The sequence below is a fragment of the Bicyclus anynana genome, chromosome Z (genome assembly GCF_947172395.1).
Source record: "Bicyclus anynana chromosome Z, ilBicAnyn1.1, whole genome shotgun sequence".
Classification (NCBI taxonomy): domain Eukaryota; kingdom Metazoa; phylum Arthropoda; class Insecta; order Lepidoptera; family Nymphalidae; genus Bicyclus; species Bicyclus anynana.
The window spans coordinates 10967143-11209001 of NC_069110.1; the positions used below are offsets into that span (position 1 = coordinate 10967143).

General features: G+C 34.2%; 12 protein-coding genes across 18 annotated transcripts; 7 read left to right on the plus strand and 5 right to left on the minus strand.

Annotated features, from left to right (window-relative positions):
• The first annotated feature begins 2604 nt into the window (after positions 1-2604).
• Positions 2605-30321, plus strand: LOC112045872 (plexin domain-containing protein 2). The gene is made up of 12 exons (XM_024082244.2): positions 2605-2806; positions 4849-5058; positions 9955-10074; positions 10984-11054; positions 11643-11771; positions 12540-12732; positions 14286-14492; positions 15409-15560; positions 16951-17023; positions 18163-18303; positions 22601-22809; positions 23789-30321. The coding sequence occupies exons 1-12, from the start codon at positions 2722-2724 to the stop codon at positions 23855-23857; spliced, it is 1659 nt and encodes a 552-aa protein (XP_023938012.2). The 5' UTR covers positions 2605-2721; the 3' UTR covers positions 23858-30321.
• Positions 30322-33981: 3660 nt separating this feature from the next.
• On the minus strand, positions 33982-41672 carry LOC112045856 (uncharacterized). Of its 2 annotated transcripts, none has more exons than XM_024082210.2 (5): positions 41510-41672; positions 39221-39960; positions 38588-38735; positions 37558-37710; positions 33982-37082 (listed from the first exon to the last, which is right to left on the minus strand). In XM_024082210.2, exons 2-5 carry the CDS (start codon positions 39946-39948, stop codon positions 36966-36968), a joined length of 1146 nt encoding a protein of 381 aa, XP_023937978.2. In that variant the 5' UTR covers positions 39949-39960; positions 41510-41672; the 3' UTR covers positions 33982-36965. The 2 variants fall into 2 exon arrangements, with proteins under 2 accessions (XP_023937978.2, XP_023937979.2); XM_024082211.2 differs by lacking the exon at positions 41510-41672 and adding an exon at positions 40901-41392.
• Positions 41673-43011: 1339 nt separating this feature from the next.
• LOC112045869 (protein tramtrack, beta isoform) lies at positions 43012-72566 on the plus strand. Of its 2 annotated transcripts, XM_024082239.2 has the most exons (9): positions 43012-43152; positions 50679-50739; positions 52830-53003; positions 53232-53363; positions 53449-53621; positions 54208-54373; positions 54916-54982; positions 63659-63831; positions 66916-72566. In XM_024082239.2, the coding sequence occupies exons 3-9, from the start codon at positions 52836-52838 to the stop codon at positions 67264-67266; spliced, it is 1230 nt and encodes a 409-aa protein (XP_023938007.2). In that variant the 5' UTR covers positions 43012-43152; positions 50679-50739; positions 52830-52835; the 3' UTR covers positions 67267-72566. The 2 variants fall into 2 exon arrangements, with proteins under 2 accessions (XP_023938007.2, XP_023938003.2); XM_024082235.2 differs by lacking the exons at positions 63659-63831; positions 66916-72566 and adding an exon at positions 56040-62550.
• Positions 43167-49907, plus strand: LOC112044007 (uncharacterized). Its single transcript, XM_024079721.2, has 2 exons — positions 43167-46415; positions 49773-49907. Exons 1-2 carry the CDS (start codon positions 45583-45585, stop codon positions 49783-49785), a joined length of 846 nt encoding a protein of 281 aa, XP_023935489.2. The 5' UTR covers positions 43167-45582; the 3' UTR covers positions 49786-49907.
• Positions 72567-73589: 1023 nt separating the features above from the next.
• Positions 73590-96012, minus strand: LOC112045864 (tyrosine-protein phosphatase non-receptor type 61F). 4 transcript variants are annotated; one of them, XM_052890659.1, is made up of 9 exons: positions 95645-96012; positions 94634-94795; positions 91370-91632; positions 88273-88498; positions 87353-87502; positions 85918-86077; positions 83710-83854; positions 82234-82401; positions 73590-76107 (listed from the first exon to the last, which is right to left on the minus strand). In XM_052890659.1, the coding sequence occupies exons 1-9, from the start codon at positions 95729-95731 to the stop codon at positions 76062-76064; spliced, it is 1407 nt and encodes a 468-aa protein (XP_052746619.1). In that variant the 5' UTR covers positions 95732-96012; the 3' UTR covers positions 73590-76061. The 4 variants fall into 4 exon arrangements, with proteins under 4 accessions (XP_052746619.1, XP_023937997.2, XP_052746618.1 ...); XM_024082229.2 differs by having other exon boundaries at positions 82234-82344; positions 95645-96010; XM_052890658.1 differs by having other exon boundaries at positions 73590-82401.
• Positions 96013-97129: 1117 nt separating this feature from the next.
• LOC112045865 (ADP-ribosylation factor GTPase-activating protein 1) lies at positions 97130-107860 on the plus strand. Its single transcript, XM_024082230.2, has 9 exons — positions 97130-97332; positions 97402-97569; positions 97642-97755; positions 97847-98001; positions 98790-98916; positions 99206-99328; positions 99654-99784; positions 104405-104581; positions 105454-107860. The coding sequence occupies exons 1-8, from the start codon at positions 97273-97275 to the stop codon at positions 104571-104573; spliced, it is 1047 nt and encodes a 348-aa protein (XP_023937998.1). The 5' UTR covers positions 97130-97272; the 3' UTR covers positions 104574-104581; positions 105454-107860.
• A 1217-nt stretch (positions 107861-109077) lies between these two features.
• On the minus strand, positions 109078-110424 carry LOC112045867 (peroxisomal membrane protein PEX16). Its single transcript, XM_024082233.2, has one exon. It carries the CDS (start codon positions 110198-110200, stop codon positions 109214-109216), a length of 987 nt encoding a protein of 328 aa, XP_023938001.1. The 5' UTR covers positions 110201-110424; the 3' UTR covers positions 109078-109213.
• Positions 110425-113207: 2783 nt separating this feature from the next.
• LOC112045842 (mitogen-activated protein kinase kinase kinase 12) lies at positions 113208-122504 on the plus strand. Its single transcript, XM_024082194.2, has 7 exons — positions 113208-113601; positions 115461-115637; positions 115715-115916; positions 116014-116352; positions 116449-116586; positions 116705-116875; positions 117265-122504. The coding sequence occupies exons 1-7, from the start codon at positions 113418-113420 to the stop codon at positions 117665-117667; spliced, it is 1614 nt and encodes a 537-aa protein (XP_023937962.2). The 5' UTR covers positions 113208-113417; the 3' UTR covers positions 117668-122504.
• Positions 122505-122737: 233 nt separating this feature from the next.
• On the plus strand, positions 122738-170248 carry LOC112045836 (uncharacterized). Of its 2 annotated transcripts, none has more exons than XM_024082185.2 (28): positions 122738-122982; positions 134702-134816; positions 135178-135351; positions 137290-137470; positions 138014-138138; positions 138460-138638; positions 140067-140228; positions 141044-141186; positions 142050-142430; positions 143486-149032; positions 150354-152498; positions 153316-160191; positions 160275-160526; positions 161012-161488; positions 161938-162110; positions 162592-162685; positions 163540-164173; positions 164271-164437; positions 164618-164827; positions 165041-165335; positions 165467-165599; positions 166232-166400; positions 166718-166757; positions 167264-167396; positions 167922-168078; positions 168269-168391; positions 168830-169325; positions 169535-170248. In XM_024082185.2, the coding sequence occupies exons 1-27, from the start codon at positions 122753-122755 to the stop codon at positions 169249-169251; spliced, it is 19737 nt and encodes a 6578-aa protein (XP_023937953.2). In that variant the 5' UTR covers positions 122738-122752; the 3' UTR covers positions 169252-169325; positions 169535-170248. The 2 variants fall into 2 exon arrangements, with proteins under 2 accessions (XP_023937953.2, XP_023937954.2); XM_024082186.2 differs by lacking the exon at positions 122738-122982 and adding an exon at positions 125465-125600.
• A 213-nt stretch (positions 170249-170461) lies between these two features.
• LOC112045838 (titin homolog) lies at positions 170462-190561 on the minus strand. The gene is made up of 11 exons (XM_024082187.2): positions 190402-190561; positions 178272-179318; positions 178004-178182; positions 177519-177800; positions 177165-177220; positions 175153-175287; positions 174862-175076; positions 173797-174100; positions 173069-173404; positions 172157-172448; positions 170462-171516 (listed from the first exon to the last, which is right to left on the minus strand). The coding sequence occupies exons 2-11, from the start codon at positions 179203-179205 to the stop codon at positions 171412-171414; spliced, it is 2838 nt and encodes a 945-aa protein (XP_023937955.2). The 5' UTR covers positions 179206-179318; positions 190402-190561; the 3' UTR covers positions 170462-171411.
• A 2823-nt stretch (positions 190562-193384) lies between these two features.
• On the plus strand, positions 193385-195055 carry LOC112045839 (KIF-binding protein-like). The gene has a single exon (XM_024082188.2). The coding sequence runs from the start codon at positions 193385-193387 to the stop codon at positions 195053-195055; it is 1671 nt and encodes a 556-aa protein (XP_023937956.2).
• Positions 195056-195107: 52 nt separating this feature from the next.
• Positions 195108-208997, minus strand: LOC112045840 (solute carrier family 35 member C2). Its single transcript, XM_024082189.2, has 6 exons — positions 208632-208997; positions 206306-206593; positions 205138-205390; positions 203571-203737; positions 202399-202596; positions 195108-201589 (listed from the first exon to the last, which is right to left on the minus strand). Exons 1-6 carry the CDS (start codon positions 208815-208817, stop codon positions 201470-201472), a joined length of 1212 nt encoding a protein of 403 aa, XP_023937957.2. The 5' UTR covers positions 208818-208997; the 3' UTR covers positions 195108-201469.
• Between the last annotated feature and the right edge of the window lie 32862 nt (positions 208998-241859).

Here is a 241859-nt window from a genome sequence, read left to right on the forward strand (position 1 = left end):
CTACTCCTACGCTTTCCTACCCGTACCCTACCCTACTCTATAAATTCTCTATCTTACTCCTACCCTTAGCAAAATCGGTCCAGCCCTTCGAGAGTGGTGCGATGACCAAGGGAAATAGAGACTTCTATGCTAATAATATAAAGAGGTAAAGTTTGTGTGGTTATAGGAGGTAATCTTTGGATCTACTGGACCGATTTGGAAAATTGTTTTACCAATAGAAAGCTACGTTATTTGCGAGTGTCATAGGCTATGTTTGATCCCCATATTCACACGGGAACGGGAACTACGTAAATGAAAGCGCGGGGCGTCATATAGCGTAATTTCTGCGTCTTTTAGAAATTTTGTATTATCTCCAAAACTATTTAAGTAATTAACATACTGTAAAGGGTAAATCTTATCTCCATAATATCCTTGTGATTATTAAATAATTTATTTTAATAAGGATTAAAGTTTAGTTGTACAAATAACGACGTAAACCAAAGTATATAAAATTAATAATTTTTAAAACACAAAAGGTACTATATCTGCTAATATATAGAATATAGATATATGGTGTCGCAGATTTTTTTGTAGAACTTTTAAAGATACATACAGTCTCTATACATTAATTTACATTTTACACAATGGGTAAGGCAGCGCATGCGAATAAGTCTGCTTAAGAGGATTTTCGGTCCGACCTGTATGACAAAAACTGTGTTAACTCGGTGAATATATATCATACTAATATAAAATATAGCCTATAGCACTCCCCGATAATGTCGCATTCTACTGGTGAAAGAATTTTTTAAATCGGACCAGTAGTTCCGAAGATTACCCCATTTAAAAAATGTGACAAACTTACAAACTTTACCTCTTTATAATATTAGTATAGATTCATGGTCTAAGCCTGGTCTAAGCACAACCCTAAACAATTAAAAGTTGTCCAACTAAAATGTAAACGTTTACAATTATTTAGTTCTTCGATAGTCGACCAACTAAAAATAGTAAGTGAGCGAGGGTTCTAGTCTTAGACCATTAATAACAGGACTTGGCTCGCTAACCGTTACCCCTCTGGCAAATATCAAAAATCTATGATCTAATGCGTTTATAAAAACTGTTGCTACAGAATCGATGTTTTATTGTTGTAATCGTTTTCGTCGTGTAAGGAGCTCCCTAAAAATGCCGGTTTGTGTAGTTACTGTGGTAATGTGTTTGTTAGTCTGTGTAAAAATTACGCGTGTATTGTGAGTCAAATTTATAATTGTGTGTAGTGTATGGACGTGGTATGGACACAGAATATACTTAATGGTGTTAAATGTTTTCGATGTGTGAGTTTACCTCGTCCCCCTCAAAAAATGACTTTTTTGTTGGTGACTTTGGGTACGAACCACGTCCAGTTATTAATGGTCTAAGGTTCTAGTTAATACAAAGTAAGTACACAGATTTAATCAATAATAATAGCAAAGAGTATAATAAGTATATGGGAAAAGAGAGCCCTCTTGAAGATTTTCGGTGGCTTAAATTGAAGCGCCAACTGCGGTTTGGAGTAAACTTATAGGTACTACTAAAACAGCGACAATTTTATTTAAATGGAGATTTTTAATCGAGGTTTAATAAAACTCAAAAAATATTAAAAAAACGAATTGAGAAAAACAAATAAAAAAAACAAAAAAAAATATATTGTGATTGATGTAATCCATTCCCCATCCGGGCTCGAACCTATAACTATTCCTAATTCCTAATAATACGTAACTTAGTTAGATTCCGTTCGACCATGTTTACCACTGGACCAGATAACAGTTCACGGCCACGTTGAAATTAATATACGCTTACCCAATAACTTACAATCGCAACCAACAAAATATAATTCATGATCATACTGTAAAAACTGTTTAAGTAATATTCACGGGCAATCGGACAAAACTGAGGAGTCAAAATATTTTTATTTAAAAAAATAATTGCAGAATAAATATAGAAAATTATAAGAAGTCGTAACTAATTTGCAGACATTATTTGCTATCAAACGCACTATGAACTGGAAAATGGCTTGGAAGAAAAACGCCACTGCTCCATGTTTTGCCTCCCCATGAATATCACATACTATAAATATTTTGTTCCCGGACATAATATAAAGATTATTACTTCATATCATCTTAGCCATTTAGTTAATATTGTTGCGTAGTTGCCATTTGTTACTTAAAAACTAACCAAACACTCTATGTTAACTTATGCGTCACATATTTTATTAAATGAAGAAGTTTGATTTGCAAAACGATTTAAATATATATTTCATGTAGTGGTCTATGAGATTATTACAGAGTTACTATTTTTATCATTATCGTTAAAATTATTAAATATTACGAAATGGTTGCAAATATTGATACTGGGCACACTAAGATTAGCGATGGAATTGCTGCCATCTGTTGAGATATTTTTACCAACTTAGTCGAAAAGTTGTTTCACTACTAGATCTAGATGGCCTGTAAGTCAACAAATTGCTCAGAATGTATGGAACTGTCCCCCCCCTGAATAGTAGGTAGGTAGGCAGTATACTCTTTGGTCTAGCTTCCATCGCGAAGTGTTGTGAACCATAATCTGTGATGTGAACTGTGATTGTGAGTCTGTGAATTGTGAATGTCAAATAGAAATTAAAAAGGCAAATGACGTTACACATGTAAAAGTCCGTGTAAAAAGTGTAAAAAATAGTTATAAACTCATTCGTAATTATTAAGTTGTGCAATAATGAATATCATTGAAATGAAAGCGAGGCCGTATTTAGTAAGGCTGCTTTTTATTTTATCACTTGCATTTACAATAGGTGCAACAGGTAAGAGTCAAATTCATCTTATTTTACCAACATTCATCTTTGTGGTGGCGTACGTACCTACTTCGCGAGTTGCTGCGATGACGTAAATAATAAGAAACAATTATTGCTATGTAAGTATCAGGTAACAGGAAATTTAAAGAAGGATATTACTTTTATAACTGAATCTGGTTTGTGTATGGAGAATATCACTTTTGCTGAACACCAGCTTTTTATTTACCCATTATTGTATGAAAGAGTTAACATGTTAAATGATTAAAGTATTAACTAAACAGAGACTATTAGCATTCACATATTTTTTAAGTGTAGCTTCCAAGTCACTAATCCCAGCATACTTAAGAAATCTAAGAATATTATTACAAAATGGTTTAAAATCTATTATAACAACATTGAAAGGAGGACAACTCAAATTTTGTTGTAAAAAAAAAAACCAACATTTGCACCAACTGGTGATGTTTTTGAAGTAACAAAATAATTTTTATGAAGTGGTATTATTGAATGTGTAGATGTTGTAATAAATGCTAGTCCAATGCTGATTAGCAGACTGCAGACACCTGGAGAATTAAGAAAATTCTCAAGTATGCAGGTTTCTTCACAATGTTTCTCCTTCAGTGTTTGAGCCACATGATATTTAATTTCTTCTAATGCACATAACTGTAATGTTAGAGGTGCATGCCCTGGACCAGATTCAAACCCACACCTTCAGAATCGAAAGCAGAGGTTATGTCCACTGGGCTATCACAGCTTTACCTATTTTTATTATGTTTATTATATTAATAAACATTAAATATTAGCTTCTAAAGGAAAGCTGCCAGATGTGACCATTGTAAAAAACTTTCTCTTTCTTATTTTTGTCAAATTTTTTAACAAGAATTTAAGGGGTTCCTCTTCTAATTCCCCCCTGTTTTGTTTTAAAATTAGAACTATCTTAAATAATTTAATTTATGAAATACTTATCTATAAGTTAAAAATTTTTATTTCCTGATCTAGCTTAGGAGCATTAATGCATATGATATAAATGAATACACAATTTTGAAAAAGGTCACATGTCTGAAAATTTAAAATGTCCAGCAATTAAAAAAAACTAACTATTTTCCAAAGCAGTGTATAATTTCTAAAACTAAATTACTTTACTTTTTGGTGTTAATATGAAAATGAATGCCTATGAAATGCCTATGAAAATTACTAAAATTATTTATTGTAAAATTAATCTAAATATGTTATTAAATATTTTATATTTTTGATATACAGAGATTAGGTGTGGACAGAATATCAGACATGTGCCCTTTTTGAAATATGCATATTCAATTATACAATAACAATATCATTGATATATCAATTAGTTCACTGTTTTTAATAGTTCACTGGTGTTGCATTCTTACACTAAACAGTCACTTCCTGTCATATCAATTAAAACTAATCTTCATGCAGTAAAACATTAGCTATTTTTAGATCAGTTAGTTTGTAGCTTAATGATGTAAAGTAGCTCAATATAACGTTACTCCCACAAAATATTTCTGTACTTGCTATTGAAATAAATAATACACATAAAATAATTTATGTTGTAATCTTTTAATTAGTGTATTGTTATATTAATCATATATCAGTCTGCTATTTCATTGCTAGCCATGATAGTCCAGTGGATATGACCTCTGCATCCGATTCCAGAGGGTGTGGGTTTGAATATGGTCTGGGGCATGCACCTCCAACTTTTCAGTGGTGTGCATTTTAAGAAATTAAATATCATGTGTCTCAATTGGTGAAGGAAAAACATCATGAGGGAACCTGCATACCAGAGATTCTTTTTAATTATCTGCGTGTGTGAAGTCTGCCAATCCACATTGGGCCAGTGTGGTGGACTATCGGCCTGGAGAGGCCTCTCATTTTGAGAGGAGACTCGTGTTTAGCAGTGTGCTGAATATAGGTTGATAATGATTGAATGTTTAATAAGTACATGGTCCAGATAATGAAGTCTGTTTTGTATAACCAAATAATACAATGTTCTTATTATGTTGTGTCAATTAATATGTATTGTATCTTTCCAGTGGACTTGACTTATACAGGCCATATTGATGATAATACTTACAATGATATAACACCAGAGTTTGTTTCCTACACCCAAGGGCGACAAAGGCGTGACGTCAACAACTCTTCTGTTCCTGCCACTAATGCCACTACAAATGTTTCCATACCATCACCTTCCTCTATTACTCCGACCAACAATTCTGCACCAGTTATCAATACTACTATAGAAAGTGAGTCCTTTGTACAATCATTATCTTTTCAAATAGCAAGCCAGCAGGAACTTTTTTCCTTGAAATGTGGATAAAGAGTAAATGATAAAAATGTATGATGTGTCATCTTGTACCCCTTTTTAAAATAAAGTGTGATCTGGGTTATCTATCCATACAGAATACTTTGAGAAATAGCTTAAATTTAACTGAAAAACAGTTTTGGTGTCTTTATTTTTACATTTTACATCTAAATGTATAACTACCTCTTGTAACTCAGCTGTGTAAATATTAGCTGCACTTTAGTTTACTCATACATAAATTATATATTTTAATTGTAATATGAAGCTGAAGGTATTATTTCAAGTATTTATTTTTCGTCACCTACATTTGTACAGCTTTTACAACAATAATAAAAAAAAAAATTGGACAGCTATAGTCCAATACAATTTGCATTTTTGTGGGAAAAGACAATGTTTTTGTCATAAATATTCTGTTATTATCCTTTACGTTATGCAGACGCCAATCAATTGCCATCAAAAATGTTCATTGCAATCCAGATTACTGTGTAGAGTGGATGAATGCGTTCACCAAATTTTTATAGCGTGATCGTATCCTGACCTCCTCAATCAAGATGGACTGGGTACATACAGCGTCACCATCATCATCATCATCATATCAGCCGATGGACGTCCACTGCAGGACATAGGCCTTTTGTAGGGACTTCCAAACATCACGATAATGAGCCGCCTGCATCCAGCGAATCCCTGCGACTCGGTTGATGTCGTCAGTCCACCTGGTGGGGGGTCTGCCAACACTGCGCTTTGTATTGCGGGGTCGCCATTCCAGCACCTTTGGACCCCCAACGTCCATCGGCTCTTCGAACTATGTAAACTTTGTACATACAGCCTGCGTAAGAAAAATAAACAAAATTATTTTGAAATAAATAGTCAGTTTAGAACGTCATTCAGTAAGATTAGTCATCTAATTGTTGATAAATTAAGCATTCTCGTACAATTGCTCAGTACGTTAATTAGTTGCGTAGTCATTCTAATTTTGTCATTAATTAAACGGCCTTGCTTACATAACAAGATAATTTCTATTATTTTAAGGACTAAATTACACAAGGAGAGATTCTTGAATGCGAGTTGGTAAGAAATCACATTATGTGGCTTCTCTTCACACAATTCCCGCCTGCGGATATTTGTATTATGACTTGTATCGAGCGATGCTCAAATGAAAGTATTGTGAGTAATAGCAAAACTGTCGTTTGTAACAACAGTTTTGCCATTTAAACCGTTGTTTGTAACAACAGTTTTGCCATTTAATTTTGAAAAAATAAATTTTAAATGGTAAACTTATACTACAGCCTTTCTTGAAGAGTACTGTTTACCAACAAACAAATTAAAAATGAGGGTTTAAATCACCACTCATTTCATATCTAATAAAAATTATAATTAACTTATTCTTAAAATAATGAAAATAATTTTGATTAATAAGCTTAGAACAATTAAATATGGTTTATATATTTTATATAACATTTTATAAACAAACCACACATCATTTAAAATAAATGAGTTATAAAATGACATGCATTTTCTACCTTCATTTCTAATTTCTTTGTTGGTAAACAGTACTCATCAAGAAAGACTGTAGTATAGTGAGTTTATCTCGCGAGGCGGCTCTTCCTCCATTTATTTACTTAAGTGATAAGATTATTTTATACTCACAAGAAGTTATCGCTCGCCTTTAAAAGTCTCCCCTTGTGTAATTTAAATAGTCTTTCTGTTCAATAATTTAGTTACCTCTTTTCTTATGAGTGAGAGGTGACCGAAAATGCATTATATGTTTTAACCACAACGCTATGTGCTTATTTATATTATTTATTCAATCATATGCGAATATTAATAAATGTAAATTTATTTCTGGTTTTATATGTATATTACTAGCCTCGAGCGTCAGCCACCATTCGTGTGATACTGTTTTTTATAAATCCCGCGAAAACTAAAGCCAAGTTAAAATAAAGCTTATGTTCTGCCCCATGGTCCATTTTATTTCTATAACAAATTCCATCCAAATCGGTTCAGTGGTTAAGTTAAAAGCTAACAGAAAGTCAGACAGACTTACTTTTGCATTTATAATTTTATAGTATGGATGTATATTGACACACATAAATATGGACATTAAACATTTTGGAAACAGAAGCTTTTACTGTATGTAATTTGAATGGGGCCCATCCATAAATTACGTCACATGAATTTCGTGTTGTTTTGACCACGTGACGCCGGTCACAGCCGGTCACATTTGTGAAACTCCCCTCTAGGTGTGACGTCACATTTTGCAATTTTTAATTTGGAAATTAATAAATTAAAATAGCAATTCTTATTCTAGTTTTATTTTCATTTAAATGTATTTTTCTGTAATACAATAAAAGTACAAAAATAACAGAACACTATTCAGTTTATTAATGAAAAACACAAACAAACGTCCATCATTTTTCTTTGAAAAATGATTCTTTTTAAAATGCGTCAACAGTCATGCGTCACAAGTTACGAACTCCATTGTCTCACATTGGTGTGACGTGTTCGTCAATCCCCTCCGTACTCGTAATTCATGGAGAGACTCAACAAGGAACAAACATATTAGTATTTATTATAATTTGCCTGCGACTTCGTACGTGTGAAATTCTGTTTTTCACAAATATCGTTTGAACTATGTATTTTGTTTTTTTTTTCGGTTTAAAAGTAGCCTAAATGTTGCTCCATAACCTCCTATATGTTCCAGTAAAAGTCCCATTAAAGACAGACAGACAAATATTTAAAAAAAACTACATTTATATGTATTAATTAAAACATGTATTTGTTTATATCAAAATATTTGTATATAAATTTAAAGGTTTTAATTTATATATGTATTATTATTATTTACGTATTTTATACATTGAATTATTATAATTACAATTTACAATTAATTCCTTATGTGCAATGCTAATGTGGCCATACATAATATATTCTCTATGCGAATTGCTTGTAAACTTTGCGTCTTTTTCTGGTACTTTACAAGTCTTTTATTAATATTTTTCTTTCAATATTTTTTATTAATATAATATGTTTTAAAATTATTTTTAATTTAATTATTTAAAACGACGTATAATCCCCGAGAGACGACTAGTGTTTTTAAGTCGTAAAATAAACTTAGGCCCTTATTTAAGTAGACATTCCTCAATTTAGAACTTGGAATTCAAGCAATTTTTGAGATCATAATAGGGTAGTTGACTCATATTAAATTTAATATAAACAATATTAATTTCGTATAGTACACGGAATAAGGGTCCGAAATATATCAATATTAAAAAAAAATTGCGAATTTTTTTAATTTCTTCAAACGTTAATAACGTTGCCGTCCAATTTGCGACGTAAAGATGTTACTTGAAGTCACTGAAGCAATAAACGCCAAACTAATAATAATAATTTTGTTAAACACTTTGTCATTATAGACCATCAAGGCAATAGAAGGATAATGAACAATTTAAAATCTTTTAAAAAAAGTGTCAACTAGCTTATGGTGATATTTTTTATATGGCAAGGAACACCACTCCAGTTTGTGTTCTTGAGTTTTTTAACGTATGGCATTCCGATCTTGGCGACCGCGACCTGCGACCGCGACAGTCCCGCACGACCCACTGCTTAGTATGAATTTCTATGGAGCACTAAACAAAAGTGGTCGCGCGGTCGCAGGTCGCGGTCACACGTCACGGTCGCCAAGAACGGAAGGCTGCCTTAAGTTTCTATTTGCTGTGCGTTGATAAAATTTTAGTCAAAAAATATGTATACTTGTAATGTTGAAATGATACTTAAAATATTTTTTTACAAATAAATTAACCGACTTCAAAGATGCATTATTCTAAAGCGAAAAATAACATCTTCTATTGATCTGTTTAAAGGCAAAACAAACATTGAGAGCCATCTTTAAAGCCGGTTAATTCTTTTTTTAAACATTTTATGTTTGTTTTTGTTTTTAATGTGTCTTTTTAATATAGTAACTGCAAACTCCTTTTTCAAACGAAAAAAAAAGAATTTACAAAATTGGTAAATAACAAAGTTATGAGGTGACAAACAATAAAAAAATATATATGGCGAATTGAAAACCTGCTCCCTTTTTTTCTAAATTATAAAACTCATAAATATACATAATAAATTTAAAATAGTTATTTATGTGACAGTCATGTAATGACGGCCATTGTAGCGTGAGTGAGCACGTCCAATGAGGCGAATCCGAATTGCACAATAGACAGCACGAGTGCTACAATGGGTAATTACGTCCAGTGGAATACAATATTCCTTCTACGATCATGATAAAAGAAAATAAAAATTATATGTATTATGATGATGATGTTTGTCGTCTCCACAGCCATCTCAGTTATTTCAGTTGGCGTTAATTTTTGTCCATGTCACTGTAGTTACTTTTATTATTACTCATTTTAGCGTAGCGTAGCGTAGTATTTATTTAAATGCAGATAAAAATAAAATGGCGCCTAAATAGTACCTACCCGTATTCTACAGCTTTACTCAATGTGTACTTCTTACCAACAAACAAATTAGAAATGAATGTAGGAAACGCATGTTAAATCATAACTTATTTATTTTATGTCATGAATTGTTTGTTTATAAATATTATTCAAAATATATTAACTAGATATAATTGTGCTAAGCTTACTAATCGAATTTATTTTCAATAATTTAAGAACAATTTGATCATAAATATTTTTAGGTGTGAAATAACTAGTGATTTATACCCTCATTTTTAATTTGTTGGTAAACTGTACACATTGAGTATAAGCGTTTACATGACGTCATGACACAGATTCATGTTTCACACCTTAAACAATTTATAAATGATTTTTTTTACTATTCATTTCAGCATCGTCGCTACCTCCATCCGCCATCAATAAGCTGCTTGGAGTAAATGGTTCAGGGATTTTGCACGTCGATGTAAATGTCAATACACCAAAAGTGAGCGATCCCATCGCACCAGATGACAGTAAGTATAAATACTACATAAAATTGAGTGACACACACTTTATGACACTGCTAACTGCAAGTTGATCTAGGTGAGTCTATGTGCTTCCGAATCGCGAGGTCCTGGATCGGGCTATATAAGATACTGAGTTCTATTTTCTTCTAAGAAATTTTCAGTGAAATTCTAAGTTTCATTTGAATTCATCTGTTTTGTGCCTACGATAGTAAAAAGCCACGCACACAACACAGCGAAACGACACATAACTTGCTTAAATTTTTCATTTTTTATTATTTAATATTGTTAAGTATTAAATTACTGAGGTCAGGTTTAAAATAACCATTATCAGATTAGTTCTCCTTGTTAGAAGAAAATATTAAACAAAGAAAATTTTAATCCACTGTGATAAATACATTTGCTATGCTAATTGCTATGCTCATTATGATATAAAGCATGTTATTTTTAAGAACTAATCGATGGCTTAATGTATACTGTGACTCATGTATATGCCTTTTCAAATGTACTTACATTGCACACACAATGTAGCAAGATATTGTACACCACTAGGTAATATAGTGTATATAGTAAATTATATAAGTACGAGAAGACAGATAAATAATTGCTTACAATTACAACCAAAGCTACACACACACTAGCGCACCTAACTATACAACTTAGTGTACAGACAGGTGTGTTTGTGTGTGAAACTGTATGAGCATTAGCAAAACAGAAACATGTTTATTAAATTATCACCTGTCTATGAGTGGATGTTTAGCAACGACTACTTCTCGTATCACGCTAAATAATCTAATAACGCGTTTCTGCTATGCTGACAATTCTCAAGTTACTACAAAGATGATTGTGCTCTCAACTTACTACACCTAAAAATCATCTTCCTGAGATAGAATAACTATAACAGTTTATTTCTTTCAGCCACGAATGATGTTTTCAAAGAAACTCCCGAGACTATAAAGGCTGAACACAATATAAGTAATCTCAGTTATGTAAGTATTTTGAAAATTACATTCTAACTATAGAGTAGTTTATTCATCATCAAATTTAATATTTGATATTTTTCGATTAATTTAACATTTTAAATTTCGTATAGTACATGGAATAAGGGTCCGAAATATCTTAAAAACCCTTAATCTACTAGTTATGTACTTACCTATTTTAAAATTTTTCCAAATGTCATAAGTGCTATCGTCCATAGTGTAACGTCATGATGTTATTTGATGTCAGTAGTGGAATAAACGTCAAACTAAAGCATGTCTCATTTTTTTGCTTCTCTCAGTATTGTTTATTGTTTATGGGCTTACGTGACGTCATGTCAAAGATAAAATACAGACCATCATGGCTAACAGCGTTTTTGCTGGTATTGTGAAAAAATATTTCAATATTAAATTTTTCATGTCTCATATCTCAAACTAAGAATTCATCTCATTATGTCATGAAAATTTTCAATGTAGTAGAATGATCATAAATAATTTAAAAATCTTTTATAAAAGTGTCAACTAGCCTATTGTTTATATAAGATATCGATAAATCAGTTCCTATATGAATGTATTCATAATACAATTGTATTTTAACAGGATAACCACAACTTTTACAATAGTACGTTCATTGGGGATCCAGAATATTTTAAACAGTATTGGGCCAACATCACTCTACCAAAAGCAAATATACACGATGTTTTGAGCAATTCTCATAGACGAGCAACAGTAAGTTACTACCAATAAGTTTTATATTATGTTTACAAAACTCTGCTTTTATCTGCTTAGTATTAGTATCGCACCCAAATTCACGAACTAAATTGTCTGTAATTTTTTGAGGAAAACGAGCATCAGATTAGGCATCTTATAGTAAACAAGAAGTTGTTGACCACACAACTACACAAAAAGGCTTTTTGAGGAGCCCTTTAAGCAATGAACACGATTACAACTATGAAACAGTTTTTATAATCGCATTAGATCTTTGATCATATAGTTTGACAGAAAAGTGACATCTAGCGAAGTAGGTCATTATGTAATTAGTCTGAGGTCTCCGTCTGCTGTCCTATTGTCTGAATATATAAAACTATAAAACTCAAAAGTGACTGAGTGAGATAGTGATCTATAAACGCACAGCCCAAACCACTAGACGAATTGGGCTGAAGTTTGGCATACAGGTAGATGTTATGACGTAGGCATCCGCTAAGAAAGGATTATGATCAATTCTACCCCCAAGGGTATAAAATAGGGGATGAAAGTTTGTATGAAACTTTGTCAATATTGCATCGATTTGACTGAAATTTGGAATGAAAATAGATTTTACTTAGCATTAACACTTAGGCTACTTTTCATCCCAAAAATTTATGGTTCCCGCGGGATTTGTGAAAAACTGAATTCCACGCGGATGAAGTCGCGGGTGCCCGCTAGTACTTAATATAGTCATTTCCGAATAGATGGAGGGGAGTGTTCACGCTAAAACAATTCTTGTAATCTGTTCAGACTATAAAGGCGTCATTCCCGTTTCCATTCTACGGACACCCCGTTGCCAACATGACAGTCGCGACGGGTGGATTCATCTACATGGGCGACCATGTTCACAACTGGCTAGCAGCTACTCAATACATAGCTCCGCTCATGGCCAACTTCGATACTACGCTCACTAATGACAGTTGCGTCAAAATGAACGACGATGGTAAGCCATTTTTCGTCTTTTTTTATTTCTTAATCATTGATCTCCTATTAAAAAGATGAAGAACAATCAGCGACCAAAAAACGTCCCAACTTAATGAGTGCCAAAGACAACTTCTTGGCACTCAATTCAAGTAGTCGCATTTGCAATTTCAACCTTAAACTCAATACTTAAGGTTCAATTTGCTCTGAATTTGGGATTTTATGGAATGTTGGACTATACTTAAAGGCCTGTAGGTATAAGTTTCCTTACCAATAATTCTAAAACTGTCAAAGAAAAATTGGCCAGTTTTTAAGTGAAATTTTCTACATGCTTGTGCGTCCTTTTTATTATAAGAGGTCAATGTTCTTAATGCATTTAAAATATATAAGATAGGTGATAACAGGAAAGTGCAATGCTCAAAAAAGCGTTTACACAAACACAAGGAAGAAAAATATTTGTTATAAATTTCGTAAATAAATATGTATAAATTAAAATAAATAAACATAGCTAAGTTTGCTCACGCTTTCGAAAAATCAGGTTATGTTATATTAGTACGTCTAGCAACCAACATATCTCAAGAAGAGAAATCAGAAATTTTGACCAATGGTGGCAGAGTTGCCATAATTTCACCTCTTTCGTCCCAACGCAATGAAAGAGTTAGCGATATTTTCGGCTGCACTGGTATTGGTTGATAAATATATATTTCCGTTCAGAGATATTATGTTGTCGGTCGCATGTTCGGCCTACTAGTAGATCACAGAACAGACACAGCTAAAAGCTAACGCTTTTAGCAATAAAAGTATCAAGGGGGCGTGGCCCGCTTACACCCAGGTGTGCGGAACTTCGCAAGCGTTTCCACGCATGTGCTAGCAGTCCTGTTTTGTTTACTCACATTGTATTTTGTTCTGTGACGAAATAAATAATATTCAACTCTAAAGTAAGGGTAACATTTTTTTTTTCACTAAATAATAATTACGTGAAGAGTTTATCAGTGTGATAAGTATTATTACACTATGTATGTGTTCGTTTAGGCCATACCCCCGGGTACGCTGGTTTCAATACAAAGAATTGGCGCTTTATAAATCTAGTTAACTCTTATATCTGTGGGTCAGATGGTGTTAAGTAAAAACGGAAACTTTAAATTAATGATACGAGGGTGCCATACGCAATCTAAAAAGGTGTAAAAATCATTTGCACAATAAATACCTGCATATCTTAAGATTTTCTTAATTCACTACGTGTGTGAAGTCTGCCAATCCGAATTTGGCCAGCGTGATGGACTAAGGTCTAACCCCTCTTATTCTGATAGGAGACTCGTGCCCAACAGTGAGCCGAATATGGGTCGTTAATGATGATAATGAATGTAATGATTTAACAATTTAAAACTATGTTGTTGCCGGCTCTTCTCAACTGATCTTGCCTTCAGAACTGGTGATAGAGAGATTGCTTGAAATAAATTAATTTATATTTTTTTTTAATTTTAAGTTTGTGCTAATGCTACCTATTGTGAAAGCCTAAAGATTTCAGTAAATACATATATTTTATCCTTACTCTACATTATATTTTAATTCTAGGTGAGAAGTTCACTGTCTTCTGGGAGAACGCCACCCTCAGACAAGACATTGAGAAAAAGTTCACATTTGCTGTAACTCTATACAAGAATGGTGATATCATATTCGCATATAAGGACATCCCTCTACCGTTGAAGGATATCATTGACAGCGAACATCCAGTCAAAGTTGGCATCAGCGACGCGTATTTAACTGACAAGTTTCACTACCGTAAGTGTTTTAACTCCGACGACGTTCGATGGCCTCCGTGGCGCAGTGGTATGCGCGGTGGATTTACAAGACGGAAGCTCCTGGTTTCGATCCCCGGCTGGGCCGATTGAGGTTTTCTTAATTAGTCCAGGTCTGGCTGGTGGGAGGCTTCGGCTGTAGCTATTTACTACACTACCGGCAAAGACGTACCGTACGTGTAAAAAGAAACCAAAAGGAGTGTGGATTTTCATCCTCGTGAGATTGTAGTCAAGGGCTAACTTGTAAAGAAAAAAAAAACTAGAACAAATTTTGCTGTAAAAAGGTCTAGTCAAAGTTGGCATCAGCGCCAACAAAATGTCATCTTTGTATGTCAAGATTTCGTGATTAATGTACCCTTCGCATTTCTACAGGGTGCTCGGAAGTATTTCCCATAACTCTGGAGTTATATTCTTAACCGAAAATTATTTAAAAGTGTTCAAGGAATATATGTTGTAAAATGCACATAAAAATCAGAGATTAATGTTTCTTAGGGCTAATACGACAAGTGGTATATGATTAAACAATATTACGTCAACATTCGGAGACGGAGTTGTTCTAAAATAAACATTTTCGGGGTAAATAATATTTCTTTTGTTAATAAATCTTAAAATGTGTCTCTTATACGCATCCTTATAATTATGACGTAACCCTGTTTCACGTATTTTAAAATGCAAGGCTAGATAAAGGCGTGTGTTACATGGATAGTCGGAATTATTTGAATTACTTTGTATGAAAACATAAAAAAGTTTTTATTTTTTAGTTAAAAAAATATAAGTTATGCAGTTCAGCTCCAATAAGTGGACTTGGCAACACATTGAAATTCTGGAAAATACTCCCGAGCACCCTGTATATTAAGATTATGATGATGATGATAAAAAATGTAGCATTTATTTTACAGATGTCAGACGGAAGACAATCTACGAATACCACAGAGTATCGTTTAAGAACTACGAGATCACAAACAATACCATCCTAAAACTGGTAGCTCTTCCAACTTGTCTGCAGTACGACTCGTGCCAGAGTTGCGCTAATCACGAGACCGGCTTTAAGGTCAGTCGTTTTTTTTTTAAAAGAATATCATATCTTTTCTTTTTAAATATGACCAATATTTCCAATCCCGTCAAATTAGTCGGGAAAGACTGTGTTAGGAGTGGGTACATAGACTAACGGGTCGGGGATCGAACCACCAACCCCTCGGTGATGAGTCCGACCGCTCTTACCGTTAAGCTATTGAGGCTTTAGTTGATTCAAAAGTTCATCCTATATACAAAACATCATGAGGAAACCTGCTGAGAATTTTCTCAATTCGGTAGTTGGCTCACATCAGATTGAATTTAAACAATAATAATCGATATCAATTAAGATTAAGGATTTCTTATGAAACTTAATTTTAATATCACGTATTTTTTGCAAATTTTCCAGACGTCAAAAACGCTGTCGTCCATTTGGTGACGTCGTCAAATTAATTGTTAACTAATATTTTTGTCACACGCTCTATTTGTAAGGGATTTATTATGGTGACGTCATGAAACAGTTGAAATATAAACCGTCATGGCCGACAGGCGTGTTGGCTCGTATTGTCAAAAAAATATGAAAAAAACATTTTCAATCTACAAGCCTATTTTCTATGTGTGTGAAGTCTGGCAATCCACATTTGGCCAGGATGGTGGACTAAGGCCTAAGTTAGGCCTTAGACGAGTCTCCTCTCAGTATGGGAGGGGTTAGGCCGCCTAACCCCTCCCATATTGAATATGGGTTGTTAATGATAATGATGATGATCCTATATACACTTATATTATAAACGAGAAAATAAGTTTGTTTGTTACACTTCCTCGTTTTAACATCTCAACCTACCATTTTTATTTCTTTTGTAATTGTAAAGTTTCAAAATTTTCGTTCCTATATAAATACTTAGTCAAGGATCCGTAGAACATTTTTTACATCTGATTACCAACAAGTTAATTTTTTGTGAGTTAATTGTAACATGAAGCTCATCTCGATGAGACACAATTAACATTTTTATTTACTAAAATCCTTGATTCCGTAGAACATTTTTTACATCTGATTACCAACAGGTTAATTTTTCGTGAGTTAATTGTGAGATGAAGCTCATCTCGATGAGACACAATTAACATTTTTATTTACTAAAATCCTTGAAACTGAGTTACCAGGAAATGAAAATTTTGGAGCGTCGAAACTAGATAATGTACCACGCAATTTGTAGGACATAATGGCTGTTAAATTGTATAACTATTAATTAAGCTATTAACAGTAAAAATAACAGCTGGTTAGTAAGAACTTTTAATAACCTCGTTATTTATACAAGCTGGAAGGAGGGTAATATAGTAGTAGTAAGTAGTTTGATGCTTATATTTTTTCAATGTAACGTACAACGTAAGAGTTATAGAGGTATTTCTTAAACTGTATGTTATTGTTGCAGTGCCTGTGGTGCGATCAAATTCAAGTTTGCTCGAGTGGAACAGATCGTAATAAACAAGATTGGATTCTGAGACGTAAGTACAGAAACATATAATAAACTAGCGGACGCCCACGAGTTCGTACGCCCTTAGACCTCCTTAATCCGGCCGTGTTAAAAATACATACTAGATGTCTACTTACTGTAAACTACTTGTCTCCCAAATTTAATTTATGAGTAACATTTCGCTTTTATATATACACGCTCTTAGACCTCCTTAACCCGGCCCTGTCACAAAACTGATAATTACCAGTCTGTCAAATTTCATCGAAAAGATCTTTATATTGATAAAGAATATTAAGAAGCATATATTTTTTTATTGTACCATTCTTTTGTAGCTAATAAATTGGAAAATATAAAAGTTCTAAATTGATTCGGGCCGTGTAACCCAGGATCGAACAAAAAATATTCTTAAAAGCAGCTACTAAGTGCCATAGTAGCCCAGTGAAATTATCTCTGCCTCCGATTCCGGAGGGTGTGGGTTCGGATCCGGTTCGGAGCATGCACCTCCAACTTTTCAGTTGTGTGCATTTTAAGAAATTAAATATCACGTGTCTCAAACGGTGAAGGAAAACATCGTGAGGAAACCTGTATGCACAGTCCAGAGTCCTGGGTTCGATCCTCAACTAGCCTGATTCAGGTTTTCTTAATTGGTCCAGGTCTACCCTACCGGCAAAAAGACGTACCGCCAAGCGATTTAGTGTTCCGGTATGTCGTGTAGAAACCGAAATGGGTGAGGATTTTCCTCCTAGCAAGTTAGCTCGCTTTCATCTTATACTACAACCTTTCTTGATGAGTACTGCTTACCAACAAACAAATAAGAAATGAAGGAAGAAAACGCATGTCATTAACTTATTTTAAATTATGTATGTATTGTTTATAAAATGTTATATAAAATATATTAACCATATCTAATTGTTCTAAGCTTATTAATCGAATTTATTAATATTACTTTAAGGACAAGTTAATTATAATTATTATTAGGTGTGAAACGACTAGTGATTTATTCCCTAATTTTTAATTTGTTTGTTGGTAAAGTACTCATCAAGAGAGGCTGTATGTAGGATAGATTGCATCATCACTTACCATCAAGTGGGATTATAGTCAAGGGCTAACTTAAAAATAATGCTGATTGAGACTTCAAAAGTTGTGTATGTGTGTGTGTTTATTGTGTAGATTGCGACACGTCGGCTATATCCAATGAGACGGCTTGCCCGGCGAGCACGCACGTGGACGCGCCCGACGGCTCCGGCAAGATCGTGTACACTACCGACACCCGGCCGACCAGCTCGCACGACACCGCCATCGTCACTACTGGTAATTACAGTTAGTTATTTAATAGACTACTTGCCTCTTTTGTAAACAGTGTTTAAACTGAATTATGGAAGTATTATAAGCTATGTTTATGTATTAGGATGTAAATTATTTGTATGTATGTGTATTACTAATACTATGGTTATTTTTGTTTTACGCCACCTGCTGATGTCCTTAAGTTTTCCTAAACCGAAGGTTGCCTGGAAGAAATCGCTACTTAGCGATAAGGCCGCCTTTTGTATGCTGATCTCTTCCTAATTTTTTTTTATTTCACTTGTTTTTGTCTTTGTGGTGTGCAAATAAAGTATACTTATCTTTATTTATTTATCTTTATATTTTATTTTGTCCCGTCAATAATAACCAGTAAAAAATTAATTATAAATGATAAAATATCTACGTAAATTTTTTGCCGCCGAAACACAACATTATTACATTAGCAAGTGACGTCATTCATAAAGATAACAGCGTGATTGGCGTTTGCAATGATGTGATTATATCACGTCACCGCAAGCGCCAATCACAAACCGGTGCCTCGTAGCGAATGACGTTACAGTTTATGATTGGCGTTTGCGGTGACGTGATAAAAACCGTTTTGTTTTATAAAAATATTACAATTACGAGATTATTTTCACAAATAAAAATGTGATTAGAGTTTCTAGGCATTTAAACTGCCTCTATGCAAAAAATCTTTTTAGTTTTGTACAACAGGCGAATAATCTATTAATAATTATCTTTTAATTAATTTTGTATTGTAACACATATTTGCTGTTTATTATATGAACTTACCTTACCTTACCGATGGATGTCTACTGCTGGACATAGGCCTCTTGCATGGACTTCCAAACAAAACGGTCTCGAGTCGCCAGCATCCAACGTCTCCCTGCCTATTTGAACTTACTAATATTATGTACTAGTGGACGCCCGCGACTTCGTCCGCCCTTAGACCTCCCTCTTGCAAAATTCGTTCATAGCGGACATCTACTAACTGTAAACTACGTCCCTGTCGAATTTCATTTTTGTGCGTCAAGTAGTTTTTGAGATTAAGTGACGATACACACAACTGTGTAGTGTAAGGATACAGGATATATTCATTGGTATTAAATATTTTCGATGTGTGAGTTTACCTCGCCCCCCTCAAAAACGACAGACAATTTTGTTGATGAATTTGAGTGCGATTCTAGTCTAATAATATAAGCCTGTTGGGGTCCCAAGGTGCTGGAATGGCGACCCTGCATTACAAAGCTCAGTGTTGGTAGACCCCTATCGCCATGGAAGTTTTATACAACGTGTCCCAAAATTCAACGATAAGCGGGCGCCAAAAGATTGACCTGCTCATGAGCACTTAAGGAAAAATAATAAAAAAAATATACCTAAATTTTTTTTTAGTTACAAAATAAATTTTAAAATTCTTTGAAAATTTACACCTTGTATGATATTTTGAACTACCACGGCTACAATTTCTTAAATATGCTTAAGATTTTTTTTGTATCGGATACCTAAGTAGTACTACTATTCACCACAACTCTTAAAAACACCACAATGCCCGCAGTTTTTACACAAAAAAAAATCAAAATATTTTTTTTCCCTCAAATTTATAAAGATTTTTACTTTCAGTCTACTTTGACTCATGGTCTTGCAAAAAAAAGTATGAACACCGCTATGGCAAGTTATTTTCAAAGTTGACGCAACTAATCAAGATTTCAAAATAGTATAATACCCTAAGATAACTAGTCGCAAAAAAAAAATATGCGTACCATTTGTAAACAAGAACTAAATTTCTAAAATGTTTTTGCTCCTAGAAATCACTTTTACTTTATGCACAAAATGATGTGAGTCATACGTTGCAATTTCCTAGAATTTTAATGGAACGAACGATAACATTTAAAAATAAGAGAGAGAGAGAGAGAGAGAGAAAGATAGCGATAAGTATACGTTAGAGAGGGATAGACAGATGTTCTTTGTTGAATGACAATGATGCAGGTAAAGAAAATCCTGTTCCCAGCAAGTCAGTACGCTCTGCTCCTTTGTTTACTGCGCAACTTTCCGTATTCAATTGACGTGGCTCTCGTACTAACGACTTTTGGCTTTGCATTTTGGACTGGACTTAAGTGATCTGCAAACTGAACTGACCTGGCATTATTTTGGACTGTGCCTGTGTTTTGTGAATTGGACTTTTGGTGTATTTTGGACTGTTTAGCGTTATCATGCCGCAACCATACACGCCGATGGAATACGCTAACATGCATCTCATTTATGGAGAATGTCGGTGCAATGCTAACGCTGCTAGCAGATTGTATCGAGAAAGGTACCCAAACGCTCAAAGATATCCAGATTATCGGGTATTTATGAATGTGCATCAAGCGTTTTCGGAGGGTCGTTTGCCGTCAGCTAGAAGAAACGCTGGAAGACCTAGATCGGAATGCGATGAAGAAGTTCTCAATGAAATAAACATTGATTCAACTACCTCAGTGCGTGCCATAGAAGCAGCTACGGGAATCCCAAAAAGTTCAGCACATCGAATACTAAAACGTCATCGGCTACACCCATATCATTACAGACGTGTACAAACGTTACTATCACGGGACTATCCACTGCGGATCGCATTTTGCCGAGTGATGCTTCAAAAGCATCGGGAAGATCCTCAGTTCTTGGATAAAGTACTATGGTCGGATGAAACAACCTGCAAGAAAGATGGCTATTTAAATCTTCACAACCTACACAGCTGGAGCAATGAGAATCCGCACCTGATGAGAGAAGACAAATCCCAATATCAATTTAAGGTCAACTTATGGACGGGCATTTTAAATGGAAAAGTGATTGGGCCTTTTGAATTACAAGGAAACTTAGATGGGGACAGTTATTTGAACTTTTTACAAAATGATTTGCAAGAATTACTAGAAGACGTCCCCCTAAGCGACCTTCAAAATATGTGGTATCAAAATGATGGTTGCCCAGCTCACTACGCTCGTCCTGTGAGACAATACCTAGACCACGAGTATCCGGGGCGTTGGATCGGGCGACTTGGTCCTATCCTATGGCCACCCCGATCACCCGACCTAAACCCCCTGGATTTCTTTTATTGGGGTTGTCTCAAAGACAGGATCTACGCAAAACCGATTACGACATTGGACGAGCTTCGGCAAAAAATCACTCAGGCTGCGGCACATATCAATGCTAGAAGATATGCGCGAAAAATAAAACGGTCGTTTTTAAGGCGATGTCGTGCCTGTATTAATGCCGGTGGAAAACAATTCGAACATTTACTTTAATGTTGTGTAATTAAAATAACAAACACATTTTTGGAACATAGTAAAATTTATTACTAACAACAAGAACAATTAAGAAATTTGGTTCTTGTTTACAAATGGTACGCATATTTTTTTTTGTGACTAGTTATCCTAGGGTATTATACTATTTTGAAATCTTGATTAGTTGCGTCAACTTTGAAAATAACTTGCCATAGCGGTGTTCATACTTTTTTTTGCAAGACCATGAGTCAAAGTAGACTGAAAGTAAAAATCTTTAAAAATTTGAGGGAAAAAAAATATTTTGATATTTTTTTGTGTAAAAACTGCGGGCATTGTGGTGTTTTTAAGAGTTGTGGTGAATAGTAGTACTACTTAGGTTCCGATACAAAAAAAATCTTAAGCATATTTAAGAAATTGTAGCTGCGGTAGTTCAAAATATCATACAAGGTGTAAATTTTCAAAGAATTTTAAAATTTATTTTGTAACTAAAAAAAAAATTTAGGTATATTTTTTTTATTATTTTTCCTTAAGTGCTCATGAGCAGGTCAATCTTTTGGCGCCCGCTTATCGTTGAATTTTGGGACACGTTGTATATTTGTATATTGATATGAAACGATGTTGTTGATTTGGTATATTTATTCACTTTACTGATTGTAACAATTGTATATGGATATAAAATAAAAGTACTATCAAATAGATGAAGCGGTGTGGAATGATGAAGTGGTAAAGATGTAATGGATGGGCGAAACAATATATCCACGCATGCGCGGTCGAGGGAATTCTAAATATGAAATGAATCTGGAATGTGAATGTAGATGGCCTAACCTAAAGTGGGCGAACGAAAGAGTTCGTTCGCCACACCCCCACCAGGTGGACTAACGAAATCAAGCGAGTCGTTGGATGCAGGGGGCTCAGTATCGTGATGTTTGGAAGTCCCTACAAAAGGCCTATGTCCTGCAGTGGACGTCCATCGGCTGATATGATGATAATGATGATGATGATGATGACAAGTCTAATAGGTGATAATTGGTTTGAGTGATGTCGCTTTGCAGGCGCAGTGAGCTCAGAGCCTGCCGCCAAGGCGGCGGTGGCGGCGGCAGTGGCGGCGGGTGAGCCAGCACCAGAGGCGCCGCCCGCCTCGTCGTCGGCGGGTGGCGTGGTGGGTGCGTTTGTTGCCGTGGCGCTAGTGTGCAGCCTCGCCGCCTGGGTGCTATACGCGTTCAAAAACCCACACACTCGCAGTGGCCAGCTGCTTATCAAGGTATTGAATATCTATCAGCGTTCCTATTTAACTGCTTCATTGGTCCTGTGAGACGTGGATAGTCCAGTGGATATGACCTCTGCATTCTGTTCGAAGGTTCGAATCCTGTCCGGGGCATGCACCTCCATGTTTTCATTTATGTGCATTTTAAGAGATTAAATACCACGTGTCTCAAACGGTGAAGGAAAAACATCGTGAGGAAACCTGTTTGCCTGAGAGTTTTCATTTATTTACGTGTTTGAAGTCCAATTGGGCCTTTCTATACAAAGAACACTAAAATCTGCACGATGCGGATCAGTAGAAGCACTTGTATGACTTTCTATACAAAGAATACTAGAATCCGCACGATGCGGATCAGTAGACACACTTGGATGACTTTCTATACAAAGAATACTAAAATTCGCACGATGCGGATCAGTAGTCGCATTTATATGACTTACTATACAAAGAATACTAAAATCCGCACGATGCGGATCAGTAGACGCACTTGTATGACTTTCTATACAAAGAATACTAGAATCCGCACGATGCGGATCAGTAGACACACTTGTATGACTTTCTATACAAAGAATACTAAAATCCGCACGATGCGGATCAGTAGACGCACTTGTATAACTTTCTATACAAAGAATACTAAAATCGGTTAGATTCGATCCGTACGATGTGGATCAGTGGACGGATTTCAATTACTTTCTATACAAAGAATACTAAAATCGGTTTGATTCGATCCGTACGATGTGGATCAGTAGACGCACTTGTATGACTTTCTATACAAAGAATACTAAAAACCGCACGATGCGGATCAGTAGACGCACTTGTATGACTTTCTGTACAAAGAATACTAAAATCCGCACAATGCGGATCAGTAGACGCACTTGTATGACTTTCCTAAAATACGTTTGATGCGATCCCTACGACGCGTACGGTGCGGATAGGTGGGCGCATGCCGTTAGTATATATAAAAATGTAACTTTTTCAGTATCGTCCGTCCACGTGGAGTTGGCGCCGGGGCGAAGCGCGCTACACCGCCGCGACCATACACATGTAACGGAGGCTCCGTCTCCAATCAACCATATATTATAGGATAACGCACACTTTGTATGTGTTTTTCGCGCGAATTATGACTTAAACTTAACGTTATAGAACATAGAACAGTGCTTCTTAATATTTGCCATAAAATTGCATATTTTATACAAAGGATAAAAAATAATATATATTTTTTTGAATCATTAGATATATAAACTTCAACGGTGTCTAGCGAGGGTCGCCACGATCTCTGGTACCTGACGCATCGATCTCCTATTAAAAAGTGGATGCACAATCAGCGACCAAAAAACGTCCCCACTAAATGAGTGCCAAACACAATTTCTTGGCACTCAATTCAAGTAGTCGCTTTTGCAAATTCAACCTTTTTTCACAATTTTCTTTACCAATAATTCTAAAATTGTCAAAGCAAAATTGGGCAGTTTTTAAGTGAAATTTTCCACATTATTGTGCGTCCTTTTATTATAAGAGGTCAATGACCTGAGGGCATTATTTCCATATTTTCAAAGAAAGATATATAAAATAAGTACGATTTATGGTTGGGCGGTTAGTGGTCGGAAGCTTTGAAACTGCTTTATTCCTTCCAATTTTCTACTTCCCAAAGCCTCAATGATCCAAATAAATTTGTTTTCTATCTATAACACCACAAACTAAGCATTTAGTAAATGAAGCTTTGGCCACACGGCTTTCAAACCATTATGTACTATTTTGACGGCCTCCGTGACGCAGCGGTAAACGCGGTGGATTTACAAGACGGAGGTCCTGGGTTCGATCCCCGGCTGGGCCGATTGATGTTTCTCAATTGGTCCAGGTCTGGCTGGTGGGAGGCTTAGGCCGTGGCTAGTTACCACCCTACCGACAAAGACGTACCGCCAAGCGATTGAGCGTTCCGGTACGATGTCGTGTAGAAACCGAAAGGGGTGTGAACTTTCATCCTCCTCCTAAGAAGTTCCCCCGCTTCCATCTTAGATTGCATCATCACTTACCATCAGGTGAGATTGCAGTCAAGAGCTAACTTGTAAAGAATAAAAAAATATATATACCATGTTTGAACCACTGCTCTATTTTAAGTCTTAATTCCGCTCTCCTTTATATCTTGAATACTTATTAACATTTTATTTTATGCTAATGATGAATCACTTGTACACTCCAAGCCGTCGATTGGTGCCTTCTAATATAAATTATGACGACATGAAATACTTTTACATCATTATATGTTATTTACAAATATTTTATAGATATTATGTCTTAACTATAAAAAGTGTATTGAATTTTTGTATGAAATACTTTTACGGTAGTGTTTTACGAATAGTATTAGAAATGAAACAATCTTTTAATGATCTTTGTCGATTTTATTAAGGTTATGAGGGAAGGTTTAGTATTTAGTGAAATAAGAAAGAACGCTAGGAGCTGTAGCTCAATTACTCACTTGGAAGTAATATGACAATGTGCTAGAGGAACAGTTTGTTTAAAAAGTGCCTTTGACTTCCGTAGAACATATTCCGTCCTGAATTTTTAATGAAGTTTGAAAATTAACGTAACTGCACCGTGAATGCAGTATAGTAAAAAAACTCGAAATGTTTGATAATGATACTCTTTGTAATTGTCCTTACTTTAGGTACAAAAGTGTACACCATTGATCTTCTATTAAAAAATGGATGCACAATCAGCGACCAAAAAACGTCCCCACTCAATGAGTGCCAAACACAACTTCTTGGCACTCAATTCAAGTAGTCGCATTTGCAAATTCAACCTTAAACTCAATCCTTAAGGTTGAATTTGCTCTGAATTTGGGATTTTATTGAATATTGGACTTAAAGGCCTTTAGGCATATTTTTTTTACCAATAATTCTAAAACTGTCAAAGCAATATTGGCCAGTTTTTAAGTGAAAATTTCTACATGATTGAACGTCCATTTATTATAAGAGGACAATGGTGGACACACTTTAAAGTACCATATTTTAATGCCAAACTTAAAGCACGTTCCACATTCGCCCGATCCGCTTACCTATTCACCGTGTGGATGCCGGCTACATCGTGTAGTATAAAAAAAAAATAGAACCCCAGACTAGCGACCGATGTACCACCATACATTTGATCGGATAATGACGTATCACACAACCAAATATGCGTAAAAGTCTGGCCGCTCAGAGATTGCGTTTCTGACAGGTAGTGATCGAATGGGAGAAACATATTCAATTACAATTGCCTCGTTATTTTGTCTCATCACTACAAAGACAAACTGTTGGCATAACCTTGAAACAGCGCGGTTCGGCCACCTAGTGCGCCAGTTCGAAGTCACATCGCCTACTATATCATGACCAGGAACGCAATCTCTGAGCGGCCGATGAGGCGAATTGTTACGTGTCAGTGTGATTCTGACTATTATTAAAGGAGCTGACACATATTATCCGACGAGTACACACTCGTATTGAGGCCAAAAAACAAGATACAATACGTAAACATCCAGCAGACTAACGAATGATGTATCATATTCTCTTAATATTCATATTCATATTTTATTCATAAATTTTCATGAATAAATGTCATAAAATTGTATTTTCTAGGAATTTGATAAAGCTATTTTGAATATATTGAAAGCCTTTTCGACAAGCCAAGCTTTCAGTTTTTTTTAAACGTAATTCATATATTCTTTGAACTTTTTATATTTTATGGAATCCTGTCCATCCCTATTACTATTATTGTCTTCGATGCTTTTTTTAGTCTGTAATATATCACTCCTCTTCGAAAACTAAGAAACGATGAATGAAAGACGCACGACTGATGCACGTCACTTCCCCGCACGCACGTTTTCACACCCGCGCAGTCTTTTCCCCTGTCGCCCGCATATCATGGGAGTGTTATCAACGAATTCGCCAGACTATAATGACATACGGTACGGTACGGTCAACGGAACGGGTGAATGATACAAATGTGGAATCGGCTTTAGAGTTTTTATTTTAATATGAAAAATTAATTGAATGTTTTGATGTACAATTTTAATGGAATAGAATTTATTTCTGTTGTCTTCCACTGTAAACGTTTTATGTTCTATTATTATTTAAACCATAAAGAAATCTGTTTTGATTTCTGTATAATTATATAATATTATAATATTTTTATTAAAATCTCAAATGAACAAATCTGCAGCTAATGATGATCTAAAAATACATGTAAGTAAGTTCCTCAGTAAATTATTTTTAAACTTTGCTTACGGTAGCTTTGATAGATACAATAAAGCAGCTTAATAAAATTTTAAATAAATGGTAATTATAAAAGTTACCTAAACTTTTGTATTAAAAATGGATGAAGAAAAATTTACTTGGTTAAATTAAAAATAAAAAAACAATAATATTCCATGTATTGTATGACCAGAAAATAATAAACCTCGCCATGTGGTGGAAAAAAATTTAATTTAGTCTCAGGCTGCTAAAAATAGAATGCCTAGAATCTAGGTTTTTTATATTTCTGGCCAAGCTGTTAAAGTTGTGCTGATAATACCGGCAAGCCGACTATTTCGTTATACATAGTTATTTACAATCGATAAAGGACCGACTGTCGGGAGATTGTCTGACTTTTGTTTTATTAAAAAAAAAAACACTTTATGGCGTTAAGAACACGACTAGACATTGAGATGAATGTCACAGATATCACTAGCGTTGTCAAGATTTTTTCAGAAAAATATAGTATTTTTTAGATTTAGCTGTAAAAAAATATAGTACGCATAAATAAAATATAGTACTTCAGGTAACAAGCAAAATATCGACATTTATTTTCAAAAATCAATATTTATTCACTCTTATTGCATTTTTCAAGAGTTAATGAAATGACCCTTCTTACAGTCGGGTAATAAGAGTGTCTTACGCTGTTTTGCACATTTTTTTTTAAATTTTTGAAAACCAAAACCATTTTTTTTTTTCTAATTCGTTCGTTTAATGTTTGTAACTCAGTAATACACAAGTTCGGATAGGCAATTGCATCTGTCAAAAACTAATGTTCATAACGTTTTGAAATGAAAATTTTGTTTCTGTGTTCTAAATATCGCAAAAATACTTACGCAAAAATACTTTGCGTACTATATATATCTTCAACATTATATAGTACGTAGACCCCAAATATAGTACGATACTATTATATTATACGGTTGTACGGTTGGCAACGCTAGATGTCACCCCTGTTTACGCCCAATGGTCGGCTAGTCGGCCATTCTCTAAATGTGTTGATAGACTTGAGCATTCACTTGTAATGAGCATTCATGCGAATGATATATCACAGAAAAATACGAAAACATTTTTGCGAGCATTCTATCGGACGTTCTGGCGAGGATTCTAGCGAGCAGATTTGCTTGAAGTCTGACATCTTCATGAAGAATATCTTTGACGATCAACGAATAAAGTGTTCGCTAGAATTCTCAAGAAGTTCGTAGCAATATTCGGGTCTATGCTAAGCTCGGCTCGTTGTTCAGTTCGACAAATATAAAAACGGCGAATGCTCGATTTTCTGTTACAAGTGAATGATCAAGTCTGTCAGCACCGTAATGCAATGAATTGTGTAGTTATAAAAATGGTAGCCTACAAGTAGACTATGACTGTAGATTTGATTTTGAAGATTTATTGAGATTCTGATCATAACTGCCCAATAGTGTCTTGACTATTTTAAGGAACTCTGTTTTGGAGTGTACTATTATTAAATTTTACTAACTTCTTATTATTATATCGATGTATAAGATTAGTTAGACTTTATTATGAAATGGATATTCGAGTGATATTACACGTAGAATATAATCCCATCAAAACAAATGTGAAAATAAAAGTCTATTAAAGTCGCCTTTAGTAGAGTCCGCGCCACGAAACAAGTCCCGTAAACGCGGCGCTAATGTCTTAATGGCGCTTACTGTTATTTGGTAATTGCGGCCTTATTGTCATTTGTATAAGGCGCTGTCAATTTTAGTTCAGGTTTTAGCCAAGGGACTTCTTTCGTGGCGCTGAGTCTATAATGTTTTGCAAAATTATTAAAGTTTTTGGCATTATACAAGTGTTTGTTATTCAAAAATATAATAACACTTGAACAGTCGAATTATTAATTGAATTAATCTTTTTGCAATATTGTTTGTTCCAATAAAAAAAAAATCAGTATTATCTGTAGAATTTGGTATCCATTTAGTTCGCTTGTCTGCTGTCACACATTCTCATTAATTGACTTGGCTTGCATTTTCACATAAATATATATGTTTTGATGGGATTATTATCGATTTTTAAAATCTGTTGTAAGCTAAAAAGCAAATAATCATTTTAATTTAAACATCACATCACATCACAAAACTATTGATTCTCGCTCGCCTTGTGGTATGTTATTGGTCCGAGGTTGTACTATTATTATTATTAACATGCAATTTTTGTTTTATAGTGCAAGCAGTAATAATCCTAATTTATATGAAAATGCTTTTCGTGGGTTACTATTTCCCGAATTTCCCAATAATTTTTACAAAGTCTGATAATTGTGCAAACATTCTTTATTTAAATAGTTCATAGATATTAGTATTAAAAATAAAGTATTTACAAAAAATTTACACCATCAATTTTTTTAATCAACTCACTCAACACGCTGGCCTCTGTAAGGCAAATGAGCGCTAGCTTTTGGGTCACCTGACGCATGGATTGGTTTATCAGTTACCAGATTCATACATTTTTTAGGGTCGAATGACCAGAGGCAGACCAACAGACTAAAACCGGATTTATATTTGTCAGACGTGACTTGACGTGACGCATCAGAACAGAATCGGTATAATTTATTCTATATGGCAACGTTTACACTTATGTGTTGTGACATGTCGTGATGTCGCATACAAAATTTATAAAGCCGGATTTATATTTGCCACGACACGTCAGACAAATATAAATCCGGCTTAATTCACTATCTATGACGTATGCTAGTTGACACATACGAAATTGAGATTCTATGTATCAAATGTCATCCGGTGGATATCATTCAGTAGGTAGACGATTCAGTCGATTTGATGTTTATTTTAATAAGTTGATAATATTTACCAAAATAATGAATAGGCTAGCAGGACAGGGATCAAAGTCCCGATATACAAGCGCCGCAAATAAGTGGTCCATGAACCGATAATTGTTTCTTTAATTAGTTTAATTCTTAATTAGTTGAGTCAAATAGGGTTTAGATCTCGGAACCGATTGAATGGAATTTAATGAATAATCTTTATTTAGTTTATATATATATTAAAATGTTTGGGCCTACCTCCTTATGGATGATATATGATGCCTTACCCGATAATCTGCTATATTGTGGGTTAGCGGGCTTAGGATAAAGTTTGACTCTTTAACGATCTTTATCACGTGTTAATGATAAGTTGAGTGCCTACAGCTAAAATTGGATCTATTATGTTATGTGCGAGTTTTACAATAATCTGTAATCATCATAAATAAATAAATCAATTTCAACACCAAACTAGCGTTTTCTTATTTTTTTTTTGAGTTATATTAGTGCCAATTATATTTTAAACAAATATAATTATAATAAATATGCCATAATGCTTTAATGGAAATGTTCCTTTATCTTCCAGTGAAAGTCCCATTAAAATCGGTTCAGGCGTTACAGAGATTAGCCCGGACAAACAGACAAAACTGTGTGATTAGTGTGTTTAATATCGTGTAAATTATAATAAGCAAAAGAGAAATCACACAGACATACATTGTGATTGCAGATATGTATTGATTACAAAGTAATAATGTATTAATATGATTATTATTTGTTATATGGACACCCCTGTAATCTCCACTTATTGTTTAAAAAAAAAATTAGGTAGGTATTCGTTATCCTGCAATTGGTTTTCCTTAGATTGTAACTATTGTTACGTACTAAGAGTTCGAGGTTAATTGTCCAGAATCGTCGTTCCGAGAACAGAGACCGAGTTCACTGATTGTTCATTTAATCGATGCTACTTCGCTTCGCTTATGTAGATTGTCACGGAGTTAGAATGTTCTCGAAATGACGAGAAAAAGGTCGAAAGACCGCTACGATTCTTTCCAAGTTTGTAAACAAGTATGAACCTACAAGCAATCAACTTATCAGAAAGGTTGGTTGTACTTAAAAAGTATATTCAAAGAAATCAATAACTAGTAGGTACCTATTCGTTGTTAGTTTATACGTAAACTGTACACAATTTCAGACAATTGTTAACCTTAAGTACATATCACTAAGGTTTTTAATAACACTGTTCATATAACAACAGTAGTTCAAGTTGACACGTCCATCAATACATTGTAACGAGTATGCGCTATTAATGTGTTTTTCAGATAGCATGGGTATGATGACAGTTGCCTTATGACGTTCATAATACATACCATAGATATACGATTCGGTACAAGTAACTAAAATTCTATGATACATACTATTATAGTGAAACGTGGCAAACTTTCAATAGTGAAACGAACTGTCACCGTACCCATCCTATCTGAAAAACACTATAACCTGAAGCTTAGGTGTGAACTTCAAAGCCTCATAGTCATAAGTCTGTAATGTACTTACCACCAACGGCAACAAGGACAAATCTACATAAGTACACTAACAGATGCTCTATGGTGATTGGGAGGTCATGTAGCAAGGATGAGCTACGGTCTTTGGACTGCAAGACCGACATCGTGGTCAGGTACCTCGGGTTACAGAAGAGCAAGCCGTCCATTCGGTAGGTGGTCCGACGACACAGCAAAACCGCAGGCAATACGTGGGTCAAATTAGTCACAAAATGGCATAGATGGGCTGCTCTGAAGGATGCCTTCGCCCTTAACTTAAGGGGTTATTGCACCTCGTAAATCAATATTTTATAAAAGACACAATAAAAAAAACGTGGGCTCAGGTCAGTTCAGAGAACAACATGTAGGTAGTTACCTATTTCTCCTTTGCTTTGAGGAGTAATTCAAATTTAATTTACAGAATATGTGGGATGTAGTGCAGTGCATGTACCTACATATGTAATTGTTTCAACTGCCTAAAGAGTAAATCAATATATAGGGTACAACTGCCCCTCACTTCTACTAATATCACATCGTATATGATTGCTGAAAGTCGTCGGTTTTTCCTTTTTCCAAAGTCGTCGTTATCATTTTTTATTTCTAGTCATTGTTCTTTAACAATGGCCATAGAATTCAATTGAAAATGTGTTCTCATTTTAAACGTTTCAAGTTGGTTCTCTTAAATGGACCGATTTACGATACTCATTTTCGTAAGCTGCGCTAATGCAAGACTGTTCTGTGAGAAGAGGAAACTGCCACTTGAAATGGGCAAGTGGCACCACCATTTGAAACACATGGATTCGGCTGTCGTGGAGAATAATCCCGTTTCGATCAATGAAGGGCAGGTGTACGTTTACGAGAACAATTTTCCCGGTTATATAATTAATTACATTCACGTAGATAATGTCGCCATAAAATCTTGTGGCGCGAACGCTACGATAAAAAAGGGAGGTGTGGGAACATCCTCAGTGTTAATAGTGCTACACGCCGCATCCAATGAAGAAATACGCTCGGTTATCGATATATGGGGTACGAAAGTGTTCGAACGTACCACCACCAGAGTCTTGGATGAAAATATTGGAAACCTTAAATCTTTATATTTGTTTAAAGAATTAAGAACAGTGAACCACAATAAAGGATTTTAAAATAATCTTGTATTTCAAGAACTCTCTGAAAATATTGTTGTAAAAAAAATACATATATAGGACGCAATGCTGGCGTGACTTTTATTAATTTTTTTTTGATTGGCCTTTGCTTACTTTCTAATACTTTTACTTATTCAGTTTTTACAGATTTCTCGGGAACCATAGTTATTTCCGAGCTAAAAAGTAGCCTATATTTTCCAGTGGTAGTGCCATTAAAATCAGTTCACCAAAGTTATACCGGACAACAGACAAAACAGTTAAAATCAAAAAAGTCTCTATGTAAAAGTAAGTGAAGCTGCCGTTGGTACAAGCTCTATAGCTGCCTAATAACCATAGATGATACATTATATGCTAATAACTCCTGTACTTACTGTACAACTACTTGGAAAAAAAGAAAAATTTCAGACGAATTGAGAACTTCTTCCTTTTTTGAAATCTGTTAAAAATAAAAAAATCTATGAGCTTCCGGCATAACTGCATCGCAACAGGTCCTTGAAGCATATGGGATTGTTTCAAAGTTCTCTAAGAGCGCCATCTTCGGTAGTTTAAAGTAAGAAGCACTGTTTCATTATGCCTGTAGATGGCAGCACGCATCACCCCATTGTTACGCGTTCATTAACTTGATGATTTACGATTAGGCGATGCGTGCTGCCATCTACACTCCTGCACTCTTGACTTGAAGACCTCAATTCATGAGTGCGCATAGTGTACACTAGCAGACGCCCGCGACTTCGTCTGGCCTAAGACCTCTTTAAACCGGCCCTATCGCAAAATCCGTTCCTAGTGGATACCTACTAATTATAAACTACCTCCCTGCCAACTTTCGTAACGTTTTGTACATCAAGCGGTTTTCAAGATTTCCTGATAAATAATCTTTCGCATTTATATCATTATCTACCCATATGCGGCTCACTGCTGAGCTCGAGTCTCCTCTCAGAATGAGAAGGGAAGAAGGGAAGGGAATAGTCCAACGCGCTGGTCCAATGTGGATTGACAGTCCTCACACACGCAGAGAATTAAGAATATTTTCTGGTATGCAGGTTTCCTCACGATGTTTTCCTTCACCGTTAGAGCCGTGATAGCCCAGTGAACCTCTCCCTCCGATTCCGGAGGGTGTGGGTTCGAATCCGGTCCGGGGCATGCACATCCAACTTTTCAGTTGTGCGCATTTTAAGAAATTAAATTTCGCATTTATATATTAAGATTAAATGAGTGTGGGTAAAGAAGTTTAGTAACTTCAAAATTGCCCTCATGATGCCTATATGAAATTTCTTTAGTACCTATAATAGAATAGATAGATACCTACCATTATTATTTACTCTTGAAATCATTGATAGGATATAAGAGTAAAGGGGTTAGAAAAAGATCAAAACGGCAGCTGGTCATATGACACCGTTTATACAAATATCTTCGAAGCCTGTTCAGTTTGTAGAAGACAAAAAAGACACGGATTTTGTTAAATCGCTTTATTTTTTTTTTATTACAATTAAGTATAATCAATACAGATATTCGAACATTTTATTTTAAATGTTCACATCTTCATTTAATACTTGAATATAATATTGCCTTATTGACACAACGACATTTTACATGGATTAAGGTTGTAATGTTATATAACCAATAATATTTATGGTATGTTTGTATATGTGGACAAAGTATACTCTCATTTAAGAAAAATACATAAATTCTTTTGTAAAAAAATATATTCTTTCAAAATGTATAATTGGCTGTTCTTTAGCATTTGCTTATGGCTTCGAACCCTTGGTTTATGTAAATTAAATTTACAAAATTGATTACGAAAAATAAAATAACAAGAACAGCTAATTGTCTCAATAGGATCGCATTCAATTTGCAACACAAACTCATAGCTAAATGCAACTTGCATGTAGGGTTAGGTTCATTATTGCAGATAGGATAACTGAGAGTAGAATTTGTGAAAACTATTTAAAACACGTCAAACTTACAATTAAGTATAGTCAAAATTATTAATAAATTAAATCTATACATATTAAATACGTATGGCAATTAAGATATAATTATGATTTATCAATTGTTATTTTTACTGTATCTCTTAATGACGATAAATACTTTTATTGTTCATTTACAATAAAAAAAATATGGCACATTACAATGTTGCAGTGTAGTGCATTAATGTTTCAAAGCATCCCTTTACCTGAAGTTAAAGGATCAGACTAGAACGCATATTCGAAAAGCGTATAGAAAATTATTAAATTATACATTGGCGTTAATATTTATCGGTTTAAAGCTCAATCTACCTAACTCTAAATCTAAGAAATATAGAATAAATTAAATATATTTAGCGTCAAATAAAATATTTATCAATATAAAGACAAATATAATTATTATCCTCTCTAAGTATAGGACTTATTTTATTTAATATAGTTAAAACTTTAGTTTCTGGAGAAAATAAGTACAATGGAAGATAAATTATGAAAAGAGTTTTTGTAACAAAAAAATAAAAGCAAAAAATAAAGTATCATCTTTTAGATAATAACTCAAAAACCTAGTGATATTACAAATTTGCAAAGATATATTTTAGGAAGAGCAGAGTAAATACAAAAACTTGAAAAAACCCTTCTCAAAATTGTATTCCGTACCACATATTGTACCGATATAATTATGCTTCCTGTCTAAAGGATATTCTCAAGAAACTTAAGGTTCGAACTATATTACAAACTAAGTATACGTAAATATAGTCAATACTCTAGATATAGACCAAGGATCACCAAATTATTTATACAGTATGACAGACTTCACAGACTAAATTTCTATTGGAAATATTATTTCATTAGGTAAGTACATAATTTACAACCTTATATATATTTAGGGTATATTTTTTTTATTTTATTCTTTACAAGTTAGCCCTTGATTACAATCTCACCTGGTAAGTGATGACGCAATGAAGGAGGAGGATGAAAATCCACCCCTTTCGGTTTCTACACGACATCGTACCGGAACGCTAAATCGTTTGGCGATACGTTATCGGTATGGTGGTAACTAGCCACGGCCAAAGCCTCCTACTACATAGTACGTAACATGTAGATGGGGAGAAATAAGATAAGGGCTTATAATTTAAAGCAAATGGACTGCAACAGGCATGTTATTTTAAAAACTGGATCCCAAATTAAACTTGGTGATCCCTGCTCTGGACAAATATTCGTACACAGTAACAATGAGTTACGTAATATGACGGATTTTGTATGAGATGGAACAATTATATTTTTCCACTCTGTAGAAACTTGGTGATCCCTGCTCTGGACAAATACCTACTCGTACACAGTAACTATGAGTTACGTAATATGACGGATTTTGTATGAGATGGAACAATTATATTTTTCCACTCTGTAGGAACTTGGTGATCCCTGCTCTGGACAAATACTCGTACACAGTAACTATGAGTTACGTAATATGACGGATTCGGTATGAGATGGAACAATTATATTTTTCCACTCTATAGAAACTTGGTGATCTAGCTCTGGACAAATACTCCTACACAGTAACTATGAGTTACGTAATATGACAGATTTCGTATGAGATGGAACAATTAAATTTTTCCACTCTATATTATGTTATGAATTCTATAAACAACATTTATTAAATGTTAATGGCAAATGATATTAACAACAAAGATTAAAATGAAAAAATTCCATTCCATCCACACTAATAACCTACTAGTATAATTATAAATGTTACTCTTAAATCAAATACATATTCTTTGTGGTTTAGTACAAATCGTCTAATTCTTTTTTTGTAATAAAGAACGTATGTGTAAAATAACACAGCCATTGTAATTGACCGCTTACGAATCACAGTGAGAACTAGAAAATGTCTGTGTTCACTGTTAATGTGCAAACACTATTGACTTATGACTTGTTCAGCTAGTAAATCAGATCTACTCGACTATTGTTTATAATTTTATTATTATTTATTAAAAAAAAAATATTCATTAAATTCTGTAATATTCAACTAAACTATAAAAATCCTAAAAAAATGTGATGAAGTATGTTTTATCTAAATAAGTACTTCTAAAATATATATAACTCTACATGTACATTTTATAATTTTATAGTTTACAGGAATCATATAATTATAAAAAAAGTTACATTCCTTCGGATAAAAATATAGTGCAAGATTATATACTGCCAAAACTCGATTAACTGAAATGTTTCGAATAACAATTGAACGTAATATGTTAGAAAGCATACGAAAAACCATAATAAATGAAACCAACCAACATACTAGGCATTTTCTCGTTAATATGAATTATTTCTACTTGGGATCAATAGATAGTCAAGAATTTGAATAACCAAGTTCCAGAAAATCGAGTCTCAGCTACGCTTTAATATGAATATAGATATACAAGAACTTAATTATAATTTTTGGTAATAACGTGTATTTATGAGACCATTCTTATTCAATCGATATTGTGAAATTTTAATATGGCACGTCCATTTATTTCAGAATTGCAAAGCTTTCTCACCACTTCCTGAGCTTCTTCAGCGGGGAATACCGAATGAGGTGGAGGTTCGATCTAAAAATAAAGAAAAACAATATCTTACAAAAAAGTCATAATTAAAAGCAGCAAAATTAATTTGTCTTGCTGACTTTTTTCAAGCTGACTTTAATTTCGAAGCAGGCGTTCGGGTTTTCAAGATTTTTGTTTTTAGATTATGACTTATTTTTAAAGGTCTTGGTATTTTAAATAATGTCTATCATTAATACATACATATTTTATAAATGATTCTATCTGTAAAGCGTATGACAAAATATATTTCGTTAACCTTGTACGTTGTTGTTGGTACCTTGAGAACAATGGTTCCCCTTGAACTTTGTCTAAATATATAAAAGTGAAAGGTCACATCATTGAAATCTGCTCGACCTAATCTTTCTGATAATGACAGTAAATGTGGTGTTGCCACACAGCAAATATTTTAGTTTCATTTTTATTAATTTCTACTCTTTTATGTCGCACTATACAGTATATTAGCAAATTACAAGTAACTCACATCTCCATTTGATACTAGCTCCACTAATTCCTTGAGCTGTTCAATAGTTCCATTGGGAACTACCACTATGTTGACATTCAAATCTTCAGCTTTCTTTGCAAATTTTGGCAGCAACTTCTCTCCCGTGCTCTCAGTTACAAGCACCATGCCACCCTGAACAGATAACTATAATTATAATAGTGTTCATTAATATGTAAATAACTATACAAGTGATTTTACAGATTTTAAGTAGAAAATAACAACAAATTAGCACAATATAAAAAAAATAATACATTGGTTTTTTTGCAACATAAAAACGTTTTTGGTCAGACTATAATATAATTACAGACTTCATAGTGTTCTATGCAAACTTATAAATGGGAAATGATGATTTGACCATTACTTTCAAAGCATTAATTAAGGCATTTTCTAGGCAAATCTACTTCAAGACCTTTAGCATTGCATCCCGTGATAGTATGAGTACGGGCGAGATTAGTTGTCAATGTCTAGCCTAATATATGCATAGGTGGTAAATTTAATGTTCATAATATTAATAGGGATGATGACATTATTTTAAATTGTATAAAAATTAGGAGGTTGCTCATAGTAAAGCAATTTTGTAAAAGTAACAGGGTATCTGCGATCATTACTTTCGGAGCTACAGGAATTTAAAGGGTCAGATTTGCGGCACTGCCGGGATCCGCCCCTGAAAAACGCCCCATATAAAATGGTACTATTTCATGACGTCGTAGGACATAATGATCATTAGATTTGTTTATAGTTCTTTTATTGAAAAATGTCTCATTTAATGTAAGGAAGCTAAAACTGTATGTCTAATTACGATAAAATATTTTTAGTAGATTTTGAAATTTTATAATCTTATTTATTTTGCAAATATCCAGTCAATCTTTGCTTTTTATGTATAAATTAGTTAACATTGACCTTATTTAACCAAATACCAAACCTTATTTATCAAACCTAGTCATCATCCCCATTGTAATATCAATTGTAATTACGCAAGCAAAACTGTCTTAGGTTTGTAAGTACTAACTGGAGCGAGGCATTGCAGAGAGCGATGCAGCGACCGTGAGGTTGTACCAAAGTTGAGGACCACATCGACGGGACCACCGCAGGCGTCTATCGTGCGCTCTATCAGTTGTCGCTCGTAAAGGTCTTCGGACCATTGCACTACTTTGATCCTACAAAAAAAGCCAATTGAGTCATAAAGTTACAAATACAGACATACAAACATACATACAAATAAGTTCCAAGTACAGCAGTATAATCAATCAAGAGGCTAGGTGCCTTAATCTGCGGTCAAACGACTTAATATGTGCAGAGAAATAGACAACCAATATAGCTACAGTTTGGACTATTGTCGTACCCACTCCTAATACAGTCTTTAACGACTAGTTGGAGGGGAATGGGAATATTGGTCATATTTAAAAAAGATATGGCAAATATTATTTTAAAATAAAAAAAAATAGCAATACTGGAAATATCTCTCTTTTGTTGCGTTGGGATAATGGGGACTACTTTGACGCCATTGGATGTCATTTTGTTTATTTCTATTCACGAGATATGTCATTGATCACATATTAAGTGTACTAGAAGGGTGAACTGATGAAAAAATATTAAAACAACTTTATAATGTGTTTTATGTAATATTAAACTGAATACTCACTCTTCATTCTCTTTGGCAAGTACAAAGCCTTCGTCTTTTAGAGAAGCAACTGAGATGTGAATACGATCATGGTATGGAAGACGTCGAAAATAGTGTGTAGCAATGCGAAGCGCCCAAAGTGCTAGTCCACCTGTCCCGACAATCAGCATTGTGGCTTTATCCTTTTTGGTTGATCCCTCCAATATAGTATTGAGGCATTCAATTGCTGTATAGACTGTGTTGGTGGCTAGCAAAGCTCCAGTCGGCAGCATGGCTGCAACACTCAAAGGCAGAACTGCTGGGACTGGTACCAAGCATTTGAAATCTGGCACTACAATAAAATCAGCATATCCATGAGGTACACCTTCATAGGGATACAAGACTATTCTAGTCCCAATAGTTATACCATCTGTACATTCTGCTGCTCCCCCTATAGCATCTACGATACCAGCAACCTCATAACCAGGGAACAATGCACCATCTCGTAGACCAACATGCGCTGGAGTTGAGGAATGCATGGAGAAGCCTTCCATCTCTCCTGTCAGACTTCCTATCGATGAAATCGAGGAAGTGCTGCAGACTGATGCAGACCGAGTTCGAACCACTCTATAGCAGGCACCAGCATATACAACTCTGATTCTTGCACCATAAGGTGGGACATCGGGCACAGGTACTTCAAAACTGAATACACATTCATTGAGGGTAGCCCCAGGGGATTCAATAGACACTTGTCTGCAGAGCTTACTCATTTTGTTTTAAATCTGAAAATAAAATCATCAATAAAATAAGATCATCATTCAAAAAAATGTTATCTTTATTTACCAACTACCAGACTCTGTCAAGTTTCGCTTTGACTTATGTGTGCTTCTTCCCTACTCCCACCCTAACTAGCCTAAAAAAAAAATCTCTGTCAAAACTGTCATCATACTTCAAGGAATAATCTAAAAAAAGAATCAGCTAAATTGGTTCAGCCATACTTGAGATTTGCGCTTACCAACACATTTCATACATTCATTTTTATATTATAGATTCCTAAGTTTGGTTACCATGGTTGCAAATTAACACAGATTCTTAGACAAAACCTCTATGAATAAAAAGAAAATAATCAATACAACTCAATAAAATTATAATTAATAAATTCTTCTAGACCCATTATACTACAGCCTTTCTTGATGAGTACTGTTTACCAACAAACAAATTAGAAATGAAGGTAGAAAATGCATGTCATTTCATAACTTGTTTATTTTAAACTATGTATGGTTTGTTTATAAAATGTTATATAAAATATATTAACCATTAATTGTTCTAAGCTTATTAGTCACATTAACTTTAGTTTATTTAAGAAAAGTTAATTATGATTACTATTAGTTGTGAAATGACTAGTGATTTATACCCTCATTTTTAATTTGTTTGTTTAAAAACAGTACTCATCAAGAAAGGCTGTTCTATAGACAGTTGTACATTAAACATGCAAAAACTTTCATGACAATGGCATTCATCGTTTTTCATAAAATATAGCTTTGTTCCATAATTAAAACAATAAATATATAATACATTACAGCTATTGTTTTAATAATGGAAGTTATTGCATAATCAAAGAAAGAAATAAGTATTATGTACATAAATAAACATATATGCAAGCATAAAAATTCAGATAATATTTTTTTTCATAAATCTCAGCGTGACTTAGTATAGACTCACATTCTACACTATCTGAACATATTCCAAAATTACACCTGCTCACCACTTTGTGGGTTTTACAACATATTTAAATATTTAATTAAAAAAAAAAAACAGTAAATATAAACAAAATTTCAAAATAAACTTGTAAACACACTTTTTATTTACATGATTAAAATAATGTATAATGATATTAATTCATGTTGCAAAGTAGGTATGTACAATCAAAACATTATTGATCTAAATTCTATAAATAGCAAGGAAATAAATGTTTGTGGCGCGTCGGCAACCACTATTAGAACACTTTGGTATAAACAAGGACAATGAACGCATAATGACCAACGGCCAGACAGCCGTCCAGTAAAAACAAAACAAAATTATATAAACTGATATGACCTTCCCTAGCCTAAAGGTCATAAGAGTTAGCTAAATTAAAAATTAAAGTTCTTCTTAGAGTTTCCACGATTTGAAATTTACAATTATTGGTCTAAAATTTCTTCTTCTATTAATTATGTAAAACAATTGCTAATCAATAATACATAATTAGTGTAACTGAATGACAGCAATTTATTAGTTTTTAAATAAGTAAAGTAAACACATGTAATAGATTAGTAATAACAAATTACTTACTATAAATGCCGTAAAATAATAATTTATATATATTTATTTATTAAAGAAATTTAGCACAAACAAAAATAAATTTAACTGTTTTGAGTTTTGTGTTGATTGACCACCACTTTTGACCACAGATCACTAATAAATATTTTATTGTTATTGACTTTCTTTTTCACCGACGTCCATTTGAGGAATGCCACAGAATAATATATTAGTTGTACGTAGACAGCCACGCTCCGTCTACTATGTACTAGCTAAACTCAGACGAATTATTTAAACGGACCTGTCGCTCGCTAGACGTTACCAAAGAGTAAATTAATTTAAAAGGGACGTTACCCCTCAAAGATCGAGAATCAAAGATATAACGGGTTTTTTGAAACAGTTTTTATAGAATCGATGTTTCATTTTTGTAATTTTCATCGTGTGAGCTCCCTAAAATGTCGGTTTGGGAAAGGAAAAAATATCATATTACTTAAACCATAATAATGTTCCGATAATCGTTTCAGTCCATGGTCTTAAAGCTTCGACCGAGCGACGTCTACAGTAAATTCTGCGAGAGCTTTCCTATCTTAACAATAAAGGAATCATATTTTACGACATTTCAGTTTAGGGATCAAAATTTTCACCGTTTCATAAAACAAATCATTCACATAGATCTATTCTATCTATAGTAGGCTAGTGCTTGGCTAGTACTCGTAACAGACAAGAATTAAAAAAACAAAAGTACTTTAGCCCCTAGAGTGGAAATATGACAGTGTTTTTGAGCAAGAGTAGTGAAAAAAATATTTTAAGTAGGTACTTAAATAATATCTATCGAATAATTTTTAAACTTGGATTATCTTGTTTATGTTAGGTATGTTATTAATGTTCAAGAACGTAGTTAGGATATAAATTTTAATATTATTATGGTATAGTTAGGTACCTAACTACCTCCCAACCGATTTTCGTTTATAAAGTTATTAATATAAGTTTGTTATTATAGTATACGTAGATAGGAATTTAATTTTAAAAGGAATTAGGATTTATATGTTTATACTTCATATAATAAAAAAATGTCACATTGTTTATAAGGAAGCTAAAAATGAACAACATTTCATCTAATTTTATTCATTATTTATTCTACAAGCATTCCGACAATCCTTTTTTTTCTATGTATTAATTAGTTAATATTGATACAACAAAGGGATTTATATCTTATGTTACTCACAAATAAGATGGCTATCTATTGGTAAAAGAATTTTTAATATCGGTTTATTAGATCCCGATATTACCCTACAACCTCACAAACTTTAGTTTACTTCTTTCTAATATTAGTTTATATGGTATATATACATTTGGTAATCGATTTAAGAATGTATTCATTCAATCGTCATTCAAAACTGTTATTTCAATGTTTCACATCACTTTAAGTACAGTGACAGTTATCGGACGCCATTGTTGTTTTGGACATAGGAAAGTTCATTTAGAACCGACTGTACAATCATGGAGTCAACTCTCACATCTGAGGGTCTACCTCTATACTCTGTCTACGTCTACCATGATTTTTAAACTAGCAACACTGGTTGGCGTGGGTTCATTAAAATTTAGAATACGAGAAGAATCATTGTTAGCGATTTTAATAGCGTGGGTCGAGTGTTTAAAATAATAATCGTCAATCGGTGAGTTTATTATGTGTCTAAAACCTATTATACTATCAAAATGATAACATCTAATTCATTTAGTCCAGACGTTAATTCTTACAGGCCTCGGTATTGCTTGTAAATACGTACTCTACGTATTTTTTTGCTGTAGTTTTAAGTTTGTTGAATGCGTGATTAATCATTGAATTTGCAAGTCGACAGAGTGATTTTTTTCATGAAAATGTGCTAAAATCAATTTGAGGATATTTTTCACTAATTCAATGTCACAAAGTGCAAGTTATTCGGTATTTTTCATCGTCAAGTAGATTCACATGATCAGTGAGGTTGCATTATTCTTGGCTACATTCAGTAGGTTACTAGCGGCTTCAAGCATTAATACTTAAAGTAAGGCTTTAATTTGTCTTTTCCAACTGATTCCACTAATATTTTGTAGGAGTCCTTAAAACAGTATTACATATAACTGTCTATGGCAAATCCCTTTGTATTTATGTTACAATTTAACATCAGACTTTTGTATCATTTATTTTTTATATATTTTATTAATACATACTTTGTTTATAAACAATTCAATAGCTAAAAATAATAAAATATAATTCATAAATAACAGCATTATAGCATACTAATAACTTGATAAAGTTTATTTAAGTAACATATTTAGTTATACTGTTTGTTTAATTTGGATATTATATGATATCAAATTAGACACTGTGTAGCCAGACATACTTCTTATTATGAAGGTTGAAAGTTTGTCAACCCATGCTTCTACCGAAGGTCTGGTAGTTACTTATGGAGTTTGAAAATTGGTGGCTTTTAAGATAGCCAGTTTCAAGTTTGTCCAATTATAAAACATGAGTTTTTGATATTTTCTATGGGATACTACAGATGTAGAGTGTTTTATAATAAGAGACTGGGGACATGAGTTCTCATATTGTGCTGAGGAAAATATAAAAATTCATGCTTTAAAATTAGACAGTTGAAGTTCCACCCTTGAAATACCCATGAAAGTTGAAACTAAATTCATTATTGGCTATCATACTTATCTATGGAGTAGAATTTTCTAGTGACCAAGTGAGGAAAAGGTCCAGGAAAGAAGAAAAAAATGGGGTAGAATTAAGGATAGGTGGTATAAGCTGACAAACTTTCTGCCTTCTATAAATTTCTGGCTTTTGGTCGAATAGTTGTTATCATTATATTATATTTTTATTTTGCAAATGCGAATGTAATATTATTTGTTTACTAAAAGATAAATTTACATTTCATTTGTATGTATTTATAACTTAATCTAAGAAAACAACATCTAAACAGAATCCATTCTTCAGCCGTTACAGCAATCTATACTTAATATTATAAATGTGAAAGTAAGTCTGTGTGTTAGCTTTTCACGGCTAAACCACTGAACTGATTTAAATAAAATTTGGTATTGAGATAAAGTGAACCTTGGAAGACTACTTTTTTCTGGAATAATCCATGGATTTAAACAGACTTACTTATAACAGACTTTACACAAATAAAGCTCCAGGAGTCTGCTAGTACTTTAATAAAGTAATCAAATCTATACTAATATTATAAAGCTGAAGAGGTTATTTGTTTGTTTGTTTGATAGAACGAGCTAATGAAATTGTCCGATTTGAAAAATTATTTCAGTGCTAGATAGCCCATTTATCGAGGAAGGCTATAGGCTATATATTATCTCCGTATGCCTACAGGAACAAGAACAAAGCGGGTGAAACCGCGCGGTGTCAGCTAGTATTCTATGTAACGAGACTAAGCGATATGTTCCATAGCATTTGTATACATGACGCTGCACCCACCCTGGCGCCGCAATTTTTCGACATCAAATTTACTGTTCAAACACATGTTTGTCACATTATTATAAATTCCCGTCTAAGTTTAGCAAGAAAAAGATAATGTTACTAGTAGTAGTAGTTTTGCAAAACTTAAAATTATTTCTTGTCTTGAAAATGTCTTGAAATTAGCTGGAATAACCACTTATATGTCAGAAATCCTTTGCATCATAACTTGCTAATCTCATGAACTATTGGTTTAAATTAATTTTTTTTTTATGTTGGTAGTCCTTGAAGTTGTTAAAAATTGTTTTTAATTGAAAAATATTATCTTCTTGAATAAAGTAAAATTAATATTGGCTTATAAAAATTTTGTTTAGTTGTTTCTATTTTGTGATCTAATTTAGTATTCAATTATAAAGATTTATAGGAATAAAAAGTAAGTTACTGTTTAAAACGGTCCTATTCAAGTAGGTACATAGTCTAAGTTTGTTTACTAGGTCCAAACTTACTATGAGGGGCACTGTAGTATATAATGAGTGTCAATTCATTGTGTCATCAGTAATAAACTAGCTACCGAGCAAGACTGTCTTTTACTCGCACCTTACCGATATACCAACTGGCGACGAGTCGTGTACATACCCGCGTTTAAAAAAAAAAAAAAATGAGTTCTTATCTCGGAAACTTAGCCTTTTTTGACTATAAAATTAATGAGTGGGAAGTGTTTCACAGTAGATTAACACAGTTTATAAAGTTAAATAAAATCTCTGATGATAGTCAAAGTGCAGTGTTATTGACACATCTCTCGGATGACTCATATCGGTTAATTCGAAATTTGGTGCACCCAAAGAAGCTCGAAGTATGTAGTTATACTGAGCTGGTAGAAGTGCTAAACCAGCATTTTACGCCAAAAAGGTCGACCTTCGCAGACAGGGCAAAATTCTACGAAGCAAGCAGATCGGACGGTGAGAGTATCGAAGAATGGGCGGCGCGGCTAAGAGGGTTGGCCGTATATTGTGACTTCGGTGCAGAGCTGGACACGCTCCTGCGCGACCGTTTCGTTCTGGGCTTCCGAGCAGGGCCGGAGCGTGATAAACTCTTCGAATGCGATTCGAAAACCTTGACATTCGGACAAGCCTTGGAAGTGGCACAGAAGACGGCTTGTGCGCGACAGGCGCGCGTCGTCGTGAAAGAGGAGCCAGTATTTCGCGTCGGTGAGCAGCGGAAGGCTGGCCACGGCCAGGCTCAGGCCAAGCCGAGTCGATCGGAGGATAGATCGAGTGTAATGCAGCGCTGTAGTGTGTGCGGGTTGCGATCCCATAGTGCCGATAAGTGCAGGTTCCGTAACCTGAAGTGCAGATCCTGTGGGGGAGGGCATTTAGTTAAAATGTGCAAAAATAAATCTAATGTGCATAACATCGGTGCACAATCGGAAGGGTGTTCCCAAGACCCTCTTGCAGGGAGGGATTGCAGGGAGTGTGACCTTTTTAACATGAGGTACGTAGACTATAAGCCCATATTATTAACGGTAAACGTGAACAATACTCAGTTACATATGGAATTAGACTCTGGTTCGGGTGTATCTGCGTTATCAGAGAATTTTTATTTAAAATATTTTAAGAATTATAAACTACATAATGGTGATCTGCGAATGTGCGTATATACTGGTCATAAAATTACACCTTTAGGATATTTTATTAGTGAAATTACGTATAATAATAAAACAAATAAAATTAAATTTTATATTATTAAAAACGGGGGCCCCCCGTTACTAGGTCGTGATTTTATGGCTAAGTTTGGAATTTCTTTTGTATCGTCTAATAATAACAATTTAATTTGTAAAAATAGGCCTACTGAAGATGTGCAGCGGTTGTTAAGTCAATACCCAGAGATTTGGAAGGATGATCTAGGATGTTTTAATAAATTTGAAGTTGAATTGCACTTAAAAGATGATGCGAAACCGAAGTTTTTTAAGCCACGATCCGTTCCTTTCGCATTGAGAGACCAAGTTAACGCGGAACTCGATAGATTAGTTAAATTAGGAATTCTCAAGCCTGTTAACCACTCAGAGTATGCCACCCCGATAGTTCCAGTGCTAAAAGAAAACGGGAAATTAAGAATTGCTGGAGATTATTCGTGTACATTAAATAAAGACCTAAAGATAGATAAATACCCCTTACCTAGGATCGAGGAGGTTTTTTCTAGACTAGGAGGGGGAGAGTGTTATTCGAAAATTGACCTAAGTAATGCTTATAATCAATTTAAATTATCGGAGTCATCTCAAAACCTTACGACTATCAATTCTGAAAAAGGGATGTTCGCTTATACCCGACTGGTTTACGGGCTAGCTAATGCCCCAGCAATATTCCAGAGAGCGATGGAAACATTATTAGCAGGGCTGGATGGAGTTAGCGTCTGGCTAGATGATGTTTGTATAACTGGACCAACAAGGGAAATTCATATGTCTAGACTTCATTCGGTTTTAAGTAGATTGCAAGACGCAGGTTTACGTTTGCAAAAAGACAAATGCGTTTTTTTCAAAAATAGTGTGACGTACTTAGGGTACGTGATAGATAAGACAGGGTTAAAAACATGTCCTACGAAAGTCGAAGCGATACTCAAAGCGCCCGCGCCCGCAAACGTGCTCGGGGTCAAGCGTTTTTTGGGAGTCGTTAATTATTATAGGAAATTCATTCCGGGTGCGTCGGCGCTGCTAAGTCCACTGCATGAGTTATTACGCTCAGGCGCACAGTGGCATTGGAGCGAGCGGCAGCAAGCGGCATTCGAGAGCGTTAAGCGCGAGCTAGCTAGCGAGCGCGTCTTAGCGCATTTCGACCCCGCCGCCCCCCTCTTCCTCACCGTGGATGCGGGGCCGTGTGGCTTAGGAGCAGTACTCGCTCACAGAGACGCCGAAGGCCGCGAGCGTCCTATTGCATTTGCGTCCCGTTCCTTAACGCAGAGCGAAAAGAATTATAGCCAAATACAGAAAGAGGCGACGGCTATAATTTTTGGTGTGAAATATTTTCATCAATATTTATATGGACGTCAGGAACCGTTTATACTGAAGACGGATCATAGGCCGTTACTATCTATTTTTGGTAAAAACAAAGGCATTTCTGTCACTGCAGCCTTACGTTTACAAAGATACGCAGTAATATTATCCGCTTATAATTATACAGTACAGTATATAGATGGTAAGAATAACCAAATCGCAGATTTCTTTTCTCGCTCACCCATATCGGTAACATTAGATAATGAACGAGAGGACGGTTACGCTAAATATTTCTTATTCTTCGAGTCGAACGCGGAACCGGTATTGTTCAGTGATATTAGACACGCGACCGCGGAGGACAAGGTACTGAAAACAGTAATGAAATACATGAGTAAAGGTTGGCCTAGGAAAATAAGGTGTAAATCAATATTGCCGTATTTCCTATGTAAAGGAGATCTAGAAGTGGTGGATGGCTGTTTATTACGGGGTCATAGAATAGTAATTCCGGTCGCCTACAGAGAAAGTATGTTAAAAGAACTACATTCATCTCATTTCGGCATAACAAAAACTAAAAATATGGCTCGCGGAAAAATGTGGTGGCCTCAGATCGACTCGCAAATCGAACGGATGGTGAACTCGTGTCAGACGTGCGCAGGCCTGCGCAGTGCGCCGCCGCGCGCGCCGCCGGCGCCGTGGCCTCGCCCGCCGGGGCCATGGCATCGAATCCACCTAGATTATTTTTCTATCAGCCAGTCAATTTATTTAATTGTCGTGGATGCATATTCTAAATGGTTAGAATGCATTTATATGGACCGGGGCACATCTACCGGTGCGCTTATTTTTAAGTTAAAAGAAATGTTCTCTAAATTTGGCGTTCCCGCTGTGTTAATCTCGGATAATGACGTTAAGATAAGTTCGGCGGAATTTCATAACTTTTGTAGAATGAACGGAATACAATACCTTACGTCACCGATCTATCATCCAGCTAGCAATGGACAGGCAGAGAACTCTGTAAAAACATGTAAAAAAATGATAAAATGCATTCTATCTGAAGGTAAATGCCAAAAACATGTCAATGAGAAACTCCTTAGTTTTCTTTTTAACTATAGAAATAGTGTACATTGCGCAACAGGGGCCACACCGGCTATGCTGATGATAGGTCGGAATTTAAGATCTAGATTGGATTTAATTTTACCGCCTAAGCAATTTGATAAACAAGACAAGCCAACATTAAATCAAAGTCGTAATTTTATTGTAGGTGAAACTGTTTGGGCTAAATGGTATATTGCGAAAAAAGGTATCTGGTGCGTGGGCGTAGTTAAAAAAATTATTGGATCGCGAATGTTACAAATTTACTTTGAAGATTATAAGACAAATTGTAACAGGCATATTGACCAGGTCAGAAAATATACTGGAAGTGATGTAAACTTAGATGATTGTCTAGAAACGCCTCATAGTTCAGTTACGCCATTTTCACCGCATCCGTCAGTCCCCGCGCCGTCGCTTACTGAGCCACCGGCTTCTGGACCGGCATCTCCGCCCCCTCCTGACATTGCTGTGGTGGAGGAGAGGGACTTGCAGGTTCAGACAGGCAGTAGTCCTTCTGCCGCTGAAAATGAAGGACAAGACCTTACGGACCAAAGAGAAACGGTTGGCGAAAAAGGGGCGGAGCCTGGGGAAGACGGTGAAAACAAGTTGTACGTACCAGGTTCCGATTTAGTTAATGAGCCAATTAGTTCTGACAGTTCTAATCCCGATGTCTGGCGATCTACTCGTAGAAGAGTTAGAAAACGTATAGATTATAGGCAGTATTTTATGTAAGTAAACGCAATAAAATACCCGTTATGTATATATTGTTCCAGGTTTCCAAACTAGTGTTGGAGGGATGTAGTATATAATGAGTGTCAATTCATTGTGTCATCAGTAATAAACTAGCTACCGAGCAAGACTGTCTTTTACTCGCACCTTACCGATATACCAGGCACACGCCCCGCACGGTACCAATTACTTATGTCAAATTTATGATAACGTTAATTGATTATTTCAGCTCACATATTGCAACACCAATTAAACTTTACTGTAATGATGGAAAAAAAATCTGACTTAAAAGTGGTGAAATTAATATTAAAAGCTGTGTTAACGGTGTAAAATTTGTACGTCATAAAATTGCGGCAGAGGTGCGGCGTCGGAACAGTGCGGTGCAGTATGGCGCCTGTGCGATTTTTGCCTGTATAAACGAATTTGCGGTGCGACGCCAGTGCGGGTGCGGCTATTTTTCACTGAGCCTTAGACTGTAAAAAAAATTATGTTGATGAATTTGGGTGTGATACAAGTTCAAAGCTAACTCCTCTATGGTCTGCGCGTATACAATATTCTTATATTATTATGTGTCTTAAATACTGATTTAGATTCAGATATGTACTCTAACTTAGAGAACGAAGTTGCATCAAAATTGGTTCTGAACTTTTGAGATATTAAGTATGTAATGTCATTTATACTTATTTTTCAAGTAGGAATTTAATGTTACTATAATGCAACTGCGATATATGTAATCACAATATTTGCAGTTGCGAAAAACAGCTGAGCTTTACTTTTGAATATTACTATGCTATATTACAGCTTTGAATACTATTATTATGTTTATTTATAGATTTTGATAAGCTTCTTATGAAACGTTGATCAGTAATTACACCATGACTATAAACATTAGTTTTATAGATTAGTAAATGTAGTAAGTCATTGTTTACAAGTATTCTATAAACTTTCAGAAAAACACGGCCAGAGAGGAGTGCGGTTTTTAACGCCGCGTAGTGCAATTTTTGCACAAAGGTAATTATGATTTATCTCAAATGAAATTATTTTATAATATGTTCAGCTAGAAAAATGTTCAGCCTGAGAGTTCAAAGGTTTGATCCCAATGTAGTATTTTTTGACTAATTGGCAGGAAACAAGTATATTCACAGCCACAATACAAAAATCAATACAAAAATTCATGACATCATCTATAAATATAAGATGCAAATACATGGATTATTTCTCTTTGTGTTTCCAGACAGTAGCAGATGTTATCTGAAATGGTCCTTGAAAGTTGTGTTTTTTATAACCACCACAAGTACGTTTTTTATTCTGCCTACAAAAAATACATATTAATAATTAAATTAAAATAAATAACTAAATCTAAGTATTAACTACTGTTAAACTATATTTTATTAAATTTAAATTCATTTTGTAATTAAATAGTATTAATAAGAAATACTCACCATCTAATTGTTTACCCATGGGCAAGGTTCCCAATATGCTGACGCTATTACTCCTCTGGATGCAAGGCCTTTGGGCCAAAGCGCCAGCTCTTAAGTCACCTTACGCATGGATCAATTTGTCAGATATAAAATTGAAACATTTCTTGGTATCAAGTGACAATTATCATGGCAAATACATAGTCACTAGATGTGACTTTAGTCTTATTTACAGTGAAAATAAATTAGCAGCATTTCATCAAGGTAAAAAACATGCTTAATAAGATTGTGTTATTTATCATTATAGACAATGTATTTGACAGTCAGAGTGGGTAGTGACCCCTCTACAGCATCCAAAGCTTTGGGTTTGATTCCCAGTGGAAAATATATTTATGATGTGCATGGATGTTTTCCAATGTCTGGGTGGTTTACAAGTATATGAATATGAATTCATCAGCCATTTATAGAGATGTATTGTACAAATATATTTATTATTTATTAAATTATTTGCTACATCAGAAAGATGTAAGTAAATAATGCACATAGCATCTGAAGTAAGATATAAATATATATCAGTGGAAGAAGAAATCTTTAATCTGCATGCTTCTTCAGTCTTCAGTATCACTATAATATGTATGATAGTAGTCATTCATGGAGTTGCAGTTTTATAGGTTATAGATATGTACATCTTTAAGGAGTTGATTCCTACCTTCAGGTTTCTATGTTTATATTGCAGTTTCATTATTTAACTTCTGTTATGTCTACAAAAATAAATATCCATTGAAATAAATTATTCACATTTGTTGTTTGACATATATAACAGGAGTTGCTAAAGTATTGGATTTAATACTTAGGTCTCTACACATAGAGCTTGATTCTCAGCAACTTAGTTTTGCACATATTTCTTGCCTAAATTGATGTGATATTTTACTGAGCTTTCCCCTAAATAATATATACCTCTGATTTCTTTTATTCTTTACAAGTTAGCCCTTGACTACAATCTCACATGATGATAAGTGATGATGCAATCTAAGATGGAAGTAGGCAAACTTGTTAGGATTAGGATGAAAATCCCCTTCCGGTTTCTACAAGACATTGTACTGGAACGTCTTTGCCGGTAGGGTGGTATCTGGCCAGGGGCGAAGCCCCCCACCACCCAAAAATGCAGATCTTTTCTTGTACTTGTACTTTATAATGTTACGTGTCAAATTTAATAATTCTAGTTCAACAGTATGAGTATTGATTCCTTTGAGATTGTCGAAATATATGTTTCCCGCTGAGTAAACGGCCATATCTTTTTTGCACGTAAATTTAAGCCTCATTCGCACGAGAGTTAAAAAAGCGATGCGTTAAAACCCAGCGCTGGCGGGCGTAGCGTATAGTATGAAATTGAATGGAGGTCTATGCCCAACGCCCAAAATTGAAAATGCAACACTGCTCGAAAAGAAGTGTCTTGATTTAAGTGGGCATGCATTTGTTATATTTCAACACTTTTTTATCGTCTCTTAAAAACTCTCGTGCGAATGAGGCCTTAGAGTGTGATTTTTTCACAACTTCTTTAAGTCTTGACAGTTAGACGGACAACAAAGCGATCTTATACGGTTTCTGTTTTTCCTTTTGAGGTAACAAAACCCTAAAAACGTTTGTAACTTATTACATAATATTTTGGTTTTGTAATTACAGGGCATAATGGCGCAACAATACAGCCTGCGGTGGAATAACCACCAAACAAACTTTATATCCATGTTTGGCAATCTGCTTCTTGCAAAAGATTTAGTTGATGTAACTCTTGCTGCGGAAGGTCAACATTTAGTGGCTCACAAAGTAGTATTGTCCGCCTGCAGCACATTTTTCCATGTGAGTTATAACATTACTGATCAATTTATATTTTTAGTAGGTGCTCCCTTGAATTTAACTTGTTGGCTCATTACAAGACCAGCTGGCCTAATCACTATTTTAGTATTAACCTATTCTATAATCGCATTAGGCCCGCGTGGGCTCAGCAGTTTCGGTAATTAATATAACCCGAGAGTTGTGTGGAAATACTTTCGAGCAACCTGCATATAACGCTTTTATTTGTTTTAGTCGCTATTTGTGGACAATCCCTCACATCACCCAATAGTCATTTTGAAAGATGTGACATTCAATGATTTACGCACAATGGTGGACTTCATGTACTACGGGGAAGTAAATGTAACCCAAGAGCAATTGCCTAAGGTAAAACTTTTGTTATAATGTGCAAACTTAATAATAATGTTTCCACTTACACTATGATTCTAAAGTTATCTGTTTTAATTTACAGGTTTTTGAAACCGCAAAAATATTAAAAATAAAGGGATTAACAGAGATGCCTGATCCTACGTCTCTCACATGTGCTCACGGGACATCGGCCGACTATCCAAGTGTTGACAAAAGTGAAACTGTTAGGTTGTCTCACTTTTCTCCAGTTGCCTCACCTTCTATTAAACGAAGAAGGTATGATTCTTTCCACAATAATTAGATTTGTAATTAATTTTAAAATTTTGTTTTATTTTTGGATACAACTAAAAAACAATACATATATTATGTTTAGTTGAATCTGTTAAATCTTTATATCTGTTGAAAAGTTTTTAAAGATTGATATTGACAAATTTGGATGAAACAATAGTTTGTTTCTAACAAAATGTGTTGTTTAGAGTAGATTTTGTTACATAATTCTGGTGGATGTCAGATAGTCTAAGCACAAGTTTTGTATTTTTCTTAATTTAAGTCAAGCATTACTCTGACTCATTCCTACTACTACCCCTATCATATTCTACTCTCACCCTACCCCTATCCTAAAACCTATCCCACCCCTACCCTAAACCTACTTTACCCCTGCCATACCCCTCTCCTACCCCTACACCTACTCTACCACTACCATACATTGTGGTGAAACCTGCTCTAATACTTTCAATAAGCCTGATGTTTTTCTATCAAAAAACAATGCCAGAAACTTATTAGTTTATTTTCAAAAGATAAAATTTTGATTACACTATTTATTTTTTTATAAAAATAAGAAATAGTCAAAAAAATTTTGCAGGCGTCGAAAAAGTTCAACTGGTTCAGCCGTAAATCTGGCATCAGATGACAACAAGAGTGAGGGCTGTGCTCAAAATATAGAAGTAATGCAAGATGCCATCACCTTGAGTAGTGAACCTCAACAAAAGCGAAGAGAATTTGACGAGAGCCTGGATTTGTCAGAACAGGTAGGTCCCATCTATAATTTAACAAGTTAATTATTATTCATAATACTTTGGTATATACTAAAATCTTTTATATTAATAACTACCGGGCGCCCGTGACTTCGTTCGCGTGGAATTCAGTTTTTAACAAATCTCGCGGAAACCATGAATTTTTAGAATTGTTCAAAACCCTTTCTTAGCGGATGCCTATGTCATAACATCTACTTGCATGCTAAATTTCAGCTCGATCCGTCCAGTAGTTTGGGCTGTGGGTTAATAGATCACTATGTCAGTCAGTCACCTTGGAGTTTTATATATTTAGACTAGCGGACGCCCGCGGAGGATTTACAAGACGGAGGACAATTTCATTATTAACCATTAAGGATAATGGTTAATAATGAATCATTAATAACTGACTATCCTAGATAGGATTTGGCTGACTTCAGTCTGAAATGTTAAGAATACTGCCAATCTATCCTAATATAATATTATCTTAATTAAAAATTAACTTATGATTCAAACTTTATCATATTCCAGCAGTGTATTAATTGAACTATTTGTTACAGACAAACTCTTCAAATATCAATATAGACCAGATTCAGCTTGACACAAATGCAGTTGGAATGTCACAAGGTCAGTTGCAATTTTTTTTTTCTTTTATTTAAAAACAAAAAAGAATATTTGCCACATCTTTTTTTTTGTATCAAGGACAAATTATTACAATAAAGGACAAATTCTGCCTTATTAATTGTGATAATCGTTATTGTAAATTAGATTGTGACCATACCAGGAACTAGTTCCTAATGGGTTTACAATGTGTATAAGAGACATATTACAGCTGTATATGGCTGTGAATATACCTTTTTTTTTATTTTTTTCCATAATGGTATGTTTCTGATTTTTTAAAATAATTGTATTGCGTATTGTTTTGGGGGCAAAAATGCCATGGAATTTTAGTTTCAATTCAAATATTGTGAATACTTGTGCATAGGCACATGTATTGTGCATCGAGAAGAAATTGTGAGTTAATAGAAGAAAATTTTAGTCACCAAGCTTTCCAGCGTTGTCATCTAACCAGAACTCAGCTGCTTATTACCCAACCAAGAAATCTATCCCTATTACTAATCATTAAAGAAGAGTTCAACATCAATGATATACATAAAAATGCTCTAGGCCACTCTAAAAAAATAAATAATGATCCATTTAAAGAAATGTATCTTCTATAAAATTTAACCCTGTGACAATCACTCATGACATTTGAGAGCGGACGGTTCACATAAATACTTCTTTTAAGAAACTGAGAAACTGCACTACATCTTTGACGTCAAAGTATTTCAAAAAGCATTAATTTGACACCATTACAATTTCGTGTTATGAACAAGAAGCAACTTGCCATCCATACAAAAGACCATAGACTAAATACACTCCTGATTGAAGATTGTACAAAGAATCGAAAGCGAATACTTGATCTAGACTTCTGAAGCTAAGATAAATAAGTGGTGATTTATAATAAGTATCAACATTCATACAACATTTTATTCCCACAACACATTTGCATATAGTCATAGAACTGCAGTTGTTTTTTACATTACATTATTTTCCAGGGAAGGGAGATCAATGAAATCTAGTAGTGTAGTGAGACATTTTATAATTTTTATTGTATTACAAAATCATTTATCTCTCTTCCCAGGGCAATGGAGTATGTTGGAGCATTCATACCCTAGGTATTCAAATGCTTGTCTCGGAGGCGGCGGGCTTCAACATGATCAAGGAATGTATCTCAATAATGTGATCAACCCGCATGGAGACACAGAAATGAATCATTACAGTCAGGCGCTCGTCCAAGGCCCCACGGCTGGTCCAAGCTGTATCACCGAAGCTCAAACTGTACAGACTATGAATCAAACGCCACAAAAGCGACGTCGTGCCACAAACCCGCAAGCGGAAGAAAATTTCCAAAGAGCTTTAGAAGCTGTCCGTTTTGGTGGAATTGGCTTTTGCAAGGCAGCACGGATGTTCGGCGTGAATAACCGAACACTATGGCTTGAATATAAGAAGAAAGGTTATCCAAACAATCGGCCGAGCATAAAGAGCCGCATCAAGCGCGAGCACGTGACGCCGCCGCCGGAGCACAAAGACGAAGTGCCACAGCAGAACCAACAGATGGCGCTGATCTGTCCGCCGCACCCCCTGCCCGTGGAGTACATCGACCCGCGCCCCGTGGACTTCCCGGTGCAAGTGAACAACTCGCCCCTGAATATTATCAACGGTGTTAACTTTCCGATGCAATAGAACGCGGCCTGCGGGGTGCAAGGCAGCGAGGCGTACTCGTTGTGACCCGAGTGTGCGGGCGGCGGCGGCGCGTGCGGCGCGCCCGCGGCCTTCGCTTGCGGCGCGCCCGCGGCCTACGCTTGCTACGCGCCGCTCCCGTCGCCGCCCTTGCGCCCCCAAACGTGCTTCGATATCTACATGCATATGCCTTTGTAAATATTTGTTACCATTAATAACCAGTATTACATGATACCCAGTAGGTAGACTGTTATTTGTGCATTGACGTACAAAACCGGTCGTATGGAGACGTTCGTGTGCACTTCCTGAACAAAAGTATTGAAGAGAGTGGACGCGCCCCCAACTCGTAGTCTAGTCGACGAGTTGAAAATGGTACAGAATAAAGCAGATAAGAGCAGTATCTCTATTTTGTACCATATTCAACTCGTCGACTAGACTATCACGTCCTTTAGTCATAAGCCGTCTATAAAGTATGTTTAGATCTCATAGAACTGTAAGTGTAAAGATAGGTATTTGATATCAGCTTTTCATAGTCTTAAATTTATAATTTCATTATAAATTAAAACTGCTTTATTATAAGAGTATTGTATAAAAGGAATGATGTGATAGCGAATTTATTACAAAGTATATCGTAATAGTATAATTATAATAGATAGAGATACTTATGTCGAGACCAGTATAAAACCAGTTTGATGTTAGAATATCGTAATTGCTGCAGTATATTGTTGTGATAACTCCATACATGTAAGTTCTTACCAACTTTCTGTAATCTGATAGTTTATCAATAATACAGAAACATAAAATTTGGAGAATAGATATATAATATTTATTACTGTATCATTCATAATAATTTGATGAATTCTGCTACATTTCTCGTCTATATTTTTTATGTAACAGCTACCTCTACAAAAGTATTTCTTCTCATATAATTAATTATATTTGACCTCTATTGCATTTTTATATCATAGACATATCAACATCTTTCAAAATCATTGTGATACTGTGAATAAAAATTTGTGTGATAGCTCATTAGACTTTTCATGACGGTTAGACAATTGTGCAAAAATTTCATATCTGCACATAAACAAGTGCAAAAGTTATATACATCAGTTAAAGTTAATCTTTAATTGTTGTTTATAGAGGGTTAATATATAAAAGAGAGAATGAATTAATGAAAGTATTCCCAAAACTAAACAACAAAACTAGAGTTGTGATTGCCCGGTGTATATGACCTCTTCCCCAGATTCCGGGGCATGCACCTCTAACTTTCAGTTGTGTGCATTTTAATAAATATTTATCACGTGTCTCAAACGGTGAAGGAAAAACATCGTGAGGAAACCTGCATACCAGAGAATTTTCTTAATTCTCTGTGTGTGTGAAGTCTGCCAATTTGCATTGGGCCAGCGTAACCCCTCTCATTCTGAGAGGAGACTCAAGCTCAGCAGTGAGCCGAATATGGGTTGATAATGATGATCATGATTTCCAAAACTTGCTGTGTTATTTAATAACTATGGTGTTAGAGAATTTTTCACGTTAAAAATATGTCATGTCAGTCAGTTTTTGCTTTTAACAATAATACAATCAGAAATATTATAAATCATTTAAATAAACTGTTGCAATTGTTCATGATATGAAATTTTTTGTATATTTTTGTAGATTTCATGACAAGTCTTATAAGCACACATATACATCGGTATTATTTTTTGACAGGACTCTGAAGATCGGCCTATAGTACTGTACTTCACTTTTATTATACTTTTTTTTGACAAAGAATATACATGAATTTAATAATACTTTATAATATATCAGTAGACTGATTTTCTGAAGATAATATAATTTTCTATTTGCTGTGGGCGTGTTGCTGCCGTATTTTTTACGCTTCGTATGTTTATCATTTTTTCTACTTAATTATATTTGCTGTATTATACCGTGTTGCGTATATAAATCTTGGCGGGTTCCAAGAGTATAATAGGCTAGTTGACACTTTTTTTTAAATGTACTTAAATAGTTCATTATACTAGATTGAAATTTTTTTTTTCATAATTTTCGAGATGACACGAAAAAATTTAATTTTTAAATATGTTTTTGACAATACATAGTAGTCAAAACGCGTGTCGGCCATGACAGTATATTTCAACTGTTTCATGACGTCACTAAAATATTAGTTAACAATTAGTTCGACGTTTAGTACGTCAAGTGTTAGTGACGTCAGAAAATGGACGACAGCGTTTTTAACGTTTGGAAAATTTGAAAAAATACGTAATATTTTAATTACCTTTTTTATGACATCCTTAACTTTTATTAATTGATATCGATATATTTCGGACCCTTATTCCATGTACTACACGAAATTAATATTGTTTATATTAAATTTGATATGAGTCAACTACCCTATTGTAATCCAAAGGTCATTTCTGACGGACTCGTTTTCAGTGACCATATTGTTATGCTGTGTGTCACACAAACTGCAAATTCCTTCTGCAGAGATAGGTCAGCTCCTTAACTATAGTATATAAAACGTGCGTACAAACCGATGTTGGTCATTGCTTTCTCTCCCACGCCTCCACCCTCCCACCACCCCAACCCCTCCCCCTCTCCTCCCACTCTCTTCCTCCCTCCCCCCTACAAACAACATGAATGCTCGGTCTGTAACATGTTACATTAGGCCCATTAATACTGGTCTATGTTTTCATGAATATAAGTAATATTTTGTCTGGTACCAGGCATCGTGATTTGTAAGATGTTCTTTGTCATAAAACGCACAAACAACAGTGCCTCATTTTTTCTTATATTATGTACATCAAGTGTTTTTGGAGTTGGTTTCTTTTAGGATAGGTATTCTTTTTTATCAAAATATAGGTACGTATTGGTATCTCACGGTTTGAATAGTTTGGTATCTTTTTTTTTGAGTTTACAATTTACAATGCCTACTTTTTTAGTTATTTACATAACAATGGTTTAACATCGAATATTCAATGTCAAATATATTTTGTGATTTGGTTTGATCTCACGTTTAATTATGTGTTTCGTGTTCCTAATAAAAATGTTCGTCTTAAATTGATATAGGTAGATTTCATACCTTGGTTGATTGAAAAGGCATCATGGAGAGATATTAGATGATTTGTCTCATGATTGTCACATAGTTACCCAATAGTATCAGAATTATGACAATAGTGACCTATCTCACGAAGACTTAGCTCAATTTTTTGTACTGTGTGTATATTGCATTAACACTTTCTTGCAAGTTACATTAAATTTGATTTTGATACAAAAAAACTGAATTTACCTATACAATTATGTTTCTTATTTTTCAACTTAACCTATATATATCAGTAAACGATATTTATAAGGTTAATTAGCTTTTTAGTTTATCCCGCAGTTTGTGTCTTAGAAGTCTTCGTGAAGTAGATCTACTTGCAGGTTTGATACAACTTAAAATTAGCTTATAAGCAAAAGAACAATATAGGAAGTTATTTGAGTTATATAACAATATAACAAGTTGCTATATTGTTTGAAAGAATCTACAAACGTACAATAATAATGTTGTCACAACAGGGATCTCCTTTGTAAATACTTTAGGTATAACTCTTTATACAAAGAAACTTATAATAACTTTTTGCATTATAGCAAAATACTTGCATTTATAGTCGAGAAAGAATAATCTTGATGACATTATTTTATAAGCGCGATGAGCTAAAGTCTCGACCTTCCGTAGCAATCTATAAGTGCTCATGATGTTATATAAAAATGAATCAATATATTCTTTGGTCACGCCATAACTTAAGTACGACCGACCGATAAGGAATGATCTATAGTCTGGCAAGTTCGTTGATGACACTCCCATGATATGCGGGCGACGGGGGAAAGATTGCGCGGGTGTGAAATCGTGAGGTGCATCAGTCGTGGGTTTTTCATTCATCGCTACACGCCCTCCGCGCGGACCATCGAGAGTGTTACGAACGAAGTTGCCAAGCTATAATAATTTAATATCTATGATATATAATTAAGTAATTATTATTATAAGTGATTCAATTTATTATTCAAATATATATTTTTCTATAAATAAAATGAAATCCTAATGAATTTTTAATACGTAATATTTCAACTCTAATCGCTGAATCTACAAATTACACGTAGTTTATGTATCTAAAATTATAATTACTGTTACTGGCAAAAATATCAATATTAAAAATTATTATTTCTCTATATTTATAAAAATATAACCAAAAGTGTTAGTTGCAGTCGTAACTTGTATGCACTATTTATTTTTCTTTAAAACATGTTTTAAAGCATGTTAAAATATGTTCACCGACTTCATTTCATAGGGCACTCCTATATTTTTATGTAAATAAAATATGACTTTTTTGTCATAACTTTTTTTACGCAGTACTTCCTGCCATAACAAAAGGTAAAGTACTTAAACAACCTATCAATTGATATATCGCATTTTGTTATTGATAGGCAGGATCCCATATATTTTTGCCGGTCCTTTGATTTCATCAATTAAAGTACTAGTTTTGTTGATTTTGATTGGACAAACGTATACAAAAATGTGTTTTCATCAATAGAATAGTTTTAATAATTGTGACAAAATTCCATGTGGATATTGTGTTTTGTGTATAGTAAAATATTGTTTATTTTTTTTATTTAATATTATATATGAACTTATTTTTGTCTAATCTATATGATGACATAGTTGTGCCTGTACGTGGGTGTATATCAATTATTTCCTGGCAGTGGAACACATTCATATTGTCAGGAGGAATAAATTCAAATTCCATTTAATATTATTATCATCATTAGGAATTAAATTGCTTTGAAGTTTAAAGATGCTGAATGAAAACTTGAACTTAATTATGGGGATTTCATTGTAATGGCCTGTTTGTGACATGCAGAAATGGCGGCTGAGTTGTCCCAGTCACATCTCTTTCGTCAAGTTTCGTCTCTACGCAATGTTAGAGATAGCTGTATTTCCAGTTGCACTACTATTGGTTAAAATTTGACTATTTTCTCTTCACGGGATATGTCGAAGGACGCATGTTAACACTACAGGTCTATGTACTATACCACATTAAGTACTTAACATTTTTAAGATGATGGCGTCCTTCTAGCAGCTATTTGTCAAATGTCATATTTAACAAGTGCCTGAGTTATGAATTAAACTGGGGTTTGAATATCATACTATAATTATCACATAACATATTTCAGTTATAAATCATATTATGTTGGGTTAATTTTTTTTCAGTTTGGACATTCATTAGAATTTTATTAATTATATCAATGACCTAATGACAATTGAAACCTGAGGCCTTAACATGCGACCAAACGACATATCTCGTGAAGAGAATTGACTAAAGTCAGTTCTGGCACCACCGGAAGTATCGTTATCTCTGGAACGAAAATTGGGACTGGGACTACTGCGCCGCTATTGGTTGAAATTATGTCCATTTCTCTTCACGAGAGTCTTTGGTCGCATGTTAGCCTGAAATTCATACCATCCATCTTCTTTGTCTACTAGTTTTGTACAATTCAATTATGTAAAAATATGGCCAACTATCGCCGAATATGATGAAAAATTGAAAATATATATTTCTATCTAAAATTTATTATATAAACGAATTCAGTATTATGATTGTGAAAATATAAAATAATGTTATAATATTGTCCTCTCATTTTAGATTGCGTTCTCGCAAAACGAAATGTTTTTGTAAAAACTTTGTAAAACAAAAAAGTGTAATGGTTAGGTATGTAAAGTATGTGTTTTGTTTCGATTTGGAGAACGCAATTTGGAATTTATGTCTAACCTACTGTAGGTTAGTCCGCATTACACAATAATTGTTACATTGTATACTACCACTGTATTTAAAACCAAATTTGGCAATAAAAGATAGTAAATGATAGTTTTTCAAAAACCGTCTTTTAATTTTACACAACTCTATCTGTCCTGACAGACGAAATTCTGTATTTTAATATCAAATTAAAATAGCAAATTCCGTAGGAATACGGTGATAAAATATGGCCTATGAGAGTGGCGAATAGTATTCTTGACCGCTCTAGGCCCCATGCTATGTACTACGGTGTTCATTAAGTGTTATGTGTTCATTAATGACTAAGATGCAGTTATCTTTTTAATGAAAGATAGCTAGATAGAGAAGCTATTTAATTTTTCAACGTAGTAGTAGTTTTTTTTTTTCAAAATCGGGTGAGTAGCTCCGAAATTTGCCCCTACAAGCACACAAACCTTTTTATAATACGAGTATGTGAGTACCAGATAAAGACTGATTAGACAACTATTCTTTTTTATCAGATAACTATATATCAAAACTTACTTTTTTTTTTTTTGTGACTAATAGGCTTGTGATTAACTATAATCATGACTGCTGGAAAGCAATAGTGAGGATGGAACGCGCTATATATACAACCTGCATCAGAACAGCGTAGAGGATCTCTGGTAGACAGTTGGTACAGAGATAGAGTACCTACAACATTGGGTGCGTTTCGGAGAACGACACCTTGATCGGAACTGGGATGACCGGCGTAATTGCTGCGCCAGCAACAGTTTTAGCTATATTTGATTATCATTTCGTAGCTTTTATGCAGGATTAACGATCCCATTTTGCTTTGGATGGAACTTGGAAGTATCGTGAACAACTGCCAGAAGACTGCGAAATCTCAATAGCGCTTTTGCGGATGAAGATATTAAAGTTACTGATAGTTGTGTACACGAACAGTTGTATGAATGCACTTCAAGATGTGCGCGTTTCGATAGGCGAAACAATTGTTCTCATTTTCACATTCAGTAGTAGGATCCGGTTGATTTGTAAATTGCTGCTCACCAAGGCTATACACACTAATCGGTAGAATGGAAATCATGCTATCATGGAAATCATAATAGCATGTTGGAGCTCATGAGTATAGCGTCAATGAGAAAGTGTTACATTGATGATTCAGGCCTTAATTATTAGAGAATATTTTTATAGTAGGGAGTTGTCTAATTTTTTATTTTATGACTTATTACAGAGTTGAATTCCAAAGTAGCTGTATGGCTCAAGCGTTCGAAGTACTTCAAACGACAGAACCGAGTGGAACCCGAGGAGAGGGAAGTGAGGAAACAAACATCAGAGCCCACGCCAGTGACCACATCCCATGTACTACAAAAACACGAATCGTACCCGCAATATTCTGCCCCGAAGGTACTTTAACAATCAGATAACCGTTGCATTAATAGTATCACAAACTAACCTCCCACCTGCTACCTCATCAGCGCGATTCTATTTTTTTTAGGTTCGAATTAAATCCTAAATGTCTTAGAACCCCGACTATTGGACTATTTTCATTGAAACTTTTAGCCCAGGCCATAGAATTCGTATGTATTTACATTTACAGAAGATTCACTCCGCAACGTCATTAAAATAAATAGTGACTCTCGCTACTACAAAATACGGCGCAATTCAGTTCGAACAAAATTAACAGCCGTTTTATTCATCTCCAACTATTTTTTCTCTCATTTATTTATTTCTCCTTTTTTTTAAATTTTTAACAATGTTATACATAAAATATACAAAACACTATTAAAAACTTATAAAAAAAATAATGCAACCCTCCCGCTGCGGGACATTTGAGTGCCCAAGCAACCGGACCTCCAACTATTATTGTTATTACATATATATTCTAACAACGTTAGGGTTGTCTTCGAATACAAAATACTTAATACTAGATTTAACGCGCGGCTACGTTCGCGTACTTTGTTGATAAAATTAAAGTAGTACGTGTCTGTGACTGGACTAGCAATACAACAACACGAAACTTTTTAAATATTCTCGTTTCTATACATAACCTAGCGGACGTCCGTGAAAATTGATATAAACTTTCAACCCTTATTTCACCCCCTTTCATTTATATTTTCGCACGTTTTATATTTAATATATACTCAATACATCTTACAAAAATATAACCCAAATAATGGACGATTTATATGAAAAAAAAGTTCAATCCCCTTTTGGCCCTTTAGATTATTTTAAAAATTTTGAGTTACATTATTTTTAGTACATATACCAATTTTTATAGATGTAACTTGATAAATGAATTTCACTTTTTTTCAAAATTAGCGTCGACAAAGTCGCAGGCCCCTACTATTTTTCTAATAAAAGACAACCCTAATGTTGTCAGAAAAAGATAAAAATTGTTGGTTCGAACTGAATTTTGTTATTTATTTAAATGACGTTGCTGAGTGAATCTTCTGTACTTGTAGGTACTATATGTATACATATGTATTCTGTGGTTACAGACAGTCGGTGGTATGGTGTGCTGTGCTTGCATGTTTCTTTTGCTTTGTTTTAGACTTCTGGAAGCGCAAGAGCTGAGCACATTTTAGATTTGGTGTTAAATCCAAATGCTGTTTCTAATGCAAGCAACCTTATAAGTTTTGGGTTTCGAACGGCAGATAGCTCGCCTGCCCCTTCGTTAGACTCGTCGCTTGAACGTCTCGATCTTCTCGGCGACCCTGATTAGTAAAAAAACCTTCACGCACCAAATGTAATTACGATAAAACAATTAACCCTAAGGTACCTTCAATTTCTTCCATATCATCTATACCATCATCATCAACTTCTTTAACTGAACTAAAAATCATTCAACGTACAGACTACCACTTACTTGTACGCAGCGGAAGTATTCTGCAAAAATGTTGAAAAATGCTCGCAATAAATTAGGTACCTACTGATAAAAGTTGGAAGGGTAATGGGAAACGTTTAGTCATGCAGTCTGTACTAATATTATAAAGAGTTTGTTTGTTTGTTTTTGTATGTATAGAATAGGCTCAGAAACTACTGAACCGATTTGAAAAATTCTTTCTCTGTTCGAAAACTAAACAATACCTGAGTGCTGTAGGCTATATTATATTTTCAAAAAGTTAGGGATCCGTTCTAAAACTCCAATAATTTAACCAAAAAATTACCTTAAACATTGTTTACATAGCGTGCGCTGCAAAAACTATTGATGTTAGAATAAAATAATGTACTACTACTTTGCAGAACACATTATTTTTTACAAAAAGTGTCGCGGCAGCATATGCCTAACAATTATAGTTGACAATGAGTGTCCATTTATTTAAAAAAAATAATGGAAATTCCGCAGTTAGAAAAGGCTCTTTATTTATATCTTAGTATTATTTCTTATTAATATAAATTTTTTCAAATTAAAAGTCTTCTTTAACTCAAAAAATAAAATTAAGGTATTGAAGCGACGAAAGTTGCGTAGTCGCCGATCAACTCAAGAACGGCAGAACCAATGGGGATGATGACTAGGTTTGAATATATTGATTTTTATGATACATTCTGGTAAATAGGGTCAATGTTAACTAATTTATACATAATAAGCAAAGCTTAACTGGATATTTCTAAAATAAATAAGATTATAAAATTTCAAAATCTATTAAAAATCTTTTATTGTAATTAGATAAAAGTTCATACAGTTTTAGCTTCCTTACATTAAATGTGACATTTTTCAATACATGAACTATAAACATAAACGCACAAATAACAAAGATATTGGTAATTTAGTTTGAACGCCCATACAAATTAACTATCACTAAGTGCCTACGACGTCATTAGTTTGTGCCACTTTGTATGGGGCGTTTTTCAGGGATCCGCGGCAGCGCCGCAAATCTGACCCTTTAAATCCCTGTAGCTCCGGAAGTAATGATCGCAGATACCCTGTTACTTTTACAAAATTGCTTTACTATTAGCATACTCTTAATTTATATACAATTTAAAAAACAGTCATCATCCCTATTCGGCGAAAATTGTTGGGGAAGTTTGTGGGTTAAAAATCGGGTTAGAATGAGTCGAAGCGAAGCTTGACCGGGTCTGGGACTCTCATTATGAGAGGAGACTCGAGTTAAGCAGTGCGCCGACTATGGGTTGTTAACTCAGACCAATTATTGTATAGGACCTGCCTCGCTATACGTTAATTTTCTGTCAAAGTATATGATCAACGATCTAATGCGATTATACAAAGTGTCTCTATACCATCGATGTTTCATAGTTGTAATCGTGTTCGTCGATTAAAGAGCTCCGTGAAAATACCTTTTTGTGTAGTTGAATAATGTAAAAAAACGGGCAAAAACTTATAGTTTAGTAAAAGATTTATACCAAATCTAAGCTCGTTTTCCTTAGAAAATGACATAAAATTTCGTTTGTGAATATGGGTGCGATACTGGTCCTTCTATAATTGGTCTGAGGTTGTTAACGAATAAAAAATCCGTCGATGTTCAACAGTTAAGTCGGCGGCCGCGCTCGGAGCAGTCGGTGAGCTCGCTGCTGATCCGAGCCGTGGCAGTGGTGGGCCGGCAGCCGTCTGTGCCGGCCGCGTCCACGTCGTTCGACAGCGGCGCGGAGACGGCCGCGCACACGCAGCGCGCCAGCCACACGCCCGCCGTGCGCTCCGGCCCGCCGCTCAGCTGCAACTTCTGCTGGAACTCGCGCGACGAGAGCGGCCGCACGCTGCGCAGGAAGACGCAGTACCACTGTCCCGAGTGCCGCACCAACCTGTGCATAGTGCCGTGTTTCCACGAGTACCACGACGGTACCACGGAGGCGGACGCCGCTGCCGCCGCCAGCGCGAGGTGAATCCTCTTCGTTATTAAGATTTCGTCTTTCAGCTTACGTTACTTGTCTATTGTAAACTGAGATCCGTGTTATGAACGACCTTTACCCATCTGTTTAATGGATTAAAAATGTTTTTAAAAAACTTCAAAAAAAGGAAATTTAATTTTTTTATTTAATACTCTTTATTTGTACACCACAATAAATAAAAGAAAACAAGCAAAACAGAAACATAAGAAAAAGTAGAATACAAAAGGCGGCCTTATCGCTTAGTAGCGATCTCTTCCAGGCAACCTTAGGCTTAGGAACTTATTAAGACTACTGTAGGTGGTGTGTACGTAATACGTAAGGTTCTCAATTCGACGCGTATGATTATAGAATGATTTATTTATTATGCTATTATCCGCGAAAAGCCGATGAACCCATGCGATAACGACATCCAGATCCGACAAAATACTCTCTACGTAAGTTTCACCCCGAAACCGGAGCATCCTCAGGAGATGTTGACTTTACAACGCGCAATTGCAAATGCACGTTGCAGAGTCAACATTCCGCAAAGTAACGCCTGCTTCTATCTAATATTCGACGCATAATTTTTTTTTCATTTTTGTTTTAATTTATGTTACCGCATAACTTCGTCATTTAATAACCAATTTTAAAAAATATTTTTTGGTTTGAAAGAGTATACTTCCAGATTGGTCCCATTTAATTTTCATGAAAATCGGTTGAGTGATTTTGTGTTAAAATTAAAATAACGAAATTGCCCGTACTAGCACGTAACGCTTTAGCTACAGCCACAGTACGGGCCATTTAGCCGATAAAATCATATACTTTTAGGATTTAAAGACCCGCGGTTCTTTCAGAAACGGTTTTAATTAATGCGTCACTGGCTTGGCACCGCCTTCAAAGTGATCAGAAGGTAGCACATACGTTGTTATTTTATGCTTTTTAGTTTATTTTTGTGATTTTGAAGTCGGTTCAATTTTTTTGTTAAAAATATTTTATATATATTAAATATAGTACGCTAAAAAATATATTGCGAGTAGGCTGCCTCAAAATCTTCTGGCCAATCATTGATGGTAGTTAATAATGGTTTTGATTTATATAAAACACTTTTCATTCATCTAACAGATGGGTGAAGGTCATTTCTAATTCGGATCTACTAAAAAAAACAAGGCATTAAAAGTCCTGTGTACAACTGAACTAAGATGTCAAAGGTACCTACAATAGTAATCGTTAACAGCCGATAGACGTCCACTGCTGAACATGGGCCTCTTGCATGGACTTCCAAACAAAACGGTCTCGAGCCGCCACCATCCAGCGGCTCCCTGCAACCCGTTTGATGTTCTCGGTCCACGTAGTGGGGTGTCGACCAGCACAGCGCTTCCGGTGCCATTTAAGCACCTTGGGACTCCAACGTCCATCGGCTCTTCGACTAATTGCCCTGACAATTGCCACTTCAGCTTCGCGACTCGTTGAGCTATGTCGGTGACTTTGGTTCTTCTCTGATGTACTCTCACTCACGCCCCCCGGCCCGCGCGGATCATCGGTAGTGTTACGAACGAAGTTGCCAAGCTATAACTGAATTTATTGTCTTTCAACTGCATTGCGTCATACGTTCCAAAACATGTATGTGAGTTTGAAGTGTACACCATTTTTATTGCCTTGTTAGGTATTGTGATTTCTATAATTTTGCAATGCCCAAATATAAAACGGCGGCTAATTCTATTGTATGTATGAAACCGAGCATTATAATATTTTGCAACAGGCATAAAATGCTGTTACTAAAAAATAAATGTCGTTCAATGTATAATTGTTCAATGTTCAATTATAAAAGTGAATAATCTCCATTTTGAATGACGATATTGTTGATACATAATGTGTGAAACATATGAATGAATAAACAGTTCATTCTATATTATTAATACATTGACATTTATGAATTAAACTATTCGTTGATGACTTTGGGTGGATGGATGGCGTATATATGTATTCACTTTAACTCTGGAAGAACTGACAATGCGCTCGTTTTTGCATCCGGTTCCTATTTGTCGCCTGTCAGGACCCGTATTATGATCATTTTTCCCCGATTTTGTGTCGGACAGTTTCAAAGTAAAGAATACCTTCATATAAAATATTATGCCGATTTATGGTAGGCGTCCACATATCCGCATCGTACGTAGCGGACGCATCGCATCGATTCGTAGTATTATTTGTATAGGAAGTCACACAAGTGTGTCCACTGATCTGCATCGTACGGATCGCACGAATCTACTGTAAAATTAAAAATTCGTTTAATGCGATACGTCCGATGCTGATATGTGGATGCCTACTATGTGATTTACTACTACTACCTGCCCGCCCATCGCCATTTCAGCTTTGGGACTCGTAGAGCTATGTCGGTAACTTTGTTTTTTTTAATTTCTGATTCGATTACGCATCGATGCACCGAGCATAGCTCTCTAGATCGCCCGCTGAGTTACTGTGCTTTTAAATGAGGCACATTAGTTAGCATAATATACTTTTATCATAACGTTATATAATGTATATTTAAAGCAATAACTGTCGTCTACGTCATTGTAGTAAGTGATTTTATATCCGATAGTGATGTTCGTTGTGTTGTGCAATACAAATTTTATGCTATAGGTGACCGTTGTTGCAAAGATTTTGTTGTTTAAATTTTGATCCTACAGACGTTATCCTATGAGCATGTTAACTATTAATAGTAAATTTAAAAAAATATCTTTTGGTATAATTGGTATATTGAAATATATATTATTTTACATATACATTGGTAGGTGTTATAATGATTACGTGTTATAAAGTTTATGAAACTAATATAGTTTATACATTTATACACAGTTTGTGACTGCCATATTCAGGAAATGTTCTATTTTGAAATATATATGGACCATTATGTAGTATGTTTGGTTATATATAGCAGTAAATTGAAAATGTTATCAACAAAAAGTATTTATAAATACGTATTGTATATGGTATAGGTATCTAAAAATTGATAAAGTATGAAACTGATTTGAAATTATTTACCTAATATTATATTATAAATGTTATCTTATATATTACAACACTTAAACGAAATATGGAAGCAATATTTGTGATTTGTGATTAAAAAATAAAATTGTATTTTTGTAAGTGTTTTGGCGGTATTCAATATATTGCTTATGTTTGTTGTAAAAATGGCCAAAGTATTATTATTAATACAAAATATTTTTGTAAGTAAGTATGTATTATTATATCAAGCAGTTTAACGAAATAGTCTATCAAATCGGCCAGGTCGGTTTGTGTTAATTGTTAAATTATTTTTCAAGGAAAATATTTATTGCATAATAATATTGTACAAATTCATTGTGCCACACTTTACAGAATGGCCATAAAACGAGCTATAAGAATGATCTTGCCGATTTGATTTACTTGTGTACAACAGCTTAAGCACATATTATGTATTTGTAATTTAAGAAATAGGTATTTTTCAATATAAATTCTATAATACGCTAGATTATATTTCAGAATGTTAGTAAATATTTTCACTCAATATGATTGAATGATACTACGTTACATTAGATGATATTATATAACATAAAATGTTAAAGGTGTAGTTGGCACTTTCAATATATACATAATAATAAATAAATTTGTGCTAAATATATATTATAGATCGGTCTGTTGCCTTACACCAAATAACATTTAGTTTCCTATAGTTTTCTTATTTAATAATTGAGTTAAGGCAATTATACAGGGTGCTGGGGAATATTTCCCATAACTTCAAGGTGTTGACAAGTCCACTTATAGGAACCTTTTTACGTTTTTATAAAAAGTAATTCAAATAGTTCCGACTATCCATGTAACACACGCCTTTATCATATTGCATGCATACGAGTAACATCATTCAGCATTTTAAAATACGTAATCGTAGTGGTAAGACTGAGACGAGATTCATGATATTTATCAATCAATAAGTTTGGCTAGGTCATAATATAAGGATACGATATAAAGGACACAATATAAGATCTATTTACAAAAGAAATATTTTTTACTCAGAAAATATTCTTTTAGAACACATGTTCCTTAGACATTTTTAATTAATATTCCATAAAGAATATAACTTTAGCGTTATGGGAAATCCTCCCGAGCACTCTGTTTAATTATTATCTTTTGACTTTACTATCGATTTCACCAGTATATATGCTAATATTGAGATCGTTTGGCCAGTATTATATTTTCGTCTGCTACATAATTAAATAGATTAATGGTCATTGAAATAAATCATATAATACTTTTGTATTTGAATTGTTTTAATTCAATGCTTTTTAGCCAAAAATGTTTTTTTTTTTGCTAAAAATTGACCAATATCAAAATATTAAAATGAGAATAAATTAAAAATTAATTAATTTTTACTTTGACTTTAATTAAAGTATTTAATGTACGAGTACAAATTTATATAATTTTTTTCAATATTGCTTATGTAGCAGGAACGCTTACGAAATGTTAAACCTGGAATTATTAAAGCGTCTTAACATTTTCGACTTCGTCTCTCATGCAAAGGTGCTCAACAAGATATTCTGAGGTTAATGAACTCTGGCGTCGTTGATAATTACCTTTGACTTTATTTTGTGGTTAAGCATGTAAACATATAGTATTTAAAATATTACATTTATCAATACTTCTAAATATTATGGGAGTATACTAAAAGTGACATGAAGTAATAAACTATAATATGATATATTTATAATTATATTCTATGCAAATAAAATAAACGTTAGGTTGTGAAACGGATTTATGTTAAATCAATCGCATAGTGAGATGCCTAGATAGTGATATATTGCTTCGATTAAATTTCATTTAAGATTGTCTATGATTTTTTTTATTAATTTAATTCAAGTTAGTATGTATACGATTCCTTTAGTGTAGTTGATTAGACGCCAATTCTAACGGTTATAAAATCGTCTGGACATTTAATTTCTCTGAAAAAAATATAGTAGGTAGGTAATATTAATATATTTTTTAAGGATCAACTTAATTATCTCGTGAAACGTTAAATGAATATTATATTATTGTTAATTCAATATTAAAATATTAGGATTTTTTTCAATGTGTGTTTATTAAATGTTCGAAGTAATAATTTACGATTATTTTTTGCTATTCTTAATGAACTTAGCCAATCGTTTTTCAGTTTTATGTTAAATTCAATAGTGCCATTATAATTTGTCAATTATTTCTTTAAAGAATGTTTTTTGTTATTCTGTAAAACTATGTAAAAGTATGTTTTCAATAAATGACCAGAATAAACGTGTTTAGTTTTATTTACTCTTATATTATGTAGATAGCATTATTGTATGTAACGAATAAACTCAAAAACTACTTGACCGATTTGAGAAATTCTTTCACCAATAGAATGTTACATACATTAGCAGGTAGTACCTAACATACTAGTATAGGTATGTACACACACTACACTAATAGGAAAAGAGCATCAATGAAAAGTAGCAAAACCGGTTTTATTTTCATGTTAAATATTAATTAGTAAAGTGCATTATTAGTTTTTTTTTATATACCAGTAATTAAACCTAAACCTGCCCGCTATTTTTATTAAGTAAACCTAGTGATCTAACTTCACTTTCGTGATATCCACACTTGTACCGAATCGTAAATCTATGGTTTTAACTATGGAGTCATTGAAAAAAGCATTAATGACAAGTGAGCAATTTAATAGCAGTATGTCAACATTTCATAAGGAATTAAGTGGTGCAATCGTAGCCACAAGCCCGACGTCCAACTTGAATGCTCAGTTTGGTACATTCAGAAGTTTTGTTTTGACAGCCTTTGAGAATTTTCAGCTGCAGGTGGGACTTCTGGCATGGCAGAAAAACATTTGCGTATCTAGGATTATTTCCTAGGGTGAGCCTGTGTGACCCTTGACATCAATTCTATTATTAGTATCGAAGAATTCCATACCTGTAGCCCAGAATCCCAGGGTGGGCACAGGTCCTTTCTATATAGCAAGACGAACTCGAGAAGCGGTCAAGAAGGAAAATTCTCCTCGTGCATAGAATTTCAGTGGTTTATTTTTTTATTTTATTCATTTATTATTCTACAAAAAACACATTTAAATTAAGCCTAACCATGATACAACACAAACCACAGTTGGTTTTACTGCAGTTTGTAAGGTGCTGACCAGACCTCTTAAGCTTCCTGAGCTATCGCCATAATCTCTCAGCCGCTGACATATGGGGCGTCCTGGCAACAACAATCCTCGGGGTATAAAACCGGCATCGAACCGTTTCAAGTGGAGAGGGATATTCTGTGTTAATAAATAATACTACAGTAACTTTAGATTACAATTTATATTTCATAAGTAGTTAACTAAATTTAAACAACGTAGTTCTTCCATCTGTCTAACTACTAAATATTTAGTTTTCAGACATTGTTAAATGGCAAATTACTTTTAAGATACACCTTTCCAATATGGATGGGCCATTGAACAGTTTTGTCATTTAAATTGGCTATATATATTTTTTTGATTGGATATATTCATTTAAGAATCAAATCATTCTGACGACTGCCTCAGCTGGCATGACAATTTGAACTGCAATAGGATTACGTTACACTGGACCTTGTTTTATAGCCGATTTAAATTTCACAAGTTTAATGGCCTGGCCCACCCTGTAGGTAGCCTTTATATATATATAATATCATAGATATGGTTGATTCAATGCAAGGCTAGGTTACGAATTATCTTGGTTACGTTGACATTACATTAATTCGATCGATTGAATTATTAAAATAAGAGAGATAGACTAACAGATATTTGCGTTCCTTTATTGGGGGAACAATATAATATTTTAAGGTACAACATTATTGTCATTTATATACCATTTCATAGCGTATGTTTCATGCATGTACCTAAATGGCAAGACTTGCATTACTAAACAATATTTGCTAAGACGGCGTTGGAAAGTTACCATCAAAATTCATAGTATGTGCGTATCCTCTAGGAATACTTTAGAATAGTTTAGGATATATTCCACGGGTAACGTGACCTTAGTAAATATGCGATATGGCATTATCAGGGTTTACAACGCAGCGTGTAAAAAGAACCACTTAATTAAATTTTTCTTTTAAATTATATGCAATCCCCAATAAAGGTGCATACTCGTATATAAAGTATTAGTAAATTATCAGTTAAATCTAAATAAATACTCTAAAAAAGTACCTTAAATGTATATACATTTATTATGGCTACTATGCTGATGAAAAGGGAGAGAATGGCATACGTTACGTGGCCAATGCAGTATAGCGCACGGAGGGACTGTCTTATTTGAAATTTCTGGGCGACTTCAGCGTAGTGTTAGAGAAAAAAATATGCTAAATTGCTTTCGCATGTTCTAAGGTATTATAATAGAGTAGCGGACGCCCGCGATTTCGTCCGCTTGGAATTTAGTTTTTTACAAATCCCTAGGGAACCATGGGTTTTCCGGGATGAAAAGTAGACTATGTATTAATCCAGATGAAAATCTATTTCTATTTCAAATTTCAGCCAAATCGGTTTAGTAGTTGCGGCGTTAAAGACAACAAATATCCAAACAAACATCCATACAAACTTTCGCGTTTATAATATTAGTAGGGTTCACGTCAGTTGTCACCCTTTATCATATTATGGCAGGCGTTCACAGATCCGCATCTTATATATCGGACGCATTAAACCTATAGCTAAGGACGCCACCATAATAAGTTTATTGTGGACGTTTTGAAAACCTTCTGAAATACTAATATCTATCTGTTGCTGTAGAGTTTATTCCAAAAATAACCAGCTTGGCGGAAATCTTCTAGTACCCACAGAAACACACATTTAAAAGCAGTGATAAATTTAAAACGTGAACCCCGGCCCCTCTCTTCCGTGCGCTATTGTGAGCTAACCAGAACGTGGCCTTGAGTAATATATAGAAGTCTCGAAACTTAATAAATTTATACAAACTAAATAAATATTGTAAACATTACAAATTTCCTTACATCTAATGGTCTACATGTGTATCACGTAGAACTAAATATAAATTATTACATTATATTCAGCCGAATACTGAAAAATCTATCAAGTGTTAATGCAGTCTTTGTTACTCAGTGACTGTATTTGATGGTAATTAAAAAAATTAGGTCCCTTTAACTTTTACGATGATTTTCAGTATTCCAAGGTTAAACTTACATTTGAATAATATGTTACCAACAGTCTGTATAATCCTTTATAATGCCTGGGCATTGTATGCAATGCCAGAATTATACACATTTTCGGTAACAAATACATGGAAATCGTAATCAATTTAATACGTAGAATTAATAAAAGAAACATTAAAGTGGGTATTCAAGTTTAAGTTACTAAGACACGTTTTTTTTAATTAATCTATATAAAGTGGGAGCTCTGACTGATATCCGTTGACTAAATCTTAATCATTTTAAAAATACATGCCACCAAATTACGTAATTATTGATTGCGTTTAGTTGGGACGGAAACCAATTAATTTGCATGTGAGAATTATTGTTAATTAATACGAGTATAAGCGCGCTGCCTGACTTCTAGAACACCTAAATTTAATAACTACAACAAAAAATTAGTAATAATTGAATCTGTTTTTTTCATTTCTATTATTTAATTAATATTATGCCAAGTGAATAACAGCTTAATCCATCTAATCATTCTAATTCATTTATGACCTAAATGGTCATAAAAAAAAATGTCAAAATTAAAAATTATTATTTCGGTTTAAATCATTACATTAAACTTCGTTAAAAATTATTACCTACGCTCCTCAGTCTTCACATGGTTCAGTTTTAGGGGTTTCCTCCGATTTAAACCTGAAATTAATAAACCTGTTCAAATTTTACAACCCCAGCAATTATTATACTTCAATTAAAATAAACATGAACACCGTAATCAACAAAGCGCATTAAGACAACTTAGTTTACTATTTTGGTGATAGTATTTCGCGAATTTAACACGGTCTCTTATGTGACAATTTAACCATCAAAATATCAAAATATCTGAGCGTCTCAGCTTGGCGTCAGCACAATTACAAGAAAACTGTACGATTTACATAAACCGAGTTGGACGTTTTTTTAAGCCATAACAGATGCAAATTGTATTGTGTCTTAATGTGCTAGAAATCTAAATATTTATCTACGTTTATAGATCTTATATATAAAAATAATCCCGTTAAAACTTTTGTTCGATTGAGTTATTTTTTGCTATGCTTGTGCAAAGTAAAGTAATTGTTTATTGTAAGGGTCATACGAAGTAAATAAACCGTTTATTAATATTATTATTTAAAATGTATGTTGTACCCATTTAGGTACAGTTTTTAAAAGAAACTAGTAACAATTACCTTAAGATAAATTATTTTGCGTTTAATGAATCACTATCACTATCGACATGTTTAAAATATTTAATTGCCAGATATCAGATTGTAAACAAGTATTTTCAAATTACTTTACATAATAACTATAAAAACAAGATTTAATAAAATAATAACAAAGTGTTTCATGTCATAAAAACTTTCTCGTGGTTACAGTCACATAGGGGACATATTAATAATATACATATCTCATATTAATGTTGTTGGACAATGCGAACTTTTCAAGACAATAGATAATATGATATTAAAACGTAATTGTTTTTTTTTTAATTCCGAGTAACCTTCTAACATTTTCGTCGATAAAATAAAAGCAGGTTGCTGCACATCTATATAAAATAGTATAATGAAATTGGTTTGCTGTTGGAATAAAATAGTGATTGATATTTTCGCCAAGTACTTTAACCATCTTTTGACGTGACAACGTCTTATACTTCGATGGAGCCGGCTGCACACTCGAAAAAAATGACGTCATGCGTCGTACTCTCGCTCTAGGATTGCCAACTTTTTTTACAAGAAATATAGTATATTTTGGTCTATGAAGTATATTAAACAGTATTTTAGAAAAAAGAACATTTTTTTTTGTAAAATGCAACCATTCCATCAGTATTTTCTTATGACGTTGTCACGTTCAACTATCATCAGCAAACCGACTTTACAGACAACCGATTTTTGTTTTAATTATTATAGTATATTAAGCGTCTATATATATTTTCGGAGGAAATATTAATTGGCATTTCAAAGGTAAAGGATAAATAAGCGTAATAGGTGAAAGAGTGCATGATCTATAAACTATTTAAAAATCTCTCAGTGCATAGTTGTGTATTGTTTTATTTGTATAATTTAATACTGACAATTTATTATAATAAGCTAACTAGCTAGCTAAATAACTTGTTCAGTTGTGATTATTATGCTGTGCCTGTATACTTCTTCTGTTATTCTATGTAAAAAAATGAATTACTTAGTGTTAGTCACTAGAAACAGCCTTTTTTTAAAGAAAATATCCATAAGAACAGGTAATACGATACATTCATTGGGTAATGGTAGCCTTGTAATGGACTTATCGAAACTTCAGACACAGCTATTGTGATAAACAGTATAATATATTAATTATTGATAATAATACTTCGATTTGATTACGTCCAAATTTGTGATCGCTCGCTTGCACTTTTCCTTTAATTGCACAAAGGTTCATTGAGAAACAAAAAGAACTTTAAATAAGCAATTGCTAAAAGACGCTACAGCAAATAAAAGTTAATTTTAAAATAATATGATAATCTCTATCGACAACTGCTACGTATTGCTTATAGTAAATTTATTAATTAGTTTAGTTGGTTATCGGTAAAAAAATATTAGCGATTAAAAAGTTTTTAATATTATAATATATTTAATAAATAATAAAAGTATTTAGTCTTCAGCTGTCACGATTGACTGGTATCAATATATTATCTATTTTCAGACGACAGTTTTGCTATGGTTGTAGAGGCAATGTGTACAGACAGGCGCGACCTGTCAGAAACGCAATCTCTGAGCGGCCAGACTTTAGTATTTTCTAAGCAATGTTTTTGATGTCACATTGCTCTCCCCATATCAATTTCAATATTTAACACACACAGAGGCGTTAGCGTCGTCACCTTACATCTACATGCAAAACCAAACCGACTTCCGAAAATTTAACGTTTCTAATACTCATTAAATTATATCATTAGATATTGAATAAAATATCTCCGACCAACTTGCGTGCATTTATATTTTTTATGGTTAAACTTAAAGAAATCTATGTTCATTTAAAATTTAATTAAAAAATAATTATAAAGTATTCGCGATTTCAGGTTCATTTTATATAATAATAAAAAAGTACTAATAACATATAATAATACACTTACATATAAAATAGTAAGCTCGTATAATCTCGTTATAAAAAGACGTGAAGAAACTAAATTTAGCTTCCTCACGGAATCTCATACACACAAATGAATTTGTGGACTTGTAAGACTTAACTAATGTGAGGTTCTTTCTTTAATTCTTTAATTAATAAAGACTAAAATTGCTCAAAATTGATTTTAGCATTAATTTTATATTGTTAAATAGTTACAATAAAGGGCATATTTTAAAACGTAAAAATTGGAACCTAACAATTTATGTCTTTTATTTGTCACATAATTTGAACGTAGCGTGCGAGTCTTAGCGCGTTTATTAATAAAATATGTTTTGAAAATTATTGTTACGTTTAAAAAGGCCCTTGTGCCACAAAGCTGCATTTTACATTTTAACTGAGATATGTCGTAAAATTGTAGATTTTTCGCGCCAAACTACACATATACGTTTATTCACGCAGTCATGCTTTTTGTTTTTTTAAATAATAATTCACTCGTCAATTAAATTATAGTCCAGTAATTTTAAGCATTTTAAACCCCAATCTGGGCAAAAATTCCTAGTGAGCTAATATTAGTATAAACCTTATTTCAGGTGTTATTATAAAGATGTGAAAAATTTACATCGATATCGTGTCGCCTAAAAAAGTTATAAAGGTCAAAAGGTCACGAAAATCATTTTTTCGCAAATACCCATTATTTCGACCTATTGCTCAGAGGTCAATAGAGGTCATTATTAAAATTGTTCCTCATAAAATTGTCTACAAAAAATCTCTTAAGCGAAAACATAATCCTTCTTGCAGTCGGGTAAAAAACGCGTCTCGCATTCTACCTCGAAGGTAGTGAGGAAACGAGTGCATTGTCATAATATAGTCGCTTTCTCAGCGCTTTAATCCGTAAACCGTTAATTTTATAGAAAAACTGCAAAATGCATTTTTTGTAGACAATTTTATGAGGAACAATTTTTATAATGACCTCTATTGACCTTCTGATTTTTGTGATCTTTTGACCTTTGTAACTTTTTAGCCGCCACGATTTTTCACATCTTTATAATTACACTTAAAGGTGTATACAAAACTTCATCTCACTAGGATTTTTTTTCCAGATAAAACCTAAAATGACTGGACTAATAACGTTCAATATGATTAGATATCATTTCATATCAGATTTAAATGCAAATGGAAATTATTTATAATACTCGTTGAACATTTTAATACTAGGCATAAGAACAATTAATTGACTTTGGGCAAAGTACATTTCAACAGTTTTTCTCAAACACAGTTTTAGCATATTCTTAAGAGTCTCGTCGTTCGTCTATTAATTATGCATGTATTGCTTTCAAATGTTGAAAGGAGTTATAATTAACTTTTTAGGTATCAATTCACTGGATTTTCCTAAGTATATACTTGGTCTAGGCTATTGAGAGTTTGTTTTATTCCGAATTCCCCTAAAGCTAAACAATATTACGAGTAATAAGTAAGGTTATATGTATATATGTGTCAACTTAAGTAAGCGATTTTCTTTTTTGTAATGATTGATATTTAATGTACATATCAATTTAACCAATTTGGTAACAGGAAGAGTATATAATTATCAAATCATTTAAATTAGAGCCAATAGTGTTTACATACTCGTAAGGCAATGGTTGTCACAATTAGGTAACAATTGTTACCCATGATGCAATGGTTATAATAGGCTAGTTGACACTTTTTTTTAATTGGTCTTAAATAGTTCATTATAGTTCCACTAGACTGAATTTTTTTTTTCATATTCTTTTGAGATGTAATTACATGAAAATTTTAGTTTTTAAATATGTTTTTGACAATACGAGCCATAATGTCTGCCGGCCATGACAGTCCATACAAATGCAAGCGTTTGACAAAAATATTAGTTAACAATTAGTTCGACATTTAGTATATCAAGGGTGTTAGTGACGTCACAAAATGGACGACAGCGTTTTTGACGTATGGAAAATTTTAAAGAATACTGATATTTAAATTGAGTGAGTATTAATTGATATCGACATATTTCGGACCCTTATTTCATGGACACGAAATTAATATTGTTTTTATTAAGTTTGATATGAGTCAACTACCGTATTAGATAACAGTTGATACTGCGAGTTAATAGTTGTTACCACTGAGTCAAGAGTTGTTACCATGTGACAATGGTTGTTAAAATGAGATAACAGTCGTTACTATGAGGTAACAGTTAGGAATCATCACTACTTACACTTCAATCTTTCGTACATTTGCCACCATAAAATTAAGGCCTATATATATCTAATTATCATAAGATAATAGTGCGGTGATACTGGAATTGGATTGGATCATATAATACATATAAGTAATAATATTCAGCGTACAGAGATCTCTGTAAACATTTCTCACTTGAGTATCTATTAACAAAACTTTCCAAAAATTGTGTCAAATTTGACAGTACCAAAATATTTCTTTTGTATAAAAATTTTGTCGCCTGAATATACATTTGTGGTTACGAATCATATTATTATTAATTTGTTATTTATGGACTTAGTATGCGTACGCACACTTTGCGTACTTCTACGTAGGTGCGTACAGTCGCATCAAACAAACTAAAACTACTATACGATATATATATAAATATATTCCGAGTAAGCGTGAGTAATTTGTAGAGGGTGAGTCAAAGCCTGAAACTTTGTAAGGTACTGTGTCAGTTAAAACGGTACCTTGGCGGTTTCCACAAATACAGCTTGGCAAAAAAACTAACTTTTTTTTCCCTCTTACAACACTATTCAACTTGTCAGTTGTTAGTGTCTATGCTGTCAAAAGTGATTAATCTGTCGGTTTTGAAAGTTATGTTGCTATGGTTACGTTTACGTTTCTCGTATTCTTGTTGCCATATTGGCGATAGTGGCGCCTCTATTAATTTCTACTATTTTTTGCCAGGATATAACATGTGATAACCGCCAAGCAAAGATAATATAGACCCAGCTTTATTCGTCCCGGGTTTCGGGCAATTACATTAGAACCACAGTGTATACCACCGACACGAGATAAATAATGTAAACAAACTTTCAAACACCAAAGCTTTATAGCCTTAATAGCTCAACGGTAAGAGCGGTTGGACTCATCACCGAGGGGTGGTGGTTCGATCCCCGCCCGTAGGTCTATTGTCGTACCCACACCTAGTACAGTCTTTCCTGATTTGTTGGAGGAAAATTAAAAAAAAAACCTTTGTTTCAAGCAATTAGAATTTTCTATACTAGTCCATTTCAGTCATTGTGACCGCCTATTCACAATTTTGGTATTTATTATCAACCTATTAAAATAAAAGATCAAATTAATTGAGAAATATCATCTGCCTCCTGTATGATATCCATTCGCCATTCGGGAGGGGGTAACCGTGACCTGAGTGTATCAGTCCTTACGCCCCCGAGATCGTGAGTTATAAAACCCACGTCCGGGTGACGTCAGATATCGGGGACCTCGTCTTCGCCGGCAAAGACGCCGTGTTGCTTGTGATTGTTGCCCGGGAAGTATTGTCGGTCGTCATGTCATCGTCTGGATCGTAAAGGACGTATTTTATCTCGTGTCGTTGGTTTTGCGTTAGGTAGCTATAGCTATATGTGTGTGGTAAGTTAATGTTTAACGTATGTGTAGATGACAATGCCCGCCAGAATGAATCCGAATGTGATGGTGAGGGGCTTGTACAGAGACCTCTTGAGGGCGTGCCACTGCTCCGCCTCGCGCGCGCGTTTCTTCATGACGGCGATGCGGTCGGCCAGCTCCCGCGTGCGCCGCCGCCGCAGCGTGTCTGCGTTCCCGCCGCTGCTTAACAACAACAATGTCATATCATATCCAGAGCCGGATTCAGATAGCGCGGGGCTCTAGGAGATGGTCCATTTCAGGTCCACTCTTGTACCCCTTATCATTAAAATTGGTTAAAAATTTATTAAAGTGAATAAATCTAACTAATTAAAAAGAAATAAATAAAATAAAAACCCAAGTTTTTGAGTTATATCAAGATGGCGCCCATAGAGCAACTTTGACATGACAATTGACAGCAAACGTCAAATCGATTAATGCATTGAAAACGTCATCTATCCGCCATTAATACCCTTATTAATGTTGCATTTCTTGGGAGATAATGAATATTATTTCGAAAAAATTAAAGTAAATTCTTAGATTTGTGTAATCAAAAATAGTTAAAAATTTATTTCCGCTAGGGTACAATGACTGATCCTGGGCTCCATGCAATTTTGGACCATCTCCTTTAAACAGGGGGCTTTTAGGTTAAAAAATCAAATTTTAATTTGTCTTTTTCCCCCAAAAGAGACCATCATATTTAAAAATTTGAAGGTTAAAAATTTTCCTGAAATCTACAAATAGGAAGCTTCTGTATATTTAATTCAAAATTTTAGGTACTTTCTTCTTCTCCTCTTCTTATTCTTTCGGATATTCAAGTTTGAATCAAGCCTAAACAGTACGAGTATATATCCTTGAATAACTCAAAAACAATTCATTTGAAAATGATTCTCATATTAAGCTCTTTCATTTGATGAATCACACTATTGATTATTTTTTTTAATTCACAGATTCACATACAGTATACAAAATCAACAGTATTGTCCGTATTGTAATAAGAGCCGATGGACGTTGGGGTCCCAAAGTGCGACCCCGCACTAGAAAGCGCAGTGTCGGTCGGTCCCCCTAGGTGGACTGATGACACCAAGCGAGTCGCAGGGATTCGCTAGATGCAGGATCAGAGGCATAATGTTTGGAAGTCCCTACAAAAGGCCTATGTCCTGCAGTCTCAGACTAATTAGATAGAGAGACCTGCCTCGCAAGACATTATTTTTCTGTCAAAGAATATGATCAACGATCTTATGCGATTATAAACACTGTCTCTATATTATTAATGTTTCATAGCTTACAATCATGTCCGACGGTTAAAAACCTCCGTAAAAATAGTTTTTTGTGTAGTTAAATGGTGTAAAAAACGAACAAAAACTGCTAGTTTAGTATGAGATATGTATGAAATCTAAGCTCATTTTCCTTAGAAAATGGCAGAAAATTTTGTTCGTGAATTTGGATGCGATACTAGTCCTTATGCATTTAGTCTGAGCCTGCAGTGGACGTCCATCGGCTGATATGATGATGATGATGATGATGAATAATATTGTAATCACGCACCTCTCGTTGATGGAGCCGGAGTCGTCATCATCGTCTTCGTCGGCAGACGAGCTCGGGCTGGAGCATTCGCGCGCGGGTGGCGTCGGCGGCTCGCCGTCCGAACTCGAACTTTCCTCAGCCGAGCAGTTGTTATAATTCAGGTTGCCTGTAATGTTCAATCGTACGGTACTCAATGTATGATTGACGAAACCGGGAAACATAGTCTGGAAATAGGATGCCGCATTGAACAAGCAATAATAGTAGATTGTTATACAAGGGGCTAAAAAGACCCATTATATACGAGGTATTTTTAGGGCCCGGGACGTAAGGCGAGGGCCGCCTAAATAGAAACCGAGTTTATAGTGGGTTTAGCCCCACGTGTTACACTCTGCTTTTCACTACGATTGCGAGAAAATAAAATAGTTTAGTACAATATTCAATGATTTATATTAATTGAAAATTAAATGTACAAAGTCTACAATTTTGGATATTAAGGGAGATGCTTGCAACATAATTTCCGACTCCTGTGAAGATGAATAATGACTATTTGAGGTAAACGTGGGAGATAATAGTTTAAAAAGTAAGTGAATCCATTCGTTGTTGTTTTCTCCACTTTACCTGTATAGGTATTTAAGTAAATAGCGTCTCGACTTTGATAGTAATAGATTGAAAATTTCATCCATCTCCAAATTAGGATCACCATTCTCACTAGATGAAGACAACAATAACAATTGAAAAATATGTAAGTTACGGTCACAAATTTACAATTATTTTCTGAACAAAATCAAGTGTGTATTATTCACGCCAATTTATTTTTAATTCTCGCTTTTTAATTTCATTTTTTTCACATGAGAAAAAGGCAAAGGTATTACACCGTAAAGGATATCCCATGTCTTCAAATCTCGCTCTATTCGCAACTCAATAAAAATTAAATAAAAAAATGAACGCATTCCACAGACAAGAACGCTGCATTTAATTCCAATTTAAAGTTTTTTATTTGTTTTTCAAAACAATCAGGGCCTTACCTATAATGTTTCTATTTTCGAAGAAAACCTCCTCCATTTTATAGTAAGTTAGTACTTGGCTAGTACTCGTAACAGACAAGAATTAAAAAAACAAAATTACTTTAGCCCCTAGTGGCGCTTGCGCTTGGAGGCCATTGGATCAGCTTCCACCTTCACACAGGAAATAAAACTATAAGAAATTGTAATTGTTATCAATTGTAAATTATAATACTGTATGACTTTTTCAAAAGAGCAACTGTTGAGTTTCTTGCCGGTATCTTCTCAGCAGAACCTGCCTTCCGAACCGGTGGTAGAATCTTTACAAATAGTCAACTGACGTGTCAAAAGTGCTTGTAAACTGAGCCTACTTGAAATAAATGATTTTTGATTTTGATTTTGATTTTGTGGCTGAAATGCTTGTTTAGCCCCGCTGTGGAGTGGTAATATGACAGTGTTTTTGAGCAAGAGTAGTGAAAATGCTTTTGTTAAATCGATTTTCTATAGGGATTTAGTTTTTTAAATTGTTTATAAATTAGGAGTATGCTAATAGTAAAGCTATTTTGTAAAAGTAACAGGGTATCTGCGATCATTACTTTGGAAGCTACAGGGATTTAAAAAGTCAGATTTGCGGCGCTGCCGCTGATCCCTGGATAATCGATACGAAATGGTACGATGTAATGACGTCGTAGGTTATAATGATCGTTAGATTTGGATGGGCATTCAAACAATATTACTAATATGTTTGTTATTTTGTGCGTTGATGTTTATCTATACCTCTACTAATATTATAAAGCTAAAGAGTTTGTTTGTTTGAACGCGCTAATCTCAGGAACTTTCAGTGTTAGATAGCCCATTTATCGAGGAAGGCTATAAGCTATATGTAATTACCTTACGGTAACGGTAACCAGGCGGGTGAAACCGTGGGGCGTCTACTAGTAGTTCATATATTGAAACTGTCACATTTAATGTAAGGAAGCTAAAACTGTATGAATTTTCATCTAATTACGATATTAGATTTTGAAATTTTATAATCTTATTTATTTTGCAAATATCCAGATAATCTTTCCTTTTTATGTATAAATACCTGAATGTATTATAAAAATCAATATATTCAAACCTAGTCATCATCCCTATTATTATCACCATTATTTTATAATGACTTGACTTGTGGTGGCCCTTAAAATGGGTTGGAATAGCCCAATGAAATAAAGGTACAGCCACTCACCGAGCGACGCACTGGTCGGTATATTAGGGAGCGGCCGCGCAGGGGCCCGTGTGAGGCTTTCAGCGCGCGGCGGGGGCGGCGGCGGCGCCTCCTCTTCAGGCTCGTCAGCTTCCTCCGCAACCACTGAATATATACTCTCTTCCATTTTTGGATCCTCCTTCTGTTGATCAATACATCAATCATCATCATCGTCGTTATCAACCCATATTCGACTCACTGCTGAGCTCGAGTCTCCTCTCAGAATGAGAGGGGTTAGGCCAATAGTCCACCACGCTGGCCGAATGCGAATTGGCAGACTTCACATACGCAGAGAATTAAGAAAATTCTCTGGTATGCAGGTTTCCTCACGATGTTTTCCTTCTCCGTTTGAGACACGTGTTTACGACACGTTTAATTTCTTAAAATGCAACTCAACTGAAAAGTTGGAGGTGCATGCCCCGGACCGGATTCGAACCCACACCCTCCGGAATTGTGGTCATATCCACTGGGCTATCACGGCTCTCTCACACTAACTAAAATAATATAATGTAACTAAATTACAGCATGAAATAAAGAAGAACAGTAAATAAAAGATAACTTAAATATCACAAATAAAGAACATACACACTAGTATTATTAACTGAAAAAGAAGAAAAAAATGTGAGAAAGATAGAAAATGAAATAAGGTGAGCACATTTCAGTCATAAAAGTTGGTAGTAGAGATATTTTTTTTCCGAAAACTGTATTACTACTTCAGAGTAAATGTTAACTTTAGAACTGATATTATTATAGGTCTTACTTATTCTAGGTACCAAGGACAGTTCTACGTAGCGGAGGATGTGAAGGAGTGAAAGGTTTTCAATATTAATCATTCATCAATAAATATACAGGTTGCTGGGGAGTATTTCCCATAACTCTGGGGTTATTATACACTTTCACGAAAATTTAATCAAAATGTTCAAAGAACTTAATATTTTATAATGTTCTAAAATTAATATTTTCGGAGTAAATAATATTTCTTTTGTAAATAGATCTTAAATTGTGTCCTTTATACGCATCCTTATAATTACACGTAGTCAAACTTTAAAATTTTAAAATGCAAGGATAGATAAAGGCATGTGTTACATGGATAGTCAGAATTTCAAATAATTCTTTTTATTTTTAGTGGATTCGTCAACAAATTAAAGTTATGGGAAATACTCCCCAGCACCCTGTATATAAAATTCAAGTCTGAAGTCAAGAAAAACTGACTTTCGTGACCTTTTTACCTTTATAACTTTTCAGCTGACTTTCTTTAATATCGATTTTTTACATCTTCCTTAAAACGCCGTAATAACATGTGTGCAGAAATTCAGTTCACTAAGTAATTTTTCGCAGATTGGGTAAACCCCAAATGCCTACACAACCCAAGGACTATACATATAACCACATATTAGCAACATGTTGCTATACTTACAAAATTAGGATTAAATCTTTTGGCCCCCTCGATGATAGCTTGATATGAAAATCGTAATTGGTCCGGAGTCTGTATCAAACCCATGCGATCTTTACGCATTTCCAGTAAAATTTGCTGTATGTTTACATTCTCTATGCCTTCCTTTTCAATCTGAAATAGAAAATAAATTATATACACGTTACGTAGCCAGGCTGACTGGGTTTTTTTAATTATTCATGACATATGGTTTCATACAACGACATTTTACACTATAGACATGTTACATGCCTACAAAATCACCACGAAAAATGATCCGAATTTAGCTACTTTAGTTTAATTCCATTATATACTTATGTATATACCGTTTTTATACTTCCCGAACACACAACTCTACATTGTATACAATGTTTGCTCAAATAATTTTCGTTGCTTACTAGTTACTCATTGAAATTATGACAATTAGCCGCTTTTGTCGCCTCTGTTTTGACGCGCTAGTGACATATCTCTATTATAAAATCTTTGGTTCCATAGGTGTTAAGGGTGATTAGAAGAGACTTAGTAAGATATGTTTGCAAAGTTTTAAAAACATAAAATATATTGATTACTGCTTGTCTTGTTAAACCAAAAACTCCTTAACCAATTTATATATTTACCTATGTTATTTGTTATTGTACAATGCATGATTAATAACAAAAATCTAATAGTAGCAATTCTTTATGGGATATGATGAAACAAAATTTACTGGGTCAGTTATTGTATAATAAAGCCTTTATGACTCTACGGTAAAGAGGCCGGACTCACCGAAAGGTACGTGGTTCGATCCCCGTCCGCTGGACTATTGTCGTACCCCAAACTTAACACATTTTTTTCGACTTATTGCAAGAGAACAGATACATTGGTATGAATAATTGAACAAAACCCCTTAACTATCAATTACTTACAATAACAAGACACGAGTCGACCAAGCAGAAGGTTCCAGATCGTCCGATGCCTGCGCTGCAGTGCACCACAGCTGGGCCCACATCAGGGTTGAGGGCGCCAGAAGAGCGAACCTTTTTCAGGAATTCAAGGAACGCGACCGGTGATGACGGCACGCCGAAGTCTGGCCAAGTGGTGTAGTGAAATTGTACCACTTCGCGACTCTCACCACTCTCCATGTCGTGAATTCTAAAAATATATTATTTGCTCAGCTATATCAGAGGCGTCTTTATCTATGGTGCAGGGGGTGTGATGCACCCGGGCGCCGCGATCTCAGGGGCGCCCGAGCGCCACTCGCTTAGCTTAAACCGGCCGGGCGCGGTAGATAGAGACATTGCGAGTATTGTAATAATGATATTATTTTTGTTCCTTGAGAAATTAAAGCAGTAGAAGGATTTGGACTTGATGTTTGCTACGCAGACAGTTTGTGGTAGCACACTTGAAGTACTGTTTGTACATACATATTCCATTTTAACAGTGCTCAGCACGCTTATGCACTAGAAGGCGCTAGGGTGATGATTGCACCGGGTTATACAATTCTTTAACATGGGATACAGTTACAGTTGAAACATCGCTGTGTCGGAATTTGGCTCCTATATTATATTATTATCAACCCATATTCGGCTCACTTCTAAGCTCGAGTCTCCTCTCAGAATGAGAGGGGTTAGGCCAATAGTCCACCGCGCTGGCCCAATGCGGATTGGCAGACTTCACACACATAGAGAATTAAGAAAATTCTCTGGTATGCAGGTTTTCTACCGATGCTTTTCCTTCACCGTTTGAGACACGTAATATATATTTTTTTAATGCATGCCCCGGACCGGGGTCGAACCCACACCCCCCGGAATCGGAGGCAGAGGGGCTGGGTATTATATGATATACTCATATTATAATTATATAAAGAGGTGACGTTTGTGTTATTGTAGGGGTTAATCTGGATCTACTTAACCGATTTTGAAAAATCTTTTACCACTAGAAATCCACATTATTTGTGAGTGTCATAGCCTATTTAATCCCCAAATACTCAGGATAACGCGATCTACGCGGGTGAAACCACGGAGCGTCGGCTCGTTATTCATAATATTAAATCACGGAAATTATGTAAGAGTTTGCCACCGATACTTATTATATTTCTTGAAAAGCGTCAAGCGTCGTAAACAAGCGCCTGTACTGAAAGCATATTCTTATTATTATTTTCTCCCTATTTTATTTTTTTCACAGGTAAGCTTTGAAGCAGATCACGTTTTCTTCCAAGAAATAAATTTTCCTTTATACAAAATATGAATATTCCGTAAGACGCCCACGGTCTGTTCCCATTATAGAAAACGTCAATACTTCGTAGGAGGCAGGCAAGGTTTCAATTTACCTCGTTTGGTAAAACAGAATTACTCGTATATATTCTGTATTTTACTTTGCGAGATTATGAAAATAGTACGTTATTGTCACTGTCGAAAAAATGGTTATTTACTAGACTTTGAATTCAAGGATCAATTCTATAATTGCAGTTTCCTCTAGTAAAAAAGAAAAACTAAACCACTTTCCGCCTGTGTACATATAAAAATCATATTATTAACTTAAAATCATCATCATCGTCAACAGCAAATACACGTCCACAGCTGGACATGTGTCTCTTGCAAAGACTTCCAAACACTATGGTCTCAAACCACCATTCAGCGGCTCCCTGTAATTCATTTGATGTCTTCGGTCCACCTAGTGTGGGGTTGACCAATACTGCGCTTAACTCCAGCACCTTGGGACACCAACGTCTATCGGCTCTTCGAACTATATGCCCTGCTCATTGCCACTTCAGCTTCACGACTCGCTGAGCTATGTCAGTGACTTTCTTTATTCTACGGATCTCCTCATTTCTAAGTCGACCACGCAGAGTAACTCAAAGCATAGCTCGCTCTGTCGCCCGCAGAGTGACTTTGAGCTTTTTTATGAGGCCTATTTAAAAAAATTCAAAATTCATTTATTTCAAGTAGGCTCAGTTTACAAGCACTTTTGATACGTCAGTTGACTTTGTAAAGATTCTACCACCGGTTCGGACTATAGTTAGCGACCAAGTCTCGGATTCGTAAGTCACCAATGGCAACACGCACTTTTGGACCTACCTAACTGGACCGTAAATCTTAGGCATATATCTCGTCTAAAATTTCGAGCGCAGAGTCCTCAACTATACTTGAGTGGAGCCGTACATGAGCATTACACATGATCTTAGTCATGTTCATTTTTAGGCCCACATGTTGAAAATCACTGCTGAGGTCATTGATGAGCATGGTATTAAGGGCATCCACAGTCTTTGCCATGAGAATCACGTCGTCGGCAAACCGCAGTAGAGTGATGTACTCGCTATTGATGTTGATGCCAAATTCGTCCCAGTCCAGAAGCTTAAAGCCGTATTCTAATGCATCGATAAATAGCTTCGGGGAGATCACATCTCCCTGTCGCACTCCTCGCTGTAATTGTATTGGCTTCGTAGTCTGATCCTGTAATACGGACTGACGTATACTGGATCAGACTACGAAGATCCTGTTGAAGTGTTTGTACTAAAACTATTTTCATACAAACACTTCAACATTTGGATGTACCTGTAGTCGAATCGGCATCTCTGCAGAGACCTTAGCACAGCCCAGGTTTCACCATCACAGCACCCTTATCAATTAGGGGTATCAAAAATAGATGTTGGGCGATTCTCAGAGCTAGCCAATATGCACTCAAAATTTAATAAATATCAGTCCAAATAAATATCAGAACCAAAGTTCGCAGGAGATTTTTAACATTAGATATGGATAGTGCCATTGTAAATGCGCGCATGAATTGCAAGGCGAGATGAAACTAATAAATATCTTCCGGGAAACCGCACCCATATTATATAGTGCAATAGTGCATTCGCTAGCTGTAGCCAGGTACATAAAATAACACAGGTTTTTTTTTTTGGAATATTTTTCGTTTTCCATTAAATGATGTAATTTAGACTTATTTAAGCATTATATTAGTAACTATATTAGTTATACAGTTCATTGATAGTTTAAATAAAATTATAGATTTCTATCTTACCTAAAAACTCGTGTAGTATAGTAGCTGCAATCTTCTTCACTAATCTGTTCTATAGTCAGTTGTACGTCGACGAGAACAAACTTTTCCTCCTCACCAATACCATGTGGCCAATACCAATAACATTTCTTCTCATTCTTTTCAATTATCTTGTTGAGCATTAGTATAGCACGACTGTTTTGTTCCCACACCATCAACCAAAAATGAGCAACGGTGAAAGCAAGTGGACCTTGCGTAAGAATATATTTTCGATTTGCTCGATCCATCTGGTAACAACATAGGTATTGTTCAGTATACTTTATTTATGTTTGCTGGATATTTATACATTTTTTAAACTTAAGCAACATAATAGGCTTTGTTTAATTAAGACTGGACGTGAGAAAAAAATTGACAGTAAAATTGAACTCCTAAATAAAAACCTGTGATCTCTGTACTCGTAGGTATAATTTGACAAACTTTCAGCTTTTATAGAATGGGAACTTCTGGCTACTTGATTATAATAATTACGAATCCATTCTAGTTCTTCACAAGTATTCACAGAAATGATGGTGATAGACAGCATAAATTAAGTGAAATAATATACAACATATTTTTTTGAATTATGTTTGTCTGTCTGTCCACATAATCTAATGATGCAGAGCTCCTAAACAAATTTTTGTGGGGTTTCAAAGGTAGCATAAATAGAACTATGATGGTTTTGTTTCATTGAGATCTGACATATATTTTTATCTATAAGACAGTGTCTTTATTGTGGTATTTTTGGACATTTGGGAGGTCATGTCCATGTAACCTGCTGTAATATTGATAATACTTATTTTGTTGTCGCCCATAATTCCATTAGGTATTTCATTACAAAGTTGCAATTACAAAGTAACTAACTTATATAAATAAACAGCAGTAAAAAGTAATTCCACATAGGATAATTTTTAAGTAATTTAATAATAATTATTTTTATCATAATTTCTTAATTATATTTTGTGCAACATAAGTTACTATAAATTGGGTATTGATGAGAAACAATGAATTTCTGAGAGATATACTCGCATCATATTTAGTTAAGAGAAATATATCATATTTAGCCAAGATAAGATCTATTCCTAAAAATGTAGGTATACATAATTGTGTAATAAAATGTTACCAATTTTGAGTTTCATTTATAATCAGACTGATAAACTGATGTTATGTTGGAGTTACTTTTTAACTGACGAAATAGGGATACAATGAATTATTAAATTTAAGCTTATATGGCTTAAAGGACAATGAACGGTTTAGTTCCACGGCAGTATACAGTAAGGGGCATAGCTACCTACATAACAGCTATATCAATGATACGGGGCCCCCAGATTACAGGGGGCCCTTGCGTGTGAAAGCAAAAATGAGTAAAGTGTCACTTAGCCTGATGCTTCCCCCCAAAAAAAAACCTATAAAAACTGCCTATAGTTTCATTTTAGAAATGACAAAGGTCAAAAAAATAATCTCTATTTTTCCCAGGTTAAGCGTGCGCCCAAAAGTTGGAAACACCATACATAGTCATATTTACCTATTTTATGCAAGCCTGTTTGTTTCTTTTGTGAGAAATTTTTACCCTTCAAGGGCCCCCAAATTATTTTGATACAGGGCCCACCAAGGCATGCTACGCCACTGTATACAGTTGCGATATAAGTCATTCGAAAGGTCATAATAATAGCTTCAATCACAGATAATACACTTATACCTGCTCCAATTTATTATATGACACCAACACAGAGAGACGTGTAGGAAATGTACTGTGAATTATATTTTTTATTTTGGTACTAAGAGCTAAGTGGGGTAAAGTTGGATCTACTAATTCATCTATTAAATAATGTGAGTCTGTTATTCAAACTGAGATTAGTTTATTATTATTTTTCTTCTTCTCCTCATACAATCTCCTTTAAGTACCAAAGATTAATATAGGAGTGGGTATTACAATAGACTAACGGGGCGAGGATCGAACCACCACCCCTTGGTGAAAAGTCCAACCACTCTTACCGTTGAGCTATTGAGGCTTCAATTGAGAGACGTCTGAGAACTTGAGAAACGTCAGGCAAGAAACCAGATATAATCTGCTCATATTAAGATTATAATTCCTCTTTAAGCGATATAAGCTTAAATTTAAGTGATTATTATTGCCTTTCAAATGATATATATTACAATTGTATACATTTATGGGATAGCGTCCATACAAAAGAGCCCATTCCCATTTATAATAATACTATAATGATTCTTAATAATACATCATTCTTTTTTTGGTACAAAGGCCTGCACTCAACTTAAATCATGTCTAATTGAAAACAGTATTTCACTCCAGCTTTGAAGGTGTTTAAATCAGCAATAAACTTTAATATTCATTCCAGATAAGGTCATTCCACATTTTTGATATTTGAATCGGAAATGCAAATGTCTAGTAAGAGTTGCCTGGATATACACCACATAAGGAAGCCCTGTTCCCCATGTGATACTGTACTGTTGTAGAAATGGGAAGGATGATCCAGATGGTGGACAGAATGACTATATTTTCAAATTGTGCCAATGCTGCAATTTCATTAGTATCATTATTCTATCCTTTTAGCTAGTAAATTTATCAAGTCTAATACATACAGCAAGAGCTGATATGTATCGTCCATCCCAAAGATCACTCCAGTACTCCAAATGAGTTTGATCTGAGCCTGGTAAAAATGGATTTGTTTGTGTAGAGAGCTTAACCTTGCTAAGAATGCCTAGTTTTTTAAATGGTACTTTAGCATTGATTTTAAATGAGATGATGATACCCAGGAGCTCAATGCAATTACTAATTGATTTTGATTTAAAGAGTATTGGCCATGGTGACCTTTTCAAAGTACACAACTAAATATTATATACATAAATGTAGTTTTTTTTCAACAGCTATAACTACAAAAACCAAAAAGTATTAAATTCTCTTACAGCATGTACTACCTTTTTATCAATGGGCCTGCAGGGTTAAATAGAAAACCAAAATGTGTCACTTACACTTACGAGCCTTAGCATTGAACTGCACTGGTTTGAAGTGACCAACATGGAAGAGCAATTCAAGGAGCAAGCTAAGGAGATCACCCCATATCTCTATTGGAACCCAAGATAACTTATGTTCAAAGCTATTGTCCCCACACTGCTAGGCATTGGCATCTTACATGGACTTCCAAACACCACAGTTCCGAGTCACCAACATCCAGTAGCTTCCACACCAGGTAAGTGATAAAGTAAACATTGGCTTAGAATACAACTTACCTTTACAAGATTAGCATTGATGTAATCTATGTCACTTCTCTTCAAGATAACACGGCTGTGGTCATAAGGGTTGACATCTCTGTACCGGTTTAAAGGCTTGTTTTTCGGTTTTTTGGCCTCAATGCAAGTGTATGTGTACGTTTGACATTCTCTTCCAATTTTCTATAAAATTTAAATGAATTATATATGTTATGCTCAATGTTTGAAAACGCTCTGTGAGCAAAAAAAGCTCACAACCTGTTGTGGTCACAGTAAAGCATTCACATGGTGAAATACATGTTATGGCTCTAATGAAAACACGCACAACGCGTTGTGGCAATCACAGAAAAACTAAATAGCAAAGATCGTGTTGTGGCTGAAATGCTAGTTGATTTCAACTCTGTTCTGTGACCACAACACGTTGTAAGCTATTTTCCCGCACACCAAACAACAATGAAATAAAATATTTTACTCATAATATACAACATTAGACTTGCTAAATCTGTCAACTGATTGCATGAGCTTAATGGTCTAATTTCAATACATTATGTTGGCAAAAAAGTATTGAAATTGGATGATAAAACAAGAGTAGCAAAACATTTATTTTTATTATATGTCTGGCCACAAAATCTAGTCAAATAGTTCCAGAACTACTAGACTAATTTTCATGGCATTTTCATAAGTAGATAAAAAATTGTCTGGATAGGCTTTGTTTCATTGAGATACAGGTAAAAAAGTTATTCACAAAAATTAACAAAATGTGAAGGTTTTAAATGAACATAAATAAATTACTGTTTATTGGTTTAAATTCGTTTCAATAAGTATCAGTAGTAGTAGTTTAATGAATGGACAGTTTTACATCATAGATTTTGATAGTAAACATAATGTTTGTGAAGAATTACAGAAATAACCAGATGTTATGTGTGCAATTATGAAATTATTAAGACTTTATCTATTAAATTTATAATTTTGTTTTGTTTTAACAATCCTGCGTGGCACGTCCTATACCAACGCATACAGCTAGAAACTTACCTGGTAGATGATAGGCCAGGCATTTCTGGCGGCTATGTCCATGTATTCCGCTTCAATATTGTTATTACTCATCTTGTCGTCGTTCATAACTCAACTATATCATTTCAACGTTGCACGAACAAAGTGTAATATGGAACAGCAAACTACCGGATGCCGCAAAACTCGCGGGTGCAGTTTCAAACAGATTTAATTTTACTTGTATATTTGATTTTCATACGAACATCTACCTTTAGCACAATTCAACTGATTTACTTTAAAAACACACGATGCCTCAATTTTGTTAAATGGAAGCAAATAAAACAGCGTAACGACCGAATAATTAGATTCACCCGGATTCACCCACAAGTCCAAAACACAGACTGAAAATTAGTTCTCCACAGATTCTTCCGTCACCAAATTGTCAGCACCCGTCATCTCTATGGTCTATGAAGAGCTTAATACGTAGAATAAGAAACACAAATCGACAGGTGTTATTAAATCCAAACACTGAATAAAGAATGATCCACAATGAGTCTTTACAAGCAGAGTGGTGAAGCTGCTGAAACCTACAAAAAACCAAATGTCGCAAGTCTCCTAGACATCCGCCTATACAAACTTTTATCATAATTTCTATTTCAGAAAACACTAACAACAATAAAGTAAATTAATATTATAATCAATATTTACTAAAAAAAAATTCTCAATCTAAATTCTTTAGTTTTTTCGCGTGTTCCGTGCGCTATTATTCTTATTTTGTTCTTAGAATATAATCTCTGCCAATCCCCATAATGTCTCCACCATACTATTTCGTTACAAGATGCAACCTTTTTATAACTTCTACCCTAAAAAATAGCTCTTTATTTTGAGAAAATATCAAATTAGGAACTTATAATTATCCTAATCCTACTAATATTATAAACGCGAAAGTTTGTATAAATGTTTGTTTAGATGTTTGTTACTTTTTAACGCCGCTACTACTGAAGCGATTAGGCTGAAATTTGGAATGGAAATAGACTTTTCTCTGGATCAACACATAGGCAACTTTTTATCCCGAAAAGGTCCATGGTTTCCCGAGATTTGCGAAAACTGATGATTTTGATAATATGAATGTTTGTTCTCTTTCACGCCTCGACTATTGAACGTATTATATCATGGATTAACATATAGGCTACTTTTTTATCTGGAAAAATCCATGGTTCCCATCCGCTAGTAACTATAGAAATTATGCCCACGTGTAATGGTGGAAAGAATGGCTGCATTTTCGCGCTGGACAGCCAGGAATGAATGAATGAAGGTTGTGGCGAGGATAAACTAAATTACCTGCATATTTTGCTGTTATCTGTTTACACATTTTTGAAAGAAATATATTTTTAGGTGCGTTGTTTATTTTTTTCCTATAATTTAAAAGTTAATTAAAATACAAGCGACCATTAATGCGTCTATTTACTTTGCTGTCTAAGCCTGTGACCTTCATTGACAATAGTCGGTAACGTCAAATATGTCAAATTTAATACAAGTACAAGTTACAATCCTGTGATTTGTCATTTGTTGCATTGATTGAAATTGCTATCTTTTGCAGGTTTTTATGTGGCACGGAAATTGAATTTCTATTATTTTTCAAATTCACTGCTTCGAATTAATCTCTTGGAATGGCGTCACCGCGTACCCGTCGTAAATTGAACTCTATACGCACGCAAGATGAGAACCACGTAAGTAAACCGATGGCCTGATCATCCCGTATGGTAGCTATACTTGTAAAACTGTTATTTTTGTTGTAGAAATGCTTTGAATGTGGCACTCTGAATCCTCAATGGGTGTCTGTGACTTACGGGATTTGGATATGTTTGGAGTGCTCGGGTGTGCATCGCAGCCTTGGAGTTCATTTATCTTTCGTTCGGTCGGTTACCATGGACAAATGGAAAGACATCGAGTTGGAGAAAATGATGGTATGTGTGTACCGTTCTTGTTTAAACATTCTGTTTGTTTTAGCATTTAATGTGTTTTTTTTCATTGTCAAGGTTGGGGGCAACTTAAATGCTCGCGTATTTTTTGAGAGTCAACCTGATTATAAGGCGGAAATGAAAATTGTACAGAAATATAATACTAAAGCTGCTGCCATGTACCGTCAAAAGGTAAGTTTCATCATTAAAAGAAGTGTATTCCACTTTATATGGATACAAAAAATCCCCAGTGTATAACTAATGATTTACATTATTTTTATAGATAACAGCACTTGCTGAAGGTCGTGACTGGAGTCCCTCTGATTACAAGCCAGAGATAACAGAAAGGTCTTCTGACTGGAGCCAGTCTCAAACTTTTTACTCATCTGGTGATAACACATTCCATACTAGTGGATCTGACAATAACATAAGTTACCAGTTAGTACTAATTTTGATAAATGATTAAATTTAAATGTTTTCTACTTGAATTTTTTATGTATGTGAACTTGTGCTTGTGCTTCTTTGTAGGTATATTTTTCTATTCTTTTTTGTATGAGGTAGGTAACTATGAAGTAGGGTGATGAAATATAAATAAAATACCTAGGAATATATTGCTTTAATATCATCTATGGGTTAAATTTGAGAAAAGGCTTAGAAATTCGAAAAACTCCTGAAGGTCATGAAATTATTAATCACATTCTCGATCAAGTCATCAACATTCTCTTTTAATGCATTTTCATTTGATACCCCACTAGAGTATATTTGCAGACATTTGGTTATTCTTCCCCACTTTGAAACCCCACAACTTTTAAACAGCTTAACTAATTTGCATCTAACATTAAAAAAAAACACTCCTTTCATACAATAAAAAAACTAAATTGAAATCGCTTCATCCGTCTGGGAGCTATGGTGCTACAGACAGACAGACACACATGTAAAAAGTTAATAAATCAGTACTGCTTTGGTAAGTTTAGTTGAAGTTCTAGATGGGAATAAGGCCAAATGGATAATCATTTCACCTTCTCTAATATGCTTACTAAATATTAGTATTAGTAGTGATTGGGAACCACTTTTAAAAAATAGCTTAAATAAAACATTATGCTGTATTGTTTATATATTCGTAATATACTCGTACTAATATGATTATCCATACTATTTTCTGTATTTTTAATAAAATATATATTTTTTTATTGTATCATAGTGAAATGTGTAAAATTTATTAACAGCAGTGAATATGGCAGTGGTCGCTACACTGGATTTGGAAACACACAAAAACAATCTCACTCTACACCCATGTCCCCCATCCACAGTGGCAATGAGATTGTTGATAATACTCTGGCATCTCTAGCTTCGGTGAGTAAAGACCTTTAAATTGGTCCAGATCTCCTTCCTGGTTTCTGAGGTCAAAGGTTTCCAAGGAAGAGGTCAGTTGTAGATCACTGTGCTTTTTGTCATGCTTATCTCAGACTGGGTGTGGTCCAAACTTACTAAGTACATAAATTCAGTGTTGTGTTATGGTACTGTATGAAAATCATACAGAACTGAATAGCTATTAGGTCTATTTTTCCTTTTATATTTATTTTACTTTGAAATCAAATTTTTAATTTGTAAAAAATGAGTTCTTTTAATTACTTTGGGTCAGGGCTGGTCAATGTTGGCTTCATCAGTGTCAAAAGCAGCGCGCAGTGCAACTGAAAATGCTGTGCGTTATGGAGGAATAGCATCGCAAAAAGTATCTGATATGGCTTCCACTGTTACTGAGAAAGTAAGTTATGAATTGAAAGCATAGTTTTATTTGATAGTTGTTGATCAATTGAGAGATATCTCCTTTTTTAAATCTAACATTAACTGAAAAATATTTAATTTTCATTCTCTGGCATCAAACATCTTAAATTTACATATTTGTATTGAAAAAAATCCTAATTAAATCTAGACTGTCTGCAAAATAGCATACACACACATATTAATATGCTATCAGTTGAATCAAGAGATGATTATTTCAAAATCTGTTTCTAAAACAAAGTCAGTTTCAAAAACAAATTACCAAAATATTTTAAGATATATAGAACATCTTTTATATATTTTAATAGGTGAATAATCGTGGTGGATGGAGCTCACTTGGTGGTAGTGAGCTGCGTCGTACAAGCAACTCAAGTACCCATTTCCAGTCTACTGGCTATGGTGCCATGAAAAATTCTACATCTGAACCATATTCCAAGTGGTGAGTCTCCTGTATGCATTAATATTCAAACATGCTTTTCACAAAGACTTGACTGTTGATGAAAGTTAGTGGGGTAAGGAGAAACAAATATCTTAAAAGTCCATATGGATTCACCATGCTTCACATGCCGGGTCCATTGCATGGCAGATAGGGATGAAACAATACCATTGAGGTATCAATACTTTTACTCTATACTATAACAGTCGTCAAGGAGCAATACTTACCCTGTATCAATTGAAAAGTTTCGATACTTACTTGTATTGAATCGTCATTCGTATTTTTTGGAAAAATTTTAGTAGGGTTAGTAAACCGTAACATGTATTGGTATTCTTTATTGGTAAGTACATTTATGAAAAAGTCTGTCTTTGTAGTGCTTCCCAAAATATTTTTTTTTCCAAATGTTCCCCAGTTAAATTTAAGCAAAGTGGCGAGTGGTGACAAAATATGGAGGCACTGTTTTACTTGTATTTACTCATATCGTTTCATCCCTAGTGGCAGAGCAAAGTGCCCTGGACCTGTGACCAATGGGTTTAGGTTGTACAACATAAATGTACAACGTACAATATTTGTGTGGGTGTGTTATACAACTTGACATACCATCACAGCGATGCAATTTTTTATTTTGACATGAATAAGTTTACCTCATCTTATTCGTTGACTAAAGATAATTTATATCTGCCAAAAAAATGTAAGCAGCATGTTGCGTCCCTGTTGGCTTACAACTTAAATAAGTCAGTTACAAATGTTGTAACGCAGTCTATTGACACTAATTCGACTTGTAAAAATAGTTCTTCTGTTTCTATTGACCAGAGTACGAGTGATAGTACTGTCTCAAATGTTAATTTTTATATAAACGATCCAGTTACGAGTAGTGTAACTCAGTCTATTGACATCTCTACAAACTGTAGTAATAGTACAAATATTTCTATATATGACTGCAGTACCAATCCTAGTACTGTTACAATTAAAAATTCTTTAAACTAGAAAATATGACAACGGAGGTGCACTGTAACTTTAACATTGTACACCAAAATATACAGAGCATCAACGGCAAGGAATTAGAGGTTGAACTATTTGTAGAGAAATTCAATATACACATCTTATGTATTACGGAACACTGGCTCACAAAGTCACAACTATCAGTACTTGATATTAAAAATTTTTCATTGTCAAGTGTATTCTCCAGAAGGGCTGGACATGGTGGCTCTTTAATACTTTTACTTAATAACCTAAAATACAAGGATAGAAAAGACATAGTTAGTCTTTCTGTGGAATGCATTGTTGAACTATCTTGTGTGGAGTTGGAACGAATTGTTATAGTATGCGTGTACCGACCCCCTCCTGCTGACTTTGATCTATTTGAAGAGGTAATGGAGGATGTAATGAGACGTTTGTGCACATCTTCCAAACAAATACTGATTTGTGGCGATTTTAATGTTGATATTCTAACAGAAAACTCAAAGTCTGTTAGATTTCTTAACTTATTCAAATGTTTTGATTTGACTCATGCTTTTAATGAACCTACTAGGATAACGGCTACTTCAGGGACATGTCTGGATAATATATTTTACAATTGTGTGATTGAAAAAAAGATGATAATAAATAAATTAGGCTCTGATCACAGTGGTCAAATAATAACTATTTTAAACAATAAATCCAATAGCAACCAATGGTTCAAGTATAGGCCGATAACTGAAGGTAAATTAGAGCGATTTAAAAGCATAATTTCTTCAAAAATTCCAAGTCTTTCATTTGAAAATAGTCACCCAGACAGGCTATTTGGTACACTGTTCAAGACAATAGACAAAGAGTTTTGTAAAATTTTTAACTTTAAACGTATTAATGTTACTCAAAAATTAAAGTTTAGCGAATGGGCTACTGTAGGCATTTACAAAAGTAGAGACAGATTGTACGAGTTGTACGAGGAGAAACAGTATAATCAAACGCGAACATATTTAGAACATGTAAAAAACTATTCAAAAATTTTCAAACGTGTTTGTATTCTTGCAAAATCATTACACATCAAAGATAGAATAATAAAATCTGAAAACAAGGTACAAACAACCTGGAACATAATTAATAAAGAATCAGGCAAAATTAGACCACGTGATATGAGTTTTGAATTAATTGTCAATGATAAAAAGATAAACACCGATAACGAGGTTGTTAATGCCTTTGAAGACTTTTTCCAGAATGTTCCTATCTTGTTAACAGATTCACTGGACTCTTCTGCTACGGAAGCCCAGAGGATATTAAGAGGCCATGTTAAAGAGTGCAACGTTCTTTTTGAATTTCATCATATAACTGTATCAGACATTAAAAAAACTTTTAAACTGTTAAAATTAAAAAGAACTGGAGACATGTGGGGCATGTCAGTGAAAGTAATATCTAACATCATTGATGTCATTGCTCCCCACTTAGCTATTATTTTTAATGAATGCGTGGATTTGGGTATCTTTCCGAACCTAATGAAACATGGCAAACTGTTACCACTTTTTAAATCAGGTGACAAAACTGATGTTAATAATTATAGACCAATTACAATACTGCCAACACTTAGTAAGGTTTTTGAAAAAATCATTTTAAATCAACTTTTAAGTCATTTTAATTTAAATAATTTATTTCACCCTGAACAGTATGGTTTTACTAAAGGTCGCAGTACAACTGATGCAGGTGCTAAACTTTTAAAACATATATATGATGCATGGGAAAATGCTAAGAATGCTATTGGTGTATTTTGTGATTTGTCCAAAGCATTCGATTGTGTTGACCATAACATTCTTTTACTTAAGTTAAGCCACTATGGCATAAAAAGTGTTGCACTCGATCTCATCGCCTCTTATCTTAGTGATAGAACACAAAAGGTATGCATAAATGATTCAAAGTCTCGCGGTTTTTCTAACACAATGGGCGTCCCACAGGGTTCAATTCTGGGTCCTTTTCTATTCCTAGTGTACATAAACGATTTACCACACCATGTTAGCGGCATCTGTGAGATAGTACTGTTTGCTGACGACACATCCCTAATTTTTAAGAGTGACAGAAGTAAAGATAATTCCGACGATGTAAACCGTGCCATATCGCATGTGTCGCATTGGTTCACTGTTAACAACTTACTTTTAAATGCAAAGAAAACTAAATGTATTGAGTTTTCATTACCAAATGTTATAAAATTAGATAAGTCTATAATGATCAATGGTGAAACACTAGAAATAGAGAATTCCACAGTTTTCCTGGGAGTGACCTTGGATTCTAAACTTCAGTGGGGTGCTCATATAGAAAAACTGTCAGGTAAACTCAGCTCAGCTGCTTTTGCAGTGAGAAAAATAAGACAGTTTACTGATGTTGATACAGCTAGACTTGTTTATTTTGCGTACTTTCACAGCGTAATGTCTTACGGTATTTTGTTGTGGGGCAAGGCTGCTGATATACATTCTATATTTGTACTTCAAAAAAGAGCAATTCGAGCAATATATCAACTAAAATCACGCGAGTCCCTTCGTCAAAAGTTTAAAGAAATAGGCATTTTAACAGTAGCCTGTCAGTATATATATAACAGTATAGTTTATGTGAGACAAAATATTAATTTGTACAAACGAAAAGGAGATGTAAACCCACGTCTTACTAGACACGGGCATAAGTTAGTTATTTCTGCATATCGTCTCCAAAGAGTTAAAAAATCTTTTGTGGGTTTGGGTGTACTCTTCTATAACAAGATCCCCAAGACTGTGATGGACTTGCCAATGCACAACTTTAAGCAATGTGTTAAAAAACATTTACTTAGTCGAGGTTACTACACTATTCCTTAACGACAAAGGTGCTTGGAGGCCATTGGATCAGCTTCCACCTTCACACAGGAAATAAAACTATAAGAAATTGTAATTTAATTGTTATCAAATGTAAATTGTAATACTGTATGACTTTTTCAAAAGAGCAACTGTTGAGTTTCTTGCCGGTATCTTCTCAGCAGAACCTGCCTTCCGAACCGGTGGTAGAATCTTTACAAATAGTCAACTGACGTGTCAAAAGTGCTTGTAAACTGAGCCTACTTGAAATAAATGAATTTTGAATTTTGAATTTAGGTTTAAGGAATTCCTTGACAATTGATTAACATTTCCCTTCTCAGCTTGTGTTGTTCTACTTACCTAGCCAAATTTAGTAAGATCTATTAGAGTAGCTTTGGATACCCGTTCTAATATTGCTGCAGTTCTAGAGTGGCCAGGGTCTATTTTACTGGTAATTTTCTTGCACCTACTTCTACGCCGTACAGACTAACCACATAGCCATTTTTAGTTAGTAATCCTTTTACGGTGGTAATTTAGATTGTTGGTCTCCCATGGCACTGAGCATAACAATTTGGCAGTGGGTAATCTGAAAAGTATGTGTGAATAGTGTCCTGGAAAGTACAAACTTGCTAGATGCTCCAATAGGACCGCCAAGTACTGATCATGTTCTTTCCAGGTGGAGGTCTTTAAGCTGGGGATGTTAAGACTTGTCTTGATGTTATGACACATTGGCTCACCTTGGTATATATGAGGGTCAACTCTATCCGCAGTGATAGTTAAAGAACTGGCCGACTGTTGTCATGCTTCATCACCATTATGTGTTTTATGTTACCAGGAATGAACAGACGCAGCCTGGTGCAGTGCAGTCTGTCGCAGCGCGTAACAACTTAGATTCACGCGATCTGTCTCAAGTGGGGGTATCAAGTCCTCCACCTGACATTAAGAACATAATTATCAAGAAGAAAAAACAAGATGATGATTCGTGGGAATGGCTTAACAACTAAGTCAACTCGTAAGCTGAATTTTTCAATACTTTTTTGTAAATATAAGTACAGAATCTTTTTATTACTACATATCACCCACTGTAATGAGCTTCCAATCATATAATTAAAAGTTAGAACAGTAAAAAATTTTTTGATAGTAAGAAAAACTTCTCCATTTAGTTACTCAGTACTCCAAAAATGTAAGTTTTATAACATGTTCCTTAGACATTGTTGATTAATTTTCGTCAACGAATATAACCCTAGAGTTATGGGAAATGGGCATACACACTCTGTACTGCTTGTGGTTGTGGCATGAACAATCAACAAGCAAAAATGTCATATATGATATAATATATTATTTATTATTATTTTTTAAAAAGATTATTTGCCATATCTCTTAAATATGACTAATATTCCCTTTCCCCTCCAACTAGTCGGGAAAGACTGTATTAGGTGTGGGTACGACAATAGACCAACAGGGCGGGGATCAAACTACCACCCCTCGATGATGAGTCTGACCGCTTTACAGTTGAGCTATTAAAACAGGTTCTCATAGCTATTAAAACAGTTTATAAAATGTAGACACATAAATGAAATAAAATTCAATTAATCTCCTAATCAGCTAATCTCAAAGTATGATTCTCTAATTGTAATAGTTTCCTGTAAGCTGGTGGACACTTTCTGTATCCCAAAGGATTTTTGTTAATTGAGTCTGTGCTCTCCACTATCCGTCAGTGCGTGTTTGACCGCCAATCACTACTGAGCTATTATTATAGTTCCCGTTCCTGTGAGTGTACAGGGATATAATATAGCCACACGACACTCACAAATAGTTTCACTAGATTCATAGATTACGCCCTACAACACCACAAACTTATTTTAATATAGATTTTCTTTTCAGTTGCATCAAATTTAAAAAATCTGTGTCAACGGGCAACTGTATTATTCTTCAATGGTGACAGCTGTAACTTATTTTATATTTTCATTTTAGTACAAAACATATTTGGTAAATTATATAAGAAAAATAATCTACAATCACAATAATTGTAATATATTATTTAATTTTAACACGCATAAATTAGCTTCACTAACTATGCATGTAAGAAAATCTTGGAATCTTAATTTGACCCACTTCCCGGTCTTCGATTAGGATGAAATTTTGCACACGCTCTGAGGTCTGATTTTAATACATGACTAGCTAAGAAACGTTACATTACAAACCCAATATGGCGGACTGGCTGTTTGAAATACACCCCCATGATATGGATATCAAATGAAAGGGTTTTCTGTCAGGAATACGAAAATAAGAGTCACGTGACTTAAATCCAATATGGCGCACATGCCATTTGAAGTGCACCCCCATGATATGGGTATCAAATGAAAGGGTTTGCTGTCAGGAATACGAAATCTTTGTTTTCTCCATTTGTAATCTTTAGTGCGTGCTAAATGCGTGTTTTTTAGTTTTTTAAATATTATTATTTTTATTATAGTTGAATGTTAGTTAGCTCAATAGTATGTGTGTAGATTTAATATCTTATGCATTGTCAACTAATTGTGTTTAAAATAATAATTGACTTTTTGAATAGATTTGAAGTTAAATTACATTTAAAGAATTACGCTTATGAAACTATTTTTTAATGCAATTTTTATATTCCAATTTGCATGTAATTTTATCAATGGTAAATTTTATTGATGTTGACTAAAATGTATTTAGATATCTACCTAGTTTAAGAATATCTCAGTAATATTTTAAGCTTATTCAAAAGTACTTGGATAAATAATACTAGATAATTATTATATAAAATCAAAATATGTCAGCTATACAAAGGAAAAAGTTGGCCAAATATTCTAATAGAATTTTTCTGTTATATCTATATATCTGTCGAAACAGTCCCCCTGAACAATACTTGCGGAGTGTTTCGATTTTTTTAATGAGAAGTATATTATGGTGGTCATAAATTAAAACTTTAGAAAGTATGAATGAGAATAAGATCAATAAAAAATAATTTACCAAAAGTATTAACTATGCTATATATATATATACTACTATAACTAGTAATTTAGGAAATTAGGTACAACAACATTAACTTCAAATAGTTTTTTACTCCATATTGGGTGTAAGGTTATTTCTGTAATCATATTTCAAATTACTAAAATGGATATTCATATGGAGTTATTGTGGCCTCATTTCTTATTGAGTTAAATTTATCTTGATGTGTAGTTGTAAGATAGCTGTTAGATATTAATATGTTGCCTAATTTCACTGTAAGTTTCCTAAATAGTAAAATATTTGTATGATCTTATTTTAATATGTTTATATCTCAATTTACTCTTAACTAAAGTTAAGGCACAAAATACTTTACCTAATATCAATTTCTCCTGTCATTACTTTCATGTTCTGTTTTATTTCCTTTCCTATTTCTTCTGAATGTACTTTACTTCTCCGTCCATTGCAATGGTATGGTTATACATGAATCAAATAGATGTAAAACTGCCTTTGCTTATCAATATCTTGGTATAGATTTATTGAAAATTGAAAAGAAAAGCATTTTTGGCTCATAAAAAAACTGTATAGACATTCTCAAACACAATGGAGCTGTTACTGGTGTTTTAAGTGTTCTATTAGTGCTTTTCTCCGTCCATATAATCTTTTGGCTGTAACTTGTCCTTCTAATTAAATGGACTTGTAATTTTTGGTATCTTGTAAATTAATAAAATTAAATATGTATTAATCAACTTGTAATATTTGATATGCAATTTCTGTATGTCAATAAACTAGTGTATGGTTGGAAGGGTGGAACTGAGCCTATATTTTGTTATTTAGTTAAGAATAAAGTTACATATTAAAATATGTAACTAGTAATAATTTGTAAAATTAATATAGCTATTTAATTACAAATTATTATTATTAAAATGACAAAACATGTATTGAGACTTTTTTCAATTTCAGAAAATTAAATACAGTCTCCTATAATTGTTCTCCTAAAACTTTCACATACCATTATTGGCAATTATTGTCCCATGAAAAAATGTACCATGTATGAGTAGGTATTTATATTAAACTGTATATTGCATGTTTCGATTTATTAGAGACAAAGTTTACAAAAGGAATCCTAAAATTATTATTTTATATTTTTTCTAAACCCAGCTTATAAAGCATTAAAAGAAGAAAATTATTTTTATCAAATATTAGATAAGCAAAAACTGTTTCTGTCTCCAATAGTTAATTAGAATGTTGGCCATGTCATAGTATAATTTTTATGTTTAGTATTACATTAAAGGAAATAAATAAATAAATTACCTTGCAATTAATATTTTTTATTTAAAAAACCAAAACTATTATTTATGTCCAATAATCATATCATACCCACAATTTTTATTTGTACCCAAATTGTAGCTTATTTCATAATTATACACAATTATCATAAAGTTGGAGACTAGGGTTGCTGGAACCAATTGCAATAATTGGTTCCAGCAACCCTAGTCTCAATAACATGACATAGGTTCCACTTGAATTTTCACATCACAATTGGTTTAGTCCTACCTATGCACAGCCTAATAGAAATAGGGTGTCATGCTAGGCTTAGGTAGGTCGTCATGCCAGTAGCTAGCCAGTAGCTAGCATCATACGAGTACTAGTTCTTAACTAATAGATAATTTTGTTTTCATCTTTTATTTATATGTCCTTTTTTAAATTTTGAACAATAATAATACAAAACACTTCTGTATTCTCTCATTTCTGTATTTTTTTTTACTTTTCACGTCTTTTTTTTAAATTTTATCAATGTCAATATAAAAATATAATACAAAACACTATTAAAAATTTATAAAAAAAAAATAAACCCCCCCGCTGAGGGACATTTGAGTGCCCCAGCAACCGGCAGTCAAGGCTCCAGAGTGAAGAACCTCCTTACAATACGCGCCGTCTCAAGAATCACTGCCTTCTGTATCCAACTTTTGATCCTACAGTTAAGTGAAAGCTTCTTATGATGTTGGTTGAAGCTTTTTGGTATAAGACCATTGACTGAAACAACTATCGGAACAATAAAAGTTGACTCAACATTCCATATGGCGGTAATTTTGTGAGCAGTAAAGAACCAGGTATTATGATACTTTTTCCTTTTTGGTTTTAACCAGATTAATGGATCAATTTTATTATTATGACATGATTGTTTGTTATATTGGAAATCTAATAAGACCATAGATATATCTATGGATAAGACAATCCAAAGTTACCAGAATTTTTCTATTAAAATGGGTAGAATCTGACAAAGTACAATATGCGAAAATATAAATAGGGGTTGAAAATCACATCTCAAAAACAGCTGAACTGATTTTGCCAATTCTTTTTTTAGAATATTTCTTGAAGTATGACAATGGTTTTTAGGGGGAGTTTATTTGTTTTTTTTAGGGGTAGGGAGGAAGCGCACATAAGTCAAAGTGAAGCTTGACTGGTTTTTAATACAAATGTCAATCAAAGTTTCTCATCCCACATTAACTTAAAAATTAAAATAATACATCTAACTCAAAATAATTGTATAATATATAATAATTGTAGATGTCATATAAATATAAAAATAACCTTAAACCAATAATATAATAACAATCTGCAGGAAATTATTTTGCCATAGCATATTAATAATAATGAAAATTAACTGTGTTTATGATGCCCACATGTAGAAATAAATATCCTGCCAATGGCTTAGATATTGTATTATTGGGCCACAAATAAATGACATCATTGGTATTTTACTGGATGCTGATTGCAATGTTTCCTCAATCACACGTTGAGAGTAGCCATTATACATTGGACTACGTAACAAGTACAATACAAGTCCAAGTTTTCTCCTACTTATTTCTAATCTCTGTTCATGAGATAAGACTTTAAATTGCTGATTGTAAAGTCTAAAACTCATCAAATCAATGCCAAGGGCAACAAGCCACTGCTTCCAAGACTTTGTACCAAATAGTCTCATTGCTGCTAGGTGGATTACTGGCTTCAGAATATGCAATAGCTCTGCCTGCATTAAATCTTTGATATCAATGTTCATTGGTAGATCATCTTTGGCATTTATAGGCTCCCAGTCACGTAATGCAATGGGTGGTGCACCATCAACACGGCGCAGAACTCGACCTGATCTTCTTAATGTAAAAAATGAATTGGACTTATTGTCAGTGTCTATACCCTCTATAATCTTTTTTCTTTGTAATGTAGGTACTGGTGGATGTTGTATAGGCAGTTCCTTGAATCGATAAAGCAAAATGATAGCTGAAGAGCATTTGAAGATCTGCAGAAATGTCGCCACAGTCCATTTACCTTTGTTTCCCCATCGGTTCTTTACAACAAGCTCAACAAAAACTTCACAGTAATGTATAATTGTTAACAACAACTTTATTTGTTGTTGAAGGCCATAATGTTGTATATCATTGCCGTAAGCCTCTTGAATAATACGATCATTAAATAAAGATAGTAGTTTCGACAACGAATACACTAGTTCTGAAATAATTGGTGACTTGTTTATTTTGCCAGCAACAAAATATGAAGACCAAGTTACAACTGTTTCAACATCAGTCACCACTCCTGGATTACTAATAACCCATCGTCTGTACATGGAATATATATCAGTAATGTTGAGCTTTTTATCCATTTTTCCAAATAATATTACAGTAGAGTAGAAGATTAGGTAAAAAGTTTCCCTTTCGATAAAGAACTCACATAGAACCTAAGAAATAGGGTATCTTCTACAAATAAGGAATGATTATTAATAAGATATGAAATAACTGAAAAATACTGATTTCCACTATCTTCCGGGTAAAGTGCATCACCGTCACCGACTACAAAATTACAAATGTCAACAAATGTCAAATGAATGCTTGGAAAAATGAGAATAATTCGATTTCTGCGATCCCCATTGACGTTTCCTGTATTGCCATTTTTTAATGAATCTAAAATAGTGTTGTGACAAAGAGAACGAACATGACTTACTCATTATGTTCTAAACCAAATTAGTATGTAACTGATAATTATTAAGTAATTTCCTAATCTATGGCTTGATAATAAATAAATAAAATTTAATTTGACTAATAACTGAGATAAATACAATTAAATTAATGCTTTTAATTAATAAAACAGGTTTTTATAGTATGTTAGTTGTAGCGGAAGTAAGTTACCTCTTTCAGTATTATTTTATTACAAAATTATTTTCGAATGAAAGAAAAAACTCAATAGGTAGTAGGGTAAACCAGATAGGAATATTCTAGAAAAAGTCTTCAAAGGCATTAACGACCTCATTAGCAGTGTTTACCTTTCTATCATTGACAATTTAATCCAATATTCATATCACATTGTTTAATTTTGCCCGATTATTTATTATGTTTCAGGTGGTATGTAAGTACTTTGTTCTCAGACACAATTATTCTCTCTATAATGTATAATGATTTTGCAAGAATACAAACACGTTTAAAATTTTTTGAATAACTTTTAACATATTCTAAATAAGTCGCGTTTGATTATATTGTTTTTCCTCGTACAACTCGTACAATTTTTCTCTACTTTTCTAAATGTCTACAGTAGCCCATTCGCTAAAAGACACAGTCCCAAAATGGGACTTTATTATTTAAAATTTATAAGCAGGTCGATAGTATTTTTCACGGATAGAGGATACAAATTACTGATTACTGATGAGAAAATAATTTTCAGAATTATTGGAACCCGCATTAATTAGGCAAAAGTACTACTACTATATATTAAACATAGACAATACAGTAAAAGTGTTCAAACAGCCAATAAAAGCACTTGGAAATGAATTCATATCCGGTGTAAGCTGTCAATGTCATGTAATATTGTCAAATGTCAATGTGTAAGACACAAGTTAAAAAGAATCATATACAGAGAAACATGAAACATAAAAATCCTTATATTGCTTTTAGGCACCATAACCGAACGCTAGTACGCAAAGATCACTGACAATCTGTCAGGGTGCAGTGTTACCAACTCTCCAAAATATTTATCCCTAAAGTTGGTGTCAAAAACCCCTAAAATCGCCTTAATTATTGAGTTGTCCCCCTAAAAAATATAAATTCATAATAATTTAGAAATAATATGCTGTCATATGTTTCAAAAGTCTATATTTAATACAGACAAAATACTACGTCTTTATCTGAAGATTCAGATTTTTTGAAATCATACATGTTGACAATGAATAAATTTACCAATTTTTTTTATTCGATGAAAATTGCCTCCAATTACCTCGGAGTGGTTGTAGAATAACGTATTATATGTAGTTATAAGTCGCTAAGCCAAGAAAGAAATATTAAAATTATCATCAATTTAAAAATATTAAAGAGTCAAAAAATCCCTGAAAATACCCCTAAAAAGATCCCATTTCACTTATTTGCCCCCTAAATCTGGGGGGAAAACCCCTAAGTTGGGAACCCTGTCAGGGTGTAAGTTACAAACATGTTGCCATGATAAAAATTCTTAATTAATGTTGTCAGCTAATGAAAAAAATACAATTTATTTAATTATGTTAAAAAAATGCGGGTTCCGTTTTTTTTGTATTTTGGGTTTTAAGCCCTATATTTTATGTTCTTTTATGATAAAAATAATTTGTTCTGCTTAGTTGACACTCGGAATAAAGGCCCAGCCTCCATACAAAATTGGGACATGTCCTTTAATTTTTGGCTAGCATTAATGCGTCAGTGTTATAATTTTACTAAACTCCAGAACAACCAGCATTATTATTTATCTTTAACGTATGATTCTAGTTGACATATACGAAATTGAGATTCTACGTAACAAATATCATCTAGTGCCTATTGGTGGAAATCATACAGGTAGGTAGATGACATTTCTCAATTGATTTGATGTTTATTTTAATAGGTTGATTATTATCAACCCAATAAAACAAACAACAATACCCCTACCCTACGTCTACCCTATGTCTACCCTACCCTACCCCTACCCTATCTCCACCCTACTCCAACCTTACTCCTCCTACTCTATGCCTACCCTACCCCTACCCTATCTCCACCCTACTCCAACCTTACTCTTCCTACTCTATGCCTACCCTACCCCTACCCTATACATATTAAAATTCAAGTTATTACGAATCGTTTGTATGGGAGTATAATTTTTTTTCAGTCTTTTTAAATTTTTCTCGCCGTAAAAACCATCCTAGAACTTCAACGAACATTAAAAATAAATCCTCTTTGAGAGGGAATGAACTGAGGCACTATTATTTACCTACTAGCGGATGCCCGCGACTTCGTCTGCGTGAAACTCGATGTAAACTTACCCAAAGATTTGGCCAAATTGGTCCAGGCGTTGTTGAGTTATGCGCTTACCAACACATTTTGCGATTCATTTTTATATTATAGATACATAACAGGACATCACTGTGACAATAAATATGGTATCATTATTTTACAAAGTGACATTAGCTTCTGTCAGAAAATTCGCAGGATTAATGATTTTACACACGTAAACCAAGTTTACGAGTATACTAAGGCCTAGTTCGGACTACTTTAGTATTTTAGTCGAGTACAAACGATTTTTGGGCGGTATTATTAGAATTGTTCGTACTCGACTAAAATACTAAAGTAGTCTATACGGCCCATTACAGACTATAACTTTTTAAGAGCTTCATGTTCATTCACTTTCTTAAATCATTGGTTTGGTGTTCATGTTCATTCTTTATTTGACGTCTGTGTATTCATTTTCATTCATGTACGCGATTTCACTGTGAAAAGTAATGTGTCCGCTATTTACTAAATAAAGAAAGCTTTCAGTTCTATTAATCTCGGTAAATAATTTCTTACGTACAGTCGTTTACAACAGATTGTGATTTAACTTAACGCATTGAGATGGATCCACTAGCTCAAATTGAATTTAGTGGCGCTCGGCACACAATGAAGGCTGACTTGCCACCTCTCGGTTCTCCTGTAGTTGAGAGAGATAAAAAGACACTATTCTGGATGAGTGGTGTACTAGAGTGCTTTTCGACCGTTTGGGCACTTTTTAAAACTGGTGAATACGAAGAATCTCAAGGTAAAATCTTGTTGTCCTATATTACATTATATATATTACGTAAAATTCCCGGGGCTCATACCGTTCAAGGATGCAATCGCAGGGACGCATTCAAGGTCGATGCGCTACGCAGGTTTTGGGAGAGGAAGGGGGAGGCATTGATTTTCATGTAAATATACTGCACAGCTATGTATGACACGCGCTTGCATTATTGATCTTATTGACGCCTTTCTATTCTAGCTATTTATTTACGTCTTCTTATTCATGCTTTTTATTTTAGTATTATATCTAAGTAAATTGTTCATTTGTAGGTTTGGAATTGTAAACACTTAATTATAACAGTGCAACATTGAAATATAATCTGAAAAGGTCATGTCAGGAGTCACTAGGCTATGTGGTGAATTATAATAAAATGACATTTATGTAAACTGTAATATAATATTTAAAAGCTTATAAATATTGTAAAGCAGAGTTAGTTTGCTTGGTTGTTGTAATCTCAGGAACTACTGGTCTGGTTTTATATGATAGAAATGTAACTTAAATTAATGAATTTACCTAACTTCAAGACAACTTAATGACAACCTCTCTGGTGCAGATTGATTTAAAGTACAGTCAGTTTAGGTTTTCATATTTTCTAATTGGTCTCAGGTCACTACTGGTAAGTTTCTGCTGTGGCTACTTACCACCCTACCGGCAAAGACACTGTTAAGCGATTTATTGTTCTGGTAAAATGCTGCGTAGAAACCGTCAGGTGTGTCTGTGGATAGAATAAACTTATACCTCTTCCAAGTTAGCCTGCTTCCAATTAAGACTGCATTGTCACTTAACAATAGGTGAGATTGCAGTCAAGGGCTAACTTATCATTGAATATAAAATCATGATTGGAATCAATAAATCTATTTTTTGTAGCTGTCATGGATTGTTGGCAAAATGGACTGACACTCACTCTATGCGATTACTGTTATTTGATTGGCTAGCGATTTTAGCTTTGCGATTTTGGCTCTGCAAACTATGGGTATTTTATTATATTGGATTCCTAGAAAGGAATTTGATTATGCTCCTAAAGGCAATTTCTTTGATGTACACTACTAGCAGACACCCGCGACTTAGTCCGTTCTTAGACTTTCTTAATAATTACCTGTCGCAAAATTTGTTATCATCATCATCATCATTTAATATATATATTCAACATATTTCCCTGTGTTTTGTGAGAGGTTTACTGTTGATCTCCCTAAACTATTTATTGCTTTTGCTTAAATTTAACATCTCAAGTAGATTGAAGCAGGTATATTTGTGTATATAATAATATGTCATGTATGTAATAATAATATGCAATGTTTTCTATGTATACTCAGAGATACAATTATCCGCCCACTTTAATATGACGCGAGTATTATAAAGAGGGCAGATAATTGTGCCTCTGAGTATATAATAATTTATACCCTTCCTATTTTTTGTCTGTTGTTGTAATCACAATATACCTATTTCACTTTTTGATGTAAATATGCCCCTTCCAACTATGTAGAGAGCCAGCTAGGACCATTTTCATTGCATTTTTTTTGTACATAAAAATGCAATTAAAAAATTGAATTCACCCTATAACTGTTGAGCTATTATAACTTTTAAAAAATGTTATAATGTTTGTGAATAAATATTATCTGCTTTTTATTTCTAGCAGCTAAAGTGTTTTTAAATATCTTCAATATTATCTTATATAAATCAATAGCTTAACTAACTTCTGTTACATTGCTATGTAAAGGCCAGGTCTTTCATAGCGGAGGTGAATAAAATTATATAAACATTGTTTCATTTAATTTACTGTGCTATAATTTAATTAAAAAAATATTAAGGTTTATGGTTTTTGGTTGATTTGTTTACAGAAAATGATTGGGAGGTTCCCTTTGAACTAATCACCGACCTGGTATACTTGGGCTCTGGAGCTCAAGGAGTTGTATTCGGAGGATCTTTTAGAGGTGAAATGGTAGCGGTCAAGAAGTTGAGAGACAAAAACGAAGCAAACATTAAACACCTCAGGAAACTAAACCATGAAAATATAGGTATGATAAGCAGCATAAATGTATATTGTGTATTAATGACTTGATTTCCATTATTGTATATATTTTTCTCATTGCAGTTCGCTTCCGTGGAGTTTGCACTGTATCTCAGTTTCATTGCCTTGTTATGGAGTATTGCCAATATGGTCCACTGTTTGATTTTCTTCATAGTGGTGTTACGTTCAACCCCAAGCAAATAGTACGATGGGCACGAGATATTGCTCTCGGCATGAGTTACCTCCACACTCATAAGATTATACATAGGGATCTTAAAAGTCCCAAGTAAGTTACTATGATATATATTGTATCAATACATAATAATATTTACAATAATTTCTGCTGTACATAATAATAATACTGATAATGTTAACCTTTTTAGTGTTTTGATTGCTGATAACCTTGTAGTCAAAGTCAGCGACTTTGGAACAAGTCGAGAATGGAATGATGTCAGTGCAATCATGAGTTTTACTGGCACTGTGGCATGGATGGCTCCAGAAGTTATACGTCATGAGCCATGCTCTGAAAGAGTTGACGTTTGGTCTTATGGTGTGGTACTATGGGAGCTTCTTACACAAGAAGTTCCATACAAGAATCTAGAGACACATGCTATAATGTGGGGGGTGGGAACTGATACAATTGCACTTCCAGTGCCATCAACATGCCCAAGTAGCATACAACTATTACTCAATCAATGCTGGAATAGAGTGCCTCGCAGCAGGTAACAAAATTAAATACAATTTATTTTTAAAACAAATAAAGTAACAAAGTTTCTAACATTTACAACCATCAATATAATTTGCTTTTCTTTCTTCAGGCCACCTTTCAAAATAATCGCTGCACATTTAGACATGGCTGGTGAGGAGCTGTGTTCAATGGACCAAGAATCTTTTAATAAAACACAAGCAGTTTGGCGCCAAGAGGTGCACAGCAGCATGGACAGATTATATTCTAAGTTAGTTATATATATTTAGTTAGTTAGTTATATATAGTTAGTTACATTATATATATTTATTTTTAAAACTCTTATGACATTTATTTGAATTCTTTTAATAATAATTTTGTTTCCGTAGGATCAAAAAACCAGCACCTCAAGATGCGATCGCACAACGCCGTGAAGATTTGAAGCATGCTCGTGACGTACGCTACGTGTATGAGCAACAGCTCTCCCGAGCCAATGAGTTGTACATGGAAGTGTGCACTGTGCGTCTGCAACTTGAACAACGTGAACGGATCATTGCTGAGTATGTTTTTTATAGGTCTTACTAATAATTTTCTCCTTTCTTTTGACCTTCTTCTTCGTCTTCTTCATTTTCTTAATGTAGCTGCTCTGCACGTCTTCACGAGATCTGTATCACGTTGATCGCTTCCGATCTATTGTGATCGCCACTGACTAAATTTCCTCTCCAATACTAGTTGCCACCAGGCACAGCAGCAGTTGCTTGATTGGGAAATGTTTCACCTCCTCAGGGTTTATTAAGAAATGCCTTAAGTGGAGGTTGCGTTTATGTATTAGAGCTGGGCAATTGCATAGAATGTGCAGAGGTGTTTCCTCTGCCTCTAGACAAAGTCTCCACAGATCTGTGTTCTTTTGACTTTACTTAGTGTTTTAATAACTTATTTTGTTCAACAGGAAAGAAATCGCTCTAAACGGATGTCGTTGTGGTATACGCAAGAACTTCAAATACTTTAATCGTCAGATATCTTCATCATCGGACGGCGTTAAGGGAGCTATAACAACCGTCGTTGATAGTCGTCGTCGGAAGAAAAAACACGCCATGAACAATCCCGCCCAAATGGTCGTGAACTATGTTGAGGATAAACCAAATGAAGGGCATACAGTTGTCGCAGCGGTAGATGAATGCGTAAGTTGCGTCTGCAACGAAGAAAGCATACAGAACAACAATGTTCCAACTGTCCAATCCATTAAGGACACCATAATCGAGGACAATGGTAACATTATTGTAAAAGAAACTGGAAGTAACATTGAAATCCCTCTCAATGACAACTATGTTCCAGATCTCGCTCATGTTTAAAAGGGATTGCCCATGCCAGGCCCGGGCCTACCCTAACCACCAGGCAATTTACTCCTATCTAAAAAATCTTGATAATGCTACATTATTAATGGAATCATCAAAAAAGATCTAAAAAAAAACTATCAAAAAAAGTTTGCTTCAACATTATTAGACATTTTTGATTCATCTTTGATTTGTCCACAACACAAGGACAAGGCTAAGATTGTCGACCATGCAGTCTGAGCTTTACTATATATTTTGAAGACTTATGATTAGCTTGTTTGTTGAGCTAGTTGGTAGCAGAAAAAAATAATTTAGCTTCAAATGTTACTTCCCTGCTTTGGTACACCGGCGAACATTTTGCCCAAAAAGAGTGATAAAAGATGTATTTTTCTGCATGAAACATATTTTAATTAAGCCGATTATTTAAACAGATCCTTATTTATACATCATATTATCATCCCCATATACTTTTTATGGCCAACATTTTATGGGCCGGTGGGCATTCTCCTTTATTTGGCATTAATGACTTGCAAAATAATTATGTATGACATATTTTTAGTGTATTTATTACACAATATGAAAATTTCCATTATAATAATAATAACTACATTTCAATAATGATTAATTGCTTCGGTTTTGTTTTTATGTAAGTTTTTGATTATGAATCTCTTTAAAGTGGTGAACAAATACAAATAATAGTCTTTGATATATAAATACTAGATGCAATATTGAAGCTTCATACACAGCTAGAGCAAATCAAGACAATGTACATAGCTGGAGCCAAAACAATGCCAGGCATATTACTTCTTTACTAATCACTTCAGTTCTGAAAAAAATAAAATATTGCAATCATAATTTATCTTTCACCAAATTTTCACATTTAAATACTAAGTGATAGCCATTTAAGTTGTGGAAATTTCTGTAAAGATAACTTATAACTATTAATAACAGTTATAGGTGTCGCTTTTATGACACGTGTTTGAAAGTTATTCAATCTATGTATTTATATATCCGAGTTGAGAGATCTTATTATAATCTTAAATTGTTGTAATCAAATGTGAAGTCAATAAGGTCTTGTTTTATCTACAAAGATAAGCAGATGTTGTGAACTCGGATCCCAATATCACAATGAATGTAACCAATATGTTGTAATTATGAATTATAGTTACATAAGTGATCTCTAATATTCTTTGAGTAGCTTATTTAAAGGATCTCATTTTCATTCTCATTTATTATCGAAAATTTAGATTTATGAATAGTATATTACAGTTAAGAACACTGTAAGTAAGCTCCCAAAAATTTAAAGAGTTGTAAGCAATTAACCACATTTTTTTTTCTATTTATATATAAAAATGTGGTATGATTTTCTGCGAATATCTTAAAACGAAAATTTGAAATTCTGTAAAAACAGTCTGCAGTTTTTTGATATACAATACTATTATTTTAGTTTTCAATATATAAATGCTATATTGATAATGATAAATAATGTTTATATTATGACATCAATACAAAAAAATTTTATAAATTATAACTTCGGCAAAAAATATAAGGATTTGTAAATTTGTTCTTAGATAAATGTCTATTTATTGATTTTCGACTGCAATATACTCTTAGTTTAACAATTGGAAGTTTACAAACAAATATTTGCGTTAATATATAATATTAATATTATCTTGGGTTAATATATAATATAATTATATTGTTTGCTCAATCACTGAGATTATAAATTGATCGGTTATAGAAACTTTTCAATTGTATGAGATTTTCTTTATAATATTCGAAGTAAAAGATTTCGTACTGACATAAATTCAACTCAATTCGAGTGATATTGATTTCATTTAAACACAGAATGAAGCCTCTGATTAATCAGATCTTCATGATTTTACACAAGCTGAAAGTTTTAAAATCTTTTATAAAATCATGAAGGTAACAATAAAACATTTAATAAAAAAATAACTAAATTTAATTTTCGTTAGTTAAAATATTGGACATGGATATAATAAAATTGTTTATGACAATATTTGTACAATATATTTTCTACTCATAAAATGTTTCATACTGCAGTAATCAACCTATGGCAGTCGTTTGTATATTAAGAAAGTTTCGGTAAGCTATATATCTACCTGTTACCCAATGATGTGATCTATTTTGTGTGGTGATTGTAACTGCGATATATAGGTGTTTATGTGAAAAAAAAAGTATATTCTTGACTGAAGATTTACTGTAGGATATATAGAAATAAACAGAGGAAAAAAGTATGTAAAAGATCGCTTATTTAAAAAAGTCTTATAGTTTTTATAGATCAAAGTAATAAATTATACATGAAAGGTGAAATTGACAAAATTTGTAAGCATATACCCCTCAAATAGCGTAATAGATGTACTTACGTACGTACGTACTCGTATTTATAAAGATGTTTTGCTAACAACATCTTCGACACTTGGAAAAAATAGTCTTTCGTACTATGGATCTTGTCTAAAATATCGTCTAAAATATGAAGTTAAATATAACTAGACTAAAAATCACACAAAAAAGTCATGTTTTTTTTGTGGTTGTTGTAACTAGTGATCTTATTAAGTTATTAATATACATATATTGTTTTTAAGTGGTAAGATATTTGACATTTCCTACGAATCTTACTCTATGTAGACATTGTAATGTACCTGTAGAATAAAATCACGCATACCGCGTGTGTTTAGGTAAATGTTTAGTGAAGTAGTGTTTTCCATTTGCATTTATACTTGGAGCATAAGTATATTTTTATTACATTTAATTTTGCACATCACTAACTAGAAGAATAATCGACATAATACTATGACGCTCGCTAAATACAACCATCAAAGTTAATTTCATATAAACATATTCATCGATTTTTTTTTCGATTTATCGCTGAAATGGATTAGGTTTCATACAAACTGTAGAATTAGGTAGTAGGTAATTTTAAGTTAATAAAGTAGATACAAAATGCTCAAGAATTTTTGGCATGGTTATGACTTTATGATCGTGTGAAAATGTCAACAACGGGCAATATAACATGTGTACAATATTTTTACGAGTACAGGTCATATTTAATACATTTTTGCACTGTACCTACTTGTGTACATCTTGCATTCATGCAATGCACAAGCACAACGTGTGATGAAACTTGAAAGTGCCACGTAAAAAAAAAACTAATTTAGATTTCTAGATTTTCTTTTTATTATATAATTAAGATTACTCTGTTGCATAAGCGTTTTTCCATTCCTTATATTGTTTTTTTATCAAATATACACTTGTGTAATTATAATTAGGGTGAAAGAAAAATAGACTGTAGACTCGGTCTAACTTTTTGATGTGCTTTTACTATTTCTAATCGTATTATAAGTAATCCTCTACCATTTAATACAATATTCTGACCAATAAATCCTCATACTTCAGTACATATATAATTTTATATATTTGGATATCAAACAACTTTCAAAAGTACTGAATTTTGTAGAAATTTATATGTTTATTATTTCATCATTGTTATCAGCCGATGGACGTCCACTGCTGGATATAGGCCTCTTGCATGAGCTTCCAAACAACAGTCCCTCTCTGCAAAATGTCCTCAGTTTACCTAGTGGGGGGTCGACCAACACTACGCTTTCCGGTGCGGGGTCACCATTCAAGCACCTTGGGATCCCAACGTCCATCGACTCTTGGAACTATTTGGCCTGCCCATTGCCTCTTCACCTTTGCGATTCGCTGAGCTTTGGTTCGTCTGTCGATCTCCATATTTCTGATTTCTGAAAAAAAAAGTCTGATTAAGTATTTTTGTAAACTCCTTATTGGGTCACCTAGGAGTAAAGTAAATGAGAAAATGCCTACACAAAATATTATTTTTACAACAAACCAACCATGCAATAGAAGTGGCCTGTACCAAACTACAGAGACATATTTAACTGACGAGACGCTCTGTGAGTCATACATTTCTTTAATAACTATACATTCCAGATTTTATCGAACGTAAAACGCAATGAACTCAAAAGTTTCAGTGCAGACGTTTAACAGATTTACGCGTCTCCTGTGTAAAAATGTAAACTGCACGGCGAGAACATAACGTGTGCACTGTGCATGCCATTTCTATTTAATTTCTATGATCAGGGCAATACCTTGAGACTGGGTTTCACAGCTGTACGGTGTCTTCGTTATAGGAGTGGTTGGTAGCGCTTAAATACAAGGTCATTTGATTTGCATTTGAGTTCTGCATTAACCTATCGCATAAGTGGCGCTTGTCTTGAGATGAATGTAACGCAACGGCCTAGAAACGCAAACTATGATAAAACGCAACTGAAGATGTTGCGATGTGGCCTTCCTAATTTATAACTACATTATTTATTATGTAAACTTTTGATATATGTAATTAATTTCGTTTAGTCTCTTACAAAAATATACACACAACTTATAAGCTATTGTACTTAACTGTCGATCTATTCACGAGAATAGCAACGAAACTTTTCCAATATATTCCGACTTTATTTTTTTCCTTTAAAACTAGTTATATTGTTGTTATAATAATTAATTAAACAAAATTAAGAAGGTAGAGTAATGACATCTTGAAAGTATAATAACATAAGTAGGTACAAAAATAATCCAAAATACAATAAATTTATACATTGTTTTGATGTCTCGTACCTATATGTTTCTTTAAAACAACATAATATGATAGCCGTAGTAAACATATTTCTTTGGGCCCTAAAAATCTTTATAAATTAGATAAGCCTAGCTAATGGTCTAGTCGCTATCGAATCGATGTATCTACTCTAAATAGTTATACTCGAAATACATATTGTAGATTTGTTTGATGAATAAAGAACTAAGTAAATGTCAAAAAGTGTTTAATTTATTTTTATTTTAGTCCTTTTAGGTCCTTTTTGTAGGTATATTTAACGATTAGTTTCGTTTTCAGGAAACAAGTAATCGTTTTTTAAGTGTTTAAATTTTTTTATTTAATTGTGAATTGATATTTATTGCAACGACGCACTTACAATAGTTGCAAGTTCATTGCACAAATCTAATGACTTAATATGAAGGTAAGATACGAGACAGATGTGATATTAGCGAAATTTTCGCGTCGTAGGTATGAAATTTGCTCCGAGCGTGGTACATATTTTCGTATTATTTATAGAAAGTAAACCGGCGCGAGTGTGCGCGCGCACACGGTCCGGCGCGCACGGGCCGAGAGGACTGGAGTCCATGGAGCCCCCGTCGTTTCCCAGCAGCAGCCCCCACGTCGTCAGGGCGGCCCCCGGCAGCGACGCCAGCCTCGTCCTCCCGCTGCCCTCCGGGTCACCACCATTTCACTACGAATGGTACGTTCTATTTCTAGTTCCACTCCCCCCACTTAAATACACTATCTTTGTCTGTGAGTTCAAATATTTAGAGTGTGTAGAGTAAATTTTTCACCGGTTTCGTGAAAATTTGGCTTATAATTTTTCCAAGTAGATTAGGACATTAGCCGCCTGATATACTGGACCGTATTTGTATTTGAATAGAGTGCATAATGAAGGTACCGTATGCGTTTGTGACCAGCCGGTTCGCGTTGTTTGTTTTTCACATGTCGATGTATAAATATACAGACCAGGAAGCGATGTCTGAACTCTGAGACATTCGATTCCATTTGTTGCGGATTATGTTCGGATTATCAGACCGGGATTTTCGCTTTTTATTCGTGTTTGGTGACCCCATACTTATAAATCGTGAAATAAAAAGTGTAGAGTGGGAGAAAGAGGGTGCAAAATACTTTACGATCTATTATTATACTAAATATATATAAAAAAAGAATTCATTAAAATCGCTCTAGCCGTTTCGAAGGAGTGCGATCAGAAATACCATGATACTTAAACAGTAACTAACCTACAGTTAACCAGGTCTATTCGTTTAGATTGAAAGTTTTAAATTCTACCATTACTCTGTACTAACTCTTAAATCTATGATGTCTACTTACATAAAGGTATGTACATATACCGTTCGTTTATTTATTATATTCGTTGTACATGACTGATTAAATAATTTAAAAAACTTGGGTTTGACATTGTATCTACGTTCTACAGATATTTTATTCAAAATTAATCGGGATCCATAAAACTATGCTGAACGTAAATCAATGGTAAATCCATCTATCTGTTACACTATCACACGAAAAACCCATGTAGAGATTCATACCTATTAATTAATTACTAAATCACATAATTCATTCACCTACTAAATCACATAGATTATTTTATACCGAATTTGTCGACTCCACTGAGCGCAATTTTGTGTTTACTTACATTATAGATGTGTTTAAATACCTTTTGTTGTTTGATAAGCGACTAAATTAAATTAACACAATAATTATGCACATTTGTTCGCCTCTATAGATAGATAAGGACAATGGTAATCGATCGTAAATAGAACTAATTTTGAATAATCTTTTACCAATATTATTTGTGAGTGTCATGACTAAATTTTATCCCGTATTCCCACGGGAAAGGATCTACGGGTGAAACCGCGCGGCTTTTGCTAGTAGAGTAGTAGAGTAGTAGTTTGTGATTGAATTTTATTTCTAACTAGCGGACGCCCGCAACTTCGCCCGCCCTTAGACCTCTTTCAGCCCTTACAGTGCCTAGCATCGCTGTGAAAATGGAGTAACTTCTCCCGTTTTCCCAACGTTTCTCTTCACTCTGATGTTCTGCTCCTTTTGATCGTAGCGTAATGAAAAGTATACTATGACCTGCCCAGGAGTATGGAGAATAATTGTACCAAGTTTTGTTAAAATCCGTCGAGTAGTTTTTGTTTCTATAAAGAACATACAGACAGACAGACAGACAAAAATTTTACTGATTACATTTTTGGCATCAGTATCGATCACTATTCACCTACTGATAGTAATTTTGGAAATAATATGTTTAATGTACAGAATTGACCTCTCTACAGATTTATTATAAGTGTAGATTAGACTATTGAGTTTAAAGTACACAATATTTTACCGCGTCATGTCATTATGATGCAATTTTTTGATTTTGATTGACCCAATTAAGCGTCGCTTTACCAGTTACGCAAGCAACCAATCGCATGAAAGCTATCGGCGACAAACACAGGTTTTTACCGCTTATTTGTAGGATATTCTAAACATGTCTCAATATATTGCATGCACGTAAACATTACATCCTAAACTACGAAGGAGTAGCTAGTTAAGGATATCTACATAGATTAAGCCTCGCCGTCGCTTAATAAGCTCTCTAATATAATCTAATCTAGGTTCATAATAATATTATGTGTAAGACATTTTTGTTGTAACCTTCATAGTTCGCTGTAGGTAGGTACAATTATTGTAAGATGTACATAGAATGCCGTGCAGTTTATAGTTATAGGATGTCATGGATAGTTTACATTTTTCTTACCAAAAATAAATATGAGGTTATCAAGTCTGAACGCATTAGGAAAAGCGACATCTATTCTAAACTATCAGAAACCTCTTCGCTAGATCGATGATCTATTTGGCGCTCTAATGCCATCTGTACGCGCCACTGTGTACTATACTGAAGCGAGTTTTCAGGAGAAATGTTCAAGACAAGGTGTTGCTGCGCGTACTTTTAAATTATCTAATTTTTAAAAGCTAATAACCGTTATGCTTATATTTAAATTGAAAAACATGTTTTTTCTCGTTGTACCATGTACATATTTATCTGTAGATATTATTTCAAACATGTATATACCAGATGCATGTTTCTCGACTCAAGCCTTGAATTATCTTAACTGAATCGTAAACAAATAGCGGCGCTAGCAGCGCGGCGCTTTTACAAAAATATCTTTTAGATCGCGCAGTACGCGCCTGGCTATCGCGAACTCGATTCGAAACGAGATGTGCCGCCATGGGCAGCAATTGTTGCAAGGGTGATGCAGCTGGGAAACCCCTCGTGCGGTCGACTTCTTCCATCTACAGCAGGTATTTGTGGCTGGCATTCACTATCGGCCAAGAGAACCTCGGTGTACCATGGTCACTTCGTAATCGTAACCCTTAACCGTACGTAGAGAACCAGTACAATGGCCAGTGTATCTGTTGGTGTCATAATAATTATATTCTTTAGTAGTTTATAATAATTAATTAGAATTTCCCAGTTATGTAATTTGAATTTCGTTATTGATTCTTGATATACCTGGCTAAGTCGAAAACCTTCGTCAGTTACTTTTAGAGGTTTTGACTAGACTATATATACCTACTCAATTTTTTGTGTCTCCCTGCGATTTCCTGCGATTCTGTATGTTATTTAAATAAGCTCAAAAATTTTTATAATAAGTACATATCATATGTTTTTTCGAGAATAGTGTAGCGAATTGGTGATTTATGACAATTTATTAGTTCAGGTGCACTAATTACTAGGCAACAAAGAGAGATGTAGAATAGATCAATCTTTGATCAAGGACGATGAATAAAAAAATAAGGGTGAATATACAAATAATTTGATCAAGGAGGAAGAATGAAATAATTAATTAGTAGTTTGATCAAAGAAGAATAAACAAAAGAATTGATCAAAGACGATGAATAAACAAATTATTTGATCAAGGAGGATGAATATACAAATAATTTGATTAAGTAAAAATAAACAAACAATATGACCGAGGAGTACAAATAACCGAACCATTTGATCAAAGATGAAGAATGATTAAATGTTTTGATTAATAAGGATGAATAAACAATCTATTTGATCAATGAGGATGAATAAACAAATGTGACTTAATCAAGGAAGATGAATAAACAATTTGATCCCTCCTTGATTATGAATGAATGAATATACAAATAATATGATCAAGAAGGACGAATAAACAAATGATTTTATCAACGAGGATGAATAAGCAAATGATTTGTGCCAAGAAGTAAAGGTTATTCTATACGCATTTTTATAAGTACACGTAGGTAGCTGTTAATTTATTGATTCACTTACTTATTGACGTACATAGTTGCGCGGTATGTATGTCGTCTTGAAAAGTAAAGAGCTATTCGTTGGCACGAATACTATAGGCGAAACAGTAACAAGTACTTGTTGATGTTATGACAGACTGATCGCAGGGCATGCATTGTCTCTCATGTATTTTCATGAACGAAATCCATTTTGAGTTAGACACCAACTAGTCTGGCATAGATATTATTTATTACAACTAATACAACATAAGATACTATATCTGCTGTACCTTCATGTATCTTACTGACATATATTATTCCTAGGGCACAGGAACAAAATATTTATTCAAGACAATACTGCTCAATTATATACGAGTTATTCATGGCGAGACGGACAAAAGTATGAACAAGATGCTTCCAAACCATTTTCCAGATTTTGGCGTCCTCACACTGGCCTTGCCGAATATCCCTTTATTTTTTTGCATAGGTTGCCTGGTAAAGGAGATAATTTTTAATACTGTTCTGAAGAAAACATAAAAAATCCGGCCAAGTGAGTTTCGAGCCACGCGCAGTGTAGGGTTTCAAATTTCTTAATTTCGTAATCTTTAAATTTAAAAATGGTGTTTTTACACATTTTTTTTACTACAATATTTTTGAAGGCCTAACAATGACTAACCCTACATAATGAGATAGACGAGAGAAAAGAATTTCTCACTTTAAATGTACGGGAGGACTATACTTTCTTTTTACCATTTTACAGGCGTGATATAATTTAATGTAACCAAGCCAAACTTCAAACTTCCTAGTTTCAACAGACTCGGAGTTACTATCATTAACAACTTCATCAAATTATGTAATTAATAGCGGGATTTGTATGCCGCCCTCGTGCTCCAAGTATGTTTTTTTTAAGTTGGTCGATTTAAATGGCAATTACTACTTGGTTGTGAATTTTTCACCTGTCCGTAAAAACCATCAAGCTCGTAGGGGAGGATGACGACGACGCATAAACGTTGAGTTTCATAAACGGATGCCTGAATCGAGAAAAAGTGTTTAACAAACCCGTCATATTTTCAAAGACTATCGAAAATTACACTTCACTATGAGACAAACGAGAAAAAAATATTTATTCCGTATTCCCTCTTTACTTGTAAGGAAGGCACCCTAAAAATATTTACCTCCTTTATCAAGCATCCAAACTCAAGGAACTCGGGCTGAAAGCCAGTGGCGTAGCGTGCGTTGAAGGGGCCCTGTATTAAAAATAGTTGGGGGGGCTCAAATGAAGGGTAGGTTTCTCACATAAGAAATTGCTTAAAATAAAAATTAACATTAAAATAAACATGAATCTGTTTGCTTAAAATAAACATGACAGTGAATTTTACTCGTAGGATGTTTCCAACGTGTGATTGTGGATTCTTTCACACTTAAAAGGCCCCTGAAGTCCGGGAACCCCGTATCATAACCCCGCTTGAAAGCTTTTGTAAAATGCGGGATAGTGCAACAAAAAAAAAATATATATATAATAATAAAAATAGTATATTTATATATACTACATGTATAAATATAAAATATACATAATATATAATAAAATAAATAAATAAATATATATAAATATATATATATATATATATATGTTTATATATATATATATATAAACATAAATATACCTGAGTAATAATTATAAAGAAACTACGAATTACAACTATACAGGTAATATTTGAATAAACGACTTTTAAAAGTTCCCAGTGTCTTTGAATTACGTATTTCATAAGGAAGACCATTCCAGAGAGTAATTGATGTACGTGTAAATGACTTATTATAGAACTTAGTGTGGCTAGGAGGAACATGAAACCGACTGTTTGTACAAGCTCTCAAATTTTGGCGCTCAGTATTTTTATTTTTTCAGGCTTGCCCACTTACTAAAATACTGGAACAGTATGTCGTAAGTCCCGAGCTTTTGTTAATAAATTTGTGTTAACGTTTAACTTATCTATAGGTTAAGCCATGTTAATTGTGTCATAGACTTTTTTGTACCTGTTTTCTTACGGAAATGCACTCTGCGCGGGTGAAACCGCGGGGCGTGCGCTAATAATATAAGCGGAATGTGAACAAAGAACGAAACATAACTGACAATAATAAAGTTTATTTTAAAATAGTTGATGTTTATTTATATAACTCCACAGTTCAGTTAATTAAGTAGATACAAAAAGACTTCAGAAGAGAAATACTAACTATAGTACGGATGGTAGAAAACTAAATATTGCTCTTTCTAGCATCTTGACCACAGTAAAAATAAACTTACGGCTATTTGTCATAATATGCGTATAATATAGGATAGTGGATATTTATGTATCTACTCTTCACCCTGAAACGTCTCAAGCGGAGGTCGGTCAGTGTGGGCTTTTTTTATAAATCCATTCTTACTAGAGTTGATAGCACACTGCATTTTTTATCTGTTTTCAGTTAGGTATTTAGTAAATTTTCCACGAATACCTCTGGAACCATGGATCGACTTAAAATTAAAATCAGTTCAGTCATTCCAATGATTATCGCGGACAAACAGAAAGACAGAGAGACAAAAAAATGCTCGTTGTGTTTTGGTTTCGTGTAAATTCTTAAATTTTATTTATATGTATTGATATTGATAAGGTAAAATGCGTAAAAAAGCCTGCAATAACCGACTCGTAGATTAAGTAAAACTACATGAAATAATTGCCAGTAATTGCTTTTTATAATATTGACTATGTACGTAAGCTAACAATAACAATTCTTTTTGCCTATACTCGTAAAAAGATTCCGCAACCAGAACGTTAGAGTTTGTATTCTCTTTGATTCCGTCTCATTTCACAGACGAGTATTGATTATCTATTTATAAATCGTCTCCTTTCGACACCGCGACTGTTGGCGATTAATATCTTCACCCTAAGAACAATATTACCCACGTCATCGTAATTTCTGGATCTACTAAACCGATTTTGAAAATTTACAAATAGAAAGAGAACCATGTTAGTTTTAAGTATTATAGGCTTAATTTTATCCCCATATCCTCACGGGAACGGGAACGCAGGATGTATTAGATACATTTTAAGACTTATTACTAAAACAGATTTGTATGGAGTGACGATGCAGACTAGATAGGTATATCTATTAAATCTCGTCTCGTAATGTGCCTACAACCATACATGTGCTTTCTATAATGTACTATATCTATAATACTAAAGGATTGCCGAATTCAGAGCCGCATTACTCGTAGCAGCCACATTTTTACATTACGTTCATAATATTTTCAGTAGGTTTGACCGTTAGAGATATTTTAAACAAAGAAGTTTTGTTACAAGTTTGGCTAAGTCTTGGCTGTGGTCGAGTAGTAATATTAGAGTAGTAGTGGCGTGAGACAGAGTCAGTGATAGCCCAGTGGATATGACCTTTGCCTCCGATTCCGGGGGGTTTGGGTTCGAATCCGATCCGGGGCATGCACCTCCGACTTTTCAGTTGTGGGCATTTTAAGAAATTAAATATCACGTGTCTCAAACGGTGAAGGAAAACATCGTGAGGAAACCTGCATACCCGAGAATTTTCTTAATTCTCTGTGTGTGTGAAGTCTGCCAATCCGCATTGGGCCAGCGTGGTGGACTATTGGCCTAACCCCTCTTATTCTGAGAGGAGACTCGAGCTCAGCAGAGAGCCGAATATGGGTTGATAACGAAGTGGCGTGAGAACTCTAAAAGTTTCTTGATAAAAAACAAAACACGCACGCGGGAATACAGTAAGAGCAGGTGTTTAATATACATCAGGTTTATCTTATTTAAAGGTACTTTAATAATTTAATTATAACGCATAGATTAGGTTTCCTTTGTACATATTGATATTGTTGTTGGTTCAGTATAAAAATATAACAGAGGCCGTAAAAAGTTACGCTTAAGGTAAAAAGAGAGATATAAAAATTCTTTAAAATTTTTATTGTTTCTGGCGAACATCTTTTTTCTAATCTACGTTAGAAAACTGTTTAATTAAAAAAAAAATATGCTTATTTTATTTTTGTACAACTTAACAGTCACATTGGCCTACAAATTGCGTGGTAATTTATTTCGTTCCTACGCTTAGAAGTTTTTATTACCTAGTAACCCTGTCAGCTACGAGAATATAGAATTATCGTAGATATAAAAGTTGTGCATCTCATCATGATGAAGCTACTCACGGAAAATCGGAAAATTAACTTGATAGTAATCAATTGTAAAAATGCTTCTCGGATCCTGGACTAGCCTATCATGTAATACATTTCATTTCCGAGCTCTAGCTCTAAAATTGGTACCAAAATGATTGCTGTGACAATCTGTGACTGTGAAAAAGTGACTGTTTTTATTTTACTTTATAACAAGTTGAAGTGTTAGAGGTAAATTTTGATTGTAAGCCACTCACCTAATGCGGATAAGAGGGCTGCTATCTGTGTTATAATAATGACTGGAATTGTCCAGATTGAAAAGCTCTTCTAGGCATAAGATGTTCTGAGAACTTTTACTTAATTTTTGAAAAAATAAAAGCTCCAAGACTCCGTTTCTTTCGATCCGAAGCCACGGTTAACCACTGGACTAACGAAACTAGGAATTCAATAAAATGTCTTAATTGCCAGCTTTATCGCTTTAACCTATTTTTAAGCAACTTCCTTTTCAGTTAGTCCCCATTTTTCTTCGTACCACTATTATTACAGCATTACAAACAAATCATTTTGGTATCTAGGTCGCGATACCGGAACCGTTGTATTGAGTTCCTTTTGTGTTAGAAGATGCATTACGAGAAGTTGTTTTCGGCGTTGGCTAGCGGAATATATTTTTTATATAGATTTATTTAAAACTGGATTTTAGAGTTGTATATAGCGCATAAATATGTTTTTAGAGCTATGTTTCGAAATTATTTCAGTATCTATGAAAACATACCCGTATATATAAATAAAATTGAAAAGTGTGTGTGTTTTCAAAATAACTGTGTTTTATCAACAGTTTTAGTTATTTATGCGATACCAAAACAAAACACAAGTAAGCCTTTTTTATGCTTGTCTGCCTGTTTGGGCCAATCTTTGGAACGACTGGATAGATTTTAATGGGACTTTTACTGGATGATACTTCATTATTGAGTAACATCTTGGCTATTTTTTATCCTGGAAAAATCAATAGATCCCGTTGTTATTGTGAAATACTCTCGCAGGAGTTCACAAGTTTATATACAATTACGAGTATACGTACTTAACAGATGATTCAGGTACTACGTAGGTTATCGTGTTTATTGATTGAAACAAACGACAGCTGGGTGGCTACATCGGAAACGAACCGGCGCTGCTGGAAAAAAATTGCATCTGATGTCACAGGATGATAATTCATTCATATGACGTATGTACGAGTATAGTACCATACTCGATAATGCCGGTGCTTAGAATTTGACGTCAAACTGGGAGCGGGAGCGGTGCGAGTGCGGCGTCGTGGACACGCACGCTGAGGTACCCTCACTCTATATTATTGACATAATGTTGTGGCAACCATGAAATAAAGGTAGAGTTCTTTGTGAGCAAAATAATACAAATAAAAGTAATCAATGTTTAGGTCAGTCGTACAAAGTACGCGTAATTGTACTCGCGATTGGCCGGAGCATTGGCGTCTCAGGCGGAGATATTTTTAGACAAAGATCTTTGGGCGGGCGGCAGTGAATTGGTGCGAACAAGGGTCGCAATTAGCCAGGCCGGAATTTCTTTTATAGAACTTTCTCAACAGCGTAAGCCAAAAATCTATCTCAATAAATTATCTTCACAAATAAATAACTTAGCTTTTCACTAAATGCATATAAGCAATACGTAATACTTATTTAAAAAATCAAATTTAATAATGTTTGCTTGTCTGTTTATATCGACTAATCTCTGAAATGGTTAGACCGACGAGACTTTCACTGGCAGATAGCTAACGTTATAAGGAGTCATATAAGGAGTCAGATAGCAGACGTTATAAGGAGGATCAATAGGCTATATTTTTATCCCCCTTATTCCATAGGAAACGGGAACTACATGGTTACATCTGCAGGTAGTTAATATAAGACTCATCATCATCATCATCATCGTCATATCAGCCGATGGACGTCCACTGCAGGACATATGCCTTTTGTAGGGACTTCCAAACATCACGATACTGAGCCTCCTGCATCCAGCGAATCCCTGCGACTCGTTTGATGTCGTCAGTCCACCTGGTGAGGGGGGAGGGGGGATATACGACTATTATATTCTATTATTATTATTTTATAATACATATTTATATGCTAGACAGAGTTATGGATAAAAGTCACAAATAGGTAAATTTGGGTAATAAGAGTATAAAATACTTTACGATCTACTCTCATACCTATTACATAAACACGAAAAACATTCGAACCTCCCAAACCTTGACGACAAATGTCTCTCTTTAGTATCTTATTTTTTTGTTGAAAACCGTATAAAAATCGGTTCTGTAAGTTTCCACTTTATCGCGTATAAACAGAAAAACACGACAGAGGACTTTGTTATATGACATTGAAAATCTTGAAGGTCTGATGAAGATCATTGATATAAGGGACAGACTTTCGTATATCATAAATCTTTACAATCAGGGCTATAGTTTATATAAGTTCGTCTAGGATTACATAGGATCACATTATTAATGATCCACCCCACGTCACCCGCCCGCCATTTGTCGTGCCTAAAATTGAGCTATCACGTATCGCAGACTCTCGGTAATCGATATTTCTATGTATTATCTAATATCTTTAAAGATATTATTATTATAAGTCGATGTCGGAAACGGCTCCAACGATTTTAATGAGCTTTAATATGCAGGGGGTTTCTCGGGCAATAAATCAATTTAGCTAGGTTTAGTTTTTAGAAAACGCACCAAGTATAATGATATAGCCTATTCGAGTGATCGCAAGCCAGTACCTACCTAAATCTCTACACGAAACATTTAGGGCCACATTTTTCTCTTCAATTAATATAAATTTATTTACATGAAATGACACCCTCGATTCAGCAAACATGGTGGAAGCACTGTAATACCGCGGGAGACTTAGAGACTTAACTTTCATAGAAAGTTAGTCCATAGCTGGCACGTATAAAAACATTGGCAGTACACATTAAATAGAGTAATTACTTCTTTAGAGCACTTGCAAAATCTACGCGCCAGCATATTGCAACGAATGGGGATGGCCCTTCTTTCTCTCTCAATGTCATAATCATATTTTGGCTCATTTGTTAATATATGCCCAATGTACTTGAATTAATGAATGTTTAAAATTAATAACTGTTATGTATGGTTAACTAAATATGAATGACCTAAAACGTGAGCATTATTTACTCACACATTGTTGAATAAAATAACAATCTCCTACACATTTGTAAGTGATTAGCTGGCTAAGATCCAAATTCTATTCGCGTGAAATACACCGTTACGGTAGTAAAAAAATAAATGAAATAGTTACTTATATAAATATAAGTATATTTATATATAATATATATTTATGTATATATAAGTATATTTATATAAATATAAGTATATTAAATATACTTATATATATGATATGAATATATTCATATATGCATATCATATATACGATATGAATATATGATTTTTTCTATTATTTATTTCTTAGCATCATCAATACATATAAATAAAATTGAAGTGTCTGTCTGTGATTTCAAAACAACTGTGTTTTCTTAAGTTCTTATAGTTATTTACATAATACCAAAACAAAACAAGCTTTTTTAAAATTTTCGTCTGTCTGTTTGTCCAGGCTATTTTTTGGAACGGCTGGACCGATTTTTAAAGGAGTTTCACTGGAATATAGAGGAGGCTAATAAGCAACGTATAAGCTACTTTTTATTCCGAAAAATCCCTATTTCCCGCGCAATGGCATGCACTTCATTCAAGCATTAAAGCACTGCATACCCATGCAAATGTTTTCTTAATGCTTACCTAATACATATTTTCCAAGTTTGGTTGAATTGGTGTATACTCTGACTTTATGCACGCCACTTTTCCCGCGGGATTTCACGCGAACGAAATAACGGGTGTCGTTATAATTAAAAATTAATTACTTTAGTCCTGTTATTATTTGTTTTTTTTTTTTATTTTATCTATCAGGAGTCGCGCGGGAGCTAAGTTAGACGACCGTTTCAAGAAGGCGGTCGACGCAGGCGGTGTCCGCCTCACCATCTCCGCTGCAAGGACCGGAGACACCGGTGTTTACACCCTGCAAGTGAGTTGATTCATTACTTATCGCCTATGATCTCAGTAGAAAGTGACTTTCACCGACCTGGTTATTGGATGAAAAGTTTTTTATATCAAACTAGCTGACGCCGCGCGGTTTCATCCGCGTGGTTCCTATTCTAGTAAGAATACGGGGATAAAATGTAAATGCGAAAGTAAGTCCGTCTGTTTTCTGTATTTTCACGACCACATCGCCATGCAACTGGGTCGAAATATCGATATTAAAAATCTCGTCGTTTTATCGTGGTATGTATCCGTTTAAATAATATTCATAATACCATCAGTATTTTCTTATGACGTTGTCACGTTCAAATAAACCGACTTTACAGACAACCATTTTTTTTCAACAGGCAAGCAATGCTGCAGGTAAAGATACGACCCGGGTGCGGCTGGAAGTTTCCCCGGACGAAAAGCCGACTGGTGACGATCCGCCAACGTTCCTTCGGCGACTACAGGACCTGACCGTGAAGGTTGGAACACGGACAAGGTTTCTTGTTGAAATTGTTAGCTCTACAGAATGCAGGGTAAGTTGGGGAAAAAAATGTACTTATACGACAGCCTTTCTTGATGAGTACTGTTTTTTTGATTGATTTGATCAACCCATAATCGCTCACTGCTGCTCGAGTCTCCTCTCAGAATGAGAGAGGTTAGGCCAATAGTCCACCACGCTGGCCCAATGCGGATTAGCAGACTTCACACACGCAGAGAATTAAGAAAATTCTCTGGTATGCAGGTTTCCTCACGATGTTTTCCTTCACTGTTTGAGACACGTGATATTTAATTTCTTAAAATGCACACAATTGAAAAGTTGAAGGTGCATGCCTCGGACTGGATTCGAACCCACACCCTCCGGAATCGGAGGCAGAGGTCATATACACTGGACTCTCACGGCTTTATGACCCTTTGAATAAGTTAAATAAATCAAAGATCCTTATGAGCACGCTAACTAAGCTAGGCGGAGAAGGCCATGTTTTCCACGGGATTCGTAAAAAATAGAATTACATACGAACAGAGTCGCGGGCGTCCGCTATTCATAAAATAAATCGAAATTAATCTATGAAATTAACAGTAGTATAATAATCCTCCTGAAAGTTGAACGCGACCTTGAAATGTAGCAAGAATGCGTACCTACGCCGTACGTCAAACCCAGTGACATAATTTCTCTATTTTAAATCTCCGCGTTCGTTCTTGTACTTATAACTAGCGGACGCCCGCCACTTCGTATGCGAGAAATTCTGTTTTTCATAAATTGGTAGGTACATTTCACGGGAACCATGTATATTATCGGGATAAAAAGCCTATATGTTGCTCTATAACCGCCTCTATCTTCCTGTGAAAGTCCCATTAAAATCGGTTCAGCCGTCCCAGACATTGGGTCGGACAAACACATTTTAAAAAGGTTTGATAATGTTTCAGTATCGTGTAAATAGCTGTAAGCGTTTGACAAAACACAGTTATTTTGAAATCACGAACACACTTCAATTTTAATTATATGTATGTGGAAATTTTACAACCAAATTTTCATTTATTCCTTATTTTGTACAATCTACATTATAAATTCTTAGTGTTGTATAAACTCGTAATATAATAAACAAAGTGGTCATAGAGACCATTCAAAGACCACCTTAATCACTAACTAGCAGATGATGCGCGGTTTCACCCACACGGTTCCCGTTCCTGTAGGAATGTGGGGATAAAATATAGCCTATAATACTTGAAGGTAGTGTAGCTTCCCAACAGTGAAAAAAAAAATTGAATCGGTTCAGAAGTTTCAGAGCCTATTCAATGCAAACAAACAATCAAATCTTTCCTCTTTATAATATTAATACCTATAGATAGAGACTAAACTCTGATGCCTACCCGATTTATTGAATCTTCTCAATCAAAAAACTGATACAGCTGGCCTGCCAGAGTTCATTTGGGGATGCGTAATATATTGAAATAGATTTTATTGATTATAAATAGCATCTTGTAGATCTTACCATGAACAAGAATTGTGACAGGATTAAAATTAATCGCGTTTGGCGCTGTATGTTTGATCACAGAACTACGAGTGAATCTATTCCTGTTTCGTTAGCCTAGTGGCTAGGCTACGGTAACCGTGAGTCCTGGGTTTGAGACCTGGGTGGAAATATAGGATGCAGTTTTTAGCTTGTTTAGTAATTTAAAAACGACACTAAAAAATAAAACTCACATCACATGTGTTTCATTATAATGATATCTAGTCGTATTAAGTCAGAAAAAAATACATAAACATATATAGTTACTAAATAATCAAAGTTTTATTATTAGAACGTTAAATATTCTTATACTTTTTTTTTTGAGTTACTCGAAATTTTTCATTAGAAAATGACTATTAAAACAACAACACTTAATTAAATTATCTGCATGTGGAGATCTCGTGAGGAAGTTCCAAGTGTTTTGATACTTTTATATTGATGCTATTATTATTTACATTACAGGTGACTTGGTACCGCAACGAGCGTCGGCTTTTAGAAGCGGAACGGATCGCGTTGGTCCGCGATGGCAACTTCTGGTGCGCGGACATCTCGGCTGTGAGCGTCGACGACGCTGGACGGTGGACGTGCACCGCGGAGAACGTTGGCGGCCGCGCCAGCTGCTCAGCGCACCTTAATGTTTTGGGTAATATTAAAAATATTAAGATTAAACTTAGGAGGGAAGCTTGAAAGGCGAGAGAACACCCGTATAACGGGACGGGTATAGAGGAAACATCTTGAGCAGGTCGCAGGACTTGTGACCTTGGGTGTAGGTTTAAAAGTACCTTTCAGAATACATTAACACTCCCCTGTTTGACATGTTCTCCATGACTAACGCTAAAAGCAGTCACGCTCCTTGACGAAGAACTTAACACAAAATAACAAATACCTTCTTATTTATACTATTGCTGTCATATCATCTTTATAAAATTACGTCTTTTGTATATAAAATTAAAACACCTCGAGGAACACTCGGTCGTCATCGTGAGGAAACCTGCATACCTGAGAATTTTCTATTGAATTCTCTACGTGTGTGAAGTTAGCGAATTGGCCAGCGTTATGGACTAAGGCCTAACCCCTCTCATTCTGAGAGGAAACTCGTGCTCAACAGTGCGCCGAATATGGGTTGTTAATGATAATCCGTATGAGATTGCGACATGTATTTTCCTAAATATCCTTTTCTTTTCAGTTCCCAAGGCATACAAACGTCCAGAGTTTGTTGAAGAGCTTCGGGCATTATTAACTGAACAGGGCACGGTTTCGCTAGAGTGCAAAGTGGTGGGGGTTCCTACACCTGTGCTTCGTTGGTTTAAGGTATCAACTTTTGTTTAAGGTATTTAATTGTTGAAGTCGTGTTCAGAAATGATTTTTATTGATTAAAGATCCAAATTAGAAACGACCTTTACCCATCTGTTAAATGGAAGAAAAGTGTTTTATATCAAATTTAGTGTACGTTAAAAAATATATTGCGGGTAGATTGCCTAAAAACCTAGCTTGATTCAATCTATTATTAACCATCCAACATCATCATCACCATCAATAATTTTCACCCAATATACCTTCTAAACGACCTTCACCAGATGGGGTGAAGGTCGTTTCTAATACGGATCTTAGACAATATTATCTATTTAACAGGATAGTCGCGAAATCAAAGCTGGAGATGTTTTTGCATTAACCGCTAACGCTGAAGATCCAACGTCGCTGGGAACCTACACTTGTGAAGCTGTGAATTGTATGGGCCGAGCATATTCATCATCCAAAGTTCACGTCATCGGTCGTAGCAGCAGGGAGTCTTCAGTGCGACCAACTTCGGGGTGATCATTTAAATAGCATTTTTTTATATATATAAGGAACTAAGGCCCGCGACATAAAAACTTGTAATTTACAAATTTCGTGGGATCCATAGATATTTCCGGAATAATATGGAAGTCAAGGCTTTAGAGTGAGGAACCTTCTCACAATACGCGTCGTCTCAAGAATCACTGCCTTCTGTGTCCGCCCCTTGACCCAGCAGTTAAGCGAAAGCTTCATAAGGTGTTGGTCGAAGCTTTTTGCTATAAGACTGAATCGACTAACGGAACAATAATAGTTGATTCAACTATAATATAATATTAATATGGATATGGAATAAATCATGAATCATGATTTTAAACTTACTAACATTTCTCTTTTTTCTTTTTTATCTACTACAGTATATTTTTCACCAAATAATGACATATTTAATTTAAAAATGAAATTCTGTTGATAGTCCAATTTAAAAAAATATATTTTCACTACTCTTGCTCAAAAACACTGTCATATTACCACTCCACAGCGGAGCTAAACAAGCATTTCAGCCTCTAGGGGCTAAAGTAATTTTGTTTTTTTAATTCTTGTCTGTTAAGAGTACTAGCCAAGTACTAGCCTACTATAAAACGGAGGTTTTATTCGAAAATAGAATCATTATAGGTAAGGCCGGCCGTATTGTTTTGAAAAATAAATAAAGAACTTTAAATTGGAATTAAATGCAGCGTTCTTGTCTGTGGAATGCGTTCATTTTTTTATTTATTTTTTATTGAGTTGCGAATAGAACGAGATTTGAAGACATGGGACATCCTTTACGGTGTAATACCTTTGCCTTTTTCTCATGTGAAAAAAATAAAATTAAAAAGCGAGAATTTTAAAAACAGTTGGCGTGAACACTTGATTTTTTTCCGAAATTCATTGTAAATTTGTGACCGTAACTTACATATTTTTCAACAATAATTGTTACTGTTGTCTTCATCTACTGAGAATGGTGATCCTAATTTGGAGATGGATGAAATTTTCAATCTGTTACCATCAAAGTCGAGACGCATTTACTTAAATAGGTACTTACCTACGAAAAATTTAATAAGTGGAGAAAATAACAACGAATGGATTTACTTACGAAAGGAGTTTTTTAAACTATTATCTCCCACGTTTACCTCACATACACATTATTCTTCTTCACACTAGTCGGAAATTATGTTTCTGGGTAAAATCTCCCTTAATATCCAAAATTGTAGACTTTGTACATTTAATTTTCAATTAAAATAAATCATTGAATATTGTACTAAACTATTTTATTTTCTCGCAATCGTAGTGAAAAGCAGAGTGTAACACGTGGGGCTAAACCCATTATAAACTCGGTTTCTATTTAGGCGGCCCGACTCGTATATAATGGGTCTTTTTAGCCCCTTGTATAACAATCTACTATTAATAATAATTTGATGATTTTTTAGGGGCGTTGTCCTCGAGCCACCTCCAATTTTCACCAAAGAGCTAGCCGACCAGTTCGTAAGGATCTGCGAGTCCCTGACCCTCAGCTGTCACATCGTGGTGCCACCTTGGCCGCGAACAGTCGTCTGGTATAATAAAGAAGGAAAAATTGAACCAAACGACAAGTAAGTAAAGACTTTGTTTACGTCTTTATAAATAAAAATTATTTAAGATGCATGAAAGAAAATAAATAGACCAAAAAATAATAATTTACTAATGACTAGAGGGCGCCCACGATTTTGACCACGTAAAATTCAGTTTTTACAAATCTGAACGAAGTTATCGAAACGAGAAACTACCGAAAACATATTATGAAAAGTGAAAACAACTGATCACCGGAACAAAAGCTGAATACTTTCATTGTTGGAAGTTCAATAATAAATCTGTATATTTCCAAAATAACTATCAGGGGGTGATAAGTGATCGATACTGATGCCAAAAATGCAATCAGTAAAATTTTTGTGTGTCTGTCTGTCTGTCTGTTTGTTCGTTACGTATAGAAACAAAAACTATTAATATTCGTTATAGAAACAAAGACTACTCGACGGATTTTAACGAAATTTGGTACAATTATTCTTCATACTCCTGGGCAGGTTATAGTATATTTTTTTATCACGCTACGATAAATAGGAGCAGAGCAGTGAAGGGAAATATTGGGAAAACGGGAGAAGTTACTTGATTTTTTAAGCTTTCGTCACGTGGTAGGGTAGGGGTTTGGTAGGAGTAAGTTAGGGGTAGGGTAGGGGTAGGGTAGAGTCCCTACTCAATCCCTGTATGGTAGGGTAGCTGTAGAGTTTGAGTAGGGTAGGGTAGTAGAGGGGCTTCACGCTGCGTCCGCTAGTATAAAATAAAGTTGATCGATTGATTTTTGAGATTTGATTGATTGAAGTATGATTGACTCTTGAAATATTATATTCGTGTTATTTTTTACTTTTTTTAGGTATCGTGCTCAAGAAGATGGCGTAGGCGGTTACTTATTAGAAATTCCATCAGCAGAGTGGCAAGATGAGGGCGAATGGAAATGTGTAGCTACGAGTTCGGGAGGCAGAATTGGCATCACCACTTGCTATGTCTCTATGGATGGTAATACCTCATTTGTATATCATGTTAACGACTCGTGAAGGATCTGGGTAGGGAATATATGTTTTTAATGTTGCGTTTTGCTAATTCACATCGTATAATCATGATGTAAAGATGGCATGCATTAGAATCAATGCCGGGTTAAGAAGCAATGATCCCCTGTGGGCCTGTGGATCCCCCTATTTTTAAGTGAACAACAAATAGTTAATTATAAAAGAAATATATACGTATATAAATATATACGTATATACGTACCCTAGGTAGAATATTAACATTTATTTCAATTGTAACAATAGACAATTACAAACGTGCGGATTTTGAAATTGCTTACTTCTCTATTGTCTCTGATACTCCCCTAGACGAGATGTCCTAAGCAAATTCTTAAATAGCATAAAGGCTAATCCAGGACTGATTGATACATTGGATGGAAAGCTATTATAGGTTAAAGTTGGACGTACTTGCCTAGATGGTGCTTAATTCACCATCATCATCATTATCAACCAATGATCGGCTCACTGCTGAGCCAACCATGAACGATGCTGGCCCAATGCGGATTGGCATACTTCACACACACACAGAGAATTAAGAAAATTCTCTGGTATGCAGGTTTCCTCACGATTTTTTCCTTCACAGTTTGAGACACGTAATATTTATTTCTTAAAATGATCACAACTGATAAGTTGAAGGTGCATGCCCCGGACCGGATTCAAACCCACACCTTCCAGAATCGGAGGCAGAGGTCATATCCACTGGGCTATCACAGCTATGCTTGATGCTTAATTAAGATCATTAATATATAGCCTCTGAAAATAATCTATCAACAAGCTATCAGAAAAAAATCTCTATACTGTATTTTCTTTTTTTAGTACCAAAGAACTATCGCAAACCTCGATTTATGGAAAATCTTCAAGCTGTTTTAACAGAAGAAGGACTTGTGTCCTTTGAATGCAAGGTAGTTGGATTTCCCACGCCCATACTAAGCTGGTTCAAGGATGGCCAGGAATTAAAACCGGGAGATGTGTACCAGCTCACGGGGACCAATTCATTAGGATCTTATTGTTGTATAGCAAGAAATTGTATGGGACAAGCGAGCAGCTCTGCAGAACTGACAGTGGAGGATATTCAGAATCAGTTAAATGAGGAGGAAAAGTTGCAGTTATTCTCTAAAAATCAAGCACCCAAGTTTTTACAAGGCTTAAAGAGTGTTGAAGCCAAAATAGATGAACCATTCCGTTTTACTATTAAAGGTATATTTTAATCATAATTTATAATATAATAATAATCTTTATTTATCAATAACAGTATCCCTATGTCGAAGCATATTGTGTATTCATCTGTTATTTATTAGTTGTGGGAAACAGTTGATAGATAATATTTACAGTGACAAATTGCAAATAGGTTGCCTGGTTAAATTGCGGCTAGACACATTTTTCATGCAAAATCTAGGAAACCATGAAATCAAAGGCTATTTAATACAGTTAAATTAAGCATAATAATTATTTGAAATATTAGACGACTAAAAAATTTAATGAATAAATAAAATTCCTTATCTGTTTATATCTGGCAACCCAGTAGCTCCAGTGTGAAAGCAGGCAACCATTACGTTTTCAATTATGTTGGGTATATTCTTTTAACTAATGCACGATTTTAATTATTCAATGACCGAAGTCATCGATCTCCTATTATAAAATGGATTCACAATCAGCAACCAAAAAACGTCTTAACTCAATGAGTGCCAAACACAACTTCTTGGCACTCAATTCAAGTAGTTGCATTTGCAAATTCAACCTTAAACTCAATCCTTAAGGTTGAATTTGCTCTAAATTTTGAAATTTATTGAATATTGGACTATATTTAAAGGCCTTTAGGTATAATTTTCTTTACCAATAATTCTAAAACTGTCATAGCAATATTGGCCATATTTTAAGTGAAATTTTCTACATGTTTGTGCGTTTTTTTATTACATGAGGTCAATGAGCAAAGTAGAATAATTAAATTTAATGAAAAAAATAATAATTTAATTTCAACGATGTTAATACACGTTTAATACTATCCGGCCGCAATTTAAGAAACCACGAAGCAATGAAGTGATTGTGAATAATTTCTATCATTTATTACCCTAAATAAATTTTATGCCGGATATTGTTAAAATTTATCGAATAGATGAATACAGTTTTCTTATGACTGATGTGAAATGAATATTTATTTGTTTTTTATGTCTTGTTATAGTTAGTTATAAATGTTACAAAGTAACTTAAATTCTTAAAATTAAGTTTATAATATTAAATATTTATTTTTGTAGTTACCATTCCGCCTGAACCAACAGTATTATGGTATCGCGACGATCAGCCAGTGGATGAATCGTCTCGTTGTCACCATGGAAAAGAAGAACGTGGCGTTTTCTTTTTAGATATTCAAAGCTTAGAGTTTATGGACCAAGCAGAGTGGAAGTGTGTTGCTATGAATGACTTTGGACATAGTGTTACCTCTTGTTTCTTAAAACTTATTATACCGAGACATTATAAAAAACCGCGGTTTCTAGAAAACCTACAGGCAATTTTATCGGATGAGGGAGCCGTTAATTTGGAGTGTAAAGTTATTGGTGTTCCGCAGCCAGTTCTTAAATGGTACAAAGATGGCGAAGAGTTAAAACCTGGTGATATACACAGAATAATATCTGGACAAGATGGAACGTGTTGTCTTGGTACGTATACGTGCGAAGCACAAAATTGTATGGGGATAGCAGCTAGCTCTGCATCATTGCTTGGATTTGAAGATTCCATAAAATCAAAAAGTAAAAAGAATCTTGAAGAACAAACATTACAAAGGAACTTGTCACTTAGTACAATTCATGAAGAAAGAACATCACAGATGTATGATACCCCTGTTGGGGACATTACTTTGGATGACAAAGGGGAAATATCATTTTCATTCGACGGTAAAGAAGTTTCCGTTTCACTATATGAAACTCCAGATTTAACAGAAGAGGAAGCTTTACAGATTGTGGAGATGTATGCTGATCAATTATCAGAAAATGTTACTGAACACAATGTAGTTGAACTTCCTCCACTACGATTTGTTAAGGAAACTTCAACTTCGGGTAACTTATTAATGGAAGCGATAATTATTGACGTTTCTCCTGAATACTTTACCTCGCCAGAAGAAGATCTAAGGACTGAAGCAGATGTTGAAGATATTTCTATAGCTGACGAAAATGGTCTACCTCAATTATCTCTGGACCAGGAAATGGATGCTGAAGATTATTTAGAAAAAACTATAGCAATACTATCAGATGAAAAAGTTATTTTTCCAAAAAAGACAGATAGAAAAAAATCTGATTCACAAAAAAGTGCAGATGATTACTTTAGTTTATCTCGGGACCAATCACTATCTGAGGAAAAAAAAGATGATGATACACAAGTCTTATCTGAAAGTGACTTACAAAGTTTTGCCAGTGCTCGAAGCTCAGGTAAACCAAAGTCCAAGTCTTCAAAACCGTCTATTGAAGATGGTCCAGAGTCATCAGAAATTACAAAGACAGTTTTACTAAATGAAGATTTACAAAACTATCGTAAACAAATTGAAGTAGATTCAGTTATTAAAAATAAACGAGAGCGCCGAAGTAGGAGTTCAAGAAGATCCAGCTCTGGTAGCGAAAAATCATTAAGCAAGATGAGAGAAGAACATTTTGAAAATAATCTTGTAAATATTTCAATTGAACCTTCTTTAGATCGAGAAAACGCCAGCAAAGATATAAATAAGATCAGTTTGTCTTTAACTAAAGTAATAAATGAAATACAGATGATTGAACGGGATATTATACTCAAATCTGAACTCATGTCAACTGCTGCCACTGCATCACGGAGTCTAGAGATCATAAATAGTCTTATAACGCCATTGACGGAAATACATAGTATTATAGAAGCAATTAAGGAGACAGTAAGCGAATCACCTATAACGACATCATCTTTATTTAATAGACTTCCTCAATGCTTAGGTATTCTTCACAAAAATTTAACCATAATAGAAAAATGCATTGATGTCGAAAGTGAAAATAAAACGTTAGTAAAGAAGACGTGTACAAATATTATTGGGAAATGTGGCGAAGAACTTCTTAATTTAGTAAGAGAAATAAATTTTACAGTGGATAAAGGGCACTCGTTTCTGGAAGTGGAATGTATTTCTACTATACATACAAATACCAATGAATTACTTAGTACTCTAACAAGTTCAATATCTGCAGTTAAAGATATTAAAATAGCCTCAAATGAAATGGATTCAAATATTGATAAAACTACCCCAGAATTGAAACATTTACAAAAAACTCAAAAGGCAATATATGAACTAAGAAATCCTCTAAAATCTCTTTTATATATAGCTGAAGAGGTAGATATAAATAGTTTTATAGCTCCAGAACATGTTACCAACAATCAAGTTATTCTAAATGATATGTCTACACCTATTCAAGACTTACAGAATGCTTTAGAGCAAATAGAACTTCTTTCGGTATCAGAAAATCAATTAAGTTTACAAAAATACAACACTGACATCATAGAAACTGTTATGGACTCTGTCATTAAGCTACGAACTTCGTTTGAACAACTCTCTGTCGAAGTTGGAACTACAGATAACTTAGACATATTGAAAGACATTTTAATAACTATAAAACATAACATTAATGAAATTTCTGCTCATTTAGATATATTTGAAGCTAAAATAGGTCCATTTAATATATTACATAGCGAAAATAAATTGGAAGCTCTCCAAAAAATGGCTCAAATTTTGATTAATTTGGAAAATAACTTAAATGAAAAAAATATATTAGACACAACCCCAAGTTTTAAAATGAATATGACCGATTTCCATAAAAATTTAACGAAAGTTCTAGAGCACGTGATCGAAAGTAATGATGCAAAGAAATATCTAACATTTTTGGAAATTTGCGATGGGGTAAATAGACTAAATACTTTAATAAAGAATATAGATATTAAAGATGCCCTTTCATTAACAGCTATAAGTAATAATCTTAAAACAATTCAAGCAAGTATTCAAAAGAATGAATTCACACCAGAGTTAAACTTTTCAATAATAACGAACACTAATGATTTGTTAGCTAATATACATGAAAATGTAAATCATGCAGATTCATCAACCTACAGCGTAATATCAGAAAATGCAGAAGATTTATCTATCAAATCTTTTGAAGAAGAAAAGTTGAATATTGTATTACAACAGATAGAAAAAGCTATGATTACTGTTAGTAATGTAATTTCCTTAGAAACAACAAAAGATTTAGAGATTAGCCACGCTTTAAATAAAATTATTCCTACGCTGGCAGAAATAAAGTGCTGTGTTGCTTCATTAAATGTAAATATAATTGATCAAGACGATAATATAAGTGATTTAAGTACCTTAACTTTTCCTCAAGCTGTGGCTAATCCACTTTGCGAACTAAATCATGGTATTAGTGTGCTAAACCAAATAATTTGTGAAAAAGCTTCAGATCTATCCGAAAAAGATCTACTTAGAGTGGAATTACTGACACCTTTAATAGAACTACGTCACGCATTAGAAATTTTACAACAAGATGTTGTGTCACAAATTAGTGAAAATGTGATCAATCTTAATATTAGCAGTACTATAGCAAATGCAGTTCAAAGTGTTCAAAATTGTATAATTATGGTCCAAGATCACGATTTACTGGAAAATGCTGATGAACTGTCTACTTTGGAAGATATTTCTGCAATTAAAACAACTGCAGATATACTACACAATGATTATTTTATACCTAATGTAGAAGAAATAAATACTACAATTGATGCTGAAATTGTGCCGTCTATTTTGTTTAAAACCCTTGAAATATTGGGTGAACAAATGTCAACATTGCAAAAGTCTGAAACACTGAAAACACTTACTACAATTTCCGAGCATGCTGAACTTTCTTATATTAAGTCTTTTATCTCAAAATTGGATTATGTGCATAATGCTATAGAAACAATATCTGCCAATCCCAATATAAACGATGAGTCACAAAAAGTAACGAATTTTACCAATTTTGTTCAACTATTAAAGATAATTCAGCCATTACAAGAACTTTATCAATGTTTATTGAATATTGAGTTAGGTAATATAACGGTAAAAGACACGACACAAAAGGAACAAATTAAAGAATGGACAGAAAATATATCAAACTTTGAAAACTGTTTACGTAACTTTTTAGATAATATTAACTTAGCAGTTGAAACAGCCAATGTTACTTTGGAAATATCTACTGAAGTAAGTACGGCGCGAGAAAATTGTATAGAGTTAAAAAATAATATGTTAAATACATTTAAAACCGATGTTCTGATGGATGGATCCCAATTACTTGTGCTAGAAAAAAGTGTGAATAATGTTTTAGATACATTAAGTTTATCTCAAGAACTAGATATTTCACAAATAAAACTGAGTTTAGAAAATCTGCAACATAATATTATAACAGTGCAAGATGATATATTGGGATATGCAGTAGAAAATCCAATTGTCTTACATAACGAAATTCAAATTTTAAAATCTATTGATGATTTTGAAAAATCCATTTCTTCTTTAGCGAAACTTCAATTTCTTGATATTATACAAGATTCCAATTATAGTAAAGTAAGACTTGAGCAATTAAATAAAGTACAGAAAGTCATAGAAGTTATTTCAAATTATGCTCAAAACTCATCCCAAGATATGCCAAATAGGGAAGAATTTGTTAAAACATTTACTAATGAATTAACATTGTTGTCTTGTTTGTTACAACAAAAACATACACCTAAACGAATAATAAAAATGGTTCAGATATATTACGACTTATGTCAGAATTGGAGACAATTCCAATTACATGAAAAAAATTCTCGTATGTTTGATGAAGACTTTAATGAATGGCTAGTGAACTCAGAAGATTGTTTGAAAAATATTCAGACGTTGCTTATTGAACTTATAGAAAGCCAATCCCAAGCTATTTTTGATATTCCAATATCAAATATAAACAATTTAGAAATATTTTTTAATAAACATATAGAATTAAATGAAATGAAAACTGAAAATTTATTTGACTCCGTGAATTTTTTTATTAACACCATAAGATCAATTAAACCTTGGTTTGAAACAGTTAAAGATGATCTAATAAAAGAATTGAAACATGGTGACATTAATTTAAGCATGGAATATGATGTTAATAAACATTTCAACTTGATTTATAGATTTATATCTGAACAAATAGATAAATGCAACACATTGGAAGAAGAGTTTGAAACTATATTTAGAGTGATTAAAAATCATTCAGATTGTGAACGTGTAAATGGCACCACTAAAAAAGTTATTTTTATAAAATGTCTCTCTGAATGTTTAAGTGTGTTAAAACAAACAATCATAGACAGTATACCAAGTATTAAAGACGAAAAACTTATATTAAACGATAATGATTTTATTAACATTTTGATGGAAATAGCTGCATCTTTCGAAAGTGTTCATGGACAAATAATAAAAATTTGTAGCCTAAATTTACAAAATTTGGATGAAAAGCATGTATTAAAAGAGTTAAGTGAGGTAGATTCACATTTAGAAACAATTAATAAAATTAAAGTGACAACTGAAAATTATTTGAAAAGCGAAAACATGCCTATAAAAAATAATTATGCTTTAACATTAACAAATGAAATTCTAAGTAAAATACATTTGATTCAAAAGAACTTACAAAATTTAGGATGTATTTACGAATCTATGCATATGATTATTAATACTCAACCTATAAGTGATATAGAAAACATACTTACAACTATATTATCAGCTGAAGTTACTGAAGAAGAAAAAAGACACCTTAAGGGTAAGATTATTATACTAATTTTTAAATATAAATCATCATCAATCATCATCATTTTAGGGTTCCGAACGTACGTACGTGCAAAAAAGGAATCCGTATACTCACTCAGGCACATCCGAATCTACCAATTAAATGAAAATTTGGTACACATCATTTTCAGAGGTGTGCCGTGCAAAGATGTGATGGGAAGATGGAAAATACCCAACGACATTATATTGTACCTATTACGTCGTTGAAAATATATTTTGCAAATTACTACATCGTGTGATACATTAAATGAAAGATTAATAACTGGACTTTTTTCGAGTATTTTGAAATAAATATCTTTCAAGTTATTTAAAAATAGATGAAAATTGATCATTCTCCCTTTCTCCGAAACTACTGAATGTAAAATTTTTAATAGAGTACATAAATTTTTTTATTTGATGATTTTTGGAAAACCTAGAAACTTTTTCTTGAAAAATGTTTTTCAAACCGCATCATGTTACACATCAAAGGAAAGATCTTGTTAAGAGGATGTCAAAAAATATTCTTTTGTAGTTTTAAAAAAAATTATAATTTTCAAGTTATTCCACCCACCCATTTCTCCGAGACTGTCGAACTAAAGAATTTGAAAAGAATACAAAAATTAGCTTTCTACTTGAATATTTTGGAAAAATTTTGACTCCCAAACTCCCAAGTTTCTAAATATTAAGGTCACTTTTGAGGGGCAAGATTTACAACATATTTTTTTTGTCAAAATGCACCATATTGTGATACATCAAATGATCCTTATATTTTACAAACCTTTATACTATGTATGATATGTATTTTACAGACAGATTCCTAAATCGAAAAATTGTGGTACAAGACCCCTCATATTTTTTAAAGACCTACCCAGCGGGTGAGATAAATGGGTGAAAAAAAATCATCCCCACTTTACATATAGGGAAAAAATATTTTTCAAGATTTTATTTCACGTCTTTGTTCATATTTTTAAGTAATACACTCATACTAAATTGCAGCTTTCTAGTAGTAATAGTCTCTGTGCTAAACCGCGGATGGACGGACGGACACCCAGACATACGGATGGACGGACAGACTGACAGACATGGCGAAAGTATACTATAATGTCCATGTAAACTACGGAATCCTAAAATGTGGCTAGTTACAAACAAAAAGCACTATTTTAACCGGCATCGTAGACGTTCAACCAACTATGGATTACCAATGCCCGGGGCGACACGCGTTTTATTTTTTTTAAATTTGTAATGTTGTTAAATAAATTAATTTACTTTAATTTTTGACGTAATCAAAAGTTAATAATACTTTCAATATGTTTTAGAGAAAACCGAATCACTGCTACAACATATGGAGCACTACATCGAAATAATAGAAATTGTAGAAGAAGTATCTGCAGTTATTAAGTTAGATGACTTTAAAAAGTCAGCCGATATAGTACGAGAACTCCGGGAAACTATTACCTCGGAATCGTCTTCTGATGTAAATTTGTCTGATGCAGAAATTAAAAAAGAACAAATACAACTAGTACAAAACTTACAAAAAGCGTTAACAACATTGCAAATTGAAGCTTTTGATCGTGAACAAGAATTAGCAGCACCAATAATAGACGATATGCGACAGCAAATAATTGAAGTAGTTTCTGATTTGCAAAACGATTTGGTCGCATTGTCTAGCAATTATGTTGTACTAGAAAATTCCGAGTCTTTGGCAGCAGTTGAAATTAAAGATGCTCAATTGGACATTAAAAGTAATGAAGTTCGTGTGGATACAACAGAAGAACCAAAGTCTATAATGCATGCCCAGTCGCACATTGAATGTCATGAAGTTTGTGTGGATAAAACTGTAGAACCAAAGTCTGTAATTGATGCCCAACCGAACATTGAAAGTCATGAAGTTTGTGTGGATAAAACTGAAGAACCCAAGTCTACAATAGATGCTCAACCTAGCATTGAAAGTGCTGAAGTTTGTGAGGATAAAACTGAAGAACCTAAGTTTACTGTGGATGCCCAACCAATCATTGAAAGTCATGAAATTAGTGTGGATAAAACTGAAGAACCAAAGTCTACAATGGATGCTCAACCAAACATTGAAAGTGCTGAAGTTTGTGTGGATAAAACAGAAGAACCAAAATCTATAATGGATGTCCAACCAATCATTGAAAGTCATGAAGTTTGCGTGGATAAAACTGAAGAACCCAATTCTACAATAGATGTTCAACCTAGCATTGAAAGTGCTGAAGTTTGTGTGGATAAAACTGAAGAACCTAAGTCTACTGTGGATGCCCAACCAATCATTGAAAGTCATGAAATTAGTGTGGATAAAACTGAAGAACCAAAGTCTACAATGGATTCTCAACCAAACATTGAAAGTGCTGAAGTTCGTGTGTATAAAACAGAAGAACCAAAATCTATAATGGATGTCCAACCAATCATTGAAAGTCATGAAGTTTGTGTGGATAAAACTGAAGAATCCAATTCTACAATAGATGCTCAACCTAGCATTGAAAGTGCTGAAGTTTGTGTGGATAAAACTGAAGAACCTAAGTCTACTGTGGATGCCCAACCAATCATTGAAAGTCATGAAATTAATGTGGATAAAACTGAAGAACCAAAGTCTACAATGGATGCTCAACCAAATATTGAAAGTGCTGAAGTTCGTGTAGATAAAACTGAAGTACCTAAATCTATAATGGATGCCCAAACAAACATTGAAAGTGATAAAATTTGTGTGGATAAAACTGAAGAACTTATTTCTACAATGGATTCCCAACCAAACACCGAAAGAGTTGAAGTTTGTGAGGATAAAACTGAAGGACCTAAGTCTACTATAGATGCCCAACCAATTATTGAAAGTCATGAAGTTAATGTGGATAAAACTAAAGAATCCAAGTTTACAATGGATGCTCAACCAAATATTGAAAGTGCTGAAGTTTGTGTGGATAAAACTGAAGAACCTAAATCTACAATAGATACCCAAACAAACATTGAAAGTGTTGAAGTTTGTGTGTATAAAACCGAAGAACCTAAATCTGTAATGGATGTCCAACCAATCATAGAAAGTCATGAAGTTTGTTTGGATAAAACTGAAGAAACCAAGTCTACAATGGATACTCAACCAAACATTGAAAGTGCTGAAGTTTGTGTTGATAAAACTGAGGAACCTAAATCTATAATGGGTGTCAAACCAAAAATTGAAAGTCATGAAATTTGTGTGGATAAAACTGACGAACCTATTTCTACAATAGATGCTCAACCAAACGTCGAAAGTTTAGAAGTTTGTGAGGATAAAACTGAATCACCTACAATCGATGCCCAACCGAACACTGAAACTCTTGAAGTTAGTGAAGACAATAAGCAATCAATATGTACTCATGGTGTTAAAGAAGTAACAGACATGAAGACTGATATAGAATTCTCGAATTCTGATATTCACGACGAATCAGTCGCAACCCTTAAATCAATAAAAGGTAAATTGTTTGGCTATAATTTATTTATTTTATATATATTTATTAATTTTTTTCAATCACTATGAAATATTATGTACATAAAATAAAGGATATGCCTACCTACTCATACATAAGATCAGAAAATTCTTTATTATTTAATAAAATATCCTTCTTTTGTTTAATTTATAGTCCGGGGAGTCGTCATTTACGAACTAACTTCACTGCTAGATGCAGTAGAAGTTACGAATTGCACGTCTATACTAATATTATTGTAAAGAGTAATGATTTGTTTGTTTGTTTACATTGAATAGGCTTTGAAACTACTGATATTCATGACATGTTTTTAAAGCGTCTGCTAATTTTTAATGAAAATTACACGATTATCATAGTCAACCATAACTGGAAAAGCTAACAGTGCAAAAAGTCAGCATTCGCTTCAAAACCATAATATTATAATTTGATTTTATGTTTGTTTATTAGGAATTAAATTATTCATCATCATCATTACTCGATCATTTCCAAAAATTTCATCATTAGAATTCCACATTATTATTAAGTGTTTTCCTTTAAATATAATGTTGCATTCTTCAACATTCATCTTTGAATAAACTTTGTATGCTGGTTACTATCTATACAAAAATATAAATTTTGTATCAAGGCGTGTACAGTACAATCAGTAGTACACACCATCATTAAAAAATAACTCACAAAACAACCATTTTGTATATATAAAATTCAACCTAATGCGGTACGTTCAACCTAAATATTTATTTTATAGAATAGTTGTATAGAAAATAAGTAAATTAAAAAAATAATAATTACTGCTTGCACCTTTTAGGTATTATGGATGAAAAATTGAGTACCATACAAGAGTTAGAGTCTCTATTGAAAGAAGTAAACGACAATTTGTCTGAAAGATACTGTTCAGATAGTTACTGTGAAGAATTACGAGATTCTCTTGAACAAGTACAATCTATTATATTGAAGTTAAAATGTGAGTTTGCAGGCTCCACCAACGACGTTCTGAATGAAAATATTGAAGATTTAGAATGCAATGTTAGAAGCGTTCAACTTCAAATAAATGAAAGTAGTCCTCCGGCACTTTTGAAAGAGGCTTGTGCTAATTTGCAGTCTCTTGCAGCTTGTATAATTAACATTTGTAATACGCAAAGTAACTCATTCGAAATAACTTCAAATAATACACTCTGTGGTTGTACTAATAATGCAGATGAAGCTATAGAGTTACTAAATGGAATACCACATCATCACGATGACAGTAAGCTAGATACTATAATTTTAAACCTCAACACTATAAGAGATGCTATGAAATCTTTGAAGTCGAGTTTTTCGGATGATTCAACAACTGTTATAGTTGAAGGTATAGAAATTTTGCAAAATTTAGATTTAGTTGAAGATAAAGTTTTTGCTTTAGAGAAAGAGTTGGAAGCAAAAGTTTCAATTAATCTCACTTTCCGAGATAATATAATTGCAGCAATCCATTCAATATATGGAAGTATTTCAAATATGAGAGGCACAATATGTATTATTCAAAAGAAATATATGTATGATAACTATGGATTGCCAACAGATAATTTTTTGAAATCAATCAAAAATGTAAAACATATTTTACATGTTGATGAAAATAGGGATTGGGCACAATTTTCAAAATCACTTCGCAAAGTTTTAAATCATTTTGAAGATATAAAATTTTACATAAATTTAGATAAAACAGCTAGAATACCCAGTGACTCCGCTTTCACGAAAATTATTCTTGGTGAATTAAGCTCTGTACTGTCAGAAGTTGTTTTAAGAAATATAAATAACTTAGATAATGATTTAAAGGTTATAGTTGAAGACGCTGTAAACCATGTTAATGATGTTTTAAATAAAATGGAGAACAAATCCACGTTAGAAGTTAAAGATAAGATACCAGTTTTTAAAGAGCTATCTATTAAAATGATTGATTTAACAGATCGTATCAAAATTGTACTGCAAAAAACTACAAATATTATTCCTCAAAAGTTATTAGTTTCAAAAGATCAAGAGAAACAAGAGACATTTGACATAAAAAATCCAATAGATGAAAATAAAATGATAGAAGAGAACAATACAGATACGAACCAGTCCAAATTAAAACTATTGGATACTGCTAGTGTGTGTACAGAAAATATAGAATCAATTATTGACGAAAATGATAAAATAATCTATACTGAAAGTGAAAAAAATCAGTCAGACAAAGAAATCATAAATCATGAGATCACTACAAACAAAGAAGATACTTTGATTGACAATACTGGTTATGAAGAACCAGCCAAAGCAGAAACAGAAATACAGTTTGAAACTATTGAAATAAAAAATACTACAGAAAAATTAAATAATGAAGAAATTTTATCTTCATGTGCAAAAGATGATCTAACTAATGATACAACGTCTAATAAAAATAAACAAAAATCTACAGATGGGTTAATTGATGAGAATGAGATAAATGACGAAGAATTAGTTAAAAAGGTAAAGGAAATTAGTGAAAAAGAAGATGAAACAAACAAAGATAAGCTTACAGTTGAAAAAATAGATTGTCATATGCTTAACGTGGAAGTGAGTCAAGATATTGTAAAATCAAACCAAACTTTATTGAAACAGCCTGCGGAAGATCTACCGTATTTAGGAGAAAATAGTGTCATAGTTGAAGACTCGACTCAATCTGTGGACGTGAAATTAGAAGAAGCAAACAAAGAAAATGTTGCTGGTAAAGACTTTCAAAAAGAGATTAATGACACCTCTTTGCAACATCAAATTGAGGAAATCGCTTCACTGGATTTATTACAGAAAAAAGAACAAGAAGAAATTGATGTTAAGGCTACAACAGCTCAAATAGAAAATGCTAAATTCGAAGTAATACAACAAAAGGAGGAATATGAAGTTAATTCGTTATCAGAGTTAAGTTCTGAACTTGAAAGGAACAATAATAATATAATGCAAACGATTTTGGAAAATAGGATGGCAGAAACCTTAGTAAATACTCAAAATGAACCTTTTCTTGAAAATATAGCAGTAGTTAATGAATTATTTGAACAACAACAAAGTGAGATGCATATAAAAGAGGCTGCTGATAAAAATGATAGTTTTACTGGTACTATTCCATCATTAGAAGGTATTGAAGAAACATATGCTAAACAGAACGTATCAACGGTGACCCAGAGGTCTATTGAAAATAAGGAAATACAAAACGAAAAAACACGTAACGAAGATTCAAATCACAAAGAGAAGGAAATTTGTTTAGAACACAAACAAGTTGAAATAAATGACAAAATTATTCAAGAACATGTGGACGTAGTTAACATAAAACAGGAAACTATTTTATTACAATTAAAGACTGATAACGACAATGAAAGTCGAAATCAACGAGAAGCAAGTGCAGAAAATGCTGGTAAGGAAGATGAAGAGATTTTCATTAAGAAAGCTATTTCAGATAAAAATTTGGTAAATATAGATGATAGAGATAAAGCAAAAATGATAAATTTACCTGAGCACAAAATTGAAAGTAGTCTTCCTGATAAAAAGATAACAGAAAATAAAGGCCAAACTGAAAAAGCAATGCAAGACAAAAAAAGTCACTTTAAAAAAGAAGATGAGAGTATTATACGTAAACAAGTTGATAGTAAAATTGAAACAAAGGAAGTTGATTGTAATATTACTGATGAAAATATAAAGATAAAGGGAAATAATGCAAAGGCTAAAGAGACGATTACTCAAGTAGAACCGTATCTAAAGACAGAAGGTGAAATTGTTGTTCGTACACAGGATGTTGAAAAAATAGAAACGAAAGAAGTTGATAGTAATCTTACACATATTAAATTGAAAAATGCAGACATTGAAGACAATGGTGAAGAAATAATTACAGATGAAAATGATGAACGATATCTTAAAAAAGAACATGAAAGTATTATTAACACTCTTGATGACGAAAAGTTAAAGAAAAACAAAACCGAAACCAATTATGATAAGAAGATTGCAGATAAACAAGTAGAGCAGTATCAGAAAGAAGAAGGTGAAACTTATATACCTGCACGGCAAGATGAAGTAATGAAAGAAAAGGATAGTATTATTTCTAATAAAAAATCTGATGAAGTTAAAGAAAATATTACAGACGAAAACGAAAAAAAAAACCTAAAAAAAGATGACAGTAAGGAAAAGTATAAACAAGAAGAACAGAGTATAATTATTGAAGAAAAAGAAACTCTTAGTGATATTAGCGAGAAAGAAATGAAGAAAAAAGACGCTAAGGCTGAGACAAAGATTGCAGGTGAAACTATAAAACAGTATCTTAAGAAAGATGATGAAAGGGAAGCTGATAATAAAATTACTGATGGAACGTTTAAGAAACCGGAAAATGAAGGTAACGCTGAGGAAAAGTTGTCAAGTAAAGAAATGGATCATTATCTAGAGAAAAAAGTTGAAAATTCAAAGAAAATGGAAATTGATGCTATGTATGAAGAGAAGATTGTGGAGAAACAAGTAGAACATGATAATGTAACTGATAAGAAATTGAAGATAGCAGTAAATGAAGGTAATGCTGATGAAATGATTGCACATGGAAGCCAGGCTAAAGCAAAGATTGTAGATAGAGAAAAAGAACAGAATATTGAAGAAGCGGATAAAACGATTTTAAGTAAACACGATGATAAAAAAATGGAAACTGAGGAGACTGACAGTATGCTTATTGATGAAAAGTTAAAGAAAGAAGAAAATGTTAAAGAAAAGATGTCTGATAAAGAAACCGAACATTATCTTAGGAAAGAAGATATAAATGTTGATCATACACAAGATTATATTAAAATTGAAACAAACGACACTGATTTGAACACTGATGAACGAACGAGTACAAAGTTACAGAAATCAGAAAAAACACAGTGTCTTAAGAAAGAAGACGAAAGTATACAAAATAATATTAAAATTGAAAAAAAGGAACCTGAAAGTAATTTTGTTGATGAACTTTCTAAGAAAGGGAAAACTGAAAGCATATCAAAAGAAAAGTTGGCAGAAGAAGTGACGCCGATCCTAGAGAAACAGAATGAATGTGTCATACGGGTTGATGAAAAACTTGAAACAAAAGAAAATGATTATAATGTTGAAAAGTTAAAGAAAACAGAAAAAGAAACCATGGCTGAAGAAAAGACGGCAGATAAAAAAGAAGAACAGTATATCAAAAAAGAAGATAACAGTGTTAATTCTTCACGAAATGATTATAAAATTGAAACACTTATACCTGGTAGCAATATTACTGACGAAAAGTTAAAGAAAAATGATATTGAAGAGAAGACTGAGGAAAAAAATACAGATATTAAATTGGAACCGTGTCTTATAATAGAAGATAAATATGTTGATCATACACAGCAAAGTGTAAAAATAGAAACTCATGAAAAAGATACTCATTTAACTAGTGAAAAATTAAACAAAACAGAAAATAAAGACAAACCAACACAAATTATTGCAGATAGTGAAATGAAACAGTATATAAAAATGGAAGATGAAAGAACTTTTAATACAATAAATGATAGTAAAGTTGAATCAAAAGATACCGATAGTAATGACGGCAAGTTAAACAAAACTGAAAATGAAAACAAGACTAAAGAATTTAATACAGATAATAAAGTTGAACAGCACTTAAAAAAAGAAGACGAAATTATAGCATTTACAATGAATAATATTAAAATTGGGAAAAAAGAAACCGATAGTAATAAAATTGATACAAAATTAATTGATTTGGAAGCACAAGGCAAACCTAAAGAACAGATGGTAGATGAAGAAGTAATACAGTATTGTGAAATAGAGGATGAAAGTGTCACACGTAAATCGGTAGATGAAAAAATTGAAATTAAGGAAACGGACACTAATCTTACTGTTGAAAAGTTAAAGAAATCAGATAAGAATAGGAAAGCTAAAGAAAAGAAAGCAGATAAAAAAGAAAAACAGTACCTCACAAAAGAAGATGAAACTGTTAAGTCCACACGGACTGATGTTAAAACTGAAACACACAAATCTGATAGCAACATTGTTGAAGAAAATTTAAAGAAAACTGAAAATAAAGGTAAGGTTGATGTAAAAATTACAGATAAGAAATTAGAACAGAGTTTTATAAAAGAAGATGAAAATGTTGATCTTATACCAGAAAGCGAAAAAATAGAAAAAAAGGAAACTGAAACTCATTTCACTAGTGATAAATCAAATGAAAAAGAAGATAAGGCTTTAGAAAAGATTGCAGACCGTGAAATTAAACAGCATATCAAACAAGAAGATGATATAGATGATAATAGGAGGGATGATGTTAAAATTGAAACAAAGGATACCGTCAGTAATGTGACTGACAACAAGTTACAAAAAACAGAAAATGTAAGAAAGGTTGAAGAAATAGCTGTAGAGAAGAAAGAAGACGAAAGTTTTACGTGTATACGGAATAGTATGAGAAATGAAACACAGGAAACAGGAATTAGTTTTGCTGATGGAAAGCCGACTGAAAAAGAAAATAAGATCAAGTTTGAAGAAAACGTTGCAGATAGACAAGAAGATAGAGAACAGAAACTTAAGAAAGAAGATGAAAACGTTATGTTTACACGGGTTAGCAACGAAAGTACCGCGCAGGAAGGAAAGGCGAAAGGTCAAAAGAATGAAGATGAGACAAATATATTCGAACGAGATGACGAGAAAATAGAAAATAATGTTAATGTAAAAGCTGGAACTTTAAGAAAGACAAAGAAAAAAGAAAGAAAAATTAAAACCGAAGAAAAAAACTGCGATATAAAAATTTCTGAAACGGATATTTGTGCTGATGAATCACAAATTTCTATTATTGCTAAAACTGATATTATTGAGACAGCCATAAAGAAACCAAACGATGAATTGAATATAGATTTAATGAAGAAAACTGAAAATATTACCCAAGAAAACCTAATTCAGCAAAACATCCATGGTTTAGAAACAAAAGAGTACACGACTAAGTTGACAGATGAAAAAGTTGAACAAATACTACTGCCGTCTGAAACACATAATCCGTCTATCATAGAAGTTAAGCAACGCCCGTTATTTATTGACCGCAGTGATCCAGATTACGAATTAGACTTTTTTAGACCTTCTGGGTATACTTCTAAATCATATGACGTAGATAATTCACTGTTGGAATGTAAAACATCTAGTAAAGCCCCCGCAGTATATAAAGCCCAAACCCTTGTTCATGAGGCACAACATAAATCTTCTGTGCCGCCGTATATTGATCAACGATCAACTATTTCGGAAGGACGCGGTGATTTAAAACACCGTTCAAAAGCCGTGAGTGAGACCAGAAGTGCAATATCAGAAAAACGTTCTAGTTTTCCTCGGGATTCTAAAAGGAAACCAATTTTTTCAACACATTTAACAGATCGTACTGCAGTAGAAAGTTCACGAGTAAAACTTACTTGCAGTATATTATCATCAACGGATCCAGTTATTTCATGGTACAAAAATGGTAAATTATTAGATAATAAACAGAAATGTAGAACTAAATATGTAGATGGCTTAATAACTTTGGAAATTCTTAATGTGGTTCCGGGTGATTCTGGTGAATATAGTTGCACAGTTGAAAATGAAAATGGATCTATTACATCATCTGCTAATTTAAAAGTCTATCCAGGCTTCGAGACTTCTCCTATACCACCAACATTCACGCGTTCTATTCGTGGTAAGTATAGCAGTAGTTTTTTTCACAAAATATTTATTTGTTTGTTGTATACATATATTTATTTTTCGTTTTTTTTTGTACAGATTTTTATCATTTACATGAAAATGAGTTAGTGCTTGAATGCCGGATTCGAGGACAACCACTACCAAAAATAACTTGGCTAAAGGATAATAGACCAATCATATTAAATGAGCGATATCAAGCACACTATTTAGCGGATGGCGTTTGCAGGTTAACTATTATCTCGCCAAATGAAGACGATTCTGGAAAATATACATGTAAAGCTGAAAATTCCATGTGGTCTGATCAAATTACACATGAAGTCCACTTTACTAGTAAGTATAGAGTTTTATATGTATAGGGACTAGATAATGCAGGCGTACCGGCAACCGCTTGTTGGTAAATATTTAAACTTTAAGTTTGTTTTGCAGGAGGACACTTTTTAAATGTAGATTTCACGATTAGCGCCATCTGTTGGTGTTTAAATACAATTCATGTGGTTATAAGTGAATAGGATAAAATTAAATATTTTTACGCGTTTCGAAATACGACACTTAATTTCTGAGTGTCGTATTTTGCTATTATTTTTTACTTAAAGATAATTATTTTTAGTAATATTTATTTATCTGTTCACGCTCTTTTCCAAAACTGCTGAAAGATTTTTCATGCGATTTTCATACTAAGATTAAGCTCAGTCGGGGCTGGCTCTATACACATACAGACTTTATTAGATTGAGGATGAATGAAAAGACCTATTCAGAATTTTACGTGTCCGTTAGTAAAACACAAATACATACATTATTATTTTCTATCATTACAGATAAGGAACGTTGTCACATTAGAAACATTACAACGATGGAAAATATAAGCATGAGTCGGCAAGCAACTGAATCACGGCGTCCTCATTTCACAAATGTTTTATCAGACCACAAAGTAGTTAGTGGTGGTACTATAGGATTGCAAGTGGAAATAAGTGGTTCTCCTACCAGAGTAGAATGGTTGCGTGAAGGGCGATCGATAACTGAGACTTACACAAATGCACAAACGTATATTGATCATGATTTATATACTTTAGCTCTATCTAACGTAACAGAAAAAGAATCAGGCCTTTATACATGTAGGGCTTGGAGTACTCATGGGAATGTTGATATGAATGCTTCTGTAATAGTTGTTCAACCAAATGAATTTGAAGGAAAACCAGCGACAATTATTAGTAGACCAGCTAAAGATTTACTTATATCTGTTGGTGAAGATCTTAATATTTCATTTAGAGTGCAAGGGGAACCGAAACCAAAAGGTAATAATAATCTTTCTTATGGATAAAATGAAATAGCCAAAAATTATAAAATAATATTTTGGAAAGTTATAATTAACCTTAAATTTAATTTCCAATCGATCTAATCAAAATTATTTATAAGTGTGTTGTAATATTTACATTTTGTTATTGTTTTGTTTGAGAATTATAATCATGGTAAATTAATTGAAAATTTTGAATATGAAGTAATGTAGTCTCATAACCGGAACGCAGTGACTTTCGCAGCGAAGTGTTGGTGAAAAATAAATATCGCAGTAGTATTTCGGAGAAGGATCTCTGACAATGAATGAAGAGCTGTACTACTACAAAATGTTACTTTTAATCGCCTAGAAACTGCATGCTATTAACGAAGATACCGACTATAAGATGCGTGATATAACAATAATCCATGAGGCGAACTTTCAAAACCTTAGTTACAATTTATTTTTCAGTTTTCTTTATGAAAGGAATACGAGATATTACTACTAGTCAGCGAGTTTGTAAAATGACTTCTGATGATTACGTGAAATTCACATTGAAGAGATCTGTAGTCTCTGATGCTGGCACATATTGCGTTTTTGCGAGAAATGCATATGGTTGTGATAGAGCATTTGTAACAGTAGTGGTAAGATTCTTTTTTTAACACGCTTATATTAGCTTCACTTGTAACTATGTATGTAAGGAAGTCTTGGAATTTAATTTGACCCATTTACCGGTCTTCGATTAGGATGAAATTTTGCACATTTTTGTGTTCTGATGACAATGCATGACTAGCTAAGAATCGTCATTACAAATCCAATATGGCGGCCTCCCCAAGATGGCGGACTGGCTGTTTGAAATCCACCTCATGATATTGATATCAAATGAAAGAGTTTGCTGTCAGGAATACAAAAAAAAAATAGTCACGTGACTTAAATTTAATACGGCGGACATCCGAGATGGCGGACATGCCATTTGAAATGATATCAAGCGTGCTTTTTAGTTTTTTAAAATATTCATATTATTATTTCTTGCATCTTAAAAAAACACAGCCGGAACCCTGTAGGACGTACTCGTAAAATATCAAAAAATATACATAAGTTGTAATTATAAATTCTATCTTTTAGATCAGGCAACGTGCTTCTTCTGAAAATCTTATATCTGATTGGACTTACCCGATGGATGATTTAGTCGTTTCAGTCGTTGACCGAAATTACAAATGTAAGTTAAAACTACTAATTTACTACCTTACAACACATTTTCCAGTATCAACATTAAATAGTTCTAAGATATAAATGTTTAAAATTATTATGTGTTGTGCTAACAACTATATAATTTCTATTCTATTCTATTCTAACTCAGATTTTTTTTAATAAATGAGAGTCTATTATATTTATCAAACCATTCATACGTTTAACTACGATTATACTAGTAGATAATATCGAAGTTTTATTCTGACTCAGGTACTGCCACCTATGTAACTATTAGTGTTTTTTTTTCAAAGAATATACTCGTAAAAGGCATGTCTTCAACAATTTTATACGAATAATACTATTTAAATAATACTATTTAATACTATCCTACTAATAATATTTATAAACGCGAAAGTTTGTATGGATGTTTGGATGTGTGTTACTCTATAACGCCGCAACTACTAAATCGATTTAGTTGAAATTTATAGCGTAGTTAGATAATATCCTAGATTAATATAGGCTCAATTTTATCCCGAAAAAATCAATACAGTTTGCGAGATTTGCGAAAAACTAATAGTTTTGATGTAATGAATGTTTGTTACTCTTTCACGTCGCGACTACTGAACTGAATTAGCTGTAATTTGGAATTAAGATAGACAGAAGCCTGGATTAACACATAGGTTACTTTTTAATCCGGAAAAATCACATACTTATTTTTCGCGGGTAACACCGCGGGACACAGCTAGTATTTTATAGTTTGAGGCTAAACACTCATTAGAGTTTAATTTAAATGAATACCAAATAATTTATTTTTAGTTTGTTGCATAATCTCTTGGAGTCATGTCAAACACTTATATAATATTAATACATCTTGTTTTGTAGCTGTGCCCGATCGTATTCCAAGTGAGCCAAACACTGTGGATGGTGGGAACAACTGGATTTCACTTGCGTGGCTTAAACCAGAATCTCAAGGAAAAGCTCCTATTCTTGCATACAAAGTAGAAAGTTGGTTACTTGGCAAAGAAGGAGGTGCTCGATGGACTGAATTAGGAATTACGCCTAGAAACTCATTTGATGCTTTTAACTTAAAACAAGGCGAAGAATACCATTTTAGAGTAACTCCAAGAAATCGATACGGCTGGGGAGAATCTGTTCAGACTACCGTACCTATTGGTATTGGACTCGCTGGTGACCGACCAGAGTTTATAGAGATACTGCCGGGTCAACTTAAAGTACTAGTTGGTGAAACTGCAAATTTGTGTTGTAGTTTTAAAGGCAACCCAATGCCAGGAATCGTATGGATGAAGAATGGTCATGAAGTCGAAGAAGAGACGGAAAGAGTCCGTATACAATTAAGTGGTAATAATACTTCCCTGCAAATTAATAATATAAACATAGAAGATGAAGGCAGGTACAGTTGTGAAGCTACAAACATTCATGGTCGTTCATCTACATATTCAAGAATGGCAGTTATTACTGACAAGCAAATCTGGGCAGCCGATGTGAAACTTAAAAGGTCAGTTCGAATTGTTGAAATAAAATAATACTTGATTGTAATTTAAAAGGTTATTATAAATTGACTAATTATGTAAATTACTATTATTTATTTAAAGAGAAAGATCTGCCGGGGCAAACGGAGAATATCCACCACAGTTTACAATGCGGTTAAGGGATCGTCGTGTGCAATGTACCTATCCAGTTCGACTAACTTGTCAGGTTATTGGAAGCCCTTCACCTACAGTAACATGGTTTAAAAATGGCGAAGAAGTAACAGAAGACTGTAAGAATATATTTTATTTATAATAAATGTATATAGTACTTTTAAGTTTGTGGTTGTAAAATCATTTATGGTTTAAACTTTATAATTCAGTTTTCTTTTTCTCGTTTATAGTTTATCACAGTCAGTTTTTTTCAATATGATTCCAAAGGCGGAAAATAAAAGTCTAAATTGGCATTGCAGGTCGTCATTCGACATCTCAAGATGAATATTTTCACACTTTGGAAATTGCGCCCACTACTTTGGATGACGGCGGTGTTTACGAAGCTATGGCAAGAAATGGAAGCGGAGCAATCAGTTGTCGATGCAACCTTGTGGTTGATAAAGGCATTAGGGCATATATTGCACCTGAATTTTGCTGTGGCTTTGATCCACTCTACAGTGTATGTGAAGGTACGCTTAACTCAATAGCTCAATCAGAATTTATCTTTCGGTTAACTAAAATTTTTTGTTTCAAACAATTCTTAGTAACCTTTTTTGATTAGCCACTTGAGGATAATTTATGTTTTGGATATTTACAGTATATGTTGTAAATTTCTTCCTATCTACGCAATTTCTACCGTGGAAATACATATTAGACATGTTTGTAAATTATTCTATTTTCAGGTGATGAACTTAGAATTTCAGCAATCGTTGAAGCATACCCGTCTGTCGGTGTAACTTGGTACCGAGATGGTGTCAGACTTAGACCCAGTCGACGAGCAGTTATGACATTAGATCGTGATGGACAAATTGAGTTGGCACTTGCGTCTGTAGCTACACGGGATGCTGGTGTATATACATGTACAGCATCCAACGAAGTAGGAAGAGCTTCTACCTCCGGTAAGGTGGAAGTTGTTAGAGGAGAATCCACGAGTGAAACTTCGAAAGTGCCACCAATCGTTATTAGCCCCGATGTACCGTAAGTTTTTTATTGCTTTTTTTAGGTAACATAACTACATATTATTATTATTTCGCGTACCCTCTACTTTTTGTCGCTAAAATATTGTAGACTACACTAGTTTATAATACTGAAGAAAATACTTGTTAAAGGTACTCAAAAGAGCCAATGTTCATAAGAAAACCAAGGTCCAGCGAGGCGCGTGAAGGAGATACCGTTTTATTGGAATGTGAGGTCATTGGCGATCCTAAACCAGAGGTTTACTGGTTACGTGACTTTTTAAAGGTAAAGAAACTCAAATGACTCATCAAATTTATTAAACCACCTTTTTGATTATATTCTTCCTCTTGAGTATGTAACATAAAGTTTCGACTAACGAAGCTACTGCAATTAGAACTCAGAACTATGGCATATTCATCTTCATTATCTGGCTATTTTAACAACTCAATAAAGGTTACATCTTCATCATTATCATCATCATTATCAACCCATATTCTGCTCACTGCTGAGCTCAGAATGAGAGGGGTTAGGCTAATAGTCCATCACGCTGGCCCTATGCGGATTGCCAGACTTCACATACGCAGAGAATTAGGAAAATTCTCAGGTATGCAGGTTTCCTCACGATGTTTTTCTTTCCCTGTTTGAGACACGTGATATTTAATTTCTTAAAATGCACACAACTGAAAAATTGGAGGCGCATACCCCGGACCGGATTTGAACCCACACCCTCCGGAATCGAAGGCAGATGTCCACTGGACTATAACAGCTCACTATATATATAACATTTATATGTCTATAGTAATGTATCAAAGTTTTATTTACATTCTCATGATTTTTTTGTGAAAACATAAATTCTTTGTCAAATTATCTAGTGTTTGAATTATAGTTTTTGATGTACATTACATTTCAATTTGCAGCCGGATTATTATAGAGACGCTAGTCATTTCAAGCGGGTCGGCGCAGGGCCTGGATACCGGTTTGAAATTCCTCACGCTAAGTTGGACTACACCGGCGCTTACTCTATAGTAGCTAAAAATGTACACGGAGAAGCAAAGGCGATTATATCACTGCAAATACTAGCTAAAGGTAAAATTAAAGTGTGCTATTTGTTTTTTTGTGGAACTTGTTGAAGAACAGATTTCCCCCGGAGATTAAATTAGTTTCTTAATACAGACTGAGATAGATTTTCTATAGTAAATTGTCGAAGAAGGGGTATTACCGAGAGTATAAAGCCTTAATCATTATTTTTTTGTCAAATCTACATGTAGTTCAACTGCAAGCTTCTCGCATGAAGTAGTAGTGAAATTGTCCGCTCTCCAGCCGCACATTCTGAGAATGCACTTAATGGTGCAAGTAAATAAGTATAATGGTATATTAATTGATTACCTAACTTTTATCCACAGATCTTACATGCAGCGATGATTCGCATAATATTCGATACGGGTAAGTTCATATAACTGATTTCTTTTTAATTATCATCGTTTTGCTTTGTTTTATTTCTGGGACTTAGTTGACAAATTATGTAAGGGAAAACACAGACCCTTAAGCCACGGGTATATCTAGTAAAAAGATCAGTGTCATTGTAAAAACTACTGAATGTATTATCTAAATAAGTATTTCTTATCCATGTGATGTGATAGCCCAGTGCATATGATCTCTGCTTTGGATTCGGAGGGCGTAGTTTCGAATCCGGTCCGGGGCATTCACCTCTAACTTTTCAGTTGTGTGCATTTTAAGAAATTAAATGTCACTTGTCTCAAGCGGTGAAGGAAATTATCATGCCATCAAACCTGCATACTTGAGAATTTCCTTAATTCTCTACGTGTGTGACTATCACCTCCCATTTTGAAAAGAGTGAGCTGAATATGGGTTGTTGATGATGTGAAGTATTTCATTTATTACTGTTATAATATATTTGATACTCATATAGAAAACATAATTAATTTCAGACGTGTAGATGTGATTCCGCGTTTCGAGAAAGAACTCACAGACATGCTCTGCTACGACGGTGATGCTATTGAATTCGAATGTCGAATATCAGGAAACCCTGAGCCTGATATCAGATGGTTCCATTATACAGAGGTAATTTACATCAGAAATAGTAAGTTCTTCACATTACAATGGCGACTGGAAGTCTTTATGAGAGATTTATAATGTTTGTAGAACAGCAACTTTTAATATTAGTTTTTTTTATACATTGCTGGGCCCAGATTTGACGAATGAACCGTTACAATGTCCAATTTAGTATCATTTACTGGACGCCCGCGTCACTACCCCTACTCTAAGTATCCCATGCCCGTGTGTAGTCACGCGACTTTGTTCGCGTGACTACTCCTACCCTATTCCCTATTCTACCTCTACCCTATGTATTCTATGTCCGTCTCCTGGTTCTAAGCTACCACTTTACCAATTTTCAACCAAATCGGTCTAGCCGTTCTTGAGTTATAGGTAAATGGTGTAACTAAAACGATTTTCTTTTATATAATCTTATAGATTATACAATAATATCAGTTTTAGACTGGTTTAGTTTACACCTACATCATAAGATGCACGATTTCAACAAGAACACATTTTCGAAAATATTAATTTTGTGTGTCATTTTGGTAGGTCGTCCCGGAGTGTGGAGACTTCGAAACGTCCTTTGATCATGGTTCAGCACGACTCAAGATAAAGCAAGTGACAGCAGAAGACGAGGGCACATATATTTGTGAAGCTGCAAACAATATGGGAAAGGCCACTTCTAGTGCTTGCTTAGTTATATACCGTAAGTTCTACGATATCGAAATATTCATCTCATTAAGATAAAAAAAAATATGGAATTGAAATCAGTTATAACAAATTATGAATTTTCGAGTGAATAACGCATGATCCAAATGATATCAATTTTTTTTTCATAGGCAGATAATACTTACAATATCTTTAGGAGGAGTCCATAATTTTTTTGACTTTTCCAGCTCCTGGCGAACCGAACACATTAAGTCAAACGCTGCGCAGGCCGCCCGCACTCCTGTCTGCCGCCTCGACGCCGCGATCCACACCGCGTACTACGCCTGCCAGGTCCCTCTCTAGGACACCAGGTAATATACAGTACCATTCTACGTCATCATTACAATCTCCTAGACCATAACACACGGGGTCGGCATAACATGATCTCCTCTTGCGTTAATTTCTATCATACTTCTACTCATCAGTCATCACGTATTTTATCCTTTTCAACCACTGTGGCGTTCTCTTTGACCTTTCTCTGCTTTCCTCGCATTTTTTCTGCTTTTTATTTGAATTTCATCCTTCAGCGTCAAATGACTATGGGTTAGTATATCACACAGCATGTGGATTGACCTTCCCAAATTGTTGTCACTTTCAATCTTCCCCTATAGATAGTCATTTCTTATTTTATACATTCCAGGCATTCCACACATTTTCTCAATATACGATTTTAATAAAACTAGTGCTAAGTATTTGAAAGTATTTGCTTAGTAGAAGTTATAAAGTTTTCAATTTTCTTTGCTTATAAGGTCCGGATCTCAGAAGACTTGGCAGTCCATCTCGCGAAATCGCTCCAAAGTTCTATACTTATCCATACAACAAAGTAGTAGAAGAAGGTGATACGGTAGTATTCCAATGTGCAGTGAAAGGACTTCCCCCGCCCTGGGCTACGTGGGACAAGGATGGAATAATAATAACTCCGACAGCTAGAATCAGTATTAGAGAAAAGGATGATATGTTTAGAATACTAGAAATTGAGCAAGTCACTGTAGAAGATGTAGGTCTCTATAGAGTCACATTGGAGAATGACTATGGTAGGGCAGAAGCATCAGCGAGATTGGACGTAATATCTCAGACAGGAAAATTTCACGGCAGTAGATCTTATAGTGTTTCTCCTAGAAGATGTCAGAGTTACAGAAGAAGAACGCCTTCTTTGACTAGATATGACTGACAAGGAAAATAAATACATTCATATAAAAGCGGTGAGATAATAAGAGGTGACCAAGAAAGCACTGTTTAGAATAAGTAAGTTTTGCTTGAACTCTATAAAATACTAGCAATGCGAAATGTATGGGTACCCATTTTCCATTGAATAAGCCAAGCGAATATGTTTATAATTTTATTTATACATTTTTTAAAAACTGATGATATATTTATGAAACATTGATTAAAATTGTCTTTGCGTTTTGAGTTGATGTTTGTTCACGTTATTTACAGAAGTGTTCTTTTTTCAGGATGTAATTAATTAGTTAAAGAGGAGGCGGTAGCTGCAGCTGCCAATAATTTATTTGGATTTATTTATTTCAATAAATAGTTTCTTTGCATTTTACGAGTATCACTGTTAAAGTTGATATTATTTAAAATCTTAGTATTTTCAGTACATATAAAAAAAAATGTTATTTATAAATAACGAGCAATGGTAGTTAATGTACTTATTTATTGCACAGTAGTAATTCAGTATACCGTTGGGTAAAGCTTAGTAGTTTGTTGTATCGACGGAATTTTCCGAGATTACACCTAAGTAACGATATATTTTTAGAAAGTCTGATTTGCTCGCCCCTTGCCTTTTTATATAATTTATAAAGTGTTAAGGAAAGTTATTATTGCAAGCATTCTTAGATAGTTCTTCCATTATATGACTTAATTATTTAAAAATATTTAACGATTATATTGTTATCGTACCAGTAAGAACGTAATTTGTTTAGAGAGCCAATTTCTTACATTTTTTATAACAATGTAATTTATATTGGCAGATACAAGATAACTTATTTTATTGTTATCAGAATGAGTTAACTGGTACGCTGGCGATGTGTGGATCGAATCTTTGTTTTCTTCGTAGATATATAGATAAGTACCTATTTTATTGTGCTATACTAGAAACAGTTTGTTAAATCTTAGATAATTCCCAATAGTGCACCCATAATATTAATTAAATTGTATTACGATTTTGTGGTAGTTTTATTCATTTATTTATTTTTTGGAAAGCTTTCCCACCGTTTTTTGGCAGGCTTATGGAATCTTCATCGTTTAAGGCTAAAATCTATCTCGATCACGCCGGCTTTCAAACAAACAAAATCGCATAGTAATCTATTCATTTACTTAGAATCTACAATGCCACACACATACATACAGACAAGCACACCAAACTTATAACAACCCTCTTTGTCTGTCAGAGATTGAACATATTATGAAGACAACAGTACTTTATTGATTTTATTTCTTACACATTAAAATCTATTATTACTTAGTTAAGTACATATAATTACATAGTATGACGTACTTCACGTCATGAATATCATGATGTAAATTGTTATATTATATGGAATACTAATAATTAATAGTCGTCGACTTAGAGTAAAATAATAATGCTATTTGGGAACAGTTACGGTTTGGGTAGAACACCGATATAGGAAAGCTTTTGTGGGGTAGACAGCAAACGGGACGGGACGGGACGGTGACGTGACGATGGCGGCATGGCGGGGAGCGTGCTGACTCCCCTTGCCTTGCGTCTTTCAATACGGGGTAATTTAGATCTAGGACTAGGAGTTCATGATCCAAAGCTGCTAACGAATCTGTCAAAAAATGTAGCCATGTACAGTATCAAACTACTTTACTATCATATTTCTGTCCTGTTCTGTTTGACAGCTAAAATAAAAATTCATAGAACGCAAATTGAGACGTCACGCCGCCCGCCCCTTGTTTACGCTCCTGTTGTATACGAGTACATGTCGGGCGCGACGGCAACGCGAGAACTCTGTGTATCGTGTTCTATATCAAATCAAATGTCACGTCAACGTCGCGTTAGCGTCCCGTCCTGCCGTTGTCTGCCCAAATCATTATAGTTTTAGACTCGAATGCTGTGACCCAATATTACATTATTAAGTTTTTGGCATGTGAAAAAATATTGTTTATTACATAAAATTTTAATCATAAGTTATTTCCGAAACATATACATCAACAAAGTTTAATAAGAAAGAATTAATATCTTAAATTGGTAAGATGTGACTATTTTCGTAATCAGCAGATTTCAAAGCTACACAGTTGCAATAAATACACTATTGTTTATACCAATAGCCGTAATGGTGATAATAAAACTTAAGCTAAGTCTAGACTAGACTCTAGTCGGGCTAGGTGAAACTCGGTCAGCGTCCAGTGTGTTCCTCTGACTGCCCGCGTTACGTAGACGATGTGCCGCTATCATTACATTGCCTGCTCTCTGTTTAAACATAAATTATGTTAGAGGGATCAATACATCAACGTTACAGGATCAGAATTCCAATTCATGGTGAAGTTTAAAGAAAAGAAGATAGATTTGTCCCTACTAATATTATAAATGCGAAAGTAACTCTGTCTGTCTGTCTGTTACCTTTTCATGGCTAAACGGCTGAACCGATCAAGATGAGTTTAAGTACAATGGTAAATAGGATTTTGAAGCAAAACATAGGGTACTTTTTGATCCTAAAATAAAAATAAAACGGGGTGAAATAGGGGTTGAAAGTTGGTATGGAAAGTCCTTAATTTTGAGTTACAGTTTTTAAAATTTGTTCATAAATCATGAAAAAAATACGAAATATAATGTCATTCATGAATTTTTAAGTTCAACCCCTAAAGTGGTGAAGTAGGGGTTTAAAGTTTACATTGAATTTCACGCGGACGAAGTCCCGGGCCGGGCGTCCGCTAGTTCTTAATAAAATTGAATTTTCTATGCATTATTGTGTCAAGTAGTTCTCATTCGCGTTATATCAGAAACTAGCCGACGCTCAAGACTTTCACACAAAACCAAATCAAATCGTCTTTTAAAAATTGAACAATATAAATTAGATGATTGATGAAAAGTTTTAATTTTTTTAACTTACTTGCCATCTAGCTCTATTATTAGCTAGATATGATTTCAGGTTTTGCCTCGTTCGCTTCATATATGCTGATTTTGCACCTTTAGGTGGGCCTTCTATTATCCATCTATGGTTCAGGGCGTCGCCTGCCGTCATACGTCTCTCGGGTTGAAGTATGAGAAGGTGATCAACAAAGTTTTTGGCCAAGTCTGATATATCTTTAAATGCTGATTCATGGTAGTTATAGTTCGCCTTTGTAATGTTTGCTGATCGTTCAGGCCAACTGTCTCCACTAAAAGGCATTACTCCTGACAGTCTACAAAATGAAGGTAGACATTAAATTATTGAATGTAGCAATAATATTTTAACAGCTTCATTTGTATGGGAGTTAATTGAAAATTAATGAGGTCCATGAATAAAGTCCTGGGTCAGATCAATCATAATCTATATATATAAAAAGAGCCGTGATAGCCCAGTGGATAATGATGTCTGACTCTGAAGGAGTGGGTTCGAATCCGGTCCCGGGGCATGCACCTTCAACTTTTCAGTTATGTGCATTTTAAGAAATTTAATAGCATGTGTCTTAAACGGTGTAAGAAAAACATCGTGAGGAAGCCTGCATGCCAGAGAATTTTCTTAATTCTCTGTGTGTGTAAAGTCTGCCAATCCGCATTAGGCCAGCGTGGTGGACTATTGCCCTGACCCTTCTCATTCTGAGAGGAAACTCAAACTAAGCAGTGAGCCGAATATGGGTTTATAATGATGTTGATAAAAAGGGTAGGAGTAGGGTAGTGTAGGGTAGGGATAGGGAAGAAGTGCACAGAAGTCAAAGCGAAGCTTTTACACATTTGTACGCTATCAATCTACCGCCAAGAAGGCTAATCTTAGTCAACATCAAAATAACCGAACATTGTACTAGAAACATTTTTAACTCACAGCATGTAAGTAACCACCCCTAAACTCCACATGTCACAGGCTAAAGTCAGCTGCTCAAAATTTAATACTTCCGGTGCAACGTAATCCCGAGTTCCATATATAGCTCTCACATGGGTAGCGTCTAAAACTCTGGCTAGACCAAAATCTATAATTTTCACTTGTCGAGAATTCGGACTCAGGCAGATAATATTCTCTGGCTTTAAATCTAAATGAACAATTTTGTTACTGTGCAAATATTGCAAAGCCTCGCAGATTTGCCTAACGTAGGGTACTACGTCGAGTTCCTTGATGTGTTCCTCTTCAACTATTCTGTCGAATAATTCGCCGCCCCAAAGGCTGTAAAGTTCGAAAAAAAATATTAAAAGTTCACCCTTAAAAGCTTTTATCTAAGTTGTAATGAGTTTTAAAACAGTTCCCCAAACCAGTTAAGTTCACGTCTAGTAAATTCAATATGGCGAAATCCAAGAGATTGCGGGCTTGTTGTGATCTTTATAAGCAACCCCATTGATAGAAATGAAAGGGAAAGTGTCACACAAACCCTTTCTTTTCTATGCTCGGGAATAATACGAATCAAAAATTAGATAGGTAATTCAAAAAGGCTGTTTTAATTTATGAAAATTTAATAACACGGTTTTATTGTATTTAATTTTATACTCAGAATTGTGGTTAGTACTTCTAGGTACTTAATAATTATCTGTATTGTTATCTTAATAGGTAGCTATACTTACTAATCCATAACTAAGATAAAGGATTCCTTTGCTGTGAATGCACTGTGAAGTTCTACTAGTTTTGGATGTCTTAAAATTTTCAACAATTCGTACTCCCTCATAGCAGTGTCTCTCTTTTTTTGGGTTCTAGTCTTCAAAATCTTTGCAGCATAAAATTCTCCTACTTTATCACAAACAAGAACTACACTTCCAAATGCGCCACAACCAATTAAATCGCCTGTTTTCGTAAAGATTAAATTAAATTCTTCCATAGGTTTAATTTCACATTGTTTGTTCATTCTATAAGAGTCTTCAATGGCTGGCACTGTAAATTATAAAAGCATGTTTAGTAAGTTGAAGTTATATCCGTTTATCGTCTCCAAAAAGTTCAAAAATCTCCTTTTTTTTGTTGGGTGGCTGTACTCCTTTATAACAAGTGAGACATTTACAGATTTGCCAATGCATATCAGTTTGCACATTCTACCGTTGGTGAACTCAATAATGACATAGATGCTTGAAGGCAATTCACACAAGGAGTAGAATTAATTATTTTATGTAATGATATTAAATTATTTTATATCATTACATAAAATAATTAATTCTACTTCTTAAAATATTTAAAAGAGCAACTAATTAATTAATAGCCAGCATTTCTCAGAAGAACCTTCTGGACCGGTGGTACAAATAGTCAAACTTGAGACTAAGGATACTTGAATTTTTGAATTTTAACCTTCTTTATAAATAACTAGCAGACGACCGCAACTACTTGGTTAGGTGATATTCAGTTTTTCAAATCATACAAGAACCATGTAATTTTCTGGAATCAAAAAGTAGCTTATATTTTACTCAGTAGCCCTCTCTGTCTCCCAGTGAAACTCTCATTGAAATCGGTCAAGCCGTTCCAAATATTAGCAGACAGACAGACAAAAAATAAAAATATAATAATTGCGTTTCGGTATTGCGTAAATAACTAAGCTATTAGGAGTTATGCAATACTAAGATGTTGTTTAAAAAGACAACACAGATATTTTAAAAGCTACAGATACTTCTATTTTATTTATATATATTGACCATGTGATTGCTTACTTATACAAACTCTTGATTCATCAGCCTGGTGTTTCGAATCTGTTACACTTATACGAAATTTTATAATTTGTTCTAACGGAGGATCCTTTATCTCTAGCATAGCTAAACTTGAAACTCCTGCTTCTACAAAATGATCACGTACTTTTCCGTATTCAATTTTGTACCATTTTAGCTTAGGTTCGTTTACATCGGTGTTTTTTTCCATTGTGTTAAACCTAAAATAAAGATACTGTAATAAACATATCAAACGTTAATGAATAGAATAATATATATTTCCCGCTTCTTACTTACCATTCCATAATAACAACTTTTGATGTTGGATGTTTCTCATTAGTACAATTTTCGTAGATAGTTATACTATAATCAGGGTTGCTTTCTTCATTTTCATTATTAGTAATTTCAAAATAAAAATTGTCATCATCTAGCCTGAATACACAATAATTTAAAAATTAGTACATATTTAACACAATTGCAGATATAGTAAAAAGGTAGAAAGGCGTACTAAATGGCATAGGTGGGTAAAATAACACAATATATGCTTTTCTCCCAGATTACATGGCTCCACAAATCCGCACGTATAGGTAACATCAAAAGTTCTTGTATACGCACTTGTATAACTTTTTATACAAGGAATAGAATAATATATTTTTCCCGCTTCTTACTTACATTCCATATTAACAACTTTTAATGTTTTAATACTAAAATCCGTTTGATGCGAAGCGTCCGATACATACGATGCGGATATGTGGACGCCTACCATTATCCTGTTCTCACAATGACGTGTAGATGTTAATAACTAGGCAATAACATTAGCGGCTGTTCGTTTCTTTGGTTTTTGCAATGTTGAGTTTAATACAGGTGGATTTTGCTAGTGCTACGAAAATTAACGTTACATATTTTAGCGTTCATTTATATATGTTGGCATTATTCATATATTTTACTAAATAGACCGAGATTATGTAAAATTTTTAAATATACATTTTTAGTTATTTTGATATTTAAAGTTATAAAGTAGACAAAATGAAATAGGTAATTCTTTCTCGGGTAAAAAAGCATTTTGACGGCCTCCGCAGGCGCAGTGGTATGCGCAGTGGACTTACAAGACGGAGGTCCTGGGTTCGATCCCCGGCTGGGCTGATTGAGGTTTTCTTAATTTGTCCAGGTCTGGCTGGTGGGAGGCTTCGGCCGTGGCTAGTTACCACCCTACCGACAAAGACGTACCGCCAAGCGATTTAGCGTTCCGGTACGATGTCGTGTAGAAACCGAAAGGAGTGTGGATTTTCATCCTCCTCCTAACAAGTTAGCCCGCTTCCATTTTAGACTGCATCATCACTTACCATCAGGTGAGATTGTAGTCAAGGGCTAACTTGTACAGAATAATAAAAAAAAAAATAGTAGGTAGCTATATCATGTAACCCGAACTTAGATAGATAGACTTTTAGATAGATGTGATAACAAAGCTATTGTTTAAGTTACTTTCTAAACTGCACTCAATGGCTTTAAAAACAGCTCCTGTAGTCACGTGGCACGTCGATTTCTACGATCTTTATCACGTGACTTATCGATATCAAAAGTCATTCCCATACATTTTTCTAGTTTTCGAAGCGTTTGCGATCGTAGAAAGAGAATCGACGTGCCATTTTGCTACTGTTGCAGGTTTCTGACCTGTTAATCCAAACCGATTTCTAGTTACCAAACTGTGTATTATAACAGTCAGATCAAGTAGAGCCAATTTATCAACAGCAGAACTTTTATAAATAGACTTAGAACTTTAGAATGTCCGTTTCAAGTTGAAGAAAGATCTTCAACTACAATGATAGTTGCAAATAAATCAGTTGTATATAACCCGTCAATCCACATACATTCTCTACTGGTCCAGCATTAGAAATATATACCATCATCTGGTATTTATTTTATTTATTTATTTATATTTTATTGCACAAAACAAAAACAATAACAAAGAAAACATAGATAACAAGTATGTGCAAAGGCGGTCTTATTGCTTACAGGAATATCTACCAGACAACCATGAACAAGATCAAAGGCAACTTATTACAGTTAAATTATGCATAAAATAAGCTTTTATTTGAAATATTAGACAAACTAAATAATTTATGTGAGTATATAAATAACTTAACCCAATTATTAGGTTAACTACGTTCAGGTACGATTTAAAGAATATAAAGCTACTTAATGTTCAAGATTATTATAAATGTTTTGTGGACCCTATAAAAAGCAATGTATCTTTATGAAACTGATAATATTGAATATAAAGGATTATGGAAGTAGGAGTATTTAATCACCTGCAATATGTGATCACCAGTTCTTCTCTGCAAATATTCGTGTCGTTTGTAGAAAGCTGTAGGAAATAATAATATTCAATGAATACTCAATAGGTCGTAAGCTCATTTATGACAAATATTAAATACTTCGATAGATTTAGTCCAATAAAGAAAAGTAAAAACATAGTTACGCAGACATATACATAAATAAAATTTAAGCAATAGTACACATAAATACTCCTAGAACTGTACAGTCCTTCGAATGTAGAAATAAAACTATTCGCAAGAAATTCGCTATAGCTTTTTCAGAATATTTATACAAATGCAATGCCTCATTTTTTTTATAAATCATTCATTCAAGTAATTTTTACTTACTATGGGTTTTTGAATTCCATTTAAAGCGTGCTTCTTGTTTTTAAAAGGAATATTAATTTTAAAATTTCCATTGCAGTAAATGTTGTTCTTCGAAGTCATATTTAATTTTGTTATATTATTTAAAACTGCAGGCGGCACTATAGTTAATACTGTTGATGTGCAATTAATTAAAACTGATGTTCTATTGGGTAACGATTTTCGAAGTTCGCATGTGACTTCACCTGCCATTCCAGGTTTTATTTGTTTGATAAATAAGAAAAAATCTCCACCACTGCTCACTACCTGAAATTGTCATATATTATATTTTTTTGTAGCACAAGATAAACAATAACAAAGAAAATACAATAAACATGGTAAACAAGTATGTGCAAAGGCGGTCTTATTGCATAAAGCATTATCTGCCTAATAAATGAATATATAATAATAATAATATTATAAATGATTATATTGTGAGTATTATCACGTAAGTAAACGAATTTACTTACGTTAAATCGGTGGTTTGTCCGTTCTACCCTGTAATGACCAATGTACCAAACAACGTAATAAAATTTTGGATCATCCAAAAAGAAACTACAAGTTAATGATAATTTAGATCCGATACATGTTACAACTGGCAATAAAGGTGTTCTCAATTTAACTGAACTTAATTTGTCTGGTTGAGAATCTGAAAAAGAAGTTCGTTTATTTTTTCATTTCATTCATTTTGAATTACAAAATAATAAATGAAACACATAAAAATCCAATAAAACTTACGGTTTACAGTTAAAAAACAGCTTGATGTATCTGTATGACCAGTTATTTCATCTCTCATTAGTATGGAATACTCGCCACCGTCTTTCACGGAAGCACTCTTTATTCTCAAACAAGTGTATCTATTATTATAATATTCTGTGACTTTATTATCTTGTTTTTCAAGAGTTATTCCATTCTTACACCAATGTATTACGGTGTTTACATCATACGTGATTTTGCACATAAGTCGTACGTCCTCTCCTTCATTAATTTCGAGTTCCTCTTGCAATGGCTCATCTATACTTGGGACAACTTCACTACTGTTTATTGTATCGAGGTCTGTATTCAAGACAATCACATTTGCAAAACTTGATGCGATACCATATTCTGAATTACATACCACATGATAAATACCAGTATCTGTCTCTTTGGCACACAATATAGAAAGTGTCGTAGTTTTTTTATCATTTAATACAATAGTACGTTCATTTGGTAGTAATGGTCGATTACTCTTATACCAAACATATTCATCTGAGGACTCGGCGTTAAATGTTGCTTCTAACTCTATGATATTGCCTACTAATACTTTTGTGCACCTCAAATGCCTTGAAGCATTAAAACACCATGACTTTGGACTAATATAAATTACATCATTATTTTGCATGTCTTTTATCTCTCTGACATATAGATTTGCTTTAGAAAATATTTCTTTCCCATTATTATTTAATAAAATAATGTATATTCCATAATCCTGTGTAATAACCGACGTTATCTCTAACCTATGCCATTTTCCGTCGTAGCTTATTTTAATTCTACGTGTTGCTTCTATTTGTTTTCCATCTTTATACCATTTATATGAGATACACCTTCTAGAGCAGTCACTTACTTTACATTCAAAGACAATAGATGTGTATTCATCAGTCACAATATCACGTAAGGGCACTTCTATTTCCATATTTGTTTCGATTAATTTATTACTATTATTAAAGCTATTTAAAGCTGAGTTAAAATAATCATTATATTTTCAGTTTAGTAGTAGGTGTTGTACCTACTATCAGAATCAGTCTTCTGAAAAAGTAAATCAATAATTAACATTTAGTTTATGTTTAAATAAAATTTAAATGTCATAAAATAATTAATTATAGGAACGTCTAATCTATGTGTAGTTTACTAGATATACGAAAAATACGTAATTGACTAATATATCTACAGAAAAAGGAACACTTAAATATGTCGTTTAGTCACAAATCTTTTTCTAAGTGAGATAAAAATGCTTAAGTACAAAAATGTACGAGGCATTTGCCCTGAGTCATACAACTTTAAGGTCATACAAGGTGACGTATCACTGGGCAACTCCAAAAACACTCGTCGTGGCGACCTTCTGTGCACACCCTGCCACGCAATAAACATGTAGATGTAAGATAGCTAAATTTTATTTTGAATGTCATAAGAGTATTTTGTGGATGAATTGAGATATGTTTTTTGTTTTACCTTATATAATTATGAAGAGGTAAAGTTTGTGAGTTTGAGGATTTAGGGTATTTTTTCGCGTACAACGCGGCGTGTCGGCTTGTTTCATATAAATATACGTATGGATTCATAAGAGAAATTACGTGGAGTTGTTTTTTCTATATCTGTTTTTATTAAGCTCAATAAAATTCTACTTCTAGTTATAATGTTTTTGTAACAAACTCAATAATTATTGGTACATTCATCCAAGAAAAAATATGGTAAACTTCCCTCCGCACAAAGAAATGAGCTGCAAACTTCTATAAACCAAAAGTTTCTTTAAAAATATGTTTCCTCCATGCTTCAATATTATCCTAACTAGGCGGCCTGTCATGGGCCATAATCTTCGATCCCCTTTATAGTTATTTATTAGAAAACTTATTTGCTGTTGGCAAATTGATTACGACATACAACGCTATATTAGGGACAACCATTTTCCAAGAGAGTGGAAATTTTAGTTGTTACTTATAGGTATCTGTTTGTTCAAAACACATTGGTAGGGTACCCTGAATTAAAAAAATAATTGAATACATAATCCACGTTTATACGTAAACTGTATATGGTAATCAGACATTGATATTACAAGTAGGGTAAAACAAGTTTAGCATATCCGATTGGAGGTTTATTTTTACTTTTCACCTAATGAGGAATGAACCAGCGTTGTTAATGTGTAATGTCTTAGTTAGGGTTCTAGATAACGAGTACATTTTAGTAGCTCATTTAAAAGGCAAAACAAGACTTAGTCATCGCGTGTCCTACCTAGAGTCAGAGGTAACATTATACCGTGATCATTGTTACTTTATAATAATTACTTATTCCCCACAATCATTGAATACAATTATTATGTTACTGTAATGTTTTTGTAACTTAAGTATATTGAGAACTAGCAGACGCAACGCGGTTTGACCCGTAGTATACATTCGCCACAAGGCAATTACTGTCAGCTCACTCAGAATACATAATAATCATCATAGGCTTTTAAATCAAAATGATGTGAACGAAAGTGCAGCTTGTAAACTTAAAAACCTACTTAAACGACAACGCGCAACAACACGACCTAACCCTAGTTGTTAAAACAACTTACATAAGGCTTGCTAATGAGTCTCGAAATTAACGTTTTGCCACTGGTGTTAAAAAGGTTGACGTTTTAATCGTCGCAATTATCTTTCGTACCAAACTGCACGTGCCCGTTGATAAATACATTTATACGGCTATGAAATCAAAGCTATTATTTGCTAATTTTAATCCTTGAATATTATAGCTGAATATAGTTTCAAACGCTATTATTAGATTGAGAAAGTTATTCTTCTAACAGTTATCTATGTTAATTTAAAGGATATAAGTTGAATTGTTTTAGTTCTGGATCGATACTAAATCAGCAATTATGAATTGGCTTAGCTACTTAATTCACTAGGCAGTTTTCAAGAGCAAATTGACGCTGACATAGTGCCGTCGGAGGCCGTGAGATTGTTGTTGTGTGGCTCAAAAGATAGGCGTCAGCGATTTGCAATGGACCAGCAGACGTCCGTAGTTCCCGTTTCCGTCAGAAATATAGACTATGAGACTTATATTAAGCTACTTTAATATAAGTCTCAGTATAGTGGTAGAAGAATCATCAAATTCAGAAAATCCAGAGATTACCCCTAATTAAAAACCCAGAAAAACGTTCCTGGTAATCATCTATTTGATATTTTAAAACGAGTAAATCTTTTAGGTCAATATTACACAGGTTTACAATAAATAATAGATAAAACGCAAATGAAAAATAGGATTTTTGGAGTTATTGAATATTATTTTCCTGAGCTGATTCAATTCTTTATTGGATTTTAGATATCTGACTTTTGTCATATATCACGGATTAGACTACTGTATACTGACACTATGTTTTTAGTGTTTTGTTTGTATTATTAATTAAGTGGAATTAATATTTAATAAGGAGCTATTAACACACAAAAAAGAAAAAGAAGGTCGTCAGAAAAGGAGATGGAGAGACGTCTTCTCACAAACGAGTGGCACGGCCTGGATGCGTACAGCCCGAAACAGGAAAATATGGAAAGATTTGGGGGAGGCCTACGGCGTTCAGGCGACTTGTATCTAGTGTAATTATTTCTTTTTTATTAACGTTAGATTGTAAGTTAAAATTGTAAAACGATACTTGAATAAAGGCTTTTTATTTATTTATTATTTATTAACACACAACACTCGTAAAATAAAATGTAGTATATCGCATATTCTTTTGTATTATACCCTTTTTATGAACCGAGCCAAATAGCTGCACTTATATGGACGTACTCGCCGTCAGCGGTGATTGTGCCCGTGCGGTTATATCACACCGGCAGCGTGCGTAATGAAATCTTCGCAAAATAATAAGAGCTTTTATCTTACTACCCTACGCGTCGTGGTTCCACCCGCGTAGTTCCCGTTCCCATGGGAATACATAGATAAAATATAGCCTATGACACTCATAAATAACGTGGCTTTTTAATAGGAAAAGGACTTTCAAAACCGGTTTAACAGGTCCAGAGAATGATTACCCCTTACAACTTTACTTCTTTATAATATTAGTAAGCATCATCATTTTCAGCCGATGGACGTCCACTGCTGGACATAGGCCTCTTGCATGGACCTCCAAGCATAACGATCTCGACCAACACTGCGCTTTCCGGTGCGGGGTCGCCATTCCAACACCTTGGGACCCCAACGTCCATCGGCTCTTCGAACTATGTGGCCTGCCCATTGCCACTTCAGCTTCGCGACTCGCTGAGCTATGTCGATATGCATTAGTAAGTATAGAAATCTTCAAATATGCAATTGAAAAAATGTATACATATATTTATTACTACAGCTTTATGAATTAAAAATTTCGGCGCAGCGGGAATTATTTATTCATATACCTAATTAGTGATTATTTTTTGTTTTTAAAAAGTTATAATAAATATTATAACTTTTTAAAAAATTTTCATGAGAATAAAGTATAAGGTAAAGTATGAAACGGTGCATACTTAGTATTAAAATAGGTACAGTTCTATTATAAAACTAATATGCGTATTTTAATAACACCTATTATTCAACCGTTTAGTTTTCATAATGTATTGTATTTTCATACATGATGTCTAGTTATACATTTTCATGTGTGTTTAATAGTTAAAACATAATATTTAATTATACATTTAAGTCACACATTCATGTTTAGAAGGAAAATAAAACACGACTTATGTAACAAATTAGGTAGATATAATTCTGATTATGGGTTTACAAATTACCTATATCATCATCATCATCATTATCAATTATCAACCCATATTCGGCTCACAGCTGAGCTCGAGTCTCCTCTCAGAATGAGAGGAGTTAGGCTAATAGTCCATCACGCTGGCCCAATGCTGATTGGCAGACTTCATACACGCAGAGAATTGAGAAAATTATCTGGTAAGCAGATTTCCACACGATGCTTTTCCTTCACTGTTTGAGACACGTGATATTTAATTTCTACCTGATATTAAATGAGTGAGAGAGGTAGAAATTAATTATCTCGTGTGAGAATCTGCCAATCAGCATTGGGCCAGCGTGGTGGCCTCCCCTCTCATTCTGAGAGGAGACTTGTGCTCAACAGTGAGCCGAATATGGGTTGTTAATAATGATGATGATAAATATGAATAGGGCTAACTGCGCACTGTGGGATTTATATGTACACATACAACTCGTAGGTACGTAATGCTTGAAACGTGTCTTGCATGTGTTATATATTACCAACCTAAAGGCACAAAAGGTATTCACATTCTAGGTGAGTACAGAAATCTGCCACAAAAGAAAGAAGCCGATGATTCTGTATATATTTTTTTCTTACTTTATTTTCTTAATTGAAAAATAGTAATGTATATTTTGCAAAATCATCCTTATTTCGTAATAAGAAATTGAGAAAAGGATCAGGTACATAAACAGGCACTTTTAATAGGCTACAATCATGCATGCCCCGGTTTCAGTTGTGTGCATTTTAAGAAATTAAATAACACGTGTCTCAAACGGTGAAGGAAAACACCGTGAGGAAACCTGCATACCAGAGATATTTTTTAATTTCTCTGCGTGTGTGTAGTCTGCCAATCCGCATTGGGCCAGCGTGGTAGACTATTGGCCTTACCCCTCTCATTCTGAGAGGAGACTCGAGCTCAGCAGTCAGCCGAATATGGGTTGATAATTGATAATGATAATGATGATATAGGTAATTTTTAAACCCATAATCCCCTGGCCCATCTATAGGCCATAAATTCCCATAGGCCCTGTACTCGGGGGCCCCGTATCATTGATACGGCTAATACGGCGGTAGTTACGCCCCTGATGTGTGCAGAAGCTCTACCATTGTTTATACCAACAAATATGCACAATTTTTAGATAATAACATGCTATTGCGTTGGAAAAGGTAATGTAAACACGTTTACCAACTCTTGTAATGCTGGTGTGTGGTGTATATATATTTGTAGTTGTTTTATATTCTATAGGTATTGTTTGTTGGACACGCAATACTACACAATACCGAGACTAGTTAATCTTTTCGTGGGCTAGCATCACGATCGTCTATTGTTCCCTCATAAGACCTTTTTACATGATACGTGATTTAATATATCCTCTTCATAGCGCTGAAACACTTAATTCTGCTTAAGGTCGCCATTGATGGTCAATTATTCTCACGTTTCTGAGGAGCAAACGGTAGTACCCACGCGGCATACTATTTAAGTCATGTACGCAGTGACCAACACACGATCAAATATAGTCGTGCGTGCTACAGAAATGTGAGAATAATTGACCGTCTGTGGCTAGCATTATATCATGTTAAATGCGTATTTTATGCAAATATTCAACTTCATCAAGAAATAAAACCAGGATTTCCAACGTGTAAAGTATCGAGTATCTAGCAAAAACTATTTTTTGACAAAACTGCACGCGGTGTGAAAATTATATTTAAATTGTTTATGTAGTTTAGAAGTCCATCGAGGACGTGACGTGACACGTAATTTATATATATTAAGACATGGATTCTTTTTTTTTTTAATCACGTAGGATCACGGTCGAGACCTATCATGTTATCGAAAGAAAAAAACGTGTTACCGCTATAAAGGCGTGTAATGATTCATGATTCAGGTTTGAGGGCTATTGTAATTGGGTACCTACATACTCGCGTGAAATGCATTACAGGCTGTGAGTCGGCGATAGCCAGACATACTTCATTTTAGGAAATATAGGTAGGTATAGGTAACCGTTTCTTTTGTTTTTTGACGGTCTCCGTGGCGCAGTGGTATACTAGACGAAGGTTCTGGGTTTGATCTCCGGCTGAGCCGATTGAGGATTTCTTAATTGGTCCAGGTCTGGCTGGTGGGAACCTTCGGCCGTGGCTTATTGCACCCTACCGGCAAAGACATACCGCTAAGCGATTTAACGTTCCGGTACGATGTCGTGTAGAAATCGAAAGGGATGTGGATTTTTATCCTCCCCTAGCAAGTTAGCCCGCTTCCATCTAAGATTGCATCATCACTTATCATCAGGTGAGATCGCAGTCAAGGGCTAACTTGTAAAGAATAAAAAAAAAAATACAACCGACTTCAAAACCTAAAAACGTACCCACTAAACTAAAAAGCGAAAAATAACATAATAATACGTTCTACCTGCTGATCAGTATGAAGGCGGTGCTATCTCTAGTATAAAATATCGTTGCTTCCCAAAATGAGGTATGTCTGGCTATCGCACACTCTCAGTCCAATAAGAAAAAAGAAAATAAAATATTTAAACAAAGTTTTTTTTTTTATTCTTTACAAGTTAGCCCCTGACTACAATCTCACCTGATAGTAAGTGATGATGCAGTCTAAGATGGAAGCGGGCTAACTTGTTAGGAGGAGGATGAAAATCCACACTCCTTTCGGTTGCTACACGACATCGTACCGGAACGCTAAATCGCTTGGCGGTACGTCTTTGTCGGTAGGGTGGTAACTAGCCACGGCCGAAGCCTCCCATCAGCCAGACCTGGACCAATTAAGAAAACCTCAATCGGCCCAGCCGGGGATCGAACCCAGGACCTCCGTTTTGTACATCCGCCGCGCATACCACTGCGCCACGGAGGCCGTAAAAAAGGAGGTTAAATTCGACACTCAGCGAGATTATGACAATTTTGCACATTTGTCCGCCTCAGTTTTGATGCGATAGTGCCCTATCTCTAGTAAAAAATATCGTTGCTTCTCAAAATGAGGTATGTTTGGCTATCGCACACTCTCAGTCCAATAAGAAAAAAGAAAATAAAATATTTAAATAAAGTCAACAAACAACATGCACGTCAAAATCCCACTTTTAAACAATCCACTTGGAACTTTATCAGTTAATGTATACCTACCTACGAAATTTTTAAAATCACTAAAACATGTTTGAAGCATAAAAAAACGTTTTTATCGTCTACTAAAAGGGTGATTAGTGAAAAGTGTGTGGCCATACTGAGGCACTGGATACACACGCCTGTGTGCGGGATGAGTCAGTCTGTAGGATATTTTAAGTAAGTAGGTATTATCCATAAATATGTTTCTCTTCTCTACTCTTTTTATTTTTATTTTTTTGTTTAATTTTTTATGTTTGTATATAGATTACTAATATATTCGTACATTATAAGTTACAAGCAGACGCCCGCGACTTCGTCAGCGTGGAATTTAGTTTTTCACTAATCCCTCGGGAACCATGGATTTTTCCGGGATAAAAAGTAGCCTATGTGTTAATCCAAAGTAAAATCTATTTCCATTCCAAATTTCCGCCAAATCGCTTCAGTAGTAGCGGCGTTAAAGAGTAACAAACATCCAAACAAACAACCATACAAACTTTAGCGTTTATAATATTAGTAGGATGATTGTCTTTGTACACTAACAACTATGGGTCAAGGCCTGAAATAAACATATTTTATTTTATTTTATTTTTAATTTATATTTAAAAGCTGTTACAGCTGGGACATTCGAATTATGTAGTTAGGTACCTACTATAGTATACTACACTCCGGATCAAAGTCAGAGATAATATCAACTGGGCTATCTGCTACTGGGCTATATGGCTCACTTTGCGTTTGTTACTTAGTATATACTCGGTACCAGGTAGGTATATGCGTGTACGTAAGTAATTCAGCTATGAGCTGTGAAAGCCGTGATGTGATCTCTGCCTTCGATTCCACAGGGTGTCCGGGGCATGCACATCCAACTTTTAAGTTGTGTGCATTTCAAGAAATTAAATATCACGTGTCTCAAACGGTGAAAACCATCGTGAGGAAAGCACCAGAGAATTTTCTTAATTCTCTGCGTGTGTGACTGTAAAGTCTGCCAAATCGCATTGGGCCAGCGTGGTGGACTATTGGCCTAACCCCTCTCACTCTGAGAGGAGATTCGAGTGTGTGTAGTTAGCCGATAAGGGTTGATAATAATGAAGAAATTCAGAAAAACGCTGCGTGACGAGTTTCTATTTTAATTTATACCTATTACAAAATATTAAATGTAGGTAGCTACTTTTTAACAAATAGCCGTAGCGAAGTAGTTATGTATAAACGTGAAGGTATTTGGTATTAAATTATTTATACCTAGGTAAGTATTTTCTTATCACATCACAATACCTGCCTTACCTTATCAAACAGTTCAAATCAGTTGTATTATGGTCTCGGTCGTATTATTATAGGAAATAGAAATAATAAACTTATTTACAGCAATACTATTTAAGAATATCAAAACAGAAATACCTATTATAAACAGAAACACCCTCTATATCTGTTTTGCTGTTTCATCATCATCACTAACTGCCTCTAGACAATGATACCTAATAAAGTTGTCTCAGCCATTGCATAAATGAGTCCGGAACAAACAGACAAAATTTTTAAAACATTTCTTACGATCTTCTTATTATCTTGAGAAAACAGTAAATTACATACAGACACATAAATTTTATTTAGTTCCCGTTCATATGAGATAAAGGGAATAAATTAAATATAGCCTGACACTCACAATGTGGCTATCTAGTGGCAAATCAATTAGGCCATTAAAATGTTACATGTGCTTTGCATTTTTTAGAGGACTCAGTTTTATTTTTGGGACGTGTGTGTAATTTAAGGCAAAAACTTATTTATACACATTTGTAGGCAAAACAATTTGCTACTAATTATGACTACAAATTTTTTGTAAGACGCATAGTTTCCGAGATATTTCGAAAAAGTGTTTTCATGCCTTTTTTCAAAATGGCGGCCGGGGGATAAGGATGGCGATCCCGAAAACTTGAGGTTAAGCTTCTATTGACCTCCCACATATGTCCAAAAAATATAATTGCGTCCTTTAAAAAACGGTTCATAAGTTGTAACATTTCAATGGACTAAAATTTCACTAGATCCAGAGATTACCCCCTACCCTTCAACTCTTTATAATATGAATAGGTATATAGATATATTATGAAGTAGAAATATTAAGAAGTAGTATCTTTATTAAATAAAGCTATCAGTATTTCGCTTTTAAAGTGGACCTATAACTAAAACCAATATCCGCGACAGACTCATTATGTAAGTACATTGCACAATTCCGTACAACATCTTCTAGGTCGAAGTAAACACTGATTCAGTAGGCACCTACTTACAATAACATCTGTCTTTTTATTCTTCTTAACAAATTTTACATATTTCACAATTCTCTAAGAATAGTCAAAAGGTGTCCCTACAGGCAAAAATGATATTGAGAAAAACTTGTGCTAACGCTTCTAGTGAAAGTTGGTTAAGGCAGGAGAAGTATACCTACAACTTAAATTAATCCAGTAAAGATGACAGTATTGAGGAGTTGAATGGACATGTAATGCGTAGAGAGGAAAGTCATATTACTAGAAAAATGTTGAATCTGCAAGTGGAAGGTCATAAGGCCAAAGAGAGGTTGGATTGTGTGAAAGAGGACATGTGTGTAAAAGGAGTTGATGATGAGTTGACGAGTAATAGAGACGAATGGAAAAGATTGACATATTTTTCCGACCCCATTTAAGTGGGATAAGGGTAAGGAGATGATGAGAGAGGATGAATTAATTTTGGTGGTCTCCTAACAAAAGGGTAAATAAGGCGACGGTGAATGGAAATTTCTTGAAGTTACAAAAATGCTTGCCCTCTTGAAATAAATGAATTTTGGTATTGATTAATCAAAATGGATTTGAAAATGTTGGACGGCGGATGTTTCTGGACCAAGTCCAGGACGTTATAAATAAACTGAAGGCTAGGTAAAAATTGCACTAAGTCCAGGAATTTGCATGAAAGGATATAAGAGAATGAAAGAAGCGACGCAAGGGAGATACCTAGTGGAGACAGATAGTAATTCGAAGGACGTATTCTCTGTATAAATTTCTTTCGGCATATGCCGTAAGCACCTGCCTATGTGCATAATTAGCCAATTAAACGTGATAAGTATGTAAACAGCAGTTACTGTGCCCATTAGTAATAAACGGAATAACATTAATTTGTCATTTATATATCAAGGTATTAAGTTTACGATATAACTTATAATAGCAGACGCCCTGCGTTTTCATTCGCGTAGTTCCCGTTCCCGGGTAAGACATATAACGGACGTCCGCGACCTTGTACGCGTGGAATTCAGCTTTTTACAAATCCCGCGTGAACAATAGGCTTTTCCGTAAGCACTTGAGAAAACATAGCTAGTTTAAAGTCACAGAAAGATACTTCAATTTTATATAGAATGTATTGATAATCTGGACAGGGGTGAGCCGATAATATTTTGTATTTACAGTTTTATCTTTATAAATCTGCTTAAAAGCAGTCCACATAACTGCTTTTCTCGGAAACCGTGACAAAGGGTGATAAACAAAAGCTTTTTGGTTACTTATAAACTACCATAACAAATTATTTAATACGAGTTGACGTTACATATGACCATAGAAACCGATGAAAGTGCCTACTTCTTACCTACTTTGCACGCAAAATCACAATTCAACAAAAAGAAAACCAAGTTACTAAATATCTCATATCTTAACATGGTAGGTATTACTCAAAAAAGTAAACATTTTACTCTACAATATTTGAGAATCAGCATTATAATATTATCTATAACGTATATTACATAATAAAATATATATATTTAACCTGACGACCTACCTTTTAACATTCTGAACTCCTAAGCAAAAAACGCAAAGTAGGTACATACTTTGTATGAAGTTGTGCTAGGAAAAAAGAGCGTTGAAGTGCTTACGTTTATAATTTTATACGCAAGTGAATGTTGGAATATTAAATAATAATTTATTTTATTTTTCATTATTTTAACGCTATTATCAATTTAAGTGGCCTGATATGAACATCGATTTCATTGGAGCAATTTTCAAATTTTAGATTAAATAGTTTTTTTTATTAAAGCATTTAAATATTTATATATAATAGCTTTCACTATAATTATAATCCTTATCAATCACACATATCTAACGATTCAATCGAACAGTCCACCATACAGTACAGTACAATCGTCAGTACACTTTTTACGTTACTTCATTTATACTACTTAAAAATTTACCTGTTGCTGAATCAATTAAAAATATAACACAACAATACACACATGTTTATATATAAATGTATAAAAATAAATATGTGAAACACATTTGGTATGCTTACATGAATCGTGAAGTTGTAGTTGTTTGAAAAACTGGACACACAAGTGACTCTCCGTCCGAGGTTCGGCACACGAATGTCTGTACTCTGTACTATGAGTGCGGAGTATGGAAGTGGTAAACGGGTGACACTCGGATAATATACGTGTCTCCGACATAGTAAACCTACTCGTTGAATCAATCAATCTTGAAAGACTAGAGCGATAACTGCATAACGACACATGATTTAGGATCCTACTTTCGTTTATACTATCGCTGTCATATTGTCCAGTAATTGTTTCGTTTAACTGATTGATGAAGTAGAATGTAGTGTAGACTTTGTAATTAAAAAAACCGGACTCGCACGGGTTTCGTACAAACATTTCTTCGTTGGAAATCGAAAACAACTTAAAAATAATTAAAAATCGATACTCCTCCACATGACACGTTTAAAATTCAAAATTTTGGGCCGCTGTTCCTCGCATAAAGATCCTGTTTTGACAGGCAGATGGACAGACAGTTATTAATTATGATTCCGTTTTTTTCCTTTATATGTATGTACGGAACCCTAATAAATTAATTTTGGGACAAACTTGTTTTTATCTAACTGCGCCAAGTAAGTGAGGCGGGTTATGTCTCTCGAATGTTTGTACCAATTGATATTATTTAAGTCTATAAATTAGCAAAAAGAAATTTAAAAACGCGGTCAAAAATGTATTTTTAAAATTATAAGTGAACTATTTATCTTTATGTATATAAATAAAAATAGACCTTCGAAATAGGGTAGTTACTAAACTAATATCATTTACAATTTACATAGTAGGTATATTATTCAAAAATGTAAACATTTTACATTACAATGTTTGAGAATCAGCATTATAATATTATCTATACGTATAATAAATATTAACGTATAATAAATGTTTAATAATAAAATATTTTAATTTAACTTGTATGTACCTGCCTATGCCCACAACTTTCAAACGACTGCACAAAATTGGATGATTCTATAGTTATGTATTCATTATTTTTAGAAAAAGTTTAATGTTAGATAAAAATTTAAAAAATTTAGTTGGTTTGGCTTGCCTTTGGCTGTGGCTCATTACCACCCTACCGGCAAAGACGTACCGCCAAGGGATTTAGCTTTCCGGTACGAAGTCTCATAGAAACCGAAAGGGGTGTGGATTTTCTTCCTTCTTCTAACAAGTTAGTCAGCTTCCATCTTCCATTGCATCATCACTTACCATCAGGTGAGATTGTGGTCAAGGGCTAATTTGTAAGAAAACATTAAAAAAACCGGCACCGAGACGGTTCTGAACTAACTCCTCCTCAGAATCGTAATAAAGTCTGAACACTTTCTGCACATTGATAATAAATATTTTTTCCATATCCATCGCGAGAAAAGAGTTAAAAATCAAATATCAGTATTTAAATTATTGAATTTTTCAATCGATATCTCAACAACCAAGAACAACCCATATCGTCGTCATCAACCCATATTCGGCTCACTGCTGAGCTCGAGTCTCCTCTCAGAATGAGAGGGGGGGGTTCATAACCATGAACAATAAGTAAAAATATAGAGAACCATAATTGTAGAGATTTTATGTATATAGGGAAAATTTTCGTATCTCTACAACCCCTTATTCAATATGGTGGAAAATGTATGTACATAGGAAAACTTGGTCGTGACTTTAAAGTTAAACTCTTCCAAGGCATACTTAACCTAAATTCAGCTTTGTCGGTTCATTTGCTGTTTTTTGCGACATGATGGTTGTACAGTGTACAGTTTGGCTGATGTAAGTAGATACTGAAATCACCCTACAAATTAAAAAAAATATCTACTAATCTTCATTAAAAAACATATGTGTAAAAACATTACCTACTACATGTTGAAAAAATTAAATTGAAATTATCAAACTTGAGTTATTTAAACTTTTACTATTGTTTTAAATTTGCCAGTCGATTTCAGTCTTTTATTAACCAAACTCTAGTAATCGTTGAGCAACCGATAGAAGCGACAACGATGTTCCAGCCAATGGCATGTACCCGGTCGCAGAGTCGCTTTGCCTTCTGGCGCAAAAATTTGAATGTACTCTAGCTTCACAGTGTAATCAAAAGTAACTAAGTAAATTGTTTGTTATTGTAGTATGTAATTGTTATTATTTAATATTTTAGATTTTGTCGCTAACTAGGGCCTAGGGCCTTAGGCTCAAAGACACTCAGCGGGCGATGGAGCGATCTATGCTTGGAGTTTCTCTGCGTGATCGAATCAAAAATGAGGAGATCCGCAGACGAACTAAAGTCACCGACATAGCTCAGCGAGTCGCGAAGCTGAAGTGGCAATGGGCAGGCCACATAGTTTGAAGAGCCGATGGACGTTGGGATTCCAAGGTGTTGGAATGGCGACCCCGCACCGGAAAGCGCAGTGTTGGACGACCCCCCACTAGGTGGACCGAGGACATCAAGCGGATTGCAGGAAACCGCTGGATGCTGGCGGCTCGAGATCGTTATGCTTGATGGTCCATGCAAGAGGCCTATGTCCAGCAGTAGACGTCCAAAGGCTGAAAATGATGATGATGAATGATGAATATTTTAGATGATTTTTGTCTTAAGAATTCATCATAGAAATTCAAATTGGTAGCCCAAAATCCTGGGGTGGTAAAGCTCCCGACGCGAAATACTTCAAGTAATTCTCGATAGGACACTCGAATCCAAAAAAAATGTATAAAACTTCGTGTGTACTATGTTACAACCAAAGATTTTATTTTACGGAATTAGGTAAAATCACAAAACTTTTATTAAGAGCACTTATGCTGTGGCTAACATAATAATATAAAAGTATATAAAACCTATTTCCAAAATGAATCCGTTGTAGGAAGATTAAACAGAAGAATATATAAAAATATGACATGACAGGAAAATTTTAAATGATAATATTAAAATATTGTACCGTAGATTTTTGAACAATCGCAGAGGACGTGATAAAAAATTTTCGTGTATTATTTAGCATGGATGCATTAACCAAAATAAGCAGGGTTTTTGATAATGTGAAACAAGTTGTCAAGGAGAAGAATTCATCTACTCGTCTTCAAAGTCTCAAAAAAGATATATTACTTATACAGTCGGAACTCCTAGTGTTAGGAAAGGAAAATCATGGTTTACATATTAGGTCACTGGCAATGGAAGGGTATCTTGCTCTACTTTCTGCTAAGATAATGCCCTTATCTCTCTCTGAGAAGAAGAATATATTGACTGTTGCATTCGAGAAACTTAAACAACACGCACAATGCGAGGAAACCTTATTCGTTTTTCTTAGAATACAGAACTTACTGTGTTATTTTCTAATACAACTCGATGAAATTAATCGAGCAAAATACATTCTTGAAAATGTTGAGGAAATGTACGATGATATAAGTAATTCTAAAGCGCATATGTTCATAGATGCTGAAGATTTGTTTGTACCTGAACCAGTTAGTAACATAAAGAGAATGAGTTCAGAGAAAATAGACAAATTGATAACAAATAATGTACAAATGTTAGCCTTCTTGTATAATAAATTAAATCTACCCCAAAAATATACATTGTATAGTCATACAGCATTGAGAAGGCAATTGGAGATGAAAGAAGGCACTCCGCAAGAATGGGCTATGCGTACTGCGAGGCTAGGCAATTATTTCTCTTATCTTAACCAACTTGGAAACGCGCGGCATCATTTGTGTGCGGCTTACCACATTTTGCGTACTTGTCATGACAATTGTAAACTCATACCAGAAGAATTCGTCCTTCAAAAGGCAGACTTTGAGATGCATTTCTTAGAGCTTAGTCATCATTGGGTTAAATATGGGCTCACTCTGTTTAAATTATCAAGAAAAAAAATTTTGAACAGCGTTTTTTCAGGACCTTCTGGTGCCTCTGCGACTGACTTGTGGAATACTGTCGATTTTGTAAATGAGAGTCTCGTTGACACCGATAATAATAGTCAAAAAGAAAACAGTAAGGATTCTGGATCAGAAAAATACGAAAAGGGGGATTGCTTAACGGAAAAAGTTTATATTTTTCCTTCTTTAGACCTCACCGATATTGAGAGAAAGGTTCCATTGGAAATTATAACCAATTCGATTGAAGCACGAAAACTGTTTTCTTTTACCCACAAATGGTTGAAGCGTGCGGAACACTATTATGATTTTGAACATCATTCGTCTCATTATATATCTTGCTCGCTGCAGCTCGCTGAACTGTATGAACATCTTGCTTTTTTTGAAAAGAATATTGACAATCAATATACCGTTCAAAAAAGAAGGGCTGATGTCTTGGAGACACTAAATTCATTATTAAAAAATTGCGACAACGTTATGTCAATACAAATAGATGTTATAAAAGAGCTCTCTCAAGTTCAATTAGAACTGATGGCACTAAATTTGCAAAAATTGTGGCGTGAAGAATCGCAAACTAACATATTGAATGTAGACAACGATACAGATTCTATAATACATTCCCTTAACTCTGAATCAAATAAAACCTTAACAGAAAAGACATTAAATACGAGTTCAAAAAACATTTTTCTGCGCAAAATGGAAGCCACTACGTCCATCAATGGTAAATTGTTTCGGCTCAGCGGACAGATAGATCCGGGAACTCCATCAGAGTTAAGTTTTGATTACGGAATACTGGGAAATTAACAAATATTGTAACAATGACTAACCATTTTTTGTATGAAATAAAACTTCAAGGTCACAATTATAAGTATCTATATTCTATATATTATAACAAATTACAGAATAATATTACAATAGTTAGAAAATTGAAAAAAATTATAGTAATGCCTATACCTAAGAAGATATAACAAAATTAACAACAATATTAAAATTAAGCAAACCATAAAACGCCAAACTTTTATTAGTTTGGCGTAAAGGAAAAAAAATCTTTCAGCAAATAATCTTAGTTTATATCTTTTTATTAGCTTTTAACCTCGGCTTTGCCCTCGTACATTTCAAGTAGTACTCCATGTCGGGCTTATTTTAATTAGTTTTGGTGAGATTTACCTGGTTAACACCCTAACTTCAGTTCTACTGGACGGAAGTAAATACATAGATTAAATATAATATATATGCATAAAATTGACAACATACAACGTTGTATCATATGAATCATTTTACATGGTCCCACAAAATGGGTTTCGCTGTCCAGCATTAGAATGCCCACGTTGTATCTTGCGCGCATTCGACTTCCTTTGCTTTTTTGGCTCTCATGTCGGCGTCCAAAATATCAAGCCCTTTTTTGGGGCGGTCGGAGGGGGAACCCTGGGACAGTTGGTAGCCCTCCCAGTAGCCGGACAAGTTGCCGGATTCCAAGGTTATCTCTATAACCTTGACTCGTCCTCCATCTTTCTTCCGACTTCAGACAACAATCTATCACATCCCAGCGCAATTTGCTCACTAGCTCGATCATTTCTTTCAACTCGATCATCTTTTCGTCGGTCGGTCTTTGAAGTGTGTGCGTTAAATGTTGCCAGGTTTAGTCGGTGGGGCTTGGCTGCGGAATCTCCCCCGGAGATGCTTGTCACTCGACGCCGCGCCTTTTTTAAAAAAAAAATCCAGCAACTTTTGAATGGTTATACCGCCATTAGGTCGGTTTAATTCTGTAAATATCAAAAGCTGAAATAAGGCACTGTTCGTGTGCGCATTATTATAAATTTTCTTATCTTACTATAAATAATTGTATAATATGTTGTTTTAATACGTCAATAAGTTTAATCTATAAATATAGTATCATAACACTTTGTGTGCAATACATTCCATCTAGTACTGAGAATTAGAGCCCGAGGAGACGGAAAGTTTCTCATTCAGAGTTCTGATTTGTGCGTTTCATACATATTTGATTTTCCAAAGTAAACCAAAACAATAAATATCATAATTTTTGGTCTTAAACATATTTTATTACTCAAACGTTAATTTTTAGATGGTTGTTTAAAAACTGTGCTGTAGGAATTTTAAAATAGAAGTGTGCATATATTCGCACGCTATATTAAACATTCAGCACATAAATAACTATTTCGAGATACCGATACAAACAAGCTTGTTGGAGTAGAGGGCTAAAGCCGAAATAAAGCCATTTAAATTGTTTTTTTTTTAACTTTTTTACACTTTGGATTGGTAAATAAAAGACCGATGTAAAATAATAAACGATGTATACATAATGTAATAAACATTTCTGAAACGTTACATTTTGCTTCATATTAAAATGTTACATGATACTTTCTCACACTTTTGAAAATAGTTAAATTTTGATATCGAAATATTTGATAGCTTTTGATAAATGAAAGCATCACGTTCCTATAAATATAAATGTCACGTGTATATTTATATGCAATAAAATAAGCTTTCACATTTTTTTAAATAGAAGTACAAAACTTATGAAATGCATGTTTTCAAGGTCCATGGTTTTCAGTAAATATATTTAATATCTATAGAAAATTATATTCTAGAAGAACAAAGTTTAGTATCGAGGTCTTTGGCTTCGTGCGCAAATTTACAAAAATCATTATTTTAATAAGATTGTGGAATATAAAGATATTGACAGATATACTTATTAATTGCTTGGGGTACCTACACATATTTGTATTTTTACATACGAGTAGAAGAAAACCAAAAATATGGTACCAAGAATCTTAAATGCCAAAAATGATAAAGGTTACATAATTGTTGTTAGTAATGTAAGTATTTTTTTCATGTATACTAACTTGCTTTTTTTAAAGTTATAGCTAGAAGAGCCTGCAAACGGATACTAATTGAAGTTATCTGACAGTATCTCTAAGATTCGGCAATACAAATATATAACCTCATCTGTTACTCATTAGTGCTAAGTAATGAATGACGGATAATGTTACTTACCTCATATTCAAAGAATGTATTAATGAATAAAAAATAATCAGTCGAAAACGTAGGACCAAGGTTTTAAATTCTAAATACTATATAGTACGAGATCCGGCATAATACCTACGTTTTCGACTGATTATTTTTTATTCATTAATACGTTTTATGAATATGAGATAAATAAGGAAACATAATTGCAACAAAAGTCAAGATATTTTCAGTGCAAAAACTGAGTGGCTAAGTGAGTATAGATACATATAAAATAGAATACATATAAAAATATAAGGATCAGGTAAGAATTAGAAGAGCCCATTATGGGCAATATGCAATGGGCACTTATCCAGAATACCCAGTGGAAGAAGGCACTGAATGTACCGTATTTTGGGCAGCAGCTGATGAATGGAGTTCCATTTATACTCGTAAGAGGTATTTGGTTCACATAGTATGAGTCAATCCATTTTTACATGCGCCCATATATTTCTATACTCGTACATTATCGATTCTTAGTGAAAAAACGTTTAATACAATTTTATATTTTAACAAATCTTCTATGTATACATACAAACATTAGTTATAATCAAAAATTACTCAGCTTTAGAGCAATGCATAACTCAATGCTCGATTTTGTAATAATTACAGAAGATAATATATCTGACTCATTAAGTATGTTTTGTAAGTAGAAAAATATGAATAACAGCAAAGGCGGAATGATGAAGTAATTCGCTTAAAATAATGACGGTATTTTGAGATCCATTCTTATTTACATGACGATTTAATTTTCGATCTCTACACGTTTTAAGGGTTCCGTAGTTTCTTAGTTTCTGATAAATTATCATGAGGAAGTACATAAAAATGTTGAAAAATATTTTTTTAGGGTACATGTAAAGTCGGGTTGATAAAGTTATTAGTAAGATAACTCTGAGTCTATTGAAACTAGTAAGCAGAAATTTAGTATAGGTATGTATGTATATATTAATTACGTTCATAAAATGGCAAAAATAAAATTAAAAAACAATTTTTTTTTGGGTTCTTTCCCTACATGCAAAGTGAGGATGTTGTTTTATAGTCAAATCCATTGTGTGGGTATCGTTATAGGTATTATTGTGTATTAAATAAGGTTTTAACGTTATAATTTAGTTTACGGAACCCTGCACTGCGCGTGGTCCGACACTTGGCCGGTTTTTAATTATAATTTCCGCACTTAGTTGTTATTCCCTCTATAAGGTCACTACAATCCAAAAAAATCCATACAAAAACATTTAAATGCTAATTTCTAGCGCCATTATAAATGCGATGGTCCATACAAAATGACTGGAAAATGGTCATTGTCCCATAATATTCTGATTCATTTATTTATATGACTTCATATTTTTAAACACGCCGTCACTCCAAAGCGTGTGACACTAATGTCTAAATACAATCAACATAATCAAACCAAAGTTTATGAGTAAATTACATACATATTTTGAGATTATTTAAGTTGTAATGCGACTTAAAATTGGTAAATAATTTCTTAAATAATGTAGTTAATAGTCAATAACAGTACCAGTCATGAAAGCATGTAACCTACATTAGGTACCTACATGCTTTAAACTTTAAATGTACGATTGTTTTAATTAGTAAATCTGAGCCTGAGTCCTCTAAACTTATTGAAAAAAATCTGCTAGGTGTTTACAAATGTGTTGATTTTTCTATCTAAATCACCGTAATATCCAATCATTAGTCTTTTTATCATTACCGTTTGCAATGCATTCTTCAATTTTCTACTTTTTCAAGTACATCACATCTTCCGTAAAATCTTTTATAATTATATACGTCTGACGTAGTTATCAATGGAAAATTAAAAACAAATCGACCATTAACGATTGGATTGCTTGGAATGAAAATCTTTTCCTGTAAAAATCAAATTTTACAAGAAAAGATTTTTTGAAACTTTACATAGTATTTGATTATTCAATTAGGTACATCTATTATACACTGAAATTTTAAAATTAGTTTAACTAACAATAAACTAAGCAGTTGGTATCGACCTATTTCACTTTTCCCCTCAAAATCGGTATCATTTGTAAAACTTACTTACTTGTACTTAATCGGACGCGGAACGATTTAGCGTTCCGCGTCGTGTAGAAACCGAAAGGGTGTGAATTTTCATCCTACTCCTAACAATTTAGTTCGCTTCCATCTGAGATTGCATCATCACTTACCATCAGGTGAGATTCTAGTTAAGGGCTAAAAACTATTTTTAAATTTTACTTTTTGTAAATGTTACTTGGACTAAAAGTGACACTTACGATAATTGTCATTAAAAGTAATAATAATTTGATGGTCATAAGTCGATTTGTAGCGGATTATTTTAAAAGCTTTATAGGAAAAAGGCTCATTAAATAACTATTATAACATAACTGTAGATTTTATGCTTACACGCAAATTGGTTTTTACCATGAAGGCTGAGTCAGACAAATACAAATTTGAGAGCAAACGTGTGGCATAGAAACCCATTTTCTAACAAACGGGAAAATGTATACAAACATGTTTTGTTAAATATTTAGTTTTACACAGTAGTTCGCCTAATAAACGTCTGTCTGTACATCTTACAATTACTATCAAACCGCCTTCCGAGATTAGGTCTATAAGTTTGAATAGATGTAAATATAACCAATAAGTAAAAACAAAAGTAATCAGCCATAATTTGGTTCACAAACATATTTCCTATTTAGAATTTAAATTACTCGAAAACATAATATATGTTAAAAAGTAGTATTTATAGCCTAGTACTAAGGGTACTGAAAGCTGATTCACATTTATGTTAAGAAAAAAGTCAATAACTAAGACTAGTAATTCACAGTTATCGATTATTCACTATCACTTAATCTTAAATCATCCAATAACAATTTTCTTAACACATGTATATGTTTCCCCTAAGGTAAGATTCCAAGTTAAAAAAGAAATAGGTACAGATATCGATATCTACTAGGTAGATGATCTGCACAGCCGTTGATCTGCCTCGTTTTTGCAAAACGTCAGTTGTTATTACGATAATTTGAAAACTTACAATAGGAAAATACACAAAAAAAATATAAATTAAATGCTTGTAATGAAACTTAAAGAGTTTCTGAATTTAACTGCTTGGAATGTGTTAACTATGCATATATAACTTTGTTACGAATCACAAAACAAAAATATATTATATACTAATTTTACCCAAATCATATAACAAAAATCTTAACCATTACAACATAATATTTCTTATAATAATATCTTTACGAAGTCTCTTTTGACTTTCAGTCATCGGAACTCTACAAACACCTTAGAGGCAAGTCTTGGCAAAGTCTCAGGATGAATTATTAGTTGCATCACTCCCAAAAGATGAGTGTGCCAGAGAATTTAATTCAAGGCTTCAATTCCATAAACAATTTATGGCAGGCGCACAGTTGTACGAAACAATATAGTAAAATCCTATTTACAACAAGATGAAAGTGACAGCTACAAGGTGCAAACAATGAATTTAGTAAAGAAAATGATGAAGTTTTGTATGTATATTCAGTATGTCTGAGAGAAGGTTGTTATGTAGTTTTCATACCCCTAAGCCTAAGTGATAAGTGTGGTCCGGTCCATCCTAAAATTTTTAAACAATTCCTAGATATGATTTATAAGGCAAACCAGCGTTTACCTTGTCTAGCTAGTACTCTATATATTTCATTATTCGTATAATCCCAACGATATACATCGATTGTACCTGTCAGAACTCAAAAGAGACTTCATTTTATGTACTTATAAAATATAAAGTACATCACATGAAAAACGTAAAAGAAGCCAACGTCAAAATATTTACCAGAGTTTCTATATCGTATATTGTGGATATACCTTATGTATATTATGTATAGTGAATATATTATTTTGTTACTTTACAATAATACTTTTATGACTTCTTTCACATTTCCATTATACAAAACATCAATTATTATAATTAGGACGTCGAATAAGGTAAACAAAATTTTAAACAAAAATGTTTAAAATAATTATCTGTCCAAAAAGACAGTGGTTTCAGATCAAGCGATGCTACGTCGCTCTGCAGGTACGCTTATATGAAAGGAATATCCAGTAAATGCTCAAGGCTATTAATTATTTTAATTTATAAGAAAAATTCTTTGACGATAAATAATATTCATTCGCCGTCCTAATCTAGACATTTATAAATATTATAATTGGTTGACAACCATCTTATCTTCCGTCCCTCCTTTGCAACACTTCGAATAACACAACATTAGAATCGAAATCGCTTTCTTCACTGCCAGCATTCTGCCATTTTTTAGCGTCTAGCAATGGCTCATTATGTTCTCCCTGAAAAAAAAAGACATTACTGTCAATGCCGGATACAAATTACTTTATGGTTCATTAATAACGTGCGGTGCCGTAACATTATTGTATCATATAAAGTGTAATGGGGTACGCTTCAAGGGGTTCTCGCACATAGTTACATGAAATTTTTAACATTCATTATAGCCATGAGATCATTAATAATTACTGTTTCTATTATAGTAAATAGTAGTAGTAGAAGACTAAAATCAAAGAAATGCGATTCCTTAAAAGTGGATGTTTATTAGATACAGGGATTTGCAATGATGAGGTCTAGGTTGGAGCTCGCTTGCCTAGAAAATGCCTATTCACTCTTGTCTTGAAGGTGCACAAAGTGTTAGGAAACACAGAAGCCGGAGGGGCATTCCACATCTACGCTGTTCTTATCAGGAGCGTCGATACGAAACGTTTTGCGCGAGTCGTTTGACATCGACAACAAAATGATGCCAATTTGCACGGTGTGCTATTCTGTGGTATAATGGGGATGGAGGGACTAGAAAAGAATGAAAAGATCCTGTGCGCACTCAGGCAACGATACGACGGTGCAGATTCTTCCTAGTCAGAGAGTCATCATCAATGGATAGATCTAGCGCGACGATCAACTGAGTCTAATGCGGATAGCTGATATTTAGCAGACCCATCCCATAGGTGACTGCAGTATTCCATGCTTGTTCGAACCTGTGCTTGATATAGGGTAAGAAGATGTTTAGAAGTTTAGAAGTAGTAGCCCGTAAAAAAGGCAAGACGTAACAAATTAAAGGTCAAACAGAGTTAAATGTCTCTGCTTTACATACCTTGGATTTTAGGCGTGGTCTGGGCATAGTATCGTCAAAGTCAATCGCATGTACTGTTCCAGCTACCGACTTGATGAACAGAACCTTATGCACAATGTGCCCGATGATACCCAACAAACACACAGCCAGGCCCACTACGTTGATGAGGCTAAGTTGATCGCCGCTAACCTCCACTGCCAGCACCAGAATGCACATTTCCTGAAAATTTATAATTATTCACATTACATACATGTACATAAGTCTGTCTGTTATCTTTTCACGGTTAAACCACTGAACTGATTCAGATGAATTTTGGTATGGTGACAAACGGGACTTTAGAGCAGAATATACTTTTTATCCCATTAATTATTATTAATCGAAGGATTTTTAATAAACCCCAAGATATTTGAAAAAAATCTTCTTCATACCTGAAGGAGAAATTTACATTATTGGGAGTGCAATCGGAGATTCGACCATGTTACTCACTAACTTTGTGCATACCAGTTCATACAAGCTCTCACTTGTGTGTGCCACTCATTTGGAAGGCACATCCAATAAATATTCGACATTTAAAATCACTAAACATATTTAAAAAAAAGCTGTGTAATCGCATTATCTGATGCACTAAAAAAACGTTTTGTTTATAATATCTATTATAATATTTAGTAATTTGACATAAAATATGTATTACTTTATTAACTTTAGGAAAGTGTACAAATGTTATCAATAAAGAACCTGCAATCTGAACCGGTGGTAGAGTCTTTACAAATAGTCAACTGATATTTCAAAAGTACTTGAAAACTGTGTCTACTCGAAAAGATTTTTTTTATTATTATTTATTTAGTTGTTGTATTATAAATGTGCATCAGGCGTATAGTGATAGTGTGTTTCGTATGTTTATATATATATTTTTTAAATACCACCCACAATATTTCACTTATACTTCTTATATTTTCCTAAACTTAAGGTTGCCTGGAAGAGATAGCTGTGAAGCAATAAGGCCGCCTTTTTGTAACCTGCTTCTTTTTTTCTCTTATTTATTTGTATGTTATGTAGTTTGCTTCCTTATTTGTCGTGTGTGGTGTAATAAAGTGTAAAAATAAAATAAATAAATAAATAAATGTATCAAGACACTAGGATGTTACTATAATTTACAAAGTAATCTGCAGGTTGATTGGGCGGTGACACCTTACCTTAAATATACCTGCGATGGATAATGTGAGACTAGACGTGTAAGTAACGACTAAGAACTCGCTTATCTCCATAGCGAAAGCAATGGTTGCCCCAACAGACACCTTAAGTATCGTCGGCATCATCTCTTCTTGTGGAAGTTTCAGTATATAATCAATACACTTAAATCCTGAAAAGGAGTACATTTTGATGGTCACTTTAATACAGCGTCGATTTGGTATCTCATTAGTATAACGCTGATATCACTTGGAGTAGATACGCACATAACCATACAGTGTGGAAAGCTTTATGAAAGGCCTGGGCTGGAAAGCAGGACAATCTTACTACTACTAACGGTCAGACTCATCACCGAGGGGTGGTGGTTCGATCCCCCGCCCCGTTGGTCTATTGTCGTACCCACTTCTAGCACAGTCTTTCCCGACTAATAGATCACATAGCAGTGTTAGTAAATTTTTAAATAATTTAGATTGTTAAATAACATCTATTAATATTATTAGTCAGGGAGGAGTTGCAGTTGTATCAGCATGAGCAGTGGCCCCTCTCTCTTCAATCAACTTATTTTTAATATTTCCTTATTTATTTTTCATCTAATTATTTATTAATTGGCATCCGATGTTCAATTGATTCGCACGAAACGTTACGCATCGACATTTCTAATAAGAACAGCGAAAATGTGGAATGCCCTTCCGCCTTCTCTGTTTACTGACACTTATGATTTATGCACCTTCAAGGCAAGTGTGAATAGGCATTTTCTACGCAAGCTCGCTCCAACCTAGACCATTGCTTGCACCAGGCATGATTGTAGTCAAGCGCAAGTCTATTAAGAATAAAAATTATCAACTTTCGACTTTTAAGGCCGTTATTTAGACAATAAAGGGTCATTAGTTTTCTTTATAGTGACATTAGTAACATTTGTCTTAGTATAATACTATATAAGCGCACAATTTTCTCAGACTGCACCATTACTAAAAAAACAAATGAGGAAATCATCGTAAAGCATCGTAAGGCCAGTTATAAAAAAGTAATATTTACCAAGTCGAGGTTACTACTCGAGGTTACAACACAATTGATACATTTCTTAATGATAAAGATGCTTCAAGGTCATTATTTCAGTTCACAGAGGAAGTTTCTAATAAGAACAGCGAAGATGTGGAATACCCTTCCAGCTTCTGTGTTTCCTAACACTTATGATTTGTGCACCTTCAAGACAAGAGTGAATAGCCATTTTCTAGGCAAGCGCGCTCCAACCTAGACCTCATCATTGCTTTCCACCAGGCATGATTGCAGTCAAGCGCAAGTCTATTATGAATAAAAAAAAAGTTAAAGAAATTGCAAATAATTTAATTACTGTAAACTATATGTAATAATATATGATCTTTCAATTTCTTCAAAAAGATCAATTGCTTAGTTTTTTGATCTTCTTACTAGATTGCCTGCCTTCTGAACCCTTACACTTGACCTGTCTTTTGAACCGTACATATTCATTGCGCACAGACAAAAGTTCTTGTAAACTAAATCTACTTTTTAAAAATTCAAGTTTTTGAATTCAATGTTCAAATACATTCTTACCTTCAAACATTATCATGAAAGGCAACAATGACAGAAACATCCAAGGTTGTACATGAAAGACCATGTCAACTGGGTTATGCAGACCCAATTTCGATTTTTGCATCAACAGTTGGGCAAATGTCCATCGAAGACCAGCAGCAAACGATGCAAGCAGCAGGAAGTTGAAGCCAAGTAGATTAAACTGTGTTGCTTTGTATGTAAACATGATCAATCCAGCTGCTATCATGAGGACAATGCCGACCAAGGACCATGACTGAAAAACAATTCATCATTATCAGACTATCCCATTATAGGGCCAGGGCACCATCTTTATTGAAGAGGGGATATGGAACTGACACACCACACTACTACATACAGGTTGACAGGAGAAAAATAATTACCACTGATCAATCCATACTAATATTATTAATGTGAAAGTGTATGTATATTTTCACGGCAAAACGGAGCGACGAAATGACGTGATTTTTAAAATAGAGATAGTAGAAAGTATGGAGAGTAGCATAGGCTACTTTTTGTCTCTTTGTAACCTTCCACTTCCCTAAAATGCAGGATGTAGGTTTGTATGGAGCATTTGTAGGGCAGGGGTAGGGTAGGTAGGGAAGAAGTGCAAGTAAAAGTTTAAGTTAAAGCGAAGCTTAACCGGATCTGCTAGTTTAATACAATAAACATATTAACATCACCATATTGATTACATAGCATTTGATGTATATTATCTTATTCGGTTAATATACATCAAAACAAAGGTGAGTTTGCATGTTATGCTTTTACTGTCAAATCATTTTGATTATTGCAATAGTCCCAAGGTAACAAGGCACCAACAGGTACAGCTGGTATATTAAACATTTCGCAATAGTGTCTCAATGTAGCTGGAATATTATTTAAGATAACAAAAGATCAAAGCTATACAATATAATATTATCTCTTCCTGTCTGCATAAATCATATTTAAGTACATTCCTACATTACAATAACAATACGAATATTTACATTTAAATGTAAACCTAAAGTGTTTTTCAGATAACATGGGTACAGTGACAGTTTGTTTCACTCTTGAAAGTTTGCCGCAATTCACAATAATAGTACATATTATGAACATCATAAGGCAACTGTCACCGTACCCATGCTATCTGTAAAACACTTTAGTGACTTATTTGATTAATGATAATTACCTTCTTTTCAAGTCCAAGAAGTATAGCAAATCCAAGAATAAAAATAATGGTCGTAGACTTTGTCATAGTGTAGAGAGATATTGTCACAAGTTCTAGTCCCCAGTTGGAAAATCCTACATCTATCCCACTAGCGAGACCAGTAGGGCCCACAGATCGCAAACATGTTATAAATGGCAACATTAGCTGTGGTGTCCCAGTTATTATATAAAGTACCAACCGGACTAGAACTGAAAGAATCCATTTTACAACCAAGTGGTACATTACCACCGTCAAAGGGTAGTGAAACTCCTGAAACAAAGTATCAATAACATTGGAATGGTATATAAAAAAATATATTTCAATTTAAGGCTCCGAAGGGCACTTTAAGATTTGATTAGGAAAACAAATGTCATATACTTGATTTATGAAATTGGTTTTTTTATGAAATTGTGTTTAAATAACTAAGAAAGGATTATGCCAAAGTCCCTGCAAGGAACACACATTTTATATCTAATACCATAAGCAACCCTTATTCAATCCTAGATTCTACACCTGATTGGACTTTATTAATGGATATGTATGAAAAACATCATCAAATCCCAGAGGTTATCACTATTTCAAGATCTAGACCAGACATGTTACTTTTTTCCAAACAAACTAAACATATAGTACATGTAGAGTTTACTGTGGTGTGGGAGACTAACATTCCGAAAGGACCACAGTATGAAAGTGAATAAATATTATGAACTGACAAATTGACTAACTAAAAATGGCTATGTGGTTAGTTTGTACGCCATAGAACGTACATGCGAGAGGATTACCAGCAAAATCTCTCTATAGCTTGTTTTAACACCTTGGCTTTACTAGAACGGCAGCAAGTTTTACAGGTTGCTCAGGAGTATTTCCCAAAACTCTGGGGTTATATTCTTTACTAAAAATTAATTAAAAATATTCAAGGAACATGTGTTCCAAAATTAATATTTCCTGGGTAAATAATATCTCTTTTGCAAATAGATCTTAAAATGTCGTAGCCAAGTTTTACGTATTTTAAAATGCAAGAATAGATAAAGGCGTGTGTTACATGGATAGTTGGAATTATTTGAATTACTTTGTATGAAAACATAAAAAGTTTTTATTTTTTTGTTATAAAAATATTAGTTATGCAGTTTGGCTTCTATAAGTGGACTGGTCAACACCATGAAGTTATGGGAAATACTCCCGAGCACCCTGTATATTATTTGTAAGGGTATCTAAAGCTGCTCTAGTAGGATCTTTCTGAATTTGGCTAGGCAGGGAGAATAAAACCAGCGGAGAAGGGGAGTCTTAGTTAACTGTCAAGGACGTCCTTAACTCTACACCATTGGTCACAAGTCCCGGGATCTGAGCACCTGCACATCAAATCCATTGAATGCTAAGATATTTTGTATTAATTTAAATTTATGTATTTTATAAGATTGTTTCACATTTTAGAAAATAATAAAATCACAACCTAATAGTAGATTTTTGTGAAATTGATAAAGATAATCAAAATCAAGTTGCAGCCTTGTCAGACAATTTTTAGACATTTCTTAGTAGATGCACCAAAGACTGGAAGATGGTGCAGAAGTGAAATGGTCCACCATAATTTTTCATGTACATTCATAATTTTATTCAACTCGACATGAATGCCACACTTTTTAATAGGAGATTGATGATGCCAAATCACAAATTTTGCACAGTATGGTTGGTCATGAGTACATACTTTGTTTCTGGATCCATGGACTATACAGATTATAATCCTACTACCAGCATTACTTTGCTGCATTACTTTCACCCTAGCTAATTGTGTAGACTGGTGGCAGAAGGTCTGGCTTATTTTTTAAACAAATAATAATCAACCTGGCTTTATAACACAGCCAGTATATATACCACATGTGGGCATGATTTGTATAATACCTATTAGGACACTAAAGTCAGCTCAAGTTTCTTATTGTACAATTTAAAATCATCTATGTCAATGTGTACTATCAAGCCAAAATCTATGTGTAACATTTCAGAAACATAGTTTCAAAACCTAATATTATATTACTATCCATTACTAGATCTTTATGTTCTCCTACTTTTTGTGATTTTAAGAGTCAGTCGCCATTTTAGATCCAAATCTGAATATATTCCTCTATATAGAATCTGGCTTGGCTTTACAATCCCTGGGTGAGGCCAAAAGAGTTTAGGCCACACCCAGGAATTGATTGTCAAATTTTAACAATTACCGCTATAATATGTAAATTCGAATAAAATAATATAATCATTAATTAAATAAATAATTAAGCCTTGTCTTATCTGTAATTAAAATTATTATTTTACTAACCTTTAAGAGCCATCTTTGGTAGAAAGTGAGCCCAATAGATAAAGAGAAATATAGCAGTATTAAGCCTAATGAAAGAAGACCTTTTTGAAAACATATATCTGACCATTTTCCTTTCGGTTTACTAGTAAATACATCTTCTTCGGCATCATTTTTTAACGACAGCTGTTCGTATTTTGCGCCTGGCATTTTGAGCACAAGGCAATAAATCTTCCTTCGAATAAATGACCCAATAGCATATCAGCTTGTAATATCCCAAAACTAAAGGCAAAGACTAATAAAATCAATTTTAATCGAAGATTTTATGTGACTTTCCTTAAATCTAACACTGTCAATGCCTTTGATAATAACAAAGATTGACATTTGACTATCATTTGTCAATCAAATGCAATTGTGACGTAGACATATTAAATTGACAGCGGCATTTTTTTCTCAAGGTTTTATGTTTTTGGGTTCTAGGTTTTTAGTATGTCTGTATATTTATGGTATATTTGATAGAGTTAAGGGTTTTTGGTATGAGTTTTTGATTTTGACAAACTTTTGACTTTTGATTATTCCATAATTTCATAAACTGAGTTCATGAGGCAATGGGCTTGAGCTTGGCTATAGCATTTTTATGCTGAATCCAGCCACAGACTACAAAGAATTTTAACCACCGATAGACACTGTGGCAAATAAAAAACGCGGCAAATTCAAAATATCTGCAGTATATGTATTTTTAACTTCCTGCTAGTTACTTAGAATAATGTAAGGAATGTACATAATGATTAACCCTTTTTTTCAAAATTAGAGTAACAGTTATAAAAAATTGTGCATAAATCATGAAAAAACTACTAAATGTACTGTGATTTATGAATTTTAAAATGAAACCCCAAAACGGGATTCTGGGGAAAACGAGGGAATATTTTAATGTTTGTTTAGTAACTTGCGCATTTGCTATTTATGTATTTAGTGTAGTTTTGAATTGAGTTCAATTAAACCTATCGACCTAATTAAACTTAATAATGACATTATTTTTTGCTATATAGTTACTGACTAAATAGCGAAAGATATTAACTGACTGTTACATTGACATCGTTTTTTTTTAAGTTATCTTCGCGGTTTTAAATACACTGACTCGTTAACATGTAAAATGTAAGTACCTAATGGTAAATATATGGGGACGAAAGCTTACACTAATTTTTAGTAGACGAAGTCGTGGGAGTCCACCAGTGGGTAATTAATAAAGCTAAATCTTTTTGTTTTAGATACATCTTTATAAGAATCATCGGGTGAAAGTACTTGGTGAAATCCCGGCCAAAAAATCATCAATTTTAATCGAAGTTTGCTGGGTCTAATAAATCTAGTATTTAATAAATAATAATCATCTTTATATATAGAAATAAATCCATTTAACCCTTGGTCACGCCATCACGCGTGAACGGCCGGACCGATTTCACTATTTTTTTTGATGTGTTTGTTATTGTCAGGAGACAGAAAAAAATTAAAAAATTGAGTGGAAAATTAGAAAAAGGTGTAGGTAAGGGTAAGGTTAGGGTAGGGGTAGCAGTAGGGTAGAGGGTAGGGTAGGGTAGGGGTAGGGTAGGTGTAGTTCAAAGTTTACATCGAGTTTCACGCGGGCGAAGTCGTGGGCGTCTGCTAGTTATTTATAGTTATGACATTCAATAAACCCCATGATGATCCATGATGTCGGTTTCTTTTCATTTGAAATGGGTCTGTCAGGGTTAATTGTGCGCTTATAAGTATTCAATATTCTTGCAAAAATTAAAAATTAAAAAAATAAACCATTTAATTTAAAGTAGGCTTAGTTAACATGCACTTTTGAAACGTCAGTTCTGTCAGTTTGTGATCTGGCTCTACCACCCGTTCGGAAGGCAGGATCTGCTCAAAATAGCCGGCAAATTTTATTATAGGTAGGTAGGTAAGTATGTATTTACAGAGAGATACTTATAATTTACAGAGTGTGACCCACTTTTATAAAGTTGATTCTAAAGTAAATACTGAGCCAGTGTATTAGTATTTCTTTCATAGAAATTGTTGTAACAGACAGGTTGATGTCGTCACAGTAATAAATTATAAGTGCAGTAGCTTCCATATAAAGGTTTCTCAGTAACGGAATAAAAGTACGCTAGTAACCTATGGCGTAACACATCTAGTTCTTGTGAACATCGTTTATTCTGATATTGCTATGAAGTTAGACCGGTGGAGCCCGTGAATTCACCCATTACAACTTCAATTATTACATTTTGATTGAAGATACGCTGTACGGCACGAAATGGGCCACTGCTATGTCAAATGAATACTCGAAACGGTATCGTGCTATAAATAAAATTGTAGATGGTCAATACACTGCCTAAAAGCAGTGACTAAAGCCTGTAGAATAGCTAACCAGTTCCCTATTACCGGTTTTACCTTATTAATTTTTGTTATTCAACTTTTGAACTTGGCATTTTCAGTTTTAAAAATTAATCTATAAAGATTTATTGTGTAATAATGCTTGACAGGGTATTTAATAGTTTGAAGAACGCTAGCCAAGTCAATCGAATGGTAATAAAAGTTTTCTGTAAATCCGTTTACAGGTTTCTCTTATTTACTATTTATGTATTGTAAACGCTATACAAAGGAAGTGGTCACATAGGAGCAGAGTGCTGTTGTTCAAACTTGGGCTCGTGCTCGGAAATATGACAATGTTCTGGTGTACACCGATGTGAATATACCTTTAGGAAGTCGTCGGAGCGCTAAGATATAGCATGTATATTTTCGAGTTTCCTAATAATTCTACAAATAAGGATAAATAGGCCCAGCAGCAAAAATAATTGTCTAATAATAATAATGAGTTACGTCGTGTTAAGACTTTTTAACGCTTTTGCGTTACGTGACGATTTCTGCCAGTTAACTCTACTATATGCCACATACTAAAAGAACTTCGTTCCAAAAAATCTTCTTACCATAATGTACCACTACTATATGCTTAAAATGTAGGTACCTTAATTCTTAATAAACCACATCATTTACTTACCTATTAATATTATATTATAGCCGATAGACGTCCATTGCTGGACGTAGGCCTCTTGCATAGACTTACAAGTACAACGGCCTCGAGCCGCCACCATTCAGCGGCTTCCTACTCGCTCGATATGCTCGGTCCAACTAGTGGGCGGTGAATTAACACTGCGCTTTCCGATGCGGGGTCGCCATTCCAGCACCTTGGGACGCCAACGTCCATCGGTCCTTCGAACTATGTGGCTTACCCATTGCCACTTCAGCTTTGCGACTCGCTGAACTTCTCGTCGATCGATTTCTGATTCAATCACGCATATTCCAAGTATAGCTCGCTCCATCACCCGATGAGTGACTTAGAACGCTGCCCAGCCGTCTGCCGCCGTATATATTCGTCTACGATTTCGAGCGCAGAGTCCTCAACAATAACTGGGCGGAGCGGTACATGAGCATTAGTCATGATCTTCGTCTTGCTCATGTTCATTTTTAGGCCCACACGTTGAGAAACTCTGCTGAGGTCGTTGGGCATGTTATTAAGGTCATCCAGAGTCCGTAATAACCGTAGTTGAGTGATGTACCTACTCACTGATTGATGTTGATGCCAAATCCGTTCCAGTTCAGAAGCTTAAAGACATCTTCCAATGCGGCGGTAAATAGCTTCGGGGAGATTAAATCTCCTTGTCGCACTTCCTCCGGATTGGCCTCCTAGTCTGATCCTGTATACGGACTGACATAGTGGCACTTTCATAAAAACTCTTCAACACTTGGATGTACCTGTAGTCGATCCGGCATCTCTGCATAACACATTTTTGAAAAATTTGAGCTGATAATCATAATAACGATAATATTGCTTTTATTTAATGTTTTGATGTTTCAGGAACGTCCAGTAATTTATTGTTATATTAAAAACTAGCGGACGCCCGCGACTTCGTCCGCGTAAATTTCGATGTCAACTTTACTACTACCCCTACCCTACCCTACCCCTACCCTACCCTACCCCTAGCCTACCACTACCCCAACCCTACCCTACCCAACCCCTACATCTACCCAACCCCTACCCTACCCTACCCCTACCCCCACCCTACCCCTACCCTACCCCAAACCTACCCCTACCCTACCCCTACCTTACCTACACCCTACCCCCATCCTACCCCTACCGTCTCCGTATCCTATCCCTTTCCTACCCCTATCCCACCCGTACCCCTATCTCACGCCTATCCTACCCCTATCCTACCACTTCCCTATCCTACCCGTACCTCTACCCTACCACTACCCTACCTCTACTTCTACTCTACCACTACCTTAAACCCGGCCCTAAACCTACCCTACCCCTACACTACCCCTACGCTTCTCTACCCGTACCCTACCCTACCCTGTAACTCCTCTATCTTACTCCTACCCTTAGCAAAATCGGTCCAGTCCTTCGAGAGTGGTGGTATGACCAAGAGAAATAGAAACTTCTATGCTAATAATATAAAGAGGTAAAGTTCGTGTTGTTGTAGGAGGTAATCTCTGGATCTACTGAACCGATTTGGAAAATTGTTTTACCAATAGAAAGCTACGTTATTTGCGAGTGTCATAGGCTATGTTTAATTCCCATATTCACACGGGAATGGAAACTACGTAAATGAAAGCGCCGGGCGTCATATAGCGGAATTTCTGCGTCTTTTAGAAATTTTGTATTATCTCCGAAACTATTTAAGTAATTAACATACTGTAAAGGGCTAATCTTATCTCCATTATATCCTTGTGATTATTAAATAATTTATTTTAATAAGGATTAAAGTTTAGTTGTATAAATAATGACGTAAACCTAAGTATATAAAATTAATAATTTTTAAAACACAAAAGGTACTATATCTGCTAATATATAGAAGATAGATATATGGTGTCGCGGACTTTTTTGTAGAACTTTTAAAGATACATAAAGTCTCCATACATTAATTTCAATTTTACACAATAGTTAAGGCAGCGCATGCGAATAAGTCTGTTTAAGAGGATTTTCAGTCCGACCTGTATGACAAAAACTGTGATAACTCGGCTAATTTATATGATACCAATATAAAATATAGCCTATAGCACTCCCCGATAATGTAGCATTCTACTGGTGAAAGAATTTTTAAAATCGGACCAGTAGTTCCGAAGATTACCTCATTTAAAAAATGTGACAAACTTACAAACTTACAAACTTTACCTCTTTATAATATTAGTATAGACAATATAAAATATAGCCTATAGCACTCCCCGATAATGTAGCATTCTACTGGTGAAAGAATTTTTAAAATCGGACCAGTAGTTCCGAAGATTACCCCATTTAAAAAATGTGACAAACTTACAAACTTACAAACTTTACCTCTTTATAATATTAGTATAGACTAGCAGGACCTCGCGGTTTTACCCACTTAGTTCCGATTCTGTGGGAATACAGGGATAACATATAGCTTATATTATTGCGATAATGTAGCTTTCTATTGATGAAAGTAGTTTGCAGTAATTTTCGAGTTTATTACATACACAAATACAAATATTTCCGCTTTATAATATTAGTGTAGCAGAAGAAAGACGTTATTATTGCAATATTCATATTTTGTGTAGCATGTTTTCAGAATTCAATGCAACATTTTAGCGCCATCGTCCAACCGTTATTGTTCCCGGAGGGGCGGGCGCGCGAAATTCAGCGCAAGGACTACCTACCTACACCTCCAAAGTTTATTGCGCACAAATTGTATGCATTATTTATTTAATTTAAAAGCGAAGAAACCCGAGCGCGATCATACGGCTCTACGTTGAAATGAGAACAACAAAGAGTGCATAGTATAAATAAGACAAAAATAAAGGTACACGACAGGATTAGTAGTTTGTTGACGTTACAATGTACGTTGAAATCTTTCGAGCTTACATATTACGACTTTAAAGTCGCAATTGGAAATGCCTTGGTTTACTACTAAGAGGTCCTAGATTCAACTCCAAGCTCGGGTCAAATTAGGGCCTGTAGCCATGCGGCACGTCGATTCTCTTTCTACAAACATAGCTACGCTTTAAACTACGCTTCAAAAATTAATAAATATATGGTGACATTTGCTTTCGACAGGTCACGTGATCAAGTTGTCGATTGGATCGGTCAATCCCATACATTTTGTTAGTTTTCGAAGCGTTTGTAGAAGGCTATACGATTTGCCACTTGGCTAATAGGCCCAGGCTCGGGTTACATTACGATTTTTAAACTTTTAAATTGTATCGAGTTTAGGCTGTTGGTGTGTCGTTGTGTGTGTAATTACCACCCTACTGCAGGTAGCTGGCAAAATCTTGTGTGAAGATGAAGATCCAACAAAATAAAGATATACAGGCCAACCTTTTTTTGAGTCTTATATATAAATTTTTCATAAAGGTATTATAGTATTATAGTATACTTATCTAGAAAGTGAAATACAAATAAATTTGCATTCTTCAGAAAAACTATGTAAATGCTTCGTACTCGTAGTATTCTTGTAGCTGGCAGCGCGTAGCGTTTCTACACCAGTGACTGCATAGCCAAGCGGCCCGATGATTCTCTTTCTACGATCGCAAACGCTTCGAAAACTAGAAATATGTATGGGAATGACATTTGCTATCGACAAGTCACGTGATTAAAAACTGTCATCCCCATACATTTTTATAGTTTTCGAAGCGTTAGCGATCGTAGAAAGAGAATCGATATGCCACTTGGCTAAGGGGGCAGGTCATCACAGCTTATTCTATATTACTGCAAAATATAGAAATATGAAACAACATTAAAACAAAGACTGGTGTATCTGTATCCAGCACATTTTATTCCTCCAGACGGCTAAATGGATCTTGGTGCACAATTTTTATCCCGTTATTTACACAGGGACGAGATCTACGCGGGCGAAAATAGTAAAGTAACGTATTTTTTAGTAATTTAAGATTTTTGTAGTTGTATTAAATAAAAAATGTAGTTTACTTTCATAAAAAAAAACAAGGCGGTCTTAGGTACGGGTGGTATTGTTATGAATGTTAAATAAATAATAAAAACATAAATACATTGCTTTAATAAAATATTTTATTTTATTTTAAATATTATACATATTTTGTTTTGCGATCTTCGTAATGTAGTCACTTACGTTACATTTTAATAATAGATAAGCACACAACATGATTGTACGAATGTATCGTCAATATATCCTAATATTTTGTGTCGCTATGGCATTCTAAGTGCAAAAGAAACCATGTCTCGCTTTATAAGTTATTTCGGGATTCTTCAAGTTTTACGAAATCCGACCACGTTCGCAAACGGGATGGCCAGATGACAAAATGTCGTATAAAATACAACAAGCACGAATGTTTTGCATGTTTCATGCACTATGCGAAATGTGTATTTAGGTGGATTATATACAAGAACATAAACATCAAATGCATATGTATTGTTCTTTTTATATTTGTTACATATATTTGTATTTTAGCTATATACTTTCTTACGAGTATACTTATTGTAGGACGCAATTATATATACGTTCTCCTTAAAGGGCTTTAAAAAATAAAACATATTATCAACATAAATTATATAGGGTAACTACATAAATGTAATTGAAATCTTAAACGTGAATATGTGGAATAAAAACGAATATGCGAACCATCCGGTGATCAAAAAGTTGAAACAAAATTACGCAGTAAACCCACAAAATTGACAATGAAAATAATGTTACGTCTATTAATTCCCTCGACAGCCTATTAACAAGGGGTAGAGCGCGTATTAAAATGATAAATGATTCTAATCATCATTTCTTCTTGGCCAATATTACATGATCCTTTTCTCTACCGTTGTTCAAAATATAAAAGGTTGAAAGGGGGCGAATATATGGTCCATCGCAGGTCTAAAAGAAGTGGTTGGTTTTACCCCCAAGGTTGTCGTTTCATGCGTTAACTTTAACAAATTACTGTTGCAATGAGACTTGAGCTACAGAACTTAGTTCTGTCTGCTCTGGCTGAAAAGATGAATTGTTCTTGTGACCCTTTTGCTAAAATATTATACTTATTTATAACAAGCACCGAAGTTGTATATTTTTCTAAATTATTTAATATTTTATCCAAGGTGTGAAGTGGGGTGTCATGGCCTAGTTGTAATACCGCAAATCAATCATATCCACCGACTAATTAGACATTCAGAGATAATATTATTTAGTTTACAATTGTTTTTTTTTAATAATGTCGGCACTTTTAGGAATTATATCAACTTAAAAACAAACGAAGTTTACATTTAATATTAATTTAATTCTGTCAATATAAATTTCTACTGAAGCGTTTCATGCGATTTGATTGCTGGATTCAATAAAGACTGTAAAAAAAGTGTAAAACAGTTTTAGTCTTGTTTGATTGATCACTTTCAAAAGTCCCCTCGTTTCAAAAATCTATCTGTGTGCCTAGTGGGAGTTTTTAATATTTTCATACTGTTACTATCGCGTTGACGTAAACGTAATTGAAACAGTTGTGCAGTAGTGCCACTAGATGGCGCTGTTTCAATTCCTTAGAAATTCGCGTTTACGTTAACGCGATAGTAACAGTATCAAACTGCCAATAGGCCCTCTGATAATAAAGTCAAGAAGACAAAACTCGTTTCAACAAAATTTTCTCATCACTAGTACAGATCTATAAAACTAGTTATGTACTAGTGATGGAGAAAACCGCGACTTCATGTGCAAGAAAATCAATGTAATCCACACTACAATTTACATGAATTTTTTAGAAATATAGATTTTCATTAGTTGGCCTGTATACCATTTTTTAGTGTAAATCGAATTGCAGATGTATATTTTAAAACAATTTTTTAAACACTCTGAGGTTATATACTGAAAAGTTATATTTCTCACCTCAGAATGTTTAAAAATTGTACTGTGTTCTAAAACTTGGAGGTCGTCTTGCTCATAAAAGCGGAGTTGACATTAGCAGCAGGTACGAATACCTAATCCACGCCAGTCTCTTAACAAACGTTAATAAAGGCAACCGCTAAAAACGGAAATTCAAAAGTTGCTCTCCCGAAAGGGTTACCATTATTAAAATTAAAATTAGATTACGTTTTTCGGTTAATGCTGTTGTTTTGCGAGGTAATTATCTTGAGGGAGAGGTGGGTGATTAACAGCGCACGATCTAATTCGATAGCTACTGTAATATTAACAAGTATCTCGGCGAAGCAGTTTTTGGTACGTTTTTGATTGCAGTTTAGTCCCGATGATAATTACTTTTGGGAAAGGGTTGCGCGAAACGCCTATATACAGGTTGTTTTGATTAATTTCCCAACAAAGTGTGTTTTAACAACAACAATAATAGGTAGATGTTTTAACCCCAGATACATTACGTTTTATAAACATCTCACAGCATAACTTGGGGTCGATGTGACTTCTACCTGATTTCAACCCGATTGCGTTGATTATTTTTGATTTTTATATATTTTTTTATAAACTTAATTAAAAAACTTTAAATATTAATATGAATATCAGTCTCAAAATGGGAGCTTCACATTTTGTATAAACTTGACGGCCGCGTGGCGCAGTGACCCTGCTTTCTGCATCCACGGTCGTGGGTTCGATTCCCACAACTGGAAAATATTTGTGTGATGAGCATGGGTGTTTTCCAGTGTCTGTGTGTATTTATACATTATATAAGTATTTATATGTAGTATATAAATGTATATGAATATTATAATATCAACTATCTTAACACCCATAACACAAGCTACTCTGTATGCTTACTTTGGGGCTAGATAGTTATGTGTATTGTTTAAGTATATTTATTTATTGAAAAAAAAAAAACAAAACAAAAACAAACAAGTGCTCTCTCTGAGTTCTCCATAGACAGGAGTTGAAGGACATCATAATACTGTAGGCATGTCTCTAGCAGGTAAAGCCTAAAATGTAGCAACATTTTATAGGCGATTAAGCCACTTACCATCAAAGTATAGTAGAAAAAAATAGAACTTCAAAGTATGTCTAATCTAATTGCGCATTTTCGCAAAGAATATCACAATCGCGTGTTCAAAATCACCCTGTAGGTTATACCGCTCGGTTGTTATTGTTATTGTGATTATGTGCCGTCAAGTTACGCAGAGCGCTATGACAGTGTTACACCCGTGTGCATTAATAATAGAGTTACTTACTACTTGTATGCGATGTTAATAACTTGTTAATACCTAATAAGAATCTTTAAATAAGTCCTAAGAATTGGTAAATAGGCTGAAGCTACTCGTGCACTAACTATAAAATAATCCTAACAATCATCATTATCAACAGCTCACTGCTGAGCACGAGTCTCCTCTTAGAATAAGTGGGAGTTAGGCCTTAGTTCACCACGCTGGCCCAATGTGGACTGGCAGACTTCACACATGTTAAGAAATAAGAAATGTGACATCGCTCATTTCTATGGCAACTACATTGTTAGTGAAATTATTCATTAAGGCATCCCATAGTAATAAAGTTCAAATTCAAATAAAACTTGTTATAGCGAATATAAAATCGACGAGTTTATAACAGCCCCTGGAACTAATGGTGAATTTTTACGGATTACAACTTCAAAGTGTTCTTATCCGTCGCCCGGTGACACGGCAGCGAGAACGCTTTCGTGACTTCAACGTGAATCCTTGTCAATAATGTGGAGCCGGCAATAGTCAGATATACCTCATATTATGAAGGCTGATTTTTCATCCTCATAACAGGTAAGTATGGTAGCCAATGGAGCTTGAACCGTGGTGGTTTTGGAAGTTAGCCAGTTTCGAGGGACCGGCTGGTCTATTCACCAACATTTGCGCATATAAATAAGCCTGAAGTCACCTAATATAATTAGCATCAATGGAAAAAAACAAACTACTTGGTTACGTTACTTCAAGCCCTTTATTTTCATTTAGTGTGGAGACCACAGGCAATCGACAGGGTTTACGGGAATGGAAAATTACAAAACGGAGTTTTGTAATTCTATTCTATTCTATTGCATTTCATTATCGCTATCACTATCGCTATAGCTATCTCTATCGAATCCCATCTCCTCCCATTCTATTCCATTCAAATCCATTTCATTCTATTCTATTCTATTCGCTATCGCTATCGCTATCGCGACTCTCCATACAAATTTTCAACCCCTATTTCACCTTCTCTTTTTATTTTAGTGATAAAAAGTAGCCTGTGTTCTGCTCCAAGGTCCCATAATATATCATCATGCCAAAAATTCATTTTGATCGGTTGACTCGTCGGTCGGCTGATAGACAGACAAACTTACACTTTCGCATTTATAATATTAGTATAGATTTGTCCATTATACTTTGATTAATAATTTTGATCAGTAAGCATGAAATAAGTAGTGAGTACGAAATCACGTGACTTAGAAATTATTAACAATAGCTATTAGGTGAATTTCGTGTTATTATAGTTACTCAAATTTAGTGAATAGGCCTCTATATACGCAAAAGTACAAAACGAACTTTTTTATATTTTCTATTTGTGGATGTCAAAAAATTTTTTATATATATTAATGTAAATACTTCAATTTATCAATACGAAGTATAAAACTGCTATCTTAATTATTTTTTTGTCAAAAACTGTCTTGACTTTCACACTATTTTCATGTTTTACATATTTTATGTTGTCAATCACAAAACCAAATCCGTGCACTTAACTTAGCCTTTTATGGGATCAGAACATCTTAGCTTTGAAGAGGGGAGCTGTTCATATGGGGATATAGTGAGCAAACGCACTTTTACAAAGAAATATAAAAGGAAATACTTTGAAGTAGGTGTTAAGACGTTAGAAAGTTGCAGCTCGTAGCGTTTGGTTAGTAACTGTATGGCTTTAATCGACAGTCTAGTGATGTAGGCTAGGAAAGTAATCGAAAATGTCTTAATTATAATCTTTACCTTTTAGATCAGTAAAAATCACGGTTAAAAGGAAGCTATAACTATATTCTGTCGTAAAGATTTGTTGATTCACATGCTAGCAGAAGATATTTAATTGTTAACTTATTTTAAAGGAAAAAATAAATTTGCAGTCAGGAACGACGTGGCGCAGTGGTATGCGCGGTGGATTTAATGAGGTCCTGGGTTCGATCCCCGGCTGGGCCGATTGAGGTTTTCTTAATTGGTTCAGATCTAGCTGGTGGGAGGCTTCGGCCGTGGCTAGTTACCACCCTACCGACAAAGACGTACCGCCAAGCGATTTAGCGTTCCGGTACGATGTCGTGTAGAAACCGAAAGGAGTGTGGATTTTCATCCTCCTTCTAACAAGTTAGCCCGCTTCCATCTTAGATTACATCATCACTTACCATCAGGTGAGATTGTAGTCAAGGGCTAACTTGTAAAGAATAAAAAAAAACGTACCGGGGACATATAAACATAAAGTATGAATATTCATAAACACATCGACTTTCGTTAACTGGGCGACCAAATAAATAGATTGATTTTCGTTACATCGTTTAGAATTTAGATGAATGTTCGTATATAGCGTTAATAAACACAAAGAGTTTGATTGTGTATACAAAACATCACATACTTCACAAAAAGCGCACTTGATTTAATTTTGATCAAAGAAAGAAAGCAATAAATTAAAATTATTGAATTAGGTAGGAGTGTACACCGCAGGACGAATGTAACGGTCGCCCGGGAACCCTAAGATTCCCCTCACTAGCACCATCTAATCGGCATCCTATGGTCTCTATAAAATCACATTAGGGCCTAGGTACACGCCTCGGGGCCGCCGAGGGCCGACGCGGATATAAGATGTTACTTAACTAGATATGTCATGCTTTATATTTGACAGTATTTAATCACACTAATATTATGAATGCGAAAGTTTGTGTGTAAGTGTGTAAGTATGTTTGTTCCTTTTTTACGCTGCGATCTACTGAAGCGATTTGGCTGAAATTTGGAATGGAAATAGATTTTACTCTGGATTAACACATAGGCTACTTTCATCCCGGAAAAAGCCATGGTTCCCGGGGGATTTGTAAAAAACTGAACTTTACGCGGACGCGGGCGTCCGCTAGTACGTTTATAAGAACAATATTAAATGCCCTATGTAAAAAAGAAGTGGTGTTACATGTTTGACGAGTCTTTTGTGTGTCTGCCTATGACTGTGTAGCTTTCAAAGGAACGAACTGATATTTAATGACATAGTAGCCCTTGACTGCGCTCTCATCTGATGTTAAGTGAAGATGGAAATGGACTTACTCGGAAGAGGTAGGACTTTTAATTCTACCCACCTTCTTCCTTCTAGGCCATTTCCGTACTTCGCCATGTGATTGGTTGTTGTGTGTGCGCGTATTGTACCCGTAGTTCTGACGGTTTCTACGGGGTGTCGTACCGGAACGCTGAATCACTTGGTGCTATTGCCGTCACTGCCGAAGCCGAAATTTATAAAATATAAAATCTGAATCGGCCCGAACTGAGAATCGAACCCAGGACCATTCTGTTGATAACAACTACCAGAAGCACTACTAACTACGCCAGATAGGTCGTCAAAAATCACATTTAAAAGTCGTATTGTCTTGGGTATTATTAAATTTTCATTTATTTTGAACGTAAGACACTTCTAGACCTACTCTGTTATTTGTAATCCACCTTCTGCGCACGTTCTTGTAGATTAAAAATGTAATTAATTTTTTATTGCGTACTCTATTGGCTTGTGCAAATGTTGTTTTTATTTTTGGCTTGCAAACACGCTTGGGGTGTTTTTCGAGGATTTTAGCGATTAGAAATTTTGAGATGGTTAATATTGCTTAATACAATTTTATATTAACAATTTATTTTTGTTAGAAATATTCTTGAAATAGTAGTATATATGTATATTTTTCCCCTCCCATGAAGGTGCAACTTGAACGAACTTTGAAAAAAATCCTTGGAAAGATCCCCACTTCTAATTTTTTTCCATATTTTTCAAATGCTTTTTTTTGAAGAGCAATTGTTAAGTTTCTCGTGCCTTCTGAACCAGTGGTAGAGTCACAATAAACAGACGAACTTGACTTGAATTTGAAAATATTTCATGTGATATTAATTACAAATAGAAATACTGTAAGAGAGTGATAAGTTTTTTCAGTTATTGTCTGTGAGTCATCAGTTTTACGACACGGCTATTTTTGTGTTACGGAACCCTAAAATTACGACGGACGCTGTACCTACGCATTTAAATGCATTTTGGTGTAAGCAAGATCGAACCGTCACCCGCTGCAGCGAAAATAATCAGATCAGGGGTACAAGTTGAAATTGAATTAGGGAAGACTTGACCCACTGGGCATTATCCCATCATCCATACCGATACAAAAATGTACGTTAATTTGTTACGCATAAAACACATTATAGTACAGAGCTAGCGATTACTGTGGCGCAAATAAAAATGAGTATTGTGACTTTGGACTTAAAGCACAGATTTGCACAACTGTTTTAAATTTCAACATAGGGGTGACCAGCGAGATCAATGCTTATTTGTATCTAATAGCAAAAAAACCAACAGATGCAGGCATTTTACGGGTAAAATAATGTACTTAGTCGGATTTAGACGACCTCTCTTTGATCTCGGCTTTGCACTCTGGCGTTACAAGCATTTTATTGTCAGGTGACGTCAGATTACTTTTATTTTTGGTTCTCGATACTATTGGCTTACGATTTAGGTTTCTGATTGTTGATAATGAAATATGACGTAATGGTGTTTGCATAAACTTTTTGGCGAAGGGTGTTAAAAAAGAAGTATTTTTTGTCTAGTAGCCAAATGTTATAGTTTGTTTTCAAAACAAAATTATACTTTTGTAGGCAAATAGTTTGCTGTGTTTTCGTGCTCTGCTCATGAGGTATCCAGAAATATAAATAATTAGGTACTCTACGTAACTAATTATTATCATATGTTTAATGTTAGGCCATTGAATATTAAAGAGTTGATATCTCCTGAGGCAACTTCAGTTTCAGAGTAACACGCACTTTTATGATGGTTTTTGTCAGTCCTAGGTGGTGTTATCACTTGTAATCGTCAGCCTTTTGCGGTAAAGTAATAACCAGAAACTTTTTTATATTTTACATTATATAGGCGAGCGCTTGGCTGCAATCATTGACAATAAGCGATTAAGCAGCCTATGAAGGTGGAACGCGCTTGCCTAGAAGATGCCTATTCACTCTTGATGTGAATATACCCATGTTGTAGGTAACTTTCGCAAACTATAAAAAAAAACTTATAAACTGTATCTGTGAGTGCCAATATTCCCCATTGAACCAAATTTAACTGCCAAATTACCTAAATTTATCGTGGTGTCGAGAAAAATCCGAAAACAAATACACAAACATACGTGTACCTATTTACCTTCAAACCTTTATATTATTTTGCTCTTATTTATTTATTTGTCATTATTTTAGTTTTTTAATTTTAAATTAATCATTATTAGTAGAATATTTACAGCGGTATTTTATAAAGTCATAATTGTAGATAATTTAAGGTGTCCTAATTTTCGGCGTATTTTTTTTGAGGAGTGTGCAAAGATTGTGAACAAGTAGCAACATATTTTGAACAATCAATCGACTTTATCCCTTCAAACTACTCTATGATCCCAAGTGTAACGAGATATAATATAACGTAATCGATTATACACCCCAAAATTATTCCTACACTATTTTAAACAAAACACTATTCATTTCGTAAAATAGTGTTGATACTTTATTACAAACGCCGTAGAGTTCACATTACTAGAGTAACTATATTTTGCACATATCAGGGTTGTTTGCCAAATGAAGTGCTGGTAGAATTTCGTGATGCAAAAAGCATAATTAGAGTTACAATTCTGAACTTTAATGCGATGGGATAAGTGTTTTTATTCATTGATACATTAAAGAAATGTAGAGAAACTTTGTGACCCGTGCTTCCATGGTTTGCTGGCCCATTTGTCGGCCTGGAACCCCAGCTAAGCGCATGGGCGGAATGTTGTCGGTGTTCGCGTCTAATTTTATTGTTATTTCAATTCCATTTGTTGAACCCTTAATTTCGGGGAACATTTTTTGATAATCATTGTTATTTGTAGCACAATTATTGATATAGTGTTTATTGTATGCCGCGTGCCTTTTAGATTTCATGCGGTAGCCGATAGTTCCCATTTCCATAAGAGATTTTACTCTAGATAACTAGAAAAGCAATTACTAGATAAAAGTTATTTAGAGACAAGAAAAATTTCTACCCCTATGAAAATTTTGTAGTTAAAATTATTCCCGAGTTTATTAATATATAATTTAATTTAATGACTTTTTTCACACCTTAAAATTATCACAGCTATATTTAACAAGTCCATAATGTTTTTTACTATGGAAGACAAATATAATTAGTCCATTGCCAGAAAACAATGAACCCAGCTAGGAATTTACCGATAAGAACAGACCGATACGATTCTTAAAAAGTGATCTACCAAGTCATTAAATATTGTGAAATTCTTCTTGTACCACTTTTTAGGGTAGTAGTCCACAAGGAACCAGTTTCGTCTTGTCCGTCCGCCCGTCCGTCAGCGTTTTGGCGCGGGTAATTTACAACTTTCTAGTAAAGTCTTGAAAATTATTTTTTTAGGGTACCTCCCCTACATGTAAAATGGGGGATGATTTTTTTGTACTCGTTTCTTTCTTAGTGTCGGGTATCGTTAGATAGTCTTTAAGTTTAAAAGATATGAGTAGTTTTCTATCAATATTTTTCGATTTAGGGATCCGTTTGTAAAATATTAAGCTTTTAAGAGCTGATTTTTGTTAAGTCAAGTGTCCCCACCCTCTAACTTTATTTAATTCATTAACGGTTGTTTATGAATACATAAAAACACGAGAGTAGAATATATAGTGAAATTACAAGGAAAACTTTATAGTTTTCCTTGAGTTATCTTACTGACAACTTTATCTTTTAAATTAACAACGAAATCACCAATTTTCGATTTCCTTTTACATTTTTTAAGTTGGTCGACTATTACTCTTTAAATAGCTATTGCTACTTAGCTGATAACAGCTAAGTAGCAATAGCTATTTAAAGAGTAATAGATAAAGTTGTCAGTAAGATAACTCAGAGTCTGTTTAAACTAGAAAGCTGAAATTTGGTATGGGTATGTATATTAATTACGTCTATACAGTAGTAAAAAGAAAATTTCAAAAAAAGTACAATCGTTTGGGGTTCCTTCCCTAGAAGCAAAGTGAGGATGAATTTTTTATCGTCTATTCCATGGTGTGTATCGTTATCGGTATGTTTGTGCATTATATAAGGGATTAAACTGCTGATTACGTCTAAGGAGCTCTACATTGTGCGTGGTTAGCACTCGCACTTGGCCGGTTTTTAAACCTTTGGCTCTCCATGAGATCTATAACTTCTTTTACAGTAAAATGGGCGTTGGCCCAAATTTTTAGGAAAATGTTTTCGGTGGGATTACTCTATTGCTCTCCAACTGTTATAATAAATAAATAAATAGGATGTTCAACTGTTAATCAAACAATATACTACATTGGGCTAGACGCTCTCCGCGCGTCTCAATATACTACATAGGCGAACGTCCGCGAGAAAATTGGTGTAAACTTTCATTGTACGTGACCGATTTTTAGAAGTTTGATAGAGATATAGTGACAAGATATATATTGTTTTAAAGAATACGATACGATACAGATCAATCTAGTGTGGAGACCACAGGCAATGTTATGGTTTTTTGTATATTTTTTTGGTGAATAAAGATTTTATTTATTTATTTATTTATATCAAAACATGCATTGTTTTTTTTATATCTCTATAACGGTTTAGGGCATATATCATTTTCGATATAATTACGTTGTTTTGACAGTGAGACACTAGCTTAATATAATTTTTTAACCATGATAGGTATTTTCTCGTGATCTCGTATTTTATTCAGGTGTATTTGATGACAAGCCGAGCGACACATTTCGCACATTACTTCTTATTTATTATCAGAAGTTGTCGGACCCTCATTTGGTAAAAAAACAATTTCGCAACTTCTCGCGGACCGACGTGGGACTGTCAACAATTTTATTCGCCGGAGGAAGTTACCGTGCGAAATAGTATCATAAAGTGGTGTAATGGACAAAAGAGGCTCTAACGATGCGCCGGCTGCGAGACCGGCTTAATCTCGTAAATAAAATATTAAGAAGAAATCACTGGAACTGAAAGAGGGGAAATGCTGCAATTTACAGCATGGGAATGGTACAATATCTTCGCGAGCCGTATTAATACAATTTGAACGTTGCTTTCGAAAAATTCTTTGTTCATTTTAATTTGCTTGTAGCAATTCTTGTAGTTTATATTATAGCTTTACTCATTACGACCCTCTTTCGGTCACGGGGACAATGTTTTATGAAAAAATTAAGATGTTTTATTTAATAATACAATAAACCTATTACTACATATACTATATACATATAATTACTATTCTTTGGAACAAGAAAAGTAATTTAGGTTTAATTATACCATCTATAATAAAAAGTTATCTGTTATACAAAAAAGTAGTTTCTAGTAATGCTAATTACGAGAATCGGTTATTACGATTGTTTGTACAGTAAAGGTAAAATACATTCTGGGACAAAGTTTTAATGGCGTGCGTAGGTTGGAATGTACATGTTTTACCTTGTCAATCCTTCGCAGTACATGCGGTAGGCTCCCTAAGGTTTTTTCTCATGAATAATTCCCTGTCTCTATTCTTTACAAAGGCATAATTAAGCCCCACGGATAACAATTCGGCTAAACTGGCCTCTTACGACATTCCGTTTTGACTTTATTCGGTTTGAATTTTAATGTGCAAGATACGTTGCTACAACAGTGATAACAATAGGTTGTATAAATACTAGCGGACGCCCGAGGCTTCGTCCATGAGAAAGTCGGTTTGAGCAACCCAGCTCGGGTACATGAAGGCCGAAATTACTGCTACAAAGAACACGCACTGAATTTAGAAATGGAAATGGGTGGTAACCTTTAGGCGAGTCCTATATCCCTGAAGTACTGAATTGGCGCGTTTGCTATACGGGTGGTCTACTGTCTTAATAAAATTGCCTTTCATATGACGCTCACAGATCATTAACTAAGTAAGTTAGTGACTTGTGGTAAAGCCACTAAAAAATCTTGCTATACTTGTGGCGAAGCAATAGGAACAGCAAGACACTTCTTAGTTGGATGTAAGGTGCACTTATATAGAGGTCTTTACCCACGTCGTTATAAAAGAGTACTTCAAATTATACTTGAAGCTACGAGTATAGATCTAGAGCTAAAAAGGATTGACTTCGAATAAAAGACAAAATAACTTCGTCAAAGCAGGCTCTATATCTAATACCATAAGTAAGCCCTATAAAATCCAAAATTAAATTCTGATCCTGATTGGACTTTATTAATGGATACGTATGAAAAACATTATAAAATCCCAGAGAGATTTCGAGATTTAGACCAGACATTTTCCTTTTATCCGAGCTAACTAAACGTATAGCTTATTGTGCCGTGATAGACTAACATTCCGAAGGACCACAGTATAAAAAATCAATAAATATTAAAACTATCTAAACATGAACATGTGGTCAGTTTGCACGCCGTAGAAGTAGATGCGAGAGGATTACCAGTAAAACCTCTCTATAACTTAGCTAGGCAGAGAATAATACGAGCGGAGAAGGGGAGTCTTAGTTAACTGCCAATGACGTCCTTAACCCTACACCATCGGTCACAAGTCCGGGGATCTGCTCGAAGTTTTTCTCTCTGCTAGACGATGGACCCAGCACGAATCCATGGAATGCTTACATACTTCGTCTCATAAATTTCCGCTAAGATATTTTAAATCAATAGGATCTGTAATCGGTAGTCAAGTAAGAAATTAGCTTATGATTGTATGCCTAGAAGTACACATAACTGCCCCTGTAGCCAAGTGGCACGTCGATTCTCTTTCTACGATCGCAAATGCTTGGAAAACTAGAAAAATGTATGGGAATGACAGATCTTGATCACGTGATCTGTCGATAGCAAATGTCATTCCCATACATTTTTCTAGTTTTCGAAGCGTTTGAGATCGTAGAAACAAGAAGACTTGGCTACTAGGGCAGATCTTCAGAAATTACAAGAGATAACCATTAACCAACCATAACCAGAAAAAACCTCATCATAATCGGTCCATTAGTCTTGAAACTACGGCGCCACAGACAGACATGTTTTATAACACCCCTCTTTTTTCCTTTGGGGTTAATGGGAAAGCATATATCGATTTTAAGAGGGTTGCTAAGGTCGGTATAGTGTCTAGAGTACATCAAATAAAACCTGCAATGAATGTCACGAGGTCTCACGAGAGCTGGCGCGTGCACGACGCGCGTGTCTGACGCTCTACTGTAGATTAGTTTATGCACTTCATACAGATCTATACAGAGACTCTTTACGATGCTTTGAATAATTTATTAATAAGTTACATTACAACACGAGCAAATAATATAATTAATTTTAATTTTAGATGAACAGCAAAATTAGTAATGAAATTACTCAAAGGTAGCTAAAGCTTTCGCCTGAGCTTAAGGCTATTGCAACAATTAATATATGAGTTTACGGTCTTAATCAACCTAGGATTACATAATTATGGCATCTACGTTGGTAATACTGAGATTCCAAACGACAATTTATTAGTGCTGTTACTAGTAAATTGTAATTTGAAATCTCGGCTTAGAATATTGTAAAATTTATCTTAAATTGCCATATTGGAATCAGAAAATTCATATTCGAAAATAAACTTGAGGACATAATTATATTACTGTATTTTTGTATCAAATAAAGTAATAAGATGTAAATAGAAGTAAAGATAATTTATATATGTTTTACTTCAATATTTCATTGTGGGTTGTCTTTTAAGACGGCCTTTACATATTTTACTTAAATGTTTTCTGTTTTGTCTTGCTACTTTGTATGTTATGTTGGCAATAATTATTATCTATCCATTTTTCTTCCATACTAGTCGACGATGTTCCAGTATTCAATAAAAAAATATACTTGTAAATTGTTGTACCCTGCCATGATTCGCGATGTTTGTGGTTGGACCAAGGGAACCATACGTCTAATACAGGTTACGGAGTTAGGGACGAAAAAATGGTGCAAAAAAAAAACAATCGTTTAAGCGGGTTGTAATATTGTCTCAAATGTACTGAATCAGTTCAGAACTTTTGAGCTTTCGATGTAGGAAAAAAAAGGTTTTGATGTGTGATGTATTTTAATAATTATAAAAGACGGCCCGGAGTTTTCCAAATTAGTAGCAATTACGGTTATATAATTACTAATGAATGTAATGAAATGAAGCTTTCCATTGGTGCATGAATTCGACGGCCTCCGTGGCGCAGTGGTATGCGCGGTGGATTTAGAAAATCGGAGGTCCTGGGTTCGATCTCCGGCTGGTCCGATTGAGATTTTATTAATTGGTCCAGGTCTGGCTGGTGGGAGGCTTCGGCTGCGGTTAGTTACTACCCTACCGATAAAAACGTACCGCCAAGCGATTTAGCGTTCCGGTACGATGTCGTGTAGAAACCAATAAGGGGTGTGGATTTTCATCCTTCTCCTAACAAATTAGCCCGCTTCCATCTTAGACTGCATCATCACTTACCATCAGGTGAGATTGTAGTCAAGGGCTAATTTGTAAATAAAAATATATATATATAAAAACGGTTCAGTAGTTTAAGCGTTAAAGCGTATAAAACAAACATACCTGAGCGTTTACTCGTAAATATAATACGAGCATAAGTGTGGATATGAATTATCTCGTGTTCCATGATACTCAAATTTCTCTAAGTGAATAAGTACGTTACGAGTGTCCCAATCCAGTACTAAAATAATTCGAGCCCTTGCGCATTGCCGGCACGTGACCGGTAATCATACAAATTGAGACATGCTCGCTTGAACCCGCTCTTGTGGACGAATAACAATTAAATAGGTGATGGAAAGCGTGGGGCGTTCTTGTCGCATTAACAATTTCTGTAATGTAATTTAACATTGCTTTTCATGATATTATAGGTATCACCAATGATTTTTAACCGACTTCAAAAAAAAGAGGAGCAGCGTGATGGGTCCAAATCTCCTTTCCTACAAGGATTATCTCCTTGTTATAGACCATTTAAATAGGTTGATAACGATTATGAAGAATTTATTTTGTGAACTGCTCTATTCATTGACTATAGCATTTTGACATACCTACTACAGATCTGATAAGTAAGAGTAAATTTTTATTTAGTTTTTTTTAATATTAAGTTACAAATTACTAGATTAGTAAATTTTTGTTGGGGGGGCATTATATAATCGACACTGAACCTAAAAATATTTTTTTTCGATTTTTTGTCTGTCTGTCTGTCCGTGTTTTTTTTGTTATTCAGGCATCACGCTGAAACTACTGAATGAATTCAAATGGACGTTGGCACGGTTTAAGACCATAATACGGAGAAGGTTATAGGATAATTAGAAGGTGGTGAAATAGGGGCTGAAAGTTTGTATGGAAAGTCCTTCATTTTTAGAGTTACAGTTTAAAAATTTTCTTCATAAATCATAAAAATAACGAAATATAATGTAATTATTTTTTTTTTTTAATTCAACCCATAAATTGGTGAAATAGGGCTTCAAAGTTTACATTGATTTCCACGCGGACTATAACTTGAATGATACAAAAATTACGACACACATGTATAAATATATCTTTTATATAACTTACTATACCCTTCTTATCTTCATAAATGTTCATGTATAAAGAAAGCGTACAGCGCGAACAAAGCCTCGGGCTTCCGCTAGTTTAGAATAATTTATCCTCAATTTGTGGCACAGTGTACATCCGGTCAACTATAGGCACGTGGCGGTATCGCTACCGATCGCACTTCCGGTTCCGATGATTTGATAGTGTTAACGAAAAACATTTTCGGGCTATGAATATGTTACCCTTGAAAATAAAATAATATTTAGTAACGTTTTGATACACGTAAATAAAAGTCTGTGATTTTCAAACAGCTGTGTTTTCTCAAGTTATAGTTTTCTACAAATCTTTGGGGTGACCAAGTTAGTTTTATTCGGATTTTTCAATTTTTTCTTTCTGTTTCAGAAATCACTTTTTTCAATACTGTAGCTGTTGTAATTAGTATTTTAAAAATCTGATTTTTATTAAACATTGCGGATTAGATTACCAATGTACTATAATACTATTTTTGTAAATAATGTTTTATTTGTTTTTTAGAAGAAGCTTTGAATGCAATAACTATTTTTCTTTCATTAAGATGACCCGATTTAAAAATAAACTTCCTGTATTAAAAATGTATAAAACTGAAGTGTACTATTGTTTTAAAATCTTGTACACTTATCGAAGTTTATAAATTAGTATAAAACTTGTGTCTAGTTTTTGTAGTTACAAAGTTGCTGGTAAAAGTGTAAGAAGTGCTAGTGAGAGAAGCGTTAGCTTTTAGCGATGTCTGTTCTTTGGGTGAGATGCTGAATTTTCAATACAAAATAAAATCAGAAGGGGTGAACACTTCTCCATCCAGAGCCATCCAGATAAAATTTTCAAAATATCTTCATTGTACCTATTACAGTTTATATTACAGATTTGTGAAAAACAGAAAACAAAAACGTGGGCGTTCGCTAATATAATATACCTTAAGCCTTTAGCCTTTAAGTTAGCACATTATATCTGTGTCCATGATGATGAAATTGAATGCACCCTTAGGTAAACAAAAGAGGAATATATAACAACATATACAAAAGAGAAATACTCGTATAATTGGGATTAGCGCTCGCTTTTAATTCCAGGTTAATTATGGTTTTAATTGAGGGTACGCGAATAACATATTTTCCCGTTTTCAGTACGAGTGTAGGCAGTAGCGACAGCAACGACATAAATGGCAGTGTAATTTAATAAAAGTGTGTTATTTTGATTTTATAAAACATACTCTTTGCCAACTCCAAAATGAGGAACAACCTTAGAAAACGCGTCTGAATAAAATTTTCCTGTAACACTGTCTAAATATCAATTAAACTCAACACATGAATAAAATTGAAGTTACTCTATCATTTCAAGAAAACTGTATTTTCTTAAGTGGGTTCGACTACCAGCTCGGGTCAGTAAAGGATTGCATAATTTCTAAATTGGCTCAAGTCTGGTCTGGTGGTAGGTTGATGCGTAGAAACCGTCAGAGGTATAGATATATTTTTTTTAAACAAGTTAGCTCTTGATTACAATCTCACCTGATGGTAAGTGATGATGCATGCTAAGATGGAAGCAGGCTAACTTGTTAGGAGGACACTTTCGGTTTCTACACGACATCCTACCGGAACGCTACATTGCTAGGCGGTACTTCTTTGTCGGTAGGGTGGTAACTAGCCACGGTCGAAGCCTCCCACCAGCCAGACCTGGACCAATTAAGAATATCCCAGTCCAGCCGGGGATCGAACCCAAGATAGGTCAAATGAACTTGTACCTCTTCTAAGTAAGCTCGCGTCCAACTCAGACTACATCATCACTTAAATCAGGTGAGATAGCAGTGTATGGACTATCATCTTCATCATATCAGCCGATGGACGTCCACTGCAGGACATAGGCCTTTTGTAGGGACTTCCAAACATCACGATACTGAGCCACCTGCATCCAGCGAATCCCTGCGACTCGCTTGATGTCGTCAGTCCACCTGGTGGGGGGTCACTGCACTTACTAGTGCGGGGTCGCCGTTCCAGCACTTTGGGACCCCAACGTCCATCGGCTCTTTAGCTATGGACTAAATTGTCAGTAAATAAAAAAATGTGATGTTTTGTTTGAAAAGAAAAATTGTTTTGCAGGTAGTATCAATGCGTGAGTTGGAAAGGCTCAGGCGCTTCCGGTGTTGGAATGGGGAGTGGAGAGGCCACATCCGCCGGAAGTATGCGCCCTCGTTCTATGTAAACGTCCTACTATTTCTTATTATTTGCTATATGGAGTTATGTAGAAGTTTTATTTAGAGTTCTAAAGTGAATTTATACTTTGGGTCAAGTTTTGAAATCGATCTTTACTAAATAAATGTACTGTTATAAACTTTTTAAAATTCGAGTGTATTTCGTAAAGCGAACTAAGTCAGTTTTTATAAATGAGACTTGAAAGTTTTAAAAACCATGTTTTTTGGTATTTCATACTCTTTATCTGGTCACAATGATTAGGCTTTTGAGCAATGGAACAATTAATTATAAATTATTTATTACATATTTTATTATTTAAATTAAGTTTTTAAACGTACAGTACTTGTAGAGTTTACTGTGCCGTGGGAGACTCACAATCCGAAGGACCACAGTTTAAAAGTGAATAAATATTTCGACCTAACAAAGAAATTAGCTAAAAATGGCTATGTGGTTAGTTTGTACGCCGTAGAAGTAGGTGCGAATGGATTGCCAGCAAATAACTTGCTTAAAGACCTTGGCCTCACTAGAACTGCAGCAACTTTCATATTATTATACCTATATTATTCTCTCTACCATGCGATAGACCCAGCGCGGCACCCACATGGTGAATCCTGAGAATGCTAAGATATTCGTTTCTTAGTAAACGTAGAATGTCAGAATTTAAGTCGCGGTATTAGTCATATAATTTAAGTACACCACAGAACACAAAGCACTTAAGCTGCGATAGTATAATCCTCAGAATACAGGAAAATACTTCTGTATTCTGAGGTATAATCCAACAAAAAATGACTATTTAGTCTTTGTATCAGCAGATTGAACTATCTTAGAAAAATCTTATTTTTATTATTATTGATAAATACTACCGACTTCAAAAACACATATGCACGTAAATAATATATATCCTAATATATTTGTTTTTTTTAATGACCATATTTTTCAGAGGTTTAAATCAAAACGTTATTCCAAATACTTTCAGTTATGAAAGTCAGGGCTTTTAAATTTATCGCTAGCGGATATGCATTCAATATTGGAAATAAGGTTTTTGTATCTATCCAGTCAGTTCATTATTCAATTTTTCATTTTAGTTTTGCGGTATGTACATACATTATGATATTGATTTAGAAAGAAAAACAAATTAACTCGGAGCTAATTATTAGCACTTCTTTAGTTCTGTATTTTTTTTTTACAGATAAAATAATCGTCTTGATGAAGTACATTTATTTGTTTATTAATTTTTTGACAATTCTTTGAGGGTATTTCTCAAAGAATATTAGAAAAAATAACCTCTTAAATTTCGAAAATTATTGCGATAATTTGTAGACAACTTCAAAACAACATTGTTATTTAGTTTTTTAGGTTCAAAATGTTCAGCATATTGTAGATACATTGCTCAACCAGTCTATTCACAAGCCCAATAGTGGTTTCGCACCGATGTGCGAGTCCCTAAAAAGGGTACGCGATTGTAGTGCAGTGTTTGTCATAAGCTTTTGTCTGGATATTTGACAGTCCCCGTGGCCCAGTGGCAGTGTAGTGGATTTACAAAACGAAGGTCCTGGGTTCCAACCCCAGCTGGGCTTCGGACGTGGCTAGTTACCACTCTACCAGCTAAGGCGTACCGCCAAGCAATTGAGCGTGTAGAAACCGAAAATGGTGTGGATTTTCATCCTACTCCTAACAAGTTAGCCCGCTTCCATGCTAGATTGCATCATAACTTACCATCAGGTGAGATTGTAGTCAAGGGCTAACTTGTAAAGAATAATAAAAAAAAACATTCAGATTTCAAAGCTAGATCTTTTGACGATACACAATTAAACCAAATGCAAGCTAAAATTAGGTTTAATTTGGCATAGATTAATTTCTTGCATGTACGTAACCAATATTGCAATTTGTAATGCGAGTTTGTTCGATTTTACAAAAGTGAAATAATTTAATAATTGAGATAGGGTGATTTAGAAGAAGTTTACTCGTACCTATAATAAAAATGTCACGTTTCTGGGTTTTCGAAACGTAGATAAAATCGCAAAGATGTAAAACTTCTGGTATTGTAGGGGACACTCTAGTAAACCGACTTTAAAATTCTGTTACCATTAAAAAGCCACGTTATTTGTGAGTATCATAGGATATATTTTATCCCTGTATTTTCACGGGAACGGGAACGCGTGTGAATCCGCGGCGCGTCTGCTAGTATTCTATAATATCTATATCTATACTAATAAATAAAGCTGAAGAGTTTGTTTGTTTGTTTGATTGAACGCGCTAATCTCAGGAACTACTGGTCCGATTTGACAAATTTTCTCAGTGTTAGATAGCCCATTTATCGAGGTAGGCTATAGGCTATATATTATCCCCGTATTCCTTAGGCGACGGGAACCACCCGCGGCGTCAGCTAGTATCATCTGGTCAACGGTTCCAACTGAAAACCAGCGCTGCATGCTCTTTTTATTTAAAGAGTATGTAGCATTATGCTGAGTTGGATCCGTTTACTGGGTTGTGCCACACATCGCAGGATATTGTTCAAGAACAAATTGTGTTGTGTGGCATAGTTCACTAATAAAACTTTTTTTTCTTTCTTTCTTATTACTATAAAAAGACCACAGGCTACAGAAAATTACAATGTATATCTTTACCGCTACCTCCTATAACACAACCCTCTTTCGACGAACTCCCGAAGGAACCACAGCGAGCGATAAAAGCGTCATGCATAATGTACCGCCGTCCGAAATCGAAAAATTAAACTCCCGCCATCTGCCGGGCAGGCGGATAATTACGAAGGGTTGCTCCTGTTTTGACATGTATCCGTCGGTTTGCAGGGTTTATGATCTTCGCTAATTACGCGCGCATAGTCGCGGTTCGCGCTCCCACCGGACTTGACTAAAACCCTTTTAAAACTTTTTGTTTCGATCACTAATTGTGTATGAATAGTAATGTTGATTAGTGTTATGGTGAAAATGCAAAGGTCTGTAATAACTAAGACTTTCATAAAACTGGAGATTGACCTAATTTTTAGGCTAATTTTACCCGACTGCAAGAAGGATTATTTTGCCTGCAGAGATTCAGACGTCGTCACAAATAATAAGTGCCATATTTGTATTTGTGTACTTAGGATTTTGAACTTATTTACATACATCCAGCCCTTTTTTCCAGCTGGATGAGGTGAATAATGATTGTCATTAGAATTCCGAGGTGTCATCAAACATCCCGCCCAACATTAAAACAGCGTGGTGCATATAAAAACCGATAATGATGATAAGCCATCGAAAGCAATGACTTTATAATGTATGAGTGAATATATTCTGTAATTATACTAATTCAAGCATTAGAAATATGAAAGTTTATAATAAGTACGGGTGTTTGTTCTTAACACAAAAACGTTTAAATGCGTATACATGTAGTTATAAACTCCAATTACAAAAGGATACATTTGATATTGATGTAAACCACAAGCAGAGAAGATTCTTTACAAGTTAGTCCTTGATTACAATCTCACCTGATGGTAAGTGATGATGCAATCTAAGATAGAAGCGGGCTAACTTGTTAAGGAGAGAGTGAAAATTCACACCCCTTTCGGTTTCTACACGACATCGTAACGGAACGCTAAATTGCTTAGTGGTACGTCTTTGTCGGTAGGGTGGTAACTATCCACGGCCGAAGCCTCCCATCAGCCTAAAACTGGAAAAAAAGGGAAAATATGTCTGTAGAGGGACTACGCGAGACGAATATCTTTGCAATCTATGGTTTTACCGTACGGTTGCTGGGTCCATCGCGTAGCAGAGAGAAAAAGGAACCCGGCACGCGCACGGTGAATTCGGATTGCAAAGATATTCGTCTCCCCTTATACTAGAGGGGAGGGGGTGATAGGTAAAGACGGAATAGTCGATAATAATAATCCATTTAAAAATAACATATCGATCGGTATTAAATAGATTTCGAAATTTAAAGGAATGTTAATAAAAAAATTAAAAGGAATGTCAATAAATGACGAGTACTTCTAAGTTCAGTTGGACATGTCTTCTAACATATTGATAGAATGAAAAGTAATTTATTTCAAATGAAGATAAATTTTACAATTATTTATACTAACTAAATACAATAATATTTAAATTACTAGTAAATAACCTAACCTAAGCTTATTATAAAAATAAAATAAAAGGACATATAAAATTATATCTACAGGCGTCGTAGAATTCATCCGAATCGATGATCATTGGTAAAGAGCCTAGAAGGCTGGCAGTATTGCCACGTTGTATGGCAATACTGATTCTCTAACCTTAATGTAGGCCAGCCTTTTGGTCACGGAAGACGTCGATTAAACGCTTTGCGTTTTCTTTAAAAACCACGGACCCCACGGACCTAGCGTTTCGACCGCAAAAGGCTTAGATACATAATCTCCGACGAGATTGCTGTATTTGCGCCGCTTGATGCTTGCCGCTTGTCTCTGCTAATGCAGAGACAAGCAGCAGACGAAGCAGCCCATCGTGCTAGGAAGGTGAGAAGGCGCAAGAGTGTCCACGCAAGTCGCATCTCACACCAAAGGCCTTCCCATCTTCTATGGCATCAATGACATGCCGTCCGGTCTCTTGTAATCGTCACGCGCCAAACGGTTCTAAAACGGCAGGTGATTACAAGAGCACGACGGATGATGTCATTGAGACTAGCGTGCCGCGGAATACGGCCAGTGCTCCTACTGCATGAAAGTAAAGTATATTAAACAGTAACTTAAAGTTTGGACGTCGATTTTGACTCTTTCGATAATACTTGTAATTATTTCCTACCACATATTTTTATAAATGATTCGATTCTCTTTCTACAAACGTTAATGCTTGTTAACGTCGAAAACTAATAAATGTATGTGAATGACAGATCCGATCAACAACTTGATCACGTGACTTTTCGATAGGGAATGCTGTCGACGGGCCCAAGCATTCATTAAAACGTAATAGCTACAATGTCGTTTTATTAAAATATTTTAGAACTCCAAATGCTTTTAATTAATGTATTCAAGAACAGTTTGCTAAAGTGTATCTAATCATGAATTCGTGAGCGAATTCGTACGAAATACTACTGCTACTTGGCTTCAAAGACCGTTCCTAATAGCGCGAAAACTTAATAAATACATAATTCATATCTATTTGTACTTTATTGCATTAAGTAACAGTGTTTAATTAGTTTTCATAATTATTAACTGATACATTCTAACATTTTTCACAATTCCTTCTTGCAAACAAATTAAAAAGTTTTATATGTTGGGCTAATATTGTGTGCAATAGGCTGCTGCTCATTTAACCAAAGACTTGCTTAACCCTAACCCTTGCTATCCAGAGGGACAATAGCGTCAGCGTGTTGGGAACCTTGCCTATGGGTGAACAATGGACCACGTCAACTACTTAGTTGAAAATATTTATTTTTTATATTTGACTTAGATATTGTGTCAGATCCATTATAATACCAAATCTAATAATCATCTATATCAGCCTATTTTGTTGGCTTACAACAGGACCAGACTTATATGAGACGGGATATGTAGGCACCTTAGACCCACCGCGCTGTGCTTAGCAGGCTTAGGATGATAATGTGGTTTATTTTTTTTAAAAGAATATTTGCCATAATTATCTTTTAAATATAACCAATATTCCTATTCCCCTCCAACTAGTTATAATGGTATGAATGTTTTATACTTTTTCGCGTGGCTATAAAAACAAATTAGCTAACATTTGGAATGGAGATAGAATATAGCCTGGATTAACACATAGGCTTTTTATTCAGAAAAAAATATATATAGATACAAATTTATTTTTCACGGGTAACACTCATTTCAATTATAATTCCTTATTGTGGTCACAGCGGCATGTTTTAGAGACTACTACTTGAGATTTCTAATACTTTTGTAAAATAAAACCTAAGCAAACTTTAAGCTCCCTATGGAAGCTTATTGTTTACAGGTCTAAGATGTATTTGATCGGAGATCAACTTACATTGGCGTAATGAATAAAAACATCTGATAGTGATTGAATGAAAAAAAACGTATTATGTTTATAACTATCTATAAAATTCTTGCTTTGAACGTAATATTAATAAAACTTGATCTCGAACTTTTATTATTAATTTAAACTGATTAAATTGAATTTTTAACTCAAATATTTTGTTACCTAATTTTTGTTTAAATACTATAATTATGGATGATTTCACAAAAATATATTTGTCTTCTCATATTAATAAAAAAAGACTAAACTCACTATGTATCTCTTTCCTGATTTATTTAAGAATATTATATACTAGCTGAGGACGCGCGGTTTCACCCACGTGGTTCCTGTTCCATACATGGGCTATCTAACACTGAAAGAATTTTTCAAATCGGACCAGTAGTCCTGAGATTAGCGCGTTCAAACAAACAAACTCTTTAGCTTTATAATATTAGTATAGACTAAGAAATGCGTTGATTGTTTCTTATTGTGATCACAGCTCTATGTGTTTAGAGTCTTTACATAAGATTCCTAATACTTTTGTAAAATAAAACCTAAGCAAACTTTAATAATTCCCTATGGGAGCATATTGTTTACAGGACTACGATGTATTTGATCAGAGATCAAGTTACACTGGCGTAATAAATAAAAACATTTGATTGAATGAAAAAAATCTCATGAATATAAATATCTATAAATTCTTGCTTTGATCGTAATATTAGCAAAACTTGATTTCGAACCTTTATTTTTAATTTAAACCAAATAAACGGAATTTTAACTGAAATATACCTGTTGTTTTCTGATAGTATCTATTTTTTAATACGATAATTATGGATGATTTCACAAAAATAATATTTTGTCTTTTCATATTAATATAAAAAGACTAAACCCAATTTGTATCTCTTTCCTGATTTATAGATTAAGAAATGGGTAGATTCTTCCTTATTGTGATCACAGCTCTGTGTGTTTAGAGACTTTACTTATTAGTTTCCTAATACTTTTGTAAAATAAAACCCAATCAAACCTTAATAATTCCCTATGCCCTATGGGAGCTTATTGTTTACAGGTCTACGATGTATTTGACCTGGTATAATAGGTTTCTATTTTTTGAATTATTTAAGAAAAATATGGAATAATAAATGGGCAGACTATTATAGTTAGTAATTACTTACCACAGAATATAGAAAACTATAAAGCTAACGTTAGTACTATTAATAATATTACAAAGATATGATTGTTTGTGGTGCGATCACACTCCGAAATTAAAAAAAATCTCTTGAAAGTTACATTATCAGTGAGTAACATGCTATATTTTATCCCTATATTCCCACGAGAATGGGAACTACGCAGGGGTTATGCTAGTAGTTAGAACAGAGGCGAAAACAGCATATTTTAATTTCTCTGTTTGTGGAAACATTACGGTAAATTTACGTACGGAGCTAATTATGAGTACCTACAATTTACCTTTGTAACTTGTTGTATGGTAGGCTTTAAAATACTTATTATTTGTCGGAAAGTTACCTGTGTTGCTTACCAAATAATTTTACCGTTGTAATTAGATTTAGGAAAAACGAAGTAGGTATTTCACGAAATTGTCCTCTATCAATCCTATTAATATTATAATCGCGGAAGTTTGTATGTATGTATGTTTGTTTGGATGTTTGTCACTCTTTAACGCCGCAACTACAACACTGATTTGGTCGAAATTTTGAATGTAAATAGATTTTACTCTGGATTAACACATAGGCTACTTTCATCCCTGAAAAATCTATGGTTTCCGAGGGATTTATGAAAAAACTAAATTTCACGCGGACGAACGAAGTCGCGGGCGTCCGCTAGTAAAGTATATTGTAAGTTTATAAGAAATTATAAATATATATTTTAAATTATTAAGAAATTAAAAAGTTACGTTTAAAAGATTCTTAAGTTTATAAGAAATTAAAAATATATAATACATGTTTTTAATTTCTTATATACTTACTGAGATAAATTACATGAAACAGATACATTCAGATAATGTGTTTTTCAAATATAATAATAATTTGTCTAATTATAAGATACATTATAATTAAATTGATGCTAATATCAGGCACGCTAAATTGTCATATGTGGTAGGAGCAAGTAAACAGGAAAGCATTAGGTATATAGTCAGTATGCTGTACTGTACCTATATAGCACAATGAGAGTGAAATTTAAAGTTTGTTTAGTATAGTTTCTCTGTGGTGAATACTTACCTAACAATTGCATGGTAATGTATAAAGTTCGCTTAGTCAATGTCTGGTGGAGACCGAAGATTGGGGGTTAATTATAATTTTGCCGATCGCGTCACGGGCAATCCGTCAACCTTTCCGAGTTAGAAGCGTGAAAAGGTAACAGACACGACACGTGAATGG

Coding starts and splice junctions, on each gene's coding strand:
- LOC112045869 (XM_024082235.2), top strand. CDS start 52,836: ATGGCGCAACAATACAGCCTGCGGTGGAATAACCACCAAACAAACTTT. Junction 53,004..53,231: donor CCTGCAGCACATTTTTCCAT/GTGAGTTATAAC, acceptor TATTTGTTTTAG/TCGCTATTTGTGGACAATCC. Junction 54,983..56,039: donor TGCAGTTGGAATGTCACAAG/GTCAGTTGCAAT, acceptor CTCTCTTCCCAG/GGCAATGGAGTATGTTGGAG.
- LOC112045838 (XM_024082187.2), bottom strand. CDS start 179,205: ATGGAAATAGAAGTGCCCTTACGTGATATTGTGACTGATGAATACACA. Junction 178,183..178,271: donor CTGTTTTTTAACTGTAAACC/GTAAGTTTTATT, acceptor CTTCTTTTTCAG/ATTCTCAACCAGACAAATTA. Junction 177,801..178,003: donor GGACAAACCACCGATTTAAC/GTAAGTAAATTC, acceptor TGACAATTTCAG/GTAGTGAGCAGTGGTGGAGA.
- LOC112045865 (XM_024082230.2), top strand. CDS start 97,273: ATGGCGTCACCGCGTACCCGTCGTAAATTGAACTCTATACGCACGCAA. Junction 97,570..97,641: donor TCGAGTTGGAGAAAATGATG/GTATGTGTGTAC, acceptor TTCATTGTCAAG/GTTGGGGGCAACTTAAATGC. Junction 99,329..99,653: donor CTTCCACTGTTACTGAGAAA/GTAAGTTATGAA, acceptor ATATTTTAATAG/GTGAATAATCGTGGTGGATG.
- LOC112045836 (XM_024082185.2), top strand. CDS start 122,753: ATGAAATTTGCTCCGAGCGTGGTACATATTTTCGTATTATTTATAGAA. Junction 137,471..138,013: donor AGCGCACCTTAATGTTTTGG/GTAATATTAAAA, acceptor TTTTCTTTTCAG/TTCCCAAGGCATACAAACGT. Junction 164,828..165,040: donor ACTCTACAGTGTATGTGAAG/GTACGCTTAACT, acceptor TTCTATTTTCAG/GTGATGAACTTAGAATTTCA.
- LOC112045872 (XM_024082244.2), top strand. CDS start 2,722: ATGAATATCATTGAAATGAAAGCGAGGCCGTATTTAGTAAGGCTGCTT. Junction 2,807..4,848: donor ATTTACAATAGGTGCAACAG/GTAAGAGTCAAA, acceptor GTATCTTTCCAG/TGGACTTGACTTATACAGGC. Junction 11,055..11,642: donor ATATAAGTAATCTCAGTTAT/GTAAGTATTTTG, acceptor GTATTTTAACAG/GATAACCACAACTTTTACAA.
- LOC112045842 (XM_024082194.2), top strand. CDS start 113,418: ATGGATCCACTAGCTCAAATTGAATTTAGTGGCGCTCGGCACACAATG. Junction 115,638..115,714: donor ACTAAACCATGAAAATATAG/GTATGATAAGCA, acceptor TTCTCATTGCAG/TTCGCTTCCGTGGAGTTTGC. Junction 116,587..116,704: donor ATGGACAGATTATATTCTAA/GTTAGTTATATA, acceptor TTGTTTCCGTAG/GATCAAAAAACCAGCACCTC.
- LOC112044007 (XM_024079721.2), top strand. CDS start 45,583: ATGAGTTCTTATCTCGGAAACTTAGCCTTTTTTGACTATAAAATTAAT.
- LOC112045840 (XM_024082189.2), bottom strand. CDS start 208,817: ATGCCAGGCGCAAAATACGAACAGCTGTCGTTAAAAAATGATGCCGAA. Junction 205,391..206,305: donor TTCTTGGACTTGAAAAGAAG/GTAATTATCATT, acceptor ATTGTTTTTCAG/TCATGGTCCTTGGTCGGCAT. Junction 203,738..205,137: donor TTTCATGATAATGTTTGAAG/GTAAGAATGTAT, acceptor ACTCCTTTTCAG/GATTTAAGTGTATTGATTAT.
- LOC112045839 (XM_024082188.2), top strand. CDS start 193,385: ATGGATGCATTAACCAAAATAAGCAGGGTTTTTGATAATGTGAAACAA.
- LOC112045856 (XM_024082210.2), bottom strand. CDS start 39,948: ATGAGTAAGCTCTGCAGACAAGTGTCTATTGAATCCCCTGGGGCTACC. Junction 38,736..39,220: donor CTTGCCAAAGAGAATGAAGA/GTGAGTATTCAG, acceptor CTTTTTTTGTAG/GATCAAAGTAGTGCAATGGT. Junction 37,711..38,587: donor CTCTGCAATGCCTCGCTCCA/GTTAGTACTTAC, acceptor TTATCTGTTCAG/GGTGGCATGGTGCTTGTAAC.
- LOC112045867 (XM_024082233.2), bottom strand. CDS start 110,200: ATGGATAAAAAGCTCAACATTACTGATATATATTCCATGTACAGACGA.
- LOC112045864 (XM_052890658.1), bottom strand. CDS start 95,731: ATGAACGACGACAAGATGAGTAATAACAATATTGAAGCGGAATACATG. Junction 87,503..88,272: donor TCGACTCGTGTCTTGTTATT/GTAAGTAATTGA, acceptor TTTCTATTTCAG/ATTGAAAAGGAAGGCATAGA. Junction 82,402..83,709: donor TCCGGCTCCATCAACGAGAG/GTGCGTGATTAC, acceptor CATCTCCTAGAG/CCCCGCGCTATCTGAATCCG.